Source organism: Neofelis nebulosa, chromosome 5 (genome assembly GCF_028018385.1).
Source record: "Neofelis nebulosa isolate mNeoNeb1 chromosome 5, mNeoNeb1.pri, whole genome shotgun sequence".
NCBI lineage: Eukaryota > Metazoa > Chordata > Mammalia > Carnivora > Felidae > Neofelis > Neofelis nebulosa.
In genome coordinates this window covers 596,259-884,616 of record NC_080786.1, presented here as the reverse complement: position 1 = coordinate 884,616, position 288,358 = coordinate 596,259, and the positions used below count along the sequence as shown (strand labels likewise).

Genomic DNA, 288,358 nt, shown 5'->3' with positions numbered 1-288,358 from the left:
GATTGAATTCTTGGATTAGACTAACATTTTTATTGGATTAGGCTGGCCTTTGCTGGAGGGGACTGAATTCAGTCTTCCTGCTGCCAAGTGGGAATGAGACCTCATTAAAGAAAGTACATGCAATTATTATTATTTTTTAAGTGCATTTGTACTCTCCCAGGCCCCACTTTAATTTGGCCAGGAGCCCTGTCCTTGAGTGTGAGGCCCTAAGGAGAGTCAACCAGACTCCGGCACTTGGACAAATAGGGTTTATGTCTGTGGCTAGAATAACAAGGCCTGGGGTAAGTTACCAAGATGTGGTGTGATGGCTGAACCTCGTCTACACGTGAAGCCAGCTGTGTGCTCCTGACCACAGAGGTCTTGGAAAGGAATGAAACATCAGCACTTCGACTTCGTTTTTGAATTTTCTTTTAACGTTTATTTATTTTTGAGAGAGAGAGAGACAGAGTGCGAGTAGGGGAGGGGCAGAGGGAGAGGGAGACGCAGAATATAAAGCAGGCTCCAGGCTCTGAGCTGTCAGCACAGAGACCCACACGGGGCTCGAACTCACAAACCGCGAGATCACGGCCTGAGCCGAAGTCGGACGCTTAACCGACTGAGCCACCCAGGTGCCCCTCGACTACGTTTTTAATATGCTTTACTGTGTATAGCCTTTGTGAACACAGTTCCAATATCAGTCTGCTGGTTGTCATATAAGAGGTGTGTGTGTGGGGGGGGGGGGGGTGTGTGGGTGTGTGCGTGTGTGCGTGTCTGTGTGTATAGTGTGATGGCTAAGAGCTCAGGCTCGATGACCATCAGATCTGGATTGAGACCCAGTGTTACCCTCAGCAGAGGTGAAGATCTACTCATCAGCAGTGTAAGCTTAGGAACTGTTAACCCATCTAAGGCATGGCTTTCTCATCCAGAAAGTGGCGGTGATCACATCAACCTCGCCAGACCGCTGTGAAAAGCCAAACCGCAGCCATCGTGCACTGCCTTCACCATTCCCACCCCCCAGGTTCTCTGCCACTGGCCAAGCGGCTTGGCCCATGGAAGGCCCTGGCAAAAGCAGAGAGCTCCAAGGAAGAGGCCCGGGGACTCTCTTCACTTGGGCGTCCTGTCTCCGTCTACAGCAGGACCCATTGGCACCTCAGTTCTCAGTGAGGCCCGGTTCCCTTCTTTAACCTTTTTGGGCCTCAGTGCTAACAGCTGCCGCTGGGGCTCCTCTGGGGGGCCGCCGTTAGCAGGTTTCAGGGCTCCATTTACCCTGTCCCGGGGATCTGCGATGGGCCCCCTCATCAAGTCTTGCCAAAGGAGACCACCAGGGAGGATTCTTTTTCTCACCTAACCTGGGGTGATACTCTCCCGAATTATTATGATCCACTCCTGGCTGACTGTTTCTTTCAACCTTTTTTTTTTTTATTTTTTTATTTTTTTTTTATTTTTGGGACAGAGAGAGACAGAGCATGAACTGGGGAGGGGCAGAGAGAGAGGGAGACACAGAATCGGAAACAGGCTCCAGGCTCCGAGCCGTCAGCCCAGAGCCTGACGCGGGGCTCGAACTCACGGACCGCGAGATCGTGACCTGGCTGAAGTCGGACGCTTAACCGACTGCGCCACCCAGGCGCCCCTGGCTGACTGTTTCTTAAACACGTTTTAAAAATCGAAATGATTTGTCTTAGAGGAATATTATGTCTCCGTGTCATTGTGAACCCGATACGTTGGTTGTCACCTTTCTAACACACATTAAAATAAATACATGACTTTAAAAAAGAAACGTGCTTGCTGTGTCCCACCTAAAATCACCTCTGGTACCCCCGTGCTCTGTCGAGCCCCTTTGCACAGGACTGAGTCGCTGTGGAGTGAAGCTCTCTGCTCAGAACACATGCTTTCTTTCCCAATGCCGTCCTTAAAATTAGGAACCACGCTGCCACATGGCAGCAGCTGCAGATGGGGCACAGGCACGCCGTGCAGGAACGTCTTCCTTCTTAGACCGTCTATACTTTTCTCATGAAACAGGACTTATTATCCTGTTGCTAATAAAGAATGGGTGCCCCCTGTCGTGACAGCTCTTTTCACGAGAAACATCTTCTCTCCCCTGCAGAAAGGGCAAGGGGTTCATTTCGAAAAAGAAATTATCTGCAATCACCCCCAGTGCAAACAGAAAGTCTTTCTGAAGTCCATCTTCAAATTGCAAGTACTTTAAAAATAAATTTGGTGGAATCTTGCTGGGATTTTCATATCAAGAGGCTGAATACTTAAGACAGAACAGATCACTCGTTGTTAAACACATAGAATAGGCCCCGAGAGTGGGGTTCAACCTCGTAAGCACCCTTCCTCCTTCGTCTTTTCCACCTCTGCCCACCACGCCTTCCGGCCCCCCCACCCCCGCACACTCACACACACGCGCGCACACACGCACACTCGCACCCCCACACCCAGCGCCCCACCCGCGGCTCCCAGCAGCAGGGCCTGGATGGCGGTCTATCTCCCTGCCGTCTGGCATCGGGGAGCTTGCTGCTTTCTGTACAAATTGCCTCCGGAACAAAGCAAGCTGGCCTGTGAGAGGGTTTCACCACATCTGCAGGAACAGTGCTGCCCGGGATCAAGCGACGCTGACGACAAAACTTATTTTTAAAAATTCTTTTTGCTGTTTCAGTCACTGCGGATGAGGAGCTGAATTGAGATGTGTAGACGGGCGCCCTGTTGGGTGCCCTGTACCTTCAGCTTGGTTATGGGAATGCGAGGGGAGAAAGTGACTTTAAGAAAAGAAACACACTTTGGTCACTGAGAGGGCTTTTTTTTTTTTTTTTTTTTTTTTCCCCGGGAGGCAAGCCTGCCTTCCCGAGTGTCCAAACGCCAGGCCGTCCTGTTCTCTGCAGAGGTGAAGACAGCCACGTGGCTGTGAGAAATCAACAGAGACACAGGGAACTCTTCTAAACCCCGTGTCAGTAGGGCTCCCCCGGCCCTGCCGCATGGAGGTAAGAGGCCTGCGGATCCCCACATCCACAGCGAGGAGCCGGGTCCCCTGTCCTCCACAGGTGTCTGTGCGTTCTCAGCATTTACTACCGGACCCTCCCCCCTCCCCCCTCCCCAGACCCCCCAGGCTCTGGGATCCGGGGTGGTGCTCCATTCACCCCTAGACAGCCCACATGCACAGGCTCAGCCCTTTCACTGATTTCCAGGAAACAATCCGCTCTAACAGGTACAGCTTTCCACCCACATAAGGCCCTCAGTGTACAAGCCCCTCCCCTCCCAGCAGCATAAGGCAGAGGGGCATTTTGCACAAAGGCCTCGACTATTTATTTCAGTGGGGAACCTTTAATCCATCCATGCCGCTACTCCAAAAGACACTGATTTTTCACACACATAACTTCCTCATATGTAAGAGAAATCCCTGGTTATGTAGAAGGTGAAAAGTAAGATTTCTTTTTTAAAACACCATTTATTTCAATGACTAAAGCAGCCAAAACCATTCTGGAAGTTTCCTGTGCACTGAGTTTCTCCAACAAAGCACAGTGCCGAAGGACCGTTTCTGTGAGGGCAAAACGTAGCAAAAAAACAAAAATAAGGCAGCACACCGATGCGATGGACTGAATGAGACCCCCCAGATTTATATGTGGAAACCCAAATGGGAGGGTATTTGGAGCTACTGGGAGCTAATTAGGTCGTGAGGGGGGCGTCCCCAGGACGGGGCAAGGGTCCTTACAAGAGGGGGGAAAAGCTTGCCCGTTGTGTCTCCATCATGTGGGGACACACTGAGAAGGTGGCCGCTGACAGCCTGGGAAGCGGGCCCTCACGGAGAACCAGACGGGCCAGCACCTTGATCCCGGACTTCTCATTTCTGGAACCGTGAGAAATGTTGTTGCTCGTGCCCCTGGTCTACCATAACTTATTAGAGCCGCCTAATCGGCTAAGGCAAACAGCGACCAAAACCGATGCTACAGCAGGCTCTTTTGAGTGCACAAGAGAGACGTGAAGTTGAAAAAAATCTCACTGGCCAGCTTTTGCACTTACCTCTCAAGTTTGCCGAGAAAAGCCAAGGGGGCTGGGGACAGAAATGGGAAGGGCAGCTTCCTCACACTGGCCAACACTCACCATGGGCCAGGCCCGGGGCTCGGCATTGTTTGAAAATTTAATTCTACATGTACCAAAGATTTCTTAACATATTAACCTACATATGTTTTAAAAAGCCAAACAGTACTCAAAGGGTAGTGAGAAAAACAGCCTTTCCCTTCCCGTGCCTCCTACCCCCACATCCAACTCTTTGGCAAATAGAGTTTTTTATTTACCTCCATGTGTCTGAGCAAAAGGCTTACACTATGGTGTTGATTTTTCCATTTTAGACATAATCTCCTGCCTTCCTGCTATGGGTGATGAGGGCGTTAGCACACATACCTTATCCACTTTCCCACCACATCCTCCCCATGTAATCATATCACATTGTTTGTTAAGTAAATATTCCATGAATATATTATTTTTACTGAGAAAACATTGGTCAAGCTGCTCCAGAAAAGTATTACATTTCCTTTCATATATGACTTCTTGTTTTCCCTGGACTTAAGAACTGGCCTTTTTTCCATTCGCACAATTTCAGGTCACCACCAATTCTCCCCACAAACTCTCCAGAAGAGATGTAAAATCCTCCTCCGCGTATTCCAACATGTCGGTTCCACCTGTATTTTGGAGATGTCCTCCCTGGAGCCGTCCTTCCTCCTCTTCCAGTCTGGGCTGGTGGCTCCCCGTCCTTGCTTCCCAGTGGTGATCCTAGGGCTCCACTCATGGAGCCTTGAATTCCCTCTGCCTTTCTTCTGTGTCGCATCCATTTTTCAGATCCTGTGCTTTCCTTTCCCTTTGTTAATTCCCTTTCGTGGTGTATTTCTACCATCATTCAGAGACTGCCCTTGGTTGTCTGACCGGGTATGAACCTCCTTCTGACGTACTGTCAGGTCAGGACTAGCCTGATGCTACGTCACAGTGTCTGGTCATTCACCTTCCTTCACCTCACCAGGTAGGCATTCTGTCATCTCACATCATCACAAGAAGAAGGGTGAGTACAGTATAGTAAGATATTTTGAGAGAGAGACCGAGAGAGACCACATCCACGTAACTTTTATTACAATAGATTGTTGTAATTGTTCTATTTTATTAGTTTTGTTGTTAATCTCTTACTGTGCCTACTTTATAAATTACGCCTTATCATAGGGATGCATGCGTAGGAAGAAAACACAGCACGTATGGGGTTTGGCACTAGTCACAATTTCGGGCATCCACTGGGGGTCTTGGAATGTATCCCCCGTGGATAGGGGGGACTACCATATAGAGTTCTAGACCAGAAATATGCTTTCTTCAGCATTTTGAAAGCCTTGTTGCCCTGTCTTCTAGATTCCAACGTTGCCGAGAAAGTTGATGCTCCTCTGACCCCTAGCCCTGTGCAAGTGACCCCTAATCTGTTCTTCTTGCCCCTTCTCTCCCAGAGCACTTTTTAAGAATCTGCTCTTAACTCCTGAAATATTTAAATTTCATGCAAATGTGCTTTAGGTGGGTCCTTCTCCCCTTCTAAAAAAATCCAGTGTGCTGGGCCCTTATTCTGGGCCTGTTTGGTGTGAAAAACCATATTCTTTAGTTTTGGGATATTTTAAAATATTGCTTCCTCTGATCACTTTCCCTCCATTTGTTGTTGTTGCTGTTGTTCTCCATAGAATACCTTTTGTTTTCTCTCGGATGTCTTCTGTTACCTAGTACTCTTCATCACACTTTCTGAGAGATGATCTTGGCTTTAGCCCCGTCCTCTTAATTTCATCTTATTTGTTGTGTACTGTTTTCCAATCCCCCTACTGTCTTCTCAACATTCTCGCCTCATGGGTGCCATGACTTCTCTCCCCTCAAGGGTGGGGCATGACCTCTGTTTACTCCATTCTTTTTCTTCTCATCTATTTTGATGTCTGCTTTCCATGTTGAGGGGTTTTCCTGTGATCTCTGCCTCCCTTTATGCTAGGACAGTGGCCTCAAAGGTTGGCTGGAAACTCTTCAAGTGGGAAAGGGCTGGCCAGCCGTGGCTTCACTAAGGACCATCAGGCAGCAGCCCTGCTGTTCGTTTAGAAGCTTCTCTCCAATTCAACACTTTCGTCTTTTCTCTGGTTCCTGGCTGGAGAACGGGTGCCGGCAACCAGCACTCTGGGAACCTAGTTGGGAAAGAGGACCGAAGCAGGGGTACGATCACAATTTCACTTCCTCTCATTTCCGTGCAGCCCTCACCTCCTCCCCAGCCGCGCCTGGCATCTCCAAACCTGGAGCCGCCCTGGGTCTCTTTCTCCAGAGGGAAGACTCCAGGCGCTCTGCTGGGATGGGGAAGGGCAGGGACTTGACTGCCCTTCAGACAGACTTATGGGTTCTCTTCCTCAGCCTTTCCACTTACCCTGACTTTCAGAGATACCTGGCCCTTGGATTCCCGAGTTTTTCTAGGTGTCTGCGGCACGAACGGGCATGTTGCTTGTTGGCAACCCCACGTGCAAGCTTTTAACCGCAGAGAAAGCTGGGCACTAATTAGGGTTTCCTCCTCTTAGTCCCGTTGGGTTATGTTCTCTTTATTGTTTGAATACGAGTCCTGGGACGTGGTCTCCGTGCATTATCTCTCAGATCCCGTCCTCACCATCCTGCGAGGTAAGCACTATTATCAACCCCACTCGAAGAGGGGAATGCAGCCTTCGAGGGAGTAGGTATCCATTCGGGCGCAGAGCGCTGGCGTGGACTCAGGCCTTCCAACCCCAGAGCCCTTGCCCTGAGCCACCATATTGGGCAGCCAGAAGCAGAAGGTGGGGCACAAGGTGTGAGAGCAGGGTGACCCTGTTACCGGGACCCAGCTGCTTCCAATCACCGCATGACAGGCCAGTAAGCCGAGAGGCAAGACGCTGAGACAAGGAAAGCGACTTTGTCCAGAAAGCCGGCAAGCCCAGGAGATGGCAGACTGTTGTCCCAGTGATCCGTCTCCCCGAGCACCAGGCTGCACTTCCTTTATGTTAGGGCAGGGGGACAGGGGTGGAGTCAAAAGTGACTGACATCTGTAGACAACCCAGGAAGGCGGTGTAAACTCTCTGTCCTTGGTCAGTTGAGCTCTGTGTACAGGAATCTGGTCATATCATTCCTGTAAATCATGCCATGGCGTAGTCATTTCTGTCCGTACTTCCTTCTCTCCTCGGGTGAGGTGGGTTTCGGGGGAAAGGTGATTTCTGCAAATCTTAGCTGTAGCGTGCCTACGTGCAGGGCTAAGCAGGAGTTTCTAAGCCACAGGTGACAGCAGCAAGAGAAATGGGGGCAATATGGAGTCAGACACGCTAAGTTTCTCCCTATCACCATCCCCGAAACTCCTCTGAATGTCTGCCATGGGCTTAAGTCTTCCACGGAGGCTAGTGGTGAAAATCTGTTACACAGGCGCTTTCGCCTCCGGCGGAGAGCTGCGGCTGGTGAAGGCAGCGAACTTTGTGTCCAGAACGGGTACTTCACAAGGTGTCTGGGTTTAAAAACGATTTGGAAAAGGAAGTGTTCTGAGATCAGTGTTTTTCAAACATTCTTATAATCAAATACCATTATAATCATCTGAGAGGCTTGAAAAATCCTCGGGGTCCCCCCTCCCCCAAGCAATGAAATCGGAATCTCTGGATGTGGGACTCAGGACTATAGTGCGTGAAGCTCTCCAGGGATGCCCGTGTGCAGCCAGTTTAGAACCAGTGCTGTAGACCAGCGCTTTGCAAACTGTCAAGTGCCCCTGAATCACTGGGGATCTTGTTAAAAAGCAGATTCTGCATCACGAGGTCTACCCAGCTCCCACGTGACGCTGTTGGCCCTGGGACCATGTTGCATGTATTGGGGACGTTGATGACACGGAGCAGGTACAACAGTAGGAAAAACTAGCCTGGGAGGCAGCACCTAAAGTTGGCGTTAAAGTATGAATTTCAACCTCATGGTTAACTTCTTTTCCACAATGACTATAAAAATGTATGCACTGCAGAAAGGGATGTGAATTCCGTAACAGTTCTAAACCATGTAAGGAGAATATTAATTAGCAAAGGCTTTCATGCGTCTAGAAAGTATAGATGTTACTGAAGATGTCATAAAGGAGGGGGGCGGTTTACATGTCCTGTTAGGTTTATGACCCAAACAGCCAGTTGAGCATCCAGGTCTCCCGGATCTCAGAACACCCCGGGGCCACCACACCTCTCCGGTGGTGGCTTCGCATCGGCTCAACTCCTCCAGCAGCTTTCCTGCGGAGTCTCCTTCAAGAGCAACACAAAAATCCCTCCCCTTGAATGAAAAAGAATAACCTTCTTTCTCCCTTGAAAGCACCTACCTGAATGCTCCAAACACAGATGTTCCCAAAGACAGTAGTACAGTAGTACAAAGACAATAGTTTCTTAGAGGAATTTCAATACGTTAAATATTCCTACTTTCTTAGACCATGACGAGACAGACATCTAGGTTTACAAAATAATTATGTTTCTGTGCATTTGTGTAGGATGATTAAAGAATTCCAAATGTACCCCAAGGGGTCCAAGCATTCAGGGAATTTCTGCAGTGCTAAAGTGACCTTTAGTACCTCCTTCCTCCCACCCCCACCTGGCCTCTCATATTGTCTCTGCTTTTCTCCACCGGCAGACGTGGGGATCACATATCAAAGAGAAAGAATAGTTCAAGAGGAAATCTGTACTGTCCTTATTTTATAAATTGGGTTTAATAATTCATCTAAAAGAGAATTTTTAGCAACAAGGTTTGCATATAAAAAGGGAACATGCCTTCCCTAAATAGGTATCTGTTACTCTTGCTGCAATGCTGAGTGGGGAGAAAAAAGGCCAGTCAGGTCCAAGTGCCTCTTTCAGATTCTCTAAGGACATCGTGGTCTCCAGCCCGTTAGGCAAAAGTGATTTGAGAGCAAGCTTTGCAAGGAAAGGAATTTAAACCACACCCTAAAAGCCTTTGTGGCTGCAGAAATCCACCTAGAGGTCATTGCAACAAACACGTATATTCCAAAAAACGTCTGCAGACTGCAGGTCTGTTCATTTCCTGGTCCTAAAACGCCACCTGCCCAGACCCCCACTATTGCCTCAAATACCAAACCCACGGCGTCTTGTAAGTCAGACGGTGTCGGACTTGAGGGTCTGCAGGTCTCCATGCACTCACACAAAGCTGTTCAGAATGTCAAGAAAATCAGTCATTCACACAGCTGTGCTGCTCATGCGTGACAAGCTGACTTAAAATATTTGTCACTCCAACTTGCTGATGGGGAGGAGGGGGAGTTGGTAGAATGAAAGGGGAGGAAAACGAACAGAAACCTCTAATTGCCCGGGTTTGCTGCCTTGAATATTTCTGCAGGCAGCTCTGAGGCAGGCGGCTGCACGGTCCATGTTTTCAGACCTGACAATGGGTAAGTTGCCAGGGAGCCAAGGCCCCGCAAAAGAAGTCATTAATACCTCCTTTTTCAGTTTATAGACAGCATCTGTCTCCTCACCTTAGAAAAAAATTGTTGGAGAAGTAACTTTCCTAATTTCTTTCTCTAAAAGTCCCTATTTAACCATATCCTCTGCAGAGTCCCATTCAGTCAGGGGAGCGTCCGAATAAACCAAATTTGCCAAATGTTTAAAAAATTTGCAACAATATAGTCTTTCTCTTGAAACCCCGCACAGTCCAACATTACATAGGTATTTTTTCTTTAAGTGTGTCATTTGTTTAACAGAGTCTCTTGAACAATGACCCAGAATGAGGCGGGGGGGGGGGGGGGGGGGGGCGGGGGCGGGGAATGGACACATTCATTCTACCTAGAGGTGTGTGGACTGAGTCTACCTTTCTGGAAGGTATGTGACCCCTTTAAACCCGTGATATTCTTTGACCTGGCAACTCCATTGCTAGCCATGTGTCCTAAGGGAATAGTCAAGGTGTGTCAAAGATTACTGCGTTCTGATGTTCACTATTTATAATAGCAAAACTAAATGTTAAAAAAACAAGGCTAGCAATTAAATTATGGCAAAATCGTATAATGAAATAGTCATTAAAAAGAGGTGTAGGAGAATATCTGGCAGGGAAATGTTCATTGACGTATTGTTAAATTTAAAAGGGTGTAAGACAGAATGTACATTATACTGTTTTAAATTTTTTAATATAGCCATTTTAATTTATTATAATATATATGCATAGAAAAATGACTGGAAGGATTTTTTCAACAATCTATGGTATAGGGGGCGCTGAGATTTTGTGCTCTCCTACATTTTCCTAATAGGAATCAAGAATCAAACGTGTTAAACTACATGTTACAGTTAGAATAAAAGATGCTACCAGTAGGTTTAAAATGACGGTGACCTTTATTAGATAAGGCGTTGAGAGATCCCACTTTGCCAAGCCACAGTCAGTTACTCTGATGCCTTCTGCGCCTTCGTGAGCGGCCTCTGGGTTTCGGATGAACCGAAATGGTGTTTGACCTGGAGGGACGTGAAACGGGTCCATGACTCTATGACTCTCCAACAGGAGACCAAGGGCTCCGGCCTTTAAGAAATAAGGAGCGGCCGGCAAGATGGAGATTCCGAAGCCACGCTGAGCTCAACAGCTCTGCGGCTCAACCTCTCGGTGCCTCGCTTCCCCCTCCGGAACCCGAGAGGGACACCGGCACCTCCTTTCCCGGGTGGTCACTGAGGATAACCTGGGTGAATCCGAGGGAAGGGTGAGAGCGGTGCCCGGGCACAGAGTAAGCGCTCAGCGAACGTCGGCGGAGAACCGCGCCTCGGGTCCGGCCGAAGCGCCCGGAAACCCCTCGCGCGCCTCGCGGGCCACGGCGCCCAAACCCCGGCGACGGCTACCGCGCTCGCACCCAAAGGTCCGCCGGGGGCCCCGTTTCCAGCGGAAACAATGCGCGCGCGCACGCACGCGCCCGCCCCCCGAGCGCGCGCCCCCGCCCCGCGCGCGCGCGCGCGCGCGCGCAGCCGCGGCGCGTCCGGCCCCCGCCGCCAGCCCCGCGGACCTGCGCCGGCTTCTAAGTATTTCTTGCTGTCACCAGACCCTCGGCAGCCGGCGGAAGGCAAAGGAAAAGTAAATGAACTGTAAAGAAATAACACAGACCTTTCCGCATTCTGCCGCCTAAAACCGCCTCTCGATCCCCGAGCGTTCTCTCGGGGTCACCGCCGGGCCCGGTAAAAGCCGGGAAAGAAGGCGGCATAAGAGCGTGGTGGGCAGCGAGCCGGATGGGTAGCGACGGGGGAAGGGGAGACGAGAGCGTCCCCCGGCAAGTGCCCTCCCCCCCCAGCCCCGCCGTCCTGGCCCCCCCGCGGGAGGTCCGCTGAGCCAGCCGGTCCCCCGAGGGGCGGTCCCTGCGCGGCCAAGGTCAGGGCGCGGGGCCGGGGCTCGCAGCTGGGGCGACGCACCTGCTCGAGACCTGCCAGAGCAACTGCCTCTAGGGGGCTGACTCCGCTCCCCTGCCCTCAGCGGCACCTCCTGCTCCAACCCCTGCCTCCCCCCGCCCCGACCCCCACCCCCGCAGCAGAGGCAGCCCAGGGGCCCGATCCCTCCCACGTGATTCAAGAGGGCCTTTTTCAAAGAAAACGGAAGCCACCTTTGGGAAGACGTCAATGGCAAACGGATAATCATTTTGTTTTTATGATGGGAACGGCAGGCACAGAAATCTCAAATTTTTCACGTGGGCTCAAGAGCTCTTCAAAGTAGAGAGGAAACTAATCTCTGAAGTTTTCTCTTATATATCCTATGGAATGCGTATTAAAATCCTGAATGCTAAAACTCCATTGGCATTTAGTTACAGGTGAATTTGACCAATTGGACACACTGTGAAGAACCTAAAGTAGGGGCGTCTGGGAGGCTCTGTAGGTGACTTGGGACTCCTGATTTTGACTCAGGTCATGATCTCACCATTCACGAGTTGGTGAGGGTGTTGAGACTGCTTGGGATTCTCTCTCTGTCCCTGTCTCTCTGCCCCTCCCCTGCTTGTGCGCGTGCTGTAAATACATAAACAAACTTTTAAAAAAAAGATAAGAGCGAAATCACCAGGTAATAGTGTTAAAAGCCCACCATCTTTTGGCTGTTGGTCCTGTGTTTGAAATCAATTATTTTTTACCCCTTTTCTCCTCGGTTTTGTTATCTGTACATTATTGTCTTACGGATAGCGTGGTCTCCCTTTGGAGCCGATTTGACCCCACTCTCCTTTTGGCAAAACTTTTATTTGCATTTCCCTTGTGCACCCAACAAGTCTGTGTATTAACAACATGCTTCATTTTTGGCACAACAGCCTCATTAATTATGTCAGCAGAGAGCTGGCATCAGGACTCTTGGTAATTCCTGTCTCCTCTCTGCTGGCATTGTTGCTTCTGAACTACCAACCTACCATCAGCGGGCTTCATTCTCCCTTTGCGCTCCCACCCCACTCCCCACTCCTTTGCTCCAGCCCACCCACCTCCCAGTTCTGCAAAGAACAGAACATGAGGGCTAGGAGAATGAACTCTACTCGTTTCAGTATTCTTTGGCTTAAAAGAGATTTTCTGGGCCTATATCTCAGGTCCTTCTGGACTCATTGACAAGTTTTGATGATGATGATGATTTTAACAGTGGTTACCATTTATTGAGTGCTTTCTATGTATCCAGTGCTTTAAAGAAAAAAAAAAAAAAAGGTAGATTATGCCATTTAATTCCTAAAACAAACCCTAGAGGCAGCTATCATTATTAATACCATTTAACAGAGGAGAAAACTGAGGCTCAGTGAGTTAAGGTCACAGGGTCAGGACCGGCAAGGCCAGGGTTGGACTTTGACATATCTGCTTTTGCTGTGCCATGAAGCAGTCCCCTCTCTCACAGCACACAACCACGTTGGCAAAAGGCTAGGGGCTCAAAGGTGTGAAATTTGGAAAATCACTTCAAAAGTTAAACGGCAGGTAATGGGGCCTAAACAAAAGGTCAGGAAAGCCGTCTCTGAGAGTGTTGACGTGGCTAATGCAGCCCAGGACATACCATTGTCAAAAACACAAAACATAAAACTCTGGTTATGTTTTAGTTTTAGTTTCTGAAGTTCCCACAGAAGTCTGAGATGGTGGCCAGTAATTTCTCCTTGAAGCCTAACACACCTTACCCAGTGACTAGGTAAGTAGGGCAGGGGTGGTTGTTTTCACAAATGTTACTCCTAATTTTAGTATTATACCATCATTCAGGCCATCATGTCCCCTTTCCAACTGTGTCCGGCATCTTGGTGGATGTCCCAGGTAAAGCTCATCAAGGAATTGCTAGTTCGTTCCCGGAGAGGAACTGCAGTGGCCACCTTATTAAAACTCTGTGGTCATGAGGAGTTCCTTGAATATGAGGGCTCAGCCATTACTCAAAAACATTTATAAAGGATCGACTTTATACTAGGCACTAAGCCGAGGCACTGCAGACAAATACATGTGGCCCCCATTCTAATTTTACTTAAAATGTTACTTAAATAAATCAGAACAGCTGACCAATGGAGTGGGTGGTAAGGTTGAGGGACAGTTCATATCATGTTAGAAAAAGACGACGGCAGGAAGGAATCAAATGCATTCCCAAGAGAGAAGACCCTAACGATTGGCTTTGTCATCAGTTACCAAAGACAAAGAGGCCGTCTCAAGAATAGATAGGACGGATGCCTTGTCCCTACCACAGGGTGAGGCAAAGGGCTTATCATAAACTACATTATTTTTAAAGTTACCAAAACTTGATATGCTTGATATGAAAAATTCAAACTCTATAGAAATATAATAACTTGGCATTGACCTCTGCCCTACAGTCTCTCTCTCTAGAGATAACTGTTGTGAACAGTTTAGTGTTGAATCAAAGGACCTAGTGCTTCTTTCTTGAACATGACAGAAAAAAAAAATTCCAAAGAACATGGCCCAAAGGAAAACAGACCACAAAATTTAAGGAGTCTCAGCTTGCTGGGTTATGAGATCCTTCTTTGGGGCGACCCACTTACGCCTTAGCCTTGACTTCTATCTGCGTTGGAAGAAAAGCCTAAGACAGGTAATATTTGCTTGTCACATGGAATCTAGGACTCAGTGGCAGTCGCCAGGCAAGTGACCGTTCCATCCGCTGGATAAGGCGTTAACAGGCTCTACTTAGGCGCCACACGTGTCCGTCCGGTTGCTGTCACAGTTAAGCCTCAGACAACACTAACGTCTTTAGGTTAAATTAACTTACCACATCATTGGTATGCAGAGCCTTGGGGAACAGAACAGGCATGTGTTAAGGAGGAGAAATGGGTTGGTGAATCAGTGCCTGGGCTGGGACATTGCAATAGGGGCTCTGGGCAGCTGACGCTCCGGAGGGAATTTGAAAGGGAAAGAAGGGGCCATGGCCCGAAGGGTGGGCTACGTTCAGGGCATATACTTCACACACTTCATGATTTTTGTCTTGGGCAGACAGTAATCGCTATAGTATAAAGTTAGACTTGGGCTGATTTTGATTAATTTCTATCAGCACAGACTTGTCCAAGGGCTCTACCTCTTTACATCCTGCTCCAGAACCTTGGCCTTGGAGGAATTTAAACAGGCCTTGAAGGCTGAGTAAGGAGTAGCCACACTGCCCTCAGGCCCCCTAATATCCATCGTCCCGCGCATGGCCCATCTTAGAAGACTGCTTGGCCCGGCCTCCCTCGTCCAATGTGGCCATGTGACTAGATTCTGCTCCGGGGTGATGAGTGGGAGTGGTGTGGGCAGTTTCTCTGTAGTGTCTTCTGTTCTAGGCCGGCTTCCCCGGAAGTAGATGCTGACAACAAGAGTCCAGCACGAGTTGTTTACTTGAGAAGGTGATTCTAGGAAGCATGAGGAGGGGAGTAGGGGAAGTGTGTCAGTCTGGATTTTCTAAGTAGGTGCCAAGTGGAATTACACATACGAGGATTTTATTAAGGGAAACACGTATGGGAGGGACAGTGGGGTGGGAGCCAGATGAGGCCAGAAGGGCTGGCGGACCAGCCGGCAAAGGTGAATCTGGCCCGAAGTGAAGAAGAGGAGGAAAGCCTTACACTGCCTGCCAGGCTGAGGAGAGGTAGCAAAGCCGGCATCAGGGGGCCCCAGTTCCCCTGGGAGCGACATGCGTTGGGGTCCTTGTGACAGTCAGCGACTGGAGCAGTCCGCGGGAAGAAGGCCTTGCACGGACACAGCCGGGGGCTTCGTGGCACGGCGGCCAGCCTTGGTAACTGTACCCTTCGGGTTGGAGGCCAGTCCTTGGTGCATCCTCCCGCCACTGCGGGAAGTGAGGCAGGGAGGGAAGGGACGTTAAGAGCGCACCCGCACCGGCGAGCATCCGGGGCCGCTGAGGCACCACCTGCTGGCATCCTCTGGGGACCGGGTAGGCCCCCACCCGAGGGGCGTACAGCTGAGGGGCAGCACGCCCCCACCTGTTGAAACTGCTGACGGGTTTGTCTTCGCTACAGGAGCCGAGCCAGCCTCACAACCAGCACAACCACAGGGCACCAAGTGTGGGCACGCGAGAGACACGTTGAGAAAGTGGTTTTGAGGAAGCGTTTCCACTCGCTCCTGCGTGGAATCTTTCCACCAGAGTTGCTAACAAACTGAACGTACGACTGACTGGGGTTATGCATCCTCTTTCTTCGTGCTCCTCACCTCCCGCCCCCCTCATTTCTGCTGGAGAATTGGAAAAGCGGGAAATGCCCCCCAGAGTGAAGAACACAGCACAGGGGACTCTGGGTAATCCACCCCTGCCCGCTGTAAGGACACGCTACCCAGTCCCGGATCATAGCCATTTCTCTTCTTTACAACTCCACGAGGAAACTTACAGTCCGGAGGAAAACAACAAAAACAAAAAAACAAACTAGGAAGAAATACACCATAGCAATTACTGGCTGGAAGGTGGTGGAATTACGGATATTTTTCTTTTATTGCATAATTAAATGCGATTCTAACTCTTTTACTTAAATGTTTGTAGTAAGACTATTTTTCTACACTTCTGTATGCTTAAATACTTCCATAATAAAAATTATATTTTAATTTCAAAGCAATTGTTCCTCTTAGCCTTCCCATTTTTGCTACCTTAATATCCACTGCTTGCTTCCTGGTCTTCCTTTCACTGCCCCATTCTCCCTGCCATCAAAAACCAAAAGATACCATTGGTTCCAAATCCTTGGTGGTTCATTAGGGACACAGGTGATCTTGGGTAGATGGCAAGCTTCGGTCGTTCCCGGCTGAGCAGTTCCCTGAATCTAAGGGGTGATGATGGTGGGGGCTCACCTGAAGGGAAGCTGGCAGGTGAAATTTTGTCTGAGCTTCTATTCGGTCCTCTGAAGAAACGTCATTTTCTCCAGCAAAACCAACTAGCTAGTCATCAAATCTGTGTCCTCTTCTCGCTGGGAACAACAGCGGGACCATATTTCCCAGATCCCCTTGCAGTTCATAAGTATCCATGTGACGCCAGCCCGTGGAACAGGAATGGAAATGACGGCACCATTTCCAGGACTCAAGGTGTTAGGAGCTTGGGTCCCTAATCGCTACTTGGAGGGGAGCTGCCCACACAGCAGGAACACCTATTCTGGACTTCACTTGGTAGAGGCAATTTTATTAAGCCATAGAAATATGGCAATTTTATTAAGCCATAGAAATATGTGTTTGTTACAGCAGTGAGCCTACCACAACTAATACACTGTTAATGTCTCATATCTGCCAAGTTGGCTCTCAATCCACAGAGTCCAAGGTGAGTTTGACTGCAGAGAGCAGTGGAGCTCCGCTTTTTTTAAAGATTTGCAACCTGGACTCGTTTGCAATCACAATACAATGTAGAAGCAGTGCCCTTGTTGTTCCCAATCTCATAACGTCCTCTAGATTGCAGTAACTCTCTCCAGTTGGAGCAGCTTTAGACAAGGAATCCTGGTCACGTGTCCCTAATTGACGACAGTGTGATGCATGAATCACTCAACCCCTGCGAGCCTCGGAAGATATCCAGTTCATTTGAGAGACAGCCAATCACAACAATACTAATAGCTAACTGTGTGCTGAGTGAGAGAGGCTGAGCACTTTGAATAGATTAACTCATTTAATCTACATAGGGGCCAGGGATGTGCATTATAGCCTCACCATTTTGGGAGCAGGAGACACCGAGACACAGAAAGATTAGAACGTTGCCCAACGCCACAGCTAATAAATCAGTTTCAAACACAGGCAACCTAATTCCAGTGCCAGAAACGAAATTCTCAGGATTCCAAAATGCTGGTTTTGTACCAGGATGAAATCTTCCTGGGATTGCAGTGCTCCTGATGCTGGCCTTGTGATCGGCCTGTACTTGGTCATTCCAACCACCCTACTCTTGACATCCAGACTCCTCCTTTTGATGGCTCCTGCTCTGGAAATGTACAGCCTTGCAAGGGATGACACGATCCCCCCTCTTCCTTGATCTACTTAATCTGATTAGGCACAAATTGTAATATGCCTTGATTCAGGGAACTTCCCTTTGCCAAATTAAGTCCCCTGAGATCTCTCACACACAGACCTTGATTTATGAACACCAGACTCTTTCAGTCTTCTGTGATTTTCTTTATTGAAACCATGCAATGCCAGCTCTCGAGCAAAAGAGAGCTGGTGATAAAATCTTGGTTTCCTGTGAATTCAGAGAATTCAGGGAACATCAGAGATTATGTGTTTCAAACACAGAGTAAAACACTTTGACTCCACTCACCGGGATGACAATTAGAATATGACAACCAGACAAGCCTTGGGCTTTAATAGGACCCTTGGTTTAGTACCAAAAACACTAATAAAATGATCTGTTATGATTATTTTCCGTAATTCAACATTTCTCTCACAAAGTGCCTCATCTACTCTGAATTTCTCCAAGTGCCGTACACGGTGCATGAGGATAAAAATATTTGCCAGTTATTAAGCATCCATTGTGTTCCCAGCACCACGGCAAGCAGACATCATCTACTTACTGTATCATCCCCATTTTCGAGATAAGGAAACTGACATTCACACAGGTTACCTTACCTGTCCAAGGTGTGGTGGGTAGAATAATGCCCCCTGCAAAGATGTCCGTGTCCTAACCCCCAGAGCCTGTGAATGGTTACCCTGCAAGGCAAAAGGCACATGGGAGGCATGATTAAGTTAAGGACCTTGAGATGGGAAGATTATCCTGGATTATTGCAAGAGTCCTTATGAGGAAAAGAGTTAGGCAGAAGGGTCAGCAAAGGAAGGGCAACAAGGAAGCAGAGGTCAGAGAGATGTGGGGTCATGAGTCCAGAAGTATACACACAGCCTCTAGAAGCTGGAAACGAGGGGCCCCTGGGCGGCTCAGTCGGCTGAGCTTCCGACTTCGGCTCAGGTCATGAGCTCGGTTTGTGGGTTCAAGCCCTGTGTCGGGCTCTGTGTCGACAGCTCAGAGCCTGGAGCCTGCTTCGGATTCTGTGTCTCCCCCTCTCTCTGTCCCTCCCCCGTTCACACTCTATCTCTCTCAAAAATAAGTCAACGTTAAAAAAAAATAGAAGAAGAAGAAGCTAGAAAGGAAAGAAAATGGATTCTTCCCTAGAGCCTCCAGGAAGAACAAAACCCTGTCAACTGACTTTAGACATATGACCTCCAGAACTATTTGTGTTGCCTTATTCTACTAAGTTTGTAGTGATTTGTTACGGCAGCAATAGGAAACTGCTAAGCAATGTCACATGGATGTTGAGTGGTAGAGGCAGGATTTGAGCACTGTTCCCTCTGATGGCGGAGACCATGCTCTTTATCTGTAAGTTAAAAGGCCTTGGAGCCTAAGTGTATGGTGTTTAAAATATGGGGTTTATGTTACAGAAAACATTATATTAAGAAACAGAATATGCATCCCTAAAGATTTTTTAAACATAAGATCAGAGGGTCGAAACATACAATAGAGCAAAAGAACAAACAGAGGGCACAGAACTAGGGTCATGTTTAATTTTTTTTTTTTCAACGTTTTTTATTTATTTTTGGGACAGAGAGAGACAGAGCATGAACGGGGGAGGGGCAGAGAGAGAGGGAGGCACAGAAGCGGAAACAGGCTCCAGGCTCCGAGCCATCGGCCCAGAGCCCGACGCGGGGCTCGAACTCACGGACCGCGAGATCGTGACCTGGCTGAAGTCGGACGCTCAACCGACTGCGCCACCCAGGCGCCCCAATGTTTATTTATTTTTGAGAGACAGAGAGCGTAGTGGAGGGGCAGAGAGAGAGGGAGACACAGAATCGGAAGCAGGCTCCAGGCTCCGAGCCATCGGCCCAGAGCCCGACGCGGGGCTCGAACTCTCGGACCGCGAGATCGTGACCCGGGCTGAAGTCGGACGCTTCACCGACTGCGCCACCCAGGCGCCCCATAGGGTCATGTTTATATGGTGAACTGGTACGATGGTGAAGGCAGTGTCGCAAAGCCGTGGGGTAAGGATGGATTGCTTAGTTGTGATAAGAAACAGGAGTTAAAAACCAGTAATAAAGTATGCCTAATAAAGTAAGGCTGCGGCCTGTCCTCATGCCCTGACAGGGATGCCTCCAGATTGATCACAGTTTTAAATGTAAAAGGGAAGGTGGCAAAGCTAATAGAGGAACGTGTATGAGGAAGATCTTCCGAGCCGGAGATGAGCACCAGAAGGCACATAAAGAACAATGGATCCAATTATATTAGGTAGAATGATTTCTGTTTGGTAAACAAATGTAAACAGGTATCAGCCTGGAAGAATATAGTCACCATGATCTAAAACGGTAAAGAGTTTTTTATACTTTACAAAGAGCTCCTGCAAATTAATGAGAAAAGCACAAGAAACCTAATAGAGAGTGGGGAAAGGATACGTGTGGTCAACTCACAGGCGAGATTCTCAAACTCATGTAAATGCAGTCAGGTTAATGCAGCCAAAACAGCGGGCATAACATATTACACCCATCAGAACAGAGGATAAATAGAAAGGCAATTAACAATGAGGGCCGATGGTGTTGTGAGGAGATGGGAAATCCTGTTCACTGCTGGTGTTAGGGTGTACTGAGATGGTCATTCAGGAAACCTATCTGGCTTCTGCCCTAGGACCGATGGCTCCTCTCCTACATAAGATCCTAAGGACCTGCTCAGATAGGATTGCCGGGGGCATTTACAAGGACGCTCACATCTGTGTTACCCGGTAGGAAAGAGTTGCAGGCAACCCAGGGGCGGGTCCTTGGACACACTGGATAACGTGATGTTATCCACAGGGCACACTCTTAAAACGCAGTGTTGAGTGAAAAAAAAGAAAAACAGAGCAAGTTTCAGTACCATATACACAAATTAAAACACAATAACACTATATTCTACAAAGGATCATAACTTATCCAAGGGCTTTCATCCAACACATTGAAGTGGATGCCTAGGGGAAGAAGGGAATAGAAGGAGAGATCAGTGATAAAAAGGAAGACAAATCAATAGGACAGGAGCAATGATTCCTACAGAGCAATGATGCTAATATGTTGTAACTTCAGTTCTTTCTACACCTAAAATAATAAAAATAATAGTTCCAAGCAGGGGAGGGGTTCTCACTAAGCCATGCCATACTACAGAAGCAGGTCCCCCGGGGAAGTCACTTTTCCCTGTCATGTTGGTTAGAAAATGTGAAGTGTTGGCAGGTACCTAATGTCACCTGATTCTGTAAAACACTCTGAGACTTAGGAAGCACAGAAACAGAATAACCTACATCTTAAAGAGGCCTCTTAAAGTAAACCCACTTAAAATGGGAACCAAATGTCATGTCAAGTAGTGAAAAAAAAATTAGAACAGCATCTTTTTAAGCTTCCAAAGTGAAACAAAACATTTCAAAGATATGTTTTGTCTCCTGCCTTACACAACTGTACTATTAATGCAGTGCTGGTCTGCTGTATCGCCCGGAGCTGGCGGCCATGTGATAACTCTTTGTTAGATGAGCAAACGACAAATGATGACCGCCTCTTAGGACACAGGTGGAATCGAGTGTTACTTTTTTCTCCAGAGCTTGCCATCATTCTTTTTCTCAACTTTTAACTAGTTTAACTCTGCAAGATGTTTTGGTTTTGCTGGGTTTGCATGTGACTTTAGCGATCTGTCACCTCGCATTTATCAACCTTGTGATAGATAGGCACAGCCACTGTGATTTCTCTTCTCAATTGATCTGCATTATATCTGTATGGCCGGCGTAGAGAGGGGCATTTCGACGGGAACCGATTACACAAGTGGTGGTTGAGAAGTGACTTTTTGATCCTGACGTTCACTTCTGCTCACCATGCAACCCTGTTTCTCTGAGAACTCAAATAAAGAATGCTCGACTGGGTGTTGTATGGAAACCAATGTGACAATAAATTTCATATTAAAAAAAAAGAATGCTCAGGTTACAGAGATACTCTTTCCTATCTCCACTTTGCAGGTTCTCAGTGGTTAAATGCCCACCCAAAGTCTCATGGCTGAAAAGTGGCAAACCACAGAAAGCGCCGTGGGAGGGAGCCTCGTCCCTCATATGACCCCCAAGCAGCTCTATTAGGGGGTCTCTGTCATTGGTCCCACTTTACAGATGTGGTGCCATTGAGGCTCAGAGAGATTAACTGCCCATCAGGAATCTTAATAAGTAGAACGCAGTTTGAACCCAGGCCAATTTTGGATTTTCATTCCTGGCTACTGCTTCTCTGCCTCCTCTGGCTTCTCAACTCTTAATTCCCCCCCCCCCCAATGTTTGTGTTGTGATAAGATACACATAACATGAAGTTTGCCGTCTTAGTGATTTCAAAGTACACAGTCCCGTAGTATTAAACTGCTATGTAATCACCACCACCATCCATCTCCATAACTTTTTTCACTTTATGAAACCAAAGCTCTGTACCTGTTAAACTGTAACTTCCCATTCCCCTCCCCTCCCAGCCCCCAGCAACCCTCATTCTACTTTCTGTCTTTATGATTCTAACTGCTCTAAGCCCTTCATAAAGTGGAATCTGGTAATATCCGTCTTCTTCTAACTGGCTTATTTCACTCGGCATAATGTCCTCAAGGTTCATCCATGTTGTAGCATATTCCAGAATTTCCTTTCTCTTTAAGGCTGAATGATATTCCATTGTCCGTATGCACCACATTTTGCTTCTTTGTTCATCCATCAATAGACGTTTGGGTTGTTTCTACCTTTCGGCTCTTGTGAATAATGCTGCTATGACCATGGGTGTACAAATACCTCTTCGAGACCCTGCTTTCATTTTGGAGGGATACATGCCCACCAGTGGGATTGCTGGGTCATATGGTAATTCTAGCTCTAATTTTTTGAGGAACCTCCACACTTTTCCACAGCAGCCAGGCCACTTCACATTTCCACGCATAGCACACAAGGGTTCCCTTTTCTCCACATCCTTGCCAACATCTGTTGCTTTCCGATATCTTGATAGTAGCCATCCGCATGGTCTGAGGGGGTATCTCACTACAGTTTGGGTTTGCATCCCCCTAATGACCAGAGACATTGAGCATCTTCTCACGTGCTTATTGGCCATCCGTATATCTTCTTTGGAGACATGTCTGTTCAAGTCCTTTGCCTATCTTTGATTGATTTATTTGGTTTTTATTGTTGTTGTTAAGTTTTAGGAATTCTGTACATACTCTGGAGATTACTCCCTTATTGGATATATCAGTGACAGATATCTCCTCCCATTCTGCGCATTGCCTTTTCTTTGTGATCATGTCTCTTGGTGCACACAGTTTTAAAAGTTTCATGAAGTCCAGTTGGTCTCTGATTTTTAAGTCTTGTTCCCAATCTCATTCCTACCCTCTTCGCGCCATTTCCTTTGCAACTGTTTGGAGAGTTTGTCTGAAGAAACAGCATGGTTGATATTCATCTCTCTGATGGCAGATCCCAGCTTGTTTGCACAAAGCCGTACAGGGTGAGCGCTGTTATTACTAAGTCTTTATTGACATCATGCTGCACATGTGTCACAGCCTGAGTCCTCCCCACTCCAAAAGCAGACTCTGAAATGAAGACTTGGGTGCAGGTGATTTCTCTGGGAGGCGATTCTGGAAAGTAGGAGTGAGGGAGGTGGGACAGGGAGAAAGGAAAATCGTCATGTTGAGGACGTCACTATGGGCAACTGGGGTTAAAGACCCCAGTAGACATTCTTGGGATCTTAGAGGACGCTTCTCAGAATTGTCCCCTGCAGGTCTCCATGTATCCATTAGTTCCTGTCCTCCATGGACTGACACTCTCTTGCATGTCTGGGCTGTGCATGGTGGGTGCTGAGGTGACCCCCAGATTTCCCTGCAGAGAGGAAGACTTAGTCCCCCTGGTGCTGGTAGTGTTGCCTAAGAATGTCTGTCCACTATCAGCCCTCCTGGGGATGTCTCAGGCGAGGAAAACTGCCTCATCCAAGGACCCACTTCCTTCCAGGGGACAGTCTATCAATGCTGAGAGATACAGTCTAACCCACTCCCTAAGCTGGGCAATTCTGCAGGGCCATCCCAGCTCCAGGGCGTGCTGAAGGGTCAGCTCAGGGTCTCCTTGGGACAGTGTCATGCCGGACTTCTTCCTCCGCCCACACCTGCGTCCACAACCCCCTTTCCTCGGGGGTTGATGCCCAGAGCCCTCCCCCGTGAGCCAGACCTGGCACAACATGTTTTCGTGCTACATGTGGGCCTTCCCCTTGGGGCAAGGGAAGCCCCAGAGAGGGAAGCAGAGAGCACACAGTTTGTGGAGGGATGCTGCAGGCCAAAGCAGCGAGGGGACTCATGGCTCAGCAGGGCTGTAACCGCGTGAGGCTTCAGGGGGCAGGAGGCAGAGCTGATCCCCAAACTGTCGGAGAAACCTGGGTCTTGCCCTCCTGAAGCTTAATGATAGGAATAACTCATTGCCATTATTTTTGAGCACCTCAGTATGCTCAGGTAAAATGATGCATTTCGCACCTGAAGGCAAAGTGGAAAGTTCTGACATCGAGAGGAGTCATGATAACAGACAAAGGCTAAGGACACATTGGTCACTGAGCCAAAGGCAAAAGTCCTGTTCCTTTCATAAGCTCAGCAGCTGACTTCCTGTCTCGTGCCTTTGGCCCCCCACAGTGATGCTGGTGAGAGCTGGAATCAGCGACATCCCACTGCTGCCTTCCAAGCACTGCACGGGAGAGTGTCTGTCACCAAGGAGGGCCTGCGGTCAGCTCTTTTCCACCCAAGTCACTGGGAGGAGCTGAGGCCCTCGTGGGGGAGCTGAGGCAGGAGCATGGAAGAAGGGCGGAGAACGGCCCTACCGATCTCATTGTGGGCTTACCCGGTCCTCTGCCTGTGCACAATGCTCTACGCTTTGCTTTGTTTTAATCCCCGTTTCAGATCTCCCACAATTCCTTTAAAGGAACTCTCCAGAAGGGAAGCCAGAAGGGAAGACAGCAGGGTTGAAACTCTAATAGGGGATATAGGGATTTTCTTTCATTTACCTGAGAACAAAATACAAGGAAAGATTATAATAGTGAAGAAAGTGATTGCAGCAGAGATGGTGGAAACACTGGCTGGACCAGAAAGATGCTGAAGGACCTTCAGAGTTATTGAATTGCACTCAAGGCATTTCCTTAATCGCTCGACTGTGGGCTGGTGGCCACTTCCTAATGAATATTTATGAAGTCTGGGGGTCTGAGAGTCCGGAGATGTTCCAAATGACATCCGGGGAAAGAGAGAGTCCTCAACAAGACAACAAAGGTAATAATCGTGGAAGGGATGCGCAATATCTTGCAGCACCTCTAGTCCTGTTCTTTTGGCAAGAGCCAAGCAGAGTAGCGTGTGCAACCTCCTTCTTCCCTTCCAAATGGAAATGAAGATAACAGTGTTCATGAGAAGGAACTTTTGCAGGCCCCTGAGTAGCTGACTGGGCAAGAGTGAGGCACGGAATTCCCCACGGCAAAGTGAGAGGTGGTGGAAGCTTCTGGCAAAGCAGGCATTGTGGTTTGACAAAATCAGGTACCCGTTGCTAAAGGGAAGCATTGTTGGGACTTCTCTAGATCATCCGGAAGAAACAGGCAGAATTATTTGGTTGTCCCGTCACTGCCGACTACTTTTAACCCATTCTCCAATTTACCCAACTGGGAGAGGCTTCGACTGGATTAGTCAGGCAATATCGTCACTGCCAGATTCTTCTTCAGTGAAGGAAATTAACCTGCCGTGAATTCCTGTGAGGCTGTGAGTTTCTGGAGGGCAAGGACTGTGTCCTGTTCTCTTGTGCTGTGCTTACCATATAACATATGCTCAGGGTCCATTGGCTGAATGGATAAAGGGACCTGGAGGTTGCTGATGTGAATACCCAACCTTCATCATTCTCCCTCTTGCCCATCTGTCCTTATTTCTACTCCCCACCCACAAATGACTCAGAGGCTTGTTTCTTAAGACCATATTAGCTGCTACTGGCATCTGCTTTTGGCCTGGACTTTCCAGATAATCATATTTGAGAGATCTCCGAAATGAGAGGTTAGTGGGAAATAAAGATCCGAAATGAATGGCACTTATATTCCAATAGCAGAAATCCTAAGCAATGAGAATAGAAACGCAGGAGGCAAGGCAGAGGGAGTATGGAGCAGAGGGGGATCCAGTAACACTGGTTTTGTAAAATTTAATAAAACGTATAATTGACCCTCATTAGATTTATTCACATTACAAAGAGAAAGCTGTTTGCTAATGAGAAAAGCTTTATTCCCCAAATTTCAGATCACGAATTCATTTCCCCTCTTCCTTGCTGGTTTGCACATTTTTAAATGGCTTGGTTAAAACAATTATTAATCCTAAATTAAATATCCATGACAATTAATCCCCCAAGAGCCAAGGAAAGTTGCTACTGTTTCCTATCTCATTTTCTCTGTGACCAAGTTGTTACTTGCTCTCTCTAAGGCTACTTGTGAGCTTTATTAAAGCAGAAGAAATATACTCTAGGTTAAAGGGGAGAAAATAAATAAAAATAAAATAGGGACGGTGAAAATGTTTGTTAATTAGGCCACAGGCGGGCATTTTTAGCTTTGTTTTACGGCACACTTCTTATTAAGGATTATAGTTAAAATTGAAAGGGCAAAACGTTTATTATTAGCTATGTACCTCATCTGTAAAATACGGATAATAATTGTACCTCACAAATTGTTGCGAGGCTTAAATGAGTTAACCTATGTAAATTGCTTAGAACAGTGCAGAGCACCCCACAAGGCCTGGTCTATGTCAGCTGTTATCATTATGTCCCCGTTTTGTTCTTTCCAGGCATTTCGGCTGTTATTTTGGCATTATATCAAATATCTTAAAAAATATCTCTTCGGCATATCATTTGGAGAGACTCTGAGAAACTAATTTTCTCTTAAAAAAGCATGTATTTTCTTCTGTTTGAAATAAAAATAATTATAGATCTTCCTGTGCTTACCCTGGGGTTGCATCCCAATACACCGATCATGAGTTGAAAATATCATTAGGTCGAAAATGCATTTAATGCCCCAAACCTACCAAACGTCATAGCTTAGCCTAGTTCACCTTAAACGTGCTGAAAACAAGTACATCAGCTAGGGTTGCACAGAATCATCTAACACAAAGCCTGTTTTATAACAAAGCGTTGAATATCTCATGTAATTTACTGAGTCTATACTGAGAGTGACAAACAGAATAGTCAGAATTGTTGAGCCTCCTGACCGTGTGGCTGACCCCGAGCTGTGCTCGCGGCCGCCGTCCAGCATCCTGAGGGAGGATCGCGCATGTCGCTCGCCCGTGGAAAGATATCCAAATTCAAACTTCAAAGTACAGTTTCTTCCGAATGCATACCACTTTCACACCATCGCGAAGTTGGAAAATTATAAGTTGAGCCGTCACAAATCGGAGACAGTGCACATACTTGTTATATGCAATTTTCCGGGCCAGAAAAACCGGACAGCGTTTTAAATGGTTTAACTATCTCATAAGCCAGTCCTTTCGTTATACGTTTTCCTGTTTCAAAGTTTCAGCAACATTAGCTGCTAAATTCAGCTGTGGCAGCTGACTAGACTTGCCCCTGGTGCCACGAGTAACGACAGAAGCAGGCAACTGAGCGCAGCGGATCTCGGTCATGTATTTCTGCCCAGGTCCTGCCCTCCTCGGGAGGAATGGGGCCAATTGTTCTTTGTTGATTGTAACAAATCTGAACACAGACAGATTGGAGTGAAGGTATTTTATTTTCATTTGGGGACATCTATCTTTTTCCCTCAGAGGGAAGCTTAATTTGCATTTTGCCAGTCACGCGCAGATGCCGCGTCTAGAAGCCTGAGTCAAGGGAGAGCACACTCCCCAGGGTGCCTTTAAGCACCCCTTACTGAGTGCCCCTCTAATCAGGTGCCCTCTTGGGCCACACTTTGATTTAGTCCCAGGTGACCCCCAGACCAAGTCCTACCTCATTCACACACACTCTTTTCCAATTCTCCTCATTGTCTTACTCTTTTTGCAGAAACTTCAAGTTATTTCAACGTAGGCCCAGTGCAGCTTCTGGGAGCAAGAGGCTCAGAGGGCCAGCACGTAGGAGGTGAGGGTTTCCCGAAGCAGCTTTCATTCTGAGCTGGAGATGAGTTGCTCTTTGGGTTCCGGTGCAAATCCACGCACTTATCTGCCAGTGTCTCGAAGGTAAACTGGACCATCTCCCCACGGGTAGCCACCCTGATAGGGAAGTGGGCAATTTGTACCCGTCTCATGTCCTCACGGCCACTTTGTGAAGTAGGTATTGGTGCAGCTCGGAGACACCCAGGTAGAGTGGTTTAGCCACAGTAAGAGTTTTATTTCCCTCATGTGGCACAAAGTCCAGACAATTAGTAGCCCAAGGCTGGTACAGCTGCTTGAGGAGTTGGCCGTCAGAACCCGAGACCCTGCTCCAGCAGCCCGAGCATGCGTCTCCTGTCCTCATTGTCGCAGGACGGCTGCCCCGCCTTCAAGAACAGCCTCTGTGGCCCCAGGCGAGAGGAAAGGGAAGGGCAGAGAGTAAAAGGCATGTGCCAGCTGAGTCTGTCCCTATTTGCAAGGAAGGCAGTAACTCTTCTCGAAGCCACGTCAGCAGGCTTCTGGCCACCTCTCACTGACAGGAGCCGGCCATATGGTCACCACTGGGCGAAGGCGGCCTGGGCAGGGAGCACTTCATCTGGGACAGTACCTCTCCGAAAAAGGTATGGATGGAGAGGGAATGGAACTGGCGGTGGAGCAGAGTCTGCTCAGGACTAGTATTCCTGTTTCGCTGATGAGGAAACAGCTTTGGAGAAGCGTCAGGACCTGCTCGAGGCCACGCACCTGGTCAGATCCGCTATCTGGGCACAGGCACGTATGGAGTGTTGCGGAGGGCAGGAGCGCGAAGGAACCAGGTCGCTGTTCCTCCCCCACCGTGGCACAGACACAGCTGGAATCCAGATGTCAGGAATGGTTGATTTTTGTGTTCCTGGGCAATCTCTTTCATTTATTTGCCAGGGGTGTGGATATAGTTTCTGCTTCCCCTGTTGTACTGATGGGAAAAACCTCAGGTGACTTAATCCGACGATTTACTTGGTCAGTGGTGGAACTGGGAACCGTGCCAGGTTCCTGATCAGTTGAAGGGAGATGAGCATTGCGCCCTGTTGGATGCGCCGATGTGCTGCCCTGCTCTATGAAAGAAAGCCCAGAAAAATCGAAGAGGTCGGATGCCTCTGGGATCAACAACAGCATCTCCATCATGTATTTTGACTAGGTTGACTCCGGTATTTAACGTTTCTTGCAGCGTTGCTGGACGTGGGTCTGTGACCATTCAGAAAGCTGGGAGGTGTTCTGGCAGATGGGCAGGAGGGTTCCTTGGTTCCTTCTTTGGGGCTGTGTAGAACATACCGGTTGGAAGGAGGTTGCTGCCAGCCTTGCGAGCCGTCTCCACCTACCAGTTCATTTCAGTGTCTCCTTCGATTCATATAGTACTATATATATATATGAATAGCGTTGGATTCTAGTTCGGGTCGGAAGAATCCCAACATCCAAATGCAAATCTCCATAGGTTATTGGTGCATAAAGGTGGACCCTTGGCTCAAAATACCGTGCAGCTCTAACTTAGCCACTCCCACCGCGTGCCTCGGTCCCTGGATGTCTCAGCCACTTCCAGGCCTCCACCTCCAGGCCTTTGCTGGGCGAGGCCGTCCACTGGGCGTGACCTTTCTCCTTACCTCGACCTCCGTCAGAGGAGCCCCTTTGCAACCTTCCGGTCCCAGGTTAGCCATCCCTCGTCCTGTAAGGCAGGATTAGGACTCCTTCTGAAGGACTTCCCTAGTCCAAAGTCAGAACGAGCCACATTGTATGGTTAGCAGATAACTGGGGTGATCATGCCATTCACTTAAACTGGAACCCTTAAGAAGCAGGGGCAATGCTGTTAGTAATCGCACAAGAATGACCAGCATAGACGAGGACATGTGCTCAACCCCACTGATGTCAGAGATGTTAAAATATGAACATAAAAAAGGATACATCTTCTAATCAGTGAAATATGGCATTTAACGTTTCGGATCGTTCGGACAAGCAAAAATCGGGTCTTCTATGGGCTTTGTGCGTCTTCTATTGTTATTGGCTGTTTGTTTTGTTTTATTCTTTTATCCTTTTTTAAAAATGTTTTTATTTATTTTTGACAGAGACGGAGCGCACAAGAGTGCAAGCAGGGGAGTAGCAGAGAAAGAGGGGGACACAGGATCTGAAGCAGGCTGTCAGCAGAGAGCCTGATGAGGGCTCAAACTCACTAACCCCGTGAGATCATGACCTGAGTGGAAGTCAGACACTGAACTAACTGAGCCACCCAGACACCCCTGTTTGTTTTTTCCTTAAGTGACAGAACCTTACATCTCATATGGTGAATGCTTGGGGCAGAATTTGATCAGTGTATCTGGAAGATTCTTGGTTGGCACTGTGTGTCAAAGGCCTTAAAATCATTCATACCCTTTGACTCCACATTTCTATCTCTGGGAATCTATCCTATTGAAATATTCAAAGTCTTCCAAAAAATTTTGCTTATGTTTATCATAGCATTAGTGAAAAACAGGAAATAATTTAAATATTCAACGTATAAAGTAGGTTAAATAAATTATGGTACAAATTGATAGGATTTGCACATAGACTACAAAGGGCCATTGAAAAATTATTTTGTAGAAGTCGATTTAATGGAATTTTGTTAAGCAGGAAAAGATTTACAAAATATTCAGACAATTCATTTTTATTTGTAAAATGTTTGTAAAAAGGGACCTATGATGTTTTCTCTGTATGTCAGAAAAGGTGGAAGGATATATACACTAAAAATTGTTTATGATAATTTGTTTTTCCAAATGTAAATATATTTTCCAAATGTAAATATAAATAACTTGAAATTATAAGAAAAGAACCTAATGTGTACTTTTATATTAAAAAAACATTTTAGGTGGTGTTTCTGTGTTTCTATATTTCACCTGACTCCAGGAAAAGGGATATTCTTTTGAAACACATTCTCCCCAAGACTGGAAGCTGGTTTGGGATAACAAAGCTGAGCATCTTGTCTGCCTAAACATATTTTCTTTTTGGCATACAAAGAGCCAAATTTGTACCTAAGATCACACTTTTGTAGTGTTCTTCTAAAGAATGTTTTGTAGTGTTCTTCTAAAATTCTTTCTCATGGAGCTGTACCAAACTGACCTCAGGGCCACCTTAATAAGCATCTAGAAAACTGTGTGCACTTTCTAGCAGAAAAGCTGACCCCCTCCAGGTCTTACGGTCCAAGATCCCAGCCGCCTCGCAGAATGATGATGTCATACCGTGGCCAACGGCAGCAGGGGACACAGCTTTTCCAATGCCCGTCCCCATGCCTTAGCCTCAAGCCTCTTGAACATCAGAAGGTCTGTACTGAACATCACAGAATCAAATGTAGGAGGGGTGTTTCTATGTCGGGTAATTTCCTGTTGTCTTTCATTTCCACCCTTCCACATGCTACTCTGTAAGTCCAGGGCTGGAGGACGACAAAATATATTCCCAGTGTCCCTGCTGCAGATACCGTGCTAGACTCGGCCAACAGAGACATCAGCTGGAGATCAGATAGGAGGACGAAGAGAGAAGCTCTCTGCTCTGGTTCCTGTGTGGCGGCATCGTAGCAGTTGGAAAGGGTGATTCCAGATTCAGCAGGGAAACCCCAACAGCCCATTTCTGCAGTTCCAGTCCCGGTCTAAGGATGTTCAGCATTTCCCAGCACAGCAGCAGGTGCGAGCTCATGGGCTCCAGCCCAGAGGTACAAGTAGTTTCTGATCTCAGGGTATCACTCGTTTCCCCATTGTTCTTCCAGCCCTTCCAAGGCCTCTATAACCAATTTGCTTTAAAAAAAAAAAAATAAGTTTAGTTAACATCTGTCCCCACACTTAGTTACAAAGAAAACATCTATCCTCTTAGCAAGTTTCAAATATGCAGTACAATATTATCAACTACAGTCACCGTGCTGTACATGATATCCCCATGACTTATATTTCTTTTATAGGTGAAATTTTGTCCTTTTGACACTCTTAACCCATTTTGCCTACCCCCCTCAAGCTCCCCACATCTGGCAACCACTAATATGCTCTCTGTATCTATGATTTTGATTTTTGTTTGTTTGTTTTAGATCCCACATATAAGCGAGATCATATGGTATTTGCCTTTCTCTGCCTGACTTATTTCACTTAGCATAATCCTTATCCATGTTGCCTTAGATGGCAAGATTTCATTATTTTTAATGGCTGAATAGTATTCCATTTCTACCTTCTTTATCAGTGGACAGTTAGGTTGTTTCCATATCTTGGTTATCATAAATAATGCTACCATGAACATGGGGGTACAGACACCTTGTCAAATCAGTGTTTTCATTTTCTTTTTTTTTTTTAATGTTTATTTTTGAGAGAGAGAGAGAGAGAGAGAGAAACAGAGTGCGACTGAGGGAGGGACAGAGAGAGAGGGAGACGCAGAATTCGAAGCAGGCTCCAGGCTCCGAGCTGTCAGCCCAGACACTGACGCGGGGCTCAAACCCACAAACTGTGACAACCTGACCTGAGCTGAAGTCAGCTGGTTAACTGACTGAGCCACCCAGGCGCCCCAGTGTTTTCATTTTCTTTGGATAAATACCTACGAATAGAATTGTTGCATCAAATGGCATTTCTATTTTTAATTTTTTGAGGAACCTCCATACTGTTTTCCATCATGGCTGCACGAATTTACATTCCCACCAACAGTTGCACGAGAGTTCCCTTTTCTCCACATCCTCACCAACACTTATTATTTCTTGTCTTTTTGATAACAGCAATTCTAACAGGTATGAATGAGATGATTATTTCATTTTGGTTTTGCTTTGCATTTCCTTGATGGTTAGTGATTTTCATATACCTGTTGGGCATCTGTGTGTCTTCTTTGGAGAAATGTCTATTCAGATCCTCTGCCCATTTTTTTAATTGGAATTTTTTTTTTTTTGCCATTGCATGAGTTGTATGAGTTCTTTATATATTTTTGTTATAGACTCCTTATCATATATATGATTTGTAAATATTTTCTCGCATCAGTAGGTTGCCTTTTCATTTTGTTGAGGCTTTCCTTTGCTCTGTCAATTTTCTGTATTAGGTTTTGTTTGAGATACCTAGATGGTTTTTAAATTCTTGATTGGACCATGAGTGATATACAATAATAGCTCAGATGATCAAATTTATGGCGTTTATATTTAACATTCTGAAAACTGATACTTCAACACCTTCCAAGAAGTTGGAAAGCCTACTTGGAAAATCTTCCACCTCCCCCACCCTTTGAATGCCCTTTCCTTTGAGATGGGAGCAAAACCTTGCTGTGGCAACTGTTGGATGTATAAGGGTGCACAGGCCATAAAGGTTTTGAATAGCCATGACCAGGCTGCAACCGTCCATAGTTACCCACTTGCTCTTCTAAGACCCGGAAAAAGCCTGGACAGAAAAAAACACCTATCTTTGCTATCCAAATGAAGTATGCCCAAGGGTAATTTGGGGTGGGGCCTGGGGGAGGGGTGTCATGTCCTGGGAAGGAGGGAAAGGAAGGGCTTACAGAGGAAAATGTGGAAGCTAAGGTTTGAGCAGTGAGAATGGGAAATGAGGGAGCACCCCTGTGGGACACTCTAGAGGCCTTGTCCCCTAACAAGGAGAGTTAGCTACATAAATCCTCTGAGTCTATATGATTCGGGAGCCTTACATTGGGATTCCTCCTAAAGGCATTGTGAAAACACCACCAGAGGTCACTTAACATTTAGTATACAGAAAACTAGCAAAGCAGTGTTTTCAAAAGGGCAACTGCCCTCACCGCCCCCCCAAAACAGCACACACACTGTATTGACTTCTGATGGACTCTAGCCCATTTCTCTCGACTGGCAGAAGAAATCCCAAGTTGGAGTCCCTTCATTTCTGCCTCTTGCCAAAAGGGCAGTGTGGGGCGCCCCAATCCTGTGAGACAGAAAGGAGGGGCCTGGAATGAAGCTATGGTCCAATATTGGGGTAACCGAGGGCCAGTTCCTCTGCTTGTCATTTCTATGTCCCAGCAGAACAGCATATAGTCGGCACTCAATAAATATTTATTGACTCAAATTTGGTATGCACTTCTGTGCATGCCACCCCCTCTGCCTCTTCTCTGCAAGTCTACCAACTGGAAAACACTTTGCAATTCTGTTTCTGAGCCAATACACATCATCATTTCTTTTACAGACCTTCTGGGACTTGGATTAGTTTTGAGAAACCCACTAGCATTAGGGAGTCCTATGAGAGGGTGCGAGGATAAAGAAAGACAGTCACTGATCAATATATTTTCGCTGACTGGTGTGCAGCTTGGATGTTAACTAGTATCAATGGCAACGAAGTGGCTCACTTCTTGGGTGAGACTAACTTGCAATCTCTTTAGAAGAAAGAGGGCACGAGATGAGCTTTCCCTTCTGAGAAGTAGATTGGCAGGGCTTACTAATTAAAGTTAAAAGCAAATGTCTGAGTCACACTTCCTGGCTTTCTGGCTCCTTCCTTTTGGTCTCCCACTTATTTCTAAAACATGTGCTGCTCCACTGGAAAACACTGCGGATAACACATTTGACACTAATGCAGACACTAATGATTTTAAGTTTTTCCAACCAAATCTGAGAGTTTGTCTGTGATACAAATAAATATGTGCCTTGGCCTGTGATTCTTTCAGTTAAATTCTTGGGAATTCCACACACTCGTTTCCCCCTTTCCCTCTAAAGCATAAAGGTTTTCACAAATGCAGGGTGTACGCATTGGAGAAGGGAATGATGTGGGAACTTACTGAACTCCAGGTTGATAAAATCCTGTGGGGCTTTGAGAGTGACTGCTCCCACTTTTCTCAAAGTATGTTGAGAGGAAACTTGCAATTCGTGGTTGCATAGCACACACTTCAAAAGGAGCCTCCTTATGGTTTTGTAATTGATTTTCAATTTTTTAAGTGAAACAATACTGCAAGTCTGGCAATAAAGAACATTGATTTCTTTCTTCCTCATTACCAAGCCACAGGTCCACTCCCCAGAGGCAACCATTTAGTTCAGCTGCTTGTCCCAGTACTTACCCTCCTATTTCTAAATAACATGCTATGCTGCAATTTCTTGATTTACCAGTGTTGGAAATGATTTATTGACATCCTATTAGGTTAAATAAGGATTTAGCACTCTTACAGATCACCTCCTTCCCTTTCCATTCTACCCATTTTCCTAAGATGCTATTTCAGGAATTAAAACAGTTGCCAGTGTTTACATTTTTACAAGTATGTAAATATTGGTCACTTCTAAAGCAGGATGGCACTTTCATCTTCTCATCTCTTGTACAAGTTTTTGTTTTTCCTGGAGTTGACCACTGCCTCTATTTTTTCCATTTACTTCATTTTTCTATATATCCGTGTCTATTTTTCCCCCATATCTTACAATGGATCTGTCAAATATGTACAAATAATATTTTTTTTAAAAATGTTAATGTTTTTCACTTTATTTTGGAGAGGGGGGAAGGGGCAGAGAGAGGGGGGAGAAGACAGAGGGTCTAAAGCAGGCTCTGTGCTGACAGCAGTGAGCCTGATCCAATGTAGGGCTTGAACTCATGAACTGTGAGATCATAACCCAAGCCAAAGTTGGATACTTAACCAACTGAGCCACCCAGGCACCCCATATTTTCTAAATGACCAAGTATATAGGTGCTTTATTAGTTCTCTTGATTTTCTAAAGGCCTCTCTTCCATGGCCCTCTATCCTTCTTTATTCTGGACTAGGTGTAGACTACCCCCAATGTTCCCTTCATGATCCTTCTGTGTTGTTTCCTTTGTTTGATGAATCTAAAGTTTTCCTCTTTTCTTTCCTCTCTGCTTTCTTCCTTCTTTGCTTAAGCACATCTTCCAGCAGTTTCCCAATACTGGTTGCTTGAGAAGCAAATTTCTTGAGTTTGTACCCATCTAAAAATTTTGTTTTCAAATTTGATTGATAGTTTGGAAATGTAGATTCTTTGATTCAAAATCAAATCAATCATACTTTTAAATTCATTGCTTCCATTATGCTGTTGGGAAGATCAGTGTCATTTGGCAGCCCAATATTTTGTGTAGGATCTATTTTTTCTCCTTGTTGGAAGCTGTCAGAAGTTTTTGTTATTCCTGGTGTGCTTGGTGTGGATCTTTTCCACTTCCCGAACTGGATGAGTAATGTGCTCTTTCAAGTTCTGGAAATTTTTCTTGTAATGTTTAATAATTCCCTTCTTTCTCTTTCTCTCATTTTTCTTTTTCTCATTTCTCTTTCTGGAATTCTGGATCATTTATGTAATTGTCTTCTTTGCCCTATCATTCATATTTTTGACTTTTTGTCCTATACTCTGGGAATTTTCCTATACTTTATCTTCTAGTTCTGTTATTTAATTTTTTTATAATTTTAGTTACATTTTAAAGTTTTGAGACTGCTTTCATATTTTCTGTTGTTCCTTTTCCATGGTATTCTGTCTGTCTGTCTTTCTCTCTCTCTCTCTCTTTTTTTTTTTTTTTTGACTGAAATATGTTTTCTTTTATTTTTAAGAGGATCAATTTAGTGAGTAGGTACATTCATGTAGTGGGGGACAGGGTCCAGGAGTGTTTTTCTCCACTTTGAGCAGGCAAGGCTTGTAGACTGGTCAGTGCCCAAGGGCTATTGGGTTGCATTCAGGCCAGCCTCGCCCCCAATGCCAGGATCAGGAGGCTTTCCTTCAAAGTCTGCAGATTCTCTAGAGAAGAATCTTTCAGTCTTCTGCCTGGAGTAGAGGTGTCTAGATGCCCACATTTAGGGACAAGGTAAGGCAACAAGAAAGGAACTGCTCAGGATACAGACTTTCATTCTATCTGCCACCGTGAGCCCCATACCTCTCTGGCACCTCTCATGTGCTCATGTCACTGAATCTGAAATGTCTGAAAGGAATCTTTTTTTCTAGAAAAGAAACTTCTCATCTCTTGTGGGTAACAGTGGGTGAGACCCAGGGTTCATCCACTCTGTATATAGACAAAGCTAGTGTTTTGCCCCTGCTTGCCCTTCAACTTCTGCGGTTTGGTGTTTTAGGGCCCTGGGATTTTTCATAATTCTGCAGGGTGGGCTCATTCCTTCTCAGCACTTAGGCTATGACTGCCTCCATGTGCAAAGTCAGAGACCATGGCTCCAAATCCTGTTTGCTTCCAAAGATTTTTAGAAGTCTCTTGTCTATGTCTTTTTGCTTCTTGTTTTCTCTATCTAAAATGAATCTAATTTTATTTCCTTGCTGTCATTTTAGGGGAGTTTCAGCAGGAAGCAAAGATAAAGCCTTCTGTAAAATATGGCAAATCATGTATCTAATAAAGGTCCAGTCTGTTACAACTCAACAATAAAATGACAGACAACTCAATTTAAAAATGGGGAAAGGATTTGAATGAACATTCTTGCAAAGAAAGTATACAAATGGCCAATAAGCACATGAGAAGATGCTTATCATTAGTCATCAGGGAAATATGAATGAATGTCACAGTGAAATACCACTAGGATGGAGATAAAGTAGCAAGTGCTGGCAAGGATGTAGAGAAATTGGAACCTCATACATTACAGGTGCTGTCAGGAATGTAAAATAGGGCAACATTTGCCTTCAACAGCAAAAAAAGAATCTAGGATCTGACTCTTGATCACTAGTCCATCTACCTGGTCATTGCTTCATTTTTTCAAAAGGTGTTTATTGAGCACCTACAATTTGCCACACAGTGTTTTAGATACTACTGGGATTCAGTTGGGAGCACTGCTCTGTGCTCATGAGGTTTATCATCAAGATGGACACTAATCAAATTGCACAAATAATCATAACTGTGATAAATGCTGCAAAGGAAAAGCACTCTGCTTCTGTGGGGGGGGGGTGTAATAGGAGGGCCCACCTGGGCTGTGTGAGGACTGGGGAAGCATCCCTTAGAAAGTAACTTTGAACTGAAATGAAGGTGAAGGAGAGTGTTCTAGACAGGAGTAAAGACCCCCGAGGAAAGAGTACATAGGGAGTGTTGGAGGAACTTCATGCAAACACATGTCTGTTTCTTGGAAAGCACAGCTCAGAAAGGAGTGAATTGAGGCTGAAGCAGTGTTCCAGGGGCAGAAATATCCTTAAGGCCATAGCCACAATTTTGGTCTTTATTATAAAGGTAATAATAGGTCATGGAATGGTTTTAAGCAAAGGAGAGATACGATTCAATTTCTATTTCTTTGTTTGGAAAACTACCCTGGGCTTCTGAATGCAGAAAAAATTGAGGGGAGCAAGCCTCAATGAGCAGTAATTGCTAGAGCTGTCCAAATGAGAAAGCCAGTAGGTAGGCAAAGGCTTGGGATGGAGATGGAGGGAAGGGCTATTTAGGTGGTGTTAATGGGCTTTGACAATGGATGGGATATAAGGTGTAAGGACAAGGGAGGTGTCCAGAGGAATTATTGGTGCCATTTTGGGAAAAGAAAGGTTTGTGGGGGAGGGTAGGGAGACCACAAGTTTGGTCCTTGACCTGTTGTGTGCGAGGAATTTGAGCCATAGGAGTAGAAATGCTGGGGATAGAGGGGCAGCTGGATATGGGGGCAGACATGGAGCGAAGTGGGCTGGAAGTGTATATGGGGATGTCATGGGCATGCAAACTATTGACATCTGCTTCCTGTGCAGTTGCCACTGCCTTAACAAGGGCAAGGTGACAACAGTTAGGCAGCAGGAGACCTCAACCGAAATCTACTTTTCTCAAATGAAATCAGTAAACATGCTGACAGTTCACGGTGTACAAGGCTCCATCCTCGAGGCTGACAGGGAGTTAAAGAGTGTAGAATTGACACTCTAGCTGAAACGCAAATAAGAACCAACCCAAATAAGAATACAGAAGCCAAGGATCGGACCACCACCATGAGATGTCCTAAACGGCATGCAGTGGCTGCTGAGCATGAAGTACAACCATGAGCCTCCTGGGTTGTCTGAGCAGCTGAAAATAATAATACCACAGTGTCCACACTCCTGCCTCATCAGGAGCTTTGCTGCCACATTTCCATTACCTCTCCTTTTGCTGTAGAAAATAGCAAATGCCATATTCTTTCTTCCATTCCAATACCCCTCCCTCCCTGGGTTCCTCCCTCTCTTTCTCATGCTCTGTCCTTCCTCATCACCAGGCATCTAGAAGCAGAGATACCCACTTTCTGTGTCCAGGGGCAGCATGGACTCATAAAATGTGAAAATGAACCTCTGTGTCTGAAGAGCATCAAATCCAACTTTTTATTAAAGTGAGGAAGGGAGGGCTTTTTTTCAGTAAAAATCACAATCCTTCCCAATAGCCTCCAAGAGGCTCCTGCTTACATCCTGTTGACCAGAACTATGTCTTGTGGCCCCCTGCAGCTAAAAAATATTCATGTTCTGCCACTTCCATACTGGAGATCGGTGTTGAAAAAAAAGTATCGGAATTGGTGTTGGGTTATTCAGTCACCAGAGTCTGCTGTTGCCTCTTCTTTGTTTCTGTAACAGAGAGAGTCAGGAAGTCGTGCCTATAAGTAGATGATAGATTGATCCAGTCAATCAACACCTATCAAGTGTGTGTATATATGCACTATATATAATGTTTATCTTCATATATATATACATATGCATATATATTATACATACACACACAGAGATATACATATATAATAAGGTCAGGTGAGCTTCCACTTTACATTTATTGCAAAAAAAGACAATTTCATCTTAAAAAAACAAAAATATTTTTATTTTTGAGAAAAAAAACTATTTTTCTTTTTTACTGAGAGCCTGTGTGTTCAGGATTTTGTGGACACTATTTTGAATCCTTAAGAACTACCAATGCAGACATTATTGTCCCCATTTCGTAGCTGGGGTCTAACAATATACCATTGCTTAGCCGGGTAGAGCAGGATTTGGCCTTATTCCTCTTTGATTTCAAAGCCAAGGGAACACAGAATCCAGGACAAGGAATCCCCAGAGGAGAACAGGCAACCCTGGGAAGAACATCTGAGAACTGCTCACTCCCAGGTGGGCAGAAATGCTGAGAAGTTGCACATTGGAGAATTGATGCCACTGAGTGGGGACCCAGCAAGGAGCTTCCTTCCCAGGGTTTCCATCCTGGCTTCTCTCTGGAGAATCATCTAAAGCCCTTAAATTTCTCTGAGTCCTAGAGCAGAGGGTCTTTCTCATCTTAGGCACATTGGAAACTTTTTTCTCTGGTGAGAAATGACTGCTCCCCTGCCAATCAGAACCAATGAGCAGAGGCCTGAATCCATGCTAAATCCCAGGTAACTCAAGTACCAACCAAATTGTTCCAAAATTGCCATCTAAGTGCCAGGTGTGATGCTGGATTGTGTCCTACATTGTGGGGGGAAAGTGTTGCTACAAAAAATGGCATTGGGGCCATTAGCAGTTGTAACAATGTTAATTCCTCAAATTTTATTCCTGAATGCGGTTATGTGAAAGAATGTCCTTTTTCTTAGAAGGTACATGTATAGTATTTAGGGGTCTAGGGTCTTGGTCTCTAATTTACTCTCAAATGTTTGGCAAAAATAAGAAAAGAATGAATAATGTATATATTTCATATGGTTCAACCTTATAAAGTGAAAGAGAGAAAAAAATTGATAAGGCAAAATGACAAAATGTGCACATCAGGTGAACAAAATGTGAGCTCCAGGTCAAAGATTTGTTGGGGTCCACTGAAATATTTAGGTCTGAGAAACTTTTCCTAAACAAAGGGTTAAGTTTTTAAAGGCTCTAAGGTGGAGTAACATGCTGTTGTGCAGTGGGCATACTAGAACACTCTGTAGTAGGGAAATGCTGTAATTTCCAAGTTCTGCATAGGTGTTGCCTCCCTTTCTCCACAAAGCATTCTCCAAGCAGACACTTGAATCCTGCCCAGATCATTTCAAAGTCCCTCACAAGGTTCTCAAAAGCTGCATGTCTCAGAAGTGTTGCTAATGGGCTCATCTGCTAGGAGTTACCTTGACATTTGACTTATGGCTTTCCCTCACTCTCAGTTTGCTGTGAAAGACGAAGTGGTCTTCCAAACTTGGCAGAGTCCAATGGCCTTTCAAGGCAGAGTCTTTAGCTAGAGTTCCATGGCCTTGCACTTCACATCTGGAAGTTCCATTATGTTTTCCCAAGCTTCTTTGCTAGGAGTCGCTCCACCTACTACTACCATTAATATTACATGTTTTGGCAAAGAACCTCAGAGTGCTTCTAGAAATTGCCCCATCAGGTGGATCTTCCCTGAGGCCTTCCTCAGAGTGCATCTTCCCGAGCCTGCTGAACGGGTGACACTGAGAAGGGGTTCACTCAGCTAAAGCTCTAAGACTCATCAGCCCACATGGGTGGCAAGCGGGGGTGGGGAGCTACAATTCCCAGAAGTTGTCACCACCTCTATCTCATAGAGGGGTTTGGGGTCAGTGTGATTTCCAGAACCCAGAAGAAGGGAGTTGTAGGGAACAACCTGCTTTGAGAAGGGTATAGGCTAGACAGAAGCATGCTCATTGAGAGAGAGCCCTGGCCTCAAGCATCCCACCTCTCACCTTCTTCAGGAACTCCCCTGCCAAAGTCAGTTGGAAGCCAGAGGCTAAAGACCCCATAGAGGCAAGTCCCTGGAGCACAGAGTGTGAGTCTGGAGGGGCAGCTGGAATACATCTAGCATATTCTATTTCCTCATCTGTAAAATGAAAATAATAAAAATAACAATAAACAAGACAATGTAAGTAGACAGTCAACTTAGTGTCTGTTGTTTTTATTACATTCCAGAAAGGAAGTCTTTATAGGAGAACTCTTCCAGGAGGGAGTTCTGTTCTTTTTCTTTGCTTTGCCAGGAAGGAGTCAAGAAAACCCCACTAGTGTTGCTAATGTTGCTAGTTGAACTAATTTCTGATTTCAAAACTTACCACAAAGCTACAGTAATCAAGACAGTGTGATATTGGCAGAAGGACAAACATAGCTCGATGGAGAGCTATGAGTCCAGAAATAAACCCTTACATTTTTTAGTCAACTGATTTTTGACAAAGGTGCGAAGACAATTCAACTGGAGAAAGAAGTTTTCAACAAGTTGATATCTATGCGCAAAAGAATGAATCGGGAATCCTACCTCATACTAGATACAAAAATTAACCCAAAATGAATCTAAGAGCTAAACTATAAACTCCAAGAAGAAAAAACTGGTGTAAATCTTCATCACCTTAGATTAGGCAAAGATTTCTTAGAACACTTAAGGCACAAGCAATCAAAGAAAAGATAGATTAATTTGACTACATCGAAATTTTAAACGTTTGTGCTTCAAAGAATACTATCAAGAAATTGAAGACAACCCTGGAATGGTACAGTATATATTGCGAGTTATATATACATCCAGAATATATAAAGAATACTTACAACTCAATAGTCAAAAGACAAGTAAGCCACAAAGGATTTGAGTAGACATTTCTACAAAGAAGATATGCAAATAGTCAATGAAAAACACATTAAGATGCTCAATATCATTGGTTACTAGGGAGATGCATATCAAACCCATAGTGACATACCACTTCTCACCTGCAAGGCAAGGAGAGCTATAATAAAAAAGACGTACAATGTCAAGTGTTGGCAATGATGTGGAGAAATTGGAACCCTTATAAACTGCTAGTGGGAATGTAAAATGGTGCAGCTTCTGTGGAAAACTGTTCGGTAGTCCCTCGCCAAGTTTAATATGGAGTTAACATATGACCCAGCAATTTCACTCTTGGGTAGATACCAAAGAGAACTGAAAATATGTTTACACAAAAAGTTGTACATGAATAACCATAACATCATTATTTATAACAGCCAAATGTGGAAACAACCCAAATGTCCATCAGCTGATAAACTGATAAGTGAAATATGGTTTATCTGTACCATGGATTATCATTCAGCCCCCCCAAAATACAAAGATGAAGTATTAAAACATGCCACCACATGGATGAACCTTGAAAACATAACACTAAGTGAAAGGAACCAGACCAAACAATCACATATTACATAATTCCATGTATATGAAATATCAAAAGTAGGTAAATTTATGGAGGTAGAAAGTAAATTACTGGTTTCCAGAGGATCGAGGGAGGAGTAAATGGGGAGTCACTAGTAATGGGTAAAGGGTATCTTTTCTGAGATGATGAAAATGGAATTACATTGTGATGATAGCTGTGCAAGCTTGTAAATATGCTAAAACCCACCAAATTATACACTTTAAAATGGTGAATCTTGTGGTATGTGAATTATATCTCAATAAAGCCATTTTCAAAAAAATCATTGGACAAGTTGATATAGGGGAAAAGAAAATTAGTAGAAAAAAGGTAGAGCTGAGATAACCACCCAGAAATTGCACAGAGGGAAAAAGAGATGGAAAATATGAAAGAAAAATGAAGAGATATGAATAAAAGACTGAGTAGGACCAACATAACCTCAAGTAGAATATAGAGTGAATGGAGAAGAATCATGTTCAAAGACATAAAGAATCAAAGTTCTTAGATTGAACTTTGTATCTCAGATTAAATAAAAATGAAGTCACACCTTGTTATAATGTAATAAAATAGCAGTACATCAAATACAAATAGATTATCCCAAAAGGTGCTAGAGATAAAAGAAATATTGCTGTCAATGTGCTTGGCTGTTCTTTTGGAAGTAGGCATCTTAAAAGAATTATGGTTGCCTCCAAACAAAGTGGTACCTTCAAAACGCTGAAGAAAAAGAACTCTCCAACCAAACTTCTATGCTAGCTAAACTATGACCCAAAAATGCCAGCAAGGCCATAGATATGTTCTGAAAGAAACACTAAAGTATGTGCTTCAGCAGGAAAACAAAAGTGAACCTGGAATAGCAGAATGGAAGAACCATTAAGGAGCAAAGAATTGGTTAAGTGTTGGCAAATCTAGACAAATGTTTCTGGACGTGATCTGTTTGTGATCCTTTTGGGATGATAGTGTTGGGTCACTCCACTCACACTGGCAGTAAGCATTTGAGTACGATTTTCATTGGTCTTATTTGCAGCCAATATACGTTATGAGGCCTACATTTTTGCAAGAAATATTAGTTTCTTCCTCCCTTAGTTTTGGGCAGTTTCTCCCCAAAGACCCTAAGCTCTGTAAGAGTGGAAATTGTGCCCACCTTGCTCATCTGTGCCTCCCTGATTCCAGGATGAGGAACTCGGTATGTGCTCCATACACTTTAGTTGAATGAATAAATGAACTTGACCAATGAGTACAATCTTGAGTTTGTTGTCTGCCTTTCGTCTCTCTCACCTTGCTTGCTCTGCCACTGTCTAGACACCCTCCTCACCTCAGGTTAGGTGTTCCTCTAGGAGAACATCTTCCTCTCTGCCAGCTCTGTCTCACCATGCCTGACTGCCCCTCTGTGCATATGCCATCACCCCACACCAGATCTCCTGATGGCTCCCCAGGTGAGTGCCCTTGCACTGGCCTGAGCTCTGCTCCTCTGGGCTGCCATGACTACCTTGGGCAAGAGTGCCTACTTGCTTTGCCCCACCTAATGGCTGCAGAGTGAATTGCGTTTTGAGAATGGAAGGGAAAAACAGGAAGAGAAGGGAAGAAAAGGGGGAAGTGAGAGGAGAAGAGGAGGAGGACAAGCTATTATTTTGTTTTTTAATCAATCCTGTTTCCTTCACAAAAACTATATTTTGTCTTGAATCATGATCATTTCTATTCGTGTGGTTCCCTCTCTGCATGCAATCCCTCTGGAATTGCCCCTACACTCGCCTTCTGAAAATCTATTTGTTCTTTAACACAGAAGACAAATGTCTCTCTGGGGTCTCCTCTGATCACACACACACACACACGCACACACACACACGCACACACCTGCACATGTGCACAGGCACACAAAGAGAACTGTTCACTAGATCACCTGAGTTCCTAAAGCCCTGTGCACAGCTTCTGTAATAACATTTAAGAGATTATATGATGACTGATTGTTCATAGTCAGCCCCCACTAGCCTGGGAATTCTTTAAAGTCTGAAGTCCTCTTTTGCTAGCACCCCCCCCCCCCACCAGGCTGGCATTGAGCGAGTACTGAATGAACTGCCAGTTGCTTTGGCACATACGGGCAACCTTAGTGTTGGAGAGCTGGTGGAGTTTGAGGCACTCCTTGAGTGGTAGCGTGTCTTTTTTTCAGCTTATTTAAACTTTCTTGGGCAGCTTTAGATAGCAACCATTTTATTCTAAACTCAGATATGTTCTGTAGGACAGTAGGGGGCTGATTCAACCCGATCTTATGGCAACGACTAACAACTACCAGAAACTCACCCACAGCATTCTCATGAGAACTCCAGTGCTCAGCAGCAAATTAATTACTATGGCTCATCAGTAAAAATCTATGCATTTTCAGCCTCTATTAGACTATAAATAAATTAACATGACAAAATTTTCAATTCAGAAAACAATGCCAAAATATGAAGAATTGCATAAAGCAACCCGAGTGCAATTAGAGAGGAAGAATCCAGTACACCCTACAGGAATCTCTCTAACCCTGAATTCCGGCAGAGGAAAGGTACCCAAGTGTGCAGCACTGGAGCTAATTTAAATGTCTTTCCTGTAATTTTAAATTCAGGAACTCAGGTTGCCCTGGTATTCCTTGCTTCGCAGGCTCAGAGAACTTGTCATCCTCCATCATTTGTGTTTAGTTTCACAGTTAAATATACACACCAGAAGCAACCCTCCATCCTCTTTTATTTACTTCTTTCCCTTTCTCTCTCCCTCCTCAGACAGCACTGGGTAGGGTGGGCCTGGCTCTGTTCCAAGGTTCACTGAACATCTGGAACAATTTTTCTATTGTTCTTTATCTGAGTTTGAAAAACCACAAATAACTTTGCTAAGCACCATTTTCCCTTAATTTTTAAGCCTGCCCAGATTTCAGATGTATTTCTGTCCCCTGCTTCTGATTCACGTATACCTTACTCATCGAAGCTCATTTTGCATTTTCCATCTTCTTTATGACCCATTTGCTACCCAAGATGTTTGGGCAATCTTTGCAGTCTTTTTCAGCATATTTTAACCTTTTTTCTTCCAGGAAAGTAGATCACTGACAGAATAAAGGAATAGGCATCAGGAACCCCCAGCTCTCACACTCCCTCCCTGTAACACCACCCAAGAAAAGCTGATGGTAAGTCCAGATCCTGAAACCATGTAGTGAAATGTACCTGCTTGGCAAAGAGGCCCCGCTGGGCACAAAACAGAGGGTTATTAGTGCTGTGTTGTAATTCATGTAGAGAAACTAGAAGGATTAAATGAAAGGACTTTTGTACACATAATGAAAGTATACATCACAAACATGCTCAAAGAATGGCTTAAATTTTTTTTAAGTTTATTCATTTTGAGAAAGAGAGAGAGAGCATGAGCAGGGGAGGGGCAGAGAGAGAGGGGGAGAGTGAATCCCCAGCAGGCTCCACACGGTCAGTGCAGAGCCCAATGTGGGGCTCAATCTCACTAACCATGAGATCATGACCTGAGCTGAAATCAAGAGTCAGATGCTAACCAACCTAACCACCGGGGCGCCCCATGAATGGGTTTTTTAAAAAACATTTTTGTGGTGATAAAACATGCATAACATAAAATTTACTGTTTTAACCATTTTCAAGTGTATAAGTCAGTAGCATTAAGCAACACCACCACCATCCATCTCCAGAAGTTCGCAACATCCCCAGCTGAAGCTCTGTGCCCATCAAATACTAACTCTCCATGCACCCCCGCTGCCACCCTCTGGGAGCCACCACTCTGCTTTCTGTCTCTATGAATTTGTCTATTCCAGGTACTTCCTATAAATGGAATCATATAACACTTGTTCTTTGGGTCTGGCTTATTTTACTTAGCATAATACACTCAGGTTTCAACCATGTTTGAGAACATCGTTCCTTTTTAAGGCTGAATAGTACTCCACTATGTGTAGGTATATACCACATTTTGTTTATCAGTTCATTCATCCATGGACATTTGGGCTCTTTCCACCTTTTCACTACTGTGAATGATGCTGCAATGAACTTTGGTGCACAAATACTTGTTCAAGTCTCTTTCGATTCTTTGGGGGTATATAACTAGGAGTAGAATTGCTGGATCATATGGTGATTCTATTTTTAATGTTTTGAGGAACCACCATAATGTTTTCCATAGCAGCTGCACCATTTTACATTCTGACTAGCAATGCTGAATGATGTGGGTTTTTTTTTAACTGTCTACATTATCAATGCCGGTGTAACCCCACCAACAAGAACATGAGGGACAATCTGTTTTCTCAGGAGAAGGGCCAAGGGCCAAGGTGGCGATTTCATCGCCCTTGTATTCAGGATGTCTGTCATTAAAGAAATAACCGTAAAAATTATGGTTTATGTGTACATCCAACAATCACATCCCAGCTACATTTCCCTCTCTGTGCACTCTCCTCCCTGCCAACTAAGCCACCTGGTGAACTTTTGTGTCCAGCTAGGAAGCATCCCCTTCCTCAAATAGCAAGTAGCCCCTGGCCTCACACCCAGGCTCGCCTCCAGATTTCTGCTTGCTTCTCACTTGGGGGAAGGACAGTGCTAATGTCCTATCCTCTGGGAGTCCCCAGGCTGGTTCCCGTCCTCAGTGGGACCAGCTGACAGATGAGAGGGGCAAAACGAACTTCTCAGTGAAAGCTTTGAATGGGCTTGAAGAGCAAGCTCATCTCTGTATGTGGTTCTTTGGTTCTCCCCATCATCACCATTGATACCTTATTATACCTCACCCCCAGCCAGGTTCTCTGGCCCAGGAACAGACTTCTATACAGTTAGGAGCTGGAAGGGTGTAGGAAGTGTCCTATGACAGACTGAACCCCTGGGAGGGACCCCACTTGGCCAGTGAATCAGGAACAGGCCCCCGTCACCATGTATGACATCCGAGTGCCCCTGATCCATACAGTGTTGGCTGTACCGGTGACCCTTACAGGGCCTGCTGAAACTATGATCGACTCCCCTGCTCGGGAATGGCAGTTCTAGCTCTGATTAGTTTTTCTTGTGAGGGGTGGGGGTGGGGTCACGTAACTGCAGACAGATGAGCCTCATAGGCTGTGAACTAGGCCAGGGTGGCCCATTTCAAAGGCATTAAGGAGGGAGCCAAGAAAGCAAAGAGGCAATTTCCTCTGGCCACATCACAGAAACGTTGGGCAGGTTGCATCTAAATGATTGCAAAGAGCCTGGAAAACTCCAGGCCACAGGCAAACCACAGCCACGAATAATTACACCCCCACAGTATCAGGGTGAGGAGGGCTTCCCACGGTCTCAGGATGAGAGCTCCCAGCTCAGCGTGTGGTCCCCAGACAAGGCCAGAAAGTCAGGGTGGGAGTGACTGGAAACTAGATAGGACCCTGGGAGAAAGGGACCGTCGGTCAGGAACTGAATAGCATCCTGACTATTGGAGATCCTGGGCACCAGGCAACAGGCAGAAATGCTGGGGAGATCCGATGAGGACCACACGTGGAGTGTTGGAAAGAACATCGCTTTGGGGTCAGCCGGACACGGGTTCACATTCCAGCTCTGCCACTGTCTTCTGTGATCTCTCCCCCCACCCACACACAGACTCTGACAGGAGGAGTTGGAGGCAGGTAGTTGATTTGGGAGATAAGGCCAAGAGACCTCATCTTGGGGAAATGAGGCAGAGTAAAAGGTATGGCAGGAGTTAGCCAGCAGTTAGCGCTGTGGGAAAGGAGGCACAGAGCTGTTCCCTGTGAGAGATGTCCACCAACACCCTTCCATCATCAGTCGAGGCTGCTAACTCTGTGGCCTTGGGAAATGGGGCACTTAGGTGGGAAGTTCACGGGGTTGCCATAGGCAGATTTTAGTATGGAAACGTGTTGACGGGATATGGGTGGGCTCCAGCAGATATGCCACAGCCACTTACTTCCCTCTGGGACCTTGGGCAACACACCTCACATCACATGCTCTGTGTCAACATGCATAGTACAGACAAAAGCCACCCTCTTCTGAGGAAAGTGGGTCCTGCTGACTGCTCTTTGTTCTGCCAACAACCTCATAGGCTTGGTTCAGCTCCTTGGGTGTGGAGGCCACAGCGTCCAGGCTACACGACCTTGCAGAGCAGGGGGAGGAGAGCCGAGAGCTCCTGGGTGAGCAGGAGGGAGGGGTTGTGGGAGGAGAGGTGATAGGATGGAAGAGGGGAGGCCAGAGAGAGGGCAAAGTCATGTGAATCCTGCAGCCCAGAGTCTGTAGTGAAGTCTACAGAACTCGAGAAGAACCCAGTGCGGATGGATGTGCCAGGCACCCGTGAGGGGCTGGTTCCATGATCACACTGGTGTGTGGGGACAAGTAGGGACAGCAGGTCTGAAAGGGTGAGCCAGGAACAGACGCCTGAGAGCTCCTCGAGACTGGTGGAGATTCTGAAGAAGGCTTTGGATCTCTCTAGGCTGTGGTAGTGTCCATGTTCACCCAAAGCAGCTTCTGAAATAAGGATTTGGGTGCATGTGGTTTGCTCAGGGAGGTGATCCAGAGATGGGAGTGTGTTAATGAGTGGGTCTCCACCGTGGTCAACTGGTGATCCCCCCTGCCAGGAATAGTTCTCTGAGGAACTATGTAGAACAACCTCAGGGTTGTCCCAGGAGGAATAGAAAGCTAACTTTAACTAGAGGCCCGCTGTTTGGGTGAGAGCTGTCCCTCGGGTGTGAAACCCCCACACTTGTAGGCTGCCATGCCCAGGCTGAGCAAGCTCCTGTGCTGCCTGGGAGGGCCTCAGTTAGGGAGCGGGAGGACGCAGACACTGGGAGTGGCAGGTGTCACATGTGGGGACTCCTCTCAGCATCATGTGAACCCTGAGGTGAGCAGTGGGAACATGTAGCTTCGGGTACACCTACCTAGAGCTCTGAGGGCAAGATGGTCCCAACAGCATGTGGGGCGCAAAGATAATGATCTTTCTTAACAGCGAAGGTGTCTGGAGGCCAGTGGCTATTGGTAACAGGTGAAGCCAGAGTCCCCAGATGTTCAGGTATCCCAGCAGACAGACAGTTAAGGGCTTCATGGAAGTCTGGCCACACACAGGAAGAGGACGGCAACCTCCAAACAGGGCAGGGGAGACCAGCATGATTCCTGATCCTTTTCCCTAAACTTTCTTTGTCTTTAATCCATTTAGAGTTTATTTTTTTGAGTGGTGTAAGATAGGGGTCCAGTTATGTTCTCTAGCACGTGGATATCCTGTTTTCCCAACACGACTTATTAAAGAGATTATTCTTGGGAGCACTTGGGAGGCTCAGTCGGTTAAGTACCTGACTTCGGCTCAGGTCGTGATCTCACTATTCTTGAGTTCGAGTCCTGCGTTGGGCTCTGTGCTGATAGCTCAGAGCCTGGAGTCTGCTTTGGATTCTGTGTCTCCCTCTCTCTGTCTCTCCACTGCTCATACTTTGTCTCTCTCTGTCTCTGAAAAATAAATAAATGTTAAAAAAAGAGATTATTGTTTGCCTATTGTATATTCTTGGCACCCCTGTTGAAGATTAGCTGACTGTAATGTATAGGTTTATTTCTTGCCTCTCTACTCAGTTCCTAAGTACCTTGTTCTATGTATGTTTTTTTATGCCAGTGCCACATAGTTTTGATCATGATAGCTTTGTAACATCATGGAAGTCAGAAAGTATGAGGCCTCCAGCTTTGTTCTTCTTGCTCGAGAATACTAATCAGGGCTTTTGAGGTTCCATAAGAATTTTAGGATTCAAAAATTGCTGTGAAAAGTGACATCAGAATTTTGACAGAGATTGCATTGAATCTGTAGATCACTTTGGGTAGTAGGGACATTTAACCGATATTAATTCTTCCAATCCCAAAACGTGAAATATCTTTTAAATTGTCTTCTTCACTTTCTCTCACCAATGTCTTATCAATGTATAGGTCTTTCACTTCCTTGGTTAAGTCTATTCCTAAGGATTTTGTCATTTGTAATATTGTTATAAATGGGATCGCTTTCAGATAGTTTGTGTGTTAGTGCATAGAAACCCAACTGATTTTTGAATGTTAATTTTTTTGTCCTGAACATTTACTAAGTTCACTTATTAGTTCTCACAGCTGTTCAGTGGAGTCTTTAGGGTTATATATACATAAGATAAGGTCATCTGCAGACAGAGACAATTTTACGTCTTCGTTTCCAGTTTGGATGCTTTTATTCCTTTTTCCTGCCTAATTGCTGTGGCGGTACTTCCAGTACCATGTCGGATAAAAGTGGAAAGAGTAAGTACTTACCTTGTGGTCCTAATGTTCCTTATTCCTCTTTCATTGTCAAATATGATGTTAATTACGGACTTGTCATATTTGGCCGTTCTGTTGAAGTTTATTCCTTCTACATCTACTTTGTCGACAGTTTTAATCATGAAAAGATGTTAAATTTTGTCAAGTGCTTTTCCTGCACATATTGACATGATCGTATGATTTTTATCCTTCATTCCGTTAATGCAGTGTATCACACTGATTGATTTGTGGGTGTTGAACCGTTCTTACATCCCGGGAATAAATCTTACTGAATAATGATGTATGATCATTTTACTGTGCTCTTAAACTTAATTTCTATTATTTGGTTGAGGATTCTTGCATCTGTGTTCATCAAGGCTATTGGCTTAGAATTTTCTTTCCTTATAGTGTCCTTATCTGACTTTGGTATCAGGATAATACTGGCCTCATAAAATATGTTTGGAAATATTCCTCCCTCTTTATTTTTTTTAAGAAAAGCTTGAGGATTGGTATTATCATAGGACCAGTGAAACCATCTAGTTCTGTGCTTTTGTTTGTCAGGAGATTTTTGCTTACTCATTCAATCTCTTTGCTTGCTATTGGTTTGTCCATGCTTAGTTATTTTTAAAGAAAATAAACATTGAGTTCAGGGGGGACAATTAGAACCACAAGCAACTATATCCATTAAGATGAAGTTAGTCTGTAGGAAGAGACACAAAGCATCATGGCTTAGACAAGATAAAAGGGTATCGTTCTATTAGGTAAAAGGTTGGAGCTCTTCAGCTGGGGGCTTGTGTGATGAGCTCTCTGATGAAGTCTATAGGGAGCCAGGCTCCTTCCAGCTCCCTGTAGTTCCACTGCTGTGTGGCCCAAGCAAGTAAGCCTGACATTCCATTCCATGCACAAGGTGGAGGAAATGACCAGAAGAGGGAGAAGGGCAAAGGGCACGCACAGGCTGTTTTGAAGGAAGGTTCCCAGAAATAGCTGTACCATCATTTCAGTTACATCACCTTAGTCCGTTCTGAATCTCATGACCATGCCCGTTTTCAGGACAGGCTGGATACATGGTCTGTTTTCTGCGTGACTATGTACCCAACTAGAAATCCTCTCACTGAGGAAGAAGGAGAAAAGGAATGTTGGATTTCGCCAGCCACCTGGGCTGCAGCAAGCTTGCTGGGCACCTTCCAAGTGGGGATGCTTAGCCAAAGGTGGTTAACTGGACACGGAGAACATAGAATACGTATTTCACAGATGCTGAGCAATGAGCTCAGACACTCCTGCGCCCTCCCGTCTCACGTGATAGTTTCGCCCTTGTGGTGGGTGTGACTGGTGCCCCACCTCCTCCCTTGCACCCTCCTGAGCTCACCTGCAGCTGTGGGAAACAGTTCCTGCATGAGGTGGCCACCTCTGATAGACACGTGGTCCTTCCTCTTTACCCGAGACTTTCTCCTCACGTGAGAACTCGCTCCACCACAAGCACAAGTGCCATTTGGAGGCATGGATATACCCGGAGCGACCCTCAAGAGGGACCTAGGAATCAACTGGCTCATGCCACAGGCCCCCAGGATTCTGGGAGAATTCTGAGAGTGTTCATCATGGTTTTTCAGATGTGCCCCAGCAGGACCGATGCCCGCTGATCGACGGTTACCATACCCATGCTGTTATTTTCTCCATCCTGCTTCTTCCTCCCCACCGTGTTACCCAGATAAGCTTCCTGCACCCACGTCTTTATCTCAGGGTCAGCTTTTGGAAGAACCCAAATGAAGACACCTTCACACACCTTCCCCGTGGTCACGTAGATAGTGGCTAAGTCAGAATTCAAACTCCGATCTCTAGGCTTTCAGGCCAAGTGTTTTTTTCCACAGTGCCAGAACAAGAACGTAGGAACATTTTTAAAACCACTCTGTCAACAAATTGCAACGCTGAAACTGTTGACCTGATTTCTGAACCAAATCCTAGGCCCACAAAGAGTGAACGGAGTAAATGAACATGCAGAGAAGACTCCGTCTATGTATTAAACATAATGACCAGGACTGGTTTTGCTAATGAATGGAGCCTGGGCCTCCTCCTGCCCAGTAATTCTGGGGACAGCTGTTTGATTTGATTCATCGTTTTTGTCTTCGTAGGATGCTATGCACAGTGGCAGGAGCTACTGCGCTGACAGGAAGGAGCTCCGCCCTGGTGAACCCCAGAGACTGTGCCCCCGAAGGCCAGGACACAAAGAGACACTGTGGGGGAAGTGCCAAGGGTCATCCAGGACCCAGTCAAACCCTGTGGCACAGGAGGTGGGCACAACCAGCCTCCCACAGCCAAATGCTACCATCCATTCCCTGTCAAACACATGTGCGGGTAAACTGAGGCAGATGGCTGAGAACTGGCCAGGGGTTGGAGTCCTGCACAGCAAAGGAGGAGAAGGGAGTGACAATCGGATGGGGCCAGTGGAGAGCCTGGTGGACGTGGCCCTGAGATCCTGCCCCCTGCCCTGTCCCAAGTCCCCATCTCTTCGGCTCCTGCATTCCTGACTCTGTTGTTCATAGACTGCAGCATGTATACGTGCCTCAACCAGATTTGGTACCCCCAGCATTAATAATGATTCCTCTTATTATTATTATTATTATTATTATTATTATTACTATTTTACTATTATTACCACTATTTTGCTATAATAATATTGAGAGCATCAAGTCCTTCTGTTTTCTTTGGCTGAATGTTTATATGGCAATGGCTTTACTTTTTATATTACCTTTAAGCTTGACAACAGTCAATAATCCCATTGCACAGATGAATAAACTGAGCCACAGCAGGGTTAAGTAATTTGGCCAAGACCACATAGTCAATAGTTTCAGCCTGTCTGCCCCAAGACCACGTTTCTGACACCATGCCACATCGCCTCTTGGTGGGCTTTTCCGGGCCAGCGGGGTTACAGTGCTCAGACCCCAACAGGAATGTTGGTTTTGACTCTCACCAGTGAAGACCAGATGGCCTGATTCCCTGACTGCCCTTCCAAGTTAGGAGGCTGGCATGAGGCCGAGGTGGGTGAGGGGGAGCCAGGGTCCCCTTACCCTTCGGCCTTCCAGTGAAACCTGCTTGCCCTTCTCCAGGTACCTGGAACAAAGCCTCAGAAAACCCTGTCTAGGACCACAGAGGGCCTCTAAAGGGCTTCAGACCCTCCAGTAGGCAAGGTGGGCTTCATGCCTGGGTTGCTGCAACTGTCCATCCCTGGAGCGGGCCCAGCAATGGCTATGCCTGCCTCAGGCTTTCTCCAGAATACGTTCCAAAAACGAACCTCCTTGGAGAAATAAGGGTTATGAGAGGGAAGAAAGAAAGAACAAAAGTGGGGGCAGAAGTATTAACAAATGATCTGGGATTCATTCCGTTGAGACAGCAGACTTCTTAAATTTTTATACATTGCAACCTGGTGGTTAAGTGCTGCTGGCACCAAAGGCTTCTGGGAATGAGCAGGGTGTTGGGGGTGGAGGGAAGGACCATGCCCCTGAGGCTGCAAGCCCACTTCTGCAGGGTCTGAGCTCCAAGGACGTCTCTGCGCTCCTTTGGGCTCCCCCCTGCCTTCTAAATCATCAGCTGTAAACCTTCAGGCCCTGCCTACTTTCTATTCAAGGTGTGTATGGTGGGGGCAAGGTGGCTAGCACACGGTGTTCTGGCTGTTTCTGAATAAAATGGATAGGTTCGTCAGTGTTCATGAATCCCAAGGACCAGAGCAGTGACTGGAGCCAGGGTTTTCCCATTGCTATTAAAAGGCCAGTGAGCAGTAGGCTGTCTGCTGGAAGCCTCCAGAAAATGAACACAGCAGCTAAGGAGCTGTGATGGATGGGGGCCGGTGTGCTAACAGCTGTGCAGAAGAAGGGACCCTGGGGCAAGAACAACAGGTCTGTGCTTCGCAGACCACAACTGGGAATGTGCAAAAGGAAGTTTTCTTTGTTTCTTTGTGAAAGAACTGAGCAAGGCTCTCAACAGGGATGATCTGCTTTTGAGCTTTTATGCACCAATTATAAGAGGCCAAGCCCCAATGCCCGTGGCACATTTGCCAACACCCATTGGTCAAAGCGTCATGCGGCCGAGCCCATATTCCAAGGGTGGAGGAGTGACGAGAAGTTGCAAAGTCACCCTGCAAAGGGGCACTGTGCAGGGATGGGTATAATTAATCGTTTTAGCCGTCTTTACAAACAATCTACCACAGACGGGCTCTTACCTCCAAGATTATTTGAGATTATTTGAGATTATTTTTGTCTCACTCCAGTTCATCGTCCAAGATGGCTCGAAGTGAACTGAATGGGGGCACTGTTATAAGTGATGGGAGTGGGGAATTGGGAATACTGATACAAGGCATTGTTACCTGTGATGCGGTATACTGTTGTTTGAAAGTGGACTTGAATTAGTTGTAAATGCATATTGTAAACTCTAGGGCCATGGCTAAAAATACTTTTTAAAGAAATGTAATTGATATATTAAGAAAGAAGATAATTTGGAATCATAGAAAATGCTCAGTTAAAACCAAAGAAGGCAGGAAAGGGGAGGAGGATGTTTTTAAAGCACCAAAGATTAAGAACGACAAGTAGAAGACAGGTACAAATATGGTAGTCATTAATTCAACCAAATCAATATTCACTTTAAATGTGAATCATCTAAATATACCAATTAAAAGAAGAGTTTTATCCACTGACAGAGTAGATTAAAAAACAGTATCCTACTACATAGGTATTGTTTACACACACAAAAACATTTTAGGTGGTTTAAAAGATCACTCTAGGGCCATTACAGTGGTGCTACCGTAAGCCCAAAGGACAAGCTCCAAGTTCTCTAAAATGGTATTTAGTGGTTTTTACAATCTGGCCCCCACCTGCCTACTCGACACCACTCACCCTGCACTCCAGAAGCCTAACTAATTGCACATTTATACCTCCATGCCTTTTCACCTTCTCCTCCCTCCACCTGGAAATCCTTGCTCTTTCTTTGTTCACTTAATAAATATTAGTGGACTTACATTATGTAAGAATTTAATTGACAAAAAGTATCTTGCTGAGGGGCGCCAAGGTGGCTCAGTACGTTGAGCGTCTGACTTCGGCTCAGGTCGTGATCTCACAGATCGTGGGTTCGAGGCCCATGTCGGTCTCTGTGCTGACAGCTCAGAGCCTGGAGCCTGCTTTGGATTCTCCCTGCCCCTCCCCCGCTCATACTCCATCTCTCTCTCTCTCTCAAAAATAAACATTAAGAATTTTTTTAAAAATTAAAAAAATTATCTTGCTGAAAGAGAGAAAATTTTAGACACTGCCAGTGATGCTGAGAAGGATTCTAGTATCAAAAGTGTACTTTCAACTGTATGTCAGCTTTTACCTTTTATGCCAACCCTGGATCCTCCCTCTTCCTGCAAGGCATCATTCCAGCGTACTACTTAAGTGTCCTTCAAGACGGGCAGACAAGGTGCCTGCTCATAAAGCTTCCTTGGATGTCTCAGGCTGTTGTTTTCCCCTCCAAGTTCTTACAGCAGTTTGTGTCTCTGTCTTTCCTGGCACTGCCCCACTGTGTGGTGATTATTTATTTCAGGTAGACTGAGAGATCCCTGGAAGGAGAGAGACCATCTTGTTCAGCTTTGTACTTTCTTGAGTCCCTCTCTCCTGCCCATGCTCAAGTACAGTAGCTGGAACCCAAGGGGGGATCATAGTAGCACGGGTGGATGGGTAAGGGGATGGGTGAATGAATGGACGGATGTGATCTTATTTGAGTTCCCCCAAGGCAGACCCAGTATGAGGACTTGGATGCAGGTAGTTTCTCTAGAGGTGGCCCTACAGAACCGAAATGGGGTGGGGGGGAGGGACGGGGGGGTGCTTAATCCCACCGACTTGGGATTCCTCCATAAGGAGGAACCTATTGGCTCAGAGGGGTCTCACAGCTGAATAAGGAGCCAAGATATTGTGAAACTCTTCCCATCCCCCCTAGTTTGATGGTAACTGTCCTACTCTCCTGTACTTCCCAGTCTCTTCCACCGCAACTAAGCAATTTCCTGTGGTGTGGGGAAAGCCCTCAGGAAGCCCATCAACAGCATCTGCTACAAATGTACATGTACCAGAAGATGGAGCCCTCAGTAATATTGAGCGTTAGATTGAGAATGTTTTCCCAAGCCCATTCGAACCTGCACACACTGTTTTCATTGCAGATGGTCAACAATTACCTACTTACTTGCTATCTGAAGTGCTGCACTCTGCCCACGGTGTGGTTCAAGTGGAAAGGTGTTTAGTCCTATGCCCCCCACACCCTGGGGGATAGTGTGTCTGTCACTCTGACCAACGGTCTAAGCCACTGATGTTATGTAGTACAGCTCCACACTCCGCTCAGCAAATGGTCACTATGTTCTCAAGGTCCTTCCCACCCACATAAAAATTCCAAGAACAGGATGGATCCCCAACAGGGAATCACCTCCCAAGCACCATCATACAAATGACAAAGAGCTTAAACATGGATGTCCAGGAAGGAAGTGCCATCTTGTTACAACAAAGCTGTACGGTTTTGCTGATTTTCCTTCTAGATCTGATGGTCTTTCCAGCTGTGTGGAAACTATATAAGGAGGAGATAAAGAGCAGTTTGGGGTGGTGGAGGGAAAGAGAAAGAGCTGTGTAAGCACGGTTAATAGAATTGCTGGGTTGAGACATTTTCTATTGTTTTGTTTTTCTTTTGCATTTTAGGATACAACAGAGGAGGGTTGGAAGTATTACTCGAAGAGTGCCTGGGTGGCGCAGATGGTTAAGCCTTTGACTCTTGATTTTGTCTCAGGTTATGATTCTGCCTTGGGATCCCTGCTTGGGATTCTCCTTTCTCCCTCTCTCTCTGCCCCTCACCCCTCATCCCCTGCCCCTCCCTGTGCAAGTGCTCTCAAATAAATAAACTTAAAAAAAAAAAAAAAGGAAGTATTACTCGAAAAGGAATTCTTTTAAGCTGAGAAAGAAATCCAGTGTTGTTTTGACTTTGTATTTTTCTTGTTAGTTAACTGGAAACATTTACTCACCTGGAGCTTGGACAAGGATGTTGGACAGAAGTTCAGCAGAGCACTCTGGACTGGAGAGAACTTCCTTCAGTAGACAGTAGGCATCTGAGCTAAAAAGTTCTTGGAAGAAAGCAGAACCTGCCCCAGGGTTCTTGTTTGGGAGTGCTCCAGGGGAGCTGAGGCGAGCAGGGGGAGGGGCTGAACAAGGATGTGGTTAGCTCAGCCTGTCCCCCTTGAGGGAAAGGGGCTGACCTTTAATGTTTATTTATTTATTTTTTATTTATTGAAAGAGTGGGGGGGGGATGGGAAAGGGGTAGAGAGAGACACACACACACACAGAATACAAAGCAGGCTCCAGGCCCTGAGCTGTCAGCAGAGAGCCCACTGTGGGGACATCTTGACCTGAGCCCAAGTCGAAGTCGTTCACTTAACCGACTGAGCCACCCAGGCGTCCCAGGGCTGACCTTTAAAATCTCACGTCATTCAGTCATTGGTCGGGTTTGTGGGTGTCAAGGTGGCTTGTAATCTTGAGGAATGTTGAGGTGGGGGTGGCTCCTGTTCCTGTGGGAGGGGGCAGCTGTGTCCCATTGGCAGCCAACACTCACAGCAGGCGAGGACAGGTACACTTGCTCTGTGAAGGGATCTGAGTGGACCACCAGCAGCATCCACCACTGGAAGAAACACCACACCTGCTCCACATGAATAGCCGACACCAAGAAACACATCCAAGTCACCATAAAGCAAGGTTCATTATGTGATCTTGGCATTGACACTGCTGGTTCCCAGCTTATCATAAAAGCTGGGTTCCCCAACTGCTTTCTCTCGGTTTCCTGTGGGTGAAATAAGATCCCTTACGTCCTTCCCATCCATTAGATTCTGATATTTTAATGATTCTAATCAATAGAAGACTATCTGGCTCTATTGAGCTTTCCAGGTTGAAATGTGTGTTTCTGAGCTACTGCTTATATGTGCCTGGGTCTTTTAAACTGAGAACCAAAGCCGGGGTGGGGGGAAAGGTAGCTTGCTACATCCAAAAGGAATCAAATCCAAGCTCTCTTAAGTGGAGCATGAATCAGAAACATAAATGAGAAGCAGATTTATATACTTCCCCAAACTACCGAAACAAAGAAAAGCCTGCACGTTGAAAGAATCTTGAAATTTTGGTGCAGTTTCACTTGGTTTGAGTCACTCGTGGACATTTGTCTCCAATAAGCAGCTGATTCAGTTCCGTCATGATGTTCTCACATCTCTGTTCTATTTCTTCACTCTTCACTCAGAATCTCCTTGGTTACCTTTTCAATTTGCCCCTTCAAGGTGGAGGAGGGAGGGTGCGCAGGGGGCTAGTTTTCGAATCTGCTGAGTGTATAGACAGGGAAAGGGTTGGTGGGAAGAAATGATTGTTTTTCAGCCGCAAGCTTCTCTGGTTGTTTTTCTTTCATATTAAAGAATGAAATTCACTCCTTCCCGCCTCTCTTGTCCTCGTCACTGCTCCCGGAAGCAAACCACACTGAAGTCACTTTGGCATTGCCATATACCCTCCACATTCCAGGCATGGTCCTGGGAAACTGCAGGGGAGTAGATCACAGTCGTCTCTGCAGCTCAGGCCACGCGCAGTCCCAGGCGGGTGCCAAGGGAACGGAGACGGGCTTCATTTTCCCGAGGACTTCCAGGCGGCACTGATACTGCAGCTGGCAGTCAGTGATGTCTCCCTGGGCTACAAAGGGACACGGGGCCTGCTGTTCATTCTGGCAGGATCTCGTCAATTATTTTACAAGGCTGTCTCAGGATGACTTCCCCCTCTTTCCCTTGAAATATTTGCTTACATACATTTTCTCACTTTTCTTTCCGCCTTCCCACCCTTCCCACATACACACTCAGAAATAGCTCACTTCTCTAGAGTGGCGGGCTGGGGCTCCCAGCTCTCTAGGCAGGGCTGTCGAAGCCTGTGGTCTCTCCCTGGAGCTGGCAAGCCGCCGAGGAGGGAGAGAGGGCTCTGGCCTCGAACCAAAAACGTAATTACTGACATGCTTAGCATCCATTGACTCTTCTCCTATGAGGGCGTTGCTAATGAGATAATCCACCACAGAGGACTTTTCCTGTATTGACGTTGCAGAGAGAAAGAGAGCGAGAGACAGAATGGGGACCCAAAGATTCAAAGCCCCAGGAATGGGCTCAGGTCGCCCTTGGGAAGATCCACGAAAAGTGCGAGCAAAGCCTACGCCCTTTGACCTAGCAGAAGTCTAGACTTAAGTACCCATACTCATAGCATGCACTCTCATCACAAAAATCCGAAACAACAGCAAAAAAAGTAGAAGAAGAAGAAGAAAGGAAGGAACGAAGGAACGAAGGCAGAAAGCAAGAAAGCAAGATTAAATGTTTGACTCTAAAATTAAGCCAACTCACATAGTTCTAAGCCCTGGCCAGAAACCCATGCTCAGATGAGAGATATGCCCAATGACATCTGAGGTCCGCAACTGCGTGGGAGATGTGTGGGGATGCCGGGTGCATTCCTGGCACATCGCTGGTGGAAGTGCAAATGCAAGTGATGACGATAAAGTGAATGCTGAGGGTCGGGTGGGGACCATAGTGCGTGAAGGACTGATGTCAGGTACAGGAGGCACCTGCTGCCGCATTTGCCCCAGGTAAGTTTAGCCACATGTAGGAAAATGGCCAGGGTTGCCAAAAGCTTCTCTCAAGAGGAGCCTAAAATTCAAAATTTTATGGGGCGCCTGGGTGGCTCAGTCGGTTGAGCGTCCGACTTCAGCTCAGGTCACAATCTCACGGTTCGTGAGTTCGAGCCCCGCGTCGGGCTCTGGGCTGACGGCTCGGAGCCTGGAGCCTGCTTGCGATTCTGTGTCTCCCTCTCTCTCTGCCCCTCCCCCATTCATGCTCTGTCTCTGTCTCAAAATAAATAAACATTAAAAAAAAATAAATAGGGGCGCCTGGGTGGCTCAGTCGGTTAAGCGTCCGACTTCGGCTCAGGTCACAATCTTGCGGTTCGTGAGTTCGAGCCCCGAGTCGGGCTCTGGGCTGATGGCTCAGAGCCTGGAGCCTGCTTCCGATTCTGTGTCTCCCTCTCTCTCTGCCCCTCCCCCATTCATGCTCTGTCTCTCTCTGTCTCAAAAATAAATAAACATTAACAAAAATTTTTTTTAAATAAAAAATAAAAAATAATTTCAAAATTTTATGTGGAATCTCTGATTTTTCAATACCTAAATAGTTTTCAACACCGTACAGGCCAAATAACATGCCAGTTATGAGTTGGATCTGGCCTGAAGCCTTTGAGATGATTCTCACATGTGAATAAAAGCCGCAAAGAGAAAGTCCTGATGTCCATGAACTTTGCAGACCTTCACAGGGATTATATGCACCACTCCAAGGAGATGCCGGAGACATTACTTACATTACCTGCCGGTAGGATTCTCCAGTGATACTGCTGGACTCACAGACACTGAAGGGAACCAGACCTGCAGCGTGAGGCTGTGTTTCTCCATCAGGCCAGGATGACTCAGGAAGCTGGCCTTGGGCTGAGCCAAAGACACTGCAGACTTGCTCACTAAGAAACGGCCTGACGCCTGTGCAAGTGGTACAGGGGACAGTCCTCCACCCGCAGCCACCCACTGCTCAGTGGTTGGTCAGAGAGCAGCGTGACCCTCTAGTGTGCAGATTCCATGTGGAATCCCAATATCCGACTGATACGTGACAGGACTGAGGAGCAGAGGTGCCCCCAGTGAGCCCCTCCTACTGTCCTGTAGACACAGTCTGGAGCCCCAGAACCTCACCCAACATGCAGCCAGGAAACTTGCTCCAGCCCCCCAGTCCCTTTGGAAGCCTGCAGCCCTCCCTATGATTTCTATGAATTCTCAAGCCTTGTGTTCTCAATGCCTCTCAGGGTTGCCTCTGCTTTTGCTCAGTCTCTACAGTTGCCGAATGTTTTAATAGATTCTCCTGAGGACACAAATGAACGTGGTCAACACTTTCCTTTACCTCTCAGGCATCCTCCTTCTTCCTCTGTCATCAGGAGGAAAGCAAAATCCCTCCCCATGTGGCATGCATAGCAACATGGCAAGCATCATGTTTTCGAGTGCTTGCACCTGCCCTTGAGGCCTCACCTGCTCCCCCCAGCTACTGATCCAAGGGCTATACTCAGGAGCGGCTTTGTGGGCCTGTGACCCATGCAGTTGCTTGGGACCCCACACTAAAAGGGCCCCGAACTGGTTTAAGCCTCTGTTGTCACCATATAGAAGTTGTTAATAATTTTTGAATGAAAGCATCCACATTTTCTTTGCATTGGGCCTGGCCAATTATGTAGTCCGTCTTGCTGTACTTGTCTAAACCACACAGTGCCCTAGGAGGAATGGTAGCACACGATAATGGCCTCTAGTCCCATACCCTTCACTGGGCCCCAGTCTCTTCACCTATGAAATGGTCAGGGAGCAAGAATTCCTGTCCCCTTCAAAGTCCTTCTAGCTGGACTAAGATGCAAATTGACATGAGACTGGAGGTTAACGGGGGAAATCAAATTTCATAGCATATGTACAGGGAATCCACAGACATCGAAATTCCAAAGACAGGTGCAATGAGGTGGTTATGTCATCCCAAACTAAGAGAAGGGGACAAGGGTCTGGAACTTCAGAGAGAAGGAATACAATTCACAGGAAGGTAAAAAAAAAAAAAGAGTAAATGTTTGGTAAACACATGTTTGCTGGGCCACTCAGAAACAATGGGACATAGAGGACAGATCAAATAGGGCTTAAGAAAACCAAAAACCAAAAACCAAAAGGCAGGCCTTGCCAGGTTCCTCCCCTGTCCACCGTACCTAGTTCATACAATGAACTTGTCTATGGTGATGGCACTCTTCCTGGAGCAGGTCTTCTATCTAAACTCTTTTAGGCAGTTGTAGGGGAGATAAAGAGTTTTTCGAGAATCCGCTATTTTTTAAAAAAATGTTTGTTTGTTGATTTTAAGGGGGGGGCAGGGAGAGAGAGAATCAGAAGCACACTCCATGCTGTCAGCACAGAGCCCGATGAGGGGCTTGATCTCACGACCCTGAGACCATGACTATGGGATCATGACCTGAACCAAAATCTGCAGTCGGATGCTTAACCAACTGAGCCACCCAGGCACCCCTGATTGCTTTTTAACTGAAAGTAATCTTCTTGCAGAAGTGGCCCGTCCGGGGGTGACCTGCCTTTGGTCCCCAACAATGGTAATACCAATCTCAAAGGACACTTGCAGGGATTAGCTGTGACCATGAATGGGAGGGGTGGCACAGGGCCGGGCACAGTGCAGAAGCTGCCATTACCGGTTCCCCTGGGCCCTGCGGGCAAAGCAGAAAAGAGCTATGATGGGGAAGATGTGGGTGCAGGGGCCACATGCAGGTGGCCCACGCCACAGGGGGCGGGGCTTGAACTGCAGGACCCTTGAGGAGGCTCCCTGTTAATAAAAAAATACCCTTTACTGAGAACATATTGCACACCAGGCACTTTCCATTTATTATAACTCCTCCGTACAGCTTTCTGAAAGATACACAATATGTGACGTTCCCATTCTATAGATGGGAAACTGAGTCACAGAGGGCAATTTACTCAGGTCCGGAGTGCTGAGTTGCAGGACTGAAATCTATCCGGACCTCATTCTGTCTGACTGGAACCCCCCTGCTCTTTCTGCTCTGCCATGTATGGGGAACAAAAGTACAGGGTCACGGCCTCCTCTTTGAGCCTGGGAAACCATGCTGCCATTCCTGTCATGAAGAAGCTCACAGCCTTGGCTCAGCAGGTCTACAGCAGATATCTGGCCAACGAATGACAAGAATGACCAGAAGGGAGAGAAGTGCGGTGACCACATCACTGAGCATCCAAACCAGGACCCTTCTGAGTTTGGACACAAGGACCAACAAGGACCGTAGCACGTACAATGGGGCATCTGGTTACCCTGGAGAGAACTGAGCTGACTGACATTCTCATTATTCCCGGGAGATTTACTTTTTCATTGTTTAAAGATTCTCAGAAGATATCCAACATATCTTTTTTTTTTTTTTTTTTTGGTTCTTTTCTGGGCTGACCTCTCCTCCAGTCGGTTCCTGAATTCTGCACAAGCCACTCACAGTGGAGGGTTTTCTGCCCACCGGCCAGGCTCTGTGTCTAGTTGGCCCTCACTCAGCCCATGTGCACAGCTCCCCACCCCAAACAGGGGGGCCGCGCTGGGCACAGTGGCTTGCCATTGGACTGTTTCAGGGTGGGATGGCGCCCCTGTGCCTCCTAAGCTGAACTTCCAGGCTGATCTGTTGCTCTAGGGTAAAACACTCATTCGGTCTTCCACAGAAGGCAGAGAATTCACTTGTCTTGTACTCACTACTGCCCAGGAGACAATGCAGCCTGCTTCCAGGCCCACTGCAGGAGGCCAGAGATAGTGATGTTCAAAGAAGTTTCCAGTTTCTGGATTGTTTTTCTTCCCACAAATTTAGCTTTTTAAAATTTCACATGTAGAGAAAAGTTGCGAGACTAGGACAAGGAACACGCATGTACTCTTTACTTAGAGTCACTGATGCTAAACTTTGTCCCTCCACCACCTCCACTTGGGAGCATACATGCAACGCTTATTGAGAAGTAACACCTGTGAGCAATAAAAGCGAAGAAGCAGGATTGAGCAGCAAGACCATCCACTTGGTGTGCAAGTGGCCCAAGTTTTGGGCAACCTAAAGGAGCGTTCCAGAGCAAAGAGTGGCCATTAGAAGAGTTCTGTGCTGGGCCAGATGGTCAGGCCCTAGAGTACTCTCCATGCTCAGTCATCAGCTGGGCATGAATAGATGGGGGGCCTGGGCTCACTGCATCCTCCTAGCTGAGGGCAAGTCCTTTCTTGAGGGAAGATCCAAGTGCAGCCCCATAGCTGCCAGAGGGCCCCACCTCAGGCTCAGTGGGCCCACAACCACACACAACTGTACCAGAGTCTTGGGGACACCTACAACATTTCCTGTTTGCACACAGCCCCAAATGTCCCTGACACAGGGAGCAGAAGTGATGGGTGCCGGCCTGGAGGGTACAGCACTCGCCTCTGCACCCGAGCTACCCAGTGAACACTTGCAGCTCTGCCTGAGGGCATTTTGGGGCATGGGAGCATGTTGTGTGTATAGACAGTGGAGGCCAGAAATGCCGCAGAGTTGCTGACCCTGGAAGCAGCCCTTGAAGAGCAATAGGACTGAGTATGTCCTGAAGAGTGTCTCAGAGACCCCAGTGGGACCAGGCCTTGGTCGCCTTCCATGGAGACCTGTGGAGAAAAGCGCCCTGTAGGAACCCGCTTCTGCGCCCTGACTCACTTCCCCAATCCCCTCGAGGGCCTTCCTTGGATCTCCCCCCAAATTAACCACTTGCACTTGAATTTCTTATCTCGGGGTCTGCCTCTTGGGGGACCCGACTGAAAGATATGCCCACGTGTTTGCCATTTTGGAGTCGTGCCAAAGTGAACGGCTGCAAAGGAGGCCAGGCAGAGGCTAATCAGCAAGCCAGCGTGTGGGGCTAGCAGACCATGTGGCTGCTCGCCTCACCCAGGCCTGGTTGCTTCCATGAGGTCTGAAGGAGGCGCTTACGCTTGTCCGTCTTACGCTGTGACATCTGATAGATGTCAGAGCACTGACACCCAGCAAGTGACTCTCAGTGGGAGAAGAAGGGGAGTTTGTCGAACACAGCTCAGAATCACCTTCCTGATGGGCTGATTAGAGTCATAAATGTGGGGCATTTAGCCCTCACCGTCTCGGACATCCCCAGTGGGATTTGCCCGGTGCCACTCGGGATCTAGTTTGACCTCTCTCCCTGTTTACTCTCCTTACTCCTTCCCGGGATCGTATCCCAAATGAACAACTTTGGCCCATATCTTTGTCTCTGGGTCTACTTTCAGGGAAACACAAACTAAGATGTCCCCACTTTTCAGATGAGGAAACTGAGGCAGCGAGGCAGCGAGGAATCTATTCAAGGTTGAACAGCTGTGATTGTAGCCCCGGGCAGTCTGGCTCCGGAACCTGAGTTCTTAATCTCTAGTGCGGGGGCTCTGGAGCGGAGCCAGGCGCTAGAATCATCCAGAGGGTATGCTAAACCCAGATTGCTGGGCCCCACCCTCACTGCCCAGAGTTTCTAGGGTCTAGGTGAGGCCCTAGAATTTTCATTCCTAACCAGTTTCCGGTAATATCATTGATGCTCCCACACCACACTACGAGAACCACTGCTATCACATTTAAGCCTCAGTAATTAGGGCCCCTATCATCCTGCTGACGGAAATGCTGGTTAAAATGGACCCATCTTGTCAAGATGGTGGGGCCTGTCCCTGTGCAGGTTGCACGCCCCAGTGTGGCTATTACCCTCCACGGCGTGCTCACACGCATCCTCTCCACACTCTGTGGAGGCACAGACGCTCCTACCACGCCTTGTGGTACGCTGACACTCTTGCCACATTCTGTGACGTGCTCCTCCACTCTACATCTGCACTCCAGCCCGTATTGTTTGAGTGCCCTCTGGCAGGCATTGTGCAAGCCACTGCAGGCATACAGAAACCTGCAAGAACAATGTCTCCTCTCAGAGAATGTGGGTCCAGCCTAGGGCGGAGCATTCGAAACCCAGTCCAAACTGTGATACTAGGCAATTTTCAAGACGGTGGAGAATCTGAAGCCCGCGTTAGTACCTCAGAACAGAGAGGCCAAGGACCGGAAATTCACCAAATCCGTCATCAGAGGGAGCGGGAAGTCGAGCCTTGGCGTGGTGGCCACAGGACTGTGGCGAACTGTGGGCACTGCTCTTGGTTGCGCGACTCCTGTGTTATCTGCAGGTAATGAGCAGAGCTCGTGGGGCTGCGTCGGAATGAGACTCCGTCAGAAAGCCCAAGTCTCTTGCAGGTTTGATACTGACATTGGAACTCGTTACTCTACAGTCTTCATTGTGCTGGCAAAAGGAGATTAATTCATGGGATGAAAAGAAACCACATTAATGGACGGGACAATATAAATTTGTATTCAGTGAGGCAAATCAGCAGTGCTCCACAACTACCAGAGCGGGAGGCAAAGAATGGCATGTTAAATTACTCCTGTCTTGGGCTGTCAATTTAAAACACCTTTTGTGCATTCTTTTCTTTGACCAAATACATGTGCATTTCATGCACAGTGTGAAGGCAATGCCTGCTAACCTGCAGCGCTAGCCCCTCCCCCAAATATAAAGGGTTCAATAGCAAAGGCTTGTAAGTTTAAACAGAGTTGCTTTTATTGGAAGCATTTTCGTGTATAAATATAAGGTAGCTATTAATGTGTGTTGTGTGCATGTGTGCGTGACTTAGTTGCAATTAAAAAAAAAAAGAAAGACTGCAGTGGTTTGAATGATAATGATTTGCAACTAAAAACCCATTAGCCCTGTCTATGCCTGATGCTAAATATACCAAACGTCAGGATGTGGTGGACGGGAAGGACAGCCTTAAAATAGTTCCTTTGAAAATAGCCCCTCCGGACAGTTTTTCTCCACAGATCTATCTCCTTGACATATATTCCTGGGAAATAAAGCCATGAACAGGGTATAGGGTCAATTCTACAGAGGGAGGAACAGATCTGATTCTTTCACAGTGTGAGACCCCGGGGATTCCAGGCCAGGGGTCCCCACACCTGGGGCTGCCCTCCAAGCCCTGGTCCCAGGACACCTGGATCACTGCCCCCTCTCACGCTGGCGAGACAGCTGACCTCACGGTCAGGTGCAGGTCTGCTGCAGTCCTTCTCTGAAGCTGTTAATATGCAGCATCTAATGTGCAGATAGGGCCAGGAGAGGATAAACAGGCTTCAGGACTTCAGGGTAAACAGGGGGCTGAAGGACTCCCCTCTGAAGGGAGTTACTTGAAGCGGTTAGGGGCTTGGCCAGGCTTCCAGCTTCTGGCCTCCACCTTGCTTTTCCCGGGGGCTCTCTCTGCTGCCCTGTGCCCACGCTGCTGGCTTCATAGCAGGCTCTGAGTGCCAGGGAATTCACTTCCCATAGGGGCAACCCTCACCTGAGGAAGGGTTGCACAAATACTCCAGCAACTTTGCCGTCGGGTGAGACAGATCCGAGGCATATGTTTTACATTTATTCTTGGAGTTGCTCAAAGGAATAAAATTCCAGAGCCGTCCAGTGGTAACCTGGCCGCTCCACATCCTTTATTGACTGCCTTCACTCCCGCATCTTGCTTCACCAGTGCCCTCCTGGAATTTCCTGGTCTCACTGCCCAAATAAGCTATTTGTACATGAGTCTCATCGCAAGGTCTGCTTCTGGGGGAACCCAAAGCAGTGCAAATGTACGACTTCTATTAGAGCTATTCCAAGTCCTTATTTACTTATTTTTCCAGAATACAGATGAAAACCATAAGGGAAAGTGCCACATATTTGATTTTTATATGCTATAATTATATAATGTATTATGCCTATTATAATTATGCATATAGTTAGGTATCATGACCTAATGGTAGAAGCTGGGAATTTGATTGATGGAGAGGAAAGACGTTTAGCAGAAACAGAACAGCATCTGCCTCTAGATAGTTTCTCTACGTTTTCCTTACGTTACAAGGGTTGCTTTGGTTCTTATTCGGCACCCAGGGAACTCTAGTAGGTCCAACAGGCCCACTAGGAAGGTTTCTGTATAAAGATTCTTTTGCCAGGGGTTGAGGAGCATAAAGACTTTGGGACTATTGGTCCAGACGAAGAACCAGGCTCGGAAAGGACCGAGGCTGCCCCTTCACCCTCCCTGGCATGCCGGCCATGTCCCAGAGGCGGGACTTGGCTCATGGGCTGGCGGCAGCAGTGGCACTTGGGAACTTGCTGGAAATGTGGGTTCTCAGCCTCATCTGTAGACCTACTCATCAGGAGTTGCATTTCAGTACACTCGATCTTAGCAAAAAGACCGAGAAGCGATTGGAGTTGCATTTCAGTAGACCCCAGGTGCTCTGTGAGCCATCTGCCTCTGGAAAGGGGATGAGGCAGAACTGGAAGGTGGGAAAGACTGGGCTATTGCTTTTAACTGGGTGGACACATGACTTTAACAAAAATGTAAAAACCACTATTTAGAAAGGGAAATAGATGTTTGAGAATGCAATGTAAAGGTATAAAGTATAAAAACAAAAGACCTAAAGGTTTTAAAAGACGCAATATGTGTGAAGGCAGAGAGAGGGCAGAGGACTAGAATACATTGGCCAAGTGCCCGATCTTTCCTATAGAGAAGAAATGCTATTTAGAAGAAATGTGGATAACTACTGGGAAAAAAAAAAATGAGAGCAGAATCATGTTAAAGTTCTTGGTTCCAGGAGCAGTATTAGTGGAGAAGTGATGGCCAGGAAAGGCTTTTATTTTTTATTTTGGGCTTTTCTGTACTGTTTGAACTTTAATTGGCATATGCATACATTATTTCCTTTGTTACTTATAACACGGAGTCTTAAAAGAAGAAGAGAGCTAAGTAAAACATTGGTACAAGGGCAAGAGGGTTCTTTAGAATATAAAAGACTTGGACGTATTTATAGGTAGACGATAACAAAATTAAAAGACACTAAGGATAGAAGAAAAAAAGTGGCAGATAGAGCTTGGTTTTTTAATCGTGTCTGTGCCTCTGCCTGAACCTCCGAAGAACCTTGGTTGGAACTTTTTATTTTTTCCCCTGAATCCCAGAACATCACTACACAACTTTTCTTTCTTAAAATTGATTCTTTTCTTTCTCAATTGCAGAAGTCACCTCCACCTCCCTTCCTCAAAAATCATCGATGTTGTTAGTTGGGCACGTTTTGTTCCTGTGTTGGTTAGCCAACATACAAAACAACATTCTGGTGGCAGACAGCAACAGACATTTCTCGCTTCATGTCTAGTGTGGTCAGTTTGGCAGCCCTACTCATTTTGACCAGGTTTGCCCACAAGTCAGGGGGTCACCTATCAGCCAATCTAGGATGGCCTCGTCTGGGAGAACTGTGGAGACTGGACTCTCCTCCCCCAGCAGGCTAGCCTGGGTATGTTCTCTGAGTAATGGAAGAGGCCTGGGAGCAAGCCAGCCCCCTGGCACCAGTCTCTCTCAAGCTTCCACTCGCATCAAAATTATCAACAGCCCACGGATTCAAAGCAAATCACATGACTGAAGTCAGAGACAGAAAGGGATGGGGAAACGAAGACACATAGCAAAGGGTACAGACACAGGAAGTAACGAAGAATCAGGGCCTTCACTGCAATGAATCGCACCACTAGATTAGGAGCCGACAAGTTATGGACCACAGGCTGAATCTGGCCTACCACCTGATTTTGTAAATAAAGTTTTATTGAAAGACAGCCATGCTTATTCATTTATATACTGTCCATGGCTACTTTTATACTATGATGGGAAAGTATTTACAACAGAAGTAATATTTTTAAACAAGATGTTTGTTTATTTTGAGAGACAGAGAGAGGCATCATGAGTGGGAGAGGGGTAGACAGCAGCGGAGGGATAGAGAGAGAGGGAGACAGAGAATCCCAAGCAGGCTCTGCACTTATCAGCACAGAGCCTGACACGGGGCTCTAACCCAAGAACCATGAGATCCTGACCTGAGCAGAAACCAGGAGTCCGATGCTTAACCACCTGAGGCACCCAGGTGCCCCACAGCAGAAGTAATATTAACACAAGTATTTACCACTAGGCCCTTTATAAAAGAAAAATATGCTAACTCATGTTCTAGACCTTTTTCTAATCATTTATACACACACACACACACACACACACACACACATATTTATACATATGTCGTGTTAACTGGATGTTAAATGTTTTCCATAAACGGGAAGCCATAGATATTCTGTAATTTCTTTTTCTGCTTCCTTGGAGATCTTTTCATGTCAGCACATATAAATCTACCTCATTCTTTTTTAAACTTCTGCATGGTTTCCTGCCATGTGACTATACCATGGCATACTTAACCATGGACACGCTCACCCCCACCTGCCTTTTATTTTTTTCTACTATCACAAAAATAGTACAGTGGCTACCCTTACACAGGCCTCTTGGCACACACGCGGAAAGTATTTCTCTAGGATAAAAACTAGACATAAACGGAGTGGATCAAGGGTGTATCTATTATTTTCTAATACTTACGTATGGAACTTGCAAACAACCAGCAAAGATAAAGTAAGTTTAAGTGAGTACCAATACATCACTATCTACCTTTCCACCATTAGCATTTTTTGTATACTTGTTTTATGATACATCCAACCCATTTCTCTATCAATCCACTACCCCTACTAATTCTCTGATGTGTTTCCAATTTGAGAAAACCGTTCACTTCCCTCTAAATGCTTCCACTGGCATGGAGTTGACTAGTGTCAAATATTTTTCAGTCTTAATTTCTTTTTACATAAAATTCATGTACAATAAAATACTCAGATATTAAGTGAACATTCACGGAGTTTTGGCAGATGTTATGCCCCTGTCACGCTGAGATCCGTCAAAATATAGAAAATAAACATCCTTTAAGGTTTCCTCATTCCACTTCCTGGTCCCTTCCCATCCCCCCACAAAGAAGCAACTGAGTTTCCTGAATTGTTTTTCACCCTTTTGCCTGTTGAACATCATTTAAATGGAATCCTACATCCTCACCAACGTTTAGTATTATCATTCTTTTTAATTTGAGCCGATTTGGGAGATCTATAGCAGTATCTTACTGTGATTTTAAATTGTATTTCTCTAATGGCAATTGACAGCAAACGTTTTCAAGTGCTTGTTGGATAGTCCTATATTTTCTTTTGTGAGGCATCTTCAAGTCTTTTGCCCATTGTCCTCCACTATTTGTCTTTCAATTGTTTTCAACATTAACTGTGTGTGTGTGTGTGTGTGTGTGTTTACTATATTGTATCTGTGTCTTAAGGGAATTTATTTATTTATTTGTTTGTCTTATTTGAGTACAGTTGACACAAAATGTTACATTAGTTCAGGTGTACAACATAGTGATTCAACAAGTTTATACATTATGCTGTGCTCACCACACATGTAGCTGCCATCTGTCTTGATAAATTGCTATTACAGTATCACTGACTATATTCCTTACGCTGTGACTTTTATTCCCACGACTCACTCATTCCATAACAAAGCCCGTACTTCTCACACCCCTTGACTCATTTTGTCCATCGCCACCCCTTTCTCCTCTAGTAACTATCAATTTCTTCTCTGTATTCATATGTCTGATTCTGCTTTTTATTTATTCATTTGTTTTGTTTTGTTTCAAACTTCTTTATATAGGTGGAATCTCAGACCTTTGTCAGTTACATGTTTTGCAAATATTTTCTTCAGTTTGTGGCTTGCCTATTTACTTCCTTCACAGTGTCTTTTCATGATATGTTTTAAATTTTGATAAAATATAATTTTTCAATTTTTTAAAAGGTTATTGCTTTCTGTAACCTAGGAAACATATACCTACCCCAATTCATAAAGATATGCTTTCATTTTTTTTCAGAAACAATTTATGGTTTTAGCTTCAATGTTTAGGTCTAGGAGCTGTCTTGAGATAGTTTTGAAGTATAAAGTGAATTAGAATAGAATTTTATTTTTTTCCCATATGGATAACCTGCTCCATTTGTTGAAAAAAAAAATCCTCTCTACAGTGGATTATTTTAGCATCTTTGTTAAAAATCAAGCGGCTTCATAAGCTTGAATGTATTTCTGGGCTCATTGTTCTGTGTCATTGACCTAATTGCTGACCTCTATACCGGTACGACTCTGTCTTGATTGCAAGTTTTGTGGCTTTGCTATCTCTTCTCAGGTTTGCTTTGGATATTCAAGGTTATTTGCATTTGCATATAAATTTTAAAATCTAGTTGTTAATTTCTTTTTAAAAACATCTGCTTTTAAAATGGAGAGAAATCTGAAGACTAATTTAGGGCTAATTCGCATTTTACCAATATTGGATTTTCCAATTAATTAACATGATATATTTTACCAGTTATTTAGGTCTTTTAAAATTTATCTCAGCATATTTTCCAGTTTTCAGTAAAAAGTTCTTGTGCAGCTTTTGTTAACACTTATCCTAAATATTTTACTTTTATATTTTTTAAAACAATGGAATTCATTTTCTAAAATTTCATTTCCAATTATTTGCTGCTGGCACATAAAAATGTATTTCATTTTGGTATATTTAACCTTACGAAATTAACTTCTGAGTTCAATAGTTATTTTATAGACTCCTATTGAATTTATGTCATCTGAAAATGACAGTTGTATGCCCCTCTTTCCAAATATTATGTCCTTCACTTATTTTTTCTTGCCTTACTTCAATGGCTAGCATCTCTAGTACAATGTTAAATAGAAGTGGTCAAGGTGGGCATTCTTGCCCCATTACCAGTTTTAGTGGGAAATGGTCAAAATTTTACCACTAAGCATGATGTTAGCTATAGGTTTTCAATACATTGTTTTATCAGGTTGAGGAATATCCTTCTATTTCTGGTGTTCTGTGAGTTGTTATTACAGACAGATGATGACTATTGGCAAATTCTTTATCTGTATCTATTCAGATGATCACATGGGTCATGTCTTTATTTTGTTAATATGATGAATTGCAGTGATTGATTTTCTTTAATGTTACACCAACCTGGTAATCCTCAGATAAACATTACTTGGTCATGATACATTATTCTTTTAATGTAATGTTTGACCCCATTTGCTAATACTTAATTAAGGAAATATGTATCTATATTCATGAGGGATATTGGCCTGTAAATTTTGGGGGGGGAATACCTTTGTGATATTTTGGTATTAGGGTTAAATTAGCCTCACAAAATAATCTGGGAAGTATTACCTGTTCGTCTATTTTTTGACAGAGTTTGTATAAGATTGATGTTATTTCTTATATGTTTGGTACAATTCATGAATGAAACTATCTGGGCCTAAAACTTTGTGTGCCAGAGGTTTTTTTTTTTTTTTAATGATTATTTCAATTTCTTTATACTTTATAGGACTAATCAAATTTTCTCTTACATCTTATGTCCACCTTGGTCATTAGTATTTGTCGAGAAATTTGAAAGAATTTTTCCATTTTATCTGATTTGTAGGATACTTTGGCATAAAAGTGCTAATATTCTTTTATTATCCTTTTTGTGCTTGTAGGACCGGTAGCAATATCCTTCCTTTCATTCCAGATATTGGCAACTTGTGTTCTCTCCTCTTTTTTTTTTTTTTTTTTTTTGTCTTCATCTGTCTAGCTGTTGGGTTGATCTTTTCAAGAAACCAACTTTTAGTTTTGTTAATTTATTCTATTCTTTGTCAATTTTTATTTCATTGATTTCTGCTCTTTTAAATTTTAAAGTATACTGCTAATAGATTTCTAAAAAAGCTATTCTTATTCACACCTAACAACAATCTACAAGAGGATGCAATTCTCCTTTACCTGCTTTAATTTAGGATATTTATCAACATATAACATTTAAATAATTGGATTGGATAAGACTAATTCTTCATTACTTTAATTTTTATTTTCCCAATTACTCTTGAGATTGAGTGTTGTCACATGTTTATCGGTGATTTTTCTTTCCTTTTCTATGAACTGTTTATTCATAGTTCCCCATTTCTAATTGGGCTGTATTGATTTTTTTCTTGGGTTGGTAATTTTTATATACCTCTATATCAATTCATTGTTTTGCAATGTAACTGCATTTTTTAGGTCAATAGCATGCAATTTAATTTTCTTTATAACATCTTTTATCACACTATAGTTTTTTAATGTGGACAATTTTTCTTTTTCTGTGAGCTTGGGTTTTCTTTTTTTTTTTAAAGACTCCAAATACAAGTGAGACTATGAAGTATTTGTCTTTCTTTAACTCACTTCACTTAGCATAATGCCTTCAAGATCCATCCATGTTGTTACAAATGGTAGGATTTCCTCACTTTTTATGGCTGAATAATATTCCACACAGTGGAATATGTATAAGTACACAGTGGAATATGTATAGGTACACAAATATACATATACACATATGTATACACAATGGAATATATATCGATATCTATATATCTCTGTCTATATATAACAACTTCTTTATCCATTCATCCATTAATGAAAATTTAGGATGTTTCCATGTCTTAGCTATTGTAAATAATGCTGCTATAAACATGAAGGTGAAGATATCTTTTTGACAGTGTTTTCATTTCCTTTGGAAATGTTCCCAGAAGTGGAATTGCTGGACCATATAGTAGTTCTATTTTTAATTTTTTGAGAAAACTCCATACTGTTTTTCATAGTGGAAATCCCAGTCTGCAACGCACAAGGTTCCCTTTATCCGTATCCACTCCAGCATTTGTTGTCTTTTATCTTTTTTATGATGGCTATTCTAACACGTATGAGGTGACATCTTATTGTACCATATTATTGCATTTCCCTAATGACTAGTGGATGTTGAACATTTTTTCATGTACCTATTAGCCTTTAATATATTTAAATATCTATTCAGGTCCTTAAAAACCCATTTTTTAAATTGGGTTACTTGGGGGGTTTTTTGCTATTGGATTATATGTCAATCTTATCCTACGTCTTAACTCCCAACTTTCACATGTCATATTAAGTGTATCCCTTATAAACAGTATCTATCTGGCTTTATTAAGCTATTAGTCTTTAAACAGGTGAATTTAAACCATTCACAATTGTTTTGATTACTGATATGTTAGGGTTCATTTTATCTTATTTTATGTTTTCACTTTCTCATACATTTTTTGTTGTTTCTGTTTCCCTATTCTATTATTGACCTGATTGCATTTTTTGTTTTATCTTTTCTGATAGTCTATTAGATGTACTCTATTTTCTTAGTTATAATTCTGAAATTGTAACACACACACTTAAGCTTGTATTTACCTAATAATTTTTAGGTTCACTGTCTATATCCTTGCCCTAAGAAGATAAAGTATTTGGCATAGTTTTTCCTTTCTTTTTTTTTTTTTTTAACTTTTTTTTTTTTTAACGTTTATTTCATTTTTGAGACAGAGAGAGACAGAGCATGAATGGGGGAGGGTCAGAGAGAGGGAGACACAGAATCTGAAACAGGCTCCGGGCTCTGAGCTGTCAGCACAGGGGCCCGATGCGGGGCTCGAACTCACGGACCGCGAGATCGTGACCTGAGCCGAAGTCGGCGCTCAAACGACTGAGCCACCCAGGCGCCCCTAGTTTTTCCTTTCTTAATATCATTCTCATCTTCTGATTTACTTCCTCTATCAAATTTGTTTATCATCAATCATTACTTAGTCTAATGATAAATCTTACTAAGGATTTTTCTCATCAATGCTTTTTTGTATCCGATTTCTTTCTCTGTGATTCATTTTTTTTCCTTATGTAAGAATATATCTTTCAGTACTTCTTTCATGTGAAGTGAATGCTTACGTCCCTGAAGTGTCATTCCAATCCCACACTTACTTGAGAGTTTGGCATCCTGTGCCTTTACAACTTCAAAGATGTTACTCCATCACCTTCTTGTGACCCTCGTGGCCTGTAAGAAATTGATATGAATATAATCATTATTCTCTTGTAGGTAATATCTCTAGAAGATTTAGGGTTTGATTTCTTCTTTTGTGTTCTGAAAATTCACTACAATTTGTCTAAATTTATATGTGAGTGTGTGTGTGTATTTCAGTAACCCTGCTATATACTTGGTGGGCCCTTTTTATCATATTAAAATCTCATCATTTTATAGTTTATGTAAGGGAATGTTTTCCTTTTAGAGCTTAATTTTCTCTTCCTACAAACCTTATTTATTTATTTATTTATTTATTTATTTTATTTATTTTTTTTCAAGTGAAGGAAGACCTTTTATTTGGAGATGGACACATGGAATGTATTCATCAGAGATGACTTGGGATACAGAAATACATGCTTCTCTCCTCTGCATTGTATGGTACCATGCGTTATTATATCCATTAGCTTGAAAGGATCATATGAGCTGCATATACCTTTGTAGTTAATATGGCTATTATCTACACTCCTAATTTGCAACAAAAATATAATCCACCTTGAATGTATATTTCCTTTCTTTTTTTTTTTAATATATGAAATTTTCTGTCAAATTGGTTTCCATACAACACCCAGTGCTCATCCCAAAAGGTGCCCTCCTCAATACCCATCACCCACCCTCCCCTCCCTCCCACCCCCCATCAACCCTCAGTTTGTTCTCAATTTTTAACAGTCTCTTATGCTTTGGCTCTCTCCCACTCTAACCTCTTTTTTTTTTTTCCTTCCCCTCCCCCATGGGTTTCTGTTAAGTTTCTCAGGATCCACATAAGAGTGAAACCATATGGTATCTGTCTTTCTCTGTATGGCTTATTTCACTTAGCATCACACTCTCCAGTTCCATCCACGTTGCTACAAAAGGCCATATTTCATTCTTTCTCATTGCCACGTAGTATTCCATTGTGTATATAAACCACAATTTCTCTATCCATTCATCAGTTGATGGACATTTAGGCTCTTTCCATCATTTGGCTATTGTTGAGAGTGCTGCTATAAACATTGGGGTGCAAGTGCCCCTATGCATCAGTACTCCTGAATCCCCTGGGTAAATTCCTAGCAGTGCTATTGCTGGGTCATAGGGTAGGTCTATTTTTAATTTTTTGAGGAACCTCCACACTGTTCTCCAGAGTGGCTGTACCAGTTTGCATTCCCACCAACAGTGAAAGAGGGTTCCTGTTTCTCCACATCCTCGCCAGCATCTATAGTCTCCTGATTTGTTCATTTTGGCCACTCTGACCGGCATGAGGTGATATCTGAGTGTGGTTTTGATTTGTATTTCCCTGATAAGGAGCGATGTTGAGCATCTTTTCATGTGCCTGTTGGCCACCCGGATGTCTTCTTTAGAGAAGTGTCTATTCATGTTTTCTGCCCATTTCTTCACTGGGTTATTTGTTTTTCGGGTGTGGAGTTTGGTGAGCTCTTTATAGATTTTGGATACTAGCCCTTTGTCTGATATGTCATTTGCAAATATCTTTTCCCATTCCGTTGGTTGCCTTTTAGTTTTGTTGGTTGTTTCCTTTGCTGTGCAGAAGCTTTTTATCTTCATAAGGTCCCAGTAATTCACTTTTGCTTTTAATTCCCTTGCCTTTGGGGATGTGTCGAGTAAGAGATTGCTACGGCTGAGGTCCGAGAGGTCTTTTCCTGCTTTCTCCTCTAAGGTTTTGATGGTTTCCTGTCTCACATTCAGGTCCTTTATCCATTTTGAGTTTATTTTTGTGAATGGTGTGAGAAAATGGTCTAGTTTCAACCTTCTGCATGTTGCTGTCCAGTTCTCCCAGCACCATTTGTTAAAGAGACTGTCTTTTTTCCATTGGATCTTCTTTCCTGCTTTGTCAAAGATGAGTTGGCCATACGTTTGTGGGTCTAGTTCTGGGGTTTCTATTCTATTCCATTGGTCTATGTGTCTGTTTTTGTGCCAATACCATGCTGTCTTGATGATTACAGCTTTGTAGTAGAGGCTAAAGTCTGGGATTGTGATGCCTCCTGCTTTGGTTTTCTTCTTCAAAATTACTTTGGCTATTTGGGGCCTTTTGTGGTTCCATATGAATTTTAGGATTGCTTGTTGTAGTTTTGAGAAGAATGCTGGTGCAATTTTGATTGGGATTGCATTGAATGTGTAGATAGCTTTGGGTAGTATTGACATTTTGACAATATTTATTCTTCCAATCCATGAGCAGGGAATGTCTTTCCATTTCTTTAAATCTTCTTCAATTACCTTCATAAGCTTTCTATAGTTTTCAGCATACAGATCTTTTACATCTTTGGTTAGATTTATCGCTAGGTATTTTATGCTTCTTGGTGCACTTGTGAATGGGATCAGTTTCTTTATTTGTCTTTTGTTGCTTCGTTGTTAGTGTATAAGAATGCAACTGATTTCTGTACATTGATTTTGTATCCTGCAACTTTGCTGAATTCATGTATCAGTTCTAGCAGACTTTTGGTGGAGTCTATCGGATTTTCCATGTATAATATCATGTCATCTGCAAAAAGCGAAAGCTTGATTTCATCTTTGCCAATTCTGATGCCTTTGATTTCCTTTTGTTGTCTGATTGCTGATGCTAGAACTTCCAGCACTATGTTAAACACCAGCGGTGAGAGTGGGCATCCCTGTCGTGTTCCTGATCTCAGGGAAAAAGCTCTCAGTTTTTCCCCATTGAGGATGATGTTAGCTGTGGGCTTTTCATAAATGGCTTTTATGATCTTTAAGTATGTTCCTTCTATCCCGACTTTCTCAAGGGTTTTTATTAAGAAAGGGTGCTGGATTTTGTCAAAGGCCTTTTCTGCATCGATTGACAGGATCATATGGTTCTTCTCTTTTTTTTTGTTAATGTGATGTATCACGTTGATCGATATGCGAATGTTGAACCAGCCCTGCATCCCAGGAATGAATCCCACTTGATCATGGTGAATAATTCTTTTTATATGCTGTTGAATTCGATTTGCTAGTATCTTATTGAGAATTTTTGCATCCATATTCATCAGAGACATTGGCCTGTAGTTCTCTTTTTTTACTGGGTCTCTGTCTGGTTTAGGAATCAAAGTAATACTGGCTTCATAGAATGAGTCTGGAAGTTTTCCTTCCCTCTCTATTTCTTGGAATAGCTTGAGAAGGATAGGTATTATCTCTGCTTTAAACGTCTGGTAGAACTCCCCTGGGAAGCCATCTGGTCCTGGACTCTTATTTGTTGGGAGATTTTTGATGACTGATTCAATTTCTTCGCTGGTTATGGGTCTGTTCAAGCTTTCTATTTCTTCCTGATTGAGTTTTGGAAGCGTGTGGGTGTTTAGGAATTTGTCCATTTCTTCCAGGTTGTCCAGTTTGTTGGCATATAATTTTTCATAGTATTCCCTGATAATTGTTTGTATCTCTGAGGGATTGGTTGTAATAATTCCATTTTCATTCATGATTTTATCTATTTGGGTCATCTCCCTTTTCTTTTTGAGAAGCCCGGCTAGAGGTTTGTCAATATTGTTTATTTTTTCAAAAAACGAACTCTTGGGGCGCCTGGGTGGCGCAGTCGGTTAAGCGTCCGACTTCAGCCAGGTCACGATCTCGCGGTCCGTGAGTTCGAGCCCCGCGTCAGGCTCTGGGCTGATGGCTCGGAGCCTGGAGCCTGTTTCCGATTCTGTGTCTCCCTCTCTCTCTGCCCCTCCCCCATTCATGCTCTGTCTCTCTCTGTCCCAAAAATAAATAAAAAGTGTTGAAAAAAAAATTGAAAAAAAAAAAACAAAAAACGAACTCTTGGTTTCGTTGATCTGCTCTACCGTTTTTTTAGATTCTATAGTTTATTTCTGCTCTGATCTTTATTAATTCTCTTCTTCTGCTGGGTTTAGGCTGCCTTTGCTGTTCTGCTTCTATTTCCTTTAGGTGTGCTGTTAGATTTTGTATTTGGGATTTTTCTTGTTTCTTGAGATAGGCCTGGATTGCAATGTATTTTCCTCTCAGGACTGCCTTCACTGCATCCCAAAGCGTTTGGATTGTTGTATTTTCATTTTTGTTTGTTTCCATATATTTTTTAATTTCTTCTCTAATTGCCTGGTTGACCCACTCATTCGTTAGTAGGGTGTTCTTTAACCTCCATGCTTTTGGAGGTTTCCAGACTTTTTCCTGTGGTTGATTTCAAGCTTCATAGCATTGTGGTCTGAAAGTATGCATGGTATAATTTCAATTCTTGTAAACTTATGAAGGGCTGTTTTGTGACCCAGTATATGATCTATCTTGGAGAATGTTCCATGTGCACTTGAGAAGAAAGTATATTCTGTTGCTTTGGGATGCAGAGTTCTAAATATACTGATCCACTGTATCATTCAGGGCCCTTGTTTCTTTATTGACCGTGTGTCTAGATGATCTGTCCATTTCTGTAAGTGGGGTGTTAAAGTCCCCTGCAATGACCACATTCTTATCAATAAGGTTGCTTATGTTTATGAGTAATTGTTTTATATATTTGGGGGCTCCGGTATTCGGCGCATAGACATTTATAATTGTTAGCTCTTCCTGATGGATAGACCCTGTAATTATTATATAATGCCCTTCTTCATCTCTTGTTACAGCCTTTAATTTAAAGTCTAGTTTGTCTGATGTAAGTATGGCTACTCCAGCTTTCTTTTGGCTTCCAGTAGCATGATAAATAGTTCTCCATCCCCTCACTCTCAATCTAAAGGTGTCCTCAGATCTCAAATGAGTCTCTTGTAGACAGCAAATAGATGGGTCTTGTTTTTTTATCCATTCCGATACCCTATGTCTTTTGGTTGGCACATTTAATCCATTTACATTCAGCGTTATTATAGAAAGATACGGGTTTAGAGTCATTGTGATGTCTGTATGTTTTATGCTTGTAGTGATGTCTCTGGTACTTTGTCTCACAGGATCCCCCTTAGGATCTCTTGTAGGGCTGGTTTCGTGGTGACAAATTCCTTCAGTTTTTGTTTGTTTGGGAAGACCTTTATCTCTCCTTCTATTCTAAATGACAGACTTGCTGGATAAAGGATTCTCGGCTGCATATTTTTTCTGTTTAGCACACTGAAGATATCGTGCCAAGCCTTTCTGGCCTGCCAAGTTTCAAAAGAGAGATCAGTCACGAGTCTTATAGGTCTCCCTTTATATGTGAGGGCACGTTTATCCCTTGCTGCTTTCAGAATTTTCTCTTTATCCTTGTATTTTGCCAGTTTCACTATGATATGTCGTGCAGAAGATCGATTCAAGTTATGTCTGAAGGGAGTTCTCTGTGCCTCTTGGATTTCAATGCCTTTTTCCTTCCCCAGTTCAGGGAAGTTCTCAGCTATAATTTCTTCAAGTACCCCTTCAGCACCTTTCCCTCTCTCTTCCTCCTCTGGGATACCAATTATGCGTATATTATTTCTTTTTAGTGTATCACTTAGTTCTCTAATTTTTCCCCTCATACTCCTGGATTTTTTTATCTCTCTTTCTCTCAGCTTCCTCTTTTTCCATAACTTTATTTTCTAGTTCACCTATTCTCTCCTCTGCCTCTTCAATCCGAGCTGTCATTGTTTCCATTTTATTTTGCATTTCGTTTAAAGCGCTTTTCAGCTCCTCGTGACTGTTCCTTAGTCCCTTGATCTCTGTAGCAAGAGATTCTCTGCTGTCCTCTATACTGTTTTCAAGCCCAGCGATTAATTTTATGACTATTATTCTAAATTCACTTTCTGTTATATTGTTTAAATCCTTTCTGATCAGTTCATTAGCCGTTGTTATTTCCTGGAGATTCTTCTGAGGGGAATTCTTCCGTTTGGTCATTTTGGACAGTCCCTGGAGTGGTGAGGACCTGCAGGGCACTTACCCCGTGCTGTGGTGTATAACTGGAGTTGGTGGGCGGGGCCGCAGTCCGACCTGATGTCTGCCCCCAGCCCACCGCTGGGGCCACAGTCAGACTGGTGTGTGCCTTCTCTTCCCCTCTCCTAGGGGCGGGATTCCCTGTGGGTTGGCGTGGCCCGTCTGGGCTACTTGCACACTGCCAGGCTTGTGGTGCTGGGGAGCTGGCATATTAGCTGGGGCGGATCGGCAAGGTGCACAGGGGTGGGAGGGGCAGGCTCAGCTCGCTTATCCTTCGGAGATCTGTCGGGAGGGGCCCTGAGGCACCGGGAGGGAGTCAGACTCACCAGAGGGATGGATCCGCAGCAGAAGCACAGCGTTGGGTGTTTGCACGGTGCAAGCAAGTTCCCTGGCAGGAACTGGTTCCCTTTGGGATTTTGGCTGGGGGATGGGCGGGGGAGATGGCGCTGGCGAGCGCCTTTGTTCCCCGCCAAGCTGAGCTCTGCCTTCCGGGGGCTCGGCAGCTCTCCCTCCCTTTGTCCTCCAGCCTTCCCGCTTTCCGAGCAGAGCTATTCACTTCTGACCTCCCAGACGCTAAGTCGCGCTTGCTGTCGGAACACAGTCCGACCGGCCCCTCCGCTTTTGCCGGCCCGACTCGGGGGCTCCGCTTGGCCGGCGAGCCGCCCCTCCGCCCCGGCTCCCTCCCGCCAGTCCGTGGAGCGCGCACCGCCTCGCCGCCCTTCCTCCCCTCTTCCGTGGGCCTCTCGTCTGCGCTCGGCTCCGGAGACTCCGTTCTGCTAATCCTCTGGCGGTTTTCTGGGTTCTTTGGGCAGGTGGAGGTGGAATCTAAGCGATCAGCGGGACGCGCGGTGAGCCCAGCGTCCTCCTACGCCGCCATCTTCCCTCTCTCCTCTAGAAACCCTATTTATTAGATGAACGTTTAAAATTTTGAATACATCTTTCACATTTTATCTCTTTTTTCACACTTTCAATTCTTACTCCTTTTATGTTGGGAGTAGGGAGAATTTCTTGATTCCATCTTTCAACTCAATTCATTGACTCTATTCATTCTGTTATTCAGGCTAGCTACTGACTGCTTTTTTTTTTAAATGTCAACAATTGATATATTTTATTTCCAAGATTCTACTTGTTTCTGTTTAATGGGTGTAACACCCTTTAAAAATTTACTCTGCTTTCTCTATTTTTTAAAAATATATGAAATTTATTGTCAAATTGGTTTCCATATCTGTTTTCTCTATTAACTCCATTTCCTTGGATATACATTTTTTTACTGGGTTGAACTTTTAGGATATTATTCCTTCTTCGATCCTGTCTCATTTGCCTTTTACATGTTGAGGATTTCTCACAGTTTCTGATTCACCAAGAGTGTTCCTTGTTTTTATCCAGCATAGTTATGGCTTTATTAGTTTTTCTTTCCATTTTCTTTCCTATTTTATTGTTTAGGGGCAGGAGGAAGAGGGCAGAACAGAAGCTCAGTCCACAGCCATGCTGAGGAGTTTGGATTTTATGCTACTAAAAACCCAGTCCCAGTGGACCTTCCCATCTCCTTCCCCACCTCACCACTCAATGTCTGCACTGGAGTCATGCAAAAGCATTGGAGTTTCTTCATTTTTCCATGTATCCGCAGGCCCTCATGTCTTTACAACTCTATACCTTCGTTATTAAAATCTCTTCCCTCCCATGTGCTAATTTCCTGCTCATCTTTTAAGACCTAGCACAGACATTATCTCCTCAGTGACGCATTCGTGGACTTCCCATCAGGGTAGTGAGCGCTCGCTCCCCCTAGTTTATACCTTTCTCATGACACTTAGTTCACTGTGCTACAGGGTCCGATTTTAAAATTTATTGATGTGCTTTTTTTTCCCTTTGCTAATCTTTGTCTTACAGCAGGGATTGGCAATTTTTCTGTAAAAAGCCAGATGGTAAATATTTTAGGCTTTACCAACCCTATAGTGTATGCTATTAACGACTCAACTCTGACATTAGAGCATAAAGCAGCCAAAGATAATGCACAAATAAGCAAGTGTTTCTATTCACTCCAATAAATGCTCATTTCTAATAAACATGAGTGTTCCAATAACCCTATTTACAAAAACAGGCAGTGGGTTGAATTTGACATAAGCCATGAGCTGCTGACCCCTGTCCTAGGGGCATCACACTATCCACGTTGTGGGGGAAGAGATTAGAAACAATCAGTGGATGCTGCCGGTGTCTCGCCCATATCCCCTTACTCTTACAGTACTTGCTGCTGACTTCGAATGCCAACAAGGGCATTGCTATGCCCAGGGCTTGCTCACACCTAGAGTCCACTTTGCTATCCATGTACCAGACCGGCAGTGCCAGGGAATTAATGCTGCCTAGAAGAGGCTTTCAGCCAGTGTGTATCACACGCCTCTTGAATGGAGCAACTCTGAGTTGCATGTTTACAAGCGTTAGAACCAGCTGCAATTTTAGAGGGAGCACATTCACACAAGACCACCCTCACTTCTGACACGATTTGCAAGTTTGGGGGTTCCCAAAGCCACGTTACAATAATTCACCAGAAGGACTCAGAGTTTACAGAATGCTGTTATACTCATGGTTACAATTTACTATGGAGAAAAGAAACACGATTAAAATCAGCCAGGTAAAGAGATGCATAGGGCACAGTCCAGGAGGGTTCAAGCATATGGCTTCCAGTTGTCCTCTCTCAATGGAGTCATGGAAAGCACTAACTTCTCCCAGCTGCTATATGTGATGCTACACGTGGGATATTGTCAGCCAGGGAAGCCCCCTGAGTTGTTATTGGGACTCAGTCACATTCCGCTTGTGTACCTGACCTTTAGTCTCTAGTTGCCCTAGGGGCAAAACTGACACCATCTGGCCCTAAGACCACCATGAATTATACTGTTACACTGGTTGGTGGTCAAAGCTGCCGGCAAAAAGGGACGCTCTTTCAGGCAGGACATTCCAGTAGCCAAAGGCAAAGGCCAGACTTCTCTCTGGGTGATGTTAATTCTTTACTACACAGCGCTCCACGCTGGCTCTTTGAGTTCCTAGAGGGTCTAACCTCCAGTTGCTCATGGTAGTAACTGATGAAGTTTTGGGGGGTGATAGTGAGGTGGGGTCTGGGGCCAATTGACAGAGAAATAATTCTTGAAGACGTCTTTGGTGCAAAAAGGTGATTTTATTGAAGCATGGGACAGGAAGCTGTGGGCAGAAAGAGCTGCCCCGGGACCATGAGGAGAGACTGGTTGTATACTATGGAGTTGGGGGGAGGTAAAGTCCAGGGGAAGTTTCCAATGAGATTTTCATCTGCTAAAGAAGGCTCACAGGACAGTGGAGGCCTTGTTATTGTCAAGCTAAGCGTTGTTTTTCCCTCTAGCAAAGCATTAGCATTAAGACGGCAGGGAGCTCCTGGAGAAACTGTTTACTCTGCCTGCCTCAAGTATCTGTCAATGGGCTGCAGGTTATAAGGAAATTGAATTCTACCTGCCATTTCCTTCTGCCTTTGTTTCCCGCATCACTATGGAGGAGCTATGGAGACTTAGGTCCTGCAGGACTATGATCGCTATCAGTTAACAATTTGTTTTTTCCCCCCTTTCCTTGTTTTTGGGCACCCAGGAGTTCCGAGGAATATCTCACATATCCCACGGTGGGGGTGGGGGGAGGGGTGTTTGCGGCCTGTCAGCTTGCCTTATGCTCCCTTAACAGTAACTTCTTGATTATATTCTCTTTAGTGCCTCACTTCATTTCCCAACACATGTACATTCTTCACTCCCATGTTGGTGTTTCCTGGGGTCATTCCCCAAATAAACTAAGTACACTTGAATCATTATCTCATGTTCTTCTTCTGGGGAACCACACGGGGACAAAATGTCACAAAACTTGGCTAATTTTTCAGAAAGACTAATTTTTCAAATTCCTCTAGTTCTTATTTATATTATCATTCTCCTGATCCTGAGAGTCAATGTTCATAGGGTTCTCTACTAATATAGGCAAGATACTTCTGTCAGCCATTAAGACTTAGATGAGATCATAAAGAGGGATAAGACATCCAAACAGAAAAAGAAAGGAAAAAGTCTACCTGTCTCAGTTTCCAAGAGATCAGAAGAAGAGGTTAAGAGCAGAGCAGAAGAGTGAGACAAGCAGGGACCGTCACATGCACAGAGCCACATCCAATGCATTGGAGGAGAATCTCTGCCAACTCCCTTTTTTAAGGTGAGGCTTGTAAATCAGTGGTTCTGAAATCTAAGTGTGCATTGAAATCAGAATGACTTGGGAAGAAAATCAGACTGCTGAATCTGTTGCCTCTTAGAGCGGGGTCTCAGAATTTGTGCATCTCTCAACAGATACCTGGCTGAATCTAGCATAGCCTGTTACAATTTGAAAGCCATGGGGTGGATGACCTGTGAACTCCCACACCACACTGCCTCAGCTCAGTTGACTAAAATTCTGAGTTTAAATATTTGTTGTTATTCTTCACAGTGTGTTTCCTGAAAAGTGCACCCATTGTCACATCAGTGTTGATCTCATTGAAGGCTCTGAGTCTTATTGTCTTCCTGTGCTTAGGAAAATACTTTTCATTCAAGTAGGAAATGGATTGTGAACATTTGTAAAGAATGCTGACATCCTCCCACCCTTCCTACCTCTTCCTTCCACCTGCACATCCTCAGGGCTGAAAGGAAGAGGGGAAGCCATTGTGTGTCTAAATGGGCTCCCATTTGTACAGTCACAAAACTGTGTGCTTAAGCCTGAGTTTTCACATCAAGCAAATTAGGGGTAATTTTTTGCTTTATAAAAATTATTCTTTGTTGTACAAAAGGATTCAATGCAGGTTTTCTTTTAATATCCAAGTTCTTTAGAGCATTTCAAATATAATTCAGTTTCCAACAATTCAGTTGACTCTTTTTTTTTAAGGAACACATCGATTGTGTAAAGCCAGGTATGCAAGAAAGTTCCTCATTATTGGTTTTTATGTCTTTGAAGTTCGAGGATGAAATTCTATAAATTCATAGTAGACATTGGAGGACCTGGTTATGGTTTCTGGACATGGAATCTCCCATTAAGTTGTTCAGATGAAAAAAAAAAAAGCTAAGGAAAAATATCACAAGCTACCCTTAGACCCTAAAGTCTATATTCATTGTCTACTTTTGGTAACATCATCATTTTAAAGCTGATATCATCCTTAGAATTTTGCAAGGCAATAACTATAACTGATACTTCAACTTGAATTTCTTGAGCCCATACTTCCTAAAGGTTTTTAGGTAAGAGATTCCTTAGTTCCCATCTAACAACCCAGAGAACCAAGGTATCAAAGGTTGACTGAAAGGCCCAGGGCAACAGATTTATCTGTGCACTATGGAATGCTTAGCACATGCCTAAGTTCATTATTTGATGCTCAATAAATATTCGTCAAATGAAGAATCTGGGTCTTTTATCTGGCTATTTTTGCAGACTTCTCACTTCATTGTGCAGCCTCTCATCAGAGACTAATTGCAACAACCCGCTCATGAGGGACTACCTACATGGCAGGTTGGAAGATTTACTTCTTGTTTGTGTACTTTGTGTATAAAAATGCAACCCACACACCTAGCCGCTCCATGTGCCTAGGGTGCACAGTCAATTAAAATTTTTTCCCAGGGCTGGAGTAGTGTGTGTGTGTGTGGGGGGGGGGGGGGTGCCTTTTTACACATGGACAGATAGCATGTGACCTGTGCAGTCATGTTCTGAAAGGCCTTGTACGTGGCTTGATGCTCTGTTTCATCTGTCTTGAAATTCTTCATAATTTTTGAGAAAGGGGCCTGCATTTTCATTTTGCCCTGGGCCTTAAATATGTAGCCAATTCCTCTTGACAGAGAACAACCATAGGAAAAAATAGATCTCTAAAACATCAAGGCTTTTGATATGAATGATACTTAAATTGGTAGGATTTTCAAATGTCATATAAAGAATATCTTTGTTACAAAATAGGATATATTCTCTGTGGTGAGAGGGGAGAGTGAATCTTTGTCAGGCAACTCGACATTCCAGGACCTTTTATCTTCTCATTTTAAATGTGAAAGAATCATTAGGGTCCTCTAGCCAACCCACTCATATTCTAGGCAGAGGGGGCTCAGCAAGCCCATGCCCACACAGCTGGTTAAAGGTAGACCCTAGGACTCCCGGGTCCTAATGCCCTCGTACTACATCATGGTTTCTGTATTAGAAGTAGTAGGTCAAAGAATATGTATCTGCCTTTTTGACAGTCTAGACATAAACATTTAAACATTTTTTCAACAGTTGCATTTTACCTTTGCAATGATACAGTTGTAGTAATAGTGAAAGCCAAAAACATCTCAAGAGAGGCAAGAAAAAACTAAAGGAAAAACAAGAGGCCAGGTAGTTTTCACTTGGTCCAAATATTTGTCTTTGAAGAGGTAAGTCAATGGGACTGCTAAGGTGACTTATTGCCAAGTTCAGTATTGTCTTCAGTGATCACATAAGTGGGGAGATGAGAAGGTACTTCCTGAGCCGGAAGCATTGATATGCCTTGGCTGTTTTCATTCCTATTGTCATACGGTGGAAGAAAATACCCTCTAACTGATGCAGCAGAAAATCTGAGTGAAGCAGGTTAAGGTCACCAAAACTAAATAAAAACAAAATTGGAACGGGGATGGGAGTGTGGAGGGACTCCTGGCAGTAAACCATTGCAAGCTATATGAAACACCTTTGTAATATAGGGTAAATATTTCTGAAAAATAAACCATAAGCCATTTTTGCATAATTTTATTGTAGTAAAATATACATAACATAAAATTTACTCTTTTATGAGTTGTATAGACCAGTAGCATTAAGTACATTCACAATGTTGTGCAAACGTCACCACTGTCCATTTGCAGAACTTTTTTTTTTAATGTTTATTTATCTTTGAGAGAGAAAGAGGGAGAATGCGAGCAGGGTAGGGACAAAGAGAGACAGAGACACAGAATCCGAAACAGGCTCCAGGCTCCGAGCTGTCCCCACAGAGTCTGACGCAGGGCTCAAACCCATGAACCATGAGATCATGACCTGAGCTGAAGTTGGATGCTTAATCAACTGAGCCACTCAGGCACCCCAGAACTTTTTCATCATCCCAAACAGAAACTCCTTTTTTTCTTTTTTACCACTGAATCTAGATACTTTTTAAAAATTTAGTTTATTGAAGCGTAATTGACATACAATGTTACATTGGTTTTAGTATACAACATAGTCATTTAACAACTCTATATACTATGCTATGCTCGCCAAAGTATAGCTACCAGTCAACATACAACATCATTACAATATCATTGGCTATATTCCCTAGGCTGTACCTTTCATCCCTGTGATTTATTTATTCCACAATTGGAAGCCTGTGTCTCTCTCTCCCCTTCATCCATTTTGCCCATCTTCCCCACCCCCTCCCTTCTGGCAATCATCAGTCTGCTCTTTGTATTTATGGGTCTGTTTCTGCTTTTTCTGTTTGTTTGTTCATTTGCTTTGTTTTCTTAGATTCTATGTATAAGTGAACCATACAGTATTTGTCTTTCTCTCTCTGACTTATTTCACTTAGCATAATGCCCTCTGGGTCCATCCACGTTGCACAAATGGCAAGATCACCTCCTTTTATGGTTAAGAAATATTCCATTGTGTGTGGAATATTTTGATATGCAAGCTATATGAAACACCTTTGTAATATAGGGTAAATATTTCTGAAAAATCAAACCATAAGCTATTTTTGCATAATTTCCACATTCCCATCCCCATTCCAATTTTGGTTTTATTTAGTTTTGGTGACCTTAACCTGTGATATATATATATTATATAATATTTTATATTTATATTAGGTTGCTTCCATATCATGGCTATTGTAAATAATGGTGCAGTAAACATGGGGATACATATATCTTTTTGAATTAGTGTTTTTGTTTTGTTTGGGCAAATACCCAGTAGTGGAATTACTGGGTAGCATGGCATCATCTCTGGTCACAATGACCTCTCCAACTTTTCCTAAGTCATGAGGCTGAACATCTTCAAGATATAGTCAATCTTTCTCCCAACATTAGACCACCAGTAGCAATAGGCACGTCTTTAATCTAGTTCTTTCTGTTGTTGCCCAAACCTGGTGTTTTGACTGCTACAACCTGAAGACCAACTTTTAGCCTATTCAAACCAGTGTACTTAGAGCTTCTCCATCAACATCATCAGCAGTTATGACTAAAGGCTTACAGTAAGCATTGGCAATTTCAAGAGCAGGTCACTGGACAGGACAATAGAAATTTTCTTTTCACTCAATAGAACATGGGCATCTTGGAATTCACATTTCTGACATGTTGATGTATTAATAAAGTATACAGAAATATAACCTCAATCAAACATCATGCCTTTAATAATTTCTAATTCATCCTTCAGTGTTTTTCCATCCTTTACTGTGATGATACCCTTCCTTTCAACCATTTTTATTGCATAAGAAATAATGTCAATTTCTTTGTCTCCAGTTGCAGAAATCGCAGCAATCTGGACAATTTCCTCAGGGGTTATCACAGGTTTATACTGCTTCTTAAGCTTAACAATTACAGCATCAACAGCTAACATCATATCTCTCCTGATTTCCACGGGATTAGCATCTTTGCTAATCTTCTCAAAGCCTTCCTTGGCAAAAGAGTGTCCTAGTATGGTACCATACTAGGAGTGGTACTATGGTACCAGCCCCAGCCTCTTCATTTGTGTTAGTGGCAACATCTTGAACAAGTTTAGCACCAATATTTTTATATTTATCTTTTAAGCCAATGGACTTTGCAATGGTCACACCATGCTCTGTTATTTTGGACTTTCCCAGTTCTGTTCAATAGTCATTGTTATTCCCTTTGGCCCCATAGTAATGGCTAAATCATCAGCTAAAAGGTCTCCACTCTGACGCATTAAGGCTCAGGCATCTGCACCAAATTTTGGCATGAGCCCAAGTGACATAAGGAGCCAGTGCCCTGGACACTGACCTAATTTGGCAAAGGACTGTGAGTAATGGAAACATTTCTGTGGGGCAGCAACAGAGTGTGCTGGTGGTGAGACAGGCTATTGGAGGCAAGTCAAGGATAGAATGCATGGCATACGTGGTTAGGATTGTATGGTATCTCTATTTTTAATTATTTGAGGTACTTCCATACTGCTCTCCACAGTGGCTGCACCAATTATATTCCCACCAACAGTGCATGAGGACTCCTTTCTCTCCACATCCTCACCAACACTTGTTTCTTTTGGATACTAGTCATTCTGATGGGTGTAAAGCGATACCTCATCGTAGTATTGATTTGCATTCCCCTGATGATTAGTGAGGTTGAGCATCTCTTCAATCTGTATGACTTCTTTGGAAAAGTGTTTATTCAGGTCCTGTCCATTTTTAGTCAGATTATTTGGTTTTTGGGGTGTTGAGTCATGTAAGTTCTTCATATATTGTGGATGTTAACTCCTTTCAGATATATCATTTGTAAATACCTTTTCCCATTCAGTAGATTGCTTTTTTATTTATTTCATTGACGATTTTCTTCCCTGTGCAAAATCCTTTTATTTTGGCCTACTCCCAATAGTTTATTTTTGCCAGACAGAAACTCTTTACCCCTTAAACAACGATTCTCTATTCCTTCCTCTCTCCAGCCCATAGTAACCTCTATTCTACTTACCGTGTCTATAAATTTATCTATTCTCATTATGTCATATAAGTGGAATATAATATTTTCCCTTTTGTATCTGACTTTAAGGCTAGGTAATATTCCATTTATGTATATACCACATTTTGTCTATTCATGCATCTGTTGGTGGACATTTGAGCTTTTCCATCTTTTGGCTATTGTGAGTAATGCGGATGTAAACACTGGCATACAACTATCTATTTGAGTCTCTGCTTTCAATTCTTTGAAGCATATACCTGGAAGTGGAATTGTTGTATCATGTGGTAAATCTACGTTTAACATTTTGAGGAAACACCAAAACATTTTCCACAGAAGCTGTACAATTTTACATTCTCACCAGAAATGCACAAGGTCCAAGTTTTCCAAATCCTCAAAAACACTTGCTATTTTCTATTTGTTTATAATAGGCATGTTTGTTTCTAATAGGTGAGAAGTAGTATCTCATTATGATTTTGATTTCCATTTCTGTAATAACTAGGGATGTTGAACCTCTTTTTATTGATTATTAGTATGTCTTCCTTAAAGAAATGTCTATTCAAATCGTTTACCAATTTTTGAATTGGTTCATTTGTTTTTATGTTGTTGAGTTGTAGGACTACTATATATAATCCTTTATCACATATATGCTTTGCAAATATATTCCTACATTCTGTAGGTTGTCTTTCTGTTGATAGTGTCCTATAATGCACAAAAGTTTTTAATTTGGGTGAATTTATCTATTTTTCTTTTGTTACCTATACTTTTGGTGTTATAACCAAAAAAATCATTATCAAATCCAGTGTCATGAAACCGTATACTTTTTGTTAGACAAAATGACTTTTAGAATTTTATCAATTGTCAATAACAACAAACCTTAAAATGTGCACGAATGATCCAATTCTGTGATATAGGAAGGTTGAAATTTAAGGATAGAAAAAGATATATCATTAAAATATGTATTTTTTTAAGTAGCAGGAGTGGCTATATTAATAACAGACAAAATGAACTTCAGAGCAAACAAAATTACTAGAGACAAGGGGGACATTATATGATGACAAAAAGATCAATCTCAATCTATAGGAAGACATAATCCTAAATATGTATGCACCAAACTACAGTCTCAAAATATATGAAATAAAAGCTGAAAGCTGATAGAGTTTAAAGGAGAAATAGATGCATCTGCAATTATAGTTGGGGACTTCAATATCCCTTTCTCAGTAACAGATAAAATTACTACACAAAGTCATTAAGGACATAGAAGAATTTAACAACATCATCTTATAAGATCTAATCGACATTAATAGAACACTCCACTCAACAATAGCAGAATACACATTTTTTTCCAGGAGTCCATGGAACATTCACCAAGATAGACCATATCTTAGCTCAAAATACAAACTTCAACGAACAAAAAAAATTGAATCATAAAGTTTATTCTCTAACCATAATAGAGTAAAATAGAAATCAATAACAGAAAGATAACAGACAAGTCTCCAAACACTTGGAAATTAAACAATATGTTTCTAAATAAGTCATAGATCAGAAGAATTCTCAAAAGAAAAATTTTAATATCATAGAACAGAATGAGAATGAAAATACAACACATCAAACTTTGTAAGACATAGTTAAAGCAGTGCCAAGAGGGAAATTAATAGCACTAAATGCTCACATTAGCAAATAAGAAAGGTTTCAAATGAATAATATAATTTTCTGTCTCAGGAAGCTAGAAAATTAAAGCAAAATAAATCCAAAGCAAGTATAAGGAAAGGAAAATTGAAGACAGGAATGAAAGATTAATGAAATTGAAAATAAGAATACAATCAAGAAAGAGCAATGAAATAGAAAGCTGGTTCAACAAAATCAATAAAATTGATAACCCCCAGCAAGGCTGACAAAAAGAGAAGACACAAGTCACCTATATCATGAATGAAATTGAGTATATCACTGCAAATTCTGTGGCCATTAAAAGAAAAATACGGGAATACTATGAACAACTTTATACTCCTTTTTCTAGAAAAAATTAGAAAGCTTAGAAGAAATGAATCAAGTTACTGAAAACCATAAACTACCAAAACTCAGCCAAGATCATCTGACTTGTCAAATAACCATTAAAGAAGTTAAATTCATGAAGAAAAACTTATTTTAAAATTTCCAAGCCCAAGTGATTCCACTAAAGTATTCTACAAAATATTGAAAGAGGAATTAACATCAATTTTATACAATCTCTTCCAGAAAATAGAAGAGCAGAGAGCAATTCTCAACTCATTTTATGAGGTTCTGATACCAAAACCAAACAAAGGCAGTACAAAAAAAGAAAAGTTTATGTTAATATCTCTTATGAACTTAGATTCAAAAATATTCAACAAAATATTAGCAAAGTCAATTTAGGTATGTATAAGAAGGATTATGCACCAAGATCAAGTGGGATTTATTCCATGTGTGCAAATATGGTACAACATTCAAAAACCAATCAGTGATATCAATTCACCATATCATATAATCATATCATTTGATGCATAAAAGGCATTTGACAAAATCCAACACCTATTAAGTATGAAAACCCTATGCCAGTTAAGAGTAGAGGAGAATTACCTCAACTTTATAAAAAGCATTTGCAAAACCTTACAGCTAAAAACATACTTAGAAGGTGGAAGACTGAATGCTTTCCCCCTGAGATCAGGAACAAAACAGTTTCTGTTCTCACCACTCATAACCAACGTAGTACTGGAAGTTCTAGCCACTAAAATAAGACAAGAAAAAAATAGAAGTCATACAGATTGGAAAGCAGGAAATAAAACTGGCTTTCTTTGCAAATAACATGATTGCTTACACAGAAAACTCCTGGAACTGATAAGTGATTCAGCAAGGTTGCAGGACACAAGATCAACACACAACTATTAAACTGAATTTCCACATACTAATAATGGTGATGTGGAAACCAAAACTAAAAGTATAATATCACCTAAAATTTTTCCAAAGAAAATGAAAACTTCAGGTATAAATCTAACAACACAAATAGGGTCCTATGCTGAAAATTTAAAAATTCTGGTGAAATAAATAAATGAAGATCTAAATATAGGAATAGATATACTATGCCCATGGATTAGAATATTCAACATAGAAAAAATGTCAGCTTTCCCCCCCTCTATAGATCACTATAGAGTTAAAGCTACTCCTATCAAAATCACACCAAGATTCTGTTGTAAATATAGCAAGTCCATTCTAAAATTTATCTGGAATAGCACAAGACCTAAAATAGCTAACATAATCTTTAAAAAAGAACAAAGTGAAAGGAATCATTGTACTCGATTACCTTACTATAGCTTATTATAGCTACAGTAATTAAGACATGTTGGTATCAGTGAAGAGATAGACATATAAGTCAATAGGACTGAATATAGAACACAGAAACAGACCCACACAAATATGCCAGCTGACTTTTCATAAATGTGCAAAAGCAATTCAATGGAGGAATCGAAGCTCTTTGAACAAAAGATTCCAGAACAAGTTGGGATCCATAGGCATAAAAATTTCACCTCACACCTAAACCTCACACCTTATAGAATAATTTACTCAAAACAAACACAGACTTAAATATAAAATGTAAAACTATAACATTCATTTTAAAAATTGGAGAAAACTCTTCAGAATTTAAAGCCAGGCAAAAGTTCTTAGACTTGATACCAAAAGCATGATCCCTAAAAGGAAAGATTGATAAATTGGATCTTACTAAAATTGGAAATTTTTGCTCTGAAAAACTCATGTGAAGAGGATGAAAAGGCAAGCTAGAGACTGGGACAAAATATTTGCAAACCACATATGTGGAAAGGACTTTTTCTAGAATACATAAAGAAGTCTCAGAAGAATAATGACAGCAAGTGCAGAATAGGAGATCCCAGACCTTATGCCCACACAAAAATACCAATTTAACAACCATCCTTGGACGAAAAAGTTTATAAGAGCTCCAAATTCCAGGTCAGTGGTTACATCACATTAGTGGAGCACAGAAATGAGAAGAGTCATTGAAAAGGGTAAGAAAACACTTTCACTTTATCTGCATTAGCTTTCCCCCAAGCCAGCCCAGTGCAGAGCCAAGAGAGATCCCCTTAGCCAATGAGTTGTCTCATGGGGGAAATAACAAGCCCACTCACAGTCCCACACTGGGTCCACTCATGGTCCTCACCAACTGGCCTGCCCAGAATCTTTAGCTGAACTGATTTGTGAAGGGGTTTCCCTGACAAAGGCAATTTATAAAGACTGAAGAGATGATTGCTTCTTCAAATACTCAGAAACCAATGAAAGGCTACAAGAATCATGAAGAATTGGGGAAAGATGACACCACCAAAGGAACAAAATAAAGCTCCAGTAACCAGCCCTAAAGAAATGGAGATCTATGAACTACCTAACAAAGTATTCGAAATAATCATCTTAAAGAAGTTTGGTGAGCTACAAGATAGCACAGGTAGACAACGAAATGAAAAAGGAAAAACAATACATGAACAAAATAAATAGTTCAATAAAGAGGTAGAAACCATAAAAAAAGAAACCAAACAAATTCTGAAGCTGAAGAATACAATGACTAAATTGAATTTTTTAGAGTTTCAACAACAGATTTTACCAAGCAAAAGAAAGAATCATTGAACTCAAAAACAAGTCATTTGTTGGGGCACCTGGATGGCTCAGTCAGTTAAGTGTCTGACTTTGACTCAGGTCATGATCTTGTGGTCCCTGAGTTTGAGCCCCATATCAGGCTCTGTTCTGACAGCTCAGAGCCTGGAGCCTGCTTCAGATTCTGTGTCTCCCTCTCTCTCTGCCCCTCTCGTGCTCACACTCTGTTTGGCTCTCTCAAAAATAAATAAACATTAAAAAATTTTTAAAAACAAGACAAGTCATTTGAAATTATCCATTCAGAAGAAAAAATTAGGGAAAAAAGAATGAAAAGAGTGAAGAAAGCCTATGAGACTTATGAGAACCATAAGTAAAGCAAAATACATATTATGGGAGCACCAGAAGGAAAAGAGTGGAATAAAAAAGAGGACAGAATGCTTATTTATTTTCTTTCTTTCTTTCTTTCTTTCTTTCTTTCTTTCTTTCTTTCTTCTGATAGTGTGAGCAGGGGAGACGGGCAGAGGAAGAGAGAAGAATTGCAAGCAGTCTCCATGCTGAGCATGGAACCTGATGTGGGCTCAATCCCACGACCCTGGGATCATGACCTGAGCCAATGTCAAGAGTCATACATTCAACCAACTGAGCCACTTAGTCATCCCCAGAATTCTTTAAATTTTTTTTTTTCAACGTTTTTTATTTATTTTTGGGACAGAGAGAGACAAAGCATGAACGGGGGAGGGGCAGAGAGAGGGAGACACAGAATCCGAAACAGGCTCCAGGCTCCGAGCTGTCAGCACAGAGCCCGACGCGGGGCTCGAACTCACGGACCGCGAGATCGTGACCTGGCTGAAGTCGGCCGCTTAACCGACTGCGCCACCCAGGCGCCCCATCCCAGAATTCTTATTTAAAGTAATAATGGCTGTCACCTGGGTGGCTCAATTGGTTGAACGTCTTACTCTGGCACAGGTCATGATCTCACCGTTCATGAGTTCAAGCCACCCATCAGGCTCACTGCTGTCAGCCTGTCAGTATAGAGCCTGCTTCAGATCCTCTGTCTCCCCTCTCTCTGCCCCTCCCTACTTTTGCTCTCTCCAAAAAAATAAATATTAAAAAAAAATAATAATGGCTAAAACCTCCCAAAATCTGTGGAGGGAAATAGATTGTCAGATTCATGAAGTCCAAACTACCCCCAAAAGATCGACTCTAAAGACATCTATACCAAGACACATTATACTTAAATTGTCAGGAGTAAAAATCAAAGACAGAATTTTTAGAGCAAGAAAAGAAAAGTGACTTGTCACATATAAGGGAACACCCATAAGACTATCAGTGAATTTCTCAGAACAAACTTAGAGACTTGGAAAAAGTGGGATGATATATGCAAAGTACTGAAAGAAAAAAAACGGGCCAACCGAGAATGTTATACCTAGCAAAACTGTCCTTTAAAAAATGAAGAAGGAGGAGCTAAGACGGCAGAGTGATAGGGGGACCCTATACTCGCCTTATCCCTCAAACACAGCTAGATAAATGTCAACTCATTCCGAACACCCAAGAAATCAATCTGAGGACTGAGAACAAAGTGCACAACTAGCAGGAGAAAAGAGGACACATCATGGAAGGTGGGAAGTGTGGAGACGTGATTTTAGCGACAAAAGCATCATATGTGCTGTGGAGGAGAGGAAGCCCTGATCATGGAAAGAGGAGAAAGAGAGAGAATGCACACAGAAAGCACAGGGGATTGAAGAAGAAAAACAATTGCCCAAAATAATTTCCTGGGAAAAGAAGAGGGGCTGATTACCATGAGTTTTTACAACCAGGGGGGTTCAAAGACTGAAGTTTTAGAAGTCTTCATAGTGGCTGGTGTAGCAGTGCTCCTGTGGAGAAGGAAGGCAGAGGCCTGGGAGCAAAGAGCGTGGTCTCAGGATCTCCTCAATCTCACTGGGAGAGACAGTTCCCCTTCTTGGAGTACATTTGGGAGAGGTGGCACTGCCTCTTAGGAGGAAAAAGAATTGGAGGGCACAATTGTGCTGTCCCAACTTTAGCATAGGGGTAGAGACACCTGCTGAGGGAAGCTAACCTGGATGCCAGCCTTTTGCTGGCTTTACCATAAACTCCAAGCCCCTGTGAGGTCGAGCTACTGCCCTTCTGGGACAAACTAGCACCAGCCACAGTATGGCAAGACCCTCCCCCAGAGGACCAGTGTGGGCCTGCACCGAGCCAGATCCCTAAAATTTGGAGTTTTGAAACCTATCCTGTGTGCCTGAGAAAACACTGAAGCATTGCACTTCCAGGTGGGCAGACAGCTTGGACACAGACCAGGTGTAGTCAGGGATCTGAGAGAAGGCTGAGACACAAGAGGGGTGAATGCTTACTCTTCTGTGAGGGATTCCTGGACAGTGGACAGCACAATTGACCTTCTCTGGAGATGAGAGAGCAAACGGTACCATTTTTATGCCCTGCCAAGAGCACTGGCAGACTTCAGTGAGCAGCATAGCACCCACAGAAGAGGCTTGAGGTGTTTACACCAGTCCCCTCCCCCCTGCTCTCTACAGGTGCTGTTTTTACTAGGGTAAATGTGCCTGAGAGCCAGAGTAGCAGTGGGCCCCTGCCCCAGAAGAGCAGCACAAAATCACTGCACACACTATCTTCTGACCATAGAGTGCTGCAAAGCTTCAGCTCTAGTGGAAATAAGATCAGGCTCATTTTAAATTTTTTTTTTTTAATGTTTTTTATTTATTTTTGGGACAGACAGAGACAGAGCATGAACGGGGGAGGGGCAGAGAGAGAGGGAGACAGAATCGGAAACAGGCTCCAGGCTCCGAGCCATCAGCCCAGAGCCTGACGCGGGGCTCGAACTCACAGACCGCGAGATCGTGACCTGGCTGAAGTCGGCCGCTTAACCGACTGCGCCACCCAGGCGCCCCATATCAGGCTCATTTTAATAAGCAGACTAAAACACATCCAGTTAAAGCCCACCACACACTGGACAAGGACCAAACAGTCCCGACTGCAGACAAAGAGAATTTACCTGAGGGAAAGAGCAGCCAAAAAACAACAGTAGAGTGCACATAGCACACACCAGAAACACTTCCCAAGGTGCCAGACACTGGGCAGTATATGACCTCCTAATAAAGCCATTACTCTCAGGAGCAGGAAACATAATAGGTTTTCCTAACATAGACAGAGACCTAGACAAATGCCAAAATGGAGGAATTCATCCCAAAAGAGAGAACAAGAAAAGGTCAGGGCCAGGGATCTAATCCAAACAGATAAAAGCAATATGTTTGATCCAGAACTTACAACAACAATCAGAAGGATACTAGCTGGACTTGAGAAATGTGTAGAAAACATGAGGGAGTCCCTTACAACAGAGATAAAAGATCTAAAAACTAGTCAAGTCAAAATTAAAAAAATGCTATAACTGAGAAGCAAAACCAACTGGATGTAATGCCCACAAGGATGGAAGAAGCAGAGGAACAAATAAGTGAAATGGATAAAATTATGGAAAATAATGACACTAAAAAGAAGAGGGAAAGAGGGGTGCCTTGGTGGCTCAGTCAGTTAAGTGTTTGACTTCAGCCCAGGTCATGATCTTGCAGTTCATGATTTCGAGTGCTGCATCAGGCTCTGTGCTTACAGCTAACAGGCTGGACCCTGCTTCTGATTCTGTGTCTCCCTCTCTCTCTGCCCCGCCTCTCTGTTCTGTGTCTCGCTCTCAAAAATAAAAATAAACATTAAAATTTTTAAAAAAAGAGGGAAAGAAAAATACTGGGTCACAAAAATAGACTTAGGGAACTCAGGGGTTGCATAAAGTGTAATAATATTATTATCACTGGATTCTGAGAAAAAGAGAGGGGGAAAGGGACAGAAGGTTTATTTGAGCAAATTATAGCTGAAAACGTTCCTAATTTGGAGAAATAAAGACATCAGAATCCAGGAGGCACAGAGAATTTTGATCAAAATCAATAAAAACAGGCCAACACCAAGACATATCATAGTATAATTTGCAAAATACAGAGAAAGGGGGAAAAATCCTAAAAGCAGCAAAGGAAAAGAAATCCCTAACTTATAAGGGATGAAAAATAAGGTTGGCAGAAGACTTATCCACAGAAACTTGGCAGGCCACAGGGAACAGAATAGAGAACCCAGAAACGGACCCACAAATGTATGACTAACTAATCTTTGACAAAGCAGGAATGAGCATCCAATGGAAAAAGACACTCTCTTTAGCACATGGTGCTGGGAAAACTGGACAACAACATGCAGAAGAATGAGCCTGGACCACTTTCTTACACCATTCACAAAAATAACTTCAAAATGGATGAAAGACCTAAAGGTAAGACAGGAAGCTATCAAAGTCCTAGAGGAGACAACAGGCAACAACCTCTTTGACTTCAGCCACAGCAACTTCTTACTTCACATGTCTCTGGAGGCAAGAGAAACAAAAGCAAAAATGAACTATTGGGACCTCATCAAGATAAAAAGTAACACAGCACAGCACAGGAAGCAACCAGCAAAACTAAAAAGTAACTGACAGAATGGGAAAAGATATTTGCAAATAGCATATCAGATAGAGAGTTAGTATCCAAAATCTATAAAGACCTCATCAAACTCAAGACCCCAAAAATAAATAATCCAGTGAAAAAATGAGCAAAAGACATAAACAGAAAATTTTCCAAAGAAGACATCCAGATGACTAATAGAACATGAAAAAATGCTCTACATCACTCATCATCAGGGAAATACAAATCAAAACCACAATGAGATACCACCTCACACCTCTCAGAATGGCTAAAATTAACAACTCAGGCAACAACAGATGTTGGTGAGGATGTGGAGAGACAGAACCCTTTTGCACCGCTGGTGAGAATGCAAACTGGTGCAGCCACTCTGGAAAACAGTATAGAGTTTTCTCAAAAAGCTAAAAATAGAACTACCCTATGACCCAGCAACTGCACTACTAGGTATTTATCCAAAGGACACAAAAATAGTAATTAGAAGGGGCACATGCACCCTGATGTTTATAGCAGAATTATCAAAAATAGTCAAATTATGGAAAGAGTCCAAATGTCCACCAACTGATGAATAGATAAAGATGATGTAGTGTGTGTGTGTGTGTGCGCGTGTGTGTGCGTGTATAATGAAATGTTACTAAGCCATCAAAAAGAATGAAATCTTGCCATTTGCAAATACACAGATGGAACTAGAGTATATTCTGCTAATTGAAATAAGTCAGTCAAGAAAGATAAGTACCATATGATTTCACTCATATGTAGAATTTAAGAAACAAAACAGATGAACATTGGGGAAGGAAGAAAAAAAGAGGGAAGCAAATCATAAGAGACAAGATCTTAAATATAGAAAACAAACTGAAGATTGCTGGAGGGGAGATGGGTAGGAGGATGGGCTAAATGGGTGACAGGTTATTAAGGACAGCACTTGTGATGAGCACTGGGTGGCACATGTAAGTGAGGAATCACTAAATTCTACTCCTGAAACCAATATTACACTATATGTTAACTAACTAGAATTTAGATAAAAACTTGAAACAAAAAATAAATAAATAAAAAATTTTATTGCACTCTAGGTATTTATCCAAAGGGTATAATCCACCAAATATACTGATTCAAAGGGGCACATGCACCCCAATGCTAATAGCAGCACTATCAACAATTGCCAAATTATGGAAAGGCCCCAAATGTCTATTGACTGATGAATGGATAAAGATACAGAGAGAGAATGGAATATTACTCAATGACCAAAAAGAATGAAATCTTGCCACTTTCAACAGTGTGGATGGAACTATTTTTTTAGTTTATTTATTTATTTTTGAGGGAGAGAGAGAGAGAGAGAGAGAGAGCACGATCAGGGGAGGGGCAGAGAGAGAGGGAGACACAGAATCTGAAACAGGCTCCAGGCTCTGAGATGTCAGCACAGAGCCAAACGCCAGCTAGAACTCACTAACTGTGGGATCATGACCTGAGCTGAAGTTGGATGCTTAACCGACTGAGCCACCCAGGCACCCCTGGAATTAGAGTGTGTTATGTTAGTGAAATAAGTCAGTCAGAGAAGGACAGATATATGATTTCACTCATAAGTGGAATTGAAGAAACAAAACAAATGAACCTAGGGGACGGGAAGGAAAAATAAGATAAAAACAGAGAGGGAGACAAACCATAAGAGGCTCTTAAATACAGAGAACAAACTGAGAGTTGCTGGAGGAGAGGTGGGGGGGTGGGCTAAATGGGTGATGGACATTAAGAAAGGCACTTATTGGGATGAGCACTTTGTGTTACATATGAGTGATGAATCACTGGGTTCTATTCCTGAAGCTAATACTACATGGTATGTTGACTAACTTGAATTTAGATAAATAAATTTTTAAAAATAAAAAATATAAAAATGGAGGAGGGACAAAGACTTTTCCAGATTAATAAAACTGAAAGAATTCATCACTAGGCAACTGAAATAGAAGAATGCTAAACAGCAACATGAAAGCATATGAAAGTATAAATTTCACTGGTAAAGTTTATGATATATAAAAATACAGAGTAATGTGATAATGATGGTGTATAAGTCACTTAAAAAATTTTTAATGTTATTATGTTAAGATAGAGAGAGAGTGCAAGCAAGAGAGGGGCAGAGAGGGGAAAATCTCCAGCAGGTTCTGCACTGTTTTTGCAGAGCCTGACATGGGGCTTGATCACACAACCGTGAGATCATGATCTGAGCTGCAATCAAAAGTTGGATGCTTAACCAACTGAGCCACCCAGGTGCCCCATAAATCACTTTTAATCCTAGTATGAAAATTAAAAGACAAAGAATAGAATAAGAGCCTAAGAGGAAGTGTAACCACAAAAATTTGCCCATGGATATACAGTGTAAAAGCCAGCAAATCCTGATATAAATAAAATGAAAAGGGGAGAACAAGAGTGTAGTTTTTTTTAATGCAGTTGAATTTAAGTTGTTATTCGATTAAATAGACTGGTATAATAAGAAATTTTATTCAACCTTTATAGTAATTACAAAGGAAAAAACCTAGGGTAGATTCAAAAAAGAGAAAAGAATCACAGTGTGTTCCTACAATAAAACCCCAAATATATGTCAAGTCACAAAGACAGCAAGAGAGGAAGAAAGGAACAATGGACTACAAAACAGAAAAAAAATTAACAAAATGACAATAGTAAGTCTTTATCTATAAATAATTACTTTAAATGTAAATTGATTAAACTCACCAATCAAAAAATATAGAGTGGCTGAATGGATATAAAACAAAATCCAACTATATGCTATTTATAAGAGATTCATTTTAGATTTAAGGACATATGTAGGCTGAAAGTGAAGTGATGGAAAAAAAATATTCCATGCAAGTGACAACCAAAAGAGAGCAAAGGGGCAGTATTTTCATCAGATGGAAAAAGACTTTAAGACAAAAATTGTCATAAGAGACAAAAAAGGTCATTAATAATAAAAGGATAAATTCTACAGGAATATACAACAATTATAAGTATATATGCACCCAACATCATAGCACTTAAACACATAAAGCAAATACTGGCAGATCTGAAGGAATAGTTAGACAACAATATTAGGAAATTTCAACTTCCCACTTTCAGTAATGGATAGGTCATCCACAAATATAATCAATAAGGAAACAGCAGACTTGAACAGAATATAGACCAAATGGCCCTAACATCCATATATAGAACATTCTTCCTAATAGCAGCAGAATATACATTCTTCTCAAGTGCACACAGAGCATTCTCCAGAATAGGTCACATAATAGGTCATAAAACAAGTCTTAACAAATTTAAGAAAATTGAAATCATTCCAAGTACTGTTTCTGACCACAATGGAATAAAGCTAGAAATCAATAATAAAAGGAAAACAGGAAAAGTAAAAGACAAATAAAAATGAGAACACATGGGAATGCAAGCTGGTGTAGCCACTCTGGAAAACAGTATGGAGGTTCCTCAAAAAAATAAAAATAGAAGTACCCTATGACCCAGCAATTGCACTACTAGGTATTTATCCATGGGATACAGGTGTGCTGTTTCGAAGGGACACATGCACCCCCATGTTTATAGCAGCACTATCAACAATAGCCAAAGTATGGAAAGAGTCCAAATGTCCATCGGTGGATGCATGGATAAAGAAGATGTGTTATATGTGTACAACGGAGTATTACTCAGCAGTCAAAAAGAATGAAATCTTGCCATTTGCAACCATGTGGATGGAACTGGAGGGTATTGTTATTGGTCTGTTCAGGCTTTCTATTTCTTCTTCTTCTTGATTCCATCTTGATAGGTAGTATGTTTCTAGGAATTTATACATTTCTTCTAGGTTGTCCAATTAGTGAAATTAGTCAGCCAGAGAAAGACAAAAATCATGACTTCACTCATATAAGGACTTTAGGAGACAAAAGAGGTGAACATAAGGGAAGGGAAACAAAAATAATATAAAAACAGGGAGGGGGACAAAACAGAAGAGACTCATAAATATGGAGAATAAACTGAGCGTTACTGGAGGGGTTGTGGGAGGGGGGATAGGCTAAATGGGTAAGGGGCACCAAGGAATCTACTCCTGAAATCATTGTTGCACTATATGCTAACTAATTTGGATGTAAATTTTTAAAAAATTTAAATTACATTAAATTTAAATAAAGAAAATTAAAAAAATAAGATAGGAAAAAAATGAGAACACAACATATTCAAATTTATAGTATACAGCAAAAACAGCACTAAGATGGAAATTTATAGCCATAAATGCTTACATTAAAAAAGAAGATCTCAAACATCCCCGCTTTATACCTCAGTGAATTAGAAAAAGAACAAATTAAGCCCAAAGTTAGCATAAGGAAGAAAATAACAAATGTTAAAACAAAAATAAATGAAATAGAGATTAGAAAAAAATCAATGAAGCTAAGAATTGGTTTTTTGAAAAGATAAACAAAATTGACAACCCTTGAACTAGACTAAGAAAAAAACTCAAGAAAACTAAAATCAGAAATGAAAGAGATGTTGCAACTGAGCCACAGAAATAAATAAGATCATAAAGGACTTATGAGCAAGTACATGGCAATGAATTGGACAACCTAGAAGAAATGTATAAATTCCTAGAAACATACTACCTATCAAGATGTTATCAAGAAGAAGAAGAAATAGAAAGCCTGAACAGACCAATAACAAATAAAGAGATTGAATCAGTAGTAGAAAACTTCCCAAGAAAGAAAAAGCCAAGACCAGATCATGTCACAGGTCAATTATACCAAACATTTAAGGCATAATTACCAATCCTTTTAAAATCCTTCCAAAAATAGAAAAGAGAACACTTCCAAACTCACCTTATGAAGACAGCATCACCCTGATATCAAGATCAGGCAAAAACACCACAAGAAAAGAAAACTACAGGCCAATATCCCTGATAAAAATAGATGCAAAAATCCTCAAGAAAATATTAGCAGAGTAAATTAAACAGCACATTATAAAGATCATACATGATGAAATGGATTCATCCCTGGGATGCAAGGGTGACATGACATATACAAATCAATGTGATATACCACATTAACAGCATGGAGAATAAAAATCACATGATTATCTCAATAAATGCAGAAAGGCATTGGACAAAATTCAACACCTCTCAACAAAATAGGTACAGAATAACATACCTCAACACAATAATGGCCATGTATGAAAAGCCCACAGTTAACACTATACCTAGTGGCGAAAAACAGAAAGTTTTCCTGTAAGATCTGGAATAAGGCAAAGATGTTTACTCTCACCACTTCTACTTACCATAGTACTGGAAGTCCTAGCCAGAGATATTATGCAAGAAAAAGAAATAAAAAGCATCCAAATCAGAAATGAGGAAGTAAAATTGTGTCTGTTGGCCAATGACATGATCTTATATGTAGAAAACCCTAAAGATTCCCCTTTCCCCCCCAAAACTGTTAGAACTAATAAACACATTTAGTAAAGTTTCAGAATACAAAATCAGCACACAAAAACGAGTTGCAATTCTATACACTAGTAACAAACTATTCAAAAAGAAAATTATCCTATTTACAGTAGCATAAAATACTTAGTAATAAACTTCACCAGGGAGGTAAAAGACTTATACATATAAAAGTATAAAATAGTGATGTTGGGGTACCTGAGTCGCTCAGTAGGTTGAGCGTCCTACTCTTGATTTCGGCTCATGCCATGATCTCTTGGCTCATGCTGACCACGTGAGGCCTGCTTGGCATTCCCTCTCCCTCTCTCTAGGCCCTCCCCTGCTCACGCTCTCTGTCTCTCCCTCAAAATAAATAAACATTTAAAAATAAAATGAATAAAATACTGATGTAAGAAATTGAAGCAGACACAAATAAGTGGAAAGACATCGATGTCACATGTTCAAGAATTAGAAGAATTTATACTGTTCAAATGTCCATACTACCTAAAGCAATCTACAAATTCAATGCAACCCCTATCAAAATTCCAATGTCATTCTTCATGTAAAAAAAGAAAGTCCTAAAACCCATAAGGAACCACAAAAAATCCTGAGTAGCCAAAGAAATTTGAGCAAGAAGAACAAAGCCAGAGACATCACGCTTCCTGACTTCAAAGTATATTCCAAAGCTAAGTAATCAAAATAGTATGGTACTGGCGTAAAAATAGACTCACAGGCCAATAGGACAGAATAGAGAGACAAGAAATAAGCCACAAATATATGATCAACTGCTCTTTGACAAAGGTTCCAAGACTACATAATGGGGAAAGAATCATCTCTTCAATAAATGGATTGGAAAAACTGGATATTCAAATGCAAAGAATGAAATTGGACCCTTATATTACACCATACACAAAATTTCACTCGACAAGGATTAAAGATAAATTTAACATAGCTTTAACATAAGGCCAGAAACCATCAAACTCCTAAAGGAAAACATAAGGGATAAGCTTCTTGACACTGGTCTTGGCAACGATTTCTTGGATGTGGTAACAAAAGCAAAAACAGACAGTGGAACTACATCAGGCTAAAGATCTGCACGATAAAGGAAACAGTCAACAAAATGAAAGGACAACTTACAGAATGGGAGATATATTTGCAAAATATATATCTGTTTAGGGTTAATATCTAAAATATATAAGGAACTCCTACAAGTCAATCACAAAACAGCAGCAACAACAAAATAACCCTATTAAACATGGGCAAAGGAACTGAACAGACATTCTCAAAAGAAGGCATACAAATGGAGAACAGGTACTTGAGAAAGTGCTCAACATCATTAATCATCAGGGAAATGCAAATAAAGGTCACAACAAGATATTATCTCACACCAGTTAGGATAGCTATTATTTGAAAAAAAAAAAAAGATAACAAGCATTGGCCAAGATGTGGAGAAAAAGGAACTCTTATGTGCTGTTGGTAGGAATGTAAACTGGTGCAACCACTATGGAAAACAGTATGGTGGGTCTTCAAAAAAAAAAAAGAAAAATAGAACTGCCACATTAAGCCAACAATCCCACTTCTGGGTGTATATGCAAAAGAATTGAAATTAGGGTCTTGAAGAAAGAGTTATCTGCACTCCCATGTTCATTGCAGCATTTTTCACAGTAGCCAACACACTGAAGCAACCTAAGTGTCCACAGATAGATGAATGGATATATCCACAGGTATAGATAAATACATATACAATCTCCACACATAACGTACATACATAATCTATGTACGTATGTACATATTCATGTACATGCATGTATATGCAATGTGTATATATGCATATATGTATGCATGTAGATTATACATGTATTTATAGAGAGGTCAATATATATGTGTGTGTATGTATGTACATACACATAATGGAATATGATTAAGCCTTAAAGAAGGAAACCCCGGCATTTGTGATAACATGGATGTACCTGGAACACATTATGCTGAATTAAATAAGCCAGACACAGAATGGCAAATACCACCCGACACGACTTACATGAGGAATCTAAACCAGTCAAACGCATAGAGAATGTAATGGTGGTTGTTAGCTCTGGAGGGAGAGGGAAACAGGGAGTTATTCGTCAAAGGGTACAAAGTTTCAAAGATTAATAAAGTCCTAGAGGCACCTGGGTGGCTCAGTCAGTTAAGCTTCTGACTTCAGCTCAGGTCACAACGTCACACCTTGTGAGTTCCAGTCCTGCATCGGGCTCTGTGCTGACAGCTCAGAGCCCGGAGCCTGCTTTGGATTCTGTGTCTTCCTCTCTCTCCCCCCCTCCCCCGCTTGCGCTCTGTCTCTCTCTCAAAAAAAAAAAAGATTAATACGTCCTAGAGACCTACTGTGCAGCATATCACCTATAGTTAACAATATTGTATTTTAAACTTAAAATTTTTCTGAGAGGGTAGATCTTATGTTAAATGTTTTTATTGCACACAATAAAAATAATAAAGAAGGTGGGAGAAAATTTTAGAGGTGATGGATATATTTATGGCACAGGTTGTGATGATAGTTTCATAGGTGTATACTTATCTCCAAACTTATCAAATTGTATACATTAAATACGTGCTGTTTTTTTGTATGTCAATCATACCTTAACAAAGTGCTTTAAAAAAGAACTCCAAGGACACCTAGGTGGCTCAGTTGGTTAAGCGCTGACCTTGGCTCAGGTCATTATCTCACGGTTCATGGGTTTGAGCCCCATCGGGGTTCTGTGCTGACAACTCAGAGCCTGCTTCAGATTCTGTGTCTCCCCCACTCGTGCTCTCTCTCTCGCTCGCTCAGAAGTAAATAAGCATTAAAAAAATTTTTTTAAAGAACTCTCAAAACTCATCAGTAAAAAGAAAAAAAAACAACCTCTATTTAGAAAATGGAAAAAACATGTGAACAAACACTTCACAAAAAGGGTATAGAGATGGCAAGTCAGCATCTAGAAAGATCTTCAATCTCATTATCCATCAAGGAAATAGGAATGAAAACCACAATGAGATATTGCTGTACCTATCAAAAGCACTAAAATAAAAAATAGTGGCAAAACCAAATGCTGTGGAGGACGAGGAGAAACTGGATGTAAAATGCTACACTCTGCGAGAGAGTATGGCAGTTTCTTACAAAATTAAAAATGACCCAGCAATTGCCCTCTTAGAGATTTATTCCAGAGAAATGAAAAGTTATGTTTACACAAACACCTGTACACAAATGTTCATAGCAGCTTTATTTGTAACATCCCGAATCTGGAAACAACCCAGAGGCCTTTCAACCAGTGAACAGTGTAACAAACTGTTTACATTTGTAGCACCTTCATAGCAGGGCATACTACCCAGCCAAAAAAGGAATGAACTGTTGATATACACAAGGACGTGGATGAATTTCAAGGGAATTTTGCTGAGTGAATAAAGACAGTCCAAAGAGACTACATGACTTTGTAATTCCATTCACATAACATTCTTGAAATGACAAAATAATAGAAAAACAGATTAGTGGTTGTCAGCCGGCCCCTCCTCCCCCCCAGTATGTGGGTTATAGAAGGTAACAAGAGGCATTCTGTGGTGATGAAGAATTCTGTCTGTATCTTGAAGGTGGTGGTGGATAGGTACCTAACACATCTGATAAATTCTATGGAACTAAATACACAAACACACACACACACACACACACACACACACACACGAGTACAAGTAAAACTGGGGAAATCTAAATAATATCGGTGGGCCAATGCCAACATCCTGGTTGGGATATTGCCCTACAGTGTTGGGAACCGTTACCAGCATGGAAAACTAGGTGAAGGGGGGACAAGATCTCTCTGCATTGTTTCTGAACAACTGCATGTGAACCTACGATTATCTTAACATACTTTTATAGTATTATTAACGTGCGTCTCTGCCGCAGCATCCACGATCAGGGTTATTTATTTTTAAAAATAGAGTGCAACCCTTTAGAAATGCGACGTCAAAGCCAGAAAGCTATTTCACAAATTTTAAGAAACCTAGCTCCTAAGTGCCACTCCCTCACCTTGCTGTCAGTCGAGGTGATGTGTGCTGCATAGTGTTGGAATTAGCAGTTCCAGAGGGAGACACTGGCCGCGGCCTCGCGGCGTGGAGGGTGTGTGTGTGTGTGTGTGTGTGTGTGTGTGTGTGTGTGTGTGTGTACGCGTAGGTGGGCACTGGCATGAACGTGAGGAGGAAAGCAGGGAGAGCCATGCCTCTGTTACTGTCAAAGAAGGTGGTGGGTGGGCTGCGGAAGGTAGCGCTGAACGCCAGGCAAGGGTGTAAGGAGGCTGCCGGCGCCTCAGGAACGCCCCCCTGCTGCCTCCTCCGGGAGGCCGTGGGCGGCGGCCGCACACCCGGGCGCAGGGACTGAACCCCAGCAGCCGCAGCAAAAGGTGAGCGCGGGACGGGGCCGGGAGGCGCGGCCTCCGCGCGGCGGCCCGCAGGCCCCCCGAGCAGCCCCGCTCGCGGCGGCGGCGCCGGGTCTCGGAGGCTGCGGCCGAGACGCCAAGGAGCCTCCGACTATGCCAGGAGCGCGGCGCGCAGGCCGAGGAGGGTGGGGCCGCCCGGAAATCCCGGCGGCGCCAGCCGGGCAGCTTCTGCAGGCCGGGGGCGCGCACGCGAGGGGCACGTGGGTGTGTGGGTGCAGCGGTGCCGCGGGGCCTCCTTCCCGCGGCGCCCCCGGCCGGGTGCCGGCGCTTAGAGGGACGTTGGGCGGGGTGCCTGCGGGGCACAGGCGGCGCCCTGCGGGCAGGCCGGGGGCGGGGACAGCCCCGAGGCCCAGCGCCTGGAGGCGCTCTCCGCCGGGGTCTCCTGCTGGGTGCCCGGGCCCCCCTCCCGGCTCCCGTGCGAAAAGCCCGGCGGCTTTGTCCGCGGATGGCCAAGGGTGCGGGCGGAGGACCCCGGGGCTCCAGATCCCGGCACGGGGTGGGGGGGGGGGGGGAGGCTGGGATGGACAGAGGCCGGCGCGGGCGCCGTAGGGCTTCGAGGCAGCTGCACCCGCCACCGAGCTCCGGGGCGCCGGGACCCGCGAGGCCCGCGGGTTCCACGTGGGTGGACTGCGAGCCGGGGTCGGCGGTGCGGTCGCGGGTCGCCGTCGTGTGCGCTTCCTTGCGCCGGCACACGGGCCCGAGCTTCCACCTGTCCCGGGCGGGGGTGGCGCTGGGAGCGCGCGGCGCCGGCAAGGCTGCCCCGCCGAGGGCCTGGGCGGGGTGGGGAGCGGGGTGGGGGGGGGGGGGCCCTGAGGTGTGGCTGCGGGGGCGGAGGCGGGAGGCTCGGCGAGGCCGTGGTCCCGCTGCCGCAGCAGCCCCGCAGTGAGCGCCCGGCGCGGCGGAGGCGGCAGGGGGCGGCGAGGTGCCCGCCCGCCGGTCGCACTGCGGTCTTTGCCGGCGTCAACGCGTCCTCGGGATGAAAGCTAAAAGAAAAAGGCCCATTTAAAGGGGCCAGGGCGGGCAGAGACTTCTGCGGGGTCCAACCTGCTGGGAGGCTTCGGCCGCGGAGACGTGGAAATTGCAGGGCAGCTCCAGGTGTCATAATGCGGGAAGGTGACCGCGAGCGCGGCTGCGCCTCGGCTGGGGCTGGGCTCCCACGAGCGCAAGCCTAGAGGAGGCGACCCTTTCAATTGGGCACTGCCCACAGGGGTCCCAAACCTAGCATTAACCCCTTCCACTCCTACTCCAACACCTCCAAATTCCTAGTGGTGTTGACACCCGAGTTCCACCAGCTCCATGTTATGAAGAAGAAGAATTGTTTTCCACTCCGTTCACCTCTGTCCCCAAATCCCCACGAGGCAGCTTTTCACAGTCCTAAGGCATGGTCACGCCAACCCCACGGCAGGTTGCTCGTGTGCGAGGCTTCTGCTCCGCAAACCCCGGACGGTGCCACCGGAGGACGCTGAAGGCAAAGTCTCGGCGGCCGCCGGGGCTTGCGGAGTGGAGGCTGCCGGCGCCCCCGAGACGACCGCGCGAGCAGTGCGCCCCTCGCCAGGCAGGCGGGTCGGCCCTGCACCGACACTCGGCCGGGGTCTCTCCCTCCCTCTCGCGCAGCGCGCGTTGTCTGCACAGAGCCTGGCCGGGCAGACTGCGAACTCGGAATCCCGAGCACCCTCCCGCCCGCGTGCGGTGTCCTCCTCCCGACGCTTCTGCACATCGCTGCGGCCGGCGCTGGGTGCGCACCTGGGCCTCCCGGTGCCTCAGTCTTCAGGTCCCCACTCCCCAGGTGCCGAAGGACGGCTTTTCTGAGCTAACCTGTCTCCTGGCAGCAGCTACATCGAAGCCATGCCAACCCCCCACCCCGTTTCTCAAGGACGGAGCCCGTGAAAGTGCGAAGCACCTGTGCCACTCTCCTCCCCCCATGCGGAGCGACGTGTGTGTGTGTGTGTGTGTGTGTGTGTGTGTGTAGTCTACCACACAATAATTCCCGGAAAACAAAACATTGGTCTGTCCTAAGAGGGTTCAGAGTTCAAGTTAAAAAAAAAAAAAAAAAATCTCGAGGCACTGAGTCAGTGCTCGCAGCCTGTCTCCACTTCCGAAGCATCCGCATCGCGGGGAAGGGATTTTAACTCTGAACCTCCTCCAGATCCGCTTGGCAGTTACCTCCTCTGGCGGTGCGGCAACAAGTGGCCGGGCCGCGCACCCCGGACCGCAGCCCCCCGGTCCCCGTCCTTGCTGGAGTAGCCGACCGGGCCGTACGCGCTGGGGAGGATGGCTATTTTCAATTGGGAAAATGCGGGGTCTGTGTGCTGGGATTCTCTTGTCACGATCGACCCCCATTTTTAACGCGGCGGCATCATCAAGATTAACACCTGGAAATGGAAATTTTACCCACTTTCTTATTAAAGAGGTGCTGTTTTTTTAACCGAGCGTTTTTCCTCCCGATGGATTTAACACTTCATAAGGCTTCCCCAACCTTTGCGGTTCGGAGCTATCGGAGGCGGGGACTTAGGGTAACAGGGCGTTTCTTTTTCTATCCGACGCTTCTCCCCACCCCCCACCCCACCCCCCAGTTTACATTGGTCAGATTCTCAGCTTCCTCGAGGTTCCCTGTACGACGTTGGTGCCAGAAGCTTTACGGTTAACCCCCCTATTCGGGCAAACCCGCGCCCAGCGAAACCCCGGTACCAGTGGGTCAAATCCCCTGACTTCCATACTGTCTGAGAGTCACAGTCGGCTTGGAAAGGCCCCGAGGGGTGGCCGACGTGTTGCCGGCTGATGCATGTGGGGAGAGGGGGCTGGAGCGCCCAGGGACCTGGGGCCTCCGTCCTCCTCCCCGAGGTGTCCTTGACTCAGCTGAGCGCCCTGGCGACCTCGCCCGCGTCCCCGCCCCAAACGAGTACGAAACTACCTAGGACAAAAGTTTGCAAGAATCCAGTGAGCAGACTTTCCCTTTAAATCTGGTTATAATAAATACTCATATAAGTATACCCACATAGCCACCCGAATGAAGAGCGGGTGCCCAGATTCGCGGGCCCCACGTGTTGCTGGAGCTGCGGCGCAGACGCGTCCGCGGGCACGGTGGCGAACGTGACGCCGCATTTTCTCCGAACTCCTGCCTTCCAGGGTGGTGCAGGGCCACGGGGAGGTGGGGGGGGGGGGAGAGGCTGCGGGATCCGTCCGTTCTGCTGGGCCGCAACTCGAGGGGCTGGGGGCTGGGGGCGGGGGGGGGCGGGTCTCGCACGGCCCCACTCCCCAACGTGGGAAAAGCAATGCTCGTTGTGGGTGATGAATAGCCAGGCTTCCCACGACCGGGCGGCGCGTCCCTGCGGCACCACTAGCTCAGTAGTTTTAATTTGACCTTTATCATCAGCTACGTGCTCCCAGGGGCTGCGAACGGGATTCGCACCCCCATGGCTGCCCTTTCCCTCCTCCCCCCCCCCCCCCGTAGCCTGCTTGCAGGGGAGGGTCGGAAACTTGCAGCTCCCGCGCCACCCCCTTCTTTTCCCGGGAGAGCCGGCCCCCGGCGACCTAACCCGGGAGCCGTCAGACCTCCCCGGGCGTGGTCGGCCGCTCCGGGCCTCGGAGTTGGGCGGGGTCTGCGCTGCAGCGTCGTGGGTTCTCTCCGGCACAATGTGCCGGTGCGCGGAGAGAAAAACAAAACAAAACAAAACCCAGAAACACACTCCTAAAGTGTCACCGGCATTTGTGGAGTGGCGGGGGTCTACACTGAGCGTGTGTGCCTGGAGACGCTGGGGGGAGGGCACTGCGGCCAAGGGCAGGGCAGGGCAGGGCAGGGCAGGAGGACCGTGAAGGCCCGCTGGCCGCAGGGGAGCCCTTCCTCCCCGGGTTCCGCGGCCGGGAGCACCCCGAGCTGTGGCTAAAGGGGCCGCTCGGCTCTCCTGCACCCCGCGAGCCCCCCCCCCCGCCTTCCCTGTGTCCCCCGGCTTTTCCAGGAGGAAGGTGGGGTGCCCAGCGGGGGCGGGGCGCGCCGGGCCGCCGGGCCGGGCTGTCACGTGCCCCCCTCCCCCGCCACTGCGGCGGGAGTTCCAATCAGAGCGCGCCAGGGGGCTCCTCCTGGGCAGGAACCACCCGGCTTGGCGGCGGAGGGTGGGCCGCCGTCACCTGACCGCCCGCCCCCGCCCCCCGCGAGTAAGGGGCGGTGGTAGCGTCTGCTCGGTTACAAATGGCCCCTCCCGCCCCGCTCGCCCGCTCGCTCGGGCTCGGCGCGGACCCGCCCGGGCGCGCTCCTCGCGCCGGTTCCCGGCGTCCCGCCGCCCTGCCGGGAACGGGCCAGCGGCCCCCGCCACCCCTAAGGTCGCTGCCGACACCCGGTGCAGAGGCTCGCCGGCGGAGGTCGCTACGGGAGGCTGGACCGCGGAGGCGCGCGGCTCTCCCACCCGCAGGTGAGTGTGCCGGGCGGGCGTGGGATGCTGCGGGGACAGTGCGGGGCACTTGCGGGTCCTCGGGTGCAGACGCGGAGCCGTGCGACGCGCAGGTTAAGTTTGCGGAGCGAGTCCGAGGTCTCTCCGTCTCGGCCTTCTCCTGCCGCCCCGGTGGGTTGGGGTCTCCTGCGAAAGCCTGGATTTGGGGGAAGGGCTTCGGGAAATTCTGGTCTTGAGATACTTGACAAAGGTTGAAAAGACACAGCAGGGGGAGTGTATAGCTGCAGCTGACAGGGGTTGGACAGGTGCGTTCGAGTGTGCGTGTGTGTGCTGGGTGTGTGTGTGCGTGTGTGGCTCCTGGCGAGGAGGAGAGCCCGAGACAGGGCGAAGTCCCTGCGGCGGGTCATCCATCCCCAAAAGCCACTTAGATGCCCGAGAGGGAAATTGCGCTGCTCTGAGGTGGTCACCGGGTGGGTAATAGGCAGCGAACCACAGACTCCCCCCGCCCCAAACACACACCCCGGATTTCTGATATGCCCCTGTAATAGCAGGAGTGGGGTGCTTATAAAGAGTGTGTGAGATTTTTAAGGCCCCAGAAAATATATATTCCTTTTACCTTTTAACTTCTTGGCAGAAATTAGTATTAAAAGTGCTGAATCATGCAAAAAGACGTGAAAAATAATGGACTTCATTTTTTGGTAAAGTTTTTCAAAGCTACTAACATCTGTGTTTCTGGATGAATGCTTTAAATTTAAGGTGTAGGAATTGGGTATTTAAAACCACATTTGAGACTGTGCCCTTGTCTTTGAGTATCCGCTGCTTTTCATTCTTTAGTGTGAGTTGTATCCATTCATTATCTCTTACCACCCTCCCCCCTCAAAAAAAAAAAAAAAAAAAGACGTGTGTGTGTGTGTGTGTGTGTGTGTGTGTGTGTGTGTGTCCAGGATTGTGAAAGGAGTGGAGGAAACAGTCCTCGGAAATAGAAAACATCCTCCTTTGATGAGTGCAGTGATGGCCAATTTGATTTGTCATATGCCACTGAAGGGAATGTCAAGCTGATAACATGCAGACTAGAGAGAAAGAAACAGGAGTTGCCCATGGAGGAAGAAACAAGCCCTAATCCAATTGTGCTCATCAGTAACAGAGCTGAAGGCGAGTGCTTCCACATTGGAGCCTGAGTCCTCCTTGGTGGAGATGGGGGGCACAGTTTTTGATGCAAGTTCTGAGGTCAGGTGCCAAGTAACATAAAGATGGTTTTTTAAAAAATCAGAGTCAGGATTAGTAAAATGGGTGTGTCCAAAGACAGCTCTTGTCCAGTGACTCTGGGCTGTACTGTCTGAACTGCCCAGTGGCCTGCTGACTCATAAGGGAACCAGCATGGCTTAGCAGGGTTGGGTTTTACTTGCAACTCTAAAAGAACTCCATCTGCAACCCTCCCCTCCCCGCAAATAATAAAAATAAAAGAGAGAGAGAAAGCTCCAGCAGAGACCTCCATAAACAGAGAAGCTCACCTCCTCTTCTCTTCTTCAGGGAGGTTTTTCCCTATCCCTGGACTTGTCACCTTCATTTCCGTACCTGTCATCCATGCTTGTGCACAGAACATTTGGTTTGACACAAAGATTTTAATCTAAATCTTAGCGTGAGAAAGAGTGGCACTCCTAAACACGATCATGTCAAAGGTATTTGCGAAGGATACAGAAAAATGGGAATATGAACGATTAACTGAGTTTTCTTTGCAGTGCAGACTCCCTTAACATTGCAAGACTAGGGAGCCCCACCCTGTTTCTGAGTATCTGCATGAAAGGCCGGGAAAGGAATTCGACAATTGCAGTGGTGCAGGGAGAGGCAGTTTCTAGGCTTGGATATTACATTTACTTAAATGTTAACTGAAATTTTGGAGGGCAGCCTTTAATCCATAGGTAGGTCTTGAAAGGCACAGTGTCATTCTGTTTCACTTTGACATCCTGTTAAATATTCATTTAACTTTCAGAGGTTGATTTTGATAGAAAAGGGATGTGAAGTGGGAGCTGCTTCCAAATGTTAAGATCCCAGGGCTTAAAGACATGATGGAAACACAAATATTGAAGCACATGATAAAGCCAAAAAGAATTATTTTTGCTCTGGTATTTTTAATACAATTTATTTATAAAAGTAAGTTTTTTAGAAAGAGGGGGCTCATTTTCAGGCAATAAACCTGCTTGCAGAATAGACAACCATCTGGCCTCTCAGAACAGACGTGCATAATGGGAACAAGGAACAGGTGAATGAGCTCACCTTCTACTGCTTGGTCCTTCAATCCAAATCCAGTCATGTCACCTCAGATCAGAGGAAGGCCATTTCTGCAACTCGCCAAGGAGATTTCAAATCTTATTTCAGATCTGTGGGAAAGAAAATGTTTTGAGCTGCTCTGAAGAAGGAGGCAATCTTTATAAATTCACAAATCATTATTATCATAGCCGTGCTTACCCGCAGTGTCTACTGCAGATCTGACCATGACGAAGAGAGACACCATGCCTTTTTTTTTTCCTTTTTTAAAAAACACACTGACAATTCAAAAGGGCGCCTACTTCATGGTACCATTAATTTTTTTAAGATAAAATATATTAAGAAGAGAAAATGATACGTTTCCCCTGATGGCTAGAGTGAATTAATGCACTACCAGGTCTGGAAGTGGTGGCCAGTTAGCAGTATCTTAACAGTTATTCCAGACTGAAGTGAGACTCGGGAAAAATTCTATGTTCTGTTGAGAACCAATGTAGGTTGAAAGCTGCTAAAACCACCTTCTGCTTTTTTCATTCTTTCTCATACTATCTGTCTTCTCTTTAAAGTCCACAAACCACACCTACAAATCCTAGCACCTAGAAGGCTCTGAGATTTTACTAGGAACACACAATCGGATAAACTGCCTATGATTATGGGTCATTTTGAAATCCGAATAGATTTCAGCTTCAGCCTCAAGAATCGAATTGGTAGGATGCCTCCGGAACTTTGCTCAGACACCGGTACCCTGGCAGCCTGGTTTCAAAGAGGGTCTTTTCCTAAGATTTGCAGTCATTATTTTGTGGAAGTTAGCTGTGCCCACTTGCACAGTTAATTGCATTGAGAAGGTTCCAGAACAGTACTTCCTTGAGTTCTGACAGTAAATATGTACACAGCATTGTGTGAGGAGCATTCCAGAACACCCACCTCCCGGTGAAGAGAATGTGCTAGCTGAATAAACACCTGGGCTGCTTTAGCCTGCCAACAAATTTCATTTTTTACCGTAGGAAATGGTGTTTCATCTGAGCTTTTTCAGGACCCTAGAGAGCCTTGCAGGATGGAGAGGAGCATCCAATATCTGACTTATTTTAGAGTTGGCCTCCAAGAATCTACCTTTTTCCATTTGAGGATGTCAGGTTATGTGCATTTTGCAAGGAAATTGAAGAAAACTCACTTTGCTAATCTACTTATTGTAATGAGCTGTAAGATTAGTAATATTAGTCATATCAGTGGGTTTATGTATTTAAAAGTTAATATATTTATGTATTTTTGGGTACATGAATACAGGGTTGGATTAAGTGTTACTAGGAAGCCGCCTTTAGAAAACCATTTGGAAATTGCTGCTTTAAAATCATGTGACATTACATACTTGTACATACGTCTCCTCAAAATTAAAGAATACACTCTGGTGTGCACATTTTGCCACACATGCATGCATCCGACACAGATTAGAATTGCTATTTAGGATTATTCAGTTTGTTTATTTTGAGTAGACTTGGGGTGGTGGGGAAGGTTTTGTTGATTTATTTTCTGGTGGATGTTGGGTTCTGATTCTTCTCTGCTTGGTATCTTCGTACTTAGGACCCTCAAGAAGAGGCAGTGAACAAATAAAATAGTTCATATTGTAAGTAAAGTATATTTTTTACAATGTGTCTTCTTTTAGGTTACTCATACTCTAGGTTTTAGAATTAAAAATAGCACGAGAAATAGCCTTTGTCCTGATGTAGTCCAGGATGCATCTCCTTTGGTCAAATTCCTGTACATCTTTGCTGCTTATGGAATTTGGAAACTATCCAGACTGCTATTGATCTAAATATTTTCGTCTTCCCAGGTCTTCCCTTGATACGGTGAATGGAGACTGCTCTTCTGCCTGAGAGTGGTTCAAAACGTAAGTTCAACAAGCCAAATAATGAAATGTCGATAATTCTGGACCTCCATGCAGAACAGTTTGTCTCTTTGTTCCTTCGACCCAAGACTCCAGCCTCATAAGTAAGATATCACCCCCTTGGGTTGGGGGAGGGATGCTTAACTTAGACCACACAGCGCAGCAACGAAACATACAGCCACCATCACAGCCATGGAGTGGCATTCTTCTCTACTCTGCTTACCTCACCATTTTTCTGGTAATAGAATATGAACCTTTGGTGTCTGGGTGATGCTGGATTGACACTCCCCCAGATGCCACATCTTTCTGGATGGCCCTGCCTATTCTAATCTTCTCCTGGCTCAAGCAGACAGATTCCAGTATGGAGGCACATCTAGCCTCAGGACCAGAGTTCTTTTGTGCCAGATGAAATCCTGTGGCTGCTATGAAGCTCCCTTTCCTACCATGTACATTAACCAAGATGTGTCTTTAGCTCAGCTGGTATGGTCATACTATAGTGATCTGGTATACTTCATTCATAAAGCAGGAAGTGTCGAAATCTGTAGGAATCCATTGTTGTTTCACACAAAGACACTGGGTTGTGCAGGATTTTGCAGATTTCCCCGATCAGTCCACCCTCTCCACTTTGTGGATACCAGGTTCTTCCAAGTACCTTCCAGCTCTTTACAGAGTGAGCTATGTGTTCTTGGAAAGGGACTCAGTGCTAGTTTAGACCCCTCCCTGCCTCTTTAGAGACCTCAACATGTAATTTAAGGTATTTTTTGAAAAATTCCTAGGCATTTGATGCATTTCATCGGTGGTCAGACTCTAGAAAGCTGATGTTTATTAAGAGAAACGTCTGCCCTACCTTCGCTTCCCCTTGCTTTTCTGCCTTCCTATCTCTGCCCGCTTGCCCAAAACATGGATTTCCATGTAATTCAGTTCACTAAATCTCTCTCCATTTTTGTTTCACTGCAGAGTTTATTGCTAGAGCTGCTAATAGACTTTCAGCACAAACAGTATATTGATCACTTGAAATCTTGTTTGAGCTTGACTGAATATGCATAATGGGGTGTCAATCGGGGAAAAAATCTCATAATAAATGGCAGCCAACTTATATTCATGAGAAAAAATGTCTTGGGCAGCGCACAAAATATCGTGTTTACTGTAGCATGACAGACTGATTGCGCTGCTCTCCCTCACATTCATCGGATAGATATTTAATAGTAAATGCAAGGCTAGAATACCAAGATCTCGAAACCTTTCTTTCTTTGTTTGTATGGGGAAGCATTTTTGCACATTCTATAGAGTATAAACATCTAGAACCACAGCCAGCAAGAAAGATCTTTTCTACCTGAGGAATTCAGAAATTGCAAACAAATCTGTTTAAGTTGATGTATATTTAAAATCAGCTACTGATTTATGCAGTCCATATTTTTTAAGTTTTTACCATGTGTGTATCAGTGCATATACTCACTGTATGCAAATATCATTTTCAATGTGTATATGGGAGAGCACAGTATATTTAGAGAAAAGCCTGCTTTACATAAATTATTTTTAAGAACAACTGAGCAGTGAAGTACCCATGCGTTAAGAAAGCTACATCTTTTTTTTTCTTTTAAAATTTGCCAGTAAATGATAAGTAAAGATATCTCAGTTTTATTAAGTTTTATGTGCAATTCCTTAAACTCTGTTTTCCCGACAGAGCAGTGATTATGATGGTAGGTATGTCTGGGGAAGTGATATTTTGGGTTACTGTCTGTAGTTGACGCAGAGCTGACTCCTTGACTGCTGGTTGTCTGTGTAGAATCTGGTCAGAGGGAGCATGGAGTATTAGTGTAATCCTGCTTTATCCCAGGACAGTGTGGGATACATTATACTCTCTCAGCCCTCTGGGTGGGGTGCAACCCAGCTTCCATTAGGAATTCTTTGTCTCCTATAAGTGAATGAAATCAATGGGCTCTTTGCTAATCAGGTTTTAATTGGCTTTTTTATGGCAAAAATCAAATCATACTCTAGACAAATGTCTCTTCCAGTTCCTGGGCAGTATTCAAGAATTTTGGAAGTGTACTGTGGCAGAATTTTCAGTCTTTAAATCTCAGGTCGTATCTGATAACCAGAAAAGTCGACTTATCACCAAGAGCGGGTGTATCACGGTATAGCAGACGTGACATCAGGCCTCGATCGTGTCTACTCTCGTTCTGCAGAGTTCCAAGAACTTTTGCCTAGTCTCATCTACTTCATTAAATTGCTTTTGATTTATTGTTTAAGATTTCTGATTTGCAAGAAGAGAGAATGTAGATTTTGCTGAGAAAATGGGATTATCTGAGACGTAGCAAATTGCAGAGGCTTAACAGTAAATGATTAAGTGAGAGCTACGTATTTTGGTAATATCTTTTATAAGTAGAATCCTTTATATATTCCCTTATGTATGTATATAGTTTTGTAACAATTAGAAACCATTTGTCATATGTGCTTTTTTGCACAAAGAGAGGCAATCAAATTTGATAGTTTAAGCTTGGGGAATTATGCTGTTGAGATTTTAGCAAAAGTGAGGTTATATGAGAACTTTAAACTTGGGAATTAGCTATTTGCATAAACTTCATTACTTTTAACCTACAGAGAAATGTATGTCTGCAAATGTCAAAACTGGGACTTATTGGATGTCACCAAATTACATCCGGGGAAAAGAAAATTGGAAAGAAAACGTTTCCCGGAGAAATTTGAGTCTGAAAACTGCATTTACAGGCCTTGCTGTTGTCTTAAGTTTTGGATTGTTTTACTAATTTATTTTAATTAAATGAGGGGATAAAAATTATTAGGAATTAGGTAGAAGTTATATGAACTATTTTCTGATTTAAAGATGTGAAAGATTATGTGTTTGTAATATAACACCCAGCTTGGTAATATAAATACCCAGTTTTAATAGACTGCTTTCTTCCCAGTCCTTAACATCCTACTGTGAGAATATTTAAGGACCGAACAAATTTAAGCGCATATAGATCTCTTCAGTAGAACTGAAAATAACTTCAGGATACTCACCTGGTTCTTTGCTAAAGCTTTTGACTTGTTTTAAAAGAATCTTTATTCACTATAAATTTCAAAAGCAGAGTTGCGTTTGCAACTGGTTCTCAGAAATGTACTATGATTTCTGAGGTTTGATTTTCATATCTGCTAAATGGAGATTTGGAAGTGACTGAAACTCCTGTATTTTTTTTTGTAACTGCTGCATTTTCAGAGACCAGAGTCCAAGCTCTTTTCTATTAGATGCAGCATAATGTTAACATTCCTTTAAAGAATAGCAGTGGGACTACTTTTTCTTCCAACAATGATGTAAGGAATAACGAGATTGATGTGATGGATTAAGGGTAATCTCCTTTTTGAAAATTGGCGTTTTTTTTTTACTTTAATAAAAAACACATTCAGATAAAATAAAGAAAAATTACGATATACTAATTCAATTATCAATGAAGTCGTTTGCTATATACTACTTTTAATAGATCTAGGTTTACATTTAATAAAAAGTTTATTTGCTCATGCTAATGGAAAATCCACAGGCAATTTGCTTAAGGTATGTAACTTCCAAGCTTATATAAGTTACTTTCACTAGGAATCACTGCGACACAGAGGAAACCTTTATTAACCCCCCATGTGCCTCTTCAGAATCCATATTCCCCATGTAAGTGGGGATTAGCTTGGGGTCATAGTCAGCCAATGACTTTTGTACACTTACTGATATATAAATAATATAGGTACGTTGTAGGAGTATATATAATACACTTACTGTAAGCATATTGTTATATTTATTAACAGTTAAGTTCATATGCCACATTCCAGTTTAATTCAAAACCTAGTACTGAGAAGTAGACATAACCAAATGTCCTGTAACATTAAATAGGCTTTACTGTTTCCTCGGCATAGTTTTTGTTTGAGATACATGCTGTGTAAACATTTATTTTCTTATTGATAGGCAGACCCACCATGGCTGTGTAGGAATTTGGTGAAAAAGTGAGGCGTGGTAGGAGTTTTGGGTTGTTTTGTTTTGGGGTGTGTGTGTGTGTGTTGGGGATGGGGGCTTACAGTCTCACTTTAAAAAATAAATCAAGTGAAACCAGTTAGTCCTACTTACAGCTTAAATCTCTTCATCTTGCTGTGGGCCTTGGCCCCCTTATGACCACGCTTTGGTCACACTGACAATGCCAAACCCATTGTCTGATGGACTTGATTTTGTCTCATGCAAGCAGATGGAGGACCCAGTCTATGAATTCTGTCCCTAAATCAAGAATTTGAAACCACAGTGTCCTAGCCAATGTTATTCTCCTGCGGGGTAGCCAGACCCTCTTCAGCATCTTCATTTTGTTGCTGTGCTCTTTTGCAGACCCCTGCAAATATCTCTGTTTTCCCATGAGTTCTTCAAAATCGTTTTTCTCCCTTCTTGTTAAAATAAAAGAGAAGCATTCAAGACAAGACTTTAAAATAGGAAACCTATAGACCCACATTGTTAGGCTCTTCCACTCTCCTTTAATCTCTGGAAATAATTTGGGGGAGCATGAGTTTTCAGCCTAGATAAAATCCTAAGTCAGAGCCTTCATGAACATGCTTTAGGAGATGTGACTTAGCCAGGAGTTTGTGGATCTGGGATTCTGGTGAAAAGCAGGCAGACACATACTTGCTAGGCAAGGATTTAAACTGACAGTAAAATAAAAAGCAAAACAGCACAAGGTGAACATTTATAGAGATGACAACTTCTGTTTCTTTGGAGATGTTAGTAAATGTGGGAAAACTGGCCCAATTGCAGGTTTCCTTCTTTTCTTTTTTTTTCCTGTGTTACAGTGCAGGGATGCTGCTGGTGGTGGCCACGATGACTAAACATTCTTAATTTTTCTGGATCTAAACATGAGGCTGACTGGGCTCCTCACAGAGCCTGTTTCTTGAGCAGCGTTGTCCAGCGGAACTTTCTGTGGTGACGGAAATGCTCCGCATCTGCAGCGTTCAGTGTGGAGCCACGGGCCACATGAGCCTCCGTGCCCTCGAGATGTGGCTAGCGTGACCGAAGAACTCCATTCCCGAAGTCGTATTTAATTTTAATCGCGATTAAAGTTTAAAAAGCCACAGGCAGCCAGTGGCGACATGGTGGACGGCATTGCCTCAGAGCACTGGGGGGAGGAGGCCCGTTTGCCACAAAGTCTCCTTCGTGGACGACGTGAGCTGAGGGCAGTGCGGGCTGCGGAAGCTGGAGGCGGGTGGGCACCGACTGCGGTGTTCTCTCGACGTGGTGGCCCCTGCACAGCCACCTTGCAGATCAGGTGCTTCTCTTGCCTTCTCGTTCTTGCGTTTTTAAATAGAACTGCATGCTTTCAGTCAGGACACGGTGCATGGTCGTGTCACCGCCCTTCTTTGGTTGTTTTCTTATTTTACTGTGGTAGGAACACTTAGAATGAGGCCTCCTAAAAACAGACTTTTAAGTGTGCAGCACGGTATCGTCATGTATAGGCACAACGTTGTGCAGCACGTCTCTCAAATGTCTTCATCTTGCATAACTGAAATTTCATACCCGTTGATTAGCAACTCTCCCTCCCCCCTCCTCCAGCCCCTGGCGACCACAGTTCTGTTCTTTGCTTCCGTGAGCTTGACTATTGTTGTTGCTCTGAGACCCAGTCCCCGACTGGGCGGTCTCTGTTACCCCAGAGCCTCTCGGGGTCCTGGCTCATTTGTTTGGCTCTGCACGTCCATCCGAGGTGCCCTCAGCGAATGCTGGCTTCGGAAGAACGGGTTTGGGGACAAAGGGCTGGATTTGCCCTTCCAGAAGGTCCTTCTACCGCGTCTTCGTGGTCACCACACCCTGTTGCACATGGTTAGGGCTTCATCTGATTTACACGTGCACCCTTGTGTCTGAAAGAATTTACCTGAAATGTGCTTAACAAGGAAGCACAGACCCTTCAGTCAAGCCAAGACCAATTGAGAAGTTGTGACAACGCATTCGTCCCACAGACACAGGCCTCTTGCTAAGAGCAGCTACTGCCTCTTCCATAGGTGTAGAGGGTCTTCAGACGGAATTGACTGTGACGGTCTCAGAGCCTGTTCCAGGACATAAGAATCACTGGGCCGGTGGACTTCTTCCTGGCGGACGTTGGGGTCTTCGGCTCCTGCCATCCTAAGACTTTGCAGAAAGACGTGTGGGGAAGAAAGGGAGTAAAGGATGCTTTGCAGCTGTGACTGTCCCCTTTGTGCCTGCCCAGGGTGACCCCATGCTGCCCAGTACGCATAGGAGGCTTTGATCTGCGTGGGGAAGGACACACAGCCCGGGGGGCACAGGTGGGTAAGGCAACACTGTCCTCAGGAAGCTCACGGCCTATACCTCACCATCTCCCGCTTGACCCCAGATCCCCCAAATTAGATTGTGATTACTTCACAATCACCTAGGAGATTCTTCACAAAAACATAGAATTAGAACATTGCCTTCAATTCTCTTCGCTCTGTCTTCATGGTTAGCGGGTTCTCAAAACCTGCTGATGCCGGGTCCTGCCCCAGACTGAACTGGAATCTCTGGGGGGTGGGGCCTGGACGCCAACAAGTTTTTAGGTCCCCCCAGGGGCTCTGGCACCACTTGCATCTGGCTGTATCGGGAAGAGTTATGTCTGGGATGCCCACCCCCGCCTTAGCTTGCGTTCACTTGTTGGGGACCTGTGGTGAATCGGGCCCTCCTAGGCCCGTGTCCTGCCTGCACGGCAGGCTCCTTACTTCTGTGGTGCCCACCGAGCAGATGAGCCGTAGGACTGTGTCTCAGCAGTGACCACCCAGACGTGGTTTTCCAGCTTCTACTGGGTGTGTCCTTGGGCATAGGTATAGGTGAGCCTGGGCCCTTCCCACCCGCCCCCCAGGAATGTGGAATTGCACCCCAGGACCCTCCGCAGCCCCTCCTCCCATGGTGCAGCGTGGTTCCGAAGCCCTGCCGTCTCCACTCCTGCCACGGTCCCCTGCAGTGCCCTGTGTCTGGCCGCTCTGATGCTGACCTCATTCAGGCCTACACTGACTCTCGTCTAGGCTGACTGGAAATGCCCTGTCGGTCTCTGGCTCCTTGAATTGGCTCTGCTCTTCTCTCCAGTCATCCTTGTGGGCTTGCAGAGGGGCTCCTTGTGAGGACAGGACCGGTCACATCTGCCCCACCTTGCGTTCAGGGACCCTGCCCCCCCCCCACAAGCTGCGCGCGGGGCTCCCCGCCCCGCAGCCCCTGTACTTGCCCACTCTTCTGCGTTTGTCCTAATAATCTCCCTCCAGGCCTGCTTCGCAGAGTGCCCGCAAGCTTCCCTCGATGCCTGTGGCCACACCCCTTGTTCCCAAGCCCCCCGTTTTGTCCTACACCTCTGGTCCTCGGCTCTCTTTCCTCATCTGCCCCCTGCTCCTAGCTGAGTGCCTCTAGGGCCCCCTGCCACCCCCAGCTCCCTCCTGCAGGCTCTCCGCCCTGCCCCTCGGCTCCCAGGGCAGGGCCTTGCAAAGGCTCTGTCTGCATCACACAGCCCTACCGAGGTGCCTGTGGCATCACCTTCTGGTGCCCTTGACTGGATGCTCTTGGCAGGGACCCAGGCTTTTGCTTTTTCCCCTGAGTGGATGTGCTGGGCGTTCATCTTGGGCCTGCCAGCCTGCAGCTTCTGCTCCTGTCACTGCATCTGCCCCGCACACACGCACACGCACACACATGCTCGAAAGCAAGCGCAGGCACTTGCGCGCACACGCACACAAGCACGCCCACGCGCTCGCAAGCCCATGCACACGTGTTCACACGCATGCACTGTTTTCCCCCCGGTGAACTCTGTTCCTTCTTGCTGTTACCTCCTCCTTCCCTCCCTCCCGTCAAGCTGCTCACCCATACCTGCCTTCTCAGAGCAGCTGCCCAGCACTTTGGTGGCACTTTTGGAAATTCCTCCACCCCTCTCTTTGAAGGAACAAGAATTTTGAAACTTGGCTGGCAAGTATTTGTACTGGGGAGAATGGCAGTAACCCTCTTGCTCTTGCCCTTTGCGTGCCCGTCCCCCAGTCTGCAGCTTAGCCGACCTGCCGGGACAAGTTGTGAAGTGTGGTCCAGTGGGCACAGCGCCTCTGTTTTGTGCAACTCCTGGCCATGCCCAGGAAGGCCCCTTCTGGGGCTGCCCCTTTAGTCCTCCTGTCCTGGAGGTCCCTCAGAGAATGTGGGGGCAGCCGGGCCCCTCCTCCCTCCTCCGGACAAGTGTATGGTGTATGCTGTGCCCCCCCATTCCCCGCAGGGGAGGGCAAGCTGTGGGAGGGAGCTGATCCAGGGTACGGAGAGGCCTCACCCACCCAGGGAAGTTGGAGAAGTTTCCAGTCTTCTGAGGGGGAGGAGGGAGAAGATGTGAGTGTGAGGGGGCAGGGTGTGGGATGGAAGTGCAGGGGTGTGGGCTGTGCTAGTGTGGGGTAGGGGAGCAGGTGGGAGAGGCAGAGGTGAGTGCCTGCCTTGCCTGCTCACCTTCTGGGTTCCTCTTTGGGAGGCAGGAAATCCCCGCGAGGGCGACCCTCCGCTGTCCTCATTCCACCTCTGTCTTTGAATTTGCCCATCTTGGTGCTGCCTCACTGAGGCTGGGCTGGCTGGGCTGGCTGGGATGGGGCAAGGTCCCCCTCAGCCGTGTCATTGTCTCCTGGCCTAGCCGAGCTGCCTGGTGCGGGGGAAGAGCCTTTGCCTCGCTTCCTGGAGTCGGTGGTAGTGCTGATGTGGGCGCTCCCTCCGCCTGCTGTAGGTAGTGGCTGACATACCAACAGCCTTATGTGGGCAAGGAGAACTGATCCCAGAGGGAGAGGGCTGCAAAGCCCCCGTGGATTGTGGCCCTGAAGACGGCTGTAACCGTCCAAACTTGAATCTCAGCCAGGAGGCCCTTTGGCAACCTCTGGGAAGAAGCATGGTCAGTCTCCCTTGCCCTCCTCGGGTCTCCCCCCTGCCACAGCCCCACTCAGTGCCGGGAGCTCGCCAGGCTCTGGACTGTGGCGTGCCACCTTCCCAGGCCCCGTCCCTTGGCCACCCCGTGGGCTCTGCGGTCTGAAACGAGTGGACTGGACGGCTCTGGGAGGCTTCCCCCCCCCCCTCCCCCCCCCCCCCCCCCCCCCCCCCCCCGTGAGCGCCTCCCACCAGCAAGGCCAGCACCTTCTCCACCCTCCTGTCCGTCTCTGGCTCACAGTTAAGCCACTGACAAAGGACAGTCCGCAACAAGCCTACACAGAGAAGTCCTTTTGTGTGCAGGATGGCCCAAGTCTCCAGATTAGCACCATTTATATCTTTATTTATAGGAGTTACTGTACTTGAGAGTGGTCAAACAGCATTGCTCAAAGAAAATTGTTGGGTCATTCGATTTAAAGCGCACTGAGAGGGCCCATTGTCCCCAGGCAGCGCCGTGGCCAGGCCAACAGCGGAGATTTGATCGGATTTGTGAGTGGGTGACAGTGTACGTGCTGACGCAGAGGCAGGGTTTCGCTGGCAGGAGTCGGCGGGCTGGGCAGAAGCCGCCTCACGGAAGCAGGCCCAAGGCGGGCCTGGCCCAGCCAAGAGCCCTCTGCGGAGTGACAGGCAGGCAGCTTGTGTGTGCAGTGGGAGCTGTTCTCTGGGGCTCCCGTGGATTGAGAGAAGCTTGGGCTCGCCACTGATTGAAGGTTACGGTATTGGAAACTAACCTCGTGGGAAGGACAACGGTATTTCCCACCCTGCTTGTCAGCAGGAATGCTCCGTCCACTAGTGAGGACATCCACAGACTCCTTCTGACCTTCTTTCACAGATAGGTTGGCCTGAAGGAGTTGTCTTGACAGAGACAGAGGTGGAGATACCTCCAGTGTGCAGGATCCACAGTGCCTGGGAAGACTTCCCTGGTCACCAACCCCCCCTCCGCCCACCCCCACCCCAGTCTGGCTGCCTCCCAGCAGGTGCTCTGCCCTGAGGGGCCGGGGATGGTCAGGATCATACACTGCGAGGGCTCAAGCTCTGAGGGCATCATTTGAATGAGAAATACCCAGGTATGTGCTCTACATCCCTCAGGGCTAGACCTGAATTGGCCCCCTGGGCCCTGAGCAATACCCCCTAGGGCCTCAAGGAAGTTGTTTGCCTCCTCAGCCCCATGATTTAGTATTACTTCCATTGATAACTATAACTTTGGAGCGGTTCCTCAGCACTTGATGTGGAGATTTTTATTTCATTTTCACAACGACCTGTGTAGTAGGTTCCGATTACCATTTTGCAAATGAAGAAATTGGCTTCGAGAGGGCAAGCCAGTGGCTCAGGGTCACGCAGCTGGAAAAGGTGGAGGCCAGCCGTGTTCTCTGGGGCCTGGACACGGAGTTTCCTCAGGCCAGGCTCCTAGACCGGCTCACCACCTACCCCAGGTGTTTGAGTCGTGAGCTCGGCAAGACGAAAAAGAAGGAACAAATCAGAAGCCCAGACATGCTCCAGGGACCTCATTTCCCAGCCTTCTCTTCCCAGCTGAGCCTCGAGGCCTCTGTAATCCATCCATGTGGCTCCCCAGGGCCCACTTTCCCTCGCCTCCATACATATCAGTGAGTCATTTCTTCAACCTTTTTTTTCTTAGAGTTTTATTCTATTAGAAGAAAAAGTTTTCTTCACAGTGACTTATGTGTGCCTCTGCAGATCATTTGTCGAAGCGTTCCGAAGACCTTCAGAACTATTTTTGTTTGTTTGTTTGAATATTAGATTTCTGTCTCTGCAAAGTGTGTAGCCATATGCTATCAATTCTGGATATTGGCTTCACTGGAGTGTCCACTCCGTGTATGTATGTATATATATTTATCCCAGATACAACTCAAATGTTCTGTCTCAGGGCAACCTAAACCTTTGCTGGAGAAATGCTATGAGTTTTGGGAATGGGTTCGTGCTCAGTGGTACACAGAACCTGTCATCCCTGATTCCCCAGGAGATCCATGTTAGCAGGAAGCAAAACCAAGGCAGGTGCTTCAGGGGCGGAGGGAAAAGGAGGCTGGATGAAAACCCTCAACACAGGGCCGGGCACCTGAACCTGTTCATAAAAGTGACAGAGCACACACAGGCTTGGATTCACATGGCCTGGGTTCACATCTTGGCTATTTGACTTGCTTGTTGCTGTGTGCCTTTGAGCAAGTTACTTACCCTCCCTGTGCATCAGCCTCCAAATATGTAAACTAATGGTACTACCTCAAAGGGTGGTTGTTGGGACCAATGAGTATGTGTGTGTGGCACCTGGAGAAAGTGCCTTGCATACAGGAGGTGCTTAGTGTTAGTAACAGAATGACTCATTTCTGCAAAGGACTGTGCAGAATGATAGCTGGGGATGTTGCCATCCAACAAACACCAGTAATAATTCCTGTTTCATATGGGCAGAAATGGCTGAAGCTCTAGTGAGGCATCCGCTAAGATCAGAAGAGGCCTTGCCAGCCACATTACAGGATTCAGGGAGATTATGTGACTTACTGCTTATTTAATTTATTTAGACCGTGCCGAGTTCCAGGCAGGATCTGAGCGGTCTTCCGCCTGCTTTCTCTCCATGTGCTGTTGCTTCTTGGTGATTGGGATTAGGCCAAAGATTGGCCCCAGCCCTGCTCAAGCCCCAACTGTGTTGTCATCCATGGTGCCTCCATTTCCCTCGTGCCCACATCTACCCCACCTCCAGAGTCACCACCCAAGCAAAGGCTAAGGTCGGTCAGGGCTAAAGCAAAGGTAGGTCACCACCGCCTACCTCTTTGGGCCTCCATCCTGGCCTCCATTTGACCCACCTGCATCTGGTCTACCTGCCTCCAGCCTCTGCTCCCTGTCCCTGGCCTTACAGCATCCGGAGTGGTCCTTAGAGTCACGAATCTGGTGCCATTATGCTTCCAACTCCCCTCTCCCTGCCATGGGCTGTAGCTTCCTCTCTATTTCTTCTTAACACTCTGCACTTTTCACTTCTTACTTGGGGTGGTCTGCTTTGTTCCTTTGGCCCCCATTAGCTGGTAAGGGCTACAGGGGCAGGACTCTGTCTGGATTGCTCATTTCTGTACCCCAGCATGGCCTCACACTCACTGCTTGGGGGCAGGCAAAGAGAGAAGTCTGAGAACATCTAAAGACAGAAATGTCCAGGAACCCACTTGCTAAGAAGCTGGCAGGACCTTTATGAGGTCACTGGGCTGGTGCAGGCAGGTGGAGAAGGAAGCCCCTGCACCCTGCCCGCCTGCCATTTCTGCCTCTGATTGCTGGGCAGTGATTCCCAAGCTAGTGCATGTGCTCCTGGGGGGGATAGGAGGACGGCTCTCCTCTCCCCAGTAAAGAGGTGGCGACTATGAACTCGCTCCTGGGGAATGAAATACTGGGTGAGTTAGAGAGGATTAGTGAAGATTTGTTGAGTATCTTTGGTGCCGTCTTTCTCACACATCATCTCAGCTCATCTCTACCAAAACTTTGTGGAGGTTAGTCACCTACTTCCCAAGTAACTGATAAGAAAATTGAGGCTCAGAGAAACTACATGCCATCCTTCCCCCTTCACTCCTAGACTGTCAGCCAAGCCTGAGCTAAACAAAGCTACTCACAAGAAGCAAGGGCTTAAACCCCATCTGCCTTAATGTAATCAAAGCACTTTATCCCCAGGTCAGAGCCAACGTGCGATCTCACAGTGAGGAACGTTCAGATATGATGGTGGTCTGTTAAGGGACGTAGACAGTTTTTACCCGAAGAATCTGGGAACTGTCTGGATCTAAGAAAGGGCTGCTTAGTTTCAGCAGTCTGTAACTGGCATAAGGACTCACCTTGTCTGGAGCTCTTGAGCTCTGACAATAAGGTCAGGTGTTGCCAGTCTCCAGACGGAGCACTGACCGGGTCAGGAAAACCCGTGGAGGTGGGTGGAAAAGCAGGCTCAAATCTCCCCCTATGGGCATGGCTCCGCCTGTGTCTACATCAGCCGCCGAGGGTTTTGAGATGGGCATTTAACAGATGACAACAAATGGCTAAAACAGGGTTTGGTGACCAGGCCGTGATGGAAGGACTGTGTGATCACGGGAGAGTCACAGGCCAGAGAGACTGAAGAACTCCGAGAACAACAACACTTGGTGCTGGTCCCTGACCTTTTCCCTGGTGGAGGACGCCAGGCACACCTTCAGGTCTCAGCCCTTACTCTTGAGCAAGCCCCACTTCTAGGTGCTGGTGTTGGTCAGACAGATGTGAGCTCCATGCTCTCCACCCAGATGGAATCCCGAGAAGTAGAGTGCAGCACACAGGGACCCCTTAACCTGCTCTTATGTAAACGAGTCTCAAATTCAGTCTCAAATTGCAGCACCCCTCATGTAGACGGTGCTAGCCGGAGCAGGGAGTGAGTGATAAGGGCCTTTAGGGTGAGGGTGGTGGGGATTAGGTTTCAAAGACGTTAGGGAGTCAAAAGAGGCCCTACAAGGTACCCAGCCGCGCTTTCCAAAAGGAACCACAGGACAGTCCCATCCCCGTATTACCTAAACATTCGGAGATCCAGATTCCTGAGGGAGAGTACCTTGAAATCAGTAGCCACAATCCTGGACTGGGGCATTAGCCTGCCATGTCACCTCATTCCTGTCACTTTCCTTCTTCTGCGAAATAAAGTTTGTCATTGCGTGTTGCAGTGCTGCAAATGCCAAGTTTATGTAAATGCAAACCACATCTGGGTCTACCGTAGTTTCCTTCCAAACACTGATACTTTAATGGAGCCACTCTGACCCTGTAACAGTATAGGGTAGTGTTGGTTTTTATAATTGCTGTCTCGTGATTCCTCCTGAGTGATTCACAAAGCGCTTGTGGTCCAATTGGACCACCTCCACGAGAGCAGGAGTCTTGCACACAGCCAAACACGCTTAGTGCCAAGGCCAGGAAAGGACCCCAAGGGAACCTGGACAGGAGGAAAGCACAGAGCGTTGGTGGTAAGAGGAGCTGTCCCGAGTGGTCCACACTCTTCTCGGATGCCCCTGGTGACATGCAGTCAACTCTCCTGGCTCTTGATCCCGGCATACGTTGGCCGTCAGGCAAGTCTGCTGGGTCTTCTCTGGGCTGGGGCGGTCGTGCCTCCGTCCGTTTGTTTTAGGGATATGGACCAATGCTCCAATAGCTTCATATCTGGCGCTGTTGGGTAAAAACTAAAGATGGGAACTCAGGCTCAGGGACCGCTAACAAGCCCCAGGAAGGAAAATGGAGTTTGTCTTGTAATCAGGTGAACAAAGCAATGATTTGGTCTGAGTAGAGCCCGATACAGTTGGGACAAAAAGCTCAACATGGTTACACAGTGGCAAATTCTGTGAGCAGTACAAAAGTCCTCAACATCCTAAGAGGTTTTTGAAACACACACGCACACACACACACACACACACAAACAGCAAAACCTGAAAAACTCTAATCACTACAATAAACATTTTTCTGTAGAAGATAAAAAATTCTAAATTGAACACAGTAACCTATAGTCTGTGTGACGTCTCTGAGAACAGTGAGGTTATTTCCTTTAGAATTGGGGGGAAATTGCTTGACATTCCAGTTAAAAATTTTTTTTCAATGCCAGAGAGGAAATTGTTTATAATCAGTATGTGTTCTCTAAATGAAGAATAATTTAACGTAGATTACCCTTTTTTCTTATAAAACAATTTGTTCACATGAGGTGTGATCATGTTTCTTTCCTCCTATTTTCAATGGCGTCACAGGACATTTGGGCAGTGATTTTTTCTATACTGGAAAGGGATGGCCTCGTTGTCTCCCCTAGTTTATATTATATATATTAATTTATACCCTCCTCAAAATTCTATTAATTCTTCTATAATACTTAGTTCTGTGGAATAGTTCAGGTATTTCCATGATGTCTAAGAAGAAGCTCGAGATAGGCTTTTAACCTACCCAGATTAGTTCCTTTCTAAATAATGAATTCATTGGGTCTCTTCTCTTAAACACAGATGCTGCAGTATGGGTGCAAATTTTTCATTACAGAAATTTGATGAATGTGTTACAGATCCTAACTGAAAGGAAGTATAATTGACCCTTGAACAGCATGGGCTTGAACTGCACGGGTTGGCTTAGACGCAGATTTTGTTTTTTCCAATAAATACATGGGAACATTTTTTTTTGGAGATTTACAACAATTTGAAAAAAACCCACAGATGAACTGCCTAGCTTAGGAATACTGGAGAAATTAGAAAAGGTATTATTGTAGGAAAACAGTATATGATACATATAAAATACAAAATATGTGTTAATCGACTGTTTATGTTATTGATAAGATTTCCAGTTAATAGTGGGCTACTAGTAGTTAATTTTCAGGGGAGTTAAGCATTATAGGGGTATTTTGGACTATGCAGGGGTCGGGGCCCCTAACTGCCACGTTGTTGAAGGATCAGCCATAGTTTGGTTAGGTGTTCGATGCAGGAATAAATTTCCACCGCTTCTCAAGCTCAAATTGGAATGTCAGTTGCCCAAAAAAGAGTGATTTTTGAAAAGAGAAATTAGTTTTTGAAAATCAGCAAGCTAATCAACCACAGCAGATTTTGAATTCCAGTCTTGACCGGGAAGCAGGAAAAAGAATCCTCAAATGTACTATTAAGAGATGGCTGTGTATGTGGAGAATACAAATGGATTTTAATGTTAGAATAAACACAGTATAAATTTGAAATGCCAATCAAAACACATACATTGTCTCCCCAAAGCTATTGTATGTTTGTTGGATGAGCCCTGTCATTGCGCCTTCGGAAGGGTGTAGGTAAATGAGCAGTGGGGATGTGTGTGCCAGGCCCACACGTTCATGTTCACGACAGAGCCTCACTGGCAGCCATGTTCGTCTGTGAGTGGTGAAACATAAAGGAATCTGAAGGTGATTCGTCCCATCGTGGGCCTGATAAATTAAAAATTTGGTGTGTGTGACAATAGTTTTGTAGTCCTAGGAAAGCAAATAAGAAAGCGGAAAGCATTAAAATTAAGTGTTACTTGTAACAAAGCTTTTGGAAATAGACAGATAGAAATGATATTGATTGATTTAAATTGATTTTTTTCCCCCTCTTATTCTGGGGAGTCAAGAGAGTGACCCAAAGCTTTGGAGCAGCACATGAGCTGACAGAGAGTGCTAGTTGGCTTTCTGTTTTTGTAAGAGCCCGAGCAAATTAGAACATAAATGTTGCCTGAACATTTTCTGTTTTCAGACCTGCAAGTGAAAACAGCACCCGTAAGTGGAAACAATGCAGCAATCTGCTTTGTCTGCATGTAGGGACTTTGAATGGACGCTCCAGCCATAAAATACTAAACAACCTCAGCATGCCCTCTCTCCTCATTTCACAAAATTCATTTTTAGAACAGTGTCTTCTAGGGGCTCAATCTTTGCGTGTTTCAGCACCACGAATATGCTCCTCTTACCTAATTTTCTTAAACTGACCAGTACTTTCCTGGGGATGAGTGAGGGAAATGGTGTGGGGCTGGGTATTTATTTTGTGACACTGCCCACAAGGGCACACTGGCCTGTAGGCTGGATGCCAGCCACCAGCCCATCATTTCTTAGTGAAAAGAACCTTTCAGCTCGGTTACCTCCTGGGGAGAGCTGATTTTCCAGCAGTCAGGCTTGATCTGGGTAAATAATTAGAGAGCTGGAGAGCGAAGACATCACCCTAGTGCTGTCTGCAATTCTGCTAATGTAGGCAGACCCTGTGATTCCATCACTGCTACAATCTTAGGGCAGCCTTTCTCTAAAGCTGTACAGAGAGAGGAGGGAGGGAAGGAGGGAGGGAGGGAGGGAGAAAAGGCAACAAAGCCAGTTGCTTGCATTTGTCTTGAAAGAATTAATGACATTTTTCATTCTTTTGGCGAAACCAAGAAAAGAGCTGCAGCCCTTTATCTGCCCATAAGAAGGTAACTTTTGGAGCACCTTCCTCTCCCCAACATCCTTACCTACGAGGACGTGCATGCTGCGTGCAATTACTTTGGCATATTGATTTATTTTTAAAACCGTACTGCCCCTAGTTTACTGGAATTTGCAGGGCTCTGGGTCGTGCAGGCAGATCCCATTTCTCATAAAGCAGACCCTGAAGTGGTTAATAGCTTGTTGTTGAACTTTGCAGCTGCTCATTAAAGGCCAACTTAACAAAAGAAACATGGGCTGTTGCAAAGCATGTGTGTCTCTCAACAAATAATCCAATATTGTGAAACTTTATCACATTTTGTCCTGTCCTTCTGTGTGGTGCCCCATGGATGGAGAAGAACAAGAGGTGCCCCATGGATGGAGAAGAACAAGAGTTAGGAACTGGAAAAAATGATTCTCAAGTTCTAGTGAAATTCCCATTTTCCTCCCCTCACTTGTGACTTCGTTGCAACATCTGTAATTATTGTACTGTTAATTCTTGTTCTTTGAGAATCATGGTAAGAAGGCCAATCTGATTTATTGAAAAATAGTAATTGTACTAATGGAGTTTTATTTCTTTTATGAGTACTAAGAAATAGAAACAGGTAGCTTAATTAAACTAGTGAAAATTCACAACAGGCATGTATAGCCTGCTATGTCAACTGCAGAGTTCCCGTAAACAGTTTCTGGACCAAGAACTGGAAGGCGCGTTGAAGACACGTTGTCAGTTTAGGGGCTCCCGGCTCCCCCCAAATGCGGAATATCCTGAGTATCAAGAGAGTTGGAAGTCACCTATTCCCCCACTCAGGGCCCACCTCCACAGATTGATGTATTGCAGATTTCAAAATTAGTGCATTCTTAATAGAGTTGAACTACATACCTTTCCAGATAAAACCAGCTGAATGTGTGATATGGGTAGCTTCCGTCAGCAAGGTGGCAGGCCTTGCTGGGTGTTTGTGTGTGACCAATCAAGATGGCCTGGCCCCTCGAAGGTTTCAGTAAGCCAGCCAAAGGGCACTATAACAGCACTTGGTTTTTCCTCTGCTAAGGTGCATTCACACCAAGTCTCCAGACCCGAGACTTAAATTTTTTTTTTTTAATTTTCTGCCCATTTAGTAAAAACAGTTTGTCTTGGAATTCAAAATATCAGGAGTTGACTGCTATGAACCACGGCATCTCTGAATGGATGAAATGTAATCCCTCCTTTCCTTCCTTCCCTCCCTTCCTCCCACCCCCGATCCAAGGGGCTTTTGAGGGCTTGTCCTGTGGCAAGACTGGGGAAGGTCTTGGGACTGGACCCCAGTAGGGTGGGTGTGTCAGGTGTTTCCTGGTCGTGCACAAAGGGGATTGGGGATCGTCAGGACTTCAGGACTGTAAGGTGTCAGAAAGCAGTCCTCTGGAGGAAAACGACGTGTAGGACCCCTTCCTGTAATGCCATTGCAGGTTACGGCTTTCAGAGCAAAGCCAGACTCCGGCCCTGCCCCGGGTGAAGCCTTTGTCTGCCTGCGCGCCGGCTCATTCCCGGCTCCGGATTGATTTTTGGCCCCTGCTGCAGCAAGTTGGGGGCTGGCGCGGAGTGTGGAGGCGGCTGGGGGCGGAGTGTGAACTCGCATCCACTGCACCAGGGAGCCCACTGCTGCTTCGGGATTTTTTTTTAAACTTGGAATTTCCATAGGACAAAAAGCCAAAAGGCTTCTCCTCGACCTAACGGAGCCATTAGCGTCTGTTAATGCCGCGGCCGGGGTAAGTAGCGCCGGGCGGGCCGGGCCGCGCGGTCCCCCGGGCTCGGCCGGCGGCGCCCCTGCGCGCCTGACCGCGCGCGGACCCTGCCCGCCCGCGCCTCCCCTGCCTCCAGGTGAGGGGGCGTCCTCCCTGTCGCCCGAGCTCCCGCGGGCCGAGCGCCCCCTCCCCGACCTCTGGCGCGGTGAATTGCGCGCCGTTTCTCACGGGTCACCCTGGCTGAGTCTGCGATCGCGCCCAGGCGCAGAAGCTCTCCTAGGAGGTGGCGCTTATGCATATTCATTATCTCTAGTGAGCGGCTGCCCGTCTTGCCACTGCAGGCTGATTTATTGATTTATGTGTAAAGTGCGTTTTATTTTAGTCATTAGGCAATCCTGGATTCATGGAGCCGGCTGCACTTCCCAGGCACGTTCACTGCGAGGGTTGGGAGACAAAGGTGGTCGTGGCACCGCCCCCCGAGCCCCCACCCCCACCCCCCACCTCTACCTAGTGACCACAGACTTTATTGTTTTGTGGAAAGCTAGTCAGGAGTGGCTCCCCCCCCCCCCCCCAGAGGAGTCACTGCGTTAAATGCTGGCACACAGTCGTTTTGTAGAGGCCAGCGCTTGACAAGTAACTACTTCTGGGTGTGTCGTAAAGATTGCACAGGGTGCTGTGTTTCTTCAGTTTTGGGATAATTCTGGGATTGAGGCTACTTCTGTGAGACTGTCAGTGGCACGTTCCTGCCAAGGCACATGAACGGGAACGTCGCCTTTTGCCTTTCGCTACAAAGGATGCTGCAGCGGAAAGGGAGACATCACTGCCACTGTATTTTCTGTATCCTTATTTTATTCTCAACTTGGCTTCTCATCTTCCCGTGCTCCCACCCCTCTACGCATCCATCCATACACATCCCATTGTTAAAAAGAAATCCGCAGCCACGCTTACATTTTTCAGGCACTCTGTTATGCTTATAAACTTGACCTGGATTGTGTTACTAATTTGGTAGGTTTTTCTGTCAAACAGGAAATCACAGCCTGTGGGTCGATATGTCCATATGAACCCCTCAGCCAAATTAGCTAAATTGTTTTTAAAAGATATTTTTAGGCCAGTGAACACTTAACAAAAATGCCTTTACAGATCATGATAGACCTATTTTTAGATTCAGTACTCTAAAAGCCTGTTCAACCCAGCCAGTTCTAATCAATGTAAAATATGCTTCTGACAAAAGATGTTTATATTGTTAATGATTAAATCATAATAAATTTCTTTAATGGAAAGAGCTGATCTAACAATAGGAATTTCACCACTTAAAGTGTTTCTCTGATTTTAAACTCAGGAAAAAAGTGTGTATTTCTCATACTGGAGGGTGAAGGAGCCACGTAAGAATGAATGAATAAAGTACAGGAACATTCATTTGGGGCTTATGTTTTCTGCACGCTTGTCTATTCTATCTGAAATGCCTCTTTTACTTTTTACAAATGCGCTGCCAACTTACATATAAATAGATGAACATGCTACGTGTATGTAGGTATAGGGTTTAATCCACGGGTAGAAACGACAGCCACTGGGGTGAGAATACAGAAGCGCCTGCCTCTGTGAGAAAGAACGAGAGAGAACCCCCCCCCCCCCCCAGATCAATAACTCATAAGTAACCGGCACAGAAAGGGGCCCCAAAGCTTTTCTTTTGCTTCAGTTCTGAAATAAGCCTTTCCCGGTGGTATCTTACTCGTACTGGAATGGTTAAGCAAAAGTAAGACAGGACGCTTACCAGGCAATATGTCGTTTTTATTTCACGTGTTTACTGTGAAAATTTTTGAAATGCCTTTTATTGTCTACTGAAAAGTAATAATAGAATTGGTGTTCTGAAGACGGCGTGAGGATAGAATTTTTAAGAGTAACAGCAGGTATGCGTTCGGATGTGACTGTTAAGCTTACGGGAAAGAATCTGGCGTGTAGACGTGGGGTGCGTTTGGCGTGTGTTTGTGCTGCTTTACGGGAGGCACGTTACCGCTGTCTGTGAGCCACGGCACTGTGTTCCACACCCGGGATGCGGGGAACGACCTAACACGCCAGTGATTCGTTTAGCGTGGTGAGCAGCACACGGAGCTTTCTAAGGTCCTGGGGGTAGCAGAGACTTAGCACAGAGGATGTAAGGGAAGAATTGAAGTGAGCTGGGCCGATTCCCCCTGAGCAACGAGATATTATGCCTGGAAATGTGGATTTTTGAGGAAGCAGACAGTGAAACTTGCCCCACCCTCTTTAGTGGCTCTGTCTCTGCGTGGCCTTTTGTTTATCATAGGTGGGGTTGGCACTAAATCCCTGGGGAGGCTCATGGTGGGTGTAACCTTTTACCGAGGGTCTGAATCCTCTTGTGCTCCTACAGGATACACACATGCAGACACATCGTTCTTAGACAGTAACCCATGCGAACATGTGTTTGCGTCGTCTCCTTAAATTCATTTAAAAGACCGTAAGGGGATTTTTGACAAACCCCACTCCAGGCCATTACCCTTCTGATCACTGCTTGTGAAATTTTTTTTTAACCTAGAAGGCAACCTTTTCTCTACCAGAAACTCTTGATCATTAAAAAGGGGGTGGGGGTTCGGTTGGTTTTTTGATTGTTTAGGCTTCTGTTCTGAGAATAGCAACTGGCATATTTTTCAGTATCAGAAACATTTGAGACCAATATCCTATTTGATTGGTTCAAGGATTCACTAAATATGTAGATGTATGTATATGTAGGTATTTCTTCATTTTGATAATCGGAAGGGAACGGGTCTGCCAAGGCGACATGATACTGTCTCACGGTCTGTTGTAGCTTATTCCAGAAGCAAGGGGAGTCATTTCCACTTTGTGGATGCTATTGATCACCCTTGTTTATCAAGGCTGATGTTGGGAATGAAATTACTGGGAGGTATTGGAGATTATTTGTGGAGATATTTACTGATCAAAAATGTATTCTTTGTATTTTTAAATGCAGCTCAGAGTAGGATGGAATTCTTTCAGTGGCTGTGGGTGTAGGTCTACAATGCGTGGGGACTAGGATGTTCCAGTTACCCCACTAGGGTGTCGTGAATTCCCCTGAGAAATTAGGCGGAATGAAAAAACCCACTCACACTGACCTGACTTCTGGCCACCTTTTAGTCAAAGCTATTTCTAGGCTTACTTTCATATTGTCATTTGGGGATCGGGATGACTTCTGCCCCCGTAAAAACTACATCTTCTGTGTACTTGAAAAAGACTTGATTTTGGTGTAGTTTTGTAGAACTCCATTCCAGGGAGACAGTAAAATACCTTAGCGGTTTCACCTTTATGTAATTTACATATTTTAAGCTCTTTATTTCAGGTCAGTGGCCTATTTTTCTACTTTAGATGATTGACCAATGTGAACAAACCCAACATATCCTAGAAAGAATAAATTAGGAAGGACTGAGCAGCCCCAAAGGCCCTCAGTACTAGTTTGTAATAGATTCAAAAGAGAAAAAGCTCTTGTCCTTTCCTCAAACTTTATCCCAAATACAGTGCTCCACTGGCTGATAATCAATAATGATTCATGTGGGGTTTGATTTCCAATGAAGTCTCGCTGTCTTTGCCCCAGAGGACTTCTCTGTAACAGTTTCCAGGTGGCTGAGGGTTAAACAAGCACTTTCCCCCTGTGCTTCAGGGATTAACAACATGAAAATCAAAGCGTCCGATAGCATCAAGGTATTGTTGAATCGTTAGACAGCTTATGGTTTTTGAAATTAAGAGTGGCGATAGTAGCCTCGTGAAACATCTAAAAATGCAAGGCAAATACTGGATACCAGATAGGGTTACGCAGCCCAAGGATAAATTTGTGTGCCATATTCTCACATTTTTAAAAACCTAACCTTCACGCCGTGGCGGAACTGAGTGTCCTGTGCACCCAAGTAAATGGGGACGGGTAAAAAACAAAAAATAGGAAACGTGTATTAATCTGGTCTGAGTGCTAATCTGGGCTTGGCAGTTCACCAGTCACCATGTTGCTTAAGCACACGGTCCTTCAGACAGGAACCCGTCAAGGTGCCACTGGGGACTTGTCACTGTCAGCGGCCGACAGTGCTGATCAAATATTGTGGCGGTCTCTGACACAGACCCCCTCTCCCCTCGGAAGGATTTCCTCTCCCCCCCGGAAGGATTTCCTTTCCCCCAAGGAACCGAGACGCAGGAGGAGGAATCTGAGCGGGGGGGCCAAGCGGTCGCGGAGGCCCTTCTTTGGCTGCGCGCGTGCGTCCGTCTCGGGGCAGGGGAAGTGTGTGCAGTCGGGGGCGCTGGCGGGGCGTCGGCCCTGTGTGGGCAGAGCACGAGTACCCCAGCACCCTGGGGGATGGTGGACGGGAAGCATTAACTGAGAAGTCATTTCCTGTGCGTCGTGTGGGTCACGGTGACGTGGGGAGACTGTCCTTCCAGCACCCGACACCCGGGAGGCCCCTCCTAGGCCAGCCGCGCCCTCCTGGACGATGCCACGGTGGGTGCGGGCACCACAGCCTTGTTAAGGCCTGGCTCTTGTTCTCGATGGCTGCAGGGCGGGAGTCGGGACGAGCCACGCGAAGCTGCCGGTGTTCGGCCATTGCTGACCTACAAAAACAGCAGTTCCTCGTTCCCTATTTCTCATCTTGCTCTACTTCTCACAGCAACCAGATCACGTAATTCCCCTGCCTAAAAATGTTCCGCTGGCTTCTCAGTGCACTCGGAATAAAACCCAGGCTCTTCCCCTTGGCCTCCTCGGAGGTCCCTGCGGACCTGGCCCCCGCCAGCGCCCCCTCTCCGTGCTCTCCTGCAACTCCCTCTGGTCCTCCTGAGCTGGCTTCCCCGCTGCTCCCAGAACTCCCCTGAGATCTTTGCATTTGCCCCCTGCGTTCTATGTGTGGCTCCTTCTTGCAATTCAAGCCTCGACTCCAGATTTCACCTCCTCAGACGGGCCGTGCCTGGTGCTTGTGTCTGAAGGAGGCCTTCCTCCCAACCCCATTAGCTCATTGTATGCTGCTCCCAAGTGCTTTATCCCTATGTGAAATTCCCATTTTTACTTCTTAATTGTCCTCTCCTTCATGACACTGGAGGAGGGAGCAAGCACCTTGCCTGTCTTGTTCTCTGCTCCGTCCTCACTGCCTGGTAGGTACACAGCAGGTGCTTAGCACAGATTTGTTGAGCGAACATATTGGACACCTCGTGCACCGCTGGGAACCCTCTCTCTCGGCTTGTGGCGCCCGCGCGCCCCATTGCAAGCAGCTCGGGGCGGCTTCCTGCAGGTGCAGCCGGGCATGCCCTGCCCTGAGAGGTCTCTGCCTCCACCACCACCCCCTGTTGGCCATCAGCCTCGTAGCACCTCCTCCCGCAGGGGAGCACCCGTGGGAGGGCCGCCTCTAGCCAACCCCTGTGAGGCAGCCCCTGCTTCCTTGATGCCCCCTCCAGCCCACCTTCCTGTCGCCACTCCTGCTAAACTCTGCCCGCAAATCCCTGTTTCTTAGGGGAAACTCAGGCTCATGAAGGTGCAGTAGGTGTGGTGGTTTTGCTTTGGAAAAATAAAAAAAAAATCTTGCCCAGTATGTTGTTATACTACCCAGTTGATTTGGTAACGGCTAATAGTTCATAAGGACATACAGTTGGAAGTCTAAACATTTAATCTTCACTGTAGCCCTGGGAGGTATCATCCCCCCCGCCCCGAACAGATGAGGATATTGAGGTACAGTGGCATTGAGGAGCTGGCTCAAGATCACATGCCGTCAGCTGCAGGGCTGAGTGCAGGTGGTCTGCATCCAGGACTGGCTCTCCCAGCCTCCCCTTTGACCACCGTCTCCTGGCTCTTGATGCAGGCCTTTGCCAGTAGCCTTCAGCCCCTCCTTCCGACTCCCTCGGTCCCTGCGTTTTTTTCTCTCTGCGAATTCTCCCAAAGTGGCAGGGGCTCCCAAGGGTGCTAGGAGACTATGACCAAGTGTTAGTAATTCATTTTCCTGGTTGACGACAGTGTTAACCTGTGAAGGCGTGGGCGGGAGCCCCCCACAAAGCTGGCCCTAGCATTTATACCCGCTTTGTAGGCTTATTTCCATCCTTGGGATTCCACCTCTGGTTCAGTGCGTGGTGGTGGGACCTTCTGCACCACTCCATCCAGCCATTGGAACTGGACAGGTGCCACTGCCCCTCTCCAACCCTGTTTCTTCTTCTGCTGCCAGAGTGCCCACCTCCCTGGTTATTCTAAGGATTAAATGGCATAGCATCTGTAAAGTGCTGAGAACACCCAGCTCCTGGTCAGCACTGTAAAAACTACTATAGGGGTGTCTGGGTGTCAGTCAGTTAAGTGTCCAACTTTGGCTCAGGTCATGAGCTCACAGTTTGTGAGTTCGAGCCCCACATCGGGCTCCACACTGACTGTGCCAAGCCTGTTTGGGATTCTCTCTCTCTCTCTCTCTCTCTTTCTCTCTCTCCCCCTCTCTGCCCCTCCCCAACTTGCGCGTGAACTCTCTCTCAAAATAAATAAACTTACAAAAAAAAAAAAAAGAAAAAAAACTATAGAGATTGTTGGGAGATAAAGACAGGACCTGAGGAGGGGCAAATTCAGGGAAGGGCTCACCTTCTCTATTAGACATTAGGACAAAGGAAAACACCATTTGTCTTCTTTCTACCTTTATTAAGTCAGAGAAGATGGGCACAGAGGAAGAAGTGAGATCAGGAGGCATCCTTTCCTTCCCTTCCTTCTCTTGAGTTCCCTGCTGCCCTGCCTAGGCCTGCTGTGGCCACGTGTCCTTTTGTTCTTGGCGTCTAGAACCCTGGACACGAGCGCACTGCACGTCTGCAGAACAGGTGGCATTGGGGGTGGGGAAGCATGGATGCTATCTGTCGCGAGGCCTGCTTCAGCAGCCGCGGGACCTGCTGGTATGGCCGGCCCAGCGTTCCACATTCCTGGAGGCGGAGTCTCAGAAGCACTTCCAGGGCACCTTCCCAGCCACCCAGAGGAAGGGAGAGGTAGCTTGGGGTCAGAGTCACCGTCCCCGGGCCCCTGGATTGCTCCACAGGGACCTCTCCACCATGGGCAGAGTCAGGCTGTGAAGGGGTGAAAATCAGCGTACTTTCTTGTCTCACAGTGCGTGTGGGTGCAGGTGACTATGCTTCCTGCACGTTTCCTGATTAGGAGTGACACAGCATTAGAGTTTTGTTTGTTTGAGAGCAGTGAGAGAGTGCACTCGAGTAGGGAATGGACAGAGATAGAGGGAGAGAGAGAATCCCAAGTAGTCTCCGTGCCCAGCGCAGAGCCCAAAGCGGGGCTCGATCTCACAACTGTGAGATCGTGACCCGAGCCCAGATCAAGAGTCAGATGCTTAACCTACTGAGCCACCCAGGTGCCCCAGTGTTAGAGTTTTTAACTGGTTTTTATGGGGAGGGTGTTGCCCACCCAGGAACATGTTAGCCTGGAGAGGGTCCATGTTAGCCCTGAGAAATGATGAAGTGCCCACTCCTGCCCTGGACACTCTCAGTAGTCAGTGGTTATAACAGATAGGCACATCTCAGACTTCCCGTTTCAGCACTCCTGTGCGGACACTGGCAGAGTCCCGCAGTGCATAGGACTCTTAGCTTGATAGGTAATGCTTTTCCTGTCCACACGCATGGCGCAGACGCATCTGAGTAAAGAGCATTTCAGATGTAGCTTGAAATTACATGTTGGTGGTGGTATTTACAAAACCGAGGAATAAAATATCAGGTAAAACAACTGATACTGAAAAGAAAGTGTCTTTTCTTGCCAGCCCCTTTCTATGAAAAGGTAGAACCTTTGAATAGGCAAGGGGTAAATCATTTTGGCGTCTCGTTTCTTTGTACTCCTGACGCACGCTTTGAGAAACCTCCCAGTGTTTATCCTTAACTCTGATGGAAGTTTCCCGGGTCTTAACTGACCATAAGTGACCAGAACAGTCGTTTTTCTTCTTCTAAGTATACCGCCATGCCCAGAAAAGAGTACTGTAAAGTAACATCCTGATTTTTGGGGGCGCCTCTTTAAATCCTATAGATCTGGGGCACCTAGGTGGCTCAGTTGGTTGAGCGTCCAACTTCGGCTCAGGCCACGATCTCAGGATTCGTGAGTTCAAGCCCCACATGGGGCTCTGTGCTGACAGCTCAGAGCCTGGAGCCTGCTTCAGATTCTGTGTCTCCCTCTCTCTCTGCCCCTCCCCTGCTCGCTTGTGCTCTCTCTCTTTCTGTCAAAAATAAACATTAAAACAAATTTAAAAATCCTTAAACAGCCCATTACTCGGTATCATAGAAGACTTTGTTGACCCTTTTCTGAGGATTTTTAAGAACATATAATATTGTCTTTAAGTTCTTGTTCGTAATTGTGTTATTCTCTCACTTATTAGCAGCATGTCTAGTCATGTTTTTCAAAAGCAAGCTTTCTTTTAGTTGAAGTGTAGTTGACACATGATGTCGAAAGCAAGTGTTCATATCCCTCTTCCTTCTGCTAAAGCACGTACATCATTTACAGTGCTATGTGTGTTTCTGCCAGGAACACAGGAAAAGTGATCAACATCTGAGTAAAAATCTGCATGTAGGCTAAAGGTCTTTGTAGATCAGGCCAACTCCTTATCTTTTCTAGACTTTAGAGTTCCAGTTCATTTGTGATTCCATCCTCTGTCTGAAGGAAATGTCCCTTTGTTTTCAAGTCCCACAAGAGAACCCTGTAAAATGTTTTTATCTTTTGCTCTGTTTTTTTTTAAAACCATATTTTCATGTCTCTAAAAATGTGTAGGTGAGAAGGAGAAGCGGGAATGGGGAACGGTGAAATCATTACCTGGTCATCAGATTAGAAGCGCAAAATCCCCAGTAACCACAGCTGAGTGCACATATGTAGAATGATCACTGCCATACAGAATGTCTTCAAATGCTTTCTTGATTATTCCCTGTTCACTTTCGACAGAAGGAGGTGGATTGGCCCTGTGCACTGTCGGGAGGCACTTTGCATGTGAAATGGTTGATTTCCTTGCCCCTTTTCTGTTTGATTCTTCGTCCCTGCGTAGTACTATTCTAAAACCCACCACTTGCTCTTGGTTATGATTTTAAAATTCATACTGATACCAGTATAACGCCAAGGAAGTACCTCACACGTTCGCATTTCAATGGGAAGATATGAAGGAGGCTGGCTCAGGTTGCCCCTTACAGACTCCACGAATACATCTGCTGGCTTGTTTCCCAGGACGGTGCTTTAAATCTGGCCTAGGTAAGTTGCCAGCTGAGAGTAGTTTATGGCCAATCAGAGGACAGAACACTGTGAGGCCAACGGAGAGACACAAGAGGAGAGTAGCAGGTGGAGCTCCCAGGCACTGGGGTAACTCAGGGACCTAGTGGCTCCCACATGGAAATGATTATTGAAAATAATCACTTGGGGGGTGGCTCAATAACAAAAGAATCCCCAGGCCACCCCCTCCCCGAACCTGAGTTCTGACCCAGTAGGTCTGAAGCTGGGGCTTGGGATTCTGCTTTTTTAACAACCACTGTAGTGCCTGTGACGAGCAGCCTCGTTTGGGTTCTTCTCTTAGTTTCGGTTTCCACATCCCTAAAAAGAGGATAATATCTGTTTCACAGAGTTGTTGGCAGGAACTGAAAGAATGTGTGGGAAAGGGCCCTGGGAACCGTGAAATGAGACAGACGAGGACTTGCTGAATTAGTGGGTTTAACTCTCAGCCTCCTTCTAAAGGAGTTTCTGCTCTCCACTCCAGATTGGGGTTGGCCCTGCCCACGGGTCTCAGGATGCTGAAAAATACTCCATTCCAGGTAGAATCCCATCCTCAACCTTCGTCTTCCCACATCAGCATGCCTGGGAAAGCTTTCTGCCCCCCTAACTCCTTCCCCTCAATAAATGTATATCGAGCACCCATTGGTCTAGGTGCCCGGGACACATCTGAGACTGGTTTTCCCATCTTTCTTGACCTGGGTGGCTGGGGACACACTGTGGTTTGCTCTGCAGAGAGAACAGTGTGTGATTTCTGCCACTTTTGAGATAACCTTTAAGATGCTGTTGGTCAGAAACGTCTACAGTTCATCCCGCAAACATTTCCTATGGGATAACTGGTAGCTCTAAGTCCATCTAATCCAGCACGTGGCAAGGATGGGCTGTTCATGGTCATGTTGCAGAGCACTGGCCTGTGCTGGCTCTCATACAGCCCTAAGAGATACTCCTGCCATGCGCTGTCCATAACAGCCCAGAGGTGGAGATTTCCCCAGACCTTCTTTCCTTGTTCAGAGCACCCAGAAAACTTTAAGACCATCACCAGTCCCTGGAAAAAAAAAAGCCAAATTATTTTTACTTCTTAGAGTTAACTAGGATAGAATAACAAGTCTATTTTGTTCAGTTCGTTAACTAGAATAAAGGTAAGTTTTGATGAGGGAGCTTCTGAACTACTGTGGAAAGATGAGAGTCTGGTTCCAGTTCACATGACATGGGAAGTCGTTCCTCAGATGCCATCTGGTAATAATAATAATAATCTAGTAGTAGATGTCCCATCAATAGAAGAAAAGGCATGCCGGTTCCTTTTATGAATTATCTCATGGGGTTTGTTGGAAGACGTCATGGAAAGAAGTGCTGAAGAAGCTGAGACATAGAGGTTGAGTAGTTTGCCCAAGGTAGCGTGGCAGAGTTGGTATTTCAACCCAAGTATATGTGGTGCTAGTCTGTTCTGCCTTCCCGTGATGGATAGTCGAGCTTCGTATGAAGCCAACTCAGCCTCCTGAGAACCCCTGAATGAGAGAGATAGTTACTGAAAGAACAAAAGGGGCTGGCTGAAACAGTCAGTAGTTCTCGGTCAGTTCCTTGAACGTATTAAGCCCTAAGGCATCTATCATGTAAATAATTATTCTGTGGTGCAACTAGGATGATTCCAGTTATGAACCATCCTTGGGAGAATGGAGAAAACAGTCTCTTCAAAACTTTCCATTACTTTTAAAAGGAAGACCAGAGTCCTTTACACTATGCTCGGGGCCTTGCACCACTGGGCCCCTGCCCACTTTCTTTCATTTTCCTGCATGCACCATGCTTCCCTCCAACTTGGAGCTGAAGTCCTCCTTTCTCTGTTCTCATTCTTCATATCTCGCCTTAAAAGACACTTCTTTTGTTTCATTTTGTTTTTCCAGCTTCATTGAGATACTGGCATACAACATACATAAGTTTAAGGTGCACAACATGATTTCATACACATATATTATGAGAGAATGATCACATAATAAAGTTAGTTAACACTCTCATTCCTTCACAAAATTGCCATTTTTGTTGTGGCGATAATATTTAAGATATACTGTCTTAAGTACATAATACGGTATTGTTAATTGTAGTCACCATGCTGTACAAAGCTTGTACCCTTTGACCAACATCTCCCCATTTCCTCCACTCTCTATCCCTGGCGACCAGTATTCTCTCTGTTTCTATGAGTTCAGCTTTTTTATATTCCACATATAAGTGAGAACATACAGTATTTATCTTTTTTTTTTTTTTGTCTGACTTACTTCACTTAGCATTACCCCCTCAGAGTGTCTCCATGTTGTTGCAAGTGGCAAGATTTCCTTCTTTTCTGTGGCTGGATGATATTCCACTGTGTACATACCCCACATCTTCTTTATCCGTTCATCCATCAGCGGACACTTAGGTTGTTCCCATATCTTGGCAGTTGTGCATAATGCTGCAGTGAATGTGGAGGTGAAGCTATCTCTTTGAGGTAGTGATTTTATTACCAGTGGGATTGCTGGATCATATGGTAGTTTTATTCTTAATTTTTTGAGGAACCTCCACACTGTTTTCCATACTGGCTACACCAATTTACATTCCCACCAACAGTGTACAAGGGTTCCCTTTTCTTTACATCCTTGCTAATATTTGCCATCTCATATCTTTTTGATAATAGAAAAAGCACTACCTCGAGGGAGCCTCCTTTATATCATTAATTTAAAAAAATCCAGTGAGAGTCAAAATTCCATGAGGGTCAAGATGTCGTCTCTTCACTCTTGGATCCCCATCACGCTGATTGTGCTTGGTATGCAGTACTATGCATTATATGATGGATGGATGGATGGATGGGTAGATAGATGGACAGATAGGAGGAAGGATAAGAAAGTTGGATGGAAGTGTGGAAGGAAGGGAAAACACAGCCAGGAGCCCTAACAATATTCAGATGACCCTTATGTGACGTATCAATAATCCCCAAATAGGGGGACAGGGACACTCGACTGTGTATTTTACCTCGTGTTTCCCATTAAAACTTTAGCCATTCTAGTGCTGAACTCATTACTTTCTCACCAGGTCCAGCCCTCCTGGATACCCTATCTCTGTTAACAACACAGCTAGTCATCAGGCTACCCAAATCATAACTTTTGGCATCATGATCCTTGACCTTTCCCTCTGCCCCACTGCCCAAGGCCCATCTGTTCTGTTTCTGTCCCTTCTCCAGCATCTCCCATTCATGCCGTGCCCACAGTCAGCCTGTCATTCTGTTCCTTGTCTCCACTTGCCTAGCTTCCTTGCCTTCCCCCTCAGATCTGATGGTCTTCACCCTATGTTGTGTCCTTCCAATGCAATTCTTAGAGCTGAGGGGAAGGTGGAAACCCGGTCTTCGAGAATTATAGAAGACTGGGGGGTGGGGGGCGGTTAGTTTGAAATAGAATTTTTAATATTGTTATTTTATATTTGGAAATGGGAAAAGAACACAGAGGAAGGGACAGGACAGATCTTGGCTGGTGGGCTTGTGCAGCATATGCCAAAGGACACTTCCCCAACTCCCTTCTGCATGTATGGGGGGTAGAGGAGACATTTCAGAATCTCTCAGGGGGTGGGGTGTGAAGTTTTTTCAGTTAGAGGAGAATGAATTAAAAATGGCTGAGAAATGCTGCATTAATGACTTTCTGTTGTCCCAGAAAGGGCTTGCCATTCCCAGGGGAAGGAAAATGTGTGGTGCACAGCCCTCCTACCTGCAGCCCTGCCTTCCTTGGCTGTACCCCAGGAGCCAGCCACTGCCATTGGGCATGCAACTTGGAGGCCCAGTCTCCAGTTGGCAGCCAAGCCAAAACACTACGCACCCACCCCCAGTGTTCTAGGGCATGGTGGCCCAGCTCTGCAGCATGGTGTTCCCGGCCAGAGCCAGTGGGCCACCAGCCTGTCTTTGTTGTCAAACTCCCCTCCACTCACAGACCTTCATCCTCGCCAGAGTATTCCCCTCTCTTAAAGAGGGTTTCACTGAAGATGGGGTCTATCAGGGGTGGGAAGGAGGTCACCGAGGCAAGTAGTCTGCTGGCCTTCCTAGCCCTCACCTGCTACCTGAGATCCCCAGATCCTTCCCATTATTTGTGACTTCTTCCCCTGGATGTCACCGTGCCTTGCAGCTCTTTATCATAGGATGTCTCATGTTATGGGTCATTTCTGTTGCATATCCCCGTCTTCCATACTCCACTGTCATATCCTTACGGACAGGAATCCTGGCAGATCCAGCTTTGTGTCTTTAGCACCAAGCACAATGAGTGGTACCTAAGGAACGACTGGGTGGACAGGCAGATGGACGGATGGATGGTGGATGGATGGATGGATGGATGGATAGACAGATGAATAGATGGGGGGGGCGGGTGGATGGAAGCATTCCCGGCTTTCATAAGATGAACACATGAAAGCATTTGTAGTTTTCATGAAAGAGATAGGGGCCAGGTATAGTCCCATCCTGGAAATCTCCTTAGGAATAGAAATGTAACAACCACCCTCCGAGTTTTAATCGTGGGAAGATCAAAAGCCTTTGGCTGAAACTTACATTGTTACCTGCACAGTCACCTTCTGGGAAATCAGCTCGCACAGCTGGCCCTTTTTAACTGGTGCCCCTTTCCTGCCCTGTCCGTGGGCTTTCAAGATGCCCCTCTTACCTTTTGCCCAGTTGTTCTCGATTTCCCACCCTCATCTTGAGATTCCTGCTCTCATTCCTGCCCTGGGGGAGCAGGGGGGTATGAAGTCCACTTCCAGAGCCCATGGCAGCTTCCGGCCAGGCTTCAGTCTGAGCCAATGTCTGGGTGGAGGCAGGGCCAGCGCGGCACCAGAGGCGCCCTTCCGGGAGAGCTGGTGAACACAGAGCAGCCGCGGGCCCCAAGGGTTAGGGGTTTGAGGGCTCCGCCGTGCCCCTTCCCAGTCAGTGGCTGTGGTTCTGAGCTCAACCCACTCTCTCCCCCAACGTCTCTGCCTCAGTAATCAAATAGCGCCACTCCTGTTGTTGGGATAAGAGGAGATTCACTTTCTGGCCTTTTTTAATGTTATCCCTTCAGGAACATTAGACATTTTGAGATAAAGACCAAAAATCAAAGCTGATCTATTTCAGATCTTTTTTTTAAAAAGAGAAGGATGTGAGTGTAAAATCCTACACAGTAAAAGTATTCATTGCCGCGGCAATTTAATATTCTCTTTCTTTGGAGATAAACTCCCAATTTCTCATTTAAATTAGAAATCTAAGGCCATCTTCACATCTCAGACAACTCACTGTTTTACAAAATGACGTTATGATAATAGTAATAATGACAGTAAAACAACACTGAGACAATCCCTGAACTAGTCTCTAACCGCCAAGTCACAAAAAAATAATTGTTTGGAAACAAGGTCTTTCTCACTGAGAAACTTCCCTTGTCTCTTAAGGATTGAAATTCTAAAATAATCCCGAAGGCTTTTTCTCTTTTCCTTTTGTTACCTTTCCCAGAGTGCTTAAGTGATCCCTTGTAGTTTTAGTCAAAGATTTCCACAGTCTAAAAACCCAGTTTCTGGATTTTCTGTCTTGGGGTTGGGGCTCTATTTTCTCTGGTGAGGACATGCCTGTTAGGGGGTGTAGTACCTTAGCGCATGCCTTCTTTCCATAATATCACCACTTCCTTTAAGTACTATATGGCATACATTTATTTCGTACTGTTTTTTCCCCCTCCGATTCTAGAGGTAATATATGTTCACTTGAGACAATTTAGGAGACACAGAAAAGCATAAAGGAAAAATAAATGCCACCCACAACCATACCCCCAGGGATGACAACTGCTTAGGCCATATTCTGATACCTCTAGTCTTGATCTGTGCAGTTATGAGCCATAAGTTGGAATTCTGCTCTGCACATAGTTTCATATCCTGTCTTCTCCCCATTTTCCATTTTCATTTGAGCATGTTCTCATGGCATTAAACGTTGTCTGAAAACATAATTTTAATAGATAAACAATAGTCTACCATACGGAAGTACCTGAGTTTATTCCATTGTTCACCTGCTGCTGAATGTTTACATCATTTCTTTTTTGCCACAATGGATAGTGTTTCTGTAAATGTCATTTAAAATTTTTTTTAACATTTATTTATTTTTGAGAGAGTGAGAAACAGAGCGTGAGTGGGGGAGGGGCAGAGAGAGAGGGAGACAGAGTCCGAAGCAGGCTCCAGGCTCTGAGCTGTCAGCACAGAGCCCGTCGTGGGGCTGGAACCCACGGACTGTGAGATCGTGACCTGAGCTGAAGTCGGACGCTTAACCGACTGAGCCACCATGCGCCCCCGTAAATGTCATTGCTAATAAACCTTCATGCCAGTCTCATGCATTGCTGTCTGTAACTTTTTAAACTGAGTATGTTGTACATAAAGTAAAACACGCAGATCTTTAGCATATAGTTTTACACATGTGTGCACCTGTGTGTTATGTTGCCTCTGACGGCTCGTGTTTATATTTCTCTCGAAATTGTTTGCCTTAAGTTGTTTGTCTCAAGTATTCAGTTACCAGGGACTTTTCCTGTATGATTTTATTTTTTTTTTTTTTAAATTTTTTTTTTCAACGTTTTTTTTTTTATTTATTTTTGGGACAGAGAGAGACAGAGCATGAACGGGGGAGGGGCAGAGAGAGAGGGAGACACAGAATCGGAAACAGGCTCCAGGCTCCGAGCCATCAGCCCAGAGCCTGACGCGGGGCTCGAACTCACGGACCGCGAGATCGTGACCTGGCTGAAGTCGGACGCTTAACCGACTGCGCCACCCAGGCGCCCCTGTATGATTTTATTTAATGCCCTTGGGCACATGGCAGTGGAGATGCTGCTGTTCCGACTTCCTGGTTGAGAAAATGGAGACTCTGTGCGCTGAGTAGATTGCTCTAGTCCCACAGTGAGTTAGGAAGCAGAATCGGATCCCAGTCTTGCTGGCACCCAGAGCTTTAGCTCTCTGTGATATTCTCTCAGATAATTAAAACTCAAAGCTGCCGGGGCGCCTGGGTGGCTCAGTCGGTTGAGCGTCCGACTTTGGCTCAGGTCACGATCTCACAGTTCGTGGCTTCGAGCCCCGCGTCAGGCTCTGTGCTGACAGCTGGGAGCCTGGAGCCTGCTTCGGACTCTGTGTCTCCCTCTCTCTCTCTCTCTGGCCCTCCCCTGCTTCCCCTCTCTGCCTCTCTCTCTCAAAAATAAAGAAAAACATTAAAAGAAGAAGAAGAAGAAGAAAACCTCAAAGCTACCAACAGCCCTTGATAGAACAGGAAACCATTGGGGTTTGTTTTGTTTTTTCCTTTTACATTAAGGTTGGGGGTCAGTAATTGACCACGCTGACTCACCTGGTTGTAGCTTGCGTTTAAAACCAGAGAGAACTGTCACTTCTCCTTTCTGGTGTGGGTTAGGTTTTGCTCACGTGTATTGCTCGGGGCCTACAAAGCGGTATGGCCGTCGTCAAGTTACAAGTCATAACCCACCCCCTCACGCCCCTCCCACAGACTCAGGCTTTCCCCATTTGTGTTCCCAAGCAAAGGAGTAGTTCTGAGGACGGCAGCTTATGAAAACTAGTTAACAAGTCGTCTCAGCTTGGTTGGCAAAGCAGGTAGACAGGAGGCCTCAATTAAGGTGCACAGTTTAGATTTAGGACAGGAGAGAAACTTCCAGGCTGTCTGGTCCAACCTGCCCAGTTTACGAAGAGGACACTAAGGCCTGAATCCTCTGCCTGGGGAGAGAACCTGTTGGGGATAAGCCTGAGGCTGGAACCAAGGATTTCTGCCTCCAGCACAGGGTGAGTCAGTAGACTTAGAGTAGAGCGGATGGCCTGGGGCTGAGGTGGGGCCACAGTTCCTGTTTCGTCTTGCGGATGCTGCCAGATGAAAGGCAGTCAGGTTGGACACAGCCCAAGTGGGTTCCCACCATAGAGAAATTTAACACAATGGAGAAAATGACCTTTCCCCTGAGTTCTTCAGTGTATGCGGTTAGAAGGAATTTCAGATTAAGCCACTTAGGGTAAGATGGGGTGAGGACCCCCAGCTCCCTTGAAGAGCAACCTAATAGATAATGAGTTGCCATCCAAAGTGTGTGAACCCCGTTAATCCCAGGGCTCTGGTTTGCTGTATGGGGCGTACGAGTTTCGGGCCACAACTGCACAGTGATGGGACCATCTACACCTAGAAATTGAGGTACCCTAGCTGGGTTTGAGTCATGGTTGTTAAGTCTGGGTGAGTTGCCCTTCACCTCCCGGGCCTCATCTGCAGAATGGGAATGACAGCAGGACTCGCACCCAAGGTCAACGAGCAGGCAGATGTGAAATGCTTAGAACAGCACATGGTGCTAACAGTGTCAGTCCAAGGATCGCCGTTGCTCCTGCTGGTGCTGACGATGAAGGTGAGAGTGATCCCCGGCTCCCTGGCACCCTGGAGAATGCAGTGGCCTCTGTCAGCACCACCCCCTGCACTGTTCCCTCAGGGCAACAGGAAACCTTGCCCCGAAGAAATGCTGGACGGTATTTAAAGCCTTGACTTAAACAGGTGGCAGATTGTCAACTTGTCCACGGCCCCATGTGCCTCAGTCGACAGCTGGATGTGGAGACACCCCTTCATGTGTCTCTTTCTAGACCAGACCACCCAGCCCAGCCCAGAGTCCCATGTGTCTTCAGGAGAATGTCGCCTTCTTAGGGTTCTTTCTGGGAATCTAGACCGGGCGGCTAAGAGGCCGGTCACTGAACTCCTTGTGCCTCTCGGCTGGTTCTTATCTTCTTTTGGGGGCTCATGGGTATGATAATAACACCACCTCAGAGAGGTTGTAAGAACTGCATGCATGAATGGATGCAAAGCATTTACAATGGTGCCCAACCCGGTGGGGAGAACTACTGGATTTTATTTTTATCTCCCTGTTTCCAACCCTTAATTCTATATTCCACTTATTACTTCTTTTTCTCTCCCTGACACCTTCCACAGTATTAGACTTCTATGCCCGGGTCTTTGACAAAAGACTTCAGCTGTGCTGTTCTGTGAACTCTGTACTGATTTATTTTAGTTAGAAGCTGTTTCTTTTGTGTGTGTTTATATGTGTGGTTTTCTATAATACTGCATTTTCCTGGTATAGGACTTAAATATTCTTTAGATACTGGAGTCTCTCAGCAAACTCTCTGCTCCTGGAAGGCAGGGATAGTTGGATCCTCAGGGCGTAGCCAAGATTCTGGCCCAGAGCAAGTGTTTTCAAATGTTTGCTGAGTCAGTAATTTTCCTTACAGATCAGCCGTAGAGAGAGAAGGTCCCTGGTGGTGGGTGGATGGCCTCAGGTCGTCCACGGAGACGCTTCTTGGCAGCATCATATTGGTTAAAGCAGCCACCCCTGCCTTCTTTTCCCCGTCTTGCAGTGGCTTTCTGTTGGAGCCGATGGAAAAAAAAAAAATAATAACGTTCTTTTATGTTCTTGTTCCATCCCCTCTGTTCCTTTGCTGTGAAAGCAAAGCGAGGAGAAGTTGCCAGGAGCAAAGCACTCCATTGAGGACATCTGTTTTCTGTTGCCTGCCTGGGGCTTGGAGGTGGTGAGAAACCAGCTCAAGACTTTTTGCCTGGCGGTATGTGGCATCTCTGAGAAGTGGACAGAACGTCAACATTTCTTATTTGTTAAACCGCCTGCTAGAATAAGGGATACGGGTGCTGTGGGATCCGTGTGGAGCGGGCCCACCCAAGCCCCTCACAGCCCAGACCGCCTCCTTTTCAGGCGTGAGCAGCGCGAGCGGCCACCGCTGTCACCGTAGCGGGGCCGAGTCGGTTTCAGGGTTCAGTGAGGGTAGGTTCTGATATGCAAGTGACATTTTCAGACAAAATCAAATAAGTGCATCTTTGCAGGGTCTCTTTTGTAAAAACCTAGCGTGAAGGTAGTTTTTAAACTTTTTCTCCTTGTATACTGTTTACCATAGGATTCTCTGGCTCTGCAGAAGCGTATAAGATAACTTACATGAAAGGGATTACAAATATGCAGGGTTATTTTTTGAGGGACATGGCTTTTTCCTCTTTCGTTCGACCTTCTCTTCTCCATCTCCACCATTCCCACTAGGGCAGCCAATATTTAGAGCCTGGCGGTTTCCTTCCATAGTTTCCTCGATGGACATCCACTGACACATGTATAACAGGAGTAAAATGCGATTTGGTCATTGTGTTGTGTGAGATCATGTGCCGGTGCTTCTCTGCAACTTTTGTCACTTGGTACATCGGGCCAGTCGCTACGGTCAGCTGTCCGAGCCAGCCCTCGTTCGTCCTTGTCAGTGGCGGCAGAGTCCGCAGGCTGGATATACCACATCCATGGAGGGCAGCCACATGTGTCCCCAAGGGCCTCCCCTCCATTTCTCCAGCAGGCTCTGCCATAGCAGACACGCATGTGCGTATCGGCAATGCCCACCCGCTTTTGTTTCCCTGGGTTTGTGCCAGCTTTTTGCTGTAAGAGAGAAACTCTCACTGGCTTAAACAGTCCCAAATAAAATATGAGCAAAGTGAGCCCAGCAACTTACTAGTAAAGAACACATCAGTACAAGGCAAGGCAAGGACCGCTCTATATCCAAAAATCTGTTAGAAGAATTGACCCTGATCACAGATTAAAGGAGAAAAAGTGTTCAATCATGCAATAAATGCGTGAAAAGCTTTTCATACAAATCTTATTTTCATTCCCAGTTTTTAAAATATGACCAGTGTGAATAGAGGGCCTGATAAAAAGAGCAGCAACCAAACAACCTGTTATGTGCAGAAATACAGCAGAGATGCCTCGTTCCACCACTTTAACATTTTACTGGCGGTCCTGTGGGGCATAAGGATTGAAAAGAGAAATTAATCACTTTTTGAAACCCATATGGTAATCAGTGTAGAAAATTCAAAATAATCTATATGATTAGAACCGGTCGGTGAATTCAGAAAGTTTGCCAAATAAAAGTTCATTCATGAGAAGAAAGTGAAATTTAAAAGATTCTGTTAACTATAAAAACTAAGAAACTCAGAAATAATTCTGATAACAAGTATGAGGTGTGTATGTGAGTAGTTGTAAAACCTTATTGAAGGACAAAAGAGTATCGAAATGGAGACATAAACTAATAGTTTCCCCAAATTAATATATTAATTCAGCATAATTTCAACAAAAGCTTCAATGAAAATTTCCACAGAAATATAATGAGCTGATCCTAAAATCCATGTGGAAGAATGAAGGTCCAAGAAAACCCCGGACAAAGAAGAGAGAATTTAGCCTTCACAGTGAGAGACGTTTTCTTAAGGACATAGTTATTAAAATAATGCGATATTTGCAGATAGGCACTCTCCGGGTTCTCTAGTCTGTCCCTTTGGTCTCTGTGTTTATCACACTTACAGTTCACAGGTGGCCTTATTAATCAGTGGAAAAAGGGGACCGAGTCCATATACTGTGCTAGCATGGCTGATTTTTTCATACAGGGAAATATAAACTTAGCTTTCTCACACCTCACACAAAAATAAATTCCAGATGGTTCTAAGACCTAAATGTGAAAGACAAAGTTTTTAAATGTTTAGAAGAAAAACAGGCAAATATCTTTATGACCTCCGGAAGAGAAGGATTTCTCCCTCCCTCCTCTCTCTCTTTTTTCTGTTTCTTCATTAACAACTGAGAACCAACTCTAGTAAAATGTAACAAAGTATTATCCTTAAAGGTGTGAACCTATGGACCTTGAAAGCTGGATGGACCTTGGAGGCCACCTCATTCTACATTCTTTTTTTTATTTTAACCGAGATATAATTGACACACAATATTATGTTAGTTTCAGGTGTACAGTATTTTTATATATTGTGAAATGATCACCATAATCATTTCATCATAATAAGTGTACTCTTTAGTCCCCCCTATTTCATCCATCCCCCCACCTACCTCCCCTCTGGTAACTATGAGTTTTTTCTCTATAGTTGAGTCTGTTTTTGGTTTGTCTCTCTTTTTCTTTTTTTTCCTTTGCTCATTTGTTTCTTAAATTCCACATATGAGTGAGATCGTATGGTATTTGTCTTTCTCTGACTTATTTCACTTAGCTTTATACTCTGTCTAGCTCTATCCATATTGTTGCAAATGGCAAAATTTCATTCTTTTTATGGCTGAATAATATTCACACACACACACACACACACACACACACACACACACATATCAACTAATGGACACTTGGGCTGCTTCCATATCTTGGCTCTTGTAAATAATGCTGCTATAAACATAAGGATGCATATATCCCTTTGAATTAGTATTTTTGTATTTTGGGGGTAAATACTCAGTAGTGTGATTGCTGGATCATAGGGTAGTTCTATTTTTAACTTTTTGGGGAACCTCTGTACTGTTTTGCAGAATGGCTGTACCAGTTTGCATTCCCACCAATAGTACAAGAGGGTTCCTTTTTCTCCACATTGTTGCCAACGCTTACTGTTTATTGTGTTTTTGATTTTAGACGTTCTGACAGGTGTGAGGTGATATCTTACTGTAGTCTTGATTTGCATTTCCCAGATGATGAGTAATGTCAAGCATCTTTTCATGTGTCTGTTGGCCAAATGCACGTCTTCTTTGGAGAAATGTTTTCATGTCTTCTCATTTTTTAATTGGATTATTTGCTTTTGGGGTGTTGAGTTGTATAAGCTGTGTACATTTTGGATGCCAACCCTTTGTCAGATATGCCCCTTGCAAATATCTTCTGCCATTCAGTACATTGCCTTTCAGTTTTGTTGATTGTTTCCTTCACTGTGCAGAGGCTTATTCTGATGTAGTCCCAATAGTTTATTTGATGTGATATATGACATTGATTGTTTTGTGAATATTGAACCAGCCCTACATCCCAGGAATCAATCCCACTTGATTCTGGTGTGTGACTTTTTTAAATGTATTCTTGGATTTGGTTTGCTAATATTTTGTGGAGGATTTATGCATCTATATTCATGAGAGATACTGGCCTGTAGTTCTCTTTTTTTGTGGTGTCTTTATCTGGTTTGGGTATCAGGGTGATACTGGCCTATGGACTGAATTTGGAAGTTTTCCTGCCTCTTCAAATTTTTGGAATAGTTTGAGAAGAATAGGTGTTAACTCTTCTTTAAATGTTTGGTAGAATTCACTTGTGAAGCCATCTGGTCCAGGACTTTTGTTTTTTTGGGAGCCATTGGAATTTTGATAGGAATTGATTGAATCTTTAGATCGCTTTGGGTAGTATGGATGTTTTCACAATATTAATTCTTCTGATCCATGAGCATAGAATATCTTTCCATTTATTTGTCATTTTCGATTTCTTTCATTAACGTCTTGTAGTTTTCAGTGCAGGTTGTTCACCTCCTTGGTTAAACTTATTCCTAGGTATTTTATCCTTTTTGATGCATTGTAAATGGGATTGTTTTCTTAATTTGTCTCTCTTGTAGTTCATTATCAGGGAATAGGAATGCAGCAGTTTTTTGCATATTGATTTTTGTAACCTGCAACTGTAGTGAACGTATTTAGCCTAACATTTTTTGGTGGAATTCTAGGGTTTTCTATATAAAAATCATGTCATCTGCAAATAGTGACAGTTTTACTTCTTCTTTCCCAATTTGGATGCCTTTTGTTTCTTCTCACCTAATCGCTCTGGCTAGGACTTCCAATACCATGTTGAGTAAAAGTGGTGAGAGTGGGAATCCTGGTTTCCTTTCTGATCTTAAGGGGAAAGCTTTCAGCTTTTCACCGGTAAGTATGATTGTAGCTTTGGGCTTGTCATTTATGGCCTTTATTATGTTGAAGTACGGGAAGGATTTCTTCAATAAGATACACACACACACACACACACACACACACACACACGAAACACAAAGGAAAAGACTGATAAATTTTGCAACATAAAAATTCAAACTTATGAATGACAATAGAAACCATTTTTAGAAGATGGAGGAAGACCCTCACTAGATGTTTGCAACATGTAACAACTAATTCAGACGACCTAGAGAATTACTAGTACTCAATGAGAAAAACACTGGAAAGCCGTTAGAGAGATGGTCAAAGTTTTAGAGAAGCCCTTTGCAGAAGAGGAAGACTGATACTTCATAAACATATGAAAAGATGCTCAATTAATAATGAGGGAAATGCTCATTAAAACCTCAAAAGGCAACCATTTCACAGCCAACAGATTAGCGAAAATGTTGAAGTCTGACAAAAATGAGCCAGGTGGGAGAGGAAGCATTGAAGTAGAACTTGTCTTCCTGGATTGCGGGATTGTAAATGCAGCAGCACCTAGTGAATCTCAAGATCCAGCCCTTCCCAGCAACTGCACTTCGCTATTCTACCCTGGAGACCTCCTCCATGGGCTCCAGGAGATTCCGCACCTGCGATAGGATGGAAAACAAGCCAAACACCCATCTAGAGGAGACGAGAAAACACTTTATGATACATCCAATGAATGCAATTCTGAGTGGCAGCTAAAATGACAGGGGTCAGTGTGGATAAACCTCAAAAGTATATTGGTGACTAAGGTTGTTACATATATGTACAGTGATGCCATTTATGAAAAAATTGGAGTATATAGATTTTAGATTGGACCATACAAAATATACATGTAAGATATGTAGGTAAGAAATGGTTGATACTGACCAATTCATGTAGCCCATTGTAGGTATATATACATGTGTGTGTATGTATATATGTACATATAATATAAATATTAAAAGGCAAAGGGAAGCATCCTTGCCATCTCCAGGGTGAGAGAGTTACTGAGTTAGGAAAGCCTACCAGGGAGCTTCAGATGTGTCTGTCAAGTTTGGTTTAACATGCAGAACTGGAGCATACGGCAAAATGTGAACATTTGTGAAATCAGAGTTGTGGGCACTTGGATATTTTCTATCTTATTGTCTGTACCTTTCTCCGTGTGTAAACTTCTTCATAAGTTACGAAGAAAACCAACAAAAGGGATTCAATGGTGAGAAAGGTCAGTGGCAGATGTGGTTCAAGCAGGCCCCCCCTCCTCCGTGTTTGTGCTTTATTCTCAGACTGAAAGCCAGCTGGGTGCTGTCACCCCTGGTCTGGTCACGGCGTGCTACAACAGCCAGTGGGAGAGCAAGGCTTCCCGTGTCTCTCCTCAGAAGGCCCTGGGCAACTTCTGCTTTAGTCTCATTGGTCCAGCAGGTTACATGTCCAGGAACCAGATGATTCAGGAACCAAACCATGGGGCCAGGAGAAGGCCAGGACTTCATTGCTTAGGTCTGTGTTCCACTCCCTGGGGCAACTTGCCCTGGGGTTGAGATTACTCTTAGACTTGCTGGGTCCTTGAAAGGAGCTGTGGGTGCAGATCAGGCGAGTTGTGTAGGGGCAGGGGTGGATATCTGAGGACACCTAGCATTCCGTCATAAAGAGGAAGGGGGAAATGAATGCTAAGTAAGAAACCAACCCAACAGTGTCTACTAGAGAAAAGATTGCCAAAAGGAAGATTTAAGTATGAGGGAATGTGCCCTTTAAGTTGGAATCTGTGTTGTCAGATTGCTTTCTAAAAAGACTGAATTAATTTACATTTCCACCAGTGGTGTTGAGCCATACCCCGCCTGACCCTGGAGGAGTGGGATTTCTCACCTTTCAGGTTGGTAAAAGCCAGGAGTGATAAGTGAAAGCTGATTGTTGCCCAGATCTGCAGTTCCCTGACAACTCCTCAGGTTGGGCATCTTTCCTTCGTTTATTGACCATTTGAATGTGCTCTTCGATGAACTGTCTATTCATACTGCTTGCCAAAGTAAGAGTTCTTGTCATCAAGCTTTTAGACTGCATAAGATTTGAATATGTTTTAAAAACATTCTCTGGGCTCAGAGGAGAAAAGAAGTGATTATGCATTTCTGGAAGCAGCTTGGTGGGTTCATAATAGGAATTACTCAATAGGCAGGATACCCAAGATTCTTGTCCCCACTACTCTACCCCAGTTGTGTGTTTGTGGTATCCCACCAGGGAGACAGAGGCCCAGAGAAGGAGGCAATGTAACCTGTACATAAAATGCAAGGGTGGGGCACGTGGGTGCTCAGTCAGTTAAGCCTCCAACTTGCTGATCTCCTGTCAGGTCATGATCTCATGGTTCCTGAGACCAAGCTCTGCATTGGGCTCTGTGCTGCTTGGGATTCTCTCCCTCCCTCCCTCTCTCTCTCTCTCTCTCTCTCTCTCTCTCTCTGCCCCTCCTTAACTCATGTGCTCATGCTCACTCTCTCTCAGAATAAATAAATAAACTTTAAAATGCAAGGGCTGCATGGTTATTTGTGAAGAACTTTCTAGTTGTGGCACTTTGTGCTGCTCTTATAGACAGAGTTGGAGACACTTGGTCTGCCCTTGACTCTCCAGAAGTCCCGGTCTCTCCCTCCTACCTCGTGCAGATCCCTCACTGGATAAGATGATCTCTGAGACTGGAGCCCACCTTTCTGGGCAGATCAGGATCCTCAATTCAATCTATAGCATTTGGTTGGGTTTTTGTCCCTTCCTGGATTCCTTAGCCAAGAGACCAAGCCTTTGTCCATTTCAGCCTTCCCTCACTGCTCAGAGTTGCTCCGTATGGGATACAGTATGAGCTTCTGGTTCTGGGCGTACAGCAGAACTTTATTTCTTTCCAAAGCAGCCCTGTAAAAGCAAAGCTTGACATCAGGGCCAGCGTTTGATGGTAAAACAGCAAGGCACCGGTTACACGTATCACAAGCAGGAGAGGTTGAAGAAGGCCAGAAGATGTCAACCAAGAAGGAATCAGGAGGCTGTTCGTAGTCATGTGTCTCTCTGCTCATCCAGACCAAAACTGCTTGTCCAAAGATCAGCACCTTTTACCAGTGAACACAGTCACAGCAGCACCAATAGCAGTGTTAGTGATCCAAGCCATCCAGAGAATGTCCTTCTGCAGTTACGGGTCTGCTTTAGAACCTTTGCTGTGGAGGAGGGTGGTCCCAAGGTGTGTGCGATGAGGAGGGGCTGGGGAGTGCTGGGATGCGGGTCCTTCCCGCCCGCCCTGACAGTACTGGGGTGCTCCTCTGGTGAGCACAGGATGGCGTGCTGTGATCCTCTGGCCTCACCAGTGTGTCTTGTCAGCCATGTATAGAGAGGCCCCGCGCTGCACTCCACAGATGCTGCCATTATCTCTCGTTCAGTGGTATCAGCATAAACTTTCTTCTCATGACTGAGGGGGTTGGGCAACCCCCCAAAATGATACCACTTTTGTAAAAAGAAAAGTGGGTCAACTAATCATTGGAGCACACAGGTCTGTATCTACGCCTCAGCAATGTACGTAGGATATCAAGTGATCGTCCGTTTGTTCGTTCATTCATTCATTCATTTTTTTTTTTTATAAAAAATTTTTTTTAACGTTTATTTATTTTTGAGACAGAGAGAGACAGAGCATGAATGGGGGGCAGGGACAGAGAGAGGGAGACACAGAATCCGAAACAGGCTCCAGGCTCTGAACTGCCAGCACAGAGCCTGACGCGGGACTCGAACTCACAGACCGCGAGATCATGACCTGAGCCGAAGTTGGCTGCTCAACCGACTGAGCCACCCAGGCGCCCATTCATTCATTCTTAAGAGAAGTCTTGCATTCCTGCTTTCTGTTAATTCTTGGAGAATTATACCAGGTGCCGGAAATACTAGACTCTTCAGGCACTCGACGTGGCAAAGGTGGAATTGAGGTTAACAAATACTTCATGAGACTTTGTTTTGGGTTCACATAGTTCAGGGTTTTTTTGTTTTTTTTTTTTAACTTTTAATTTCCATCATTCCCCAGATTTGAATTTGAAAGAGTCCTTCCATGGCTCTCAGACCTTGTTTATGTTTAGAGGAAATAGAAAACCATGCAGATCCTCAGCATTTCTTATCAACTGTCTTAGGGACAGATCTGCATTGGACCAAGGTGTCTTGACTTAATGTCCTCATTGACATCAGATTTTTGTTAAAAATTCAGAAGACTCTGATGTTACTATTCTGACAGCTGTCTATATTTGTAGATTTCCAAGCAGAAAAGAAATCACTAAAACTTTTCTATTTAATCATCTTCTAGAAAGCCATCTGAAAAAAATAGGGAAACACTTCATTCTCAGAGGTTCTTTGGACCTCAGCCACCTGCCCCCAGTCCCCAGTCATAGCTGCTATGAGCCTCACTGTGGGAAGGGACTTTCAGCCCAGGGAAAAATGAGTTCCTGCTCGTGACCTGCCGGTTGTCGAGCCCACTCTGCTCATCTGGTTGGGGGTTTCCAGAGCCCCGCTGCATGTGAAGAGGTGAATGGTGGGAGTTTTTGGAGCTCCTGCAACTGGGGACAGGAAATTAACATCAGCCATGACCACTTTCTTCTCTTAGTTGTCCAAACTTGAGATCTCCAGAATGGGGTACACACCAGAGAACGCACTGTGGTGTAAGAAGAATGCAGATTAGACTAGAAAAGTTCTATTCTCCCGCATTTGCTAATGGACCTGATACGTTAGTATAGGAGTGTCTGCACCTACTTGGTAAACATGCATATATCAGCTGGCATGACCACAGCTTTTCTTTTACTAGTGGGTCATGTGCTCAGAAAAGTTTGGAGGCTGCTGTGTTAGCTGATTGCTATTAATCTAGAACAGAGGGTCAATTTTCAGCTGAATGGATGAAAATGCTAACAGATTTCAAACTAAGCATCAATTGTATAGATCAAGTGCGGTGATTTTCCTCACAGCGTCATATGGTATGTTGGTGTGCACTTAATAGCACTTGGGTTATTTCCTGCAGAAATCTGAAAGTGTGAGATGTCATATTTTACATATATTGTTAGCCTCTGTATGTGCATGATAGGATGAAGATCTTTCTAGAGGGGGTACAGCAGAGTCAATGCTGTCATTCTGTATGACAGAAAAACTGCAGAGGTAGATTGTAGAGGGGCCATTGACTACTGTTTTGTTCTATGTCTTAGTATTTTTTCTGTAAATATATGCATACATTTTGGTTAACCAAATTATGATTACGTCGAACAATGTTTTATAACCCCATTTTTTTCATGTAAGACGTATTTTTTTTATTGTCACCGGGGTGAGAACGAGGTAAGGGGAACAGGGTAATGCTCCTGAAGATCGTTTGTGACTGGCTTCTTGGTTCTAAGATTCAGACCTTGGAAAATCTACCCTGGTTGCTTACACTTTCTTTGTAAATCCCAAAACTCATCAAGTGCTTTGCAGTGAGAAATACAGTCTCCGTGCACACCATGATGTAGGTAGACCAGGGAGTGCTGGTCAGAATTGAAAAAAAAAACCTTAGAAAACCCTATTGAGGTGAGAAGCCTGTGGAAGGCGCAAAGACTTGACCTGAGCCTCGAATCCCTCCAGCAGGGTGGTGTCCTTAGACTCCCCTGTCTGGCCTGTAACCAGTTGGCTACCAGCACCGACTTCCTTCACCCAGTTCCCAGTTCTCCATCATATTTTCGACTGCTTCCGAGAAAATTCTCGTCCCTCCCCACTACCCCAAACACGGGCGTTAGGTAGTAGCGACGCATGTTAGATTCCAACAAAACCAACAGCAGCACAATCTCAGGCAGGGGAGTAAAACACAAAGGTGCTTAGTAATTGCCATCACTGTAGACAGGACGAGATTAATGGGTCCTCACAGAGGGCAGTGGCACAGGCGAAGCAGGCTGACAGCTGTGAGCAGTTCCCTGGCAGTTGCCAAAAGTCACCCCCCGCCCGCCCCCCAGCAGCTCATCTGAATGCAAGGGATGTGATTATATGGATAAACCTGACAATGCTATTTTTAAAAGCAGATCTTATTCTGAAGTTTTTAACACTTTATTAACTCTTCTTACTTTTGAGTTATGGAATGCTCTGATACCAGGCCTCAGATATTTGCCCGTGGCCAGCCCCTTCCAGTTTACCAGGCCCTGCTTCTGACTGTCTTAAACTGGTGAGACCTCCCTTCCACCGAGGAGGGCGCAGGAACTGTAGGCACTTCCTTGGAGTCTTGCAACCCAGTCAGGGTCCAAAGGTATCTTTAGCATCCACATTTCTTATACACCATGAAGTCGATGTTTGTAGGAGGCCCTTGGTTCCTATCCCTCTGTTAGGCACCAAGTTCCCAGGGTGAAAGGGGCAGGAGAGCGTTCTGCCGTCTTCAGAGTGGTCTGTGGATTCTGCCTTTATGAGCCAGCAGAGGCTAACGATGGACGATGGACGTTGAGCAGGTGACCCGGCCGACACAGAGCAGTTTCACAGCCTGGGCGAGTCCCTTTGTTATCTTTGGAATGAAGTTTGACAGGAAGGGTCTGGCTTCCAGATAATTCATGTTCTCTCTAGGAGCCCGCCCTCCAGTGCTAATCAGTCCAGAGCAACCCTGAGAGGTCTTTGGTGAATGGTCATTTCAGCTCTTTGTAAATACTTCTGAATTGGGACGTTTCTCTATGAACAGCCGGGATAAACAAAGGGTCCAGTGTATTGGGTTTTGTTGGTATTTTGACCAAGCTGGTTGAGCCAGCCTTCTTCATACCAGTCCATTCTTGGAATTCTAAACATGACTGTGGTAGACATCTGAATGCTATCTTTAAGCACCGAGCTTTTGTGATCCATTTCCTGAGTAGTGTCCCTAGGCTTGTGGTCCAAAAGCTGTATAAATGAGGGACATGCTTTCTGGGTGTGGACTAGGGGATTTCCTTGTTACAGTAGGGGGACTGAGGTCAGTGTTAGGAGATGTGAAGTTGCATGTGACTGGTTAGTAATGGCTTCCACGGGCACAGGCAGAGAGCGGTAACCGACAGCATAGGGTTCTTCCCTGCCAACACTTGAAACCAGCCATTGGGGGTTTCACTACACCTGCGCGAAGCGTCTTGTTTGTGAAGGATTTCCTGAGATCACCGGGAGTCAGCCTCTGAACGCTGAGCATTGTCTGACCAGAGCAGTTCTTCTCTCCGAAATGGAAGGTGACTTTTCCACGGTGGAGTCTGTTCATCTGTTTTCAGGGTCTTTCCAGTAGTGCAAAGACTCTGACTCTGCAAAGTATCTTCCAGATACAGACATCTATTGATGGCTGTTCTGTAGGCAGGACTGTCTAGTTTGATCAGGGCTTCCCCCACAAACCTCCCTATCAGCGATAACAACTTTTAATACAGATTAAACCCCACAGCACCAAATTCCAGGAGACTGTCTGGGTTTAGTGCTTAGACCAGAACATGATGGCATAAAAATATTGACTGGGGCTTTGCAGTGTTAAACAGAGATCTTCTGGTAGTCGTTTTTATAAGAAGATTTGATTTGGGGATAGAATTTCATTGATGATTTTGGCCCACTCATGCCTTTGCATTAAAATTCTGAAAAAAAAAACGAGTAAATAAGTAGAGAGTATTTTTATTTTCCTTCTTTGCTGTGGGTATTTTTATACATCATTGTATGAAAGCCCTTTTGGCTCATGACAGAAAGATTTTTCCTACTTCTAAGGGAATTTTTTCTACAGACTCATTAGATACCATTTTTCAGTCTCCACATTTCGAGGGTGATTTAACTCTGAAGTGTTGGATGCCTAATCCAATTTGAAAAGTCCGCTTTCATTTCATTGAAATCAACGTATCGTTAAACCACTGAGATTCACGTGTGACGGTCTGAGAGCAGATGGGACAGGTGCCCGCCATGGGGCGCCGTCTGTGGCCCGCGCTGGGTGGAGATCCAGGCATGTGGGGAAGAAAGCATTTGGTGGAGGTGTGGGCGCCTCTGGGTGTCTTCGTATTTCTGTGACATCCACACTGCCACCTGTAGGAGGGCAGTTAGTCACCTCGAGAGGCTGCGGAACAGACCATCCCAAGGAGAAAGCGAAAGTGTGTCCCCTCATTCCTCGGTGACTCTCTGTGTCCACAGCTCCCCCAACTCGGAGTGAGTCGTGCAAGGACAACGGGAGCAAAGATCCCCACTGTTCAGTTGGTGCAGTGTGATGCCAGGGGCTCGGCTGACTGAGACACCACTCTCTGTCTTCTGTCCCTCTCCCACTGTCTGTCTTCTGTCCCTCTCCGCCGGCCTCTCCCTAGCTGAGCTGAGCTGAGCTGAGCTGAGCACAGGGCCTTGCAGCTGGTGGGACCTCAATGCATCCTTGTTGAATTGAAATGGGTCCTTCATCGGGTCCTTATATCCTTGCCCCTGGGGATGGACCCGTCACAAAGGGCTTTCCATGGAGCCGTTGACAGCTCTGAATCAGTCCTTAGCACATCTCTCCAGCACCCCTTGCCGGTCAGCACATCTGCACTGTCACTGGCACAAAGGACAGAGCCGGTGGAGGGGCTGGGGCCTGGTTGAGTCTGATAGAACCGTCCCCAACAAACCCCCACTGTCTGTGTGGTGCTGCTGATACGTCTGCGGCTGCTTAAATGTGTTGAGCCCCGAGCTTCAGGCGGCTCTTGTAGCTCTCCTTTAACAGGCCTCTGTCGTGTATGGTGTGTGAGATTGGTTTTGGAACTGTAGGGTATCTAATAGACTTGTCTGGATCTTAACTTTTACAGGGAAGCAAAGAGAATCCTTATCCTAAATGAAATTAGATTTTTTTTGAAGGAGAAAGACTGTGTTTTCTGAGTTTCAAAGGAACCAGGGAAACGCAACCTGGTCTCCTTGCTAACACATCTAAAATGGTTTATTGGGCTCTTCCTTGTGCTGGGGATCAGGAGAAGCAGGGGAAGCCTTCAGGTTTGGGGGGGTGCCAGGCTGTGTGGAGGGTGGAGGAAGCCGAGTGTGTTAGGTCCCCAGCACAGGTCCCAGAAGTGTCCTCCTGGAGTGAAGGCAGCAGGAGGGGCAGAAGCTGGAGAGAAGCTTGCACAGGAAGGTGACACAGCCATACCTTCCCCTGGATTTGGCTCTGAGTTCCCCGGATGGGAGCCCTGGGGGTTAACATGTCAGCGGGCTCCTAATCCGCCCAAGGGTAGCAGAGGAAATGGTGACCGCAGAACACCCACAGAGGGAGAAATTGGAGACCTCTGTTTATCCAAATGAGTTTTGTCTGTGATGAAATACTCACAGGCCAAAATGGGCATATTTGTGGCTCAGGGGGCCTGGGGCCCAGGGAGCATTCCCTGTGTGGGGTGAGTTCCACACCCTTGCCCCTCCTCCCTGCCAGCCCTCGAGCCATCATTCTTGTGTCCGGCCTGCTGGGCCAGGAAGTGGATTCTCCCTGCCCAGGGGCTCTGCCCACCCCACCGGCCTGGGGGAAAACCAGGACCTCATTTCCTCTAATACCACCCACCCTGGCCCACTTGGCCAGCTTCCCCAGTTGGGAGTCTCTGTGCCACTGGGGGCACATTTACATACCCATCCTGGGCCTGGTGCTGAGTCTCTGCCCTGACTCCTGCCTGCCCAAGGGTCCCTGCCTGTCCCCAGCTCATCCGTCTGCGGGGCCGTGACTACCAGCCTCCCTGGCACCGAGGTTGCTGTCATTGTGTGGCCCGGGGGCCTGGGGAGTCTGTCTCTCCTTCCACTCTGACCCCATTCCCCGAGCACAGTGGAAGTTAGCCTGCCACATTTAAACCCGGGTCAACAGCACAGCGACTCATAACAGAAAGAAGGAGAAGTGTTCACCAGAGTCCTGTCCCTACAGGCACCCCCTCCTGAGCCCCTGTCCCAGCTCCTGCACTCCGAGAGGTGGAGGATGTCTGTCTCACTTTCTCCCCCATCTGCAGAGATGGCCAGCCTCTGGAGACGCCTCCCCGAACCCAAGGGCACACTCTTCCTGTCTTTCACTGTTTGCACCCCATTCTTGTGGTGAGAACTTGCACTCCCCTCCAGGGAACATCCGGTCACTTACACGGAGCTGGCCTCGTCCTCATTCCCTCTGCAGGACCGGGCCACCAGCTCACGGCCTATTGCTGTACGAAGGTCCTTCTAGCACGGGAACACTCCTACCAACCTCATTGACTGTCACCTTCCAGTCCTCCCCTTGTAAGGGTGACTTGGCTCTTAGGTGGCCAGTGTATTCCCCCCCGTCCGGGTCGTTTGGGCCGGAACAGCAGATGTGCTGGAGGGGTCCAGGCCTCCTTGGGGGACCCTCAGCCAGCGCAGGCCTTGGCTCGCCTTCCTTCCTTCCCAGGGCGCTCCAGGCATATGCAGCCCAGGACAGCTGCCTCAACAACGGGGCACACCTTTAGGAAATGAAACAGAATGCAACTCCACTTACAACCCAGATCTTAGATGAACTAAAGCCAGTGTGGTGACCCGCCCTGATTTTAATCACATAGATACAAATACTCCTAATTCCAGCCGCTTTTTGTTTATGAGCACTGACCTTGCTCTGGAGTGGGGCCTGGGGCTCTCCCTTGTCACAGCCACTCTGGAGGGGGGTTTTCCTTTCCTGATTAACTGGTGAGAGACGTGCCGTGAGAGGCTTCTTATCACAGTGAATAGGAGACAAAGTGAAGAGTGAGTCCAGGGCACTGATCCCAGACACTGCTGTGAACCACAGACTCCTCCCCCAGCTGGGCAGATGTTCTCCTAAGCAAGAAAATTTTCCTGAAGATCCTTCTACGCACATCCAACTTGGGGGCCATTCAGAAGCTAGGAGGGGACCTGTGAGGTGGAAAGGAGAGGCCGAGCTGTAACGAGCTGAGTGTGAGGCCTGACTCCAGGTGTTCCTGGCTGTGGGACTGCGGGCCTTTGGGCAAGGCTTTCCACTTTTCTGAGCCCACTTTCTTATCTGGTCTTTATCGATAAGCACGGACAGTAGTGCCTCCATATGGGGTCGTGACAGGGATAATGGATGGAATCCATGGTAGGTACTCTCAGTGATAGCCATGGCCCCCAACCCCAGACTTCAGTATCAGGACTTGTAAGAATATTTTAAGTCAATGCAATCAGTACTGTTTATGTGAGCAAAACCATACACGCTGGTAAGTCACAGCCAAGAGAGCTTGCCCTGCAGCCCCGGGGCAGTAGCCCCCAGAATTCAGTCTCCAACTCCCAGGCTCCTCCGTGAGTGTGGGGGAGCAGAGCCCACATCCTCTCCAACGACAGAACCCTTTCCCCCAGGTTCCACTGGGCCTGTTCAAGTCTTTGAAGGACCCACTGCTCTCCCCAGTCTGGCTTTTCCCCTTTTGGGGTCAAAAACCTCTTTCTCCAGACACCAGAGAAGCCTCACACCTTCTGCTTTGCAGCTGTCCTGCTTTCCCGCAGGAGAGGGGAATGTGATCTTTCCGCTGGCAACACAGAGTGGCGGTGTTCGAGATTTCACCTGGTGTTCCTGCCGCGTGGGTGGCACCTACCCCGTGAGATCATAAGCCTCCTGAGGGCAGGGACCAGGTCTTATTTTCTGTCCTTCACATTGACTGAGCACACCCCTGAGGGGTTTCACGGCAGCCCCCACATCTGCATCCACCGCAGACACGGGAGCCTTCGGGTCCCTCTAAGATCACTCTCAATTGCTTGGTGAGGCCGCCCCTCCCTCAGAGAAAGGTAGATAGTTGGCAGCGGGCAGGGGGGGACTTTCGGCATGGTGATGGCCCAGGGGTCCTGTGGGAGCCACCTGGCTCCTCTCTGGTGAGGATCAAGCTTGGGGTACACTATAAGGAAAGCTCCCAAGGCACATTGGAACATTTGTTAGGTTGAGGAAAATGACCCAGTGTTTCTTTTCTCTCTCTTTTTTTAATGTGTATTTATCTTGAGAGAGAGAACGAGCACAAGTGGGAGACAGAGAAAGAGAGAATCCCAAGCAGGTTCTGTGCTGTCAGCTCAGAGCCCTACCTGGGGCTCGATCTCACAACTGTGAGGTCACGATCTGAGCCGACACCCAGAGTCTGACGCTTAACGGACTGAGCCACCGGGGCGCCCCCAATGTTTCTCACCGTAACATCCAGCTCCCTGATGTCAGGGGTCTGGCAGGTGTGCAAGGTGGTGAGAACCATTTGGAGGAGGGTTCCAGGCACCAGGCGGGAGCAAAAAGCAACCGCAAGGCAGGCCAACTGGATTATCAGACATAGTTCTGTTTAAAGAGGATGAGGCAGAATACCTGCCAAACCAAACAGGGAGGGAGAAGGGGTTTAAAAACAAGGGAGTTGACATTAAGCCAGAGAAATAACCCTGCATTCTATTCTCTTTTTTAATGTTGAGTAAAGTGTTGCTTTTAAAAATCTGGGCCCAACACAGAAAAGGCAAACAGACCCTTCTCTGCATAACACTTAGGGTGGCCGATGCCAGTTGATCTGGCATCGGACGTGAAATCTGAGACCTAATCGACACTCGGCGAGAGTTGTGGTTGATTATTAATGTCTGCCAAGGGCACCTTAAGGAGCGTTGGTGCAAGTGTTCTGAATCTGCCACGTTCCCGACCAGTCCCTTCCAAATCCTCCTGGCCGCTGCCTCCAACCCCAGCTGGAGAAGATTTTCCTTAATGCAGGGAGGGAATGCACAGCGGATCCTGCTAAAACTACAGTAGAGTAACTTGGCCATTCACTTAGCTGTTCGTTGTTGATTCAAAAAGTTAAGGCGTATGCGGAAGACTCCAGGAGGATACGTTGGAGGACACCCGTCACTCACTCGCTGCCTCACACCCCTTCCCATCGAATTCCAGAGACAGTAGGAGATGTAGTTGATTAGAGTGCAAGTTGTCACCACTTACCACACCGACAAGATAAAACAAGCAGGATGTTGAGATCCTCGGTGCGGGAGACACTTGTTCATTGCCTGATGAACACTTTATAAGTGTCGTTTGCTTTTGCATTTTGTTTTGTAAGCAGCTAGACTTCTTCCCTCAAAAAGCAAAAAAGTAACATTTTTGGTAAAGAAAGCATGTAGAGAAAAGTCTGGAGGGGTCACCAAATTCAGCTAAGTGGATAGACTTTTGACAGAAGTTTCCAGTACACCCATACCACATGTGGGCTGTTTTTTCTGAAACCGCTGGATGGTTCTGAGACCCCAGTATTCCAGAAACTGTAACTTTAGGGATGGAGTCTCTGCACTCTTTGCTATTCATTTCATTTCTTAAAACAAGCAGTATCTACCTAATTGCAGTAACCTGAGACAGAACGCTCTGCAGTTGTGGAGTTGATGACATGGGCTAAAGTTTCCACTGGAAAGTAAGGACGTGTTTATGTCAGAAAACCAAGCCTCTTTATGAAGTGCAATTGTGGTCTTTCCTCACCTTCCCCCCTTCCCTCTGTGGAAAAGAGGACAAGCAGGACGAGTCAGCCCGAAGCTCAGCAGCGGCCAGGAAGAGTATGTTTGGACATTTCTTGTATTTTCCTCCTTTTCAAGTGCAATTTGTAACGTGAGGTGAAAAGTCTCGCCATCTTATGTTGTGTGATCACCTAGTGCCATGGCGGTGGGACTCCTTCGAGAAGGTGTGTGCCCCAGGGTACATCGCGGGGGTTTCGGGGCCTTGTGAAGGGCAGGGAGAGGGGGGACAGGCCTCAAGGCCCAGGGGGCCCATGCAAGATGGCTCTTGGAGCCTCGGCTTTAAAACGGAGGAGTGAGTTGGCCATCTGGATGTCTTCTTTGGAAAAATGTCTATTCAGGTTCTCTGCCCATTTTTAATTGGATTATCTTTGTGTGTGTTGAGCTGTATAAGCTCTTTATATATTTTGGATACCAACCCTTTATCGGATTTGTCACTTGCAAATATCTTCTCCCATTCATTGAGTTGCCTTTTTGTTTCACGATGGTTTCCTTCGCTGTGCAGAAGCTTTTTATTTTGGTGTAGTCCCAATAGTTTAATTTTGCTTTTGTTTCCTTTGCCTCAGGAGACACATCCAGAGAAATGTTTCTACAGCCTGAAACTAACGTAGCCACGTATGTTCATTGTACTTGGGAGAAAAAAAAAAAAAACCAAAAAAATAAATTTTGAAAAAATTAAAATTTTTGAATCAAAAATCTTTTCTTCTGAAATAAAATAAAATGGAGGAGCGAGGCCCATCTGTGAGGGGCAGCAAGGGTGAAAGTTTTGCGGCTGAAGTGACAGAACAGACGGCGAGCATGCTTTGGCATCTCCAGTGCCGGCCTGCTGGGAATCCAGGGCCAGTAATAGCATCCGCACAGTAATCTAAAAATGAGGCCTGGGAAGTGCTTGGTACTTCCTGGAGACAGACCCCGTTCCCTTCACCCGCCCCGGTCTTTCCGGAAACAGAGCAGCACACAGCTTTTCTGCTGAGGCCGACCAGAGGCCCGGCCCTGCTGGACCCCGGAGCTGTCCCCCCACCTGCAGTGGCAAAATGCCAGCCTTCGGAGTCAGGAGGCTGACAGGGCGCTCGGCTCTCTTTGGCTTTTGCGACTGTCTCTCGTGCCTCCGTGTCCTTTGCAGCCCCACACGGCTTCTTGTTTCAGGCTCATTTGAGGCCTGTACTTTTCCGCCCACAGTGCTGGATGAGGTGGTGATGTTTGCCAGGGCTGGATGTCCGCCTCTCCCTTACCCTTTCTTGACCCTCACCTCGGTGCTGAAGTGTGCAGGGCACTGGGAAGGGACCGCTGCCTGCCCCTGGGGGCCCGGAAACGGGAAGACCCAGTTCTGCATCAAGATGCTTCTCTTTCTTCTGTGTGGCTCTTGCCCTGGTTCGACCCCTGCCCCCCTCCCCACCCGATCCGTGGTACCTTGGATTCCCGCCACCTCGCCTTGACCTCTTGCTGGCAGACACATCTTTGTGCCTCCTTCATTTGGTGGAGTCTTGTGACTTCTGCCTTCAAAACGTTTGCCTGCCCTGGCCGTTCCCTTCCACCTCACTGCTCTCACCCTGCTCGTCCCCTGACCACCCCCCAGCCACCCCCTACACCAGAGCCAGTCACTTCCCTATAGGAAGCACCTGATGACCTTCTCCAAACGGGGTTTTAGGGAAGCATGTGAGCCCCTCCACATGGTGGCCAGCAGCTCCCTTCCTAGCCTCGCGCATCTGCCCAGGCCTGCCCGCGGGCCTCCAGTGGTCGCCCCGGATGTCTGGATGCCATCCACCACTGCCTGCCCCCATCCTGTGTCCCCGCTGCCCTGCCCTTCGAGGCCTCCCCCCCCAACAACCACCAGCTCTCCCCACTCTGCTGTGTGGAGCACGGCCTACCTCTGTGCTCCACGGCCTTTTCTGGGCCCCTCTCAACATCGGTCACCTGCCTCTGCCCTTTCATATACCTACCTGCCTGCCCGCTCCCGGAGCCAGCAGCTTGATCGGGGATGCCATTCCTTTCTTCCCTGGGCATCTGTGGAGTGGAGTTGAAGCTGCCCTTAGGGGTTGGATCCCTCCCTCTCTGTGGGAAGGTGGATGGCTTCGCAGAGTATTTTAGATGGGACTTGGAGGTTTCGGAAACAACCTTACGTTAGCAGCTGCGGAGGGAAAGTTAGAGAAAAGAGTGCTGTTTGCTAATCAGGTTTGACTTCCACTTGCATTCTGTCCCTCTCGCTTTGCCGTTTCTGAAGAGAGTGCCGGTTGCCAGCCTCCTGCCTCCCCACCTTGGCCCTGTGGCAGGTGCGTCCGTGACGCCCATGCTGCCCTGGCCTGCTGCTGCCTGCACGGCTCGCTTCCCTCCTGCCTCCAGCAGGCGCTCCCGTGGGACGCTGGCCCAGGTCTCAGGGGCCGCCTTCCCTTCCCGCACACAGTCCTCGTGCGCTTAGAGCCAGTGAACTGAGAGCTGGGAAGTCAGAGGCAGGCCGTCCGTTCCCAGAGAAGTACTTCAGGCAGGCAGGTGTGTTGTTTTGTTTGTTTTTAAGAGAGACAAATGTGCTTTTCAAAAGACGGTGTGTGTGTGCTCACACCCCTGAGTCTGCTTGAACATCTAACACCTACCAGCTCCCTGACGGGAACATTTGTGGCAGATAAAAGGCAGTAAGAAGTCCTGAGAGTGAAAGTAGATGAGTCATGGAGGGAGCGGGCTTGCCAGCCTTTGAGAGCAGCAGGCTGCAAAGCTCCACTCCCGGCTCCTCATTTGCTCACACCTCGTGGGAAGCGGGGGCTCGTGGGTGGGTGCGATCACCCCCCTCCCTCGGCCCCACCACCTCCCATGCGCCTCCCAGCGCAGGCAGGCCAGCCCGGCTCCCCTCCCCCTGCATGCCCCCTGCTGGGCTGGGCTGGGCTCCTCCCCATCCCCCCGAGGGTCTGTTGGCCAGCCACCCCCCTCCCCCTCACCGCCCCCCCCAACCTGCAGGATCCAGCGGGGGGGGGGGGGGGGGGCTGCTTCTGCCCCAGACTCTGAGACCTGAGTCCAGTGGCTGTTTGTCACTCGGTGGCACTCATCACAGCATAGGGAATCAGCAGGAGGATGTGGCCCTGCCTGGAGAGGCTGGAGAGATTCGAAAAGTGCCTGTGAGATGGCCAAAAGGAGTTGCAACTTGAGGACGACTGGGAGAGGTCAGGCTCGTGGCACCAGCCTGCTGGCGGTGCTGATTATCGTTATGAGACCCACGCGGCGCCTTCCAGTTCCTGGCACCAGGCAGCACCCCCTCCTGCCACCCCCTCCTTGTTTTCGGAGTTGGAGTTCTCCGTGCCCCTGGAGGAGCTGGGAGGGGACTAGGGACTATGGGTGGGGGGGGGGGCACATCACCACAGCAAAAAGCCCAGGATGTTTGCACGGCCTGCTGCTTTTTGAGGTCTTTCCGTGATGCGTGAGCTGATTTAGGAAATACAGGACTCAGCGGTGAGATTGGAATGAGAAGGGGGTTGTCACCTGTGGGAGGGGAGAATGCCGAGACATTGGGTGGGAGGTGTGTTTAGGGTGTAATGGAAACGAGTGACCTGATGGGGATCCCACGGGGAGCAGCCCGAGAGAGCTCTTGAAGGAGGGGTCCGGGAGAGCTGCTGGCCGGGCCTGCTGTCTGTGTGTCCACATCTTTGTAGAACCCGTCACCAGTTCTTCAAGGGCCTTAGTGAAAGGGGATTCTGAGCCACCGGCTTGCCCTTCCACAGAGGCTGCTGAGAACGTGCGGTCACAGCCACGTGAACACCCTTGTGGCCATCTGGAGGCCTGGGAAAATGGCGCTGGCGGGAGTAGGACAGAAACCCCACGCACCTTCGGCCCCGCGAGCCCCACTTCTATTACGGAAGCCGTAGCTACTGAGCTAAAGGGACAGGACCCCCGATGCCTTCCTGTGAGGTGCCGGGTGCGGCCGTGCTCCGCGTGCTGTTCTCTGTCCTGAGGTGCGGCCCCTGCAGAGAACCAAGTGACGCTTTGGATCAGGTTTTGTGAAAGTCAGTCACGGGGAGATGGTTGACCTCCCGTGGTTATGGGAACTCTGGGGCTCTGAGCCAGCGACGCAGCAATCAGACTGTGGTCTGGAGATTCAGTCAAACATGGTTAAGCATGTCCCTTTAGCCCTGTGGGTCACAGTGTGACTCTTACAAAGAAATGTGCAAGTCAGAATGTGTTTTCACTTTCGCTTCTGCAGAAGCGGGAGACGGCAAATTTTGAGGCACAATTTTAATCAAACCTGGAAGGAAACTCTTACGATTTGAACAACTAGTTGGAGCCTTGCCTCCGTCTTTTTGTTTCTGCACAGGTCTGTTCCTTTGTAATTACCAGACTCGCTAACAGAATGCGGCGTAGTTGGTGCCTACGGTGCCCATTATATGTTAGGCCATCATGGCCCCACTGGAAATTCAGAAATGGAGCTTGTTTTATTAGAAAACTTGAGAGAAGGTATCAAAAAAGGAGGAGAAAGAAAAGCAGAGAAGCTCGCCACCAGTTGGCCTCATCAAACAGCCATTGTACCCAGCCTCATAAAAACACATTCCTGTAGGGACCAAGGGGGAGCAAACCGACCCTCCACCTTGCTCAGTTGACGGGAGCCTCAGGAACTGCACTCTTCATTTTGGTCCTAGACGAGGGATGGCCTTTGTGGAACGGATTTTCTCTTTTAACCACTGTTTCCAGTGTGGTGTTTTTAGCCACCACGCTGCAATTTACCCAGGAAGTTAATTGCCTTCTCCTTTTACATTGACCGTGAGAGTGTTACATACCTGAGAAAAGTGACCTTTAGGTTTTATAATTTAGAAGCACAAAGGAACTTGAGGGAGAGTGTGTGTGAACTGGGCCCACGCTTTTGGGGGAAAGTGCACAGGTTAAGTTACGCGCCCCACGAACCAGGACCGCAGATAGCTCTGTGAGGCACACGCGTCAAATGTAACGAGTGGGGAAGCTGGGACAACACGAAGCTGGGACAACATTCACGAAGGCCCTTCGTGAATACAACTGTGGCCCCCATGCAGCCCGGTCGACGTGTGCGGATTGAAGGAGGTCGGTGCGTGCCCACTGTCGGTCTGTGCTTGTTCACGATTCGGACTTTCCGAATGACGTGCCACACGGGCAGCCCTCTGCCACAGCGTCACAGGATGCTGATTTAGAACAGGGGGACACCTTCCCAAGAAGCACCAGAGTGGAAATGCGAACCCTTTGGCAGAAGGGCAGTGTGGAGTGAATGGCTGGAAGAAAAGAAGAATACCAAGAACGGGTGGCCGGGGGTGGGGGGGTGTGGAAGTGGAGAGCGTCAACTTACCTGGAACCAGTTGTCACCCTATTTGATTGACATGTTTGAAGGATGGCCATTTACTAGGACTTAAGGGGCTGGTTCCTACTAGACCCCACTCACCCCGGGCAGGAGCGAGGGCTGCTAACTCGTGTTCTGGAACACATTTGGGGTAGCCTTGTCTCCCCGTGGGAAGAACCTGAGTTCTTAACTGACAGAGAAAGCCACGCCTAACATGCAGTCATTTGGAGTGATAATGATGGAGGGGCTGTCACCCTCTCCTCCTCTGGGGGGCATGTGATGTCTTAGTCTCCTCAGAGAAGGATAAAAGGAAAGTCGAGGGCGGACTTTTCCTCGCGCCCTGCACGTGACGTCGGGGCTAATGCGGCAGCAACCTGAGAAGCCCCAAACAGACTTGGAAACAGTTGACCGTCTTCTCCACAGCAGGATCCAAGTAACTTCTGTGCAGTTCTGTATACTTGAGACAAAGATTGGAAGTGTTAGAAGTTAACCCTATTTTGGAGAACTGTAATTCTGTTTTTATAAAAAATACTTTTTTCTTTAGCCCTTTCTTTGGAAGGCAGCACCAAGGGCTGTTGACTTTCAGACTCTCTCCTAGATTCTGGTTTATCTTCTAACCATTAAAACAGGAAGGTAGTTATAGTCCTCTGACTTCTAAAAGTTAAATTCACTGGTTTACCCTTTCTTCTTACGCATTGCTCGTTGGCCGGGGCGTAAGAGACAAAAGCAATGAATCGGGCCTCCCTCTCCAGACCTGCCTTCTCTATTCACCGGTTCCAGCAGCTGGAACACTGTGGGAAGCTCCTGTTTGGTTTTGTGTCGGCCCTTTCGCCCTGCCGGTTCCTGCCCGGTGACTCCCAAGCTGGCTCTCAGGTGCCCGTTTGCCCAAATATGCTGGGTGCGTCCCTGAAAACTGGTGGTGTGTTAAGAGCTGCCAAGGGGCTCTGCCGGATCTGGGACCAGGTCGTCACAGTCCGCAACGCAGTGGGCAGCCGCCCCGACGGGCCGTGGGCACCTGGTCCCGGGTGCCTGTCTGCTCGGACAAGAGGAGCACAGAGGCCTGAGACTGAGCACGTGTGCAGAGGAGGCAGTAAGAGAAGGCGAAGGAGCCGAGGAGGGACACCAGGGGATGTGTGGGCAGTGGGGACAGAGTCCCTGACACAGAGGACATGAATGGAATTGTAGAAAACGGGAGGCAGCCAGCCGGAAAGATGGTTGTGAGGATGTTGACCCACCGGAAGGCTTTTAGAAGGCTGTTGCCCAAGCGAATGTGGACGGTGGAGAAGTGGAGCTCGGACACGCGGTCTGCCTGCAGAGGCCCGGAAGGGTTGGCAGACACCCGGGGGGGCAGCGCCCTTGTCCGAGAGAGGGGGGCCGCTCTGGGAGGCACAGGAAGCTAAGAGGAAGAGGCGAGCAGAGCAGACCTGGGGCGACAGTTCGGAGACGGCTTAGCTGGACCCGCCTTTTCAGGCGCTCGCGGTGTGGCTTGTGAGGGGTCACCCTTTCTTGGGCCCCGCTGTGTGGGGGTGCCATGGCCTGCCTCAGGGCTGCCAGGGGCTCGCTGAGGAAGAAGCCTCTGCCGCCGCTCAGGCTGAGACCCCTGCCGGGGGGAGGGAGCCACAGCATGAGCCCGTGGGCCGGCCAGACCGACCCTGGGCCACCAGCTCCTGTGCAGAACTAGAAGAGGGTGCACGAGGGAGGCTGCGGAATCTCAGAATCTAGAGAATTCAAGGCAGATAGGAGACTGTCTTTCGCGAATGACGGAGTCTGGTTTAAAAACGATGACGAACAAGCATCAACTTACTTTGATGTGTACTGGGCGTATCATACCTTCCTGCAGACAGAGTTGAGGAGAATCATGGAATCAGTTCTTTCTAGCAACTCTTGGGCCAGGACTGTTTGGCCCTCGCTGCCTCCGGCTGGAGGAGCTTATAGAGATGTGAGCCCCCGACTGGGCTCCTGCAGGCACCGACAGTGGCCTCTCGGGCAAACCACTGGCTTCTCTTGCAGTCACTTCCTTTAAAGTAGGAGTTGTCTAACGTCAGGTCACAGGGGGATGAAATGAGAGCACCAAGAAGAGTGGAAACCCCTTGCCGACGTGCGGGAACCCCAGAAATTGGAGCGGCCTTGGGACGTGAGAGGGGAGCCCAGCCAACAGGTGCCTCCATTGTCCGTTCCGCCACCCGTCTGCAGTGACCGGGGGGCGGGGGGGACGGGGGCAAGTGCTTACATGCCAGGCACCGTCTCCTGCTTCTCATTAATTAATCCACCCTGGCTTCACGGTGCAGTCAGAAGTCTGAAGGCGCAGGGTGCCTGGGTGGGTGGCTCAGACTCTTGCTTTCAGCTCAGGTCTTGATCTTGATCTCCGGGTAATGAGTTCAAGCCCCACATGGGGCTCCACACTGGTCATGGAGCATCCTTTCATGGCTGTCACCAAAGAGGAAGGCTGGATGGGTGGAAGGGAGGAAAATGTATCCATAGTCCAGCTTCTAGCTGAGCTTCTGCTCCTCCTCCCCTAGCAGTATAGACAATCGGTAAGACACTGTTCCTTTTTTTTCCCCCCTTTCTTTAATTCAACAACAGTTTGTCAAGCACCTACCCTACCCCTGGACCATACTCTTATCCTACAGGAGCTTGCTGCTAAAAAGGGACAGTGAGAACAGCCCATTAATTACTTGAATGTTCAGCGGAAGTGGGGCATAGAAAGAAGACAGGAAGGTTCCATGACTGCCCTTAAAAGATGGGGAAGAACTGATGGCACAGATAGCTCTTCATTGAAGCGTGGCTCTTTCCTGGTAGGAAACTGCAAATGGGTCCTCTTGTTTGTTTAGTTTCCTTGGACGTGGAGGGGAGGGGACCCATGAGGAATAAAGTAGAAAGTACCGTGAATGGCCCAAAATATCAACCTAAGAAACACAGACCTTTTTTTCTGTTGACCATGGAGTGCCTGTATCCATATTCTAGAATATTATGCCATGGTTAGCATATGGACCAACATGAATCAAATTCCCAGACCTGTCATTTAATGGAAAATGCGAGGTGCGGAAAGATACGCCCAGTGTGATGTCACCAGTGGAAGAATACTACACAAAGCTATTCGGTGTGTTTGTGTTCAGAGAGGGCCCACTCCAGACTGATAACAGTGGTTACCTTTGAGGCAAAAAGAAATGAGGATTTAGGGATGTGCAGAGTGTTGAAGGCAGACAGTCTGCATTTTTGGTGATCTTTCCGTTGTATTGTAACAAGGAAAATGTTATCTTGCCACTAAAATACAGTTTTAAAATTCAAAAGATAACACAATCATTGGCTTATTTCCCACCTCTTAAATTTTCAATTAGAGCTCGCACGTTCTGAGAATTGGAAAGATATTCTCTGGAACCAAACAAAATCCAGGGGTTGAACAAAAAAGGGTCCCATCCCCTCCAAGCCTGCAGACACCCGGGCCTCTTCAGGACACCTTCCTCACCAGCTTGAGCAGCGTCATTCGTTTGGGTCCTCGGTGACCAGTGGCAGGTGGGGAAGGATGCTCTCCACCTGCGCTGCATTCCCTTTCCCGCCCATGACTGGATCCCACCCCATGGCGGTGGCTGGCTCCGGGCAGCAGTGGTGACTATGTTTTTCTCTTTCCTGGCACCGGGATCATTTTCTTGGAGAGTCTCTGTGGACGTTGGCAAATAGTTTTGGCCTTCTTCCAAGAGATTGGGTTTATACCAGTCTAAATGAGGCAGGCATTTAATCAGTCACCCAGGGAACATGCTCGAGGCCCTCTGGTGTCTTCTTTATAATTAATTTTTAACATTTGTTTTCAGTATAAAATTTGGGCCTTTATCCTCTTTGAAATAGAAACGTAGCATGTGTATTAGACTGTATTGGCACTAAACTTCACACACCATTCTTTTATTCCCTTCCAACTATTAACTCCTATTAAGCAAGACAGAGAGATAATAAGATCCCCCTGCACTCCCCCGACTCGCTGGCTTGCACAGTGTCTCATCCTCTGTAATTGCCTTCGGTGGCCAAGCTCTTTCCTATCATTAGTGTGCATCAGAGGCTACTTGTCAGAGACCCGGCCACCTCCCAAGCTGTGCCCTCTGCCACGTGCCCCTTCCGTGCCCGGACTCTCCCTGCCCCAACCGCTCTGGGAGGCCCAGCTGACTGAAGCTGTTGTTAACAAGACACAGCAGGCATTTCTGGATTTTTAACCCTGGGATTTAAACTTGAACTGCTGTAGATTATTTCCTGTTTGTTTGACCTGCTCTTGTCTCTCAGGAGCCCATGCCCAGGCCAAGGAGACCAGAAGCCTCCCGGTGGTTCTCAAACCTTGGTATGGACCAACATCCAGGAGGTTGACTGAAAGCACAGATTCCAAGGCCTCTCCCTAGATACACTGAATCGAATCAAAGCTGAGTAATTCTTTGTAAGTTACTCAGTTAAGCGATTGATTTTCACTTTCTTTTAGAGAAATTTCAACACAAACGTGTCTTTACCTTTCAGTGTGCTGGGTCCTCAGGCCTGCCATATACCTCGTGTCCAGATTAGAAACAGGGACCCTTCTTTCTGGGTAGCTTTAAGCCACAGAGGAGGCAAGGATTGGACAAAAGAGGAGGCCCCGTTTGTCTCCTTGGCCAGGAGTCTTTGTGCAGTTAACAACCTGTACGCTCACACATGACAACCTTCCTTCCTCTGTGCTCTGATAAAGCAAATAGGTATCCTTGAGTACCTACACGTGTGAGCATAAGGCCAGGAATTTTTCTTACATAGTTATTACCAAGAACCCTGACAGCAACTCTTAAGGTTTTATGTTGAGGAAGTTAAGGCTCAAAAAGTTGATTTCCCTAAGATAACAACAGTCAGAAGCTGAACCAGATTAAGACCCAAGTCAGGCACTGATGTGGCGAGCAGTTGCACTGATAGGAAATTATTTACAGCCAGTGCCTAGCTTCTGCAACAAGGCCACGGTAATTCCGCGTCCTTCTTCCCTCTGAGAATCCTATTAACTCAGGAGCCTGGGAAAGACCCCCCCGGGCCAGGTGTTAGCTGCCTCTCTTCACGATGGGAGTGAGCAGAAGCCTCAGGCCTCCACATGATGGATGAGGAAGTGTTTATGAAGTACCGGGAGACCTGAGCAAAAGGCGTGCCATGTGGTAAAGCGTTCATGATCGCATGTTTATTATTAGCAACCGTGTCGCTTTTTGCAGGCCAACCACCATGATTAAAAGTCCGCTTTCTCTTTTTGTCATGTGTAGGAATGTGAGCACAGGTCTGAAATTCAGAAGGGATCATGAAATCGGAGTCAGTGAGGACCAGCTCCTAAAATGTTGTCCTGCCCTCTCAATTAGCAGCTCGGCACGTGGTACCCACGTCTGCAAGGCTGCCGGGGTTTGGCTGACCCAGGGTTGGCTCGGTGGGGCCCCTGTGCTTCAGGTGGTGCCCGCTAGGGCTGTGTTATTCGTGTTCCTCGTGGCCCACGGACGGGCGAGGTGGCGGGCACCGTCTGCTCGTGGCGATGGCAGAGGGGCAGTGGAGCAAGTGAAAATGCATCCGGCCCCTGGCTGCCTGGTCACATTCAGTTCCACAGCCAACCCTAAGTCAAGGGGCAGAGACGCACGCCCCTGTCCCCTCTTTAGCGAGAGGAATTGCAAACCATGGGGCAGGCACAGGGGAACAAGGGTCAGAACCCAGGCCAGTAGTACCCCCACCACAGCGCCTCGTCCCTGGAGGCTCATTTGGTGGAATCTTCTTCCTGCCTGCTCTCTTTCTTGCAGGCAGTGGGAAAGCCTAGAAATTGTCCCCCTGCCCCCAATACACCGTCCGCATAGCCACGCTCTCACATGGCACAGAAGCCGTCCAGCAGGCCACTCACAGTTTCAGAAAGTCTGCCCCACATCACATGTTTTCCATTCGATTCTCAAAAGCTTTTTAAAGGGCTTTTTTTTTTTTCTAGAAATGAATGCCTCCCTCCACACTGAGATCACAGCTCCAGTGTTGCTAAACTTTCTGATAGATTCTGAAACATCCAGATCACCCTCCTCACAGTGAGGGTTGCTCATCGGTGGCCCTTCCTCATCTTGGGTGGCTTTGGTTCTCTTCAAACAGATGAAGGATGGGGACCCCAGGCACCTCTGTAACTCTCGTTAACTCTGGGAAGGGGCCCTGGCTTCACCCTCCCACAATGTGCCCTTATCTCCCTTGCCACCAGGTGGCCCCACGGGTAACCTGGGCCCCATCCTTTTCTCCCTTGGGGGCACTATCCTAGCTGAAAGACCGTTTGAGGAGCCAGCTCATCTCTTGGTCCCTAAAACTGGTTGAGCATTAGAATCATCTGGGGAATTGAACCCCCAAGTTCAGATTCCTGGCAGGCCTTGATGACTTAAGGGCAGAGCTAGTGAGAGCTTCTTTGGGAACCACTGGCCAGGAATCACAGGCCTAGATTCTAGACTCATTTCTTGCTCTGACCTTCCTTCCCCAAGTTACCCCCCAACTCTGGACCTCAGTGTCTTCATCCAAAAATGAGATGGTTGATTTAAGTTATGTAGAATCTTGCCCTGCAAAGTGTGGTCCATGGGGGATTGCTAGAAACAGAATTTGAGACTCCACCCCAGACCTGCTGAATCCTAATCTGCAGGTAATTCCTGAAAGCGTTGAATTTTGAGAAGCTCTGTTTTATCAGGTACCTTCTAGGGCGAAGCCAAAGCAGGACCTTCATACACCCCCAAAAGCTGGAAAGCTAGTTGCTCCCTCTTCTGTCCTCTTGGTGAATGATGCTGGCTTGAGGATGATGCAGGCAAAACGAAGCTGGCTTCCTTCTCTTCTTGTGTAGGTTTCCTCGGGTTTTTGTTCTACTGTGTTCCTAAACTTTCTTAGGTGGACTCTGGAGCTCTCCCAGAGCTCTCCTCTTTGTGGGTGGCAGTCTAATCGGTGATCTTTGTTGGGGGACAGAGAGGCTGGTGTCTCTCACATCGCCATTTTCTGTAGGTGGCTTCTAGAAGCCTCGAATTCAGTCCCTGTGAAACCATCTGTCTTCTCCTGTGCCTTCCCTGTTATTCTCCCCCAATTCCTTTTGTGAAAGCCCGTCTTGAAGATGGTGCTGGTCCCTGGTCCCGCCACAGTCCACGCTGCAGCTCACTCATATTGCCGGGTTCCAGATTCCCTCTTGCCAAGGACCAAGAGGCAGGAAAGCCGAAGAGCCTTCTGAGCCATGAGAAGTCAAGAAGAGAGCTGTAGTTAAAATTCTAAGCAAGCCTCATGCAAGTCTGGGTCACTAGACATGTCGGGATCACAAAATAAATTGAATGTTACCAGAGCAGGGAGGAACAGAAAGCAAGTTAGAGAACCAACAGCAGGGAGAATAGAAGCATGCAGGAAACCTGCTTTCCATTACGGCTCGTCAAAAACGCAGGCTGCTGTATGCCCAGGAAAAGAGGTTATAAATTTCCCTTGCTCTGTTCCTTTGCTGTTTTGAAGGGGAATTTGCCGAGGACTTGGAACTGTGCTGATTGGCAATTGATTTGTGAATTGCTTTCTGAAATGGCTTCTCTTCTTGGTTCTCTCCAGTTCACTATAATGAACCATCAGTTTGGGGGGAAATTCCCTTTTCCTTTAAGCCGAGCACCCCGCCCCACTCCACTCCATCGTACCTCCTGCAAAGGATATGACCATTTAAACGGCAGGCCCCTAAAGGTAACAAAAAGATTTACCTTCCTGTGCCTTCCTGGAGGCTGCTGAGTATCCCCTGCCTCTCATGGTAGCATGTTGGCCATTATGTATTTTCGTACGTCACTCTGTCAGGAAGCATGGGCCCTTTGTGCATCAAAACCAAAGGATCATCTTTTATTCATGTTTCAAGGCCTAATCCAGGAGCCAAGGACCCTGCAGAACTCTGAGACATTGGATTGAGGGCACTTCCCAAACTTCTTCAGACCAAGGCGACATAGTCATTGTAGAAAACAAGCCAAGTGTCGACTCTGCCCATGAACCGTTTTAATAAGCAGTTGGTGGAACAGGTGCTGAGTGGGCTAAGCTCTTGGTAATGAGGATCACATGAGCTAGTGCGTGCAGTCCCCATTCAGCAGGTGAGGAGACAGGTGAAGTAATAAATGACTCAGGGTCCCAGGGCCGGCAAGAGTGGGCAAGGGTCCAAGTCCTGGCTCTACTGCTCACCCCAAGCCCCTGTCTCCACATTTCTGACCAGGAAATGCCCCTTCCTCATCACACCATTGTCTTGCTTACTTTTTTAAAAAAAATTTTAATGGTATATTTATTTTTGAGAGAGACACGGAGCACAAGTAGGGGAGGGGCAGAGAGAGAGAGAGAGAGAGAGAGAGAGAGACAGAATCCGAAGCGGGCTCCAGGCTCCGAGCTGCCAGCACAGAGCCTGATGCGGGGCTCGAACCCACGAGCCGTGAGATCATGACCTGAGCTGAAGTCGGGCGCTCAACCGACTGAGCCACCCAGGGGCCCCACTTTTTTTTTTTTTTTAAAGAACAAATGAGTCTTAGTGTTCAAGACCCAGCTCCAAGTCTCCGCTTCTGGGAAGCCCTCCCGGACTCCCAGTCGCCCCACCCCACTCATGGCAGCGTCTGTGTAACCAGTGCTGTGGTTATCATAGTGCCTCGCAGTGAACTCTTCATGGTCTTTCTCATCAGACTCTGAGAACCTCGAGTCAGAGCCCATCATATCCTTCCAAGTCCCCAGCACAGTACCGGGCACAGATGTCCCTTTTTTTACCGCCATAAGATAAGGGACATGAGGACTCTGTTAAAACAGTCCAAGTGGACACACACGCATGGATGTTTCTCTATACATGAGCCATATTCTGTTGTGATTGTCACACCTTAAAGCACCTGTAACTCGGCAGGGCAGACGGGGCTAAGGCAGTTCCGGTGACTCATGAAAACAGGATGGCAAGGCCTCATCAGGGCCTGCCCTCTGTGGCAGGGGAAACCTCTGTCACAACTGAGCACCCTGGCCACCCTAATTAACATTTCATAAGATGTTGTGGTTTGTTTCTCTCCATCAGAACCCTGACTTCAGCCATTATTCATGCAGAACTGCTCTGTGAAGGGGTCAGCAGAGCTTGGCATGTTCAAAAAGGTGAGCAGCCATTCGTTTTTCCTCGTGGATTCCCTGTCACAGGGAGACAACCCTGCTCTGAGGCTCAGAAAGGGAGACGGCCGACATAGTGACTGGAAAATGCAAACCCCTCGGGCTTCTGGGGAGTTCGTGTCGCAGAGTGCTTAAGAGTGTGGGTGCTGGGGCCTGCTGTCGGGGTGGGATCCTGACTTGCTGTTGGATAGCCAGGTGACTCGGGCGAGTCGAGGCAGTGGGGTTCTGTTTTTCACTCACTGTGCGACGTGCAGATAACGATGCCTTCCTCAAAGGGCTGCAGAAAGGTTGAAAGGTTAATGGACGTGAGGCACCTGGAATAGCGGCCGATGGTGCTCCTGGTTGGGACATGCCTACTCCACCTGCCTCTAGACTGGAGGCTCCCGGGCAGGGGGGCAGGCCCCTCTCTGTCCCAGGCTTCTCTGTGCTGTCACAGACCCCCGTACAACAGGTCAGAGAGAAGGAGGCAGCCAGTCAATATTTGTGGAGTACACAGGGATCGCTCCTGGCCTTGGTGGGCAGGTTGGGATGTATTATGAGCACAGGAAGAAGCAGTTGGCCTTGTGGAATTTAGTAAGCTCCATTTTATAATCAGTGGCTCTTTCTTCAAACAAACAAGGGTTGAGAGCCCTGCCCTGCAACCACAGTGGGTCTGATCCTGCTGAAGATTTTCAGCTGAATTGGTGAAAAGCAGTCATCCTCCAATCACCAGGCACTGAGTCGGGATGGAGGGTAACATGGCCTGTGACCTCATTAACAACATGAAGTCCACTTAGATGGCACAGCGACAGCAGATGGTGTGGAGGACGTCTGCTCCTGTAAACGTCCCACACTCTGGCTCTCGCCTTTCTGATGTTACCAGAGCCGTGTAGCTAAGTCATGGAATCTTCTGCAATTTGCGGGAAAGCGTCAGCTCGGCAGAACGAGCCTTGCGACAGAAAAGCGTTGGGATGACAGCCAGGAAGCTTTGGTGCCTCCAGGAAACACTCGGTCCTCTGCTCCCGTGGGGGGGAGGTGGGTGCCTGCGGGGTGTTTGGTCCAGACACACACCTCCCCTAGGTTTGCCTCTACCCTAGCTGTCTAAACACGGTGAGACGTGATACGCCGTTGCATTTGCACTGAGGGGCTGACAGGGCCCCAGAAGCAAGTGGGCGCATGTCTGCAGGAGTGAGATTCGCATAGGGCATGACCGCCCCTGAGGTCTCTTTCTGAGGTGCTGGCCTCGGAATAGCTGTGGCATCACCATGTCTGGGGAGACGCTACCTGGTGCCCTGGGTGGAGGAGGCCAGCCGTGATCCTGAAGGGTGACTTGGCCTGTCTTAGCAGGAACCGACAGCTGCCGTTGGGAGTCTGGAGCAGTCAGAAAAGATCCTTCTCATTCATTTTCCAAAAGGCTTTCCAGGCTGATTCAGGGCAAGACCCCCCCCCCCCCCCCCCCCCACTGAGGTAGCCTCCCCATGTCTCCCTGGACTGCAGGGTGGAGATCATGGCCACTAGGAGTGAATAATGGGACTCTCAGCAGAGTACACATCGTGTGTCTGTCTCCTCCTTCGTCATTACCTCTGTGCATGAGAGAACTTGATGTGGGCCTTAGTTTGGATTCCCCCAGAAGCCTTCACTGAGAGAGGATTCGAGTGCAAATACTGTATCTGGGAGGGAAGCCCAGGCAACCATGGCCAGGGGAGAGTGGTGGGGAGATAGGGAGGGAAGGGAGCCAGGACAGCAGGGGAGAGGGGAGGGGAGATGTGGGAGGGGAGGGAGCCAGGAAAGCAGGGGAGAGGGGAGGGGAGACAGGGGAGGGGAGGAAACTAGGACAGCAGGGGAGAGGAGAGGGGGGACAGTGGAGGGAAGGGAGCCAGGACAGCAGGGGAGAGGAGAGGGGAGATGTGGGAGGGGAGGGAGCCAAGGACAGCAGGGGAGAGGGGAGGGGAGATGTGGGAGGGAAGGGAGCCAGGAAAGCAGGGGAGAGGGGAGGGGAGACAAGGGAGGGGAGGAAACTAGGACAGCAGGGGAGAGGAGAGGGGGGACAGGGGAGGGGAGGGAGCCAGGACAGCAGGGGAGAGGGGAGGGGGGACAGGGGAGGGAAGGGAGCCAGGACAGCAGGGGAGAGGGGAGGGGAGATGTGGGAGGGGAGGGAGCCAGGACCGCAGGGGAGAGGGGAGGGGAGACAGGGGAGGGGAGGGAGCCAGGACAGCAGGGGAGAGGAGAGGGGAGACAGGGGAGGGAAGGGAGCCAGGACAGCAGGCATATTCATTCCAGAGTAGGTGGCTGCAGCCACCAGGGGGTGAGGAAGCTGAGCGAGACATTCACCCCCAGTCTCATGGTCACTGGCTGCAGGGTGCTCCCGGGGCTTTCATGTGCCAGCACTTCCAGCCTTCCTTCTGCAGCTTCAGGCAGAAAGATTCCAAGCTTGGGGCAGGAAACCCTGGGTGGCCCCAGCAGGTCCCAGGGGACTGTGGGCAGGGCATTGGCGGGACCTACCTGCTGCAGTCGACTGGGGAAGGGTTGTTTGCTTTTATCATTTCTGGCGGATTGAAAGTGATTGTACTGGATTTACTGGAAGTGATTACAGTGATTTACTGGAAGGAAGACTAAAAGGTGGAAGCGAGTGCCCATGGACAGGTGCAAAGATGGACAAAGAAACAAAATGTGGTCTGTGCATACGATGGAATATTACTGTTCAGCCTTAAAAAAGGAAGGAAGATTGGATACAGGCTGCAACACATGTGAACGGTGAGGGTAACGTGCTACGGGACATAAGCCAAGCACAAAAAGACAGGTGCTCTATGATTCCTCTCATATTCGATCCCTAGAGTAGCCAAGATCACCGAAACAGACCCTCTCTGTGTGGTTCCGGGGGGTACCACAGGGGAAGTTAGAGCTGAATGGGTAGTTTTATACTTTGGGAAGGTGAAAACGTTCTGGAGGTAGGTGCTGGTGGCCCTGCAGTGTGAATGTACTTAATGCCACAGAACTATGCGCTTAAAAATGATTGAAACAGTAAATTTCACATTATGTAGATTTTACTACAGTAACAAAGAGGGAAACCAGGGGCCAACATCTGAGTAACTTCTCCGAAACCACTCGGCGGTTAGCTATCTCCGAAGAGGCCAGTGGAGAGACCGAGATGCATCTGCCCCAGGCACGGGGGACCCTCACTCGGCCTGTCACCTCCTCACCAACCAAGGACTCCACAGCAGGGACAGAGTGAGTTTCTCTGGGTATGATAGCCCTGATGAGTCTGAGACGAGAATGACACTTTGGGGCACGTCAGGGAGTAACTCTTTGGAATAAGTAGCATCTCGAATCCCGCTCTGTTACGGCTTTCTCTTGCAGAAAGTGAAACTGACATCTTGATGGCCTACTATGCACAGGGTCTACCAGACGCGGAGGGCATCAGACCAGACTCGCTGCCTCTGAGTTTACGTCGTACGGGCAGGAGGGAGAGTGAACAGGTGTTAAGTGACATTTCGGCACAAACCCGAAGGATGGGTTAAGGAGGCTGCCAGGTGGAGGGGGGCTGAGCAGGGGTCGAGGGAGGGGCAGCAGGGACAGCAGGCAGGGATGGCCTTGGGGAACTGGAAGGTCAGGGTGATAGAGAATGACATGATCGGCTTTGCTCATTTTTTCATTCTCTTGCTGCTGTAGGGAGAGTGGATTAGACGGGGTCACGGTAAGGAGTGGGGGTGAGGTTAGCAGGCACAGGAGGGTCTCACGTGAGGGTCAGGATGCAGCAACACTTCAGCATCTTTGGAGAAGAACATCCGTAAGCCATAATATGTATTACAACAGAATTTGCAACACATTGGTTGTAATGAGACCAGACTTACATAGAAACCAATTTCTGGAAACCAGAAATTGGGAACCTCGTTTTAGGCAGCTTGGAGCACAAGTGATTGGGGTGACTGTCCTTGCACCTTCTCTGGTTCACAGGGCACTCGGAGAACCCAACACGGCCTTTAGCTTTTATTTGTGCTTATTCTTTTGTTCATACGTCCTCTGCCGTAAACTGGAGGGTCGCATTCTGCTTTTCTGGCACCTTCTATTTGTATCACACTTTGCTAGATGCTGACAGAGGTGTCGAGATACACAAGTATTCACAGCTCCAGAGGTTGGGGCAGGTAGGTGCAGGCGAAGAGTTAAACGTGTGTCTTTGGTAGCAGATCAGGGCAACCAGAAGTAGGATGTGACTGATTGTTTCGTGATACATGGGACAGAAAATAAGGGACCGTAGGGAATGAGAGAAAGAGAGAGCCCCTTAGGGTTTCCCGAGCCAGATCTGAACTCTAGAAGATGCCCGGGATTGGGACAGATCCTCACCATGGGGGCCGTGAACAAGAGCGGGGGTGTGGCGGCTGGGCGGCGATGTGCATTGCACTGGAGCCCTGCTGGAGGATTGATTTCCACAGGTGACGGGAGGCTGCATGCAGGCTGTCCTCCGGCTGCAAAGGTGGTGAGGCACCAAACCGTATGCCGGGGAATGGGGCGGGTGCAATCTGGGAGGCCATCCCTCCCCCTGGAGGGGAGGCGGTGGCAGGGTGGAAGTCTGGGTGGGGCAAGTGGTGATGCCCCTGGAAGAGGGTGGGGGAGCAGATTTGGGGAGAAAAAGGAGTTATTTCAGATATTCTGAATGTGATGTGTTTGGGGAACTATCAGATGCAAGAGAGAGAGGCCAAAGGGGGACGAAGCCACCACTGGGTTTATCTCTTACAAAGCCGTAGGGATGTTCAGGAACGTAAGGTGTGGGGAGTAGCAGACCTGTGTGTCAGTGGTCAGGGTCCAGGAGGGGACACATGGCACACTCAGGTTGGGTCACCGAGGAGAGTTTAGCTTAAGTGGTGGTGCACAGAAATGGGCAGGGGGTGGGGGAACCAGAGAGATGCAGTCCCTGGACTGGTGGCCGGCCTGTGGGGACTAGACGAGGGAGCTGGCAGAAGGTGAGCCCAAAACAGTGTCCCAGCCTCACTCACCTCCCCACCCGGAGAGCTGGGAGCCATTGGTGAAGTCCCTACCATGTGTCAATCTCCCCAGTCCCGGAGCTGGGCACCAAAGGGAGAAGAGGGGGTGTGAAGTGGCAAGAAAAAGACATAGTACATTCACAGCCAAGCTGCAGGGCGAGGGAGACCAGAAATGATGCAGGCACCGCGGCAGATTGATGGAGACGGGCACTGGGCAGCCTGAGCAGGTGATGGTTGGCTGGGAGCCCAGCTGCACGTGCCCACATCCGGAAGGACATGGAGCGTTACTGGGGAGGAACCGAGGGGGGAAGGAGTGGGTTTGACTCCAGTAACCAGGCACAGGTATACATCTCTGGTCACTCTTCCCTCCAGAAAAAAGCATAATAATAAAAAAAGAAGTATCATCTTAGTAACCCATGTAGGCTGAGTAATGATGATGAATACAGAGTGAGCTCCCAGCGATTGGTGAGCCTTTTCTAGCCTATGATTTGCTTTTGTGAAATTAGCAGAAACCAGAATTTCCAAACTGTACCTTCCCTTAGTTTTTTTCCCTGGAAAAATTTTTTCCCTAACTGGTGCTTGAGACTAATATTGTTAAACAAGTAGCCTTGTAGGAATCCACCTTTCCCCTTCCTCTTCAAGTCACCAGAACCTTCACGTTAGTAAAGTTCGCCCTAGAGTTCCCTCACCTCGTTCAACGCAGGTTCTAAGCCAGCAGGTGCTCAGCGGGCCCGAGGGTCTGCAGCCAAGTGCTGTTGGTCTCTGGGCCCAGTGTGGACAGTGAGGCCCAGGGAGGCCTTTTCTAGTGATTAGAGGGGGAGAAAAAGCAACAGCTGCAGCAGAAGAAAAGAAAAAAGAAAAAGGAATGCGGCCCAAAGCAGTGAGCTCACTTCTACCCCGGCACGTCCCCCTCCGCTGCCCTTCCGAACACATCTTCAGGAGACATTCTCTGCTGGGGCCCACAGTGTACCAGCCCCTGGGTTTAGCGTAAGCCCAATGGCTGCTTAAAAGCAGACGCTTCTGGAGGCAAAACCTCTCTTGCACACTGTAGATTAACTGTTGGTATCAGTGTACCATAAATAGATTAGCCCCGTGGCTTTCGGATCTTCTTGAAGTGGGTTTTCTAATTCCTGTGCTAGATGGTTTTCACTACTACTCCCTTCTCTCTGCCACCCTGCACACACGAAAAGTGGTTTCCTTCCGTTTCTTGGGGTAATTTGGTCCTGGATGAAGGCAGATAGTTCATGAGCCCCTTTAAAAGCCTCCTTGATGCTGCTGGCTGCAAGGCTGCCCGCCCCCTGCCCCTCTGACTGCACCAGTACATTTCAGAAAAGGCAGATCCCCAGTGTCCCTTTTCCTCATCACCTGAAGAGGGCTGTTAGAGTGCTTCTGGATTTGAAAAGCACAGGGCTTTGGGGATGGTGGTTTCTTGGACGCCCTCTTAGGGCCCTCCCTGGCTAAGAGTAAGCCATACAAGAGCAAGCAGTATCTTGGCTTCTCCACTCCCAAGGGTCCTCAGCTGGGACCCACCGTTCCCTGTTACCTGTTACTATGTCGTTCTTACCTTTGGGTGACGAGCTGAGAGCTAGGGATGTAGTTATTGTCACAAGACAGTTTATTTTGAAAGTTAAAGCCAACGAGGTGGAAAAACCCATTCAACTTAATCCAACCCACCCCCACCCCATTCTTCTTGAACTTGCTTTTTTAAAAATGCGAGTGCCACATCTGCCAGCATGCATGGTGTAGATATACCTGGGTCTGGTCACTTTCTTTTCTCTTTCTGGATTGTTTTCTTTCCACTCAAGCTCACCAAGCGAGACAGATTCACCCATAATCTCTGGCTCACGATAGATTGTTGGGACTTAATTTACTCCAAGTGGAATCGCACCCTCACCTCAGGTCCAGATGCATCTATGGCAGCATTCCAGCAAAAGCATTACTGAGCACTTACTGTATGCCAGGGACTGCACCAAGATCCGCGTAGCTCGTCACCGTGCCAGAGGCCTCTGAGGTGGGAGTATGGTCCCCTTGTCACCCTGCCCACGTCTTTCAGCGAGAAAGAGGCTGGGACATACACGGATCAGTTACGTTTGATGAGGGGCACCCAGATGGGAATGGTGGGATTAGGCCTGTCCAGCCGCAGCACCCACGTTCCTAACGGCTGTCTAGTGCGTGAGCCAGCTTGGGCTATTTCCACCCTAACCAGAGATGCTCAGAAGAAGTTCAGAGGACCCAAATTCCAACAGTCCCTTAATTAGAACATTGCACATTTTGGGGCACCTGATTTTAGCTCAGGTCGTGATCTCGCGGTCCGTGAGTTCGAGGCCCGCATTGGGCTCTGTGCTGACAGCTCAGGGCCTGCTGCTTCGGATTCTGTGTCTCCCTCTGTCTCTCTGCCCCTCCTCTGCTTGCCCTCTCAAAAATGAATGTCTGTCTCTCAAAAAAGAATAAATGTAAAAAAAGAGAAAAGAACAATGCAGACTAACGATGTCAACGTGCTATTGTGTGCCTTCCACTGTGTGTTTCACGACACCCGTATCCAGGGGTTTTGTCTAGAAGCATTCCTTCAATGAAAAGTGCCATTCCTTCCCAGGCCACCACGAGGCTTTTCAGGGACGCTGGGGCCCCCTTCCCTGGTGCCCTCAGCAGCACAGCTTGTCTCAGATTCTGGGCGCCTCTGGATCTAGGACACTCATTTAGGTCTGATCGCGTTGGGAACCTGATACATAAAACTGCGAGACCCGGAGTCAGGATCACTGAAAGCTGGGTTGTTTAGTTCAAGTGAGCAGACTGACAATTAGCCAAAGCCAGGTGCAAGCCGTGGACAGGGTGGAAAGGACCAAGTAAGGTGCAGCCCGTGCCGAGGGCCTGAAGGGCATCGGCATTGACGACGTGTGTCGATCCATAACACACGCCTGTGCCTTTATAACATGCGATGGGAGGTCGAGGAAGGGAGGAGAGCTGGCCAGCAGACATGTGGAGAGGCCTCACGGAAAGGGTGGCGTTGGAGACAAGATGGAAATGAGCAGTAGGACTCAGACTGGGCAAAGATTTCGGGGGAGGGGTATTGCAGGTGGGAGGCAGGGAGGCCCCTTTAGGACTTTGAACAAGGTCAGGCTGGGGCGTTTGGGGGCCTGGAGCTGTGTTCCACGTGGGCTTGGGGAGAAGCAGACATCTTAATTCTGTAGTAACAGAGCCAACATTTCGTAAACCACCCAGCACTTTATTACCTGATTTAGTCTGCCCTCCACCTGTGGAAGCAGCTTTCCTCATCCCCGTTTCGCAGATGGAGAAACTGAGGCCCAGAGGGGCTAAGGGGCTTGCTCAGGCAAAATAAGGAGAGAAACCACAGGAAGTCCTCATGGTAGTTGCCCCCCCGCCCCATCATGGGGAATCAAAACTGGTCACAAAAGCAGAGGTTGGAAGCCCTGAGAGCTGGCCCTCAGCAGGCATGATTGGGGTGTCTTCAGGCTGGATCAGGCTCGGAGCGCACACCCTGCGTGGTGTTGGCAGTGGGGGTGCCTTTGGGACCCACCCAGGCCCCTGCCTGGGTGGCACACTCAGGGCAGGAGAAGAGCTCATTCCCTCCCTGCTGGCTGCCTACACGAGTAGGCAGAGGGAGACGAGGCATAGCAAATTAAAACAATTGAAGTCACATCACTTGTGCCTCTTTGAGGCACGCAATAAATACATAAATACTTGAACCTGCTATTCTGACTCCAGCTAATATGTTTTAACCGCAGTGTGCGGGCTCTGGAAAGCAGCTGTGAGGAGCAGGGCAATAAATTGGATTGTAAAAGCGCAGGATAGAAAAATGATTGCAGCATTTTTACAATTACCTGGTTTGCCTGGGTCTACGGAGGAAAGAGTGCTTTCTCTTTGTACTTCTGCGGTAAAAATGGATCCAGCCTCGGTCCGTTTCATGATTGTGTCATCATAATCCGGCCTGTATTGACTGCTCAGCACTCAAGCAGGACTCACACCTGCCCGGCCCACAGGCTCTCTGGGCTCTTCTCAGAGGAGTCACCGGGGGCACCAGGCCAAGCACTGTTCCAAGCGGGGGTGCCGCCCCTGGGGAGCCAGGACCCCCACCCAAGCTGTCTAACTCCAGAGCCTGCTCCTCTCAAGCGTGCACGTTTTACTTGCCTCCACCTTACGGCGAGGACAAGGGGAATAGGTCAGTTTTCTTGTTTTAAGCCGCATGTTCTTGTCACTCCTGAGGGATTGAAGCAGTCCCGGGGCCTCTGAAATTCTGACCGGAGCGGCCCGGTCCCCTCCGTGTCCCAGCATTTTGCTGTTTCTCTGTCTGCCTGCACATTCTTGAGAATCTCACAAAAGTGAACTTAGATCCATTGTACCAAGTACAAGCTGCTTTCTATTTTTTGCTCTCCTACTTAAATTTTCAAAGAATCTAAAATAGCAGTTGCCATTTTTTACCATGTTCTCTTCTGAAATATTTAATTCTTCCTCGGGCGGTTTAACATTGCGTTGCCCAAGGATTAACTTCCATTTTTGAAGAGAGTCTATTAGCCGGGAGAGGCAGAAAATGCATTTCACCGAGTGGCAGGGACGGGGGCTGGGAGCCCACACAGAGAGGAGCGGGAGGCCCACGGCTTTGCCTCTCTGGAGGTGCTTGCCCCTCAGCAACACCCAGACCAACTCCCTTTATTCAACACATACTGATTTTTTAAAAAGCAAAGTTTCCCTGCAAAGACCAATTTTGAGGGGATTAATACGCAACGAATACCGACCCACGAACCGTGGCTTCATGACCCTAGCCAAAACCAGGAGCCACCCGGGTGTCCCTCTAATGGTCTATTTCTTAATGACTCCCAGAGAAGACAGGAGGGAGAAAAGCAGGAGAGAGATTTCTGCCTTTATATTGAAGGTCCTCATCAACAGCTTAATTTCTCCCTCTTAGGTGATTAAGTCGGGTGGTGCCAGTCTCAGGTGACTCCCAAGCTTGTGCCTCTGTCTCTCCTTGACCTTCGTCTGCTCCCCTTGGACGAGACCTAAAAAGTTTGAAGGTTGTCTGCCCCCGAGGCGACTTTGTCCAGCAGCCTTTTGTGGATAGCTCGGTGCTTTGACTGCCTTCATCCATGTGTCTTCCCTTTCTTTCTGCTCTCTTCAGCAAACCACACCTCATACAGTTTCCGGGGTGTGTAGTTTTTTTTGTTTCTTTGACCAAAAGTGTCCGAACTCACTTACCGTGTGGTAACAGAAGAAAGGGTTGGTTTCTGCCCTTAATCAAATTCACTTGGTTTTGGGGGGCACCCGGCTGGCCCAGTTGGTGAAATGTCTGGCTCAGGTCATGATGTCTCCGTCATGAGGTCCACATCGGTCTCTGCACTGAGCGTGGAGCCTGCTTGGGAGTCTCTCTCTGCCCCTCCCCCACTTGCACGCACTCTCTCTCAACATAAATTTTTTTAATATCAGTTGGCTTTTATTTTTGTAAATACTTTTTTATTTATTTTTGAGAGACAGAGTGTGTGTGTGAAAGGGGGAGGACTAGAGACAGGAGACACAGAATCCGAAGGAGGCTCCAGGCTCCGAGCTGTCATCACAGAGCCTGATGAGGGGCTCAAACTCACAATGAACCGTGAGATCATGACCCGACCCGAAGTCGGACGCTTAGACTGAGCCACCCAGGCGCCCCTAAAAAAATCAGTTGATGTTTAAAAGAAAGGTGTCTGTGCCGTGATGTTGGAGATGTTCTCGCCAGGTCAACACGGGAAAATGTAATTCTTGGCCGATTAACTATAAGGCTGATTTCCCCAAATCCAGATTGGGTAATGATGAGTCGCTAACCCTTGTCAACTCTCATTTTCTTTCTTTTTTTCTTGATAAAGAAAATGAAAGGGGTCGTCAAAAAATTAAAAAGAGACCATAAGGATCCCATTTTTATCAGGGTTGGCTCCCTCGAGACACAGAGGGTACCTCCTGTTTTCCCCTTTGCCTCAGGCCCGCTGAGTTAGAACCCAGGGGCCGGCTGAAGCCCGGGGGCACGACCAGTGCGCGGGGCGCCCCACAGGGCTGCCCAACATGTCCGTGTCTCCCCGCCTCCTCGTCTTGGGATGGCTGGCCCTCGGGCTCCCATGGCCTCTCTCCCCACAGTCACCACCCACAGGATGATCTTTAAGATCTCTCCCTCACGGAGGGCTCAGACCTCGCTGCCCGTGAGAATTACCTGGGTGGGGGAGCTTTTCGAAACCCTCTCCCCAGACCGGCCCCACACCGGTTGAGTATCTGGGGAGAGACACCGGCATTGATCGGGGCTTTTCCCTAAACAGTGCATGTGAATCTCTGTGCAGCATAGTTTGCAAACCACTGATGTCAGAGCGCTCCCCAAGAAAGCATTCGCAACAATACCTGCCTGAATCCTAGTCCCCACTTACTTAGTAGACTCTCCAGGTTTTCCACACTTTTCCCATTTTTTTTTTTTGGACACATTTCATTTTGCAGCTCCATTTCCCCTCAGCACGCCGGCACAACCTTTGATGGTCTTGCTTCTCACCAAGAAGATGGCTTAAAGCTTTAAGCAGTACGTGACCTTATACCCTTCCAACTTCGTAAATCTGGCTTTTAACAGTAGTAACAAAGACCTCACAATTCCACTGTGGTTATTTTGCTGTACTTCTGATTTTTTTTTTTTTTTAATGAAAGCAAGGATGTGCTTTGGCTTTGCTTTGTAAAAGATTATAACTTCTGTTCTTTTTTTAAAAAAAAAATTGTTTAATGTTTATTCTTGAGAGAGAGAGAGAGAGAGAGAGAGAGAGAGAGAGAGAGAGAGAGAGAGAGACACAGAATCCAAAGCAGGCTCCAGGCTCTGACCTGTCAGCACAGAGCCCGACGCAGGGCTCGAATGCATGAGCCATGAGATCATGGCCTAACCTAAAGTTGGAGGCTTAACCAACTAAGTCACCCAGGTGCCCCATAAGTTTTGTTCTTTTAACTAAGGGTGCTTTGGGGGGGCGGAAGATTCCTTTATTCAATCCTCCCAGCAGAATTTTTTTAGAAAATCAGCTCAGCTCTTCCACAACTAGAATGTTGGGTCTCTAAATTATAGCTGGGCTTTAATAAATATCTGCCAATGTTTTAAATTTACATTTAGGGAGAACACGTGTAGAGTTGAGGTATTATGTTAAGCAGGAAGAACAAAGAGAAACAGCCATCATCGCAAATAGGCATTGTTTTTATAAGACTGTAACAAATAGCATGCCTTCTAGAACACATAAAAGCATGGTATAATGGGAGGCAAAAATCTCTGGTTCAGTTTCTGACTCATCTCCTGTCTAAACATGAAATCTTAAGTATGATATTTCATTCCTTGAGATTGTTTTATACTGCGTACCTCGCAGGGCTATTATGTGCTTTTAAAGAGATACAGGTAGAGGCACTCTGAAAAGCCTACAGTGCTGTGTGATGTAATGTAAAACTAGTGTTACTAATGAAGCTTTCACTGTCTGCTGTGGTCTTTTTGCACATGGGTACAACGTCTGCACTAAAATAGGCACATTCAAGCCGTGATCCAGCAGAAGAGCAGAAGTTAAAACAGAAATTAATAAAGTGGATCACTTTCCAGTGCGTCTTCCCTGTGACGGGCAGGGAAGGCCCTGCCTTTACAGCACCACCGGCAGAGGGCAGTTAATTAGTTGAGACACCACAATCATTGAAGACGATGGTTAAAAAGTGTCGTGTGCGGTGCTTCACTACAGAAAGGCAACAGAAGTTGGGAAAAGAAGGATTCTCAAGTAGGTAGGTACTACTTACATAATATGATTTTTATAAGGTATTTTAAGAATTTCAGAATCTTGAAAGCCACCTGGACTTATTTCCTATGTAACATGCATTTCTATCCTGTGGTTGATCGGCGTATCTGTTCAGAGACAACCTGGAACATGCCGTGGCACACGGTGGGTGGGTTGCTCCCCTAAACCCCTCACTGCTGGGTACACCACAGGCTTCCTCCACTCACCGTCTTTCAGGACAGCAGAGGCAAGACATCGGGGAGATTCCCTCATCTATATGTATATTTGCTTGTTTTTACATTATGCATGTATTCTAGTTTTGAGAAATCATTAAGATGAGGGGCGCCTGGGTGGCTCAGTCGGTTGAGCGTTCGACTTCAGCTCAAGTCATGATCTCAGCGGTTCATGGATATGAGCCCTGCGTCGGGCTCTCTGCTGACAGCCCAGAGCCTGGAGCCTGCTTCGGATTCTGTGTCTCCCTCTCTCTCTGCCCCTCCCCCGCTCCCTCTTCCCTCTCTCTCTGTCTCTCAAAAATAAATGAACATTAAAACCTTTAAAAAAAATCATTAAGATGAGGAAGAACCTCTTTTGGAATGATGGAGGTAGAAAGGAACGAAAAATGTAGCCCTTTAGTCTGTGTTTCTGCATTGTTTATAAGATCTCTGTTTTCTCACCTCCTTCCAACTTCTCTTCCCATCTCTGTCGCATCTCTAGAAAGAACCATCATTTGCCATGTAGTCTTTATGTTTCCAGAGGTTCACCATTTATAATCATGTTCCTTGGACAACAAAAATGGACTCTTTAACAGAAGTATTCATCTAGTTCCCAAATATTAATTGAGAGCCTACTATGAATGAGTCACTGTTTAGGTGGTAAAGATAAAATACCCGAGAATCAGTAAGTTCCCTGATCTCAGATAGCTTGTATCCTAACCTTTAGTAACTTTAAAAAAAAAATGTTGTTTCAGGAATAGTTATAAATTCATAGAAAGCTGCAAAGATACTACAGAGAGGTCCTAGGCATCTTTTATCCAGTTCCCTCCCCCTGCCGCCCACTGTGGTGACATCTTTTTTTTTTAATTTATTTTTTAACGTTTATTTATTTTTGAGACAGAGAGAGACGGAGCATGAGTGGGGGAGGGGCAGAGAGAGAGGGAGACACAGAATCTGAAACAGGCTCCAGGCTCCGAGCGGTCAGCACAGAGCCCGACGTGGGGCTCGAACTCATGGACCGCGAGATCGTGACCTGAGCCGAAGTCGGACGCTTAACCGACCGAGCCACCCAGGCGCCCCCGCTGTGGTGACATCTTACATAACCAATAGTATATTATTAAAACCAACCATACAAAATCACACATGTGGATTGTGTGGCCATCACCACAGTCCAGATGGAGAATTGTGCATCACCCGGGGGTCTCCTTTGTTCGTGCTACCTCTTTGTGGTCCCACACACCCCACACCCCCTTCACCATCTTGAATCCCTGGCAGTCACTAGCCTGTTCTCCACCTCTGTAATTCTTATCATTTTGAGAATGTGACATAAATGGAATCGTTCATTATGTGAAGCTGCTAGTTGCTTTTTTACCCAGTATAATGCCCTTGAGACCCATCCACATTGTTGTGTCAACAACTTGTTCCTTTTGAATGCTGAGTAGTATTCCATGGCACAGGCATGCCCCAGTTTGTTTTGCTGTGTACTTTTGGGGGGGACGTTTTGGTGGTTTCCAGTTGGGGCTACTACAAGGAAGACTGCTACAAGCAATTGTGTACAGGTTTTTGCATGACCACAAGCTTTCATTTTTCTGGGACAAATGCCCGGAGTACAATTGCTGGGTCACATAGCCAGTGTATATTTATTTTTTGATGAAACTGCCAGACTGTTTTCCAGAGTGGCCGTGCCATTTTACGTTCTCGTAGGCAGTGTATGAAAGATTTCTCCACATCCTCTCCAGCATTTTGTGCTTTCACTATTTCTTTTCTGTCTGTACTGGTAGGTGTATGGTCTCAATGTGTATTTTCCTTTTTTTAAATTTTTTATTTATTTTTGTTGTCAAATTGGTTTCCATACAACACCCAGTGCTCATCCCAACAAGTGCCCTCGTCAATGCCCATCACCCACTTTCCCCTCTCCCCTACCCCCCATCTACCCTCAGTTTGTTCTCAGTGTCCAAGGGTGTCTTATGGTTTGCCTCCCTCCCTCTCTGTAACTTTTTTTTCCCTTTCCCCTCCCCCATGGTCTTCCATTAAGTTTCTCAGGATCCACATATGAGTGAAAACATATGGTATCTGTCTTTCTCTGACTGACTTATTTCACTTAGCATAATACCCTCCAGTTACACCCAAGTTGTTGCAAATGGAATGATTTCATTCTTTCTCACTGCCAAGTAGTATTCCATTGTGTCTATAAACCACATCTTCTTTATCCATTTGTCAGTTGATGGACATTTAGGCTCTTTCCATAATTTGGCTATTGTTGAAAGTGTGGCTATAAACATTGGGGTACAAGTGCCGCTATGCATCAGCACTCCTGTGTCCCCTGGATAAATTCCTAGCAGTACTATGGCTTGGTCGTAGGGTAGCTTTATTTTTAATTTTTTGAGGAACCTCCACACTGTTTCCCAGAGCGGCTCGATGTGCGTTTTCCTAATGAATAGCTGTATTGAACATTTTCTCATGTGCTTATTTGCTCTCTGGGTATCCTCTTTGGTGAAATGTCCATTCTTCTGTCCATTTTCTACTTGGGTTGCTTGTTATTTTAATATCGAGTTTAGACAGTTCCTTGTATAAGCTAGATAATAATCTCTTGTAGGCTACCTGGCTTCCAAATATTTTCTCCCAGCCTGTGTAGCAGAAGGATTTTACTTTGTGAAAGTCCGATTATCAACTTGTTTTCTTTTATTGTGTCATGCCATATCTAAAGATTCTTCGCCTAGACCCAGATCCCAAAGATTTTCTCTTAGGGTTTTTTTTCTAAATTGTGTGGTTTTACATTTTATAATTAAGTCCATCGTCCATTTTGGGTTAATTTTCATGTAGGGTGTAAGCTTCATTCGGTTTTTGTCTATGGGTGCCCAGTGACTCCAACACCATTTGCTGAAAAAGTCGTCCTTCCTCTACTGAGTTTCTGGTGCACCTGTGTCAAAACTCAGCAGGGCAATAAAATGGAATTAGATGACTTCTCTGTTCTTTCCAGTGACCTGTTTGTCTCTGCCCCCACTGATACCACAGTCTTGGCTACTGTGACTCCACACCAAGTCTTGAAACAGGCAGATTGATTTTTCTCATTTGATTCTTTTTCAGAATTGTTTTAACTATTTTAGCACCTTTACCTTTGCAGAAGAATTTTAGAATAATCGTGTCTAGGCGCGCCTGGGTGGCTCGGTCGGTTAAGCGGCCGACTTCGGCTCAGGTCACGATCTCACGGTCTGTTCGAGTTCGAGCCCCACGTCGGGCTCTGTGCTGACGGCTCAGAGCCCGGAGCCTGCTTCGGAGTCTGTGTCTCCCCCTCTCTCTGCCCCTCCCATGTTAAAGCTCTGTCTTTCTCTGTCTCTCAGTAATAAATAAACGTTAAAACATTTTTAGAATAATCTTGTCTATACCTACAAAATATAGGGGTTTTTGTTAAGAGTTGCATTAAACTTATATCAGCTTGGGTAGAATTGACACATTCACTATGTTGAGTTTTCAAATCCGTGAACACAGTATGTCTCTCCATTTATTTAGATCTTTGATTTCTTTTATTAGCATTTTGTGGCTTTCAGCATCCAAGTTGTGTACAAGTTTTATTAGATTTACATGTAAAATTCCTTTTTTTGAGTAGTTGTAAACGGTATTATATATGTTAAATTTAGCACTCACTAATGTACATTGCTAGTATGCAAAAAAATACGGTTGATTTTTGAATGTTTTTATATTTAGTATTCAGTGATCTTGCTGAACTTCCTTACAAGTTCTAGTTGTTTGTGCATTTTTGTTCTGTTTTTGTTTTTAGATTTGCTGGGATTTCCTTTTTTTTTTTTTTTTAACTTCCATTTTTGAAGAGAGTCTATTAGCTGAGAGAGGAAGAGAGAAAGGGGGAGAGAAAGAATCCCAAGTGGGCTCTGCATTCATAGTGCAGTGTGAGTGCAGAGCCTGAAGCAGGGCTTGAGCTCATGAACCAGGAGATCATGACCTGAGCCGAAACCAGGAGCCAGCTGCTTAACTGACTGAGCCGCCCAGGTGCCCCATAGATTTGTTGGGATTTTCTATGCAATCTCATGTTATCTAGAAATGGAGACAGTTTTCTTGCTTTCTTTCTGTTCTTTATAAATTTCTTTTGTCTTGCCTTATTGCCCTGGCTAGAACTTCCAGTACTGTGTTGAACAGGAGTGATTAGAGCAGACATCCTTGCCTTTTCCCATCTTAGGCGGGAAGCATTCAGTGTTTCACCATGAAGTATAATATTACCTGTACGGTAGTTTGTAGATGCTTTTTATATCAGGTTGAGGAAGTTCCTGTCTATTCCTGTTTTTCTGAGTGTTTATATCAGGAATGAGTGTTCAATGTTGTCAGAGCTTTTTATGCATCTGTATGGTTGTGTAATTTTCTTCTTTAGCCTGTTAATATGAATTACACTGATATGTGAATTTTGAACCCTCTTGACCCCTAGAATAAACCCCACCTGGTCATGGTGTATAATTCCTTTCATATAGTGCTGAATTCTATTTGCTAATATTTGTTAACGAGTTTTGCATTTTTATGAAGGATATTTTTTTCTGGTTTTCTCTTTTATCCTGTCCCTGTCTGGTGTTGTTGTTAGGATAATATTGGCTTTATAAGATAAATTAAGAAGTATTTCTTCCTCTTTTGCTCACTAGAAGAGAAAGTGTACAATCGGTGTTAATTCTTTACTAGACTTCTCCCAGGAAATCATGTGGGCCAGGAGATTCCTTTCTTGGGAGATTTAAAACTAAAAATCCAATTTCCTTAATACTTATAGGGCTATTCAAATTGTCTATTTTATATTGGGTGAGCTTGTGGTAGTCAGTGTTTCTTAAGGAATTGGTCCACTTTGTCTAGTTGCCAAATTTATGTGTATAGAGTTATTCATAGAGTTATTCATATTTCTCTTACTATTCTTTTGGTGCTTTCAGGGTATATAGTAATTTGTGGGGTTTTTTTTTCTCTTTTGCTTTTTCTTGTTAAAAGTCTTTTTCTTATTAAAAGATTTGTTCATTTGCCTGATCTTTTTGAAGAACCAGATTTTTGTTTTTCATTTCCTTTATTTTTCTATTTTCAATTTCACTGGTTTCTGTTCTTTCTTATATCCTTTCTTTTGCCTGCTTTAGGTTTGTTACTCTTCTTGGGTTCTTGAGTTCAGATGATTATTATTTAGGACTTGTCTTTTCTAAAACAAGCATTTTAGTGCTACAAGTTTCCCTCCTGGCACTGCATTAGCTGTGTCTCACAGATTTTTGATATGCTGGGTTTTTTGTTTTTTTTTTTCATTTTAATTCAGTTTAGCATGTTTTATTTCTCTGGAGACTTCCTCTCAACCATGTATCGCTTGGCAATCTTTTGTTTAGTTACAAGTGTTTAGACTTCCCTTTCTGTTATTTATTTCTGGTTTCCTGTGTGTGTGTGGGGGGGGGGGGGGAGGTTTGGCTCTGGGTATTGCTTTTCTTTGAATATGTTCTACAGGCATTTGAAAAGAATGTGTATTCTGCTATTGTTGGGTGAAGTGTTTTATAAATGTTGATTCGCTCTTGATGGATGATGTTGTTGAGGTCCTCTCTGTCCTTGCTGATTTTCTGCTTTTTTCTATAAACTTTTGAGACAGGGATGTTTAAGCCTCCAATTATAATTGTGGATTTCTCTGTTTCTTCTTTTAGTTCTATCCGTTTTTGGTTCTTATATTTGCAGCCCTCTTGTCTGTTGTATTTTCTTGATGGTTAGACCCTTTTATCATCATGTGATATCTATCTCTGTCTCTGGTAATTTTCTTTTCTTTGAAGCCTACTTGATCTCATATCAATATAGCACTCCTGCTAGCTCTTGCTTTATTGCATGATATATCTTTTTCTATCCTTTTCCTTTTCATCTATCTTTATTATTATACTTGAAGTGAATTTCCTGTAGACAGTATATAGTTGGGTCATGTTTCTTTATTCACTCAGCCAATCTCTTTTAATTGGTGTATTTTATTTAACTTAAGTATTGGTGTGTTAGGACTTAAGTTGGCCACTTTATTTTTCTTTTTTGCTTTTACTCTCTCTTTCTTTTTATTTCTGTTTTCTTTTTCTTGTCTTGCTCTGGGTTACTTAAACATTTTTTAGAATTTCATTTTGATTTACGTGTAGTGATTTTGGCTGTGTGTTTTGTAGTGTTCTGGCTAGATATGACATTGCAGGTAGCTATGTGTGTGTATGTGTGTATGTGTTGTCCCCGTCTATTGTGTCTGTGTTGCACATGTGTGTGATTATCACAGTCTGTTGATGCTAACGCTTTACCAGTTTGAGAGAAGTAGAAAACCTTACTTTCCTTGGCCCCCTTTTACCTCCCCTGTTTATAATGGAATTTGTCTTAAATGTTTCCTCTATGTACACTTACAACCACATCTGACACTGTTAGAATTTTCTTCAACCATTAAACATAATTTAGAAAATTCAAGAACTCAAGAGGAGCGACACATTCTATTTCCTTGGTCTTCCTTATCCACTTCTCATATCTGTATCTCTGAGATGTGCAGGTGCAGAACAGATAAGATACCTTACATCTAGGCACCTTGCTGATCGATTTTCATAGTTTTAGCCATTTTCAAGTCGATGGTTTTGGATTTTAATGACAACAACCACATACTTTGAAACAAACTGTTTTCTCTTCCTTTGCAGTGTTTATTCCTCTCTCTATTTTCCAGTCACTGCCTTGCCCAGGACTGCTGGTGTGATGTGGAAAGGCAGTGATGACGATGGGCAAGCGTCCCTCTCTTGCTTCTAATTGCTCAGTGTTAATAGATCATTTCGTAGGTTTCTTTCTATATCCTTTATCAATATTTTCTCTGAACTGAGCATATTAAGAACTTTTTATTAGGAATTGATGTGCAGTTTTATTAAATGCCGTTATGACTTTATCAAGACGCTCATGTGTTTTTTCTCCTCTGAAATGTTAGTGAATTGAATTTTATAGTAGATTTTTCTAACATTGAGTCTTCCTTGCATTTGTTGGATAAACCCTCTTTCTAGGTCATAGTGTGTTACTCTTTTAAGACACTACTAATTTTGATTTGTTATTATGTTTAGAATTTTTGCTTATGTATGCATTAATGTGCTCCTGATTCCTGCTATACACTAAACTGATGACCTCTTTCAGGTGGGACACATGTTCTCCATCCCACACTGCCTTAGACCACTTTCGATGGTCATTCCACCAAATTAATACCAAGTTCCCTATTAAATATTAAATTTCTTACTATTAAATGTCTTGGCTTTAATAGGCATTTTGAGCTACTGAATTCTTGTCTGCACTTTGGTATTTTAGTGTCATTCTATCCATTTTTTTGGCATCTAGGTTACACTAGCTTTATAGAATAAATTGAGAATCTTTGCGTATTTTCTATGTTCTGTAGAAATCTGGCACAGGGATTAATATGTACTTCAAAATTTAAAGGTTGTTAAAGTCAGGGGAAAAAAGTAAATGGTAAAAACATCTGGGCCTGGGACCCAGCTGATAAGGGTTAGAAACAAGTAGGGGACCTTTGACTCCATTTCCAATTTTCTTTTCCTATAGTTACTGATCTTTTCAGGTTTTCTGCCTCTTGTGAAGTCATTTTAATAGTTTATATGTTTCTAGAATATTATTTCTGTTTTCGATTTTGTTTCAAAACTTTTTCAAATTTATTGGAATTTATGTGTATTTTCTCTAGTAATTTTGAAATAACATCTATGTCTATAGTTACATCCTCTTTAGTATTCATAATTTTGTTCTGTTTACCTTTTTTTTTTTATCAGACTCGTTTCTTTTATCGGTCTTTAAACATCTTTTGGTTTCAATAATCAAACTGACTTACTTGTTTTGTATTTCACCATTCCTGGTTTTGTCTTTATTGATTCCCTTTGTTCTACTTTTTTTAGCCTTTTTTTTTTTAATACTGAGATGATTGTTTAGTGCATTTTCAATCTTTGATTTCCAAATGCATTTTAAACTTAGAGCCCCTCTTTGATGCACCCTGTAGATTTTGAGCTGAGTGCCCTCATTATGATTCATTGCCATACACTCACTAATTTCAGCTTTGATTTTCTTTTATAAATTACTCTCGGGTTAGAGTTCCAAGAGACCTGTAGCGTGTATCTGTTCAAGGTTTTACTGAGATTTTATTTGTGGCCAAATACTTGATCAGATTTGTTAAGTGTTCCATGGAAATGTAAGCATGTTTTCTGTTAGATGAGAACTGAGTTTAATTATGAAATTAATGTAGTTTGATGATTGTGTATTCAAATCGTCTAAAGCCTTGCCTATATTTTTGTCTACTCAAGCTGTCAATTTTTGAGAAAGATGTGCAGAAGTTTCCCCCTATGATCACGAATTTAATAGTTTCTGCTTTGCATTTCTAACACTTGTTACAAAGATCCATGCTGTGTTTTTCAGTGAAAAAAGTTTGTGACTATTATTATCTTCTGGATTGAATCTTTAATCCACATAAAATATTCCCTTGCTTTTGGCCTTGTAGTCTATTTTTACCTGGTATTAATATTGAATTTTTTGCTTTTTTTAAATTGAAGAATAATTGACATACAAGTATATTAGTATATTAGTTTCAGGTGTACAGACAATTCTGTACATTACTCAGTGCTCATCATGAGAGGTATAATAACCATCCATCAGTACACAACATTATTACAGTATATTTTAATTCTGTTACTTATGCTGTACTTTTTATCTCTGTGGCTTATTTATTTTATAACAGGAAGCTTGTAACTCTTCATCCCTTCACTGTTTTACCTGTTCCCCCTGCCCACCTCCCCTCTGGCTATCACAAGTGTGCACTCTGTCTGTATCTAAGGGTCTGTTTTTTTGTTTACTAATTTGTTTTGTCTTTTTATAGATTCCACATATAAGTGAAATCATACAGTGTTCATCTTTCTCTGTCTGACTTATTTCACTTAGCATAACACTCTCTAGGTCCATCCATGTTGTCACAAATGTCAAGAGCCCCCTTTTTAATGGCTGAATAATATTCCATCACACACACACACACACACACACACCACATCTTTATCCATTATCTATCAACGGACACTTGGGCTGCTTCCGTATCTTGGCTCATATAAATAATGCTGCAGTAAACATAGGGGTACATATATCTTTTTGAATTAGTATTGTCATTTTCTTTGGGTAAATACCCAGTAGTGGAATTACTGCCTCATATGGTAGTTCTATTTTTAATTTTTCCAGGAACCTCCATACTGTTCTCCAGAGTGGCTGCACCAGTTTGCATTCCCACCAACAGCGTAGGAGGGTTCCTTTTTCTCCACATCCTTGCCAACACTCATCGTTTCTTGTCTTTTTTGATATTAGCCATTCTGACAGGTGTGAGGTGATATCTCATTGTGGTTTTGACTTGCATTTCTTTTTGCTTTCTTTTTGGTAGCACTTACTAGGTTTATCTCCAGTCATTCAATTTGGTGCCATTTAAAAGGTTTTGTAACTGGGGCGCCTGGATGGCTCCGTCGGTTAAGTGTCCGACTTCATCTCAGGTCATGATCTCACGGCTCGTGAATTTAGCCCTGTGTTGGGCTGTGTGCTGACAGCTCGGACCCTGGAGCCTGCTTCAGATTCTGTGTCTCCCTCTCTCTCTGCCCCTCCCCACTCTCTCTCTCAAAGATAAATATTAAGAAATTTGATTTTTTTAATATTTTTTTTTGAGAGAGAGAGAGAGAGAGAGAGACAGAGCACAAGTGGGGGATTGGCAGACAGAGAGGGAGACACAGAATCTGAGGCAGGCTCCAGGCTCTGAGCTGTCAGCACAGAGCCTGACGTGGGGCTCGAACCCACGAATCGTGAGATCACGACCTGAGCCTAAGTCAGATGCTCAACCGAGCCACCCAGGCGCCCCCTACATCCTATTCTTTAGTTGTTTAAAGCGTTGAGTTCTCACCATTGACAGGAAAATATAATTTTAATCAAAATTTGTTAACTCCTCCCCATAGGACAAAATCTGTAGCACAATTTTATATGTTTTTAACTTCTAAGGGTTCTCTCTTGCTCTCCGATGGCTCTGTTTTCACAGTAGACTATTTTGGTCTCATCAGTGTAGCGTCTCTGGTGATAGTAATTGTGTGTGTGTGTTTGTACGTTCTGTTCTCTGCATTGGAGTCCAGTTCAGGTTATTTTGATCTTTCTCTCTTGTGCAATTGATTTCCTCAAAGGTCTCATAATTCTTGCCTGCCTATTCATATTTTAAGGGCAGAAATATGTGGATTGGTGTTTCCACTGCACGTCCCTTCTCTGAAGGAAAGATGGCCAAGAAGCACATGTCCATTAGTGAGGGGCTTGACAGCAGATTGCCCTTCAGAGTGCCTGGGAAGAAGGCAGCCGGGCCAGCCGGGACCCCCAGGGAAGCTTTGCCCTGAGGTGGAACAGTTCCCCGCAGCCCACGTCTGGGTAGAGTGGTATTTCTCTTTTCCTCTCCTTCTCCCAGACCCAGTCTGTTGAGTAGCTGTGCTCTAATGTTCTAGACTCAGTATCCAAGAGGACAGCCCCATCCTAGACCAATCTCCAGCCTTCTTTCGGAGCCACTCCCATAGCATACCACATCCAGCCTTCTATATACTGGGGAAAAGCCGGGTCTGAGGGCGTGGCGGCTATCTTAAAACTAATTTCCATCATAAGTGTTCCCAACAACCTGCCCTCTCTCCACATTTGGATTTTTTCCAGCTCCCTAGTGGAAGACTGTCTTACCTCTGCCAAGCCTAGTACTAGGTTTGTTTGGGGTAGTTTTCACTATTTTCATTTTTCTATCAACCTACCCCGCCTATCAATACACCGGGGGTGCTGATGGTGCCCTTTCTCTGCTTAAGGATTTCTTTTCCTTCTTGGTGAGGGGAAGAAGACCTATGTGCTTGGTGTGCCGCTGTGAACCACAAGTTTAAAGAGGGTTTAGGATGCCACAAACAGGTGGCTTTTGGAGTGAGAAAAACAAGTAACTAAAATATTTTTAATCTAAGTAATTCCAAAAGAGACATCCCCCTTTCCGGTATGTGAACGTCGAGTCAGTAAAACGTGAGCGTATGAATAGTGTTTATCTGCCACAAGAATGAGGTAGTCAGGCCTACTGCCCAGTGGAGGTTGGGGGTTGGGCCGTGTTTGCATTGGCAGGATTGGTCGTGTCCACTAGCCGCCTCTATTAAAATGTAACTATTAGCAAATGAAATTAAATACTTCAGTTGCCTAGTAACTAATCCAATCTGAGAACGAAGTAAAAATAGAAGAGATAAATTTAGAACTTTTAGGCCACGTGCCAAGCAAAATATTCTTGCTCGTATCCTTTTGATCATCTGCCATTTCAATGGAAGGAAGGATATTTTCGTGTCAAATAGGCAACGTTTGTGTTGACCTTGCCTGCGAGAAGTGAATACCCCTTGGCGACTAAAGGTATACGAGAGATAGGCTCTCCCAAGGACCTCTGGCCACACGGGCCCCCCAAATTGCCAAGGAGGGGCGGGAGCAGGAAGTGGCTCTGATTAACTACTAGGAATTTATCTTTCTGACTTAGTTAAAAAGCCAAAGGGCATTATGTGATTTAAGCCACATTGTAAAACCATCTGTGTTACCCATTTCCATATAAAACAAAAATACCATTTTTCCTCCCAAAGCAGCTTTGAGCAAGACAGAGCAAATTAAAACAGTTCAAGATTATGTTGTACTGAAGTAATTACTGGGATCGTATAATATTGGAGTTTAAAGAGATACCCTGGTAAATAAATTGACACTAAATGTGATGTCAGTTACTTCAAGTATGACTTTTTTCTGACTCAAAAAATGACAAAGAAGATCTCACAGTTGCCTTTATTTACAGGTGACATGGTTCAACATAGAAAGCAAAAAAGAAAATGAAAATGTATTCCTTCCAAAATAAAAAATGCAAAACTTAAAGCGGCATTGTTAAGAACAGTGCAATGAAACCCCCAGGTACTCTGGACCCAGACTGATTGCTTTACCCCTTTGCTCCCCTCCTCCTCTCATACACACACATGTACACACACACCCATACATATATGCATGCACGTCTTTCCCCCAAGCCATTTGAGAGTTAGTTAGTTTATCTTCAAATATTTCAGGCTGTGTTTCCTCAAAACATCGCCAAATACAGTTATCCAAGTCAGGAGATTGAAGATTGATATAATGTCATTGTATCGCTACAGTTGCGGTAGTATTGTGTTGATCAGATGATACAATACGTATCCAAATTGTGCCGTTTGTCCCAGTAATAGCCTTTGGAGCAACTTCTTTCCCTTCATCTGGGATCCAGTCCAGCAGTGCTCCTTGTGTCTGGCTGTCATGTGTCTTTGATCTTCTGTAATCCGAAACAGTTCCTCAGCCTGTCTTGTCCTTCCTGGCATTGGCATTTTTAAGAGAACGGAAAAGGTCTCTCATTTTGGGTGTTGCTGATGTGTCGTCATGATTAGATGAAGACACAGTTTTCGATCAATAATTGCAGCCTTCTTTTTGGATAATCTTTCTTAAGAGGATCAGGATCATCTAGTGGCAAATGGCCAACAGAGCTCAGAGCCCTGTCACCCCACAGTGTGGCTGCGTCAGGCATGGCTTTTGGCTGAAAGTGACTGGCAGACCTCACTGCCCAGGCAGTGTGTGCCAGGGCTCAGCCTCTGCTCTGTAGTGTCACCACTGAGCACACAGTAGGCATTTTCTGATACAGTATCCAGGGACTCATTCAGAATAGGAAAGCAGCCATTTCAGCCTGAAACCTGTTGTCCCTCCCCTTTGTAAGTGTTTCAGAGATACAAAAACTCATGAGACTAAAGGTCAAATCAGCAAAATCACTTAGGCTATCCAAACATTCTTCCATCGCTGATAGTTAGCAAGTTACACTTTTGATTTTTTTCTTAATGTTTATTTATTTATTTTGAGAGAGGCAAAGAGAGAGAGAGAGAATCAGAAGCAGGCAGGCTCCATGCTGTCAGCACAGAGCCCAATGCGGGCGGGGCTCAATCCCACGAACCAGAAGATCATGACCTGAGCCAAAATCAAGACTGAGCCACCCAGGCGCCCCAGCAGGTTACATTTTTAAACTGAAACGTTGGCTGAAGAATTGAAGGGCTGAGAATTATGAGTGAACGTCACTGGCGATGCAAAAAAAAAAAAAATTGTAAACAAGACTTAGAAGAGATGGTCACATTGAGTCCAGTGAATTTGGGATAAAGGCTGCCCGTCTTAGGTCTGAGTCTTGGTGCATACTTAGGTTGTCAGTGATGAGTCAGGTTAGGGAAAGCTTTTGTGGCAAATGCAGCATGTGTGTGTCAGTTTATGTTCTTTACACGTGGTCGGGTCTGGAAGATGAAGTGCTCAAAGAACGGCTTCTTGTCCTTGGAACTGAAGAGGTTTGTGTCTGTCTTACAGGGCACAAGGCTTCCGCTGGCGTGCATCATTTTCACCTGTTCCCACAGGCACGCTATAAATTCTGAACAGCATCACGCAGTGTGCAGCCTCTGTGAGCTCTTTGCTTAGTGCCTGGCTTCATTCCTTTCATCGTCTCTTCCCTTCCTCCCCTTCCTGTCTTTCTGTAGTCACTTCCCATCTGTAACAATGCAGACCTGGGACATCATCATAGATAGGTAGCAGTTGTCTCTAGGCTGTGATGCCAGGCTCTTGAGGCTTCTAACAGTGATACTTAGTGCATCCTTCTAACTTACAACTCTTATCTTAGCCCTAATTCTGAGCTTAGGTTCCCTCCTGCTCTTTTTCAATTTTGATGAGAATCTCCGAACCTGCTTCCTCATGCCTGCTCTGTGCAAAGCCAGGGGTACTGCCGCCATCAAGGGGGGCGTGGGCAGTTCTATAGAACGTTGCTTCCCACAAGTATGTCTTGAGTATCTATTATATGCCAGGAGCTAGAGACACAGAGGTGAACAGCTCCGACCTGAATCCCTACTCACGGGGCTTACGGCCAGTGGATGGTCCTGTGTCACACTGGTAAATAAAGCTGCGGGCGCATGGTTGCAGCTGGTGACAAGTGCTGTAATGAGAATCAAACAGGCTAATGTGAAAAAGAGTGGGAAATGGTTCGGGCACTCACCCAGCTCCCCCCGGTGAATGTCCTCTCTGACTGTGGGTTGTGCCCTGATGCTTCTCTGCCCGGGCTGCCTGCCTGTTCCATCTTTTCCCTTGGGCTGGATCCAAGATGGGTATGGGGGGTGGGTGCCAGCAGGGCCCCAAGAGCTCCTTAATGATGATCTATAAGACATGCTAGGTCATTTGGAGTTTCCGGGAGACAAAACAGAGTTGTGTGCATCTTATCAGCAGAACTGGATCAAAGAACTGAGAAAGAGTTCATTTTATAATCTGACCAATTACTTACTTCCTGAAGAAAAAGACTTTTAGTTTGTTCAAGCGGAAGCTAATAGGGCATTGTTATTTGTTTAACGTCATTTTTATATGACAAAGAATCAGAACTATGTAGAACAGATTTAGAACAGATACTTATCTTTCTAGCCATTATGTGCCTATACTGTGTAGTTCATTCAAATGATTTGCTGCAATTCTTGGCAAGTAATTACCATTTTGTTCACATCTGCCCCTAAAATTGGACCGTATGCAAGTCTCTCTTATAGTATTTATCTTGCAAATCAAAAGGTGACAGACCGAAATTATGACTGGAAACCAGGTAGGTGTTATTTTCCTCACACCTTATGAAAAAGGCCATACCTTTGGGCTACTAAGGTGTGAGTTTTTGGAGTGCATCGGGGTAGCCTGGACTGGGAATGAGGCAGAAAGAGCTACATCTGTTCAGGGCTTGATTGGTAACAAGCCCCAGGCCAGCCTGACTGGTTCTTCTCCTCTGGTGTCAGCCTGAGATCTTGTGTTATAAATGTAGCTGTGAGCAGTGTTCTAGCGTATGTGACGGGACAGAACACAAACCCTTCCTCACCCTGCTCTGTGCAAAGCCAAGGGTATTGCAGAGATCAAGGAGAGAGTGGGGAGCTCTGCACGACAGATGGTTTGTTCCCATTCATTGATGCACCTGCTCATTCGACAAGTTTGTCTTGGGCATCCGTGCTTGACCTGGGCCACTCACTGGCTGGGGGTTGGGAGTGGGGGTGGGGGACAGGGGTGGGAGTGTGGAGCCAGTTTGATACCTGTGGTGGGACAGAACAACAACAGCCAGCCAGGCCACCGGTCCACCTGCCTTCACGAGGTGGAGGCTTCCCCATTGCCCCCAGCATGAACCTCAAGGTTTTGGCACCCTTACCCTGACATGGGAGCTGTGGGCTGCTGTGGCCTGGGACCAGAATCCCCAGGACTCACAGTTTGAAGGGGTCGGAGCCACCCGGAGAAGCGCTGGCTGAGGACACGAAGGGAGGACATGAAGTGTTTCTCTCCTTTCCTTTCCTCTGCTCTCAACTCCTGATTCCAAAATCCTGGGAATGGCAGAGGCCGGTGGAAGGGCTGAAATGAACATCAGCCAAGATGGGGGACAACAGAGGCCTCTCTGGAGAGACTTTGGTCCACCTGACCCTCACCAAGCTCAGCCAAGCCAAGCCAGAAGCTTGGAAACAGTTCACCAAGAAGCAGAACTCTGAAATGGCCCCGGGTGCAGATCCAATCACCGTAAAACACGACACAGCACAGAGGGCTTCTCTACCCTCCTCACACCCGGACAGCCGCACTCTGCAGCGTCGGGAGGTTGGTAAACGAAGCCGAAGTGTCCCTGTGAGTCCCTGCTGACCCGGATTCCCCCCCCCCGCCCCCCCAGCCTCCATTGCACAGGTCTGCTACCGATTCTCCTTCTCCCGGATCCCTGTGCCTGACCTGGGCCAGCGGCAGCACGGAGAGTGTGGGCCGCTCACGCTGTGCTTCGCCCCAAGGCAGCCTCCTAACTAATCCAGGGAGACAGACCAGAGCAAAAATTAAAAAAAAAAAAAAGAAAGAAAGAAAGAAAAGAAAAAATAACACTCCATCTCTGAGAGCCTTTATTTTTATTTATTTATTTATTTACTTCTTTAGTTATCTATTTCTGATACGGTGTGGAAGCATCCTGAAAGATCAAAGTGTCAACCTGAGGATCCGACGAAAACGAACCTTAGTGGCCCACACTCTACATGCCGCGTGGCAATGGCGACTGTCCCAATCCGGCAGGGAGAGTCATTGTCCCTTGGTAATTATGCGCATCCATTAGCATGGCATCCATTCTTTGTCAGAAGCGTTCGGGGACAGTCTTCTGCAGAGAAACGCACAGCTCATGTGGTCTGCAGTTAGTCAGACGCCACAACGGACCTTCCCCTGGGAGATGCCGCCGATAGCACCGTATGAAAGGCGGAGTCGCTTGGGTTTTGTTGGTGTTTGCTTGTTGGTGTTTTTAATCTCAGACGCCGGCACAGAGGCAGGGTGTCTGTGATAATTTTACTGACACCACCGACAAAAGCTTCACTCATGAAGGAAAATTAAACGTTAAGGTTTCGTGGAAGATGACGGTGGGGTGGGGGCCGGTGAGCTGCAGAAGGTTGGGAGGGATGGGGAAGTGTCATTTCCTTTCCTTTAGGAAAGAAAAATACGGGGTGAGCCATAAACATAGCTTCATTCCCAAGCTGGCAATTCTTACACTTAATATGTTTTGTCAGGCAAGTCTTCAATACAGATTAAAATGAAATGCCAAGTAATTTCCACCTCTCGGCCGCTCATGTCTGCGAACAATGGAGAATGTTTTGATGAATGTCAGTTAATGGCACTTGTGCGTTTATAGATTTAGTCACAGCAGCAAGGACTAAGGAATGGGGGACAGGGTGGGGGGGGGGCTGTCTGTGTGTGGAGAGAGGAGGGACAGGGAAGATTCTTCCATAATCCCTTTCTGACTGATTCGGTTCATGACAACCCAAATTGAAAGTGAACCAAAGACAAAATCAGGCCAAGATAAGGTGACCCTTTGTTGTTAATGAGGCTCAAAGCATCAAAGATGATTTCCAGAGCTGAGTCGGCTCAGAGGAGGAGTTGTGTGCATTCCAGATGCTTCGTCAGGCGGATTCTGTTTCCGTGGGAAGGAAGGGGGCAGCTGCATTGCTGGGCCCAAGCCTCTGGTCCGGCTGACGTCTTTCCCGCAGGTCTCGACAGTTGTACCTGAGTCGGTCCCCTTCCTCCTCGGTTCTGTCCTGACAGAAACCAGACACCGCAGAACCCACAGGCTGAGTCCTGTTCTCTCATTTCTCCCTGCACATCGCTGCCCTTGCAGCTTTGCATCCTGAAGCCCCAGTGTGGGGTGAATTTGAAGAGCAGGACAAAAACGAGCACCAGCGGAGTTCTGTCCCCCAGGGACTTGGGTCCTCATCTTCCTCATGAAGATCCTTTCTTCAGTTCGATTGGGAGGATTTGCTTTCACTACCTACCCCCTCATTGTTCAGAAGAGGAGCTTTAACTGAAGGTTGCTGGCTGGTTTTCTGGTTGTGTAGGTAACGACACTTCTTTCTGTCCAGCAGCGATTGTGAAGGAAGTGTCCCTGTTCAAAGTCTAGCGGGTTAAATTGGTTTTCCCTTCAAGGTAGCAGAGGCCAGCTGATTAACTCGACTTTGGTGCTTACATGGTCTGTGCTTGTTTTTGTTTTGTTTTTGTTTTGAAATCACTGGTTACCAAATCTGGTAGTGCCCAACCCAGTCTTCTTAGACTCAGAAAGACACTTGCTGAATCAGAAAGGAACTCGTGCGGGAATGCTTGGGACATGTGGAAACAAGATTCTCTTCCTGTGACCTAGGTGAGTCCCAAGGGCAAGGAAAATAAAACCAGATGTGTCTGGCTCAACCGTTTTCACTGTGAGCCAGTAGTGTTTACACCCTGTGCATGTCTGGATCAGACCCGCAATGAAACTCTGGCGGGGGGGCGGAGGGGGGGGGGTCACCTTTCCCATTTTACCCTGAAGAGACTGAGCCCACACGACTTTCCCAAGAGAAAGGAATCAAGCCTCCGTCTGACCCCAGGTCCCAACTGTCTTACCAAAGCCTTATTTGTCAGAAAGTTTCCCAATATAACTCAGAATTGAGCTTACTTGCTAAGTCACTCTCACTATACTTATATACTGGTGCTGAAAGTTTTAACCTCGTTTCCTTTGGGTCAGTAACTAGTCTGAAAGTGTCAGGCGTGATGTCCGAAAGCTGAGTCTACATAGAGGATTGCTTTGCCTGTAGGAAGCCTGTACTTTCTCAAGTGCATTTCAGAAGCAGTTAAGTTTTTAAATTCTTAGATAATCTGAAAGGCTCATTTCACTGCCAATTCCAGGCTTTTCAAAACTGAAGTTTAAGGAGGTGCTTCTAAAGCAGAAATAAAGGGAATGGCCCAAGTCGGTCTCCCTTCTGCATCCAGGGAATTTGGAAAAGCCATGGAGAGTAGGCACATCGCCAATTGTCCAGAGAAGGAAGGGCACAGCCTTCTGGCAATGTGGGGGTCTGGAGGTCTGTGGCCAGAGCCCAGGTTCTCCCTCGTGCCTGACCCAGAGCTCCTTCTCCCTCCTCACCTCACTCCCCTCCAGGATCCAGAGGAATGCATTATTCTCTCCCCTCTCAGTCAGCTGGGGCACATATAGATGTGGGGGAGCACACAGGTGAGACCATGTCTCCATTTCCTCACACAAAAAACCGGGGCCATGACACCTTCCTCCCCAGGGGTCTTGGAGAGGTGCGGAGGGCGCCTGGACCACCCAGCAGTCAGGCTTGGGAAAAGGTGGCATTCCAGAGGCTGTGCCAGCTTGCCCAGACATCTCTGTCCCTCCTCAGCAGACCTGAAATCGGTCTGTTTTTTGATAACAGTTCACGATGTTTTGACATTGGGAGGGAAGAGAGAGGGGGGAGTGTATGGTGCTGGGAGGTGACTATCGAGGCCCAGGCTGCAAAAGACAGTTTGAGAGGAAATTCTGAAAAGCAGGACTATCAGGCCAGAGAACTCCAGGGCATTTCCTCAGGCTCATTCCTCTGAGACCCTTTCATGATCAGAAGGACTCTTTAATTCTACAATCAAAGTGAAATCCCTGGCAAAACACCAACATAGAACTGAGCACCTCAGTCAGCAAATTTTGCTTCCTAAAGAACAGTCTCCACAAGTGGAAAACACTGGAGGTAACTAGGGAAGCAGAAAGAGGTGGGGTCCGGGAGCCCTGCCTCAGCCAAGACCCCACCTCCATGGGGTGGGCAGAGTGGCATCGGGTCCCCAAGGCCCAGGAGTGGGGAGAGCCCAGGAGGGACATTCCTCCAAAAGGATTGTAAGATTTTGCTAAATTATATTTTGATGAAAGCCTGAGAAATGTCTGCGAATGGATTCTAAGGGTGTTAGGCTAAGGAGGGTAGAATAGAGAAATTCTGAATTTATGTGTTTTAGCTCAAGCAGTTGGAAGTGGCTCTACAAAATTTCTTTGCTGACTGGCTGTAAGTTGGACTCAATGGTTCTATATTCAGTAAGGTTCTAGAACTTCCCTAGCATAATGCAGAAGGGAGGAACCGAAGGCTTAGGAAGGCTGGGAGGTTGGAGTAGACTTATCACGTGTGCCCCCCACACCCACTTCCTCACCGTCCCCAGAGTAGGCTCAGGGGACCCTCTGCTGAGGCCGTGAGAAATATGGTAGGGAGGCAGCACGCACTGCCTTGGAGAGCTGTGTGGTGGCCAGCTCTGTAGGCTAGGCATGCTGGTGGGGACCCTGCCCCTGATTTCAGTGGGGATGGTGGGGTCAGTGTGTGGCAGAAACGAAGGACAGCACTTAACCTCCAGGGACAAGGGCACAGTTACCTCATGCGCATCAGAGTGTTTTCTCAATATTGCTGTCCAGCTCTCCTACCAACATCAATTGTATAATGTTTCCTTTCTCCATTATTTTTCTGTGATCTGACAATAGAAACACCTGAACACCGTGTTGCCCACCTTGGCTGTGAATCAACTGGATGCCTCTACTTTGACCCTTTTTAATTTTTCTTCCTAATGTTTGATATTGGAGAAAAACACCTCCAAGAACATAATGGGTTCGACCAACATGCTTATTATCCTTTGGCTTAATGAACTCTGAGTCCAGGGGCGTTATTTAGAAGGAAGGTTCCAAAGTGTGCATCACTCCTCCAGGGCACCCTAAGACAGAGCTCTATAGGACCTCCCCACTGTGGCATTTGGGTTATTTCTGTGATCTTAGGGTGCATATTGATGAGTCGCCAATGATGGTGATGATGATGGCTGTGAATATTTATTGAGCCTGTGGATTACCTCTTATTCCTTCTTGAAGCCAAGGAGGAGAAGTGTTATCCTAGTTCCTATTTTATTCTAGTTCCTAATTCCGACGAGGAAACTGTCGGCCAGTCGTTGGCAATCTGTCTCATTGACCTTTACCCTTCCGTCCCAGGTATCCAGGCTTTCTGTGGGAGTCCCCTCTGAACTGCAGCCACCCTGCCCTCTACTTGATGAGTACTCCGTGGTCAGACACTCAGATGCAGCCACAAAAGGTGAGCAGTGTTTTACAGTTAAATGCACTTAGGCATTGGTGGGGGCCGAGGGGGGTGGATTTCGTAAATGGCAAAGCCTCACGTGGACATCTTGTCTTGTTCACTTATAATAATCCAGTTCCGTGTTCTTCGTGATGCAGCTGGAGCTTGGGATAGATGAGTGAGTGCCCCAGGGTCATACAGCAGTAAGTGATGGTAACCCTCACCTTCTGACTCCAGGGCTCCCCCATTGTCTCCTACACCTCCATAAGCTGCCCATGGTTCTAAAAACTGGAAAAGGTAACAGAGGTGGTGTTTGGAAATGTTTGCCAGTGGACAAGCTGCCATTTTTCACTACCCCTTCACCTTGCTGGTCTGAAACCATTGTAGGTGTAAAGGAAATAAAAAGCATTGAGTACGAAGCAAATTTTGCTTCAGAGTCAAGTTAAGAGCGTTCACAAAGTATGTCTAGCCCCTACCAACCTGCAATTTTTGTAAAGATAAATAGGCTGCTCCCAGAAAAGTTTGCTTTAAGACCCACTATCTCAGTTTTCCCTATCGGCAACGTGAGGACAAACTGTGATCCATTATGGTGCTTTTGAGGACAAGAGGAGCAGAGGTCAGGGTGGATCTTTGACCGAGAAGACAAGCTTTGCAGAGGCTCTTCTCTTTCCAGCCCTTTCTCTTCAGCTTTCCTTGAAAGCCCTCCCCTCTCCTCCTCTGCCCCCAGACTGTTGCCTCTGAGAGTGAGGGGACAGAGGAATGGCATCAGCTAGGTTGTGGGCTTGGTGCTTTGTCTAAAGAGTATTGTGTTGTCACCCTACCTGGTTTTTATTTTGTTGTCTTTCTAAGAATGAGAATTGGGGGTGAGGGGAGGAGGGAAGGAGGAAAGTGTCTGGGCCTTGAAACAGGAAACTCTTCATCCTCTTGCCATCCAGGCTTGAAAGACCCATCAAAGCATGCCTCTAGAAGCATTGCGTCAAATGAGAGCTAAGAGGCACTTGAAGGTGTTGTGATGTTAGCTGTACCCTGTCAGTGTGTCTTAAAAAATACACGAGTTGGGGCGCCTGGGTGGCGCAGTCGGTTAAGCGTCCGACTTCAGCCAGGTCACGATCTCGCGGTCCGTGAGTTCGAGCCCCGCGTCAGGCTCTGGGCTGATGGCTCGGAGCCTGGAGCCTGTTTCCGCCCCCTCCCCCGTTCATGCTCTGTCTCTCTCTGTCCCAAAAATAAATAAAAAACGTTGAAAAAAAAAAAAAAATACGCGAGTGCAGGGGAGAATTCCCTGCCAGTCGTGCCCACCATCCCTCTCCAAATTTTCCAGCCCAGACTTAAGACAGCAAATGAATGGTAAGGTGGGCCTCCTTTGGTGTAAAGAAAGCCAGCCCCCGTGAAATTCAGCTGAGTCCCAAGGTTACCTTTGCTAAGTCTGTAGTTGAGTGAGTATGAGGGTGACAATTTTCTGGAATTTTTTGCAGAATGAAGGAAGCTGGACATCCTGTGTTGTGTCCAGAATAAGGATGGAGAAGCTCAGCAGTACCTACAGGTCAGCAGGATTTATTCTGTGCCTTATGATGAGGCGTTCTGCATTGGCTGCAGCCTGGCTGTGGGCAAGACACATGATGTCCAATTTGGGGGCTCAAGAGTATTGTTATTCCCATGTTAGCGGTAAGCAGACTGAGGCACAGGGGCTCCCGGATGGCTCAGATGGTTGAGCATCCGATTTCAGCTCAGGTCACGATCTCTCAGTTGGTGAGTTCGAGCCCCACGTTGGTCTCTGTGCTGACCGCTCAGAGCCTGGAGCCTGCTTCGAATTTTGTGTCTCCCTCTCCCTGTGCCCCTCCCCTGCTCACACACTGTCTCTCTCCTTCAAAAATAAACATCAAAAAAAACTTTTTGGGGGGGGGTGCACCTGGGTGGCTCAGTTGGTTAAGCGTCTGACTTCCATTCAGGTCATGATCCCACGGTTCTTGGGTTCGAGCCCCGTGTTGGGCTCTGTGCTGACAGCTGAGAGGCTGGAGCCTGCTTTGAATTCTGTCACTCTCTCTCTCTCTCTGTCCCTACCCTGTTCATGCACTCTCTCACTCTCTCTCTCTCTCTCTCAAAAATAAATAGACATTAAAAAAAAATTTTTTTTAACTGAGGCACAGGGTGTGAAAGCATGTGGACATAAGGCTGTTGGATGCAGTGAGGTCAGATGGGGCCACAGCTGTGAGGGTTGGGCTGCATCTTTGTATCCGTACTGACGTCCACCTTTCCACGGCATCCACATCCACAGGGGTAGGGGCTCTTGATCTTTGCATGTCCTGGATGGACCTCTTCTCACAGTATCTTTAACTACGTACACTAAGATACCTAGGGTTTCAGAAGTGCTTTATTTGAAGTTTCCGGGATATTTGTCTAAGTATTCCTCATTCAGTTTCATCCGTAAATCATTATACAAAGAATTTTTTTAAATGATGTTCCCAAGGAAGTTGCACGGACCCCCCTGAATTCTACCCTCTGCCTTGGTCCGTCCCACCTTCCTATTCCTCTGAGTAAGCCCCTACCCCAGGCGTGTGAGCCCCTTCACTTGCAAGAAAGCTGTCCCTGCCCCCAGGACTCAGAGGTGTGGCACCAGGGCCCAGAGTTCCACAGGAATTCCCAAATCCAGCTGATCTGGGGCTCCTCCCGGGGCTAACAGCGGTGGGTCCCTGAGCTACTCCGATAATGGCACACTACAAAAGTCATGCCAGTGATGTGCCTAGGCCTGGAATTGGGGAGAGTGGACCCTCCACGAGGCGACTGCTCCCAGCCCCCGGAAGCTGTTAGTAACCACAGAAAGATTCAGACTTGTGATTTGTCTTTCGAGTTTGCTAGTGATCTCTAAATGGCGGCTGGCTGGTCTCCTAACAGACTGTGCGTGTGACGCTGCAGTGGCCATCGCAGGTGGGCGAGCCCAGGTGTGCTGTGTGTGCCAGTATGTCCCCTCCTGAGGGCTGCGCACGCAGGACGGGTGGTGACCCATCACTCTCCCAAGCCGGTTGCTGTTATCTTCTCCAGAGCATTTGGTGCTTGTGTACAGGTAGCTCGTTCCGTCCAGCAGAACCTCCCCTTGCTCCTGGGTTAAGCCGCCTTTCGTTAAGACATGCTCTTCCTCCAAGACTGTGTCAGTTGCTGCATTTTCTCAGAGATCGTCTCTTGGGAGACGTCCTGGAGAGAAGAGAATGCAAAGCCGGTGTGACAGAGGCCAGGAATTGTGGGAGGGAGCAGGACTTCTTGAAACACATAGGTCTCTGCTGAGAACCAGAACTGCCCAGCCAGGCCTTTGAAGCCTCAACGCGCCGGTCGGGGTTTTCAGACAACAGCTGAACAGACAACAGCTTTTTCCTTGAGAAAAAGCTGCTTGGTCAAGCTTCTCCAACATATATTTTGTCCGGCAAGAAACATCGTCGCCTGCAACAGAAATGACAGGAGGCAAGACAGCAGGAGGGACAGACAGGAGTGGAGAGCACCCACCTGCCCGGGGTGACAGGGCCGGCCCTCTGCACGGCCACCTCCGTCGGGGCTGGGGGTGCTCAGGCAGGCGGGGGGGCCTCTGCCGGGTCCTGGGCCTGCGGCAGGACGGGGAGAGAGCTCAGCAACTCCGTGCATGCCTTGGCTCTGGTCACTGGGCGATGGGGCTTTGTGTTTGAGAGAAAACGGAGACAGGACCGGCTTGTTCGTTTATTAATAGGCGTTTGTCACACACCAGGTTAGGAAATAATCCCCCTATTGTCGTTGTGTCTTAATCCTCCTGTTGTCAATATGTCTTCGGGGCTTGCCGGGGAGGGAGGTCCTTTTTCAAAAGAAATCCCTTTTCAGAGATAAATGCAGATGGACTTCTCTTTATACAACGGGCATGGCCCGAAAATGAAATGTGCCGCGAACGTGGTCTTTAAGGTATGGAGGAAACTTCCTTTTAAGGAAGAAACTTCCTTCTTCTCTTGAAGTCACTCCTTAGGTGGTTTTTGTATCAGCAGAGGCTTCTGTGTAGAGGGATTCTTTAAAGCAAGGGTTTTCTGCCTTTTGCTTGGATCCTAAAATAGTTACAAGCCGCATCATTTAGGAAAGACAAGGAGCTGACAACCCTTTTGGAAACTCTTAGTGTCTCAGGGAAGTCGCATCCACCTCTGCTGAATGCATGTGGACTTTCACCTCCCTGGATCACATCCTCTCACACCCCTCTGAGACAAACCTAGTAAATGAGATGACCCCAACTTAGAAAAAAAAAAAAATGCCAGCAGCCTTCAAGCATCTTCAAATTCAGTGAAGAATTACAAAAGCAGAGTCCCGAGAGCAGAGTCAAAAACAGGCCTCTTTAAATCATGTGATTGTCAGTTAAATCTTCTAGAGTAGAGAAACCTGAGCACTCTCTATCCCTCTGACAGGAAGTGAGTGCTGAGTACATCCCTAGAGCCACCAGAGATCCTGGATGCAGCCAACTTTCACTTAGCTAAAAAGGAATGGGGCAGGGTGGGGGGGGAGGGCAGGGAAGCACCACTAGCTATTCTCACCGTAGAAAAGAAGAAATCATAAACTCCCTCCATGATGCTAAATAGCATGCATGGCAAAAGTGAATTTTCTGGCAGTGATTCCACCACGAAAAAAAGCTTCCTATAGCACATGCAGGGAGCGGCCTCCTCAGACACGTCATGTGCTTATAATTCTGCTCCCAGCCTTTATTCCAGCCCCTCACCCCCTACCTGCACTCAGCCACAGCAGCCCAGTGCCAGGAGGAGCTTCGCCTCTGTGAGGTTCATCGCCAGCGGGGGCCCCAGGTCTGGCTGGGATGTGGGATCGATCCTGCCAGAGGAAACGCTAACAGGAAGCCGGTGCTGCCTTTTGTGCCGTAAGCAGAGCTCGAGGACGTTTGCATTCTGCTGGGCAAGCATGACTCTCTCGAGACCCGGGCTACGCGGACTGCCCGCTCAGCAGGAGTTCTCAGCAAGGCGACACACGGCTGTGCCTCAGTGGCCTCGTCGGAGCCACGGAGGCCAGAGTCACAACTGCTCATTCTGCAAATGGCACGATTCCATCATGTTTCAATCACGTGAAGTGTTACAAACCCATTCAAGAGATTGGCAAACGAAAACCGGATTAAGATCTGTGCGGTCGACTTGAGGTATATAGGATTTTTCTAATGAATCACTGGAGCGTGCTGGATGCTAGAATTTCCTAATTTTTGCAGAAAAAGAGTCTTGGGGTTGTGTGGGGGATTTGTGCCATATTCTCCTCACCCCCCTTGAAACTTAAGTATAGGATTTGTGAACGACTAAAATGAAAAGGAAAAACATTGCATTTGGCATAGCTGTAACTTGGAACAAATAAATGAGAAAGAGAGTTGCTAATTCAGGAGGTCTACCTTGACTCAGATGCCAGCAGAAGAATTGGGATCGTGCCAGAGATGTATTTTGTAGCGTAAGGGCCCCGAGAGCCAGCAGCTCTGGGCTCAAACCAGGGCTGTGCGGCCACTTGCTGGGTAAGTTAGTTGTGGCTTCCAAGTCTCCATTTTACTTTATTTTAATAATTTAGTACTTTTATTTCTCCATTTTCTTAAAGTGGGAAATTGGTGAAACAGTACTCTCTCACCTCAACCAGATAATGAATGTGAAGTGTCAGGTCTGGTCGTGGGTACACAGTAAGTCCTCCACTAATGACTGGACTTAATTTACTAGAAGATCCAGCAGGATCTGGGAAGAATAGGTGGTGGTTGGGGCCTCGTTGCCAAGGGAGGCGTATAGCTCTTCTCGGTAGCAAAATCCTCTCCTTACATCAAGAGCAAAACCCTGTCTTGATGCATCAGGACCAAACAGGGTTAGCCCTCTGCTCTCAAGGTTACCATGCAAGTGTCTAAGTGCTCACATCAGAGTGCACATCAGCTTTGTCCAAACACAGGGGCAGTTTGAAACCTACACATACACACCGTCATTCAAACACCACTCGTTCCTACGCACAGGTCAGCACACGTGGAACTGCCTTTTCCCCACACGCTTTAATATACATATCCTTTCCTCAGTTTACTTTTTAAGTTTACTTATTTTGAGAGAGAGAGAGTGAGAGAGCGCGCATGGGAGAGAGGCAGAGAGAGAGAGGGGGGGGGATCTCAAGCAGGCTCTGCGTTTTCAGAGCAGAGCCCGATGCAGGGCTTGAACCTAGAAACTGTGACTGAGATCATGACCTGAGCCAAAATTAAGAGTCAGATGTTTAACCAACTGAGCCACTCAGACACCCCACTGTCCTCATTTTAAATTGCTGCATAGTTATTTAACCGACAACTTTGGGACATTTAGATTTTTCTCCTTTTTGCTCTCAGTAACTCTGCAGTTAGTGTGCTTAAACATCTTTGCATACTTATTCTTTCCTTTGAATAAAATCCTATGAGAGGAATTACCAAGTCAATTCTACTTCCTTTAAGGACTTTTGTTTTATATTGCTAAATTATTTTCAAGAAAGAAGGCAGTTAACACTCTACAAAACAGTAAGTGAAAATGCCAGTCTCCTCATATGTGTACCAGCTGGACTTAATGAATTATTTTTAATCTTTGAAGAGCATTTTAAACACCCTATGGCCATTGAATTTGGATCATTAGATAAAGCAAAACACCTTGAGGAAATGTATGTATTTTCTATAACGGCCTTAAACTGTTTAGGGGAATCCTTTCTCTCTCTCTCTCTCTCTCTCTCTCTCTCTCTCTCTCTCTCTCTTAGGGGGTACCTACCTATGTGATAAAAGCATTCTTTCATCAGATAAGTAAAAGTAAATGAAGAAAGAAAACCCACTCATAAGTCTTAGGGCTCAGACCAGAAGGCTAAGTGCGCACTTACGCAGAAGGGACTCTGCAGCTGAGGGCGTTCGGGAAAAGAAACGAGCCAGGGTGGTCTGTGGTTTACCAGCCATGAGGAGGGCCCTGAGCTCGTGTCGAGCAGCTTGCCGACTGGCTCGCCTGTGCTTTTGACCGTAACCCTCACAATAACCCTGCACTGCAGAACCGACACTCCCGTTGGTGGCGGAAGGGTCTCAGAGGTTGCACGCCTCGCCCAGGGTCAGGTGGGAGCAGAGCCGGGACTGAGTCACTGGGAATCTCACCACAGACCCTTGTTCATCCACCTGGAACACGGTTCACACCTGCCACAGCGGCCAGGGGTAACACAGAGAGCAGTGGTAGGGGCACTTACAAAGGTCTCCGTAGAGCCAGATTTCTGTCATTAGCAGGCCAGAGAGTGGAGACCCTAAAAAACATGCCCGTGCGGAATTCGACCATGCGCTTTGGATACGTACCATAGTAAGCTGTAGGTGGCAGTCCATTCTGACAGATTTCACATCTGTGCTAAGATAAACGTACATGTATGTGTGTGCCAGCCTCATTCAGTGTGATCAGCGTATAATAAGCCACTGAATCTTCACAGCAGTTCTATCTTTTGGGTGCTGTGGTCATGCCCATTCTACAGATGAGGACACGTGAGTCCAGGGAGGTGACACCACGTGCCTTAGTTGCTGCAGAGGCAGAAAGTAGACCGGTTGGTATTTGAACCTGGGCGGATCTGACTATAAAGCCCATGTTCTTACCCCCACCAGGCCATGGACAGGAGGAGCGGTCCACTGTGGGGCCTGGAGGTGCTGTCCCCATGTCAGGTGCCTAGCAGACAAAGGTGGTTGCAGGAAGGGGTGCACCTCTTCTAATAATCCAAGTTAACGATCCCACTATGCCGTAACGAGGTTGGCATCGTTAAGATGGTGGGCGAGATGTATTGGCTCCACTCAGTCATCTTCAGGCCTTGGAGAACCTAGGAGAAAGAAGAGACGCTTCGCGGATTTTCCTGTTTAACCCCTCCCATTACCACGTTCGGCCGGCAGCCCGGCGAAGCTACTGGAAGGAGTCTGGAGGCCCGCTGAGAGCCTCGGCATTCTTGCTGAATGACATTGGCAATGGCAGCTGTCCAAACACTGTGGTTGACTTTCAAACCGTTTAATTGAAACCATATTTAAATTTAAAACATTAATAAAGAAGAGGAAGAGGAAGGGGTGGGTGCCAGAGTAGGAGAAAGATCTTGGCAAAAAAACCTCATATGCACTTTTTCCACCATTGGATTGGCCAGACAGGGCCACAAAGCTGAGACAACAGGATTAGCAAAATTGCATTGTTGGACATAGGCACAGCGTGACATGTGCTCCAGCAAAGGCATTTGGCAGGATTAACCTGCCAAGGATAAAGATGTAGCAGACAAGGGGCTGAATTAATGGACTGGCATGACAGAAGCGGGGAAATCTATTTGCATGCAATATTAACTGTGCTAATAAACTCCGGGGCTGTGCTCCACAGGCCAGGCAGCCCTCCTTGACCAGGAGTTTGTATTTTGAAGTCCACCTGGACGGCATCAGCCAAGATGGGCTAAAGCAAGCAGAATTCCCAGGTTGCATTCAGGTTTATTTTTGCCATTGTCCTAGAGTAGACATGCTGTCTTAAATGCTTATAACAGTATCTGTGACCACTTACTGTGCAGAATGATCCTAATACCTTGGAGCTTTGGGGCCAAAGGGTCTTCCTTTTAGAGGGTTAGTGTCTATGAAAAAGCGATGAAGAAACGTAAGTACGACACACTCTAGAATAAACACCTACTTGGAGTGGGTTGTTTTGCCTGATTTGTGTATTCTCACTCCCTGCACATCAGAACGGTGAGCGAATGAGAAGGCCCAGGATGCAAAATTTCGGGAGGCGCTCACAGTCCTGCTCCTGCAAGAGTGGGGTCAGCATCTGAGAGCAGGTGACTCGTTCCCCTCACCTTGGGCCCGCCCTGCTGAAAGTGACCATGGGAACGTGGTAAGATACACCTGTTCAGCACGTGGGTGCCCTTACATGCATTTAACACAGACACCAAAGCACAGGTGGATTTGGGGAGGTGAGAGGGGAGGGGCCCAATAAGGCTTTTGCTGTCCACCAGGGTCCTGCTCTGTGGGGCAGGAGAGCAAGGTATTGTCTACCAACTCCATTGTGCCGCTGGTGGGGGCTCCTGAGGATGTCCGCTCCCTGACACCGAGCTGACACACGCCTGTTCCCGCTCCTGACCCGAGGAAGCCCCCAGGCCTAGGACATTCTGTACGTGGGAGCAGTGGTGCTGGACATCAGCAGCACCCGCCACGTGGGCAAGATGGAATTTGCCTCTGAAGATGCTGAAGCCGTATGGGACTCCTGCTGCTCTGAGGCTCATTAGGAACGTCAGTGTTTAACAGAGCCCTGGATTTAAAGCAGTGGTCCCCAAATCTGGCTTATCAGAGTCCCTGGGATGGGGTGGGGGGGTAGATTCCTGAGCTTCACTCCCAGACGGACTGGAGTAGGATCTGGAGTGGGGTTGGAGCCCTGAGCCCCCCTCCCGCCCCCCACGGAGCCAGCCAGACTGAGGGCTGGTGTCCGAGGCTGAACGAGTTTGTGTTGACTCTTGTTCAACCTGGGAGGTGGTTGATGAGGAAACCCCCTGTGTTCCTGTTGCTGTCATCTTTTCCCAGAAGTACCAGGCGGCAAAACAGTTTGTTGATTTGAGACCTCTGATGTTATACAGCTTAGATAAATGCCATGTACTTGGGATTGCCAGCACCGAGTGGCCATTATGTGACTTAAAAAAAACAAAACAAGACTAAACAATTAGCTGGCTTGACCCCATCAAGTCTGTAGTGATCATAAGCAGGCCAATGTAGAAAATAACGAGATAAAAGGTTTTGGTTAAAATCGATGCAGGATTTTGGAACACCAGAAATCTTACATTCCCTGAAAAATGCTCCTGGGGTAGTTGAGGTCCTTAGGGAGGCAAAAGTTGGGAGGAAGGCCCTGAGGTGGGAGAGGACAGGGTAGGTTCCAGCTTTGCCATTCCAGTGTGGCTGGATGATACTAGAGCCCCCAGCCCTCTGGCAGGTGGGTTGCGTGAAGACCAAAACCACTCACCGGGTCACATGCCCTGTTATAGTTCTGTGTCTGCCCAGGGAAAGAGGTGCCTTCTTGAGCCCACAAAATGCTCCATCTACAGGAAAGGCCTGCTTCTTTAATTTCAGAAGGCACCATATGGTCTATCTTTGTGTTCCAAGATCTGAGAGAGGGAGTGCAGCTAAGTCCATGAGGAGGGGAGGTGACGGTGGACAGGCACAGGGAGGGAGCTGAGTCACCAGCACCTGTGGGATTTCGCGGGGAATTTGGATTTTATTCTGGGTATGATGGGAAGGGAGCGAGTGTTTGAAGCAACGCAGGGACACGCTCTGATTCATATTTTAAAAGGATCACTCAGGCTGCAGAGTGAAGAGTGACTCACAAAGGGACAGTTGGATGTGTGTGTGTTGTGTCCTGGTGAGAGGGCAGGGGTCTGCGCTGGGGGTACAGGGCGGCCGTGGAGATGAAGAAATGCCATTCGATGGCAAAATATTGGGCTCTTTGGACGCTGATGATTCATGGGGAGCAGTGAGGACAAATCGTTAACCCACTGGTGTCCGCAACCCCCCAGCTTTGCAGGACTTTGTTGCCGATTGAGAGCACAATCTAAGCTGAAAGCTCTTGTGTTTCAGGTGCTGTGCAGATCCCAGCTACCAGTGACTCCACAATGGCCACTGCCCTTGGGACCACTGTCTCCTAAAACAGGACTGAAGCCTGGAACAACACTGGACGCAAAAGGTACAAAAATCCTAGATGCCACCAGGTCAAGAGCTTGCAAGGGGCCAGAGGACCTTCTTGAGGGCTGACCCTGGAGCCCGACTGCAGGAAGAGGGGTGCACTGGGTAGAAAGGGTTAGGGGCATTCAGTCCACGGAAGCATGCCCACGTGGTGTATTGTGGGCACTCCTGCTCCGTAAGTGGGGGGGCGAGGGTCAAGCAGGGAAGTGCATTAGGATCTGAGACTCTATCGGGGGCACAAAAGGAGCCTTGGAGAGGTTCAGCCAGATTAGACAGACCCTCTGGGAGAATCCTTCTGATGCCCTGTAGATGAGGGTGGGGTTAGCCTAAAGGCAGGGAGCTGAGTTAGGTCCCGCAGTCATCTATTCATATAAAATCATTCGTTACAAATAGCACCGTGTATGCCCCTCAGGTTCTTGGTGCCGTTTTGATTCATGTCACAGATTCATCTACAAGGTTGCAGTAGAGTCACTGGACTACAAGAATCTTCCTTTAAATCATACATTCACCCAGCCAGTATTAATCCAGCATCCCCCATGTGGCCAATGCTGGGGACCCAATGGCAAGCTTAGAGTTGAGTGGAAGAGATGTCATGCACACTGTATAACAGGTGCCTTGAAGGAAGAGTCCCAGATGCCTGGGAAGCATGTCGTGAGGAGTCCAGTCTGGTCTGGGGGATGGGAGTCAGTCCAGGAGGTGACTTTGGAGTTGAAGTCTGAAGGAAGACTTGGTATTAAACTACACAAAATGGAGAGGGAGGATTCTAGGTGAAGGAAGCAGCTTGTGTAAAGGCCCTGTGGTAGGGAAGAATATGGCATATTTGAGAAGTTAGAAAAACCGAGAGGGAGAGGAGGAGGGCAGTGAAGGATAAGGGGAAAAAAAAGAGGGCCAGACCTGCTTTGCACAGTGCCAACTCCTTACAAGCATTTGAAGTTACTTTTTGTTAATTTTTTTTTAATGTTTATTTATTTTTGAGACAGAGACAGAGCATGAACGGGGGAGAGTCAGAGAGAGAGGGAGGCACAGAATCTGAAGCAGGCTCCAGGCTCTGAGCTGTCAGCACAGAGCCCGACGCGGGGCTCGAACTCACGGACCGTGAGATCATGACCCGAGCCGAAGTCGGACGCTTAACCGACTGAGCCACCCAGGCGCCCCTGAAGTTACTTTTTTAGACAATCATTTTTTATCTCTCTTTGACACCCTGAGCACTGGTGAGTTGTAGACAGAACCAAGAAGAGGTGGCTATGGATAGCTGTGTTCATGGCCTCAGCTTCTCCCCTATTCCCCAGTCTCCTTTTGCCCCTCAGATGTAGGAATACCAGTCCCCAGGTTTGTGATGTTTTGACCTCATAGGAATCTGTGCAGGTTTCAGTTTTAGGAACTTGGTACCAGTACCACCTTCCCACGTACACAGTCTTGGCCAAAAAAGGGCACTAACTTTGCTGAAGTTTCTGGCCACTCAGCACTGGCAATTAACAGTCCCCCTGCTTTATATTTACAAGGAACTAATCTCACTTTCTAGAACTTGCTCATTCTCAGAGTGGGTGATTGTTAGCCTTTAAGACAATCCACTGGACAGAAAAATTTTGGGATGTCTCTCTACCCAAAGCTCAGCAAGCCAGCCACATAACTTGGTGCCAACACTTATCAAATACACGTGTATATCAAGTGTTTGCCGTATGCAAGGTTTTCCAATCTTACTACTCTGTTCGGTGGATACTAAAACTGAGGCCCAGAAGGTTCTGCAACCGGCCCTGGGAACACAAATAGGAAGGGACAGTCTGAACACACACCCTGGGGCCTGGCACGGGCAGCCCATGCACAGTAGACACTCAGCTTAGCAGTGCTGTGGCCCATAGAGGCCCGAGTGTAGACATCATGGCCTACTGTCCCAGCCAGGATTCTTCGATAGTAGACATAAAAATTCAGATGTTTCTGAACTCCAAGGCCAAGTGGTTTACACGGCACCACTGTGGCTGATGAATTATCAAACTTTCTGCCTCCCCCAACTCTGGCAAGAACTTTGGTAGAACTTCTGTGCCACATCCAGTGCTAGGAACTTGCCAACTTTGCGTCCTTAAAATAAAGCAGGTTCCAAGATAGATGGCAGAAAGTGGAAAACATTTTTCTTGATCGGGTAACTAACTAAGAACCATGCAGCAGGCAGGAGCCATTTTTGGCCAAAGAAGCTATTCATTTAAAAGTGTTTATCGACACCTGGAAATAGGGATTCAGCTTCAAATGCTATTTTCATGTCAGTTTATGTTGCATAATTTCCTAATGCTGATAAAAACCTAGGCGAACACCAAAACGAGAATTCCAAAGTCATTTCACTGCTGACACGCTCCTCCGTGTCTACCCGCTGAATCTGATTGCCGAGCAGCCCGGCGGGTCACCTGCTGGTGGAAAGGCAGAGCACAGTGACGGCTCATCGGGGTTCACACCGACCACCCGATTTCCTTTCGGTCAGTCTCACGGCTTTTGTTGGTTTGCGTGACAGCCTCAGATCTTCAGTGATCACCCCTACTTTGTGCTTGGAATGTGTTCCCCCCCTTTGGAGGATGACTCGGAAAGACTCTCCGTCGCTGGAGGATTCCATTCTGAGACTGGTCACCCTCAGTAAACGAGGGAGCGGCTCCACGCAGCCTTCGGGGTTTGAGGACGGACAGATGGGAGGGGCGGAGGTAGGGGGTCTTGGCAGAGTCGCTACTTAGAACACGAGGCGAGTGTGGTTTCCGCGTGTGGCAGCAGAGCGACTGGGGGTCCCTGCCTTCTTCCTGCCACGTAAGTTTCAGTGAGGAAAAAACTTGGCTCACCACTTTGGCTTAGGAATATCTGGTTACCGAGCCACCTCCCAGGGCGGGGATGCGCAAGCTCTGGGGGACTGTATTTCCCACCGAGGACTTGCTGAAGGCAGGAGGGCCCCCCCAGAGAAGCACCGATGCGCAGGTACGTCTGCGTCCAGGGGCCCCGGGCTCCTTGGAGCCCCCGACGCCACCCATGACTCCGGGGGATGGGAGGGCTGGCCGAGGACGTGGCAAACAGGGAACGCCCAGGGGACGAGGGTAGAGGGAGATGAGATGTCGACACTGCTCGCGTTCGCGTCTAACCCACGGCTGCTCTCTGTCCCCTCCCCCCGTGCCAGCAGCACCGAGGACGCGACCGCACCACCGCCAGCGGCCCCAGTGACCTCCCGGCACGGTGCGGTGGGGCAGCTGGTGTTGTGAATCAGGCCGTTGCCACTCAGAGAACGGCTACTTCACAACACCAGGGTCACACCCCACCACAGGCACCGGCCGCCAGGACCCTGCGGCGGCTCATCCTGGGGCACGCCCAGGGCCTCTGGAAGCCCAGCTTGCACGCGGCTGTGGCTCTTCCTGTGCGCAGCGTGGACTCCACCGCAAACGGGTGCCTGGGGCTGTTTGCCCCCCAGCACAAGTGTCCCCCTCCACTGGTAAGGAAGCAGCCCCCCCTCCCGGCATTAGCGTCCACAGAGAAGACCATGCTGCGGGCTTCCCACTGTGAGACGGCGTTCTGGCCCCTCGGGGGGCTTGAGCGCCCCTCAACTGAGCGCTTCCTGCTGGGTGCCGGGAACACACGGGGTGAACGCCGGTCTCGGGTTTGATATGTGGGTGTGGTGGCTTTGAAAAGGGCAAGGTGGCGGGGAGGGGACCCCTAGTTACAGATGGTGGCCCTGGGGGAGACTCCTGGGGAGACCGAGGCCTCTTGCAGCCGCACAGATGGGGAGCACATCTATGTTGTAGATGGCCCCAGGTCCCCGGAGTGTAAATGCCTTGATCTGAGTGCAAGAGTGCCACGGCTCTCCATCGGGCGTGTGTCCCCAGCTTGGCTGGATGACAGCCAAGCACAAGAGGACCCTTCCTGGAGTGTAGACTTGTCTGACACTCCCATGCTGGTAATGTGACCTGTCACCTGCACTGACAGGTGGGCTCTCTTTCCACGGATGTCACAGGTAGGGACCTGGCAGAGCTGGAAACCAATGGAGGTCTCCAGAGTCCATGTGTTTTTATGCCTAACGTAAACCTTACATGTGACGCCACCGTATTTCAGCACCAAGGGGGCAAGTTTAGAGATGGAGTGGCTGGGTTGGCCGGTGTCCTTTCCGAAGTGCTAAGGACTAAGTAAAGGAAGAAGTCTATCTCTCTGGCTTTCTGTGGGACAGGGAGAGTGTCCACAGCCGCTCCGCTCAACCCAGGCTCTGTGTGACCGCAGTGCTGTGCTGCTGTCCCCTGGGAAGCAGAGGGCCGGACGAAACCAGCCCCGTGGAAGGACGACACAGGACAAGGTTACGTAGAGCCCGGGTCGGGCAGAGCAGCCCTGGGTCTCTGGCACCTCGGAGTCCCGGAAGCTGAGGAGTCCACTGCCTCGGCTAAGTTCTCCCCCTCACCCATCCCCAACTGCTGTGGTATCTCTGAAGTCCGCACTCAGTCATGCTTGGGACAGTGTTGTAGAGTTAAAAGAGTCCCAGTTGTTCAGAAAGGTCTTCCTGCCTTCTCCTCAAAACGTATCAGCTGCAAGTCTCTGACAAGCCACCCACTTCCCAGTCCCCTACCACCCGGAGGACCCAGGCCAGCGCCACTCACGGCGTGGGCCACAGTGGCACCGTCAGCAGGCGGCAAAGGCCGAGCCCTGGGCCCCACCGCCCACCCTTTGCATCACCATCTTGGGGCAAGGACAGTGTGTTAACGGGCCCTGCAGGGGGCCCTCCAGAGCCCCAACCACCCCTTTGTCTCCCCACACCCTTTCCAGCCTCCATCCAACCCCATCTCTTCTGCAGTCGCAGCCAGAATGCCCTCTTCGGGATGCATGCCTGCGTCATGTGAATCCCTCCACCCTGCCTGAAACTACTTCAAGAGTTGGCCTCACTCTGACTGCAGGTAGTTAGACCCCGTGAGCGGCATGTGGGGCCTCAGGCCCAGGGCCCTGGTGCAGCTCAGCTCTGGCCGCAATGCTCCCAGCCCTCACCAGCCTCCCCGTAACTGATGTCTGACTCTCCTGCGGCTTTCAGACAGAGCCTGGCTTCCTGTGGGCCAGCGCCGCAGCCTGGAGGCCGGGTGCACCCAGCAGGCTGAATTCTGCCTTTTCAGAACGCTCCTCTCACGCAGCCATCGTGCATCCATTCCTGGGACTCTCCGCTGAGGGTGCGTCTTCCCCTGCTCCTTGAGGGCAGGGACATTCAGCTTCATTCACCCCTGCGCCTCCAGCGCAGCTCCAGGTCCGGCATGGAGTAGTAGCTCAGCGATCGATTTGTTCAGTAAATGTGAGGGTCCTTCGAGGTTACGTTTTCTCTCTCTCGCTCTCGCTCTCGCTCTCGCGCGCGCGCGCGCGCCCACTGGAGCCCCGGGTCTGTCTTTGCCCTTCAGTGACGTTGAAATCACAGTAGCAGGCACTTACAGAGTCGAGTCAGTGTGTCAGGCACTGTTCTGAGCACTTTGTGTACAGCTAGCCGTTTCCTCGTTGCCTCGGTTTCCTCGTTGCCTCGGTTTCCTCGTTGCCTCGGTTTCCTCGTTGCCTCGGTTTCCTCGTAACGGGCAGGTGACATAAGCGTTGTAGTAGCTGGGTCCCGAGACCACACCGTCCATGCTGCTGGCAATTGGTAGCACTGCTCTTCAAACGCTTGCAGTCTGGCCCCACGGTCCACACCGTGAGCCACTGCTTCGTGCTACTCGGGAGCCAGAACGAAGGGGACAGGGCTGAACAGGGAAGTCCCTAGGGCTTGCTCCCAGGGACCGAGCAAAGCCGTCTCCATTCTCAGATCTTCCACCCTGGTGTCCTTAGTCAGGTAGACCAGGCAGTATTCTCCCTGTTTATGCCTTTCTAAAAGGTTAGATCCTAACCTTGTTAAAAGCACTTCAGAGTGGAACCTGATTAAAAACCTAATAAAATAAAAAACGGGGTCAAGTCCAGAGAGAGAAAACTGTTGAAGACAGAGGAAGTTCGACTTAATTTTGTTGTGAAGCTGGTGAATTCATCTGAGGTTTGCACAGTTACCCTCAGAGGTCACAGGCTGCAAAGGCAAATGGATGTGCTCTGAGAACTGCGTGCTTCTGAGAGCCGGCCTAGGGGGTACGACCCTCGGCTGGTCTGCCCAGTGCTTAGCGCCAGGCAAAGCCCTATGCCTGGTCTGCACTCCTCTGTCCGCAGTATGGCTCCTCTTCCAAAATGCACGCGGCCTCACTGAGAACGGCCTCCCCATCATGCCGAACATCCCAGACCCTCCACTGAAGCACACTGGATGCTACCTGACTGTGCCACCGGAAAGAAACAAGAGGACACCTGGGTGGCTCAATCTGTTAAGGGTCCGACTTCGGCTCAGGTCATGATCTCGCGGTCTGTGAGTTCGAGCCCCGCGTCGGGCTCTGTGCCGACAGCTCGGAGCCTGGAGCCTGTTCGGATTCTGTGTCTCCCTCTCTCTCTACCCCTCCCCTGCTCGCTCGCTCGCTCGCTCTCAAAAATAAAATTTTTAAGAAATTAAAAAAGAAACTAGAATGTCCATTCCCCCACCCTCTTCTGAAACCTTGGTTGAGTGATCTACATCACCCAAAGCTCTGAGTTCAGAACCTTTGTAACTACCTTGGGGGTCCCGCGTTTGCTGCTACCACATTCCCGTGGGGACTCTCTCAAGGGGCCCCTCTGCAGACCACCAGAAGCTTGGGAGCTGCAGGGAACTTGTCTGATACGCACTTTGACATCCACTCTGCTGACCCCGGTCCGTGCCTCTGGGGAAAGCCAGGTTCAGAAAGGACATTTTCCGGGTAAATACTTAGTATCAAGTAAAACAGTGGTTCTCAAAATGTCTCCAGCATCAGCTTCACCGGGGAACTTGACCTGAAAATTCTCCATGTACCGCGCCCTGCCCCCCCCCCTCCCCCGCCAGCCCTGCTGAATCGGAAACTCTGGGCTGAGGCCCAGCCATCGGCATGTGAACCAGCCTTTATGGGATTCTGAAGTGCCTCAAGTTTGAGAACCACTAAAACACAGTGAAAGACGGGGGGACACCCCACTTTCAGTACCAAATGAGAAAAGGGCACAGTAATGGAGTGCCCTTGCCCGCCATCCACAGCAGTGTGAAAAATAGGGCATTAACTATACGTCAAATAATGTATTTTAAACCCACTTTTCTGATTTTTAAAAGTGAATCCTCAGGTGTTCTGGACTGTGGAAATCTGACCCTTCCCTTCTCCATCGTAATTAACATGCCCAGAACGTCCTTTGCCTTCTCCCAGCAGGGACATTGGAAGGTAACGTATTTGCCACTGATTTAAAGGCTTGTGTTTTGGGTTTTTTTCCATGATTATTAAATTCTTAACACAGTGTAGGGCAAATTTTAAAGGCTTTATATTTCTTTAATCCGAGCTCACAACCACCCCATTTTCAGGAGAACTGGAGGCAACGGGAGGTGAAGCAGCCTGCCCCCCTCCCCATCTCCCCAGGAGTAAGAGGCATATGCCTGCTAGAGCAGACGTTGGATCCCAGGGTGTCCCTAGACCCATGGTCAGACCTGCTTTTGATTTGCCACCACCATCAAGAACAGCTGGGACCAGGAAAGACTAGCCATGCAGCTCAGCACCCTGGGTCTGAGCAGTGAAGAGCCATTTATGATTGGCAGCTAACTTGGGGAACCTCTGACTCCAAAATGTCATGCTGTGAAGACAAAACCCTCCGGGCAGTCGTTTCAAATAAATTTGTTCCTCTTTTACCTTGTTTTGTTTTTGACGGGAGTAGATTCGCTTGTCTTGTCTTGCTTATAGTCATCACTAGATGTTTACCTTAGGCCCCATGGATGGTGTTTTATGTAGGCCTTGTGCAAGCCACGGCCAAGGACACTTGCACCCCGTGCATCTGTCTTTTGGTAGGTACTGGCCCCGTGGCAGTGGCTTAAAAAAAAAAAAGATAACAGTGATTTGAAGGTTTCCGTTCATTGTGTAACAAGGCGAAGGTTCCCACGTGCTGCAGTCAGCCTGTCTGCAGGAAAGCTGTGTAGACGCCTTTGCTGGGATTTCAGGAAGACTCTCCCAGACAGAACCCAAGTGGAAGGTTTACGCTTTGCAGCATTGTGATTCTGTTTTTTATAGTTGGGAAAGTGGAGGTTCAAGGTCAAGTAACCTGCATTAGGCACAGCCCAGCCCTGTATTTCCAGAGCCACAGGCCTTTCTGCTCCAGAACAAAGACCCTGACCCGCTCCTCTGCTGGTATTTACTGCCTTGGGGGGGGGGGGGGGGTGCTGGCGTGTGTCCTCTCAGTTGGGTACAGGGCAGCTCCAGGAAGGGAGGCAGTAGTGTCATTCCTGTTTCTCAGGTGAGGAGCAGGCTTGGAAAGGTCAAGAAGTTTGCCAGTTCTCCCAGCTGTCGAGTGAAGAGTCAGGCTCTGAAGATGTCTTCTTCTGACCCTGCTGATGGGCCCCCTCCTCCCCTCTACCGCACCGCAGGCTGCAACGTGGGACTGACTGCCTTCCAAACGTTCTAGCTGTCTTCAGCCTGAAACACTGGAGCTTGGGGAGAGAAGGCACTGGAAGTTGGGGGGAAAAAAACCGTGCCCTCCTGGGGCAGACCTCCAAGCTTGTTCCTTCAGGCCTGACTCAAGTGGAAGAAGTGTGTGTGTGTGATTGACTTTTTGTGGAACTCACTTAATTCTCTTCTGTCTCTGCCTGTACTGTTTTTTCTTGTACATCGCCTGGGGGAATACTCTTCAATGTTTAGAGGCACAAAACAAATAACAGAAAAAAGGAAACACTGTTCCAGGAACAAACCATTCAAAATCAGAAGTATTACAGATGTATGGAATAGAATATGAAAGTCCCTTCTCATCCCCAGAGATAACCACTTATTTTTTTAATGATTTTTATTTGTTATTTTTTTAGTTATTACAAAAGTCCTACACATTTATCAGTACATCAGAATGAATTAAAAGTAAATACATGCTGGGGCACCTGGGTGGCTCAGTCAGTTAAGGCTCTGACTTCAGCTCAGGTCGTGATCTCACAATCATGGGTTCAAACCCCTTGCTGGGCTCTGTGCTCACAGCTCAGAGCCTGGAGTCTGCTTCGAATTCTCTCTCTCTCTCTCTCTCTCTCTCTCTCTCTCTCTCTCTCTCTCTCCCTCCCTCCCTCCCTCCCTCCCTCCCTCTCTCCCCCCGCCCTCCACTTGTGCTCTGTTTCTCTCTCAAAAATAAGTAAGCATTAAAAAAATACATGCTTCATTGCTCAGACTTTTTTGACAGGCACAGGTCTGAGACCACATCGATGCATTCAGCTTACCTCACGGGTCACCAGGTCTCCCCACCATCGAGCCCCTTGATTTCTGACTCAGAGTAAATGGAATCGGCGAGGGCTGACCTGCAGTCCTTTTGAAACAAATCAGTCACTGAGTTCTGACCTTCAGTGCCCAGGGCCACCTGGAATCTGCCTCCTCTCCCCAGCCCACCCCTCCCCAACCATCCTGCAGTTCTGCTTACTGCCGCCCGTAGGGCTTGCTTAGGCTCCCTTCCCTACAGACTATTCTCTTTCCCCAGGTGACAGCTTGACTCCCTCCCTCCCCTGAATTTCCCATAGAATATGTGCCACTGGCCACAGCACACTCCTTCCCTCCTGTCTTCCTACCCTGTTCAGCCTTGTCTCCAAAGCCAGATCACCTTCGGATTCTGACATAATTTACCTGTGATCTGATCTCCCACTATAACCCCCCTGAGGGCAGTGATCACTGTCTGCTTTGTTCGTTGATAGATCCCCAGCACCCAGAACAGGTCCTGGCACACACTAGGTATTCAGTACGTGTTGGATGAGCAAATGTGGGAGCCACCTTTGCCAAGGCTGAGGAGTAAAGGGCCCTTCTACTGGCCCCCAGCTCCTGCACCCCAGCCCCCCTGCGCTGCTCACATGAGTGGCTTCCTCCCAGCTGAATTCAAATGGCCTTTAAGCGCTGGGAAACTCAAGGTTCATCAAGTCCGGTGCCCTCATCTTACCGATAAGGGTGATGAGGCCCACAGGCCAGGGCACTTGCCAAGGGGAAGAATGCCTTCCGTGGGCATTGTGGCCAGAGGCTGATGTGGACAAGCCCAGGAATTTTGGATGCATGTTGCCAAGCTTAGGGACACAGAAAATCGCTTCCGGGCTGCCTTCCTTGAGCTGACCAGATCAGGTTACCCCATTACTCACGTGGTACCTCCTACTTCAAAACCCTTTATACCCTAATTTAGCAAAGAATCAACTATGATTTTGCAATATCCTCTCTACCAAGCAGTAAGCTTCAGGAGCCTAGGGCCAGGGTCGAATTTGTTCTTGGCCTCCCCAGGACCTGGCACAATGGCCAGCACATGGTAGGCGTTTTGAGGGACACCTGACTCGCTGTCTCATGAGTGCCTTAACACCTTCTCCATCCCGTAAAAGACATCCAGTGTCCCTCCTCCCAGAGCCACCAAACATTCAGACACTACCTCCAAATAGACATCATCAGCTGGGGAAGAGAGTGTCTTTGTGAAGACGTCCCTGTTTCTCTCTGTGGAGTGGTAGGAGTGACCTAGGACTTAGGGAAGAGACCTAAATTCCATTACTAGCAGCCAAAAGCATTCATAACTTGTCTAACCAGAACTGTTACAGCGGAATTATCACCCATCACAAGAAGCCTGGAGGTGGGGAGTCCAGGGTTGATGCAGTGTTTCAAAAACCCAGGCCATACCTTTCTGGTCCATCACCTGATGCTCACGAGGCATCACTGCCACGTTCCGGGAGGAAGAAAGGGGAAGCGTAAGGACCAGAAATACGCCTCCATTTATCAGGAGACAGCTCTCCCAGAATCCTCCGCAGAGCTGACTTCCACTTACATCTCATTGGCTGGAACCGCATGACGTGGCCACACTGGCAGAGCGCCTAGAGGAGGTAGAGATTCAACCACTGGGAGTGGACAAGCTGAAGCAATGAGGGAAAATAGGTATAATAGCTGTAGAATTAGCCAGCAGCATCTGCCAAGACTACGAAGTTATTTTTTAATATCACCGTTTCTGTGGGCCTTCTTATTGCAAAAGCAATGAGTCACATTGTTAGTTCAGAAAAGATTTAAAAATGTCTACAGTCCCATCACACAGAAGTAACCACTGCTTATGCCTGGCTTATTATTCTTCCAGTTCTTTGTATCTTTCAACATGGACAAAACCACACTATGGGTTGCTCTGTAATTAGCCTTTTCACTTGATACAGTGAAAAGTCCTTCCAAATCATTAAACATGCTTTGCAGAATCACATCCTATGTCTGTGTGTTCCGTTGAATTAGGTGCCGTGATTTGCTTCTTTGGCCCCTTCATGTGGCGCCTTTTGGGGTTTGTAAGGGTGCGATGTGACAAACCAACACTCATCGCTAACTCTCTGCTCAGCGGCCCCCCTTCTCAGAAGGGGTCAGGAGAGAATAGTCTTGGACATGCACAGTCCTGAGAGCTTCGAGGGCCCCTGCCAAGTGGCCTCCCTGGGTGGGTTGTTCCAATGTACCCCCCTTCCAGCAGATCCAACACCCATTTCTCTCCACACTTTTCACCAACGCTGATAAGATAGACTGGGGGAATAGGGGCAGTAGGCTGACACAGCCCCCTCTTTTCCCAGAGGAAGTTACAGAGGAAGCACTTGCACTATGGCTCAGCCAGCCCTGGAACCCGGGCCTTGGCACTGCATTGTGCCCCCTCCTAGAGCACCCACGGGGTAGAGAGAAGCGCTGGGATGCAGGAGAGTCTGCGGGGTCTCAGGAGGCAGGAAGTGGTGACAAGCATTGTCAAGAAGGGCGGGCCAAGCCCAGGAGGCCTTGGGGGCACAGTGCCCCATAGGTCATGGGTGTGGGCAGTCCTGGGTCTGGGAGTCACCCTGGGCAGATAGATTTGCTTCTGACCCAGCACTGCAGTGCCACTTGAGCTGTGGGACCCTAAGCTGCTCACTTCCTTGTCTCTGGGACCAGTAAAATGGAGAAATAGGGCTCATATCCGGGTCCTCTTGCCAGCCATTCATGCCTATTACCAACTGAATTGTCTCCTTTAAAGTTCATATGTTGGAGCCCTAACCTCCAGTGCCTTAGAATGGAACTGCATTTGGAGATAGGACATTTAGGGGGATAATTACAGTTAAATGAGGTCGTAAGTGTGGGCCTTGATCTGATAGGACTGGTATCCTTATAAGAAGAGGTAGACACACCAGATCTCTCTTCCTGACTAGGCACAGAATAAAGGCCACGCGAGGACATGGCAAGTTGGCTGTCTATCGACCAAGAGGCCTCAGAAGAAACCACACCTGCCATCGCTTTGATCTTGGATGTCCAGGCTCCAGAACTGCAAGAAATAAATTCCTGTGGTTTATTAAGAAATAAATTCCTGTGGTCTGTGCTATTTTGTTAGGGCAGCCCAAGCCGACTAAGATGGTGCCCCCACAGGCGAAGGGATTGATGCTGCTTCTCCTTCCTCCTGAGCCACAAGTATCAGATACCCTGAAACTGGAGGGAGAGGCTTTCCAAGCCTTGACTACTTGGTTTGACAGATGCTGCGGACGCCCATGCTTTATCCAGATGGACCCTGGTTCCCCGTGGTCATCATGGGCAGTTCCCTGCATGGTGACTACATCCCCTCTCAAGCTCTGTACCTGAAGCTCTCTGTGGTACCCCTGGAGCCTGCTCAGCCTCTATGCGGGCCACATCTGCCAGGAGGTGTCAGGGAGCCAGTGCCCCTGGGGCTGTCTTCCACGAATGAGGAATAGAAGTCAAAATGGTCCCAATATTCTGCACAGTTCCTCAGACAGTCCCCAGCAGGCTCAAGCACATGTTGACTGGCTCACTGATGCCTCTTTATTGGCTCATACTTTATTTATTGGCTCTTTATTGGCTCATACTCTTCCTCTCTGTAATTCCTCCTCCCGGAGATCGCCTCTCAGACCTCTTAGGTGCATATGCATACACACTACCCAGATAGAACGTATACTTTGGGGACAACGAACAGCACTATAGCTGCAAAGCCCAAGTTCTTATCACAGGGATGATGGCCGCTGAAGCAATGGCGACCACCACAGAACATTGAACCAGGAGTCTTCAAATCCCAGCTCTGTCTGCCTCTCACTAGCAGGGCCGTCTCAGGGCAGACACCAATGTAGGTCTCCACATCATCAACTGTGGGAGTGGAAATAACACCAACCTCACAGAACTGATGAGAGGCCTGAGGAAGATAATGTGGGAAAAGAGCCTGGCCCACAGTGTGCATTCGGCAAAAGGAAGCCACCCTTTCTTTCTGAGGCAGCTATGAAGTTGTACTGCTCAGGTCTGGCTTCCAGAAAGAACTCACTGCTCTGTTGCTAGGAGTACAGCAAGCTGACAGCAACCAGCTGTGGTGCCTTCAGCTGTGCCTCAGTCTCTGAGCAGAGGCCCTGCCCTTTCCAGGCAGCCCCCCAGCCCATGACTGAGCACAGCAGAGTCCTGAGGCCAGCCCTTTCCTTGTGGTATAGAATTTCTCTGAGGAGAAATCTTTGCTCAGGAGCTCTTCACTAGACCAGCTGAAGCTCCATCAGACCTGCATGACAGAAGTTCTCCTGCCCAATCCTGCTGCCTCCCCTTTTTACCCTTCACACCCTTCCACCCTCTTCCCTCCCCCAGCCATTACCCCCCAAAACCTCTCTCACTCCTACTCCCTCCCAGGTGGGTCCTCTCAAGAGATGATGGTAAGGCATCTTTCCCTTCCTCTCTTATTTCTGAATAGACCTATTACAGGAAATAGCAGCAACAAAGAGAGGTTTTCATAGGGTTCCATGTGAAGGTCTCTAGTCTTTTGGTTCCAAAAAAATTAGGATCACTCAGGACTCTTTCATTGCAAGCGATAGACCCTAGTTAATGTAATAGGAAAACGAACAAGAGTTTATTGGAATGCTATGGAATACTCAGAATTATTTAAGGAAAAGCTATAAAGAACCAGGCTCCAAAAGGACAGGGACCCAACAGCTCACCATCTCCTAGAATTATGAGCTCTTTTTTTTTTTTTTAACAGGACACCACTGTTGACATAAAGAAGTTCTAGTCAAATTTTAGTCTTTGTAACACCCTACTTAGGGTTCAAATGCTGGGGAGAAGATGTCTAATCGGCCCAAAAGGTGGTGGAGTGCCTGGAGAAGCAACTCTTCTCTTACAGATGGACAGAACCACTGACTCTGTATCCAAAGCAAGACCAAGGTGTCATGAGGAGGTGAATGGGTCTGCCATGTGGCTGTTAGCTTTGATATAACTGAATGGGAGAAGAGGCAATACCCACCCTGCCCCAAATCATGCCAGGAGCCCAAAAGCAATGCGTTGCCAATATATCTCCACCTGTTCACTCCTGCCCAACCACCATCCATTCCTTCCCTCAGTGTTTTTGAGTTTCTTGGGTTCAATATCATGGCACCTAATTTTAACGTTTTCATCCCCACGAAGTGTCAGAGGTGCAGTCAAGAAGGGCCTACACAAACTATTTCAAAAATTCTTGCCTGGGATACAGTAAACTCCCTCTCTTTCCTCCAAAAGAAAACCACCCCTTCCCCGTGCAACCCCTCCCTCCACTCTCCACCCTGAAGAAAGATGTGTTTTTAATGTTTATTTATTTATTTTGAGAGAGAGCATGCATTTGAGCTGGGGAGGGGCAGAGAGACAGGGAGAGAGAGAGAATCCCAAGCAGGCTCTGCACCATCAGCCCAGAGCCAGACATGGGGCTTGATCTCAGGAACGAGGAGAACCTGAGCTGCAATGAAGAGTCCAATGTGCTTAACTGACTGAGCCACCCAGGTGTCCCTGAAAGACATTCTTGATAGCACCAACTGAATCCTCAGGCCCTCTGTAATTCTGCCACCTTTGAAAGGTCTTGGATTCAGTAATATCTTTAATGTATATCTATTTTTGAGAGGGAGGGACACAGAGTGCAAGCAGGGGAGGGGTAGAGAGAGAGAGGGAGACACAGAATGCGAAGCAGGCTCCAGGCTCTGAGCTGTCAGCGCAGAGCCCGATGCGGGGCTCACACCCATGAACCGTGAGATCACGACCGGAGCTGAAGTCGGACGCTCAATCCACTGAGCCACCCAGGCGCCCCTAGTAACAACATCTTTAAAGGCTATTTCACATTCCTCTAACTTTTCAGATTAAGCTCCTTATCCCAACCCTAAAGCATGTTTGAGAGTTGAGGAAATTCATTACCATGCAGAAGGCTGCCAGCTGGGCCAGGAGGCCTGGCAGCAGGTGATGTGGTGCCCTGCCCACATCCTCTAGGCAGGGACTCACGTTCAAATGCTGAAGTCTGCTGCCTGCCAACACCTGCGATTCTCTGCCTAAGGACTTTTGTGGGGTTTTGTTTCCGTTCTGACTGCTCAAAGGTCAAGCTGCAGGTAGAAAGTTACACCCCTGGGAGCAGCCCTCACCCAAAGATAGAGGGGGATTTGCTAGACAAACCCACCAGCCTCCTTGCCCCTTAGGAAGGTGACTCGGTCTCCCAAAGTTCCTCGGGGGACAACCCCTGCCCTGAGCTCTCCTTACCGGGGGCAGTCATTTCTGACAACTCACCTTTACCAGCTTCCCCTTCCCTGCCTCATTCCCCATTCTACCGGTGACTCCCTGGATCGCCTCCCCCCAGATTACCTGCACATAAATCTTGGTCTGGGTTTGTGTTCCCCTAGAGGTAGACCTCAAGACAAAGCCATCTTTGAAACAGTTAAAGTTTCTCTCAGAAAGACTTGGAGAACAGCAGCACCGCTGCGCTGCTGGCGGAGGTGCGGGAAGCAGGCGCTAGGCAGAGCCCCGCACCAGCTGGGGAAATCCGGACGCGCAAGCTACCGCCTTCTCCCCTGCACCAGCCAGGAGCCCCGCCTCCGTGCACAGATGCAGGTTGTGCCCTCCAGGCCTGGGGGGAGCCAGGAGGCTGCTTCTGGGAATAGAAGGGGTGCAGATGCCAACAGCCCTTCACTGCCTATAGGCGTATTTCACACTGACAGACTACCGGGGGTGTAGGACTATTTTTATTTAAAACACCGGTTGCCATGGTAACATCCACATGACCCAATACTTATTCTAAGTCACACAGAAAATACCCTTGGGAAGGGGGAGAGAGAAGCCCCATGAGAATGCAGTGCAGCTCTGGGATTCAAACAGCAAAGCGGCAGCTCCCGGGCAAGAGGAGGCCACCCCAGCTCCTGTGTCTGAGCTCATGCTCCTGCACCCGGCCGAGTTCTCCAGGGCTCTCACTTCGCCATCAGTGAAGAGGTGTAAAGGCATGTGAGGAGTGCTAGCATCTGCCCACCTGCCGTAGCTCCTCCTGGAAGGCCAGAAGTTTCGTCTGGAGTGACCTATTTCACCAGTCAAGACGGGTGCTAAGAATGGGCCCTGGGCACAGGGTGGGGATGCTGGCAGGGGGACCCGCGCCCAGCCCTGCTCAGTGTTCCACTGCCTGCTCGGGCTGTAGGGAGTTTGCAGGGCCGTGCATAGGCCCTGCGGCAGAAGAATGGGGGTTGGGAAGGCAAGGCCTGCTGTGCCATGTGTAGAGCACCCGCAAGGAGAAAAGGAAACCAGGGGAAAAGTGCTGGCTTTTCAGAACCAGAAGGAGAGCTCATCCTACAGCAGCCTCCACCTGCGTACCTCCCTGCCCCGGGCGGCATTTCGGCCTCTGCACACCTTTAGTGGGTTTTTACCTCCCCAGTAGCATAATCCCAGGCTGGCAATGTTAACATCTGAGGCCCTCAGAGGCACAGAGGACCCAGGGGTCCCCAAAAGACCTGCCAGGGACTGGCCAAAGGCCACGCAGCTGTGATGGGTCAGTGTAGTAATTTGCATAATTCGTAATTGTTAACATTACTATGGGTGGGGTGGATGTGGGCCACCCTTGAGAACCCCCAACTGGACAAAGGACACCATACCTTTCCCCTCCCCCAGGCGATTCAATAGTGATTACAATAATAACAACAGCTCACACTGATTGAACACTTAACGTATGAGAGTGTCTGGCTCATTTGACCCTCACAGTGACCTTCAAGGGACCACTGTAACACACAGTCTGCAGATGACAACCTCCAGTTCCCCATCACTGAGCTTAAGCAACCTGCTCAAGCAGCTGCTATGCGATAGAGCCTCGACCTGAACGCAGACCTGATTCCTCAGTAAGTGCTTTTTTCTCCACGTCACGCTGTGAAGGTAACCGACTGGGACTGCCTTGACGGGGACGATGGCGGCAGAGGAGCAGAGAGAGGTGTGCATGGAAGCAGAGAAAGTCTCTGTTTCCTCATCTTTCAAATGGAAGTGATGTGCACCTATAGCAGATGCTGCCGGTGTCCCTCTCATAGCCACTCGGCTTCCTCAGCAGGCTGCCTGGAGATGATTTCCCCGAGTCCACTCCTTCCTACCTGACAGTGTCCTCCAACCACAGCAGTGGGCTTCACTGAACATGTGGGGCAGGCCACACGTGTCCAAGAGTTAACGCTCTAGAGGCAGCCTCAACCAGTGAGGATGGGGCTGGTGAAGCTTCTTTCAAAGGGTCCCTATTGGGCTAGAGCCCTGGGTGTCCACTGTGTAACCTGCAGCTTCATGCCCCAAATATCCATTTTCCTCCCTTCTCTGTCTCACTTCCCCATACCATCACCGTGTTTCCCGGGATCACCTCCCAAATAAAGCACCTGAGTCCTTGTCTCAGGATCTGCTTTGCAGAGAACCCAGTGTAAGACACGACCTCCCGTGGTTCAGGGAAGATTGAATGAGAATGCATGCCAAGCTCTGAGCACAAGGAACACTTTAATGGCATCTAATATCTCTTGTTATATATAATATGTACTTGGGGAATAGAGTGGCATTTGGCTGTGAATTTACTTTGTACATTTTGGGCTGTACATTCCTTAAACTAGAAATCCCTAATCTGGGATTCAGTTTGGCTGCGGTGACCATCCACCAAATTCTTGATCCTCACATGGATCACTGGGAAAGACTACCTTCTATATCAGTTTTTCTAGTAAAATTTCCTTATAGCCCAAAGGACAGGTTGCATAGAGTCGATAAGGCCTCAGACAAAACTGTAATTGATCTCTTCTGTCACCCTGCAGGCTCATGGCGACTTATTGCTGCCCGAAGAGAAACCTGCCCCTGACACAGGAGAGCCCCTGTACTTCCTCGATCTCACTTTACCTGAAATAAAGCTACGCCGTGAACAAGCTTGAACTGATGTTCTCCGTCGCGGTCGGCACCTCAGAGGGAGCAGAGGGAGCATGCGTGTGCCCGGCTGCCCAGGGGACAGCTGGAAGCAGGTCATTCCTTCCCCTCACACTTCCACCAGGCTTCACGTTTCTTTTGAATATCCTGCTTTCAGCTGCAACTTTCATATGCCTTTTTAATTCTACTCCATAATGTATCCATATCTTAGAAAAATAGAATTGAGGCCACACCCCTGCCAACATGATGAATAGGAGTCACATTTCCTGACCTCTTGGTTTTATTTAAGCTGTTGGCTTTTGTGTCCTCTAATTCCACAGGCTGCTTTGTGTTTTCAGAAAAGAAAAAAAAAAAGAAATCAGAACACATGTGACAGGATATTTGAATCAGAAAATTAAAAAGAGGTTTTCTCGTCCACCCACAGCACCCTCTCCTATTTAGAGCAGAGAGCCTCAAACTTTCGTTTAGATGAGAGCCACGGGGAAGGGAGGAGCTTTTCAAATGCAGCTCCTTAGTCCCACTCCAGGAGGCTGATTTTAGGCTTTGAGATTCTTTTTTAAGCCAGGATGCTGGTCATTCCAATAAAGGTCATATTTGGACTTTCACTTTGTTCCTTTAAATCATAGTTTCTCAAAGAGAGGTGTCCCTAGAACACCCCTCTGTCCACCTCTGCCCTAAGCTCCCAGAGATGTTCAGCAGATCAGAGAATGCCGCTTCTTTGCCTGTCAAAGGCAAACAAACAGCTTGAAAATCTGATGCTTCACAAGGAATCATGTACCTCAAGGATTAAAAGCCCACAAATGAACCAGTTTGTTCATTTCTATTCTATTCTCCATGAATATGATTTTTTCAATCCATGATTATTTATAGATATCCTAGGACTATGAGCTACCTATCACGCACATTCCCTCAAGATGAAATTTATTACCTCAAATAGTAACAGAAAGAACACACGGACTGCCCCTCGGAGGTGTTTGGCATGGACATGGCAGATATAGATCCTGCAGAGAGAAGTCCTTGGAAGTTTCCTGACATCAGAAGGGGAACATCTCCACCTCCATCCAATATTCTTGGTTAATTCTGCTCAGAAATATTCCACCTGCACATTCCCCAGGCTTCTTGTTTGACACACAATGTCACCATTTGGATCAAGACTCGGGAAACGAAATAGCATCAAAATAGCTAATAATGAAAGAATTTTTTCAAAAATTTCAGACACACACATAGGGATGCAGTGATCACCTTTCAGCATGAACCAGTCTAGCAACACCATCCAGAGAAGCTAATCTATTAGTTCCTTATAAGCATCTAAGCAAAAGCTTGCTCCTTCACACTGGATCTCGAGGGAGACTTCAGGGGACAAGAGTCTATGCTTGTTGTAGACTATGTTGCAGATTTAACTATAGGAAAGGAAGGGAGTCAGGGAGCCCTGAAATTCCAGTTAGAAAGAGATCTTCAATACATTTCTGTCTTTACCAACCAATTCTGTCACAATTATGGAGGGAGCCATAGATCCACACACAAACATGGAGATAACCTCTCTTTAAGCCTGCTCAGTCCCAAAGGAGGCACAGTTCCAGCCCACTTCTAGGAAGGAATCATTCTTATAATTAGAAGATTTGAGCACATTACTTTAACTTTTCCACCACGTATCCATCAGTTCCCATCAGATGGGTGTCCGGGAGCACTGCATCACTATTTCCACTGACTAGGGGAACGGAAAAGTGGGACACAGAAGGGTTCCTTATCAAGCTAGTTTACCCCTGGGGGCCAATGGAGCTTAATGCCATCCCCAAGGCCACTCTGGGAGCTCGTATAAGACAAATACTTGAAAGAACTGGAGTATTTGTTACTTGAAGCCTACTCCCAGGGGCCGTTAATTCCTGGTAGACTCAGGCAGACCATAGGTGGGGAAAATGTCTTCTACCACCAGACTGAGTCCTCAGGTACCAAAATGTAGACTCAGGCAGCTGGAAGTCTGATGGCTGGCTGGTAAGAACAAGGGGATGTGGATATCAGCAGGGAGAGCTACAGATTCTCAGTCTAAGAGAATTATTTGCCTCTTTTCTGTATCAGAGACTGCTTCCTATGGACAGTAAGATGAAGGGAAGGAAGCAAAGGAAGGAGGGAAAGAAAATCCACTCTTGTCACCATATTTCTAATGTAGCAAGGCAACTGGTATGAAAACATTGTGACATAATTTCACATGGAGCTAGAATGTACTGCCTTTTTAGAATATGAGTATAGCGGGGTGCCTGGGTGGCTGTTGGTTAAGTGTCCAACTTTGGCTCAGGTCATGATCTCACAGTGTGTGAGTTTGGGCTTCGCGTCGGGCTCTGTGCTGACAGCTCAGAGCCTGGAGCCTACTTCAGATTCTGTGTCTCCCTCTCTCTCTGCCCCTCCCCTCCTCTCTCTCTCTTTCTTAAAAATAAATAAACATTTTAAAAATTAAAGAAAAAAAGAAAAGTTCAGGAAAATCTGTTTCCTATACACAGAAGTGACCTCCAAGTTGATAAACCTTAAGTAATAGACTCTTGGGACAGGTGGAAGATCCTGAGAAGTTTGGTGGTTACTAATTAGCAGCATAGGTTTTAAAAGGTTGGAAAACACTGCCAGTGTAAGTAAGGTCAAGAAGTTAAACACTATGTGGCCAAGGATCTGGGGGAGCGGATGAGAGCCACCTTGTGATTTAAAAAAAAAAAAGAAGAAGAAGACACCCTAATGTAGAGTGTGTTAGGCAACCCAGGATCCTTTATGAAAACAAATCTGGCACTGAGTTTTACTCTGGAAGGAACTTCAACCTGTACCCTTGAGTGTCATCCCCTCTTAGGGTGCTCTTAGTCTGACCCCCAAGAGGTACTGACCCGCCCCCCAAACACTCAGCTTCTCAGATGTATTCTGAGCTCCCCCAAAAGCAGATTCTGAGATAAGGTCTGTTTGAGGGTGGTTTATTTGTAGAGTTATATGAAGAATTAATGAGGTAGTAGGAAACAGAAAATGACAATAAAGCGTGCATTAATGAGCAGGTTGTTAGTGTGGGTAACTGGTCTCAGTCCTGCTGGGGACCTTCTGGGGAACCATATGGAATCCCTTTGGATGAAAAGCTGCACAACTGTTCCTAGGTCCTTGTCCCCCAGAGTCATGAGCTCTTTTGCACTTCTGGACTGACTGGAAGTGAAATTCCTACAGGCGTCTCAGGTTTGGAGAAAGCTCAAAGGCAGAAAAGCACAAAGAAATTGTGGGGTCCACTCATGGCATCCCTGGAGGTTCATTGCTCAGATATCCTTCAATGAACCTGCTGCAATGCATCTCCTGCTGCTGCACCCTCTGATCTGCCATGACACTCACCCCAAAGCCATACTTTCCCTGGTTGCTTCCATCTAACAAGAGTACAACAGGGGCACTGGAATCAGGTCGCTCCTACCCAGTGCAGGACTTGTCTAAAGGGCAATCTCTGCACACGGACTCTCCATTGCCCTTGCCAAGATTCTCTCAGAACTACACTGTGGTCTGAGGAACTCCCTGCCTACTTTTGCTTCCTCCCCTTTATCCTTAACAGAAGTTTCCCTTTATAAACCTTTTGTTCATCTCACCCTGCTCTGACATCAGCCTCTAAGAGTACCTGAAGTGACACAAAGCTTTCAAAACCCTATTAGTTGGTGTGGAGCTGTCCAGGGATGTGGTGCTGAAATCAGAAGTAGGCCAAGGAGATACAGGAACAAAATATATCTGTGCTCTCTCTCCCTAGTTGTGAAACCATTAAATAGTGCAACATATTCCCTTGGTTATCCTTGGCCAGAGGAAGTATCTGGTGCTTTCAAAAGACTTATTTAAATGCCATGAAGTATAAAATGAGGAGATTGCCACAAGACCACATAGAGTAGTTTCCATGGGTGCTGTTCCTAGAAACACGAATGCTGCTGAAATCTGCAAAGTCACTCTCAGTTGTTCAAAGTTCCAAAACCAGAAGTAAGGTGGCTTCTACCCTTCTGACTGCCACCTTCTTACAAATATCTTACATCAGCAAAGCCTAACAGGAACCCAATTGGCAAGATTAACTAGAAATGCAGCTCCATATTTTCAGCCTTCAAAGTGCAGACTGGAAAGAAGAGTTACTGAGGCATATGAATGAGGCTGAAGGCCCACAGATGACTCCTGGGATTGAGGGCAGCCTTTTAACGTCATCATTAATGTGGCACAGTCTCATGTGGGGTCTCATGTGGGGCACATGAGTCAGGTGTCTTTGCCCCACAGACACAGTCTCATGTGGGGTCAGGTGTCTTTGCCCCACAGATATGGTGAGGTGGAAAGGTGAGAATACTAAGCTTGGATTCTGTCAACCCCTGCTGGAGACCAGATGTGTGACCTGGGCAAGTAATATGAGTCTCAGCAACCTAATTAGCAGAGGCAAGTCTGGGTCAGAGGTTCTCAAACAGTATTCCAAGGAACCCTAGGGTGCACAGACCTTTTAGAGGTTACTGAGAAGTGTGAAAGGGGAGAGGAGGCCAGGACCACCCGAACTAGAGTAACCCCACCTTTATCTGATTCTCATTCTAATGTTTTCCAAGATTTTCTCTGAAACTTAAAATAAAAAATTTGAAAAACTTATACCCAAGATTATTTTTAAGGCCTTTTCTATCCTTATCTTTTGAAAGTCTATGGGACTAGAACAAAATCTGGTTCCTGCCTCATAGAAGTATGTAAATTTTGGGAGCTACCTAACATCTCTGAATCACTCTTCTCATCTGCAAAATAATGACATCATTACTAAATAGATGCTGTCAGGTGATATTCACACATGCCAATGCCACACCCACCCCCCTAAGAGAGTTACCATCAGTATCATTTTATTGTTGAGGAAGCTGAGGCCCAAAGAGCTTGGGTAACAAATCCCATTATGCAGCAAGGAAATAGCTCAATTTCCATCAGGCCCCAACGTCTCTGTTTTCTGTACTATCTTCTGTTTTAGAATTCTATGAGGAAAAATAAAATGATAAATGCCATAATGTTTTAAAAATCATGACACAGGCATAAAGAGCTACTATTCTATGGATGAAAAAATAAGACCCATCTATATTCTGCCTAGAAGAGATTCATTTCAGATGTAAGGACATATACAGACTGAAAGTGAAGGGATGAGAAAAAATATTCCATGAAAATTGAAACAAAAAGAAGTCTGGGGTGGCTATACTTATTTAAGAATTTAAAACAAAGACTGTAATAAGAGACAAAGAAGGACATTACACAATGGTAAAGGGATCAATCCAACAACAGGATATAAAATTTATAAATATTTATGCACCCAAAGTAGAACATCTAAATATATACAGCAAATATTAACAGAACTAAAGGGAGAAAGAGACAGCATTACAATAATGGCAGAGGATTTTAATACCCAATTTATATCAATGGATAGATCATTCAGAGAGAAATCAATAAGGAAACATTATTGACACATTAGATGAGATGGACTTAACAGATATACACAGAACATTCCATTCAAAAAGCAATAGAACACATATTCTTCTCAAGTACACATAAAACATTCTCTATAATAGACTGCATGTTAGACCACGAAACAACTCTAAATAAGTTTGAGGAGACTGAAATCCTATCAAGCATCTTTTCAACCATGTCGTATGACACTAGAAATCAATTAAAAGAAGAAAACTGAAAAACTCACAAATATGTGGAGATAAAACAACATGCTTCTGAACAACCAATAGGTCAAAGAAATCTAAAGAGAGATTTAAAAAATATCTTGAGACAGGGGCGCCTGGGTGGCGCAGTCAGTTAAGCGTCCGACTTCAGCCAGGTCACAATCTCACGGTCTGTGAGTTCGAGCCCCGCATCGGGCTCTGGGCTGATGGCTCGGAGCCTGGAGCCTGTTTCCGATTCTGTGTCTCCCTCTCTCTCTGCCTCTCCCCCGTTCATGCTCTGTCTCTCTCTGTCCCAAAAATAAATAAAAAACGTTGAAAAAAAAAATTAAAAAAAAATATCTTGAGACAAATGAAAATGGAAACACAATATAACAAAACTCATGGTACACAGCAAAAGAAGTTCTAAGAGGGAAGGTCATAATGATAAATACCTCAAGAAACAAGTAAAATTTCAAGTAAACAACCTAGCTTTACACCTCAAGGAACTAAAAAAGGAAGAACAAAGCCCAAAGTTAGTAGAAGGCAGGAAAAAAAGCATCAGAGTGAAAATAAATGAAGTAGAGATTAAAAGGAAATAGGAAAGATCAATGAAACTAAGAGCTGATTCTTTGAAAAGATAACAAAATGAAAAAAACTTTAGACAGACTGACCAAGAAAAATAGAGACGACTCAAAAAACAAAATCAACAATGAAATAGGAGACATCGCAACTGATACCACAGAAATACAAAGGATCAGAGGCACCTGGGTGGCTCAGTTGGTTAAGTGTCCGACTCTTGATATCTGCTCAGGTAATGGTCTCACAATTCATGAGATCAAGCCCCACAGTGGGTTCTGCACTGACAATGCAGAGCCTGCTTAGGATTCTCTCTCTCCCTCTCTCTGCCCCTCCCCCACTTGCTTGCTCTCTCTCAAAATAAGTGAATAAACATTAAAAAAAAAAAGAAATAACAAACGAACAGGAGAGACCACTATGGAAAATTATATGCCAAAAGTTGACAATCTTGAAAAAGTAGATAAATTCCTAAAAAACACAATCTTCCCAGACTGAATAATGAAGAAATAGCAAATATGAACAGATGGATTACTAGTAAGGAGATTGAATCAATAATCAAAACCTCTAAAGAAATAAACATTTAGGACCAGACAGCTTCACTGGAGAATTCTACCAAACATTTAAAGAATTAATACCAAACATTTTCAAACTCTTCCAAAAAATAGAAGGAGGAACACTTTCAAACTCATTTTATTAGTCTAGCATTACCTTGATACCAAAAGTAAACAAGAACTCCACAAGAAGACTAACTACAAGCCAATGTTCTTAATGAACATAGATGCAAAAACCCTCAACAAAATATTAGAAAAACGAATTCAACAGTACATTAAAAGGATTGTAAACCATGATCATGTGATAATTATTCCATGCAAAGATGCAAGGATGGTTCAACCTATAAATCAGTCAATGTGATACACATTAACAAAATGAAAGATAAAATCATGTGATCATCTTAACAAATGCAAAAGAAGCATATGACAAAATTCAACATCCATTTATGATAAAAACCGAACAAAGTGCGTATAGAGAGAATGTACTTCACCATAATGACAGTAATTATGACAAATCCACAGCTAACAACATATTCAATGGTAAAAAAACAAAAAGCTTGGTTTCTAAGATCAGGAACAAGACAAAGATGCCCATTTTTGGCACTTTTATCCAACATAGTATTAGAAGTTTTAGCCAGAGCATTTAGGCATCCAAATAAGAATGGAAGAAGTAAAATTGTCACTATTTTCAGATGACGTTATACATAGAAAACCCTCAAGACTCCACCAAAAACCTGTTAAAACTAATCAACAAATTCAGTAAGGTTGCAGGATACAAAATCAATAGACAAAAATTTGTTGTTTTTCTATATACTAATAATGAACTATCAGAAAAAGATATTAAGAAAACAAACCCATTTCCAAATGCATCAAAAATAATACAATAGCTAAAAATAAATTTAACAAAGGAGGTAAAAGACCTATGCACTAAAAACTATAAGACATTGACAAAAGAAACTGAAGAAGATATTTATGAATAGAAAATATATTCCATGCTCATGGATTGGAAGAATCAATATTGTGAAAATATCTGCACTACTCAAAGCAATCTACAGATTCAATACAACCCATATCAAAATTCCAATGGCACTTTTCACAGAAATAGAACAAACAATCCTAAAATTTGTATGGAACCACATGAGACCCCAAACAAATAAAGTAATCTTAGGAAAGACTAACAAAGCTGGAAATATCATGCTTACTGATTTCAAACTATACTACAAGGCTATAGTAATCAAAACAGTATGCTATTGGGAAAAAAAAAAAACAGGCCCATAAATCAATGGAAAAGAATAGAGAGCCCAGAAAAAAACCCACATATATAGGGTTAATTAACTTACAACATAGAAGCTAAGAATATAAAATGGAGAAAGGACAGTCTCTTCAATAAATGGTATTTGGAAAACTGGACAGCCATATACAACTGAATGAAATTGAACTAAAATATTATACCATACACAAAAATTAACTCAAATGGATTAAAGACTTGATTGTAAGACCTGAAACCGTAAAACTCCTAGAGAAAACATAAGCAATAAGGTCCTTGATAATATCTTGTCAATGATTTTTTTTTATTTGACAGTAAAAGCAAAGTCAACACAAGCAAAAATAAACAAGTAGGACTACATCAATCGAAAAAGTTTTTATACAGCAAAGGAAACCATCAACAAAATGAAAAGCAACCTACCAAATGGGATAAAATATTTGCAAATCATATACCTAATAAGAGGTCAATTAAGAACTCATAGAATGCAAAAGCAAAACACACACACACACACACACACACACACACACACACAAACAATCCAATTAAAAAATGGGAGGAAGATCTAAATGGAGATATTTTTAAAGAAGCCATACAGATGGCCAACAGACACATGAAAAGATGCTCAACATTAGTAATCATCAGGAAATTGCAAATAAAAACTACAATGAGGTATCTCCTCACACTTGTTAGAATGCCTGTTATCAAAAAAAGAAAAATAACAAATGTTGGTGAGGACATGGAGAAAAGGAAATCCTCAGGCCCTGTAGGTAGGAATGTAAGTTGGTACAGTCAAAATGGAAAACAGTAAGGAGTTTCCTTTAAAAATTCAGAATAGAAATACCATATGACCCAGTGATTCAATTTCTGGGTATTTTTCTGAAGGAAACAACACACCAACACACTAACTTAAACACACTAACTTAAAAGGATCTATGCACCCCATGTTCATTATAACATTATTTACAATAGATATGAAAGCAACCTAAGTGTCCATTGATAAATGAGTGGATAAAGAAATACACAATGAAATATTATTCAGCCATAATAAAAGAAGGAAATCTTGCCATATGTGATAACATGGATGGAACTTTAGGGTATTATGCTAAGTAAAATAAGTCAGACAGAGGAAGACAAATACTGTATGATCCCACTTATGTGCACAATCTAAACAAACAAACAAAATGAGCTTATAGATGCAGAGAACAGATTGGTGGTTGTTAGAGGTGGGAAATCAGTGAAATGGGTATGAAAGAAAAAGAGAGGGGCACCTGGGTGGCTCAATCAGTTGAGCATCCAACTTCGGCTCAGGTCATGATCTCACAGCTCGTGAGTTCAAGCCCCGCATCCAGCTCTGTGCTGACAGCTCAGAGCTTGGAGCCTGCTTCTGATTCTGCGTCTACCTCTCTCTCTGCCCCTCCCCCACTCATGCTCTGTCTCTCTCTGTCTCAGAAATAAATAAACATAAAAAAAAGTTTAAAAAAAAAAGAAAGAAAGAAAAAGAGAGAGAGAAAGAAAGAAGGAAAGAAGGAAGGAAGGAAGGAAGGAAGAAAGGAAGGAAGGAAGGAAAGAAGGAAGGAAGGAAGGAGTGGCCAATGTCCACAGGCAAACAAAGGCACTCCTATCAGGCAAGACATTCCAGGAGTCTAAAGATCAACTTCCAAGAGCCAGACTTTGGGTCAGGTTCATTCTTCAATACACAGAGGGATAATAACAGTTTTTATTTTATGGGCTTATTGTGAAGATTAAATGAGTTACTACAAGTCAACCATCCCAATTGCATCCCAATGCAATTCCAAAATCCCCAATACTCTGAAAACTGGAAATCTCTCATAAATCATTTAGTGGCAAAACTTACTTCCCAATTAGTGGGAATTTTCATTTTCCTACAGAAATATCTCTGTGTGTGATACACCCCTCGGGGTTTAACAGTATAATCAGCATCTGTCACATATCACCTTTCTAAAACCCAAAAGGTATTTGGATACTGAGGTACTTGGATAAAGAATTGTGGGCTATAAATGTAGGTACTAGTGACCATTCAATGCAAACTGTTTTGGGGGTGCCTGGGTGGCTCAGTCAGTTGTGTCAGACTCCTGATTTTGGCTCAGGTCATGATCTCAGGGTCATGAAATCCAGCCTCATGCATTGGGCTGTGTGCTGGGCATGAAGCCTGCTTAAAATTCTCTCTCTCCCTCTGCCTCTGTCCCTCCTCCTTCTGCTCCCCCCTCAAAAAATGCAAACCATTATTATTTTCTACTAAGATAAATAAAAATGCAGTAAAAGAAGAAAACACCCCCAGAAGTGATCAAGACCACTGACTGAATATCCCTTTGGCAAAATTTTTACCCCAACAAATGTTCACAAGAAAATCCCAAGAGCATATAAAGTGAAAATAAATTTTGTAGAAGATTAGTCTTGTTAGGTTTAGTATCCTAAGTAATAATATGGTCTATTTTGACATAGTAAATAAAAATTAAATATTATCATAGCAATGTTAGGCAGGGATTGCTGAGGGTGTGGGGAGTAGATGTGGTATCATGGTAGTTTTGAGGGTTTGCTAAGACTTTCAGCCCTGTGCACTTATTGACAGACTTGCTGTATATGTAGTTCCGAACATCCTGACACTTGCCACGTGAAGAGTTTCTTAGCACTCCTTACCAATTTTTAGACATTTATTGCTTCATGAGGCTACCAATTAAGTGTTTATATTATTGTTTTTCCCTCCCTAGAAAAAAATGTTTAAACCATGTCCTTGTCTATTTGTGTCAAAAGAGTAGAATCGTGCCTGAAATCAGCCTGCTGGGAGAGGCAAATCAGGATTGAAAATGTCAAAGAAGAGGGGCACCTGGGTGGCTCAGTCAGTTAAGTGTCCAACTCTTGACTTGGGCTCAGATCATGATCCCCTGGTTATGCGATTGAGACCCATGTCAGCTCCTCACTGAGCAGGTAGCCTGCTTAAGATTCCCTCTCTCTGTTGGTTAAGCATCTGACTCCTGACTTCCGCTCAGATCATGATCTCATAGTTTGTGAGTTCAAGTCCAACATCAGGCTCTGCACTGGTAGTGCAGAGCCTGCTTGGGATTCTCTCTTCTCTCTCTGCTCTTCCCCCACTTGTTCTCTCTCTGTCTCTTTGCCTCTCTCTCTCTCTCTCAAAATAAATAAATAAACATTTTTTAAAAAGTCAAATAAAGGTCACAAGAGCCCACTCACATCACAAACAAGGAGGAAAACAGAACCATCAAGGAACCAGCCTTTCCACATGTGTCACTATAGTGTCTTCAGTCCTTTCTGGAACCAGTGGGAAAATGGATGGATGGACACAGAGATCATCTGATCAGAGGACAACAGCCTCTGGTTCCCAATCCCTAAATCCAAAGAGCCCTGAAAACAGAAAGATTTATTTGTAACTTAGTTACAAACTTACCCTGGACTGATGAAAGACTATTTTTAGTCTTATGCTACTCAGTATGAATATTCATAGTTCTGGCTGCAGAAATATTAATGTGTTTGATTACAGGGTGCTTTCCCAGGCTCCACTGGGGGTGTTAAATAATATATGTGCTGAATTACCTTTGTAAAAGATCCCCAGAATTCTGAATTCAGAAATATATCAAGGTTTTTGGATAAGGGATTACAGACTTACAATTGCATGAAACCCCAAGGAGTAGATGTTATCTTTTATTTTAAGGATAGTAAAACAGATTTAGAGATGTTAAGTAACTTGCCCAAAGTCACACAATAAGCAGCAAAATATTATAAACTTTGATAGGATAACTATGTCAGTTGTGACTTCCAATGAATGAGACTTTGCATGACAGTGTCAGGGAGCTGATGCCACCTGAAGGTACACTGAAAATTATGAAGAGAGGTTTTGCTGCTGGCAAAGTTACACTGTTGAGATTTCACACCAGGTCCCAGAGAGGCCTTCCATCTCCAAATTCAAGGAAACTGTGCCCTCTGACTTTAAGAAAATACGTTTCTTCTAGCCCTTGAAAGCAGAGGAATTTGATAAAGAAGTTGCCTGGCAAAGAAAAAAAAAAACCACCAGACTGAAATCAAAACAAATCATTTTTTGCATATTAATCAGGCTCCTGATTGAAACTATGCTGGCTGCTTCGAGAGAGGAATATTAACAGTAAAGCGCTGCTAATTTAAGCACAACCAATTTAAAAAGATGTACCTAGAAATGGCCACATGGGAGAATCACTTAAGCTGCATCAACCACCCACTTCGTTTGGTGGGATATGCCTGGGTTGGGAGCTCCAATGTCATGACATTTGCTTCTACCTTGAGGGTAGAGAATGAAATCATCCATTCCTTATAACCCACAGGTCTCTGGTTTTCAAGAATCCATCCCAATTTACTCCTTCCACGTAAGCAAGAGAGGTCTGAAAGAAAGATCCTGATCTGGGCCTGAAAAGACTATGTAGGAACTACCACAACGCTTGAGCCCCAGCCCCATGATGCTGGACAGCAGCATTGGTAAATGGCTGGTCGGTAAACCTCTCCTGTATTAGACATTGCTCAGATCCCCAGATCTGCTCTTCCCAGATCCCCTCAGACCCCCTTCCACTGGTTCTGTTTGCCCCTCTATGAGCTCCTCAATGCTTGTACCCATGACTCTTGGAAAGACTGCTGGAGCTCCTGAAGCAGTTTTGCCCACAGGCACAGGACATTCATCTCTGAGGCCCTCCCTTCCACTTATCCCTGTGCAGAGTGGGTCCGGCATTCTGTGGACAGGTGCTAGCCATTGGGAGCGAAAGCACACTGAGGGGACCACATGCATAAAAATGGTACATGAATCCATGGGCACATGGGCCAGAGTGCTGGTAAGGTCTGCTTACAAAGCCCTTTCTAAACTTTTTGCCCGGAGTTCCCACATGATTATTTCTGGCACTAATTCGTGTGATCCTTTGCATAGGAAACAAGTCCTACCTTCACCTGAAGATTTTTATTAGCTTTATCTTATGTTTTCAAGGGCCTAAGATGGCATTTTTGTGGCAGCCACAAGGAGACACAGTTATATTTCATAGGTCTCTGCAAGTCCTAACAGAAAGAATAACAAACTTATTCTGGTTCCTGATAGGACCCTTTATTCCCCACTCACAGCTCAAAATATCCAGCAGCAGAAATCATCTCCCTGGTTCCTGAATTTGGAATGATACTGACCAGATTTATTCCATACCTATTAGGAACGAGTACAGGCATTTCGTAATGTAAAAAAGCACTTGACAGTATGGCCTGAGATGGATACATGCAATTCAAAACACACTAGTGTCAAATGATTGATTGCTACACACACACACACACACACACACACTTCCTCTCCCTCCCCCTCCCTCTCTCTTTCTCTCTCTTTTTTTTTTTTTTTTCAACGTTTTTTATTTATTTTTGGGACAGAGAGAGACAGAGCATGAACGGGGGAGGGGCAGAGAGAGAGGGAGACACAGAATCGGAAACAGGCTCCAGGCTCCGAGCCATCAGCCCAGAGCCTGACGCGGGGCTCGAACTCACGGACCGCGAGATCGTGACCTGGCTGAAGTCGGACGCTTAACCGACTGCGCCACCCAGGCGCCCCTCTCTTTCTCTCTCTTAAAGAACCCTCCTAACATCATTTATACCTATTAAATTGGAAAAGATGATAACGGGCAATAAATACTGGTGATGGTGAGTGAGGGTGCAGGAACATAGGCTCTTAGGTGCTGCTGAGTGGGATGCAAATTATTGCAACACTTCTGAAAGCCAAATATGTTTCAAAAGACTAAATACATGCATGTACTTTGATCCTCAAAAAAAATCTGTTTAGAAAATTTGGGGGGTGTATAGTTTAATGAATTTTAATACCTATGTAGATTCCGGTAACCACCAATACAATAAGTATACATTAAAAAATCTCTTATGCTCTTCCTTTATAGTTACCCTGTCCCCCCACAATTCCTGGAAACCATAGAGTTGTTTTTCAGTCCCTATAGTTTATCTTTTCAAGAATGTCCTATAACTGGAATCACAGTATGTAATCTTCTTTAACTCAACACAATGTGTTTTTTAGGCTCATCTAAGTTGTTGCATTTATCAATAATTTGTTTCTTTTTATTGCTGGCAGAGTATTCCATTGTATAGTATACATGTACTGTAGTTTATCCATTTACTAATTAAATTATATTTGGGTTATTTACAGTTTTTGGTAATTATGAACAAAGCTGCTATAAACATTTGTGCACAGGTTTTATGTGAACATAGGTCTTCAATTTTTAAAACAAAATTTTATGTTTTATTTTATATTTGAGAGACAGAGACAGAGAGGGAGGAGGGGAGGTGCAGAGATGGAGACAGAATCCGAAGCAGGCTCCAGGCTCCAAGCCGCCAGCCCAGAGCCCGACATGGGGCTTGAACCCAGGAGCAGTGAGATCATGACCTGAGCCAAAGTTGGACGCTCAACTGACTGAGTCACACAGGCATCCCTTCAATTCTTTAGATAACCAGTAGTGGGATTGCTGAGTCATACTATAGGTATATGGTTAACTATTTAAGAAACTGTATTATTACAAACAGCCAAACTATTTTCAAGACTTATGTTCCCACCAGCAATGTAAAGAGTTTCAATTGCTCCACAGTCTCATAACACTCAGAATTGTATTACTCATTTTCACCTTCTGGTAGATGTGGTGATATCTCACCATAGTTTAAAGTACATTTATCTAATAATAAAGTACAATTATCTAATAATATCTCACCATAGTTTAAAGTACATGGTGTCTAATATCATTTCATGTGCTTATTTGCTGTCTGTATGTTATCGCCAATGAAATGTCTGTTCATGTCTTTTGCTCATTTTTAAATTTTTTACTGTTGAGTTTGAGAGTTCTTTATATATTTGGGTATCATTCCTTTGTCAGGTATATGATTTGTAACTATTTTCTACCAGTCTTAGCTTCTATTTTATTCTTTCAGCAGTTATTTGCAGACTAAAATTTTAAATTTTAGTGAAGCCCAATTTATCAATATTTTCCTTTATGCATCATACTGTAGTTTCATGTCTAAGAACTCTTCACCTAAGTTTAAGTCACAAAGACTTTGTCCTATGTTTTATTCTAAAAAGGGTTTTTTTAAGTTTATTTGTTTTGAGAAAGAGACAGAGAGAAAGAGAGCCAACAGGGGAGAGAGAGAGAGAGAGAAAGAATCCCAAGCAGGCTCCATGCTATCAGTACAGAGCCCATTGTGGGGCTCAAACTCATGAACTGTAAGATCATGACCTAGGTTGAAATCAAGAGTCAGACGCTCAACCAACTGAGCCACCCAAGTGCCTTAATTCTAAAAGTTTTATAGTTTAGTGTTTTACACTTAGATTTTTATTATTTTCAGTTAACTTTTATATATAGTATAAGGTTTAGGTCAAGGTTTGTTTGATTCTAACACTATTTGCTGGAAAAAACAACAACTATTCTTTTTCCCATTGAATTACTTGGGGTCCTTGTAAAATATTGGTTGGGCATATTTGTATGAATCTATTTCTGTAGTCTCTAATCTATGTTTCTTTGATTGATATATCTATCTCTTCATCAATATAATACTCTCTTGATTACTGTAAGTCTTAAAATTGAGTAATGCAATTTTTCCAACTATATTCTTCTTTTTCAAAATTGTTTTAGTTATTCCAAATTATTTGTTTTCCGTAAATATTAGAATATTTTGTCTACATTTGCTAAAATCCCCTGCTGTGATTTTCATATTAAATCTCCACTGTATACTGTCAGTGTATAGAAATATGACTAGTTTTTGTATATTGACCTGCAAACTTGCTTGCCTCACTTATTAGTTCTAGGAGTTTTTTTTTTTTTTTTTTGATGACTCCCTGAGATTTTCTACACAGAAAATCGTGTTGTCTGTGAAAGGAGATCATTTTATTTCTTCCTTTGCAATCTATATGGTTTTTTAGTTTTGTTTGTTTGTTTTTGTTGTTTATTTGATTCTTTTTTCTTGATTGCATTAGCTAAGAGTTCCAGTGTCATATTGAATGGTGGTGGTGAATGGACGTCCTTGCCTTGTTTCTAATACTAGAAGACAATTATTCTGCCTTTTACTAGCAGGTATGTTAGCTGTAGATTTTTTTGTAAGCGCCCTTTATCAGGTTGAGGAAATTCTCTTCTACAATTCTCCACCCAATGCGTGTTTTTCCTATGCCATCAAGCAACTCTCTGACACCAGCTGGGTATCCTACATTTCAATGCAATTCTGACACTATCTGGAGATAGAATCAGGTCCCACAGACTCAGCCCCACAAGACTGCTCCCCTTCCCACTTGAGACATCACTCACAGACCATACCTTCTATTCTTAGTTTGTTGAAAATGTTTATAAAGAATGTGATATGGAGCTGCAGAGCAAACGGTCAAGACAGAATTTTTGAGACCTTTTGGTACAAAAAGTGCTTTTATTATGGCACAAGGATAGGACTCATGGGCAGAAAGAGCTGCCCTGTGATTGTGAGGAGCAATTGATTATATACTTTTTAAGTTGGGGAAGGGTAGAGATAATGGAAGTCTCTAAAGGGATTTCCATATGTTAAAGAACACTTACAGGATCCTGGAGGTCTGGCTATTGTCAAGTTAAGGTTGCTTTTAGTCTCTCCCAAAACATCAATATTAAGGCAGCCTTGAGTACCTTAAGGAATGTCACACTCTGCATGTCTCAGATACTTATCAGTGGGCTGCAAGTTGTAAGGAAATTTAATTTTATCTACATTTCTCTTGCCTTTGTTCTCATTAGAATGGATGTTGGAATTTGTCAAATATCTTTTCTGTATCTATTGATTTTATCATATGGGGTGTTTTTTCTTTAGACTATTAATGTGGTAAATTACATGGATCAATTTCTGAATATCGAATCAGCTTGGATTCCAAACTAAACCTCATTTGATCACAGTGCATTAACCTTTTTATATATTACCTTTTATAATTTGCTAATATTTTCTTGAGCATTTTTACATCTACTTTCATGAGCAATGTTGATATGTACTTTTTTGTATTACCTTTGTCTGGTTTTGGTATCAGGGTAATGCTGGACTCAAAATGAGTTGGGATAAAGTGAGTTGGGAAATATTTCCTTGTCTTTTATTTTCTGAAAGACTGTTCAGAATCGGTATTTTGTTGAATTTGCCCATGAAATCATGTGGGTTTGAAGATTTATTTTTTGGAAGGATTTTAACTACAAGTTCAATTTCTTTAATAGCTACAGGATGGTACATGTTCTCTATTTTATCTAAGGTGAGGTTTGATAGTTTGTGGATTTTGAGGAATTGGTCCACTTAATCTAAGTTCTCCAACTGTTTAGAGCAGGTGGTAGTATTATGATAGGAAAAAAATTGGATAAAAAAAGCAGAAAGGGAAAGATTAGGACCTGAGGTCCCTGGGTAGAGAAAAACACATATTTTGGAAGAATGCTGGGAGTGTCTGATCACAGAAACCACCCCCCACCCCCGGCAGGTGTAAAGGTTCGTCTTAAGAATGTAACAGACACCACCCACTCCCCCGTCAGTTTCCCTGAGGTATTTGACTAAAGACCTAACTAAAAATAAGTAGTGGACCATAAAACCTATGACCCACAGGGAATGTTATGGCCATAGACCAGTCCTCATACAATGGAAACGAGCCAAATGGGGGGGGGGGGGATGGTGGTGACCAGAACCTTATAAAACAAGGACTCTTGTCTATTGTCAGTGGCCATTCACTTTCGAATGCCCCCTCTCTGTAAAGAGAGCTTTCCTACTATTCCTAACTTTCTAATCTTAATCTCTAATAAACTTTTGCCTGCTGGTTATTTTGTGTCCACCTCTTCATTCTTCGAAGAAGCAAGACAAGGAATCCCGGGTATTGTGGTAAAAACTCCTGCGATAGTATTCTTTGTAAAGCCTGTGACGTCTGTAGTGATAGCCACTTTTTCATTCATTCCTAATGCTGTTAATTTGTGTCTTTTTTCTTCTTTGCTTTCTTGGTCCTGCTAAATGCTAATTAATCTTTTTGAAATACCAGCCTTTGATTTCACAGATTTATCTATTGATTTTCTTTTCTAATTTCATTAATTTCTGATCTTTCTGTTAGACCTTTTGTTATTATTTCACAGATTCTTGAGGTTTTGCTCACTTTTTTTCCCAATATTTTTTCTGTTTTTCAGATGGACATAGATCAATAGAATTTAGGCAAAGTTCATTGACCCTTTCCTCTATCTACTATTGGGTCCATCCAGAGAGTTTTTTAGTTTGGTTGTTGTAATTTTCTATTATAAAATTTACATTTAATTCTTCTTTATGTACTCTATTTCTTCGTTGAGTCTATTTTTAGCATGTGTTTCAAAGCATGTTCACAATTGCTTGAGTATTTTTATAATGGCTGACTTAAAGTCTTTGTCAGATAATTCTGTCATTTTTGTTTTTCTTTTATTTTCTAATTTTTAAAATATTTGTTTATTCTTGAGAGAGAGAGAGAGAACGGGGAAGGGGCAGAGAGCAAGGGAGACACAGAATCTGAAGGAGGCTCCAAGCTCTGAGCTGTCAGCACAGAGCCTGCCGCAGGGCTCGAACCCATGAACTGGGAGATCATGACCTGAGTGGAAGTCTGACACTTAACCGACTGAGCCATCCAGACGCCCCAGGTCATTTTTGTTTCTATGCATTGGCATCTGTTGATTGTCCTTTCCCACACAAGGTGAAGTTTTTCTGGTCTTTCATATGCTAATTAATTTTGGACTGTATCCTGACATTTTAAAAAATTAATTAATTTACTTATTTTTGTAATTTACATCCAAGTTAGTTAGCATATAGTGCAACAATGATTTTAGGAGAAGTTTCCAGTGATCCATCCCCTACGCATAACACCCAGTGGTCACCCCAACAAGTGTCTTCTTTAATACCCCTTATCCATTTAGCCCATCCCCCATCCCACAACCCTTCCAGCAACCCTCTGTTTGTTCTCTATATTTAAGAGTCTCTTTTGTTTGGTCTTCCTCCTTGTTTGTATATTATTTTTGCTTCCCTTCCCTTATGTTCATCTGTTTTGTATCTTAAATTCCTCATAGGAGTGAAGTCATATGATATTTGTCTTTCTCTGACTTATTTCGCTTAAAATAACACCCTCTAGTTCCATCCATGTTGCTGCAAATGGTAAGATTTCATTCTTTTTGATTGCTGAGTAATACTCCATTGTATATATACATGCCACATCTTCTTTATCCATTCATCCTTCAATGGACATTTGGGCTGTTTCCATACTTTGGCTATTGTCAATAGTGCTGCTATAAACATTGGGGTGCATGTGACTTTCAAACAGCACACCTGTATCCCTTGAATAAATACCTAGTACTGCAACTGCTGGGTCGTAAGGTAATTCTATTTTCAACTTTTTGAGGAACCTCCATACTGTTTTCCAGAGTGGCTGCACCAATTTGCATTCCCACCAGCAGTATAAAAGGGTTCCTCTTTTTCCATATCCTCACCAACATCTGTTGTTGCCTGAGTTGTTAATTTTAGCTATCTGACTGGTATGAGGTGGTATCTCATTGTGGTTTTAATTTGTATTTCCCTGATGATGAGTGATGTTGAGCATTTTTTCATGTGTCTGTTCGCCATCTGATGTCTTCTTTGGAGAAGTTATTTGTTTTTTGGGTGTTGAGTTTTGATAAGTTCTTTCTAGATTTTGGATACTAACCCTTTATCTGATATGTCATTTGCAAGTATCTTCTCCCATTCCTTTGGTTTCCTTTTAGTTTTGCTGATTGTTTCCTTCATTGTGCAGAATTTGTTATTTTGATGAGGTCCCAATAATTCATTTTTCCTTTTGTTTCCCTTGCCTTCTGAGACGTGTTGAGTAAGAAGTTGCTGCACCCAAGGTCAAAGAGGTTTTTGCCTGTTTTCTCCTCGAGGATTTTGATGGCATCTTCTCTTACATTGAAGTCTTTCATCCATTTTGAACTTATTTTTGGATATGGTGTAAGAAAGTGGTCTAGGTTCATTCTTCTGCATGTCACTGTCCAGTTTTCCCAGCATCATTTGCTCAAGAGACTGTCTTTGTTCCATTGGATATTCTTTCCTGCTTTGTCAAAGGTTGGTTGGCCATACGTTTCTGGGTCCATTTCTGGATTCTCTATTCTGTTCCATTGATCTGAGTGTTTTTGTGCCAGTACCGTACTGTCTTGATGATTATAGCTTTGTAAGACATCTTAAAGTCCGGGATTGTGATGCCTCCAGCTTTGGCTTTCTTTTTCAGGATTGCTTTGGCTATTTGGGGTCTTTTCTGGTTCCATACTAATTTTAGGATTGTTTGTTCTACCTCTATGAAGAATGTTGATGTTATTTTGATAGGGATTGCATTGAATATGTAGATTGCTTTGGGTAGTATTCAACATTTTAACAATATTTATTCTTCCAATCCAGGAGCATGGAATATTTTTCCATTTCTTTGTGTCTTCTTCAATTTCTTTCATAAGCTTTCTATAGTTTTCAGTATATAGATTTTTCACCTCTTTGGTTAATTTTTTTCCTAGGTATTTTATGGGTTTTGGTGCAATTGTAAATGGGATTGATTCCTTGATTTCTCTTTCTGTTGCTTCATTATTGGTATATAGGAATGCAACCGATTTCTGTGCATTGATTTTATATCCTGTGACTTTACTGTATTCATGGATCAGTTCTAGCAAGTTTTTTTTTTCCGTGACCAAACTGTCAGGCTTCCAGCTGGCACCTCCCTCCTGAGCATATCTCAGATGGGCTGTGTTTCCCAACCCCTCACTTCTGAGGGACTGCAGCTTTGACCCACTCAGACCCTCTGGGGAAGGGTCTTGCATAGCAATGGCCAGGTGCCAGCCCACCCCCAGGAATGCCCATATGGCCGTACTGCTCCCAATACCCAGAGACTGTGGCTGGGTGCCAACCCACTCCAGAAAAAGTTCACGTGATCATATAGCAGCAGCGTTTCAAGGATTATGGTAAATCACAACACACATCTGGCACCAGACTTCACCCTTAATGTCCTTGTTCCAACACCCATGAACTTGGCTGTTCTCCAGGGTCCACTGGAACCTTTGCCTGTGGGGAGGCTATACAGCCTCTACCAAATGTCCTCCCAGCAAGGAAACCACCTCTCCCTGTGTGGCCCGAGGACCTCTTGGACCTCGCTCTCTGCTCCTGGGGATTCGCCCTCCCCACCAGAGCTCTGCCAGGTATCAAGCTACAGAGTTTCAGACTCTGTGCTCTCCCTGTTTATAGAGTCTTAATGGTATTTAAACTCTCTCCTTTATCCATTCTCCCTTTTTTGTTCAGTCCCTTGTGGCTGTTTCCACTCTTCCTCTTTCTCTCTAGCTGCTTTCGGTGGGGGGAGGGGGTGCTTTTCCCATACTCCCCTCCCCCCCATCTCTGTCCTCTCTCTACAAGCAAAAACACCTCCCTGCCCTCCACAGCTTCTCTTTCCCCCATTCACTTCTCCACACTGCGTACCTGCTAAGTTCTGTGGTTCAAGTTGCACAGATTGTTGTGTTGATCCTCAAATCAGTTTTCTAGGTGTGCAAGATGGTTTGATGTTGATCTGGCTACATTTCAAGGATGAGAGATGCAAAAAAAACTTCCATTCTGTTCCGCCATCTTGGCCCCCACCTGTATCCTGACATTTTAAATATTATGTTTTGATACTCTGAATCTTGTTTAAATCGTATGGAGAGTGTTGATGTTTTTGTTTTAGCAGGCAAAGGAACTGATTGGGTTTAGGCTAAAAATTTCAACCTGGAAGCTATGTTTCCAATGTCAGTTTATCTGTCAAAATCTTTGCAATGCTTTTCATGTCTGTCATGGATGTGCATCACTCACTCTGGAACCCAGGGTTCTCAGTGTACTCCATCCAGGTAATCTATCCATTACTTTAGCTCTCAAAATCTTTAATATGCTATTTATGATATCATGCACACCGCACGCCTCAGAAGAGAACCCTGGAGCTCATAAACAACTATTTATAACAGGTGTGTTCCTTAACAGTTGCTTCTCTGATCTCCTTCTTCTCTGAAGTCTCCCTGGTACTTTCTGATTTCTTAGATCTCTCTTGTGGCCAGAAACCTTGGACTGTAGTTACCCTACTCAACCACACACTTCCATGGATGGGTCTGCATTCAAGCCAAATGGTGGGAAGATAGAGATTAAAAAATCAACTGGGGGCTGGCCTCACCATCTTGGTATCAAAATCAACTACTGCCCTCCTTAGGATGACAAACTAGCCTAGGAGGTTATATAGCCTGGAAAAATGCCCACATTCAAGCCACTAGTGACTGTCTCACAGCACCATTGTCCAGCTTGATACTGAGAATTACACTGGGCTCTGATCACCACTAATCATACCATAGCCATCACTATCCCCAGATGCCATTGCATCAGCAAGGACAATTATCTGTTGTTCTCACTCTTTTGCATCCCTCTGACCCATTCATAGTGTCTCTTTTCTATAACACTCCCAGAAGGCCACTGTAGGTTTTGTAATTCTTAATTTCTTTTTACTAACACAAGATATTAACTTTAAGCACTAAACTATGTACCAAAAATGATAAAGGTAGAATTTTAGAGGACAGGGACACCACTGAGAACGTGAGTTGTAGGAAAGAAGGCTTTTTGTAGACTGGGGCAGGGCTGGGTCTTGAAGTATGATATCAGAAGGAGGATATCATCTATTCATCTATTGTTGCACTTTGAAGAGTAACAAACCATCTTTAAATATTTCTCACTTACGGACTTAAAGCCAACCAGGGAAGTTCTGCTTCTGGTTTTAATTTTGTCCTTTCTACGGTTTCTGTGAATTCCTGTGGTTTATATTTTCATATGTCTCACAGCTTTCAATCTGGCAGCATTAATTTGTCTTAAGTTTGCATTGCATCAACCTGGCCTCACCAGTTCTTATATGAATTTACTCATGTCAAATATTTTGTGTTTTTGCTATACTTCACCAAGGACTTGAGGGATCGTGTGTCAGGGTCCCATCTTGAAATACATGGCCTTCAATGACCTTGCTGGTTATTTTCTCTCTCCCTCTCTTCTTCTCCCTCTCCTCCCCTTCTCCCTCTCTCATTCACTTCAACTTCCCCTTTCTCTCGACCCACAAATATCTTCTCTTTTCTTTCACTAACCATTTTATTCTCACCCTATCCCCTCAGGGTTTCAACTGCTTCCCAATGGCTTAACAAAGTACTTCTTTCAAACATATCCAGTGCTCTACTCAAGAGAATACTTGGTAAAGAATATTCTCTCTCAAAGCCATCACAGTTATGTGTTTTTCTTCTTATATCTCCAATCAGTTATTCTTACTCAAGTTATTATTTAAGAATAACTAGATATTCAATAAGCAAACAATCTGTAGAAGATTTAACCTACTTAAAAGGGGGAGAAATGAGATGTGGCTACCTGTGTACTATCCCTTGAAGAAGCTTATAAAAGTACAGCCCCAGTAGCTGGGATGCTCTGAGGAGAACCCCATTGGGGAGAACAATGGCTAAAAATAGCACTTGACCTTGGGTATCTGAAAGGAAAATGATGAAAAATGTTGACCAAAAGAGTTTAAAGTATCTTTGAAGAAAAAAGAAAAATAAAAGCACACCCACTTTTTTAAAGTGCATGGAAGTCACCTTCTGCACTTTCTGGAGAGGAAAAGCTATTCAGCCAAGATGTAGGCTTTCAGGAATGACCTTCAAAAGGCAAGGGGCAGCACTCTATAAACCAAGAAGATGGTGGAGGCAACAGGGCAGCAGAGAAGAGTGATAGATGCCCCCAAACACTGGAGAGATCACAAAATAAGTAGCCAGATCAGGAAGCAGAGCTATCATGGAATCAAAACTAAAAAAGGCTGCTTTCACTCTCAGCAAAGAGATATATGTCAGATGAACTGCAGGTTCTGGGACTGAAGGCATTCGTGAGAACTGAATGTTCCAACAGAGGAATGAGGGAGGAAGAATCTGATTCTAGCATCTTACCACAAATATGTTCACCAATGCCAGCACCCTAACCACTTTGCAATGGAGATTCTTCTTAATTGGAGGAAATGAAAGACTGAGAGAGGGGTGTTTTCCCCCCATACTCTCCAATTGCTGTCTTGCTCTGATCTTTCCCTTGTGTTACTCCCCTTTCTCTTAACTACATAAGAGCTCCACCACATGCTAGCAACTGTGAAGAACTCAAAATGAATGAGACCATCACTATCCAGGCTGTCCAGAACCTAGTAAAGAAAACAGACTAATGAAACATATGTTGAAAAAAATAATTGTGCCCTTAGAAATAAGGAAGAAGACTTTTAGTTCATGTAAGAAGTAGCTTTAAGCAAAGCCTTGAACATACTGACTTTGTTGGGTGGAGCTGGGTTGGGAAGAAAGACCTTTAGTGGGCAAAGGTAAGTGTATCCACCATATGCTAGACACTGATACTGTCCATGGGTTATGTTAAGTTTGTTTTAACAATTTATTCAGTGATACTAGATGTCAGACTCTGGGGATCCAGCTATGAACAGAGGAATCACTTTCTTTATGGAAGTTAGTGTATAATGGTATGACAGGCAGAATAGTGGCCTCCCAATGTGTCTACATTCTAAACCACAGAACCTGTGAATATGTTCTTACGTTATGTTATGTGGCAAAGAAGAATAAAGGTAGCAGGTGGAATTAAGGCTGACCTTAAAATAGGTCAATGATCCTGAACCAATGTAATCACAAGGGTCCCTAAACATAGAAGATGGAGACAGAAGACAAAGTGTCAGTGATTGATGTGAACGACTTGACCAGCCATTACTGACTTTGAAGATGGGAAAGTCCATGAGCAAGGAATGTAGGCTTCCTTTAGAATCTGGAAAAGGCAATAAAAAGGATTCTTCCCTAGAGCCCTGAGAAAGGAACACAGTCCTGCTGACACATAGATTTTAGCACAGTAGCATTCATTTTGGACTACTGATCTCCACAACTGTAGGACGAATAAGTTTGTTTCAAGTCACTAAATTTTGGGGAACTGCATGTTGCTGCCAATACTTTTACCTGGTAAGGAGTAAGGCAGAAAGGGCTGTAGAAGGTGTGTTGCAGTGAGAGATAGCAGGCCATTGTGTTCATTCCAACTTTGCCATTAATTCATAGATTTACTCATTCATTTAGCTGGAACTATGTGCTGGGCAGAGTGCCATATACCAGAATACAACAGAGAACAAGACAAGAAAGTTTCCAGCTCCTGAGGAACTTGCAGTCTAATTGGAAAGAAGATAAAAAGTCAATGAAAAGATAAATTATCCAAATGGCAATAAGCACAATGAATAAATAACATCATAGTGCCATAAGAAATACAATGGTCATGGAAGGCCTTTCTGAGGAGATATTTAAGTTGAAATCCATTAAAAAGGGAGAAAAACATGTAAAGGATGTATGCAAAAAGGACAGGAAAAACAAGGTCCTGTCACTGGAAAGAGCTGTTAGCATGGTCTAAGATTTTTTTTTTTTTGCACTTTGTGTGGTTTATTTATCTCAATTACACCTCAATTAAACTTGAGAAAGAAAGTGAGGGAGGGAAACGTTTGAGGGAGTGGCCAATATTCCTACCCACCATCCCTTTATAGTTTCTTGGCTGTAGGCAGAAGCCCGGGGTTCCTTAGGGCCCCAATCCCAGGAGAAGGCACACCTCTCACACGCCAACACAAACAGAGGTATAGTGGCTGAAGGCAGGTCACCTTAACATGGGCCACTTTGGCAGGAAGATTATTTTGAGCTAAAGACAGTCAAGACCCTAAGGACTCCAGAGCAACTTTTGCCCCTCCTTTAATTACATACAAAAATCTCAATTTTTTTGTTGTTTTGTTTTGTTTTAATACATTTATTTTTAAATTATTTATTTATTTTTAATATAATTTATTGTCAAGTTGACTAACATACAGTGTATATATACAGTGTGCTCTTGGTTTTGGATTTAGATTCCCATGATTCATCACAACATACAACGCTCATCCCAACAAGTGCCCTCCTCAATGCCCATCACCCATTTTCCCCTCTTCCCAATTCTGCCCCCCATCAACTCTCAGTTTGTTCTCTGTATTTAAGAGTCCCTTATGGTTCGCCTCCCTCTCTCTCTGTTTGAAACTATTTTTTCCCTTTCCCTTTCCCCATGGTCTTCTGTTAAGTTTCTTGAGTTCCACATATGAATGAAAACATATGATATCTGTCTTTCTCTGATTGACTTATTATTTCACTTAGCCTAATACCCTCCAGTTCCATCCACGTTGCTGCAAATGGCAGGATTTCATTCTTTCTCATTGCCAAGTAGTATTCCATTGTATATATAAACCAGGTCTTCTTTATCCATTAATCTGTTTATGAACATTTAGGCTCTTTCCATAATTTGGCTATTGTTGAAAGTGCTGGTATAAACATTGGAATACATGTGCCCCTATGAATCAGCACTTCTGTATCCTTTGGATAAATTCCTACAAGTGCTGTTGATGGACTATAGGGTAGTTCTATTTTTAATTTTTTGAGGAACCCCCATACCGTTTTCCAGAGCAGCTGCACCAGTTTGCATTCCCACCAACAGTCCAAGACGGTTCCCATTCCCATCCTCGCCAGCATCTATTGTTTCCTGAGTTGTTCATTTTAGCCACTCTGACTGGTGTGAGGTGGTATCGCGGTGTGGTTTTGATTTGTATTTCCCTGGTGATGAGTGATGTTGAGCATCTTTTCATGTGTCTGTTGGCCATCTGCATGTCTTCTTTGGAAAAGTGTCTATTCATGTCTTCTGCCCATTTCTTCACTGGACTATTTGTTTTTTGGGGTGTTGAGTTTGGTAAGTTCTTTAATAGATTTTGGATACTGACCCTTTATCCAATATGTCATTAGCGAATATCCTTTCCCATTCTGTTGGTTGCCTTTTGGTTTTGTTGATTGTTTTCTTTGCAGCCCAGAAGCTTTTTATCTTCATGAGGTCCCAATAGTTCATTTTTGCTTTTCTTTCCATAGCTTTTGGAGATGTGTGGACAAGAAACTGCTGTAGCTGAGGTCAAAGAGGTTGTTGCCTGTTTTTTCCTCTAGGATTTTGATGTTTTCCTGTCTCACATTTAGGTCTTTCATCCATTTTGAGTTCATTTTTGTGTATGGTGTAAGAAAGTGGTCCAGGCTCATTCTTCTGCATGTTGCTGTCCAGTTCTCCCAGCACCATTTGCAAAAAAACAAAAACAAAAACAAAAAAACCTGTCTTTTTTCCATTGAATACTCTTTCCTGCTTTCTCAAAGGTTAGTTGGCCATACGTTTGTGGGTCCAATTCTGGGTTCTCTATTCTAGTCCATTGGCCTATATGTCTGTTTTTGTGCCAATACCATACTGTCTTGAAGATTACACCTTTGTAGCATAGGTTAAAGGCTGGGATTGTGATGCCTCCTACTTTGGTTTTCTTTTTCAACATTACTTTGGCTATTCTGGGTCTCTTGTGGTTCCATACAAATTTTAGGATTGTTTGTTCTAGCTTTAAGAAGAATGCCAGTACAGTTTTGATTGAGATTGCATTGAATGTGTAGATTGCTTTGAGTAGTATTGACATTTTAAAAATATTTGTTCTTCCAATCAACATTTCTTTGTGTCTTCTTCAATTTCTTCTTCTATAGTTTTCAGCATACAGATCTTTTACATCTTTGGTTAGGTTTATTCCTAGGTATTTTATGGTTCTTGGTGCAGTTGTAAATGGGACCAATTTCTTGATTTCTCTTTCTGTTGCTTAATTATTGGTGTATAGAAATGCAACCGATTTCTGTACATTGATTTTGTATCCTGCAACTTTGCTGAATTCATGAATCAGATCTAGCAGCTTTTTGGTGGAGTCTTTTGGGTTTTCCATGTAAAGTATCATGTTGTCTGCCAAAAGTGAAAGTTTGACTTCTTCTTTGCCAATTTGGATGCCTTTTATTTCATTTTGTTGTCTGATTACTGAGGCTAGGACTCCAACACTATGTTAAGCAACATAGTAGTGGGAGTGGGCATCCCTAACATGTTTCTGTCTCAAGGGGAAAGCTCTATGTTTTTCCCTATTGAGGGTGATATTAGCTGTGGGCTTTTCATATATGGCTTTTATGATGTTAACATATGTTCCTTCTATCTCAACTTTCTGGAGGGTTTTTATTAAGAAAGCATGCTGTATTTTGCCAAATACTTTCCCTGCATCTATTGACAGGATCATATGCTTCCTTTCTTCTATTAATGTGATGTATCACATTGATTGATTTGCAAATATTGAACCAGGCCTGCAGCTCAGGGATGAATCCCAATTGATCATGGTGAATAATTCTTTCAATATGTTGTTGAATTTAATTTGCTAGTATCTTGTTGAGAATTTTTGCATTCATGTTCTTCAGGGATATTGGCCTGAAAATCTTTTTTTGGGGGTCTCTGTCTGGTTTGGGAATCAAGGTAATGCCGCCTTCATAGAATGAGTCCAGAAGCTTTCCTTCCATTTCTATTTTTTTGGAACGCTTGAGAACATAGGTATTAACTCTGCTTTAAATATCTGGTAGAATTCCCCTGGGAAACCATCTGGCCCAGGACTTTTATCTGTTGGGAGATTTTTGATAACTTATTCCATATATTTTCTGGTTATGTGTCTGTTCAAACTTTCTATTTCTTCCTGTTTGAGTTTTGGTAGTGTGTGGGTGTCTAGGAATTTGTCCATTTCTTCCAGGTTGTCCAATTTGTTGGCATATAATTTTTCATAGTATTCTCTAATTGTTTGTATTACTGTGGTGTTGGTTGTGACCTCTCTTCTTTCATTATTGACTTTATCTATTTGGATTCTCTCTCTTTTCTTTTTGAGAAGTCTGGCTGGGGGGGTTATCAATTTTGTTTATTCTTTTGAAAAACCATCTCTTAGATTCATTGATCTGTTCTACTGGTTTTTTTTTTTTTGAAAATATAGTGTTTAGTTCTGTTTTATTTCTCTTCTCCTGCTGGCTTTGGGGTTTCTTTGATGTTCTGCTTCTAGTTCCTTTAGGTGTGAGGTTAGGTTTTATATTTGGAATTTTTCTTTTTCTTGAGATAGGCCTGGATTACAATGTGCTTTCCTCTTAGGACTGCCTTTGCTGCATCCCAAAGGGTTTGGACTGTCATGTTTTCATTTTCATTTGCTTCAACATATTTTAAATTTTTTCTTTAATTGCCTGGTTGACCCATTCATTCTTTAGTAGGATGTTCTTTAACATCCATGCATTTGGAGGTTTTTCGAATTTTTTCTTGTGGTTGATTTCAAGTTTCATAGCATTGTGACCTGAAAATGTGCATGGTATGATGTCAATTCTTTTATTTTTATTGAGGGCTGTTCTGTGACCCAGTATGTGATCTATTCTGGAGAATGTTCCATGTACACTTGGGAAGAACGTGTATTCTGCTGCTTTTGGATGAATACTTCTGAATATATCGGTCAAGTCCATCTGGCCCCTGTATCATTCAGAATCATCATTTCTTTATTGATTTTCTCCCTAGATGATCTGTCCATTGTTGTAAGTGGAGTATCAAAGTCCTTTGCAATTAACATTCTTATTCATAAGATTGCTTATGTTTGTGATTAATTGATTTATATATTTGGGTTCCACCAAGTTGAGGGCATAAACATTTACAATTGTTAGCTCTTCTTGAAGGATAGATCCCTTAATTATGATATAATGTCCTTCATCTCTTGTTATAGGCTTTAGTTTAAAATCTAGTTTGCCTGAAATAAGTATGGCTACTCCAGCTTTCTTTTGACTTCCAGTAGCATGATAGATGGTTCTCCATCCCCTCAACTTCAATCTGAAGGTGTCCTCGGGTCTAAACTGAGTCTCTTGTAGATAGCATATATAGATAGATCTTGATTTTTAATGATTCTGATACCCTATATCTTTTCATTGGAGCATTTAGTCCATTTACATTCAGTGTTATTATTGAAAGATAGGGATTTAGTATCATTGTGTTATCTGTAGGTTTCATGCTTGTGGTGATTTCTCTGGTCCTTTGTAGTCTTTGCAGCATTCCACTCACAGATTCCCCCTTAGGATCTCCTTCTGGGCTGGTTTAGAGGTCATGAACTCCCTCAGTTTTTGTCTGGGAAGGCCTTTATCTCTCCTTCTATTCCGAATGACAGCCTTGCTAGCAAACGGATTCTTGTTTGCATAATTTTCCTATTCAGTACATTGAATATTTCCTGCCACTCCCTTCTGGCCTGCCAAGTTTCAGTGGACAGGTCTGCTGCTACTCTTATGTGTCTACCCTTGTAGGTTAAGGCCCGTTTATGCTGAGCTGCTTTCAGAATTCTCTCTTTATCTTTGTAGTTTGCCAATTTCACTATGATATGTGGAGAAGACCTAGTCTTGTTATGTCTGAAGGGAGTTCTCTGTGCCTCCTGGACTTGGATGTCTGTTTCCTTCCCCAGATTAGGGAAGTTCTCAGCTAAAATTTGTTCAAATAAACCTTTTACCCCTTTCTCTCTCTCTCTCTCTCTCCTTCTGGAACTCTTATGACTCTTATTACGTTGCATTGAATCACTTAGTTTTCTAATTCTCCCCTCATGGTCTAGTATTTTATCTCTTTTTCTTGGCTTCATCATTTTCCATAATTTTAACCTCAATTTCACTTATTCTCTCCTCTGCTTCCTCCACGCTTGCTGTCACTGCATCTACTTTGTTTTGCACCTCATTTATAGCATTTTTAAATTTGTCTTGACTATTTATTTCCTTGGTCTCTGCAGCAATAGATTCTCTGCTGTCTTCAATGCTTTTTTCAAGCCCAGCTATTAATGTTATGACTAGTATTCTAACTTATTGTTCAGATACATTGTTTATATCTGTTTTGACCAATTATCTGGCTGTCATTTCTTCCTAGAGTTTCTTAGAGGATAATCCTTCCATTTTGCCATTTTGTCTACTTTTCTGTCTTTCACATTTTTTAATAGTTTGTTATGTGTTCTGCCCCTGCAAGCACTACTATAAAGGGGTCAAACACTGTCCAGAGTCCAGTTCTTCAGGAGGTGTTTTTGGAGTGTGTCGTGTGGTCTCTGTTTTTGTGACTCAGGTTGCTTTATCTCCCTACTTGTAATGGTTGTTTGGACCTTCCACCAGGTATGCTTTGATTTGTTCATTGAAGTAACCCCGGGAAAAAAAAACTTAAAAAGGGGAGGAGGTGGAGGAAGAAGCCACAGAAGAAGAGTCTTTTGTCCTTAGAGTGGCTATATACCTTCTTCTCACAGCACTCAAGGGAGGGGACCAGTCTCTCTGATTGCACCTCTGAGCTCACTCCTGAGCCTGGAATGGCTCTCCTTCCCCCTCCACCCCACGCGCATGTACAGGGTGGCAGGCTGCAGTCAGGAGAAAGTCCTGCAACCCTGAATGGTGTTAGAAATTTGTTCTCTTTTCTTCCTTTTTTATCTCCACAGAAGGGATCCCTCCCATTTTATCTCTCTTAATTCACACACACCTATGGCCCACCAAGTTGTCTCATAGGCCCCTGGAGATATTTTTATCACTCTGTAGTCCAGATTCCTAGAATTTCAGGCCTTCTTGCCTCAATACTGCTGTGTTTGAGGGATGAGAGAACTTCAGGTTCCCCTACTTCTCTGCCATATTGACTCCTCTCTCAATAGCTACTTTAAATGTAAATGGACTGAATGCTGTAATCAAGAGACATAGGATAATAGAATGGATAAACACAAGATCTATCCATATGCTGCCTACAAGCAACTCACTTCATACCTGAAGACACATACAAATAGAAAGTGAAAGGATGGAAAAAGATATTCTATTTAAATGGAAACAACAACAAAGGCTGGGATAACAATACATATATTAGATAAAATAGACTGTAAAACAAAGACTGTAACAAGAGACAAATAAGGGCATTACATAATGATCAAAGAACCAATCTAATTAGAGGATATAACAATTGTAAATATCCATGCACCCAACACCGAAGCATCTAAATCATAAAGCAAATAGTAATAGAACTAAAGTAAGAAATTGACAGTAATATAATAGTAAGGCACTTTAACACCTTACTTACTTTAATGGATAAATCACCCAGACAGAAAATCAATAAGGAAACCATGGCTTTGAAAATCACCTTGGACCAAATGGACTTAAGAGATATATATAGAACATTCTATCCAAAAAACAACAGAATACACATTCTTTTCAAGTGCACATAGAACATTCTCCAGGATAGATCACATGTTGGGTCACAAAACAAGTGTTAATAAACTTAAGAAAACTGAAATCATATATAGTCTTTTTTTTTACCACAATGGTATGAAATTAGCACTTAATTACAAGAAAAAAAACCTGGAAAAAATATAAACATGGGGTTAAACAATGCTATTAAACTACCAATGGGTCAATGAAGAAATCAAAGAGGAAATCAAAAGTTCCTAGAGACAAATGAAAGTGGAAACACAACAGTTCAAAACCCTTGGGATGCAACAAGAGCAATTTTTAAGAGGGAAATTTAGAGGACTTTAGGAAGGTGGTGGAGTAGGAAGACCCTGAGTCCACCCAATCCCACGTTTTCAACTAGATGTCCACATCCAAGCCAACAAACTAGAGGGCAATCTGAAGACTGACAGAATAAACTCCACAACTAAATGTAGAGAAGAAGCTGCATCTGAAAAGTTAGGGAAGTTGTAAAGGCAGAGGAAGACTGCCCACAGAAGGGAGGGAGCTGTACACCCAGAGAGGGCAGAGAAATGGGCTCTTGTGCCAGGTAGCTCCCCCCAGGGAAGACTAATCCACATAACATTTGGCTTTAGAAACCAGAGGGGCTGCATTCCCTGAGTTCATATAACCAGTGGTACTTGGAGTCTGGACCTTTAAAAGTCTGCTTACTCAGCACCAGGTGAACAGGGAGGGTGAGTAAAGGTTCTGCCCAGTATCTTTAGAGAGACAGCAGCCTACGTGGAAAGGCATCACAAAAATGGCAGTTTATACAATGGCAGAGGCAAATGGGAGAGAAAACTGTTTATACTGATTTGGAGCTTATTGGGATACTTCTCTGAAAACAAGGTACATGGCAGGTGCCATTTTCCTCCCCCATCACCCAGCATAAACACAGAGCACCTGTGATATGTGGGACTGCACAGGCATTTGCTATCTAACCCACTAGCAGTGCACCACACCCATGAGTTCTTCTAAAGACTAGTCTTCTCAGCCCTAGGCTCAAGGCAAATTTTGTTAAAGCAGGACACGGGCCCTACAAGTTGCACTATGCAGAACCACCGTACCAGGCCCAGCTGCAGTTCAGGACCCAGCCACCATACCACACCCAGCTGCACACCTCCCAGGCATCACTGCACACTAGGTCCAGCCCTGCCCAGACTCACTCTCCAGCAACCCTGTCACACAGCTCCAGCTGCTTAGAGGTTCCCCTACTTCTCTGCCATAAGCACTCTGCTCTCTGCTTCTCTGCTCTCTAAGCACAGCTCCAGTGCTTAGAGGAATATCACATAGGACTTGTGACCCAACACAAACTTTACAAATACCACAGCCTTACTCCCAATTCCCCAGTGGGCATGACCCCTCAGACCTGGCCTGCCTGGGTCCCACTAACAGCAGAGACAGGAAGCACAGCCCACAACAGCAGAGTGCAGATGACTGCACTGAAAGGAAAAGTGACTCCGACACAACAGCAGGGTATAAACAACACACGTAGAATACTCTCCTGGTGTGCCAAGTTCTGGTGAACAGGGGACACTGCAATGCAGGGTGCTTCAGGAGCTCTTCTTCATAAAGTAACTACTTTCAAGAACTGAAGACACAGCTGACTTTCTTTTTATTTTTTTATTTTTTTAAATTTATTTTTGGGACAGAGAGAGACAGAGCATGAACGGGGGAGGGGCAGAGAGAGAGGGAGACACAGAATCGGAAACAGGCTCCAGGCTCCGAGCCATCAGCCCAGAGCCTGACACGGGGCTCGAACTCATGGACCGCGAGATCGTGACCTGGCTGAAGTCGGACACTTAACCGACTGCGCCACCCAGGCGCCCCACAGCTGACTTTCTTAACACACAGAAACAGACACAGCAAGGCAGACTAAATGAGGAGACAGAAATTTATCCCAGATGAAAGAACAGGACAAGGCCACAACCAGAGATCTAAGCAAAACAAACATAAGAAACATGCCTGATAAAGAATTTAAAGCAATGATCAAAAGGATACTCACTGGACTTGAGAAAAAAGTGGAAGACATGAGTGAGACTCTTAACACACAGATAAGGAATAACATTGCAGAGATAAAGGGCACAGTAAACAAAGTGAGAAACACACTTGGAATGAGCAGCAGGGTGGAAGAAACAGAGAAACAAATTATTGACTGGACAACTGAGTAATGGAAAGTATTCAAGCTGAACAAAAAAAAAGAGAAAAGAATTATGCAAAATGAGAATAGACTTATGATTTCATCTAACAAAATAAAATTCATATTATAGAGATCCTAAAGAAGAAGAGAGAGAAAAGAGGGCAGAAAATTTATTTGAAGAAATAATAGCTGAAAATTGCCCTATTCTGGGGAAAGAAACAGATATCCAGATCCAGGAGACACAGAAAACCCCCAACAGAATCAACAAAAGCAGACTCACACTGAGACATATTGTAATTAACTTGCAAAATATAGTGATAAAGAAAAATCTTGAAAGCAACAAGACAAAAGAAGTCATTAACTTATAAGGGAAAACCCATACGGCTAGCAGATTTTTTCAACAGAAACTTTGCAAGCCAGAAGGGAGTAACATGATATATTCAAGATGCTAAATGGGGGAAATCTGCAGCCAAGAATACTCTGTCCAGTAAGGCTATCATTCAGAATAAGACAAAAAGTTTCCCAAACAAAAACTAAAGGAGTTTGTGACCACTAAGCTAGCCCTGCAAGAAATATTAAAAGGGACCCTCTTAGTGGAGAGGAGAGACCAAAAGTGATAGTATAGAGGTAGGAAACACAAAAGCAGTGAAACTTATAAAACTTTTTAATAAGCCTTTTGTTCATAAACATATGCCTACTTATAGAGGTAGGAAACACAAAACATAAAACATAAAACTTTATAAACACAAAAGCAATAAAACTAAATATTTCTATAAAAGATCAGTCAAGAAACTCACAAAAAAGGATAGAATATATAATAACATATAACTGAAACATGGGAAAGACAGAAAAGAATGAATTCAAACTTAAGTGATCATCAACTTAATGTAACTCCTATATGACGAAGATTTAATATACAAACCTAATGGTAACCAGAAATGGTTTCTCTGTGTTAAGAAAATCGGCTGTGTCTTCACAGCTTTCACATTTCAACAAAACATGAAACAGAAAAACTCAAGAAAGGATCAGAGAAAGTCTTTGTAAACAATCACAAAACAAGTAATAAAATGGCAATAAATACACATCAATCAATAATTACTTTGAATGTAAATGGAGAAAATACTCCAATCAAAAGACATAGGGTAACAGAATGGATTAAAAACAACAACAACAACAACAAGACCCATCTCTTCGCTGCCTACAAAAGACCAATTTTAGACCTAAAGATACCTGAAGGTTGAAAGTGAGAAGATGGAGAATGGAGTTAAGATAGCAAAGTATTATGGGGACCCTGAGTTTATCTCCCCCTTGAAACACAGCTATATCAGTGTCAAACCATTTTGAACACCTAGAAAATTGATTTGAGGATTAATGCAACAATATGCATAACTTGAGCCAGAGAAAATGGCAGGTACATGCTGCGGAGAGGTTAATTGGGGGAGAGAAAAGCTGCAGGACTGTGGGAGGTAGGGAGTCATTTTTGTGGAGAGGATAGAGAAAGAGAAAGAGGGAGAGTGTAGTGCAGAACAGTGGCAATGCACAAGAAAAACACTCGCCTCCTGAAAGTAGGAGAGAAAGAGAGAAAGTAAGTGAAAACACTCACAGGGGACTAGACAAGAAGCCTGTTCCTCAAAACCGTTAATGGGGAGAAAGGAGAAAGTTTCAATACCTCCAAGATTCTATAAACAGTAGAGTGCAGAGCTCAGAGCTCAGTGCCTGGCTGTGCTCTGGCAAGGAAGCAGGGCAAATTTCCAGGGACCAACAGCAAGGTCTGAGGGGTCCATGTGCCACAGGGGGAGAAGCAGTTCTCCTGCTTGGACTGCATTTGGTAGAGGCCATATGGCTTCCCCATAGCCAAAAGTCCTGGTGGAACCTAGAGAGCTGCCACATTTACTGATATTGGAACAAAGATGCCAGAGGGCAGCGAAACCTGGCCCCAGCTGTGTGTTGTGATTTACCATAAACTCTGAGTCTCTGCCACTGTGTAATCATATGAGTGTTTTCTGGGACAAGCCAGCACCTGGCCATTGCTCAGCAAGACCCTTCCCCAAAGAATCAGAGTGGGTCCAAGCCATGGGGATCTCTGAAGTGTGGGGTTTGAAACAGCCCCATGTGAAATAAAACTCTGTAGGGAAGTGCCACCTGGCAGACAGAGAGCTTGGACACAGACAGGGTAGAGGCAGGGAGCAGACAGAAACCTGAGACAAAGGAGGGGTGCTTGATCACGTGTCTGTGAGGGCATGAAATTCAAGCATCAGAGACTACACAGTTGGGTGAAGCCATTTTCACCTCTAGTGCATGTGCAGTAGTGCACACGTGCACACACAGATGGACTCCGGTGAGCTAGTTAGCAACACTGAGTGGGAAATGGAGCCATTATACCAAGCCCTGCCCACATGCACCCTCCAGGCACATCCCCCAGAAGACCAGCACAAATGTCTTTCACCTGCTTAGTCTACAGGCTATAGTGAGCTGCAAAGTTTCAGTTCTACGGGAAACTGGATATAACTTCATTCAGGTTTCATTCTGTTTGTATGTTCGTTTGTTCATTTTCTTTATTTCTGTTTTTGCTTATGTTGTTTTCTTTATTCTTTCTCTTTCTTGGATAAAGAAAGAGCAAATTTTTTTATTCTAGTTTATTTTTTATTTTAAATAGAATTACCATAGGATCCAGGAATTCTTTAAAAAAATTTTTTTTAATGTTTATTTATTTTTAACAGAGAGAGAGAGAGAGAGAGTGTGTGTGTGAGTGGGGAGGGGCAGAGAGAGAGGAAGATACAATCCAAAGCAGGCTCCAGGCTCTGAGCTGTCAGCACAGAGCCCGATGTGGTGCTTGAACTCACAGACTGCAAGATCATGACCTAAGCCAAAGTCGGATGCTCAACCGACTGAGCCATCCAGGCGCCCCATTTTTTATTTTATATTATTCTATTGTATTATTTAAAATTTTTTTATTTTTAAATTTTTAACTGTTTTTTCCTTTCTCTCTTTTTTCTTTTCTATCAGGCTTCTCTGAACAATCACACCAAAACACACCTAGGATCTAGCTTCCTTTGTTTGATTTGTTTTGTTTTGCTTTTATTTTTTTAATTTTAATTCTTTATTTTATTAATTTTTTTCTTCCTCCAAAATGACAAGACTGAGGAACTCACCACATTAGAAACAACAAGAAGAAATGACAGCAAGGGATTTAACCAACACAGATATAAGTAAGATATCTGAACTAGAATTTAGAAACACAATTATAAGAATACTAGCTGGGGTTGAGAAAGCAGAGAAGACCTTTCTGTGGAGATAAAAAAACTAAAATCTAGTCAGGCTGAAATTTAAAAGCTATAATCAAGATGCAATCTTGAATAGATGCCATGACAGCAAGGCTTGATGAAGCAGAGCAGTGAATCAGTGAGATAGAAGATAAAATTATAGAAAATAATGAAGCAGGAAAAAAAGAGGGAAACAAAGGCAAAAGATCACGATACAGGATTTAGACAACTC

The 288,358-nt window shown here is 45.6% G+C and overlaps 1 protein-coding gene, 2 long non-coding RNA genes and 1 pseudogene across 8 annotated transcripts; 2 read left to right on the top strand and 2 right to left on the bottom strand.

Moving 5' to 3' along the window:
- Positions 1-10,309: 10,309 nt before the first annotated feature.
- Positions 10,310-11,251, bottom strand: LOC131511531 (uncharacterized). The gene is made up of 2 exons (XR_009261552.1): positions 11,080-11,251; positions 10,310-10,445 (listed from the first exon to the last, which is right to left on the bottom strand). It is a non-coding gene; the product is annotated as an uncharacterized LOC131511531 (long non-coding RNA).
- LOC131511532 (uncharacterized) lies at positions 10,933-15,991 on the top strand. Of its 2 annotated transcripts, none has more exons than XR_009261554.1 (3): positions 10,933-11,049; positions 13,022-13,101; positions 15,407-15,991. It is a non-coding gene; the product is annotated as an uncharacterized LOC131511532 (long non-coding RNA). The 2 variants fall into 2 exon arrangements; XR_009261553.1 differs by having other exon boundaries at positions 10,933-11,150.
- A 43,192-nt stretch (positions 15,992-59,183) lies between these two features.
- Positions 59,184-90,885, bottom strand: LOC131513026 (60 kDa heat shock protein, mitochondrial-like; annotated as a pseudogene).
- Positions 90,886-110,351: 19,466 nt separating this feature from the next.
- LOC131511530 (uncharacterized) lies at positions 110,352-239,198 on the top strand. 5 transcript variants are annotated; one of them, XM_058729203.1, is made up of 10 exons: positions 110,352-110,481; positions 118,993-119,049; positions 221,570-221,669; positions 232,213-232,318; positions 234,616-234,782; positions 235,147-235,266; positions 235,466-235,771; positions 237,116-237,215; positions 237,351-237,479; positions 238,483-239,198. In XM_058729203.1, the coding sequence occupies exons 6-10, from the start codon at positions 235,183-235,185 to the stop codon at positions 238,659-238,661; spliced, it is 798 nt and encodes a 265-aa protein (XP_058585186.1). In that variant the 5' UTR covers positions 110,352-110,481; positions 118,993-119,049; positions 221,570-221,669; positions 232,213-232,318; positions 234,616-234,782; positions 235,147-235,182; the 3' UTR covers positions 238,662-239,198. The 5 variants fall into 5 exon arrangements, 2 of the variants coding, with proteins under 2 accessions (XP_058585186.1, XP_058585185.1); XM_058729202.1 differs by lacking the exon at positions 110,352-110,481 and adding an exon at positions 114,660-114,923; XR_009261551.1 differs by lacking the exons at positions 110,352-110,481; positions 235,466-235,771 and adding an exon at positions 114,663-114,923 and having other exon boundaries at positions 237,351-237,553.
- The last annotated feature ends 49,160 nt before the right edge of the window (positions 239,199-288,358 follow it).

Coding starts and splice junctions, on each gene's coding strand:
- LOC131511530 (XM_058729203.1), top strand. CDS start 235,183: ATGCGCAAGCTCTGGGGGACTGTATTTCCCACCGAGGACTTGCTGAAG. Junction 235,267..235,465: donor AGAGAAGCACCGATGCGCAG/GTACGTCTGCGT, acceptor CCGTGCCAGCAG/CACCGAGGACGCGACCGCAC. Junction 235,772..237,115: donor ACAAGTGTCCCCCTCCACTG/GTAAGGAAGCAG, acceptor TCTCTTCTGCAG/TCGCAGCCAGAATGCCCTCT.